At 35.2% G+C, this 288,358-nt stretch overlaps 7 protein-coding genes and 1 long non-coding RNA gene across 11 annotated transcripts; 5 read left to right on the top strand and 3 right to left on the bottom strand.

Annotated features, from left to right (window-relative positions):
• Positions 1-11,908: 11,908 nt before the first annotated feature.
• Positions 11,909-45,931, bottom strand: Spt6 (transcription elongation factor Spt6). Its single transcript, XM_074175854.1, has 14 exons — positions 45,601-45,931; positions 45,429-45,507; positions 45,010-45,105; positions 37,290-37,504; positions 35,554-35,858; positions 35,020-35,464; positions 32,538-33,443; positions 28,319-28,495; positions 24,433-25,876; positions 24,201-24,369; positions 23,197-23,945; positions 22,970-23,112; positions 18,598-19,039; positions 11,909-12,325 (listed from the first exon to the last, which is right to left on the bottom strand). The coding sequence occupies exons 1-14, from the start codon at positions 45,640-45,642 to the stop codon at positions 12,114-12,116; spliced, it is 5,424 nt and encodes a 1,807-aa protein (XP_074031955.1). The 5' UTR covers positions 45,643-45,931; the 3' UTR covers positions 11,909-12,113.
• Positions 45,932-49,965: 4,034 nt separating this feature from the next.
• LOC111515531 (lysozyme) lies at positions 49,966-84,444 on the top strand. Its single transcript, XM_074175878.1, has 4 exons — positions 49,966-50,123; positions 71,532-71,624; positions 75,694-75,860; positions 84,107-84,444. Exons 1-4 carry the CDS (start codon positions 50,069-50,071, stop codon positions 84,257-84,259), a joined length of 468 nt encoding a protein of 155 aa, XP_074031979.1. The 5' UTR covers positions 49,966-50,068; the 3' UTR covers positions 84,260-84,444.
• Positions 84,445-89,483: 5,039 nt separating this feature from the next.
• On the bottom strand, positions 89,484-99,115 carry LOC141482497 (uncharacterized). Its single transcript, XM_074175853.1, has 4 exons — positions 98,954-99,115; positions 94,885-95,328; positions 90,825-91,061; positions 89,484-89,729 (listed from the first exon to the last, which is right to left on the bottom strand). Exons 2-4 carry the CDS (start codon positions 95,288-95,290, stop codon positions 89,590-89,592), a joined length of 783 nt encoding a protein of 260 aa, XP_074031954.1. The 5' UTR covers positions 95,291-95,328; positions 98,954-99,115; the 3' UTR covers positions 89,484-89,589.
• Positions 99,116-110,456: 11,341 nt separating this feature from the next.
• LOC111515532 (uncharacterized) lies at positions 110,457-288,133 on the bottom strand. Of its 2 annotated transcripts, none has more exons than XM_074175852.1 (7): positions 287,908-288,133; positions 269,728-269,900; positions 137,209-137,271; positions 125,110-125,271; positions 121,750-121,891; positions 119,621-119,831; positions 110,457-115,260 (listed from the first exon to the last, which is right to left on the bottom strand). In XM_074175852.1, exons 2-7 carry the CDS (start codon positions 269,890-269,892, stop codon positions 114,960-114,962), a joined length of 1,044 nt encoding a protein of 347 aa, XP_074031953.1. In that variant the 5' UTR covers positions 269,893-269,900; positions 287,908-288,133; the 3' UTR covers positions 110,457-114,959. The 2 variants fall into 2 exon arrangements, with proteins under 2 accessions (XP_074031953.1, XP_074031952.1); XM_074175851.1 differs by lacking the exon at positions 287,908-288,133 and adding an exon at positions 283,002-283,247.
• On the top strand, positions 133,794-134,696 carry LOC141482572 (uncharacterized). The gene is made up of 2 exons (XR_012465591.1): positions 133,794-133,968; positions 134,077-134,696. It is a non-coding gene; the product is annotated as an uncharacterized lncRNA (long non-coding RNA).
• Positions 142,629-224,978, top strand: LOC111515641 (lipoprotein lipase). Its single transcript, XM_074175850.1, has 6 exons — positions 142,629-143,098; positions 183,518-183,766; positions 187,992-188,285; positions 215,786-215,968; positions 219,057-219,207; positions 224,522-224,978. Exons 1-6 carry the CDS (start codon positions 142,933-142,935, stop codon positions 224,583-224,585), a joined length of 1,107 nt encoding a protein of 368 aa, XP_074031951.1. The 5' UTR covers positions 142,629-142,932; the 3' UTR covers positions 224,586-224,978.
• Positions 199,184-205,576, top strand: LOC141482496 (uncharacterized). Of its 3 annotated transcripts, XM_074175844.1 has the most exons (9): positions 199,184-199,436; positions 199,493-199,572; positions 201,324-201,547; positions 201,608-201,658; positions 201,729-201,803; positions 201,856-201,920; positions 202,606-204,174; positions 204,593-204,786; positions 205,271-205,576. In XM_074175844.1, exons 1-9 carry the CDS (start codon positions 199,432-199,434, stop codon positions 205,504-205,506), a joined length of 2,499 nt encoding a protein of 832 aa, XP_074031945.1. In that variant the 5' UTR covers positions 199,184-199,431; the 3' UTR covers positions 205,507-205,576. The 3 variants fall into 3 exon arrangements, with proteins under 3 accessions (XP_074031945.1, XP_074031944.1, XP_074031946.1); XM_074175843.1 differs by having other exon boundaries at positions 199,396-199,572; XM_074175845.1 differs by lacking the exons at positions 199,184-199,436; positions 199,493-199,572 and having other exon boundaries at positions 201,411-201,547; positions 201,609-201,658.
• On the top strand, positions 247,939-258,959 carry LOC111511505 (malate dehydrogenase, mitochondrial). The gene is made up of 6 exons (XM_023167520.2): positions 247,939-248,051; positions 248,105-248,367; positions 250,987-251,235; positions 252,385-252,521; positions 252,797-253,006; positions 258,677-258,959. Exons 1-6 carry the CDS (start codon positions 248,024-248,026, stop codon positions 258,912-258,914), a joined length of 1,125 nt encoding a protein of 374 aa, XP_023023288.1. The 5' UTR covers positions 247,939-248,023; the 3' UTR covers positions 258,915-258,959.
• Positions 288,134-288,358: the final 225 nt, after the last annotated feature.

Genomic DNA, 288,358 nt, shown 5'->3' with positions numbered 1-288,358 from the left:
TCATTATTTTTGCAGGTGGTCTTCAATAACAATGGCTGTAATACCTACTAATACGAGGGAACTTGAAAATATACATGTCAATTGTCTGAAATCTTGTGTTTCACTCATATTTGTTATTTTTTTCTTGTCTTTGGAAGTAACACAGTGTGTTGGAGGCAAATGGAATAAATCATTATTTCGTACATATTGAAAAAAAATCCTGAAAGACGTCAAATTTAAATTATAAATTGCCACCCCTTCCTTCAACCCCCTTCGAATGACAGGTAAAACCCCCAATTTTTTAAATAGGAAGTATAAGTTTGTGATATAACGTTAGAAAGGTCTCTTCATTCTCTATTCAGAAATGTTATCGCTTTCAAGTTTATTGTAACAATTAATATAGAATAAATTAAAATCATATGGTTACCGAAATTCGATAAAATACACGCAAAAACTAAAATGTAATGCAAAACGTAATGAAATGTAGAATACGAAAAACGAACTATGGATGTTAACGAAGTATATGTTCAAAATGTTCACCGCGAACGTCTTGGCAACATCCTAATCTCAAATAAAACTGTCTAATCGCAAGTGTTATTCGTTCTATCAAGTCATTCAAATCTGAAGGTTTAGTGTTGTACACATTGCTCTGCACATATCTCCATGAAAAGAAATCTAATGATGAAAGATCAGGTGATCACGCTGGCCATTCAATCGATTCTCGCCTTCTTATCCACCGATTGGGAAATGTTGTATCGAGGTATTGCCGGACATTAACTTGGTAATGTGGTGGTGCTCCACCCTACTGAAACCATATCGTATTCACTGGAACTTGAGGGTTTTCCGGATCATGATATAAATTTGCTAAACTTGGAATGACATCATTTTGGAAGTAGTGCCAAATAATTATCGTCATTCAAGTTGCCCTCAATGAAAAAGGGGCCAATGATTTGGTTTCCTACAATTCCTGCTCAGCAATTCCTGCTGATATTGTTATCCAACATGTCCATCATTTGCTCACAATACTTCTATCAAAATCGTCTTTCATGAGCTCTTGAGTAGGTGTAATTTCATAGGGATGCATTTTAATTTCTTTTAATATGTTTACTATCATACTATCAATGCATGGCTAACATTGAATGTAGTGGATGCCTCGATGTATGTGGTTTCTCATACTCAAGCATCACATCTAATTTGAGTTCATCACTCATTACATTGGCAGCTGTTTTTTCTATCTGCTTCACATGACCAAGCACGCGAAACTGCTTCTCTATTTTGCTTATTGTTCCTTGAGATATGGGCGGTAAATTAGTAAATTTCTCATGAAATAGGCGAGCTACTTCCTGTTGTATTCGAGTTTTATCTACGAAACCAATCATTTGTAAAACTGTTATTTTATGCATTTCCGTTAATTTAACCATTTGCCAACTGACAACTAATGTTGTAACATACAAAAGTTGACAAGGCGTTTCAAACTAACTTTGCCGCAGAAATTATTTACAGTTTTATAAAGGACACCATCTAAAACAGAACATCGCTATGGTTTTTGCTTACTTTTTTATTATCAATACCTCAACATGAAATAAGTTTTGAGTATAATGCAATGAGTTTTGAGAGTATTTTATCGAATATCGGTAACCACATGATTTTAATTTATTTTATCTTAATTGTTGCAATAAACTTGAAAGCGATAACATTTTTTAATAGAGAATGAAGAGAGCTTTCAAACGATATATCACAAGCCTATACTTTCTATTTACAAAATTGGAGGTTGTACCTGTTATTCGACGGAAGTTGAAGGTAGGGGTAGCATTTTTCCATTGAAGTATATCAAATTATAATTTAAATTTAACGTGTACCGTAACCGCATTGAGAATTTATTCCATTTGGCTTTTACACGCTTTTACACACTGTATATGGTTACGCTGCTGGCCACGCAATGAACGTATCGTGAGGTTATTTTGTGGCCTTGTTAACGATTATCATGCTCCAGTGGAGAGAAAAGTTCTACAACCTTTCGACGGATATCATTCGGTTGTAATAAATATTGCGGTCCCCGGATTTGACTCCGCTCGATTTTTTCCTTTGGATCTATATCAAATCCAAGTTCACGTTATGCAACTTGAGACAATATGGGAACTTAAGAGACAGAATTGTCGAAACTTGTGACAGCATTACCTCAGAAACATTCCGAAATGTTGGAAATTAGTTTCAAAATAGTCTGATTTACTGTCAGGAAAACATTTTGAACATTTGCTCAAACGATTTCATTTATGAGATAAATGATACCGGGGGTGAAATGCCTTTGAAATCAACACTCATCCATTGCACGAGTTGTTACTAATTCATTTATTATTCCAATGCACATTGATTTCAAAAAATCTGACATAGCATGGTTGTATTTTGAAAAAAGTTGACAGCGACCTCTCGGCGGTCAGTGAAGTCGCACTATGGCCTTTTTTGTCAAGAAGTACTAACAAATATTATTCTTCACAAAAATTTTGTTCAACCCTTACCCCGTTCGAAAGTTAAGAGGGGGACCATAATATAATAAACTCACTGTATGCCGATAGTCATCTTGATCTCTTTCAGGCTGGAGACTTGCTCCCCTACCCTTTGGACTGGTTTTCGTCAGAGGGACAAATGGGTCATAACTGATCTGTGATGGCGGCCCTTCGCGGTGTACCCCTACCTGGCTGGGATGGGATGGATGAAGTTATTATTCATCTGTTAACGGAGGACATGGGGGCCTCATTCGACAGAGTGTCGGGGCCTTCTATATCGAGAGGGGTCGTCTACAGCGTAATCTATAGCTTCCCTGACTAACGGATTGTCGTGAGTTTCCGCGCAATCTAAGACTCGCCGATTCCTCGACTGGATGGACTGCTGAATGGAAGGCAGCTGTAAATCTCTGCGGATGGCTTCATTCCGCACGAAACACGGAGCATTCACAATCATCCGTAGTATTTTATTTTGTAAAGTCTTCAAGATAGAGATGTTGGTCGGAGCCGCTTGTCCCCAGACGCCTGAAGCGTACATGATGACAGGCTTGAACATCGTGTTATAGATCATAATTTTGTTTTTAAGGCTTAACTTAGATTTTCTAATAAAATCAAAGGGTACAGGCTTGCCACCCGACCCTGGATCTTTGCCTTCACGCTTATAAGGTGCGGGTTCCAGGTGAGCCTACGATCTATTAGAAGACCGAGGTACTTTACCCGCGCTTGCCAGTCGATCTCCCTTCCAGAGATTCTCACTTTCATAGCCGGAGAAAATGTCGTTCTTCCCATGGTAATCGCCTGAGTCTTTTCCGGGTTCACTCGGATCTTCCACTCGAGGTACCAGCGCTCAAGGTCGCCCAATGCACGTTGCATATAGACGATCCCGAGCTCCCGACCCATGGAAGATGAGAGGAGAGCCGTGACGTCGGTGTAGAGCGATACCTTCACATGTTCGGACCTCGGAAGGTCCGGAAGCGAATATAGCGTGGGAGAGAGCACGGCCCCCTGTGGCACTCCAGCAAGAATATTCTCTGTTGTCAGACAGAGAGCCCTCTACTCTAACCTGAAATGTTCTGACTTTCAGGAAAGACCCAATCCACCGGATCAGGCCCCGAGGCAGGTCGAACGCAATTAGTTTATGTAGAAGGCCTTCGTGCCAAACACGGTCGAAGGCCTTCGAAATGTCTGATAAGACTAAGTGAACTTTTCTGTTACGATTTAACTCCGAATCTGTTACAGATTAAAACTGTTTCAATCTTCCTCTTTGAAGATGATCACTTGGTGATCGAAACACATGTCGAGGTGTTGAAAATAACGATTTGGTGTTGGGAAAAAAACTCCAGTAATATTCACCTGTTAATTTGGTTTTGGTTCAGTAGGTATAAAATAGTGGAGCAATAGTTCAAATGGAGAAGTAAAATACTCTTGTATATCACCGTTTTTGTCCATGCATTAAGGTATCTTGAAAATCTGAATAAAAAGTTTACTTTAAGAAATAGTTTTTAATATATAGTTTGCATGTTCTTCAAACGTTAGTCCATAGTCAACTATAATACCCAAGTATTTGATTTTTTCACTTGTTCGATTGGGTTCCCGCATAGTTTGATTTCCAAATTCTGGCTTGGCAGTGTTTTAATCTGGTTTTCTATTGTAATGAGCATATATTTTGTTTCATTTTCATTTATTTTAAGTGAATTACTGCAATACCCTTTATGAATACAATTTATTGTAGAGTTTATCGTCTTCGTCAAAATTCCATGGTCTGTGGAAGAAAAATAGATGAGGGTGTCATCTGCAAATAAGTGGATTTCACACATTCCAGCTTCTCCTACTATATCATCTATATAAATAAGGAAGAGTAAAGGGCCGAGAATACTACCTTGTGGCACCCCAAATTCATTTTCTATTTCGTCGAATTGAATTTATTGCAGTCTCTGGAGACACCCTACATTTTGTTTTATGAGAGGAAGGACATTGGCAGATCAAGATCTTCAGATGATGTGGTGCTGCAGGTTTTTCCGTGTTTTCCTGCAGCTGAAAAAGCAAATGCGCCACTGGAATCAGTGAAGTCGCCCCGGAGCGCCAATTAATATTTGTTGTCGTTTTATAATTTCATGAGTTGTATTTTGGATAAAAAGAATATATAACAGTTTTAGAAATAGTGGCAATTTCAGTTACACAACGTAAATACAATGTAAAAAAAAGTAAAACTTTCGAATAAATGGAAAGATTAATGCATACCTATATACTGGTGAAAGAAAATGACACAATAATTGGAACACATTAAAATATATAATATAAATGAAACGATGTAGTGTGTGGTTTCCTGATTTAAATGTTAGTAATCATATACACTGATTTCAAGTATTTTTTACATATAGCTTGTTTCAATTGTTAGAATATTTGGTCAGTCGGTAGCCAAGCGGTTCGGCGTGGGTGCTTTGTTCACTCACTCGAATTGACTGCCGTGTTGGTCGGTGGTTCAAGCCCTAGTCTGAACGATCGATCTTCACTTGCTACCGTCCAACCCGTGTTAGGAATCACACGTTAAAAGGTAAGACCTCGTTAATCCTTAGCTCGCACAAGTTTCGACTTCTGAGGGTTGTCGTTCGTAGGGGTGCGACAGCTGGTTAACGGAAAAACAGATTTTTTTTTTAAACAGATTTTTTTCGAGAGAGAAAGATAAAGATAGAGAAAAAGATGATGATCGGGAATGACATATATTTCTGTTAGGAAGATTATGTTCTACCCGTGAAGGCTAAAACTGGTATCCCACCTCATTTGCAAAATTTTGATGAAATCGATACTTTTTTTGTTGAAACGTTACCTAATATCTCTCCATCAGTAGTTGATGTTATATCCTAATATAATAGTTATACGAGTATACTTTACGACTCCAACTTTGAGCTCTTTGCCTAATTAAAACCAATGTAATTGGATATGATGGTTTGAATATCAAAATGATTCTTCTATGATGTTTGGTAATCCTTTCCTATTTCACCCATATCATCAATTATTGTCTCACCAATAATGTTTTTTTTTCAAATTAACAGAAGGCTCTAATATTACCAATACCAAAAACTACTAATCCTCAAGAACTGAAGGATCTTCGTGCAATGTCAAAAGTGTTGGAAAAAATAATTGATCATCAGCCGACGGATTACCTGAATGAAGTCAGTTTTACCTCCGTAAGAATATGGATTTAGAAGAGGATATAGTTGCACTACTTACTACATATAGTCGATGATATTATCATGGCTTCAGATAAAGATTTATATACAGCTCTGACACTCCTCGATTTCACTAGGGCGTTTGACGCTATAAACTATGACCTAGTGATAACAATTTTGCATCATATAGGAATATCTAATGATGATGTTGAATTCTTTAATAATTATCTGAGGGGAAGATATCAGTGTGACAGTAGGAATCAGTCGGACTTTCTCGAACTGAAGATGGAAGTGTCACAAGGTTCAATCCTAGGTCCACTTCCTTTTTCTACTTATACCAGTTTGTTGACTTCTTATCCATTGTTCGTCTCATATATGCGCAGAAAACAACCTGTTCTATATCTCTTTCAAAACTGAAAATGCGGATAAGGCTTGTGTATAAGTTAAAGAAGACATCAATAATTTTGTTGGAACTGCAAATGATCATTGCCTAATTATAACAACCCAAGAAAGTCAAATGTTTCAATCTTTGAGCCATAAAATGTCAGGGAGCTAATTGAAGACAAAGTAAAAATAAAAATACTTGACAATGTTCATAAAATCAATATTTGATTTAAAAGTCTATCAACCCCACCAATTCACGACCCTTTACTTACGAAAGTGACTACGAGTATAACGATATACCAAAAGAAATGTGAAAATTAATGTGATTAGTTTTGAGTAGGTACTACTATATAAATATTTTGTGGAAGCAATACATCAAATTCTATATTTCAGATCCTTGAGTCCCTGTTATTGCTTTTCAAAGCTTGTGCATTCTACGCATATTCCATATGCTTGTGTGAAGTGAAGTGGTAGACATTCGATATTGATTTGAACTTAGCCTTTCATGTCAGCTGTAGGATTAAAATTAATTTTCTAAATGTATAAAATCTATAACTATCCTAGATTGACCAGAATAAAAACACATTATTATTATTTACTTAATGAAACGACTTTGTTAGGGTACCTGGACGACAGATTATTCATTAAGCCATATCTGAAATCCTGTTCAAAATGTAATTTTCTTTTAATGTAAAGCCGATTATAATCTATTCAACCCCCTCGTACAGTATTAATTCTAAATAATCTTGAAAAGGAATCGAATTTGCTTATATAATATGTTAAACTAGTTGCTTAAACTTGATTTATTGATGACCCACATCTTCTAATCCAGGCATGTAATTTTGGTATCATAATTTAACATGTTCGTTGTGAGATCTAACAGATGTACAATTATACTTTTTAATAAATCGTAAAATTTCTATTCAGTCACGTGACAGTCATGCTCATGCAATTCTCTGGAAGATCAATACTGTTTCGATTAAAAAAAGGAATTATAAAGTCAGGGTTTGTTATTTTTGTAGATGTGTAGATAAAAGTTGAAATACACAGCCCAAACACAATGCATTCATGAACCAACACCAGACAGCGCTGTTTCGACCCGCCATAGGTCTCATCAGTGGTGCTAAGCTGAACAACAAATGCAATGCTGGACTCAACTGTCCTCAAAGAACAAGCCTAAGAAAACAAAGGCGATATCTCCCCTGATGAAGACGCAATCAGTAGTATCGGCAGAAAACTCAATCTTCGAATATCAAATAAACATGAGGCTCCCTGAGGTGGTCATTTGCAAAGCCGAACTTCGATTGCGACCGTCGACAAGATTCGTCATCTGTCTTTCTCTATAGCTTTCACAGCAAGACAACTGGTTGAAATACATATCCCAAGCACATTACATCCTTGACAGAAAAAACATAAATATATCATATAAAGCTGGTAACTCCTTGGGTAGACATATAAAAAACAACAAGCCAAACATGGACAAAAATAACAAATCATGGGTCTACAAACTAAATGTAGATCCAAAAGTTTTATACAGGAAGCATTTCATGAAATTTCACAAGAAAAAACCAATAACTTCTATGCTTGCTACCTTCTAGAGAACAACCAGGATTCCAACATGGACTATGGCATATGTTTTGGTTTGGTTTGATTACGTACTGGTTGGTTTTGATGGATCAAACAGACAAATTAATCAATTTTTAAACTTTCTCAATAGTCTGCATAACAAAATTGAATTGACAGTAGAAATAGAACAAAACAAGGAGCTTAACTTCTTAAATTTCATTATTTCAAGAGTCAATAATGGTTTTCGATTAAATATCTACCGGAAAAACGCATTCACAGACTGTACAATTCCCTTTGACTCTTTCAGTCCAACCTCACATAAGTTATCCGCGTTTAGGTCAATGTTACCCAGAGCTTTCACAATCCCTTTACCTGAAAATAATTTCCAAGATGGACTAAAAATAATTAAGCAAATTGCAGTAAACAATCAAGTACCAGTTTCTCTAATAGAAAAGGTAATATCAGGTAAAACTCATTAAACACTTATACGTAAATTATACCCGAACTGCAGAGAACAAAAAATTCTCAGTTGCCTGAAAATTTTCATTTAATAATGAAATGGATTCTGAGATTTTCTTTGAAGCTTCAGAAAACCTTAAAACAATTAAACAGTAGATATTTTTTCGAATAAAATATATCGAAAAAGGTCAGAATAATCACAAAATGAGACAACTCTTATTTTTTCTAAGCCTAATTTATATTTTATCGAAAATTTTTTGTTTTTTTTTATACATTTAGCTTGTCATCAAAAGAAAAATTGATACTATTAATGTTGAAAAACGACGTAGAGATGAAATTCAAAAATAATCCTGTAAAAATGTATTTCGAATGAACTAAGCATATGTAGATTCAGAAAACACAAATTATTCCAAAAATATGATAGAACTGACAAGGACTTGATGAAAATTCATTATAATGTATACTTATTGAAAATGTATGGACGTCACAAATATTTTATGAACCTGTTAAAAGTTCCTGGCGACATCTATGATGCAAAGTCTGTACCGATGCAAAGAAAAATTAGGAATCATTTCTTTACACACCATTTTGAATATTCCATTGCAAAAATGCATCTTCATGCACGATTCCTTCAAACTTGTTTATTAATTAATAGCTTCAGTTGCGAGAACCTTACTAATCAAGGATTGCACTTATAATTGCTGGTCTATCAATTTTAATGATTTGTAAAACTGGAACCTCTGGCATTGAAAAAATCTGAAAAAATACTGTTCCCAAAAACCAGTCATCAAATTAACTTGGTTTTTGAAACGCGTGTTGCGGGAAGTGTAGAAACAGTGCTTTTTTGGATTCCTGATTTTGAGTAAGCTTTGGAATTATCAATAACACTAATATTTGGTATTCAAGGATCAAGCACTATCCTAGAAAAATTTTTTCCCATTAAATTTTTAATTTATCGAGCGGACAATCACTAAACAACAGTAAAGCTGGATTTACGGATTGAATAACACAGCGTAAAACGTATGTTAATGCAAACATTCAAGCAAATGAACAACAGTTTATTTAATAGAACAACACAAGGAAACTTTCAAGATTGTTTCTCACATGTTACCAATAAATAAATTTTTAAAATACAGAAAATAGTGATTCAAAAAGCAGCGAGTGATCAAAACTAAGTAAATAATGAACTGTACAACTGACATAGAATTCGTGAACATCATTTGTTGAAAATGGGAACTCTGTGATATGATTGGTTGCCTGTGAGGAAATCCCCCATGTTGAAACAATTATCTATAATTTTACGGATGCATTTTTGCGTTTATGGAGTGGCATTAATAAAGGAACTCACGTTAATCTGGCACATTATTTGTTTGAAGGTGATTGACAATGTTTCATGATGAATTTCACTAGTTCGGACTTCCATTGTCTACTATATAAAATGATTTGAACTCTCTGTTGTTTCAGGGATTTCAAATCATTTTATATAGTAGACAATGGAAGTCCGAAATAGGCTTTATAAAACATGAGAAATGTTACTGATTTGTTGAAACTAAAAACCAGAAATAATTTTCAATTGAAGTAGATTACTATTAAAATTCGTTATTTAGTAATTCTAACTTTCCATTTCTGTTATTACCTGTGTCAGGACATTAGTAATTTCCGATTCTATTATTTTTTAAATTCCTGTATTATTGGTGGACTGGGTTGTTCCTGACATTTTTATTGTAAGCCCTTCATAGTCTCAACACAACAGAATATAAATTTTATGATTAAAGCCGAACTGTATTTAGTTACTGTAACTATTTATATCTGTTATCTATTTGTATAATAATAATTTCTACTAAACGAATCTTCAACTCGGCCAGTCTGAACTTTGGATCATTGAAGTTCTATTAAAAGAATAGTCAAGTCAATGTTTTCAGTTTTAACTTGAATAATTATGTCCTTCTTACCGTAGAAGCGACGCGCAGGTATTTTCAATATCACGGATGGTAAGAAAATCGAATAGCTCTACAAGTCTTCTGACAGATCAAAATGCTGGTATGTAGAAGGTATCAAATAAATATTAATAACTTTTTGACAATACTAAAATTTAAAGATTTGGCAATTGTTGTTCTCAGAAAATATATGAACTGTATGATAGAACTAACCGATACTTGATGAAAATCCATTATAACGTAGTCAAAAAATACTTCATTCATTAAAAACTTCTTTTGGATCTATCTATACCAACTAATATTCTCTGAGATCTGAGAGTTTTGTAGCGGGGTTTGGGAATAAGGAAAATTCTACATTTTCGTCATTCTGCAGGCATCCAGATTTTGAAGAAGTGTTTCCCAAATGGAGAATTGTAAAACCAATTCTGCAAAATATTTCCGGAAGGATAAAAATATTGTTGATTTGAGCTTATAAATCGATATGTTTTACCTTACTTGTATTGAGCTGCTTAGCTGCTCTCTAGACTGATCACCTTTGCACTAATTGGAATTAAAAGTATTACCAACAAACAGCGCTCATATGAAAACAAAGATCATTAAAAAAAATCCATTCAATATATTTCACATATTCCTATCGAGTTTACATTGCTTTTTCAAAATGACATTTTTTGCCATTAAAAAATCACATTTTAAAATTTATACTACAATGCAATAAAAAAAGTATGATTATTAAAATTAGTTTTTACAATCGGAGGGTGGAAGCATTCCAATATAAATAACATATTCTCCACTTGAAAATTGAAACTAACAATATACAGCGTCATCCCCAAAGTATGCACCATATGTGAAACTTATTTATTAAGGGTTTTTCAACAAAAAGTTATTTTTGATAAAAGTTTGTGCACCATGCACCAACAAAATACAGTAAAACACACGTAATATACGAGGAGTCTTCAAATATTTGATTTTGTGACAAGAGTAAAGTACTCTTATTTTGAAAAATTTCGGGAAATGTTATTCAGAAAAGTTGTTTAGCATTGAAAAATACATCTAGATTTGAAGTCATGGCCATCTAAGTGAAGTTTTATTTTTTTATCCAATCTTTTAAATGGGGTCTACGAAAAAATTTTTGTTAAAACGATGAATAGACAGCATCCTGTATATGGCGGTTCATTTTAAATGCCTATAATATTACAAATTACACAACTATGGTGTTAACCATGGTCAATTGTTTTGAAAAGTAAATTAATTTTCAAAGTTTTTGGTGCAGAGTCCTTTTTATTCTTTGTTAACACCGAAAGTTACTCAAAATTATACAGTATTGTAACAAGAACTTAATATTCAATAATAATAAATCACAAAACATCAAAATAAAATAGACATTTCGGAACAAATTCATTGATTTTCTGGAGATTCAACTTAAAATACTTATTTTGGACAAGAAAATCTCCAGGAAATCCATGAGTTTGTTCAGAAATACCTATTTTATTTTGATGTTCTGTCATTTGATATTATTGAATATTGAGTTTTTGTCACAATACTGTATAATTTTGGTAAATTTTCGGTGATAACAAAATTCATATACAGAATGCTGTCTATTTATCGTTTTAGCAAAAATTTGTTTTTAGTCTCCATTTAAAAAAATGGGTAAAAAAATAAAACTTCACTTAGATGGCCATGACTTCAAATCTAGATGTATTTTTCAATGCTAAACAACTTTTTAAAATAACATTTCCCGAGATTTTTCAAAATAAGAGTACTTTACTCTTGTCACAAAATCAAATATTTGAAGGCTCCTCATATATTACGTATGTTTTACTGTATTTTGTTGGTGCATGGTGCACAAACTTTCATCAAGAATAACTTTTTGTCAAAAAACCTTTAATAAATAAGTTTCCCATATTGTGCATACTTTGGGGATGACACTGTATAATTTCATCTAATGAGAGTCTTATTTTTCAGAAGCATGTTTTTTTATAAATATCACCTAACTCGTAATTAAAAAGCAAAATATCTCAATGACCATTCATCCTTTTTCATGGAAAATACTCCAATTTGCTTCTTTCCCCACCTTCAAGTGGCTCCACTACCGTCACCCATAAACTAACACATAGTCATTAGATACTTTCATCATAAAGAGGAGTGGCGTCACCCAACGACATAGAATGAGGAGAAGTGTTTGTCCGAGGAGTGGATCTGGCCGACCTGGGGCTTTTGCCAACATTTTTCATCCTGGAGCGCTCCAGATCGTTGGCAATGTTATCATTATATCTCGGAGTCCTCTGACCCATAGATCGTGGAGTATTTCGACCCTCGCTTCTTGGTGTGGCTGGAATAAGAAGTATAAAGTTTCAATTCATATATTAATGATAACTAAAATATATAAAATGATCTGCCATCCACTTCTTGATTATGCACACATAATTTATTCAATTTGTCTTAATCCTGCATTGAATAACCTCCAAACAGCTGAAACATCTACACTAAGGAGTATCACCCGGATAAAAACTATTTGGTAAAACATCAAATTATTCTCATAATTTATTATGGATTTTTTTTTACACAAATCAAATGTACCTCAATTGTATCAAATCAAATTAAATAAAAATATAATTTATTGTCCGAAGATTTGCATCTTATTGACAAAGTCCAAGAAATACAATGTTGATATAAAAAAAGTACTAAAAAAGTATAAATGTAAATATAAAAAAGTTCCAAAAATGAATAAATGTAAATATAAAAAATGTTCTAAAAATGTATAGATAAAATACCACCATGTATAAAGTGATAGTACAATGTAGTAAAAATATTAGTAATATATTATTAAAAGGATTCGCTAAAATACTCTTCCAAACTATAATAGGGTCTATCCACAAGTAGGTTCTTCACCGCCTTTTTGAAATGAACGTTGCTTAAATTTGCAGATCTCATTTCTAATGGTAAATGATTGAACAATTTACCACCATTGTAGTATATGGAATCCTTGATTAAATTCGAAGTTGGGATAGGAAGTTTAAAGGTATAATTGCTATTGCGAGTAGCATAAGAAGTAGAAGCAAAGTTGAACTTCGATTTATGTTTATAAATAAGGCAAACTGTCTCTAAGATAAAAAGTGCGATGACTGTTAACATTTTATTGGCAGTGAACAAATTCCTGCACGATTCTCTGGGTTTAACTTTACAGAGACATCTTAGTGCCCTCTTCTGTAATACTTGCTGAAGGACTTTGGTCGATGATTTTTTTAAATAACTATATATTAATTTTTATTTATTAATTTATTATTACTTTTTACTTACATTCACATTATGTATTATATTTTTATTGAACGTTTGTATATTGGGGTAACCTAAACAAATAAATAATGCTACTATAAATGACGTTATTATTTACTCCTAATATTATGTAACGTGTTTTTAATAAAATTCTAAAAGGTTTTAAAATACGAGGGTAGGTATATTAAATATCCTCACACGTGCCAATTCATTAATTTCGTTGTCCGGTTAAAATGAACGATTTCAATTGTGGCCGGTCTGCGAATCTTATGAAATAAATATAGTTTAAAAGACTAAAAAACACGCTTTTAAAGAATATCGAACCAAAAAGTTGAAAATATTTTTTTTATTGTGAAAAAAGCGACGGGCGCTTAATATACAAAAAATATTGCACAAAGCGTCCACGCTTTTTTCACAATAATACTAGTATTTTTCATTCGTTATTGTTTTAAGCTTATTAAAAAAATTATTTATAACCTTTTAGTTCGATGTTCTTTAAAAGCAAGTTTTTTAGTTTTTTAAACTATATTTATTTTTAATTTTTTAATTTAGCATGCTATAAAATCGCTTTTTTAGTCTTTTTAAACTATATTTATTTTATCTAAACTTTGGGATCAATCAGCTGTATATTGTTTAGAAAAATGACTATTGATATTTTCCGATTCCGGAGAGGGGACCTGAAAATCAGGTACCAAGCCCAAGGCAGCAGGCCCGCAAAGAAAGGTTACAAATAAGGGAGCAGGCGCGCGTGTTAATAAAAACATACTTTTTTCAAATGAAGAAATACATGTAAAGTGAGTTCGAATTATATCAAGGAGGTTACATACAGTGCCATCTGCCCACGAATAGATCAAGCAATAATGTCGATATATCAAAGAGTTACGTACAGCGCCATCTGCCCGCGAATAGATCAAGCAATAGTGTCGATAATTCTGTCAAATACAGATCCCGAGCTTGAGAGTTACAAACAAACATAAAGGTGAAGCTAATAAAAGCGTGATACGAAAAAAAACCGTATCGTATGTTTCGGTCGATGGTGCCTATTACATATCGTTATTAACGAATTTTCCACTATTTTCATTCCAAATCGGGGAATTTCATTTTGGGTTATAGTATTTTCTGGATATCGCCGGATTTTCTTCAATAATAGAGGATAAGTCTATGGTATATTAGTATTCAACGTCCCAAGGTTGCGTCGAGTTTTTGCACATGAGGTGAGTTGTCAAAAATTATATTCCGTTTTATACCACGTTTTGTCTCGATCAGACCGTAACACTTTCAATAAAGAAAGCAATTGCTGTGTATGAACAAGCCGAGTATTTTTTTCTCAAAGTCTTATAGAATGTATACAGTGCATTTCTTTAATGTCCCCCTCTTTATTTTTTGAACGGGTCAACTCAAAAAATTGAAATTTGGGATAATGAAATTAATACATGAATACTTCATTTTGAAGTGAAATTGACAGATGAAACTTTCAAGATGGCGACTGGGCGCCATCTTGAAAGTTCCTCTTCCTTCTACTGTGTGGAGACTTTTGAAGAGAAATAGGTATCATCTATACAAAAAAATTAAAATGGTACACCAATTAAGTGAAGATGACCCTGATCGAAGAACAGAATTTTCCGAAATCATGACGGAGACCATTGCAAGGCATCCTACCTATCTCCACAATATTTGTTTTAGTGACGAATGTACATTTTTTTAAATGACAATGTTCGCAGACAAAATTATCGTTGGAGTGTAACCAACCGTCACGTTTTCCGGGAAACACATACCCAATATCCAGAAAAAATTAACGTTTGGGCAGGAATATTGGGAAACCATATTGTAGGACCTCTATTTATTGATCAAAATTTAACAGGGGAACTGTATCTGAATATGCTGGAAACTACTGTTGACCCTCTCATCACTGAATTCATTGAAGCGAATCCTAATGAATTCGATATATTGTATTCCAACAAGATGGAGCACCACCACATTACTCCAGATAATTAAGAACCTATTTGGATACTACTTTTACGGGTCGTTGGATTGGCCGTCGAGGTCCTTCAGAATAGCCAGCCCACTCGCCAGATTTGACACCTTTGAACTTTTTTTTATGGGGCTTTTTGAAGCAAAAGGTGTATGAAACTGAACCTGCTTCAATATTGGATATACGGCAGATAATAATAAATATTTGTAGAGATACTGAAGTTACTGTGTTTGAAAATATTTGGCGTGAAATATCGGATAGGCTGTTCATATGTTAAGAAGTTCAAGGCAACTATTTCGAGCATCTTCTGAACTGACCTCAAGCTTATTACCTCATATTATGTAGTTAAATGTCAATGTATTCAGGCAATTACTAAAAGTTCCGGCATTTTGTAGTAGTTGAAGATATTGACATTATATTCTAGGGTTGTGAAGCATTTGTCAGTAGGTTCAAAAAGATGTGTCACAAGACCCCTCTTTCCATTTAATTTTTATTCCCAGATGGCGTCCAGTCGCCATCTTGAGAGTTTCATCTGTCAATTTTACTTCCAAATAAAGTATTCATGTATTAATTTCATTATCCCAAATTTCAATTTTTTGAGTTGAACCGCTCAAAAAATAAAAGGGCATTCAAGAAATGCACTGTATATACTTGTTTAGCTTGATTTAGTTTTACTAATAAGTAGGTGCGTTCTAAGATAAAGACTGATTTTTATAGACTTTATTCTGGAACCGTTCTCTCAAGAGTTTTTCTTTGCCCTTACCTCTAAATTTCGTAAAACTTGTATTATAATATATTTACTGCTATTAGAGAGACCTATTCATATCATTCACCTATTTTTTTAAATTTCAAATAACATATAGTTTGGCAGGTAAGCCAATTGGATTTAGTGATTTCAGCTTTAACCTTCCAGTGGTGACATACGGTTTCTCATACCGATGCGTCACATCCCCTTCCATAACTTTTGAGTGGGGGATAATATTTACAATTCCCTCCATGTATCTCTCAGTTACGTTCCGTTAGATACTAAGACGAAGTGGTGTGTTGTCAAAATAATTTATGAACAGGTTATGTCAAGTTTCGGTGTCGTAAACCGAAGTCACTGTTGCGGTTAGGGAATTGTTATTGAAGAAAAATATATTAATTCGCAAACTTCCGTAAGTATGATAGAAAATAATGAAAATTATAGTTCATAACTCAATATATTTTAATTATTTGAAGAAAATGGGTGATTATGAGCGTGAACAAGAACGGCTGATGGCCCTTATGGAATCAACTGTTGACGATATTGTTGAAGAGTAGTACGATGACGAGAAAGAAGATATGGAAGATCGTTTGGAAGAAGAGAAGAATAACAGCGACACAGAACACAAGCTAGAGAGTGAAGAAGAGGAAGAAGAACAGCCAGAAGAGGAAGAAGAACAACCCCCTCAAAAAAGGAAGATAGTCCAAGAACCAACGTTTACTGGTAAAGATAAAGTTACTAAATGGAACAAGCCCACGCCGAACCAAAATGTGAAAACTCCCTCTAAGAATATAATAAGAATGAAACTCCCGTGTGTGAGGGGCCCTCTGAAACAAATAACAGATCCATTAGATATTTGGAGAAATTTTTTTTGACAATGATATGATAAACATTATAGTTACTAATACCAATTCTTATTTAGAGAGCGTATCACATAAATATAACCGAGCAACATATACAAGACCTACCACCAGAGAAGAGATAGAGGCACTTTTAGGACTGCTCTTATTCAGTGGAGTGAAGAAGAATAATAATTTGAACACAGAAGACTTATTCAAAACTGATGGTACCTCAGCTGAAATATATCGACTGACTATGTCACTCCAACGATTTCGTATTCTTTTGTGCTATATCAGATTTGATGATTTAGAAACAAGGGCAGAGAGACAAGCTCTTGACAAATGAGCCCCAATAAGGTGTTTCATCAACAAATTTATTGATAACTGTAAACGAAATTATAATCTGTCACAAGAAGTTACAATTGATGAAAAACTTGAGGCTTTTCGTGGACGCTGTTCTTTTCGGCAGTACATGCTAAATAAACCCAATAAATATGGGATTAAAATTTTTGCACTTTGCGATTCAAAAACATTTTATACCTCTTATTCAGAAGTATATGTTGGTACTCAACCAGATGGTCCATTTGCTCAAAATACATCGACACTTTCTTTAGCCGATAGGTTGTGTGAACCAATTCACGGGTCTGGTTGGAATATTACAACCGATAATTGGTTCACAAGTATTCCTCTAGCTGAAAAACTTATAAAACGGAACCTAACAACAATTGGAACTATACGAAAAAACAAAAAGAGATACCGCCTGAATTTGCTCAAGGAAAAAATCGTCCAATTGGTTCCAGTATGTTCGGTTTTAGAAAAGATTATACACTCGTTTCCTATGTACCAAAAAAGAAGAAAAATTTTCTTTTGATCTCCACTTGCCACAGTGACGATAAAATCGATGGGAATAGTTCAAAACCAGATATAATTATTGACTATGATCGTACTAAAGGGGGAGTTGATGTAGTGGAGAAATTATGTGCATCTTATAACACTGCAAGAGTTACTCGAAGATGGCAAATGGTAATTTTTTACAGTTTGCTAAATTTATCTGGAATCAATTCGCAAGTTATCTTTTGTGCAAATGAACCCCAGAGCAGAGTAGTTAGACGCCAATTTCTCGAAAATCTTGCGTTGTGTCTGATTGAACCACATTTGAAAATCCGTGCAATGTCTCAAAATTTACCAAGACCTCTTAGAGTTCGAATATGTCAGATTTGTAAATTAGAAGTAGCAGAGGCAAATCGCAACATGGAAAATATTTTCGGAAGATGTTTTAACTGTAGTTCAAAGAAGAACAGAAGGACCAAATACTGCTGTCAAGACTGCAATAAATTTCTATGTTTGGAACACGTGACTATCTTCTGTATGGAATGTTCCAGTCAAACTGAGTTCAACCTTCGAATGGGTGCATCGCAATTATAATACGTAGGCTTTAGAATGTTCCTTTTTGTTATTTATGATTATTCACTCTTTCATGTTTTTTTCATACTTACTTGAAGAAAAAGTGAATAAAAGTTTAACTTCATTAAAATCCTATAGTTTATAATTTATGACGTTATATAGATGATGAAACTTGATCGGTGTGGTAGACCGAAGTCACCACTCGTGGCCTACGGCAACACGTCACCACCGAAAGGTTAAGAGAGGTGTATGTTTTATTTTGTTGACCCACACCTGATTCCACTGAGATATTAGTCGGTGCATACACCTAAACTGTTCTGTCGCTTACTAAGAGAAGCCAAAAATCACGTAACAATTATATAACTTACATCTGGACCTCGCGGCCCAAGCTTCAGCCGCCTTCTGCCAGTCCATCGATTCGGTTCCTCCTGACCCGAATCTTGGGTTATCAGGATAAGGAACTCTATTATTACTGGCAAAACTCCTCGGAGACTCCGGAGGCTGGAATCGCATCCTATCCCCGTAATTTCCTCGATTATGCTGGCTGTGACTGCTGCTGAAAGAGCTTTGCGATGATCCCGGACTAGGCACTGGACTCTGCGAAATCATCGGAGATTGTACTGGTAGGTTTCTGTAGCTGGGCGTACGCTGTGAAGGCGTCACCGCGCTAGGGTGTAAGAAAGTTCCTGCTAGGTGAGGGGCTGCGCCTGATACCTGAGAAGGGGTTTGGTGGCCATACCGAGGCGTCTGCTGGGTATGGGGGGTTTGGTATGGGGTCATGTACGGAGTCTGCCCGCTCGGAGTGTAAGGCTGAAATTGATAATCAGAGTCAAAAAAACATTCATTGTCGTCACAAATGTTCAGTTTTTGTATGCTGAATAGAGAAACTTTCGTTAATAGATGAATGAATTTATTAATCCCCAAAAACATTACATGTTTAGAGTAGGGACAATGTAACATACAAAAAAGAAGGAAAAAACATACTAAGAATAACACAAATACAAATAAAAATAAACAAAAAAACAAATGAAAATATGTGAAACTACGAAATTGTCAATCTATTTCAAGATATATTCTTTTACATGAGTTTTCAATTTCGTATAATTAATTTTTTTATATTGTTGGGTGTTTTATTATAAAAATACACATAAACTTCAAACAAAATAAAATATAACAAAATAATTACATTTTTTATATGTTGGATGTTGTAAATTTTTCATCAAAAAACTATTGTAGTGAGTAGTAGCTTTTTTCAATCAACATTGTCTTTAAATTACCTTTGAATCCAACTCAGATATTTTGTTAAAGAATTTTGTTCCCACATAATGTGGATTTTCTTGTCCTATTGACAATCTTGAGAAGGATTGATTGATCCTGTCATTATTATAGTGGGAGAGTAGTTCGGGACAGTCAATCATATTATTAACTAGTTTATAAATTGAAATTATAGAGTAGTAGGTTCTTCGGTTTTGAAGGGATAATATATTAAATTTATTCAGTAGTATTCTGTTGGCGATGCCTTGTTCAGGGTAAACTCCTTCTAGCTTGTAAGTAATATATTTCATGAAGCCTCTTTGTATAGACTCGATTTTGTTTATGTGGACATTGTATATGGGTGACCATATAAGGGAGGCATATTCCAGCCGAGATTTGACGTATGCATTGAAAAGAGGTAAAAAACTGTCTCTGCTACGAAAGTTCTTACAGTTACGATAAATGAGCTCCAGCATCCGTTTGGCTGAGCATGTTATTGTGTCATAGTGGATGGAGAAACTCAGTTTAAGGTCAAATGTGACACCAAGATCTTTTTGATGAGTGCTTATTTGAAGAGGTGTGTAATTTATGCAGTAATCATGAGAAATAACATTATGTTTAAGGGTGTATTTTGAGTATTTACATTTGTTTGTATTGAGGGGAAGATTATTTTCAGTACACCAAATGCACAAAAAGTCAAGGTCTTTTTGTAAGATTAAGCAGTCCTCCTGTGATGTAATGGGCCGAAAGATTTTCAAATCATCTGCAGAAATTGAGAAATTGCTAGAGAGAGTATTTCCTATGTCCTTAATGAAGAGCGAGAATAAAAGAGGTGCTAAATTGCTTCCTTGAGGGGCACCACTGGTTGCAATAAATTGGAACGACTTGTGACCCCTATAATCTACGAATAGGATACGTTCAGTTAAGTATGAGCGGAAAAGGTTTAAGAGTTGGGAGTCGAATCCATATTGATGAAGTTTATTGATACGAATGTTATGATCCAACTTGTCAAACGCCTTCAAGAAATCTGTGTAGACAGTATCTACTTGTAGGTTATTATTAAGTGCATTACTTACTGATTGTGTGAAGCACATTAAGTTAGTTATTGTTGATCTTTTTCTAAAGAAACCGTGTTGATTGTTTGAAATTAAATTCTTAACATCAGGAAAGATTCTGTTGTACAAGCAATCATTTTTATTCATAATATGTACAATTGTAGAAAAAATATATAGACAAGGTGGTGTTATAATGAGTGATAATGTGTTTCCAGAAAACCTAAAAATAGAGAAAATAATTCCAATCTTTAAATCAGGGGACAGGGGGGATCTGAATAATTACCGTGGAATGGCTCTCCTACCTACTTTAGCAACATTATCTGAGAAGCTGATTTATAATAAGTGATTATATTGAGGAGAACCGTTTTTTCTCAGAACATCAGTATGGTTTCAGGCAAGGAAAATCCACAGCTGAAGCAGTGAGAAGATTTGTTGAGTTTGTAGCCGACGGGTTTGAAGCCGCAACTCCCTCTCCGGCAGCTTTTGTTGTCCTCCGTAAAGCACTTGACTGTGTCAATCACACTATACTGATTGATAAGTTGAGATTTTACGGATTTTCTGACTCTCCTATAAAACTGATGACCTCCTACCTTCAAAATAGATCCCAAATAGTTCACTGCAATAATCAGAGCAGTTCAAGTCTGACAATACATAAAGGAGTTCCACAAGGTAGCGTTCTAGAACCTCTATTGTTTTTGATTCATAAAAATGACCTACCCAAAAACATAAATGCATTAACAACCTGGTTTGCTGATGATGCTCCTTTCGCAACCAGAATCAAAAATTACTCTACAAGAATCGATGACATGATAGGATCGATCATCAATCAAGCTACTGAGTTGTTCCTGGCGAATGAACTAAGTTTAAACACACACAAAACTCAAGACACTTGTCTTCAATACCAAGCATACTGCCACTCAGAGCGTAAAATTTCTAGGACATATTATTAATCCCAATTCGAATTGGAAACTTCATGTAGATCAACTGATAAGCAAGTTATCAAGAGCCATAATACTTGCAATTAGAAGGATGAAATCGCTAGTGAACTCGGAGGCAGCCATCTCTGCTTATCATGGAATGTTTCACTGTATTATGACTTACGGTCTAATTAACTGGGGCCATTCTTTCTACACTCAGACAATATTTATTATCTAGAAATGAGCTGTTATAACCCAGATTGAAAGTTATAAACCATGGTTCATCAAGTTTAAAATATTGACACTTCCATCAGCTATTATTTACAATAAATTATTCTACATAAAAACGCAGTCATTTGTATACACTTAATGAAGATACACACAATTATCTGACTAGAATGAGATCCTACATCGCTATTCCAAATAATAGATTAACCTCTACGAATAAAAAACTTATTGGAATCAGATTATTCAACTCTCTACCAGACTTGCTCAAAGAAGCTCCAATAACCATGTTTAAAGCAAAACTGAAAACTCACAATGCTCTGAATTTAGATTTCTTCAATGTTAGTTAATGAACTGTGTATAATATTATTGAACCTATGGAAATAAATTTTATAAACTTTATCAATTTTAAAATTTGGAATTCAAATATCAGTGTCGAGAAAATTTTATATTTATTACTGTGAATTCCAATATTTATTTAGATTTAGAATTGATTGTAGTCAATGACTTATAAAAACTCTATGTCGTGTAATATTGACAAAGCGGTTCCTACATAACGTAGTAGTCATACAGCGAATAAGTGGTGAGGAGTTTACCAGAGTTGTGTGCTTGACCCCAAAATATAAGGTCATATGAGAGATTTGGTTGTACAAGTCCAAAATATAGTAGTTTTAGGACTTCACCTGATACTGAGTTACGGAGGTGTTTTTATAACAAAACAATAAGAACTCAGTTTGGATGATATACTGTTCGTGTGGTTATGCCACGTTAGTTTCTAATCTAAACAAATCCCTTAAAATAGCAGAAGAATTATAGATCTCAGAAGAGAACCTTGAGCTGATAATTCATTTTCGATTGTAACTGTTTGATTTAATCAAATCCAAAAGTATTCTTCTTGAAGCAATACAATCCGAGATTGAAAATAAATAATATATTCAGATGTCAAACCATTTGTGTTGGAGTGATTTCTTTATGAATTTGTGAACTGAAATGCAAAATGATCTGCACCTCATATTCTAGACCCACCTTTCAGTATCTATCAGATATTTTGAATGAGATTCAATAATCAAGTCGATCTAGTCATGTCATTACCTGGGAAATTGTCTACAGGTCCTGATAGAATTCCGCTATTCCTAATCAAAAAATTAATTTTTACCCTGGTAAAACCAATTCTGCATATAAACTGGTATATCATATAGCTTAGATTACTGTTAAATACATATGTGTGAACTTTTTAATTATTTTGTAAAAATAGTCATTGCCATAAATAAATAAACTTTGAAACTTACTGTATTGATATAATTGGCAGCACCGTAGGCTCCCCCAGGAGTGTGAGGATAATGAGGAGTTTGGTTGGCTACAGCCGACAAAGTTTGCATCATGTGGCTCGGAAGATTTTGAGCAACTCGTTGAATTGCTTCAGTATTCATATCTACAAAAGAAATCGAAATTGAATAATTTCTTTTTTTGAAAATTTCTTCGAACATAAACAAAACAAATCACCAAAGACACTTACTAAATGATGGAGTTCCGCTACCATATGGCGTGCGACCAGAAGACCGCGGAGTACCTGGAGTAAGTCCTCCGGGAGGTGGATCCCTGAAGTGCTCCTTGAACCATTTGAACAGAGAATTTAGCGAGTCAAACATTTGCTGTCTGTATCGGAATCCCTCTGGAGTTACCGTTACATATTCGTGAATGACTTTGTTTCGTGGTAGATAAGAGAGCAAAAATTTGCCAGGGAAGTTTTTAGCAGCGCTGATGACATAGTGAATTTTAGAAGAATTTTTCTTCTTCTCCTCGATCAAGAACTCCTCCGCTTTATCTTTTTGCCCACCTTCAAAGTCTTTGTGATACCTAAAGTAAAGCAAGTCCCTTGCGTATGAAGCCATTGGAGTGATGTGTCTGGCTATTATTTCATCCAAATCTTCAAATTCCTCCTTACCAATCAACAGTGATTTTCCCAATGAAAATGGATTTGCTTTACCCTCTTCCTTGACATCGATATGCTGGTAAATACCATCTGCCACTTTCCACGTTATTGTCAAATGGTCGAAGCCTTTACTTGAAGGCCTTATAATGACTTCCCCTTGATCCATATTGGCCATGCATTTTTCTGTTTCAGCATAGGAAATATTGTGGAAGGCGGGATGAACTATGATTCGCTTCACGTATGTTTTACGTTGTAAGTCTTTTTTTCTCTCCGCTTCTATGCCTTTGTCCTTATCTTCTTGTTCTTGATCGTAATAAGGATCTCGAGGGGGCCTTAAAGGGAAAGTCGCAATGTCAATATTGTAAAGTTTTTGTATTCCTTAGAATAATAATTCTTAATTGTATTTGAAATAATCTCACAATGATTCTCATGAACAATGATTTCTTCTTGTTGTACTCAATATCAAGAATTTCCTTCTAGATCTAGATTATTGAAAAAATACCAAACATTTATTACAGAGACAAAAATCCCGAGGTCCAAAAGAAGAAAACTATTTTCTAATTTTCGAAATATGAACTTCTACTCACCTCCATTCATGGTTTTTATCCAAAAGATCACTGGATTTTGAAGTACAGTCAACGCTGAACCGTTCTACATCAATCTTTTGTATTCTACAATGAATAAGTTGGCCTACTTTAACTCTTTCTTCAGGATTCGATACTGGTTTGTCACTGATATTTTTTATATAAATATAACCTGATAACAAAAAAAAAAACGTTTTACACCGAGTGTCTCAAGTTGTAAAAAAAAATTACTAACCTAATACACCGTTATCAAGCCTTAACCTTACACCAGTCGCTTGTCCTAGACAAGAGCCAGCATCAAAATGATTCCATACATCAGACAACTCAGGAAAATCATTCTTCAAACAGAAAGGACATTGCCAAAGGCCAGTTTCATCATTTCTGACAGGATTCGCTTGATCTAGTTGATCCGGTTTGGGTTTTCTTCTAGCGATACCGATAACTGAAGCCGTGACCATTTTACCTATATAGAAAGTTTCGGGAGTCTGCTTCGTGAGTATATCGAACAACTCCTCAGGATTAGCTGAACGAAACGGTTGCCTCAAATCTTTGTATCTGCAGTTCAATTCCGCCCTTATGTCATACAGGGTGATGCTCTTATTACCAAATCCTTGCCTCTCTAACTCCTCTGCAAAAGCATCAAGATCCAAATCTTTTAACCTTTCAGGCGCCTCAAGGATCTCCTCCAAGGCTCCGGCAGGGTTCGCTCCCTCATCATCATCATATTCTAAGGCGTCCACTGCCATTTTCCTGGCCCATTCGTATGTTTCTGGATGAACGCGAGACCCATCCAGTATTTCCACGTAAGCCTCTGTACTGTCTCCCAAACTACTCGTGTCTATCTTTATGAATCCTGAACAGTTTATGAAAACCTTCGGACCCATGTGGCACGATGTAACAAGCTGCGTTCTATTTTCCAGTCGCTGATTGGTTTGTTTCAAAACTCGCAATAAAGCTTGGCCTTTACGCGGTCCGAGACCGCAGATGAATTGAACCAGATTACTTTTGTGGGCTTGTTGAACGGCCAGATTGACATCTACGCCCACTTCGTTTGTTCTGTTGACAAATTCCAAACATAACGCTTCGAGCAATTCTTCTTTTGGGAGAGATTCCTGTAGGGGACTGAACCTCAAACTCAAAATTTCCTGATCCGCATTGAAAAGCTGGGAGTACTCAACGAGAGGATCTTGCATTTTCCTGGCCACTGATACAGCCTGCCTCAGAAGTTCTGGGTAGTCTCTGAAATCTGCTTGTCCCTTATTAGAGTTGGCGTACACCTGCGCCAGCTCATTGTCCACAATCTCAACCTTTATCTGGGGGAACTGGTCTGATTCCACCAACTCATTTATAACCCCTCGTAGGTCCTCGGCGATCATCAGTGCCTCCCTAGATTCTCCGCCGATGGCGATCACGTGAGGTTTTTTGGTGTAGATAAAGTTCTTAACTGCTTGCAAGTCGGACTCCTTCAGCAACTTCTCTTCATTCCTGTAACTATTTTTCCTTTTTAGCATATGGGGGAGCCTCAAATAATCGGTTATTTCTCCGTCTGGAGCAGCAATGCAAGCGAAAGCTGACACGGTATAATCCGGAACATAGGCAAGGCCCATAGTTCTGATTCCTTTGGAAGTGTCCCAGTCATCCTCGTCTTCTTCGGAAAATGTTATTGTGTATGGAGCAATCTAAAAATAGAGGATCCACTGTTTTTATTACTACTTTCACATAGATTTTTTATCCGAAGTGCATTTGAACTGATAAAAAGTAATAAAAAAAAAACAGAAAATGTTGGTATTGTAGAAGACGCTCTGGTGTGGCTGGTTGATTACCTTGACGAAAAAACCAAGGGCCTTGAATAAAAAATGGGCTATCAGCAAAAATCAGAAATGATCAAGGTGTACCACAAGGAAGTGTCCTTAGGCTTCTCTGATTGTTATCATATGTCGATAATACAGTGGTGAATGCTGAAAGATGTTTAATTCACTTGTTTGCCAAAGATTCACTTGTACATTTCTCTCATTTATGGTCAGGGTAATCAATGAGGTACTACCAGAACACACTTTGCAAATTAATGAGTATAAAAAAATATACAGAACTATGCCAAATTTCTAATGATATGCATATAAAAAATCTAAAAAAAGAATATCAAAAAGAATACAAACAAAAACTGAATATTACAAAAAGAGAGTTTAATAACAGGAAAATAAAGGATTCGAATAATATTAATAAAACGTGTTGGGATATAATAAATGAAGAGAGGGGCAAAACAAAAAAACAGACAGAAATCAAACTAAACGAAAATGAGATAAATGACTTCTTCATTAACAAAGCAGACGATATATATCACAGTATAGTACAAACCCAATCACATGTAACCTCTCCATTGCCAGGAAATTTTAGCTGTTTCCCAAACTTTAAATTTAGGGAAGTAACCTTTAATGAAACTAGAAATATAATAAATAAAATGAAAAATAAAACTAGTGCTGACCATTATGAACTAAATATCTTTTTAATGAAAATAATCAAAAATATCATAATCTCACCCTTAACAAAGTTGATAAACGAAGCAATAAAATCAGGAATTTTTCCTGATTGCCTTAAAATTACTAAAGTGATCCCAATACCGAAAGAAAAAAATGCCGAAGAATTATGTAAACTGAGACCCATCTCAATACTTCCCGTAATCGGCAAAATATTTGAAGCAGCTCTGAAATTGCAGTTAGTAGAACACCTTGAGGTACATAACATCATTCCAGATTACCAATACGGTTTCCGGAACGGAAAATCAACCACGGACGCTGTAATGCAGCTGGTAGATAAAATCGTCGTAGGATTTCAGAAATGTGTCCACACAGGAACAGTGTTCTGCGATCTTCAGGCGGCATTCGATTGTGTGTCACATGAAATTCTGCTTAAAAAATTGGAGAGGTTCAAATTTGAGGAAAACTCAATTAACCTTGTTAGATCATACCTATCGGAACACAGACAATACGTTTTTTTGAATAATAAGGCATCTGATACCAAAGAAATAAAAAACGGAGTCTACCAAGGTTCGGTTTTGGGACCAGTTCTATACTTGATTTATGTGATTGATTTCAAAACTGAAGATGACTCTGAGATTACGCAATTTGCTGACGACACGTCATTAACGCTCCAAAACACAAATTACGAGGCTATAGTTAAAGAAATGAAAGTAGCAGAATCGAATGCTAATAGATGGCTGACAAATAATAAATTAAAATTGAATACAAATAAAACGCAACATTACTTTTTTACACACAAACAACTGCCTATAGACCAAAATGAATCGATTAAATTTCTTGGATTCCAAATGGATCCAAAGCTCTCTTGGGAAAAACATGTAGATTTTATTTGCAAAAAATTGGCAACGAGCATTTATATTATAAGAAGTTTAATGGGCATCTCATCTATTGAAACCATTATCACTGCTTATCATTCACTTTTTATGTCCCATGTATCTTATGGTCTAGTACTCTGGGGGCACTCGCCTCATGCAAAAAGAGTGTTTGGACTGCAAAGAAAAGTTTTGCGAGTTATCTTCAAACTGGGATATCAAGAAGACGTTAAAACAACATTTATTAATAATAAATTATTTACATTACCTTCTCTTTACGTCTATTCATGTATAAATTATGTAAAAAAAAATCCTCACTTATACCTGAATCAAAACGATTATCATTCACATAACACCAGACAAGCACAACAGATTAAAATTGAATTTACAAGACTAAATCACTGCCGTTTTTCGAAAAATTATTATGGTCCTATTTTATTTAACAAACTACCAGAAGATATAAAAAACTTAAATACAGCCTCGTTTACAAATTATATGAAGAATATCTGCCTGGAAAACGCTTTTTATAGTATCGACGAATTTTTATCATTTGACTTCAACACCAACTAATATTTTGAATTTACAATATACGTAGACAGTGATATTTATATTGAAATTGTTCACATCTCATTTCCTTATTTGTTTATTTTTTATTTATTCATTTAGTGTTTTTATGATATTCTTATGGTATATGATATTTGACAAAACCTTATAATACTATTGTATTTTTTTATGGCGAATAAAGGATATTCTATTCTATTCTATTCTATACCTTTATCCAATTGTATAATTTTCTACAACAAGCTCTCAGTACACATTCCTTCGCTTCGGATAGCAGCACTCTCTTTAGTTCTGCTTTCAAATCTGGGAAAACACTTTTTGTTAAAGCTCTCTCTACACATTCCATTCTGAGAGCATTCCAATCTTGTACGTTCTTGCTGAATTCGTCCTGAAAAAAAATTGCAAAGTGGTTTCAGAAATTCAATCAACATTCTGGTAATCTAAATAATTTATTTATTTATTCATACACAGAATAAGGAGAAACAGTGGCATTTACAAATATGTACTTACATAATATAATTTGTGAATCTATATAAAAAAAAATTCAGATGACCGTCTAGGAACCCAAAAATTTATCATATGTAACAATTGAGAGCAGGTAATGATATTGTTTATGATTTTGATTAAAAAAAAGAAATGAATAATATTTACGCCTTACCTCGAGACTACAAAAATTGTGAGTTTCAAGCAATTCATAATAGGGTATTCCTACAGTAGGATATGTGCCTTCAAATTTGAATGACACATATTTTAAAAGGCGCCTCTGTAGAGCTTCTAGTTGATTTATATGAACCTGATAGTGGGGACTCCACACAACAGATGCATATTCCAGCCTAGATTGAACAAAAGTGAAATAAAGTAATTTGAATGTTGAAGCTGTTTCAAAGTCTTTTGTATTTCTAACTAAGAATCCACACATGTGATAAGCAGCTGTCGGAGTAGTGTCAATATGTTTATTGAAAGAGACGAATGAATCAAAAGTAACACCTAGATCGGTGAGTGTGTCAGGATGCTCCAGAACTTGATTGTTTATGACATAGATATGTAATGTCGGATTCTTTTTGAGTGAGTAAGACATTACATTGAATTTGGATATGTTGAGAGATAGATTATTCTTGTGATACCATGTAGCAACACGATTTTACAAATTATATTGTAACAGAGTTTCAAGTCATCTGTGTATAAAAGGAAATTGACATCAATCTCAGCTCCGATATCGTTGATGAACATATTGAAAAGTAGGGGACCTAAGTTTCATCCTTGTGGTACACCAGATGTTGCTACATATTCTACAGGCTTGAGGTCATTGAGTTGGACATACTGCTTACAGTTGTAAAAATACGATTTGAAGAGAGTAAATTGGATAACTCAAAAGTCGAAAGCTTGTTGAGTAGGATACCATGGTCAAGTCTGTCGAACGCTTTACAAAAATCAGTGTAGATGAGATCAGTTTGAGACTGACAATCAATACCCTCCGCAATACATTGAGTGATTGTACAAGATTGGTGATGGTTGAACGTCCTTTCATGAAACCGTGTTGATTGGGGGCTAATAATGTTGCTAACATGACAGTAAATTGTCTTCTCAAGAAGCAACACTTTACAAAAGTTGCATATGATAGAAATTGATCTGTAATTTTTTATCTCACTTTTATCTCCTTTTTTGAAAATTGGGCAGACTTTCAACATGTTCCATATTTATGGTACAGTTGATGTTTTCAGGCATATATTGATTAGAGTTGTTAGTGGTACAACCACTAATAACTAATTGCCAAAGTACGCCAAAAAATGGACACTTGACAAAGTTTCACTTAAAAAAAATGGAGTAAGAAATGAAAACACAAAAAATATCTGCATTTAACATGATCGTCTAGCTTTTTTCATCAAATTGATGAAAATACTAGACGTTCGTATTGAAAAAAAATTATTGATGAAATCTAATTTTCATCGGGTGTACCACAGGGTTCTCATTTAGGGCCATTGCTTTTCAACTTATTTGTCAATGACTTGAAAGATGTTATTCTTTACAGTGAATTTCTTTTGTTTGCTGATGACCTGAAGATGTTTAAAGTTATTCATGACTCAACTGATACAAAATTATTAAAGTACGATTTATCAAACTTTGTTTGCTGGTGTGATATAAATCTACTGCAATTAAATATAGACAAATGTCAATTTTTTTTTTTTAAACAAAAATCTCATAAACTGGCCATACAAAATCAATCAATCAGAACTGAAAACAACAAACACAATCAGAGATTTAGGAATCACTCTCGATCCAAAAATGTCATTTAAACCCCATATTGCAAATATTACTTAAGCGTTAAAAATGTTAGGTTTCATTCTTAGATCTGCAAATGAATTATCTCTCACTTCAATAAAAATCATATATTGTTCAATTGTAAATTGTTTGATAAAATTGTAATAACGATAAAAATTGAATAAAAACAACAATAAAAATCAATTGGCGCTCCGGGGCGACTTCATTGATTCTAGTAGCGCATTTGCTTTTTCAGCTACAGGAAAACCCAGAAAAACCTGCAGCACCACATCATCTGAAGATCTTGATCTAACAATGTCCCCTCTCTTATAAAACAAAATGTAGGGTGTCTCCAGAGGCTCCAATAAATTCAATGCATTGCCAGAACACTTCGTGACACGACAATAGAAAGAAAGAAATAGTTTTATTCATCACTAAAATTTTCACACATACATAATTACAAGACTCAATACGTGAGAAAACTTATTGGACTAGTCAAAAGTAAAACGCTAAAAGCAAAACAAAAATGTTTGATCTTGAACAAACTTAAAAGAGAAGACTACATGTATAAAATAAACTAAGTCATTTATCTAAGCACTAAAAGCAAGAAATTCATCCATACTGTAGAAGCAGTTATCCAACAAGAAATCATATAGTTCATTCCTCATTACAGTTCTACTTTTATTGATCCCTATAAAAGTTGTTATTTTATTGAAACATTTAATACCCAAGTATTTTGGGGAATTTTGACTCACACTCAAGCGAGAGTAGGGGTGGTATAAAGTATGTTCACCCCGAGTAGCGTAATTATGTATATCAGAGTTTTTTGGATATAGGTGTTTATTATCATAGATAAATAACACTAGCTGTAATATGTATAAGCACGGCAATGGTAGGATGTTGAATTTTTTAAACAGTGGTTTACAAGAGTCCAGTGGACGAGACTGGTCCATACAGCGAATGACTCTTTTCTGAACCTTAAAAATGCGGTCAGTATATGCAGAGTTACCCCAGAAGATCAATCCATACTGTATCTTGATTGTACCAGTCCATGATACATGAGTTTTATAACTTCTGTAGAGACAGTGTCTCGCAGATTCCGAATTGCATAGTTTGCACTGCCAACCTTTTGTTAGATCAATAATCGAATACAATTCCACAATTTGGTGCCCTTCATATCATGTGGATATTGATATGCTTGAAAGTGTTCAAAATAAGTTTTTAAGGTACTCTGCATATAAACTGGGATATCATATTGGTGAATATGACTATAAAATTATATTGGACATTCTTAACTTGAATACTCTGGCTCATAGAAGATTAGAAGCAGACCTTACACTAATTCATAAAATAATCAATGGTAGCATCAATTCCCCGGAACTTGTCGAACTTATAACTTCAAATGTGAATCCAAGGAGAACAAGAAATTCAGATATCTTCAAAGTACCCTTTTGTCGCACCAACTATGGCCGGAACGAATCTGTAGGTAGAATTTTGAGAATTGCAAATACATACAATGTAGATTTAGAATTCTTTAATTCTTCTTTGAAAACATTTAAAAAGACTGAAAAGATTGTAATTCATTATTTTTACAATTTTTTTATTTTATTTCATTTTTTATATTTTTTCCTTAAACCTAGCTTATATTACTGTCAAATACATATGTGTGAACTTGTTAATTATCTTATAAAAAATAGGCATTGCCGTAAATAAATAAATGGAACGCTGGTTCATACTGGATCATAACAAACATGAAAACACACAACAAAAAAGTTCTCTACCTCTTTATTCGAAATGGAAGCGGTTGAGCGAACCAATGAAATTGGTGAATTTTATTTTTTGTGAATAAAATGAAAATTGCCATTGATAGTCATGATCTGAAAACAGATTTATATTGTCCCCCAAAAAAGGTAACTTTCGCCCAATTCTAACCTTGTCTTGCCCACCTTCGAGATATTAGTGGTAGGAACAGTTTAAAAAAAAAGATCTTCATAAAAAATAATATTGAAACAATTGTTTTGAATTTAGTGACAAAACCAACATTCAGTATGGAAACTATCTTGGACTTTGGAATTTGATTTTCAATTACCAGTGATAATTTGTTTCTCTGATATGCATACTCCGTAACAAACTTTTATCATACACTAAAAAGTCACCCTAAATATTCTTACCTTGATATACAGTTGCTTAACTTCATCAATGTATGATCCACTGGTATTACCTTCAATCGTTTCATTTATGGAAATGGTCAGCAGATGTTCTTCTTCTGCAAGGCAAAGTTTCAGGAACTGATCGCCGGTCAAGTCTCTAACAGGTTTGTTCTTGACATATTTCATGCTGTAACAGTTGTGGGACTCGTCAATTTCCTTCTGACCTTTCTTAGTTGGTACGACATTCATTTTTGCCCTTTCGTAAAAAGTTTCTCTCACACACTTTCGAACCAAAGGCTCTCTAGCAATTTGCAGAGCAACCATATACTTGGCCGCTTGGAGGACTTCTTCAACTGTTGAGAATTTGGGAGATATGAATTCTTTCGCAATTTCGAGCGGTTCCACGTGTTCTTGATCTACTTCGTGCCTCTGATAATTGTCTCGTAGATTTTCCGCAAAATGTTCAGGTGTTAAACCAAATTTCTTCGTTAAACCGTCCAATCCCGCCTTTACACACAATGAGTAACTGCCAGATCTATTTGCATACTTCAAAGTCTCAGGTTCCGGCTCATCATCCTCAACTTCTTCTACCTCTTCGGGAATGTCTGCTCCTTCCTCGCTTTCAGCAATGAGCTTCATCCTGGCTTCCCTTTTGGCCCGTTTTTTCTCTTCTTTATCCTTGATCCTCCAAGCCGCATGCATGGCAGGCAAGTCAGCAGCGTAATAAAGAATGAAATGATTGTGCACGTCATTGAGTTCTTCAGGGGTTTGCACATTCTTCAACTGCTCTATATCCGAATCTTTCATAACTCGCACGTTATCAGGTATGGGAGCGTCGGGATCTTTCATTAGTATGTCCAATTGATATGATCTCATTTTCTCGAATAGTCTCAGCATGTTTTCTTTACGTGTTTTCAGTTGACACCACTGTAAAATAATTATTGTTATAATCCATCACATGTAACATGTAGATCTTGTTCGATGTACATTCATAAATATAAATTCGGAAAAGTAATTTCAAAAACTACAATTTGATCAGGAGAAAGCTACTGTGCTAGAGAAACATGTGAATATATTTTTTCAAATAAAGTTTGTGGAGATCAAATCGTGAGGTGTAGTTTTTAAAATTACTATGGATTTTCAACAAGTAACGGCCGAATAAATCAGAAAATTCTGAAAAGATCACCCAAATAGTGAACCAAAAGAATGAATAATGAATAAAAAACAACAAAGTGACAGCAAGACAAATTTCTAAAAATAGCAAAAAGAAATTATTAGAATTGGACTGAAAGATATTTCTTGAAATTCTAGATCTCTCTGCAGCATTAACATGCTTTCAAAAGGAATTTCTGGCAATGTTTGAATCATGATATCCTATATAAGAATTAACACATTAAGTTAAAACGAAATTGTTGAAATGGTATGCTGAAGAATTGCAAGAAATTCAAAACAGATTGGACACATCAGATATAATAAGGAAAGTAAGATATGCATCTGTTCCGTATACTGTTCTCCTAATAGAATTCTTGACTTCTTCATCGATAACCAGACACTTTCCACCAGTGGATACTTTCGGTTCAAATAATTTGTTGTTTTCCTTAAGTTCCTTGAGAATTCTAAAAATTGTCGATCTATTGACACCGGTCATACTCGCGCATTTTTGCACTACTTCCTCCTTATTTTTTATTTCGGGCGGATATTGTATTCTTAGAAAATTATATACATTCATAACAATTGTTTTTTCATTTATATTTAATGTTGATAATTTCGGACGCTTCACGATTCCAGAACAACTAGCTTCCATATTGTATAGCTGTTTATTCAACGCGCTCTCAAAGTAAACTGAAGAATATCACGAATAACCCCGCTAAAAAGTTGGTCTTATTGATGGGTGCGATGTGTCTGTTGACAGTATAATTCAAAGGAATATCTATTTATACCGCCTTCAAAAAAACAATGTTTTTTCAATCCCCTTCAACTAAATACCTATTTGTTGGAGAATGTCTTGGTTACTACTGGACATATTTCAACATTTGTCATAGTAGATTTTTTATTTCGTTTGTTATGAATGATATTTTTCAAGAATAAATATTGTATTTTCGTCTTATAAATTCATTTATTCAATTCGTTGAGAGTAAATAATTTGAATGCCTATGGCACTAAAATATATATAGATATACTGCTGCAGTCTCTCTCATTTCTGAACAGACAATAGACATAATATTGACATACATATACATAGAACTAATACCAAAAACAGTATGAACTCAGTATATGTCAAAGTTTTTGATACGTACAACAAATTGCCCATTCGATTAAATCAGCTTCAATCTTAAAAGGTTTAGGACTGAGCTACTGTAACATATTTCTAAAAAATGTAACTGAATTTATTACAAATAAGATGATAAGTCATGATTTTTTGAATACAAATTAATTATTTGTTACTTATAATTTTGTTATTGTATATTAGGAATGCATCCTATTTCCAAATAAATGTTATTACCTTTGCATCAAATCTATAAACTTTCCAAAGATCATTGATATTCAGTTCCGGTTGAACATACTCCTTCCTGTAGAAAGCGATAAAAGGAACTTCCAGCTGCTGATTTCTGATGAAATCCAACGCCTTCCTGATCTTGACGATTGTTTGCGGCCCTTTTTTCATTTTATCTCGAGCTTCAGGAGATAAGTTCGCGTCCATATTGGATACTGACGGTTTACAAAACGCTTGTTTGTAGATCCATTCGGCCTCATCGTCGAGTTCAGAAGAGTCGTCAGGAACAGACGTAACTGGGACGTCTCGTAGTTGCATTCGTTCTGGAATATCTGTGTTTCGGATTTCATTGTCAAGGTCAGTAAAGAAGCCCCTTTTGAGTTCACTAGGTTCGTAGACTTCGAAGATTGATTTTTTAGTAGGCTTCTTCTTAGCAGCTTTCTTAGATCTCCTCCTGAACAATAGATTTATGTGTGAAATTAAAATTGAGTTTTTAATTAATAGTGAAATTCAGGAATCGCAATAAACGAAAATAAAAATTACCTTCTTTCTCCTTCGTCATCTTCCTCATACTCGTCTTCCTCATCTTCTTCAGACTCATCATACTCATCTTGATCATATTTGGAAAATTCATCATAATCAAAGTCAACACCAAAAGTTTCCTGGGCTTCTTGAAGAGCCGCATCGCTGAAAATGGGCTTTTTTTTCCTTTTCTTCTCGGCTATAGGCCTACCCTCATCGTCCACAATGAAGTCGTCGGCATCAGAGTATTCTCCTTCATCTTCTTCATCTCCAAATGCTTCAGGTTCAGGGGCCCTATGGCTACGCTCCGATCTTCGTTCATCATCCTACAGAAAGATATTTTATTATTCAATTCATTTATCCCGGGTATACACAGACAGTCAAACTTAATTTACTCTAAACCTAACCCAACATATATGTAGACATGCATTATATAACACAGACCATAAAATAATGCAATAATTAATTATTAATTTTCACAGAGCTGATATTTATGTGTGGATAATCAAATATTGTTCAGTGTATTTGACTATGATGCCTGCAACTGAGAAGCAGTGGTTGACTGGAGTTCGAATTAGTTATCGAACATTTTATCTCTGTAACATATTCATCATTAAAAAAGTTACAAGTGAAGTAAATCTGATGCAGTAATTGTAAGCCATTCCAATATATTTTTCAAACTTTCTTTAGCTTTAGTATTGATGAACTGATTTCGATGAAATTCTAGATTGCTGAACAGAGTCAAGTGATGTAGTAAGAATTTTGAAATGTGTGACAGCAAGAGAGCTCAAAAAACCATTTAAAAAAATTGTTACTGAAACTAGGAGTATCCCATGATGAAATTTCAGTTTGAAACACATAAATATCAGAACATTTTTAAACGGTAACCAATAAAATCTTCATAAAAACTACCAGACGCCATTCAATGTAAGGCAGAAAAGCAAAGGCAAGGCAAAAATTTGTTAAAGAATGTAGACGGACAGGGTTTCCAAATGAGTGAAGTTCAGTAATCTTTTATGTTTTCTTTCAACCAAAAATGATGGCAGTGGATGTTTACAGTAAATAAAAACTGTAAACTGGATTAATTGAACTTAGAACACCTAGAAAATAAATATTTCGGAATAAAATCTCGAAATATTCATCTCTGCCAACTGCCTACACCATAGGTTCTGGTAAATGTCTGCCAGAAAACAACTACTTTCCAGGCTAATACCACGCCGGGTATTGAATTATATGCGACAGCAGTAGCAGAATTATGCTGAAATTATTCGAGTATATCACCTACAGACAGGTTTTTAAGTACAACCTCTCATCAGGGCAGGAAAGATCCGATTCAAACAGCAAAGTGTTTGGGACTCGATTAATTTCAACACAGCTCAACTGAATGTATGAAACCATTGTATAAAAGAAAGATTGTTAACTAGTAACAACTCCATCTCGTGAAAAAAGCCCCAAGTGGGGAAGAAACCTCCCATGTCCGAAGACTGTGTCGAGGAGAGATCTGACAAAGCAAACACAATTCCAACAGCCTCATCTTAATTACCTTTCTCGCTAGATCTTCTCTTTCCTTTAGATAAGCAAAACAGATAAGGAAAAATATACTTCAAACTCATCTAAAAATGTTATTGAAATATTGAAGAAACTAAATAGAAATTTATTTGAAATACAAATATAAAGTAAAACTCATTAACTATCGTTTTCCTCAAAATTATTGAATGTATTCACTACTTGTCTATGACAAATAAAAAAACACTCACATCTTCTGAGAATATATCCATGGCAATTTGATCTCGATCTTGATCAGCATTTTGTTCCTCTTCTCCTTCACTCTCATTATCATCAAAACGACGTAGACGTTTGAATTTACGTCTCACAACTTTGACACCCAAATTCTCTTCAAGTAAGTCATAATCTTCATCTTCCAAACGATCGTCTAAATCTTCTTCATCTGATTTCTTTCGCTTTTGACTTCCTGAAAAGTGAATTTGAAATTTAAAAAACATTCCTGCATTTGGTATCATGCTTGTTAAGCAAATTTTATGAGTATGAATGATGGTATCTGGCAATTTGAATCTTCCAGTATGTCGAACATTCCCAATGTAACAATAATAATAATAATAATACATGGTCTTTATTTTACGTGGAGGAGTTTAGCAAAGCGCTATTCTTCCACTCAACCACGTTTGAAAAAAAAAGAAACGTTACAAAAAATAAATGCCAGTTTCAGGACAATGGTAAAATGAAATATAAATGTTTATGTCTGGATCACTGTTGACTGATCAATTCAGTTTTAAGTTTACTTTTGAATAGCGGTAGTGATGAATTTTTCAAAGATTCACTGAATGAATTATACATTATTACAGCATGATACGTGAAGGATCGTTCATAGATAGTGCTGTTATGATTCGGAATGTCAAAATTATTGTTAAATCTAAGGTTTCTTGAATGTATCTGATGTCTGGGAAAGAGTTTCTTCACCAAATAAGTGGGTTGTTATTTTTTTTATCAGTTTGTGAATGAAACAGGCGAAATGCAATTCTTTTCTGTTTTGCATTTTCAAACAATTTAATTGATTGATGATCTATGTAATTCAAGCTAACTATCAGTCTAATGCAGGCGTTCTGTACTTTCTAAATTGTTGCAGAAGTTATGGAATCGATACAAGGGCCATAAACGACATCGAAATAATTGAACATAGATAGAATCAGAACGTCTGAAAGGGTAATTTTGGGAGACCTACAAAGATAGTGTCTGTTTGAATACAGATGTTTCAGAATACCGTACGACCTTTGAATGAGAGTATTGATTTGATGAACAAATCTGAGGTTGTAGTCTATAAAAAGTCCTAAACATGAGGTAAAAATTTATATTTATAACATAAAATCATCTTTCTGAGAAATATGAACTGAGGAATATATCCAGTCATAATTAAAAAATAAAATATTTGTGAAAAACATTTATTTTTAAAATCATGCTTTTTACATGCTCTAGAAACCTACAATTGTTCAACATAACAAAATATATCATACTAGTACTATGTTGATGTATCGCTGCTGTTCCAATGTTTTGACAGAATCAGAATCAACGAACTTAGGTGTGCGCAGCGTTATAGAACAGTGCTTTCAAAAAAAATTGTTCTACAGCGCCATCTAGTGGCGAGTTACAGAAAAATTTATAGCGTAAAAACCTTCTCTATGAAAAATTACTTATACACGTCAAGTTTCATCACAATCGGCTGAGCGATGTAGTTTATCACTTACCAACCAACCAACAAACATCCATTTTTATATATCTACTATATAAAAATGGATGAGTAATTTTTCATAGAGAAGGTTTTTAGGCTATCATTTTTTTTGTAACTCGCCACTAGATGGCACTGTAGAACAATTTTTTGAAATCACTGTTCTATAACGCTGCGCACGCCTAAGTTCGTTGATTCTGATTCTGTCAAAATATTGGAACAGCAGTGATACAGCAACATAGTACTTGTCATATATATAAAAAGGGATGTTTGTTGGTTGGTTGGTAAGTGATAAACTTCTACATCGCTCAGCCGACCGTGATGAAACTTGACATGCATAAGTAATTGTTCATAGAGAAGGTTTTTAGGCTATCAATTTTTCTGTAACTTCGCCACTAGATGGCGCTGTAGAACCATTTTTTGAAAGCACTGTTCTATAACGCTGCGCACGCCTAAGTTCGTTGATTATGATTCTGTCAAAACAATGGAACAGCAGCGATACAGCAACATAGTACTAGTATTATATAAAAGCTTATAGGAAGATTTATTCATGTAGATAAATAAGAAAGCAATATGTGAGTAAGTCTTATAAAAACCTCTTTTTATTTTTGTTCATTATAATATATTTATTTATAATAGTACAAGCATCAAAAAAGTGAAGAATTGGTTTGATTCCAATCTTTCAACATTGAATACCAGCAAAACAAATATATTAGCATTCAAGTGTAATATGCCTGATATCCCCCTAGATCAGGGGTCTCCAAACTACGACCCGCGGGCCAAATCCGGCCCGCCAGTGTCATCAATCCGGCCCGCGACAGCCAAAGATTTACTGTCATCAATCTGGCCCGCGACAGCCAATGATTACCTAATTGTTGTTACTATTGCCGTGATAAGTTGAAGAAGAAAACACAGAATGATAATTATTCGGTTTTATTTACTTACAAGGTAAAACTTAACGACAGAAATGATGACAAAGAAAACTTAACTTAAGTATCTAAGTTTAAGCATATTAATAACTAACAAATAATTGAAATGAATCACAGTAAAACAAAAACAATAATGAGATTTATGTAATTGTGATTTTCCACCGACAATACTTTGTAGTTGTGGATCAATTTTACTTGTACCAATTATCAAAAGAGATTTAAGATGCTCATCGGTTAATTGAGATCTGTAAACATTCTTTGTGTACTTCATCTTGGAAAACGTTTTCTCACACAAGTAAGTAGTACCAAAAACAGAAAACAACCCACGAGCAAATTTATGCAAATTGTTCCAGTGGGAGACTCTTATAAAATTCCAACAAAGATGAATTTTGATGTTTGTTCTTGAGCATATCACTGCACCGTAAATCAATAATTTCCATTTGGACTTCCGGAGCCAGGGTTTCAATGTCAGAATCAAAAGGATTTTGAAAAAGCTTAATTTCATTGGCAATGACATCAAGATCTGAAAAACGAGTATCAAAATTTATCTTCAAAGCACTCAAAGTTTCGATTGCAAAATTGATGGGAAATTCAGTCTCTGTAGTGTGGCTGAATATTTCACATGTTTCAAAATGTGGGAAACATTTTTTACGTAATTGCGATTGAAATACTATTATTTTCTGCCTGAAGGATTTGATATTAATGTATAAATCAGGGAGAAGTTGATTTTCTCCTTGCAATCTCAAATTCAGTTCATTCATATGATTTGTCAAATCGACATAGAAGGCTAACTTCCACATCCATTCACTTTTTTCTAAATCGGCAATAGGACGCTGCTTCTCATTTAGAAAAATTTCGATCTCTGCTCGAAGTTCAAAAAAGCGCTTAAGGACTTTTCCGCAATTAAACCAGCGTACGGTAGTATGATATGGTAAATCATTTTCTCCAATCTGTTGAATAAACTCGCGGAATTGTCGGTGATTCAGCCCAGTGAATCTGATGAAGTTAACAACTGATATGACTGGTTTTAGAACTTCAGACATATCCAAACATTTTCCGCACAAGGACTGTTGATGAATGATACAATGTAAGACTAATGGTTTTGAACCACCATCATTTTGTACAGCCTTTGACACAAGTGCAACCACTCCTTTATTTTTACCATACATATTTTTGCCTCCATCAGTTGTTATAGATTTCAAATTTCTCCATCGAAGGTTCTTTTTATTGATGGCATTTTCAACTCCCTTAAAAATATCTGCCCCAGTTGTCATCCGTGATTACTATCAATATCAAGAAGTTCTTCATACATTTCATAGCTTTTATCTACTCCGCGAATAAAAATCAACACCTGAGCAGTATCTGACACATCCGTTGACTCATCCAATGCTAGAGAAAACCACTCATGATGTCCATTTTTGTCAGACAGTTGAGATGATATATTTTCTGCGACGTCTTGCACCCTCCGAGCCACGGTGTTTGCTGACAAACTGACACTTTTGAATAAATTTACCTTTTCGGGGCATATTTCATCGGCTACTGCAATCAAGCATTCTTTTATCATTTCTCCATCGGTGAATGGTTTGCCACGTTTTCCGATTTCAAGAGCCACACGAAAGCTGGCGCGAGTTGCAGACTCTTGTTCAGTATTCGCTTTGGTAAACAAAGATTGCTGCGATTTGAGTCCGCGTTTCAAAGCTTCAAATTTTTCCTTCCACAAACTTCCTGTATACTTGGAGTAACTTTGAACATGTTTCGATTCATAGTGTCGTTTAATGTTATGGTCTTTGAGAACAGCTATGGTATCATTACAAATTAAACATAGCGCCTTATTACTGAACTCAATCACAAAATACTGCAAGTTTCATTTTTCTTGGAACGTTCTGCATTCACTGTCGATTTTTCGCTTCTTTTCCATACTAACAAATCACACATAAAAACAATAAGTCAAATCAAAATACTTTTATTGACGGGTGTTACTTTATTTCACAATAGACAATTTCGCTTCCTTCGCCTTTCCTACGCAGACTAACTCGCAGTTGCGCCGCTAGCCTTTTTATATGCAATTATTACTGCCATCTCGAGGTGATCGGAATACACTAGCTAGAACCAGAACTTTCTCGAATCAACGCGATAATTCCAAATATTTAATTACGCCTAATGCCACCTAGCGGGTAGCTGAAAAAGATAGTACATAGTACCACTATTCGCCACTAGATGTCGTTAAGTGTCACAATACACAATAATAATTGAAATGCAAAAAAGCGTAAGTTTGCTTAGGTCACGCACTTTGCGACTATCCTAGCCTAGAAATATAGTTAAGAGAAGAAATTGGCCCTTGGAACAAACTCAAAAAATCATTATGGCCCGAAGGCTTCAAAGTTTGGAGACCCCTGATGTAGATAAATAAGAATGCAATATGTGAGTAAGTCTTATAAAAACATCTTTTTATTTTTTATTCATTATAATATATTTATTTATAATAGTACAAGCATAAAAAAAGTGAAGAATTGGTTTGACTCCAATCTTTCATCATTGAATACCAGCAAAACAAATATATTAGCATTCAAGTGTAATATACCTGATATCCCCCTAGACAATAACACAATAAAAAATAACTCCACTTTGACATTTTTGGGAATCTATTTAGATGAGAATTTAAAATTCTCTCAGCATATTGCACACACCAACCAAAAATTGGCGTCTGGATGTTTGGCACTGAGAAACATCTCAAAGGAACTGGGGTTTGCTGCAGTGAAAGTAGTACTATGCCTTAATAGACTCTCGTCTAAGGTATGGTATATCCTTTTGGGGTGTTTGCAGTGAACAATTTATGCAGTCGGTTTTTGTCTTGCAGAGAAGGACTCTCAGGTACTTATGTAAAGCGAAATGGCGAGATTCATGTAAACCCCTTTTTTGGGAACATAGAATCCTTATGGTTATTTAGTTATTTATATTGGAAACCGTGTCAATTATACATAAAAATAGGGAGAATTATGAATCTACTGCCACATACCACACAAGGCGGTCAAATGAACTGAATCTACAAATTCTAAAAACATGTTTGCTTCAAAACTCATTGATATATAATGGAAACAGAATATACAATAAACTTCCCAATGAAATCAAAGATACTCCTTTTATCATATCCAGAAAATGTACAAAACTATTAAGTGATAAAGCCTATTATGACCTACAAGAATATTTTGACGATGCCCTGTAATTTAGAATGTGTGGAAATTGCGATTGTACTGTGTGTGAAAAACATATTTTTATTCGTTGTCCTAGTTCTTGTCATGTAACCTTTATATATGTATGTATATATTGTTTATATTTTATTTTAATCATTTACATTTTATACTTCACATCTTATCCTCATATTTATATCAATATTAATTTTTGACATTGTGTTTGTAATAAGAATTTTATTCTTAAACAATAAACATATTATCAATCAAAGAGAAGACTGAAAATTAAAAAATGAGAATCAAAGTAATCCCAAGCACGTGTAAATAAGTAAAAGCACTAAGATAAACAGAATTATACAGGGTGTTTATTGAACATTGGACTATTTTAAGGATATTTTGTCCTTTGATGATTTTTGAGAGGACGATTTGTTTTGAAGATACAGGGCGAGAAAGAATTTCAAATATCAAAGGACAAAATATCCTTAGAATAGTCCAAGGAATAGCCCCTTAAATTTTTGCCGTATGTTTAATAAACGCCCTGTAGATTATACAATTCAAAATACAGAGATAAATGGCGACAATTATATAATTAATACGTGAACACATCAAGAATTTGGTGTACTTATAATAAGACATTTGAATTTTGACAGGCCTATACCTGTGATCTCTAGATGTCTTTTTTTTATTGAACATTCTAAGTAGACAATCAATAGGAGAGTGCAGCCCATAGTTTCTATGATGAAAGGCAACAGTGAGTGAATCCTCTCGAGAAGTTCAGGGCATGTAATAAGGCCATTAATTAATTTGTATATAAATATAAGGTCAGCATTCTCTCTTCTTTTGAATAAAAAGTCTACGTTGAGACTGTTAAAAAGAATTGTTTAATCATGATTGTCAATACTGAAATACATTTTATAAGCATAAAATCTCAGGAATTTATGTTGGACTCTTTTCGATGTGACACAATGATTTGTATAAAATGGTAACCAAATAATAGTCATATTCTAAGCAAGAGACTATTAAGGCAAGATACACAGTTCTTACTGAATTAAATGTTACTAGTTTGCAGGTTTTCAATATAAATCCCAGTAGTTTGATGTATTGACAGCAATATGATTTACAAATAGCAGTTGATCGTCGAAGATAACTTCTAGACTCTTCACTTAAGTGACACATTCTCCACATGTTAGTGGATTACCAGTCAGGGAGTATGAGGTATGAAATTTTCTATTCACTTTGTAAAAGCTGATAAAACTACATTTGCTGATGTTCATGTGTAAACTCTTTTCAAAACACCACCTATCCAAGCTACTCAAAGAAAGTTGTAACGTGACAGATTAACATAATCTAATGATTCTATTGGTCTGAAAATTTCAAGATTACCTGTGAACATCAGAAAGTTTGAATTTTCAAAACATTTTATAACACCATTAACAAAGATGTTGAACAAAAGAGGTGCAAGGTGTACTTTGAGGTACTCCCGACGTTACATGAATAATGGTTGAACTAGCATTTCCTACCCTGACTTGCCGAGATCGGCCAGTCAAGAAATTGCCAAACCATGATAAAGACAGATCAATGAAACTAAATAATATGTTGTGATCCACACAATCAAACGCCTTGGAGAAATCTATATAGGCTGCATCCATCTGGCCTTCTTCCCCAGAACCTCTAAAATATTTTACTCAAAGACCAATAGATTGTTAACTGTAAACTTTCTCATAGAAAAACCACGTTGATTATTTATGAAACATTCTTTACAATAAAGTTTCAAATAATCAGTTTCATTTAGTATGCATTTTTTCTTTTCCTGCTAGAATGTTTTTATTCCACATGCACATTTTATGTCCTAGGTAATTTGCATCTAAAATCTATGTTTTTTCATCTTCACATAAATTTGAATCTGTATGATCTAGTATATGTCTCAAAATATGTTATTGCAGTTTCAGCCACTGAATTATACCAAAAAACTAGAGGCTAAATCTGATGTCTGCATGGAATTTCACCAAGATGTCAATCTTCTGTTTTTTTTTTAAATTAAATAGGTCAACGTAGCAACAGGTATTAATATCATATTAATATCAGTAATATATATAAAATCTACTTAATAGATACTTACTACTACTACCAGATGCATCAGATTCCGCATCACTCTCTTCAATGGGATTGTCATCAATAAGATCTTTTAGTTCTTCACGTAAACGGTCTTCATCATCTGGAAAAGTATTCAATAAATAATGAGCTAATACAAAGAAGAACTGTATTTTGCCAACCAGAAAACCATTAGAAGATGATTCAAATAAGCTCAATACAATTTTCTCAACAGTTCAGCAGTCAGCACTCAAAAGATGAGATATTAGTTTAGTTTACAAGTTGATCAGAAATAAAGCTTCCTAGGGAAAGGGTTTTGATGATTTTACAGCACACGAAAAATTTGAAAAACGTGTTTTTTATAAATTATTACTGCTTTTGTAACTAATAATGTTAGGTCTGTCAACTTGGGGACTGTATACTTTTAATATAAATAGACAATTTCACCTTCTTCCTCCTCGTCAGAACTGTCAACAGCTTTAGCTTTCTTTGCTTTCTTGCGGTCGCGTGGTTCTAAGTCTTCCTCCTAGAAATGAGAATAAATGAGATATTAATTAGAAAAAATCATTGAAACAAAATGGTCCCATTTTGTCAGAAATCTTGGTAGGGTAACACATACCTCACTGCTCTCTTCAGCTTCTCTATCTATAAAGTCTGCCATTACTAGTTCTTCTACGTGAAATGAAAAAACTCAAATGATTTTTTTGCATAAAATAGATAATTTCACCCAAAAATTGGACAGATTAAACGCAATACAATACAAATATACACGTGGTTAGAACTCCTCAGAACTAAAAACCAATACAACAACTATATCAGTATAACTGAAGTTGTTGAAAAGAAAGAATAATTTTATGTACAATTCCTAGGTAAAATTGCTCCATTGACTCAATTTAAGTATCCAAACCCACTACCCATTCTTTTACTGGATGACAGAATGATAATTGACGTACGTCAATTTCTTCTTCTTCTTATTTATCACAGAATGCCTATGCTTCATACCTCAGAGTAATAATAAGACATAGAGTTGCCATGCCTATACCAATACAATACATGTATTTTGAAGCGGGTATCGTACTATCCTTTTCTGTACAACTTATGGGCGAGGTGGGTGGCGGGTAATGAGGGGTTATGGAGAGTTTGTTTAAATTTGAAATAAGTTGGACCATAAGACAGTGGCAGCTGGTTTAGTTGAAAATCGGAGGGATATTATATATTTATAAAATAAATCATTTCAGGTGAAAATGTATTCTGTTTAAATAGTTCCTAAAGGAAATCTGATTCATTATTAATTATTATGGAAATGATGCCAGTTTTTCTACCACCTACTAGATTTTTATTCATGTATGGCTTTATAATAAAGCACATGGTTTACTGGCATGCTGATGTAGTAGATTAGACAAGGTTACGGAATCATACGCGTATTCACAGTATAACGATATATTAACGACTATTCTACTTCAAGTCACAAACGGTAATGAATCAATATTACATTTCCTATCCTATAACATAATGTAATCGGCACTGTCACAGTCATCTCAGTGACTAATGCTTAGATAATATATAAGTCATGCTGCTCCGTTACTATTTCAATAGGCGGGTACTGCATACCCTACTAAAACAAAATCATCCTCTTCAGACACCCTAATACCACAATTCGACCTTGACTAACCATTAACAATTTCCAGCTCAGTCTATTGGAAGACCCAAATAGGATGTTGTCATATTTGGGGGTAACTTTCACAAGACTTTCAATTATGGGAGAACGACCTACGTGAAACCCTAGACAGAGTCCGTGAAAGAGCCAACGAGTCAGTGAGATTCTACTCCAAACATATAAAATGTTTATGAGACCGATCATGGACTATAACTGTGCGATCTCTCCGAGACAAACCCACCGTATATTGACAACCGAGAGAAGAATTCTTCGAAACATTCACAACCATCTCACCGTTAAACAAACACTGCAAAAACACTGCTATCATCGATATGCTGTCTACTCCCTGGAAGGCATGCTCCACAATTAAAAGGATACCGAGGAAGAAGCTCCTGTGTCCCGCAGCTAGACTCCTAAGAGCCCTGGAGGACATCCCGGAGCAGTTCTGAGATATCCTGGATGGGTTCCCGCTGACAATGAGGTAGCGGACAGCCCGATAGCCCGGATCCCCACCTGAACTTGCGATACCACCCCAGGTCACATCAGACCAAAAACCAGCCGGTGTGTGGGGTCAACAGGGGCCCCACAAACAAGAACAATCCTCTCCAACAAAACCAATCAATGAACGTATTTGAATTGAATATGAATCAGAACCAGCTCGGACAATGGGTTCCTGCAAATATTTTATAATTGGAATATATTGAAAATTTTCTTCAGGAAATTTCACAAAAAAAGTCATTGCTGTGTGCATTTTATTGTCTTGAAATGCTCGCACCTATGCTCTTGAATTTCAATTTTGACACCTTCTCTATTTTTAATAAATGTCCATACACGATCACTCATAAGAATTTATGATGCACTGTTTGGAACCTTTGGTGTAGTAATAAATATTACTGGAGTTCTTTCCCAACACCAAATCGATATTTTTAACACCTCGACACGTGTTTCGATCACCAAGTGATCATCTTCAAGAGGAAGATTAAACTGGAAACTTTCCTAAGCTAACGCTATTTATGCTATACAGACATACTATACATGTAAACCATATAGGTATACCACCCATACAGGTATACCTCCCTAAATTAATTTTACAATTTGCCTTATCTATTATTTTACAATATGTCCTTATGTAGTGTTTAAATATTATAGTTATGTATAAAACAATTTTCAGCTATATAAAAATTAATTTCACAATATTCCTATCCAAATTCATTTTTACACTGTGTCCTTATCTAGTAATCAGTAAAGCCAATAATATTATTTTAACAAGCTATATAGTATGCTATTTGGTATTGGTCCGTCATCGTTATTCATAATATTATTATGTTTACTTATTTCTACACTCTCATAGGCATCTCCTATTGTTGTTAACTTGTCTAACTAATCTTAATGAACTGAAGTCTATGGAATGATTTTGTTGCAAAATATGATGGGCGACTGCTGATTTTTCAGGTCTTCCATATTTTAAGTGTGCTATGTGTTCCTTGTATCTTACTTTAATAAATCTTCCCAGAAGGCTCTGTAGTGTAAGACTTGTTTTAAAAACCACCTTCATATTTAGTTCCTTGAAAATCTTTCCAAAGTTCTTCGTATATTGGTGGTATGGAACTGAGATGTATTTATCTTGGTTTTAGTCCTTTCTGAAAGTCGAGATTTCGTTCATTCTTAACCTAAACTTCTTCCTTATTATGTCATCTACAATACCCCTCGAGAAACCATTAGTGGCTGCTATTTCCTGTATTTTTTGAGCCTGTCATGTGTTAGAGGGAAAGTCCAAAGACGATGCACTAAAAAATTCAACCCAGCACGTTTGTGCTGTCCACGGTGATGTGCACTGTCAGGAATATATCTGCACGTGCTTGTTTCTTTTCTAAATTAAATATATCTTATTCTAACCCTCCATATTGGCTCATCATTACCAAAACGTCAAGAAATGGTAGTTGTCCCTTATTTTCTAACTCATACGTGAATTTTATTGTTGGACATCTATTATTTAAAAAAGAAACAAAGTCCTCAATATTCGATTTTTTGGTATCGAATATGGTGAAAATATCGTCCACATACCTTAGCCAAATCCTAGGAAAATACTTTGATTTTTATTTGGTTTCCTTTTCAAATCTGCTCATGAACAGGTCTGCCAAGTAGGGGGACAAGGGGTTTCCCATGGCCGTTCCTTCTGTTGTTCATAAAAGCAACCTTCTACCTGGAACCGATTTTGTTTCATACACAAATTAGTAAGAGAAACGAATTCATCGATTTCGTTATTATTGAAATTATTTTCCTCTAGTAATTCCCTAAGGTATTGCAAGGTCTGTGGAATTGGGACGCTAGGAAATAAGGAACTAACATCAAAAGAAACCAAAATCTCACCTTCTTGCAGAACAATGTTTTTTGTATGTTGTATGAACTCTAAAGAGTTTTTTATACTAAAACCTGGTTCCGCAATAGACAAGATTTCAAATTCCTTAGTGAGCCACTTTGCTATTTGGTAGGTAGGAGCTCCAATAGCTGACACGATGGGGCGCATTGATTTTCCCGGTTTGTGGATTTTTAGGAGGCAATATAGCTTCGACACCGTTGAGTTGGAAACTTGTAACTTCCATTTCAGTTGAGGGGTAAGTATGTTGTCGCATTTCTTTAGAACGTCTCTTACTTCGGCAATCATTTTTGGTAACGGGTTCCTGGACAATTTCGCATACGGTCCGTTAGTAATGAGAGTATTGACCCTTTCATAGTAGTCCGATTTATCCAGAATTACTACTTTGTTACCTTTGTCGGCTTTCAAATAAAAAACGTCCTTGTCTTTCAATCGTTTGATAAGTTTCTTTTGGTTTTTATCGTTGTTTTTTGAATGCTTCCGTTTATCTGTTATCATGTTCTTAGAGATTTGATTCCTGACTTTTTCTCGAACTAGTCCCTTCGAGGGACTATAATATAACTATAACATGGATATAGGATATATTATAAAATAATAGATAAGGCAAATTCTAAAATTAATTTAGGGAGGTATACCTGTATGGGTTGTATACCTATATGGTTTACCTGTATAGTATACCTGTATAGCATAAATAGCGTTAGCTTAGGAAAGTTTCCAGTTTAATCTTCCTCTTGAAGATGATCACTTGGTGATCGAAACACGTGTCGAGGTGTTAAAAATAACGATTTGGTGTTGGGAAAGAACTCCAGTAATACCTACTCATAAGAATGCTCATTTTTTTTCTATTTTTTATGCATTACTTGGTAATGTCGCGACGCCAATGCGAATTCTATCTCTTTCCTTATAAAACGGGTTTTTACAGTAACTAACGTAGATGTTTCTTGATCCGCATCTCAACATAAATACTGTGAACCGACCAGTTCTCAATCAGTGCTTAAGATACTGTTGTAACGTTAGTTTAGTCCTTTAGTTTACGTAAATTATTTATCGACGATGTCTACCTATGCTCGAATCGCTGTCTTTGTTCTGCTTGCTTATTATTCCGTAGGTAAGTTATAACTTCATTGACTTTTCATGTACTGAATGCATGTGTTAAGAGATAGCCGAAAGCCGAAGAAAAGTCCAAACAACTGTCGAGAGAATTTTTTTTGCTACTTTCATTGATAAATATTTGCGATTTCATGTAACAATGTTGTCTCAGTAAGGTTTGAAATTAGAAAAAACTTTTTGCATAATATCGCCGTTACGAATGAAAAACATAGCTTTGTGTAGCTTTAGGAGCTAAGGCATCTATTATACAACCATACTTTGTTAGATGCATTTCAAATGTTCAGTGAGTAGAACTGTAATTATTCTGAGCCTGTCCTATTGAAGAAGTTCTTCAGTTCTTTTCTTTCATAGTTCCTTGAAAGTTTTTTTTGAGGTTTCCTAGATATATTTTTCTAAAATAATACCCTTTTTTCCAAAAATATCATATAACTGACCGATACTTGATGAAAAGTCATTATAACGTATTCAAAAAACATACTTTGATGTGAGATTTTCCACTTGAATACCATATTCCTAACTAAAATCGTATCAATGGTTTTATGAACTGTCATTGTGACAAGAACAGATGCGTTTCCTTTGGGCGGTTTTCACACGAAACTTCAAAGAACATGCAACTACATATAGGAAGTTTACTTTTCTCTTTCAATGTCATCACGAATATTTGGAGTACAAACTGTAGGTAAAAAGTCATTTTCGTGTAATTCGAAAATCATATAATAAAGGAATATTATGGGTCTCTCACTAAATATACTTTACTGGGTTTGTTTACTTAGTACTTCACGATCTACTGGCAATAATTTGTCTTCAACGGAAACAATTATCAAAATGGCTTGAATAAATGTAAACACTTACTGTAATGCCTACTGTCAAGCGAGACTTGCTTCGGAGTAGACAGAAAACCAGTGATGAGACCTGGGTAATAGGCACATTGAGTAATCTTTCTGGAAGAATCACGACACATAAAAGTGACTGCAGACTCAACAAACGTTCTTGTGGACTGGCTGAACATGTTATCTCCTCAGATCATGTTATGGATTATGAAAATACAAAAATTTTAGCAGTTGAAAATAATAAAGTCAAAAGGATATTTCTAGAAATGGTTCACATAAGTAAAAATAATAATAACTTGAACAAAAAATTTACAATTATATTTCAACTTTTGATCAATGAAATTAAACAAATAATTTCAATATAAAGAATTATATACCACTTACATCATTAAAATCTCACTGTATTTGCAAATATCTTAAAAATCACATTTTCTCTGGTGCTGTGACAAAATTTCAACGTCAAATTTGCATTTGACTTTTCGGCTTTTCTATGTTTGTATTTATATGCCGATTTATATTTTACTATTAATGTAAGTAAAAAAAGGATTTGAAGCTCTATGACTTCTATTATATATATATATATATATATATATATATATATATATATAAAAGGAGGGTAATGTCATAAATACCGGATTTTTGAAATAGTGGCCTACCAGTGGTCTTTGTAACCTGCAAACGCAATAGTTCGAACCGCCTTTTTTTGGAGTTTGACCACATTTTGGCGAATTTTGCGTCCTCCACCCGTACAAAATACAACTGACCCATCTGTAACTGAGGATAAAAGACCATAGACAACACGTGTGCTCACTGAATGGGCAACTGACTCTAATTTTCATCAAAAAATCATCTTCAGTGATGAGGCTCATTTCTGGATGAATGGATAGGTGAACAAAGTTGTCGAATTTGGGACGATAGTAATTCACATGAAATCTAAGAGCGTCCAGTGCATCCCGAAAAAGTGTTTGGTGCGTGGATTTTGGACTGACGGCGTCATCGGTCCATATTTTTATGAGAACGGCGTTGACCAGGCCATCACTGCCAACGGCAAACACTATAGGTGGATCACCATAGGCAGACCATCGCTTAGCAACACACCGCCTGGATCCTTTTTATGTCGCTTTGATGTAGTAAATTCGAATGCAAAACCCTCCGAATATTTTGTAGAGATAATTTTTTAGTACTTACTTATAGAAAGATCGTTTTCAACTTCTTGAATAATTGCTTCCAAGTGTGGTGTCATTATTGCTTCCAACTGTGATATTATTGCTCTCGGTCTAGCAGAACGTTCAGCGTATGCAGTTAAGAGATGCAGCTTCGCAGAGTCTTTCATGTAATGCTATAAAAGTTTTTGAAGTGATAACTTCTAATGGAAGGGTAAACCGCTTCGTTACCTAACGCGTTACAGCGCCAGTCTGCCTGGCTTCCCTTTCTCTGTCACGCATACGTCAGCGGAAGACAGGCTCCTCCTCTCTCGTCGGACAGACTCTCAGTGTTTAGTGTGCGGTAGACATATACTGTTGACAGTATCATCAAAATCTAACCATCAAGCACGCAATATTCTTTTATTATGAGAAACGTAGCTTGAAAATGATGATACTAAATTTGTGTATGTACATTATTAGTATAATTATTTAATTCTACAAAAGTAACAATTGGCTTATGGTAGCTATTATATATGTACATACACAAAATAATCAATGAAATATTTCATTATTGAATAATCTTTCCTTACATACATGAAATTTAAATTATAACTTAAATTATAACCTAAGCTTTTCTTTCTTTCTTTCAATATTAAATAGTTCAACTTAGATCAGTTCTGTAGGTCGTCCCGAGACTAATAGGTATGTTTTTTTTTCTGTTGGAATATGTCTGTTTAGATATCGACGGGCTTCTGTAGAATTGTCGTTAACAAACCCTTAAAAATGCATTCCATCTAATTCGGCGTTGCTCTTACTTATTTGATGAGGTAATGTTTAGGCCCTATAACTGTTTTACGGTAAACGCATCTTCTACTGAGGTAAATATCGAAATATAGTGATCGCTGCCACTTTTTCATTCGACTACGCGACGTGCTTTGTAAAAAAGTACAATTAGAAACTCTCACCACCAGGGTGGTAGTTGAAATTTTATGACGGTCACTTCAACAATCGAGAATATTTCTGTCAGTTCTTATTTATCCGTTTATCTGAAAATATACAGCAGTTGTGATCCTGTTTCATTTGAAACTATTGCAAAATAATGGATATTGGCAGAGATTGAAAAGATAAAAGCAATTAAAAAACAATAGTGAAATTTAATCGTCCGAGTCGTAACTTTCAAATTCTTCTTCTTGTTTTTCTTCTTGATCTTCTTGTTCTTCTTCATCTTCATACTGAGTACATGTAAACTGCGTTAATAGCGATGTATCGCATGTCGCCTCGTTGGAATCAAACGGATCCTCCACTGTTGGTAATTCAATATTAGAGCACGATCGGCCTTGACAATGTGTACATGCCAGAGAACAAAACAGTCTGGCTTTTTTGCAATCACATTTAGCACTGCACCGCTATTTGCAATTGCAAAAAATTGTGTTCAGCAGTTTTTCCGGCGCAGGTGAAAGTAAAGTTTGGACTGGTTGTAATGAATTGTTGACCAACTTTCAACCCCAGTCTGTAGCGTCTAGCTGATAACCAAACCACACTTGAACTAGGTAATATACCCGAAAAAGACGTTGATGAGCAGCAAATGAGGTTGAAGGAAGACAATGTAATTGTAATTGTTTTTTACTTTTGGTAATTTTAACGAAACATGCATATCTATACTTATCTAAGCAGGTAGTTTTTTAGGAGCTCCGTTCATAGAAAGAAGAAAGCGAATGCCGTTAGTGATAATTTCTTGTCGAGTTGAATTACTATTTTAAAAAACTTCCGCACATTGAACTAAATTTGTTTTTCAAACATTTTGAAAACTGTTATTTTACCCCTCCTGTAAAATGCAGTAATATTAGTAAGTCTACATCTTTACCAACAACAAAAGTTATATTTGTCAAATTGAATTGCTCTATTGCTGTTACAATTATCAATACATCAGCATCATTATTAGCTTGTTTTGCCAACAGCAGTAAATTTTTCTTTCAACATTGAAATGAACCGAGACTTGTTGTGAGTATTTGTAAGAAATTTTTGTTGACTAGTTGGAACTGTCATATTTTCATCAAAGGAAATATCAATTGATGTAGATGATGTAGATGTTGTGTAAGTTACAATGACCGATAGAAAAATATTTTAACATATATTACAACTACAGAGATGTATATACATGGCGTACTCATACATATCATGACGATTACAGCTTTTTCAACTTTTTAAATCGTTATATCTCAAAAACGGTGGCTCGTAGAAAAAAAAGTATTGATACGTTTTTTGTAGATAACTTTATGATCTACAATTTTTGGTTGAAATACTTTTATGATAAAACTTACCGTTTTGCTGAAAATCGCGAAAAACTTATTTTTTTGACCTTTGAACTTGAATAAAATTTTTTCCATTCAGGGGAAAGATGGGGAACTTTAAAATTTTATTTTTGATCATATTTTAAACAATCTCACTGATTTTCAGCTTGGTGGGAATTTAGGTAGCTTTACTCTTATTTTTTGCTCTAATTTGACCGGACTAATACTCGATGAAAATCCATAACTAACGTATTCAAAATACACGTCATAATGAGATTTTTAGCTAAACAGTTCTGTAAAAACGCTACACGCGTTTCGCAATTGCATGGCGAAACACGTGTTGCTTTTTTGTAAAACTGTTCAGCGAAAATCTCGCAATGAAGTGTTTTTTGAATACGTTTTTTTCATGAAATTCTCAAAACGGATATGACTCACTATATCTGGTTGTTTGTCAACCAAATTTCAGAAATGTTTCATCATCAAATAGTCACGTAATCGAATATGGGATTGTTCTTAGATCAGTACCGAGAATATGAATGATTTTATTCTGTATCCTTTTAGACGAAGCAAGAGAAGGTTATCATCGCACGTTTAGTCATTCTGTCGCATAGCTTCTAATTACATTACCTATCGTTCACCTTGTTTTGTATATCTTCCACCTATTTGGCAATTCATGAGGAATACCTAATGCGGACGGTTTACGAAATATTTTCGACATTGTTTACTCTTAATTCGAATGATTAATATCTGGAATTGTCGAGGACATACGATGATTCTCCGAAGGAATTTTCAGAAGTCAAGTCATTAACGGTCAGATACTAAAAGAGGAAATTGTTATCGAATATTATTCGCAAGGTTTGATGAAACATTTTGTTCATCATTCATTCATTTGTTTGTTTGGATACTTTCCCGAGGTCAATTTGCAATTTTTTATATAAACAATTAGTGCAGCATCTGATGAGTCCAGTGATAATAATCATCTCTCAAAAATAAAAAAAATATGACGTTGCGCCTGCCAAATGTGAAAAATCAAAATTATGTTGTACAAATGATATACATAAGAAACAGATAACGACTGGGACTAATATGGCATAATGTAAAAATAAAATATAATTTTTTTTTCCGAAAATAATAATTGTTAGTAAATCTTTATATAATTAGAGAAATTATAAAACAACAATAAAAATTAATTGGCGCTCCGGGGCGACTTCATTGTTTGTGCAATAAATATTTATGTTCATTAAATACAAAAATCAAAAATCAAAATTGTGAAAACTCAATTCAACCATCATTAGAAAATTAATTAATTAATTAATCTACTTATTGTGGGCTAATCAGGATCATTGGTAATAACTTGTAAAACTTCATCTAAAGTTGGTATTTGCTTGTTAAAAACTATTGGATTATTCAACGAATGGCATTAAAAAATCATACAGCTTCACTTTTGATAATTTAGTCTTCCCAGTCCCGGTTTGGGTGAGGTTTTAGAGCCGATTAAAAAAAAATGTTATATATAGTTGATTTTCCATATTCCATCGTTGTAGATGACATTTCAACTATACTTTCAACAATAATTTACGTATATTATCATTATCGATTTTATTGCACAACCATATTTAATAACAGAGTACATATAGTTTATTGCTATTTAAATTCAAAATTTTTGTGTGGGTACACAACTGACTCTCATGATTCATAATTATTGAAATGTGAAGATTATTTTATATTCATTATCCATGTAATTAGACCTTTGGTCTGTTTGGATACAAGTGAATAAATAAATAAATAAATAAATTATTAGAGGGATTCTGTTGCTTTAAATAATTGTAGATATTCAATATAACACTCTTTTCGTTGAGTGATGAATGTACCTTTGATTTTAGCACTGGTCAATAATCACAGGTTAATTCCATATTCGATAAAATAACTATAAACTATCGCAGAAATCACAATTAACTCAGATCTCTTCACTATAATCGACTGGACAATTGACTGGGTTGAATGAACCCAAACAAATAGTGTAATTCCTGGACGTACGCCTATGGGTGATCTACAAAGTTTCATATCTAAACATAAGTATTAAATTTCTATAATAGTAGGCATTACATTCTCAAGAAATGTTATTCCATTGAACTGAAAACATTGTTGTTAAGGTTGTGATTCTATATATTTTATCATTTTTTCCTCACCTGTTTAGTATAATTTTCGTACGCCACTGCGAGAGACGTATTAAGGCGAAAACGTCTGACATTTATGAGAATTTAGTGCCTACTATTTTGTAATTTTAGCAGTAAGAAACAATGTAAATTAAGTTTAAGTAGTGCCATACCAAAATATATTATGCACCCCAAATTTGTTTTCTGAGAATTCCCTCTACCTTATTCTTGAAATACGAGTAAACTATGTTTAGTTAATTGAAAGATAAATTTATCAATACGTATTATTGGATACTAAGGACAGAAAATTTATCTTTAAATGTATTCCTGTTTTTCAACATTTGTGCAAATTGTAGTTGCCCAAAGAAAAAATGAGACAATTATTGATGACCGGAACTTCTAAATGTTAAAAAGTACCTGTTCCGGCTATTAATTTTTTTTCGGAAAATGCCAGTGATAAAATGATGTGAAAATCACATAAATTTACTTATTTGAGTGTGTAAAGTATAATAATAATAAAAACAACATAAAAGTGATCGAGGTGCTTCGAAACTAAAAAAAGCGCACTTTCAAATATATTTTCGATATATAATGATTAATATATTTTGAAATGTAAATAGTATTCCAAATTTATATCTGAAAATGTGACCGTTACTACCAACATGATTTCATTTATTAAAGATTTCGTACGTTTGTTAAAAACGAAAGATTTCACGAGTACTATGCATTTGCTTTAAACAATTGATTAATATTTTTATATTCAGTGACTTTCCATGGCTTCGGCTGTCAACGCAATTTATATTTTTTAACAAAAATTGGTTCTAGATTTTTAGATACTTGTAGAATATCTAATCCAATTTCCTCTTCTTTGAAGATAGTTATGAACTTTCAATAGTTGTTATCGCGATATATTATAAGTATTTACTTATTCTTGCCTCGATTCCAAAAATGGGCTCAACCATCAGTCTATTGTATACAATCAATTTTTGAAGTAATTTCATATTATCATAGTACATTCATCGATCTCCAAAGATTTTGTCACTCATTACAAGAAAGAAAAAACTAACAATGAACAAAACGCAAAGCATAAAAACTTATTCGGTGAAAGTGTAATAGCAGATTTAAAATCAATTTTAGATTTTTGGGAAAGAAAGTTTTTGGCTTTCTACTACTCCATCTTGGTACAAAAAAAAGGATGAGGGAATCTTCCAAAGAAAGGAAGGAAGTAATCAATTTGAAAATAAGTAACTCTATACATGGATGTGTAGATTATGCAAAGAAGATACTTTCAGACACAAACTGAAAGAAAGTCCTCCTGAAACAGCTACTTTCAAATAAACATTGAATTACACGAAAGAAAAAATTCTTTCGAAACAAATACTTCTATATGAACACTGAATTATACAGAAGATACTTTTCTCTACTCAGTTTGTATTTCAAACATTCGTTGTGGAATAAAAATCAGATATCATTCACATGAGTTCTACTTCAAATGAATGGTAACAAATTGCACTTACATAGAACACTGTCATCCTCACTGATATACATCGATGTTTCGCCTTGAGTCACTTACCCCCCCCAATGCTCTTCAGCAAAATTGGATGACATTATAGAAAATACACACAATTCATTCATGAATTACGATTTTTAATGTCACGTTCAGATAAAGTAGGGCCTAGAGGATGACAGCACGACCAGCTGTCGCAAGCGCTTGCAAATAATTAAATAGAAGTTATAGAGCTTCAAATCCTTTTTGTAACTTACATCAATAGTAAAATACTAAAAATGAAGGATAATTAGTTGCATCATCCAGTCAAAATTGCTGGACTGTTGTTTAAAGAATACTTTTTGTTATATGGTCGAGCTTTCGAGAATGTTTATTCCCTTTATCAAGACATTAATTTTACTGAGAAACACCAACTTAGTCCTTTTCATTATGTAGAAAAGTGTCACACGTTAAATCTTTTTATGGTTTAAAGAAAAAATATATATAAAACTTTAAACCATAAAAAAAATTAATGTGTGACACTTTTCTACATAATGAAAAGGACTAAGTTGGTGTTTCTCAGTGAAATTTTCGACTTTTTACTATAAATCCAAGTTAATGTCTTGATAAAGGGAATAAACATTTTTGAAAGCTCGACCATATAACAAAGAGTATTCTTCAAACAACAGCCCAGCAATTTTGACTGCATCCCCAACATTATTCCGTATTTCTCCTCAACTAGTCAGTCAAGATTGCCCATCGCTTTATATTATATATATATATATATATATATATATATATATATATATATATATATATATATATATATATATATATATATATATAATCGAGAAAGGTTAATGCAGTCAAGCTGCTGGAAAATAATTCCATGAAAATCAAAAGATAAATAGATTAGTACTTTTTGATTATTCCCATATTGATTTCAATTTAAGAGCCACCGGTATACAGCTGTTTCAGCCTATTGGGCATCGTCAGTACCGGGCAGGCGGTCCTCGATTGAAGACAAAATGAGAAAAACCAAGAAAGTACTTGATAAAAATAGCTGCGTAAACGCAAGCGAAACATAAGTGGAACCACCTATTGGTGTGACACCCAAGTCAACTTGCCAAGTTTTTATGTCAGTGTTGGTGGTTTGACCAACAGTTGTCGGTTGATTATATATATATATATAATATATATATATATATATATATATATATATATATATATATATATATATATATATAAATAAATTAATAGATAAGTACTCTTTGTTTTTCATGGAATTATTTTCCAGCAGCTTGACTGCTGGAAAATATATATATATAATAAATTAATAGATAAGTACTCTTTGTTTTTCATGGAATTATTTTCCAGCAGCTTGACTGCATTAACCTTGGGCACCTCCATTAATATGGAGGTGCCCAATCTCCATATAGTCTTTTTCAACTAAAATTACTTTTTTAATCCTTTTCTGCCCGTTTCTTCGAAACACTCTCTGTGTTTCAGAGAGTATGTTTCGATATTCAGATTTTTTCATAAACAGAAACTTCATCAATATCGAATTTAAACACTCAAATCGCGATCAGTTCCTGAACTGAACATTGACGACACAACGGCAATACTCATCCTCACATTTTATTCGTCATCGTATGACTCTTCAGCCAATCATAAAACTCGGTTGGTAAAAATTAGCCAATTCGAACCGCCAATTCTATAATCCACGTGGACTAGTTGGCAACGGCATTATTTCTCTGTATTGGTTTTTTTGGCCTTTGAGATGCCGATAGCTTCAATTACTCACAATACAGGTTACTTCGACTATACTAAAAAGTATGGTCACTGGTCACAATTCTGATATGTGCAAACATTATTTTCGTTCAACATGAATCACGCCTCGACAAAACAACGGTATCAAGCTGGTTTTAGTCGAAACCTACGTCATTACTGCAAGATATCGAAGAATGGCGAACATTTCGGTATATCAGCCTTGTTTTTTTAATCGGATTGATCGCGTCCCACGCAATTCTGTACCTCAAGAAAGTCCTTCTTGAAAAAAAATGGGATTGGTGGTTCCGTGAAGTTCTCAGTATGGCCTCATTAATGAGTACTGTGAAGCATTCGGATTAAAAATAGATAAATAGATATAACCGCTTGAAATATGAATTGATGAACGCACGTTTTGTGGTATTCTAATTTGGCATTGTGTTGTCAGTCATTATCAGATCCGGGAAATATGCTTTTAATATCACCTTTGCGATCCTTAAATGATCAATAAGTCGTGAGCAGGAGGTAATAAGTTTTGAATGAAGTTGCATTTATAGAATGTATATTTCATTATGAAATATATTATGGTTTTCGCATTGGAATTTATATCAAAACAAACTATTATTCAACCAGTTTTGTTGATAGATATTTTTTCACAACAAAAAGGTCACTATATTTTTATTTCTCGTTCTATACATGGTCAATCTCAGAATAAGGAGTGTCAGCACCCAATTAATAATTTATTTCAAAACATATTTCAACAGAATACGCAGTTTTTGAGATTGTTAACCAAATCAACAACTGTTTTCAAAATCAACAAAAATGCATAACAGTCTTCTTGGATTTGGCCAAGGCATTTGATACTGTAGATCATAATATACTCTTTCAACGTTTAGCTAACATTGGTGTGAGAGGTGTTGCTTTGAGAATATTTGAACACTATTTGGCAAATAGAACACAGATTGTCACGGTAAACGACTCTCTGAGCGACCTACTAAAAATTACTCGGGGCGTACCCCAAGGAACTGTATTAGGACCCATCTTATTTCTAATATATATGAACATCTTCGAAATTTCTGATTTTAATGGTGAAATAACTTCATTTGCTGATGACACAGCTATCACTTTTGTTTTAAAAAATGTGGGAAGAAGTATACACCCAGTTTGAAATAGGTATCAAAACGATTTTCCACTGGTTGAGTTCTAATTTATTGAGTGTCAATGTTAAAAAAACCAAATTTATTGCATTTGCTCCATCAACTAGAGATCAACCAGCTACAAACATCATGAAAATCCACGAAACTTCTTGTGCGAATGTTTCCAATTGTAGCTGTACTTCTATACAGAAAACGGATAAAATAAAATACCTAGGGGTATTAGTGGACCAATCTCTTCGGTGGAATGCACACATTGATCATACAGTAGCTAGACTACGTAAATTGATTTATAAATTTTATCAGCTCAGGAATATACTAAACAGGGAAATGATACTGATGGTGTATGATGCTTTGGCTAACTCCATAATACGTTACTGTATAATAGTATGGGGTGGTACCTTCAAGACATCGCTAATTAACTTAAAAGTGATTCAAAATTCATTAATAAGAATCATGATGAAAAAAGATCGGAGGTATTGTACCCAGTCGTTGTATGATGAAACTGGGATATTCGGTGTTAGAAAAACTTACATTTTTCAGAGTTTATTATGGACTGCTAATTCTTCAATCAAATTTGAACAGCATGCTTTCAATACTCGTAACAGTTCAGTTAAGACCATGAATGTTCCATGATGCAGACTCACGCATAATCAAAAATTTATAACCTATCTGGGACCCAAACTTCACAACACTCTACCTGAATTATTGAAAGGCATGAGAAACAAACTCAAATTCAAAATAGAGTTGAAAAAATTTGTTGACAATAATTATGATATGCTTCTTCTGATACTTGAATAAGAAATATCTATTATTAGAGTTGTCTTCCAGAGCGCATCACAGAGAGATCTTTCTCTCTCTTTTTCGTCCTCTATCTTCTTCTTACTATCTTTTCCTTTCTATACTATCTTCACTACGTTTGATTATACAGGAAAAGATATACTATTTAGTTTGCTGGCTACAATACAAGCTTGCTTAGGTAGCCGTGACTTTCATTAAAATTGTATAATCTCTACATTTCATGTATATTCAGTCATTATTATTATTATTATTCATTTTATTTTATTTTTTTATCCTTTTGTCATAGACGACTATGTATTTTGTCTTAATACTGAATTGAATAAAATTTACTTACTTAAAAAAAAGATTTCTATCATTTCTAGATTTCTATCATTTCTGATTATATAAGAATCACAATAACTATTATGTTGTCCTGGTTGAACCGCACCTTAAGCTGAACACAGCTAGTGACGGGACTTGGGGGGGCATGGGAGATTGCGACCTCGTCCTCGAGTCATGTAAGTACAGTTCCAAGTGATTTTCTCTTGAAAATTGCTCCAAAAAGCGGGAGCCGAAACGTCTAAAAGATGAAAATTACAAACGCGGTTCAACCCGGACAATATTATATCAAATTACTGACTGCGGAAACCTATCCGAATACACACACACACACACACACACACACACATACATGTATACATATAGCACTCAAGAAAGTGGCAAACTATAGACACGTGTTTCGGGCTTTTGGCCCATCATCAGTATGGTGCAGCTAAGTGTAAGGATGGGATTGGTTACAAGAAGAAAGAAATACAAATGCACAGAGCCACCAGCAGGAACCAGCCGCACATTTGTGATTTCAGTTAATAGATACAAGAAAACTATCAAAATCACCACGGAGGCTGCTATAGCTTCCTCCGTAGAGGGGAAGTCTCAGTATGGTGTGTCCATACTTTTCAGCAATACTCTTAAGGGCATACACTTTTTCAAATGTTTTTGTCTGTAAAACTTCAAGTTGTTGGTTTCTGGTATAGTTACCTTCAGAATACAAGTTGTTATCCATTAAGAAACTTTGTATTTCATCTTTTAATCGCGATCCTTTGTTTGCAGGCATGTTAGGCGTACACATTCTCGAACCATCAGTACAACCTTTAGTAACTGTGTCGTGAGTGTCATACCAAGTTTCGTCGAAATAGAATATTTGCCGTTGTTCTTGTCTATATTTAGTTATTTGTTCTAAGTATTTGTTACGCAATTCCACTATTTTTCTGCTTTCCATAACTGCTTGACGTTTTTTTATTATTTGAAATCTAAATCCTAGTTCCTTATTCAATTCTGAAGAGTTTTGTCACATCAGCTCACGTTATGGCCGGAAGTATTCAATTTCTTCCTTATGATTTCAGTTGTACTTATTTCATTGCTTTTGTAACATTCGTATATTGTTTTTTTTAATGATTTTATTAGATGAACATCTAAAGGATTTGGTAATCCCGTATCATATCGTGTCTTGTTTTCATAGGGTTTGTTTTTGACTATTTTACGTACAGTTGAGAAAGGAATTTCGGTCAAATCTGATGTTGCTCGAAACCAAACTTGAGATGTAGATTCTTGTATACATTGAAACATACTCTCTGTGTTTCCATATTCAAATGCATCCGAATCTTATTCACTGGTATATCTTTTTCGCATTGTTCACCGTCGCTATCGGAATCACTACAAAGGAAAAAGTCTGCGTTGTTATCACATTCGTTATTACTATTAGTACTTGTCCAAGGACGCCACATTTTAAACAGATAATAAAAATTTCAAGTGATTATAACTGCACCAATATCGAATTTTAACACTCAAATCGCGATCAGTTCTTTAACTGAACGTAACTATAACCATCTTCGCATTCTATTCGCCACCATAACACGACTTCACATTCAATTTTATGATTCTTCAGCCAATAATAAAACTCGGTTAGTAAAAATAATCCAATACGAACCGCCAATTCTTCAAGCCCACGTGGAGTAGTATCCAGCGGGTTTATTTCTATGTATTGGTTTTTTTGGCCTTTGAGGGTGCCGACACCTTTAAGTATGCACCCTACCGTTTACTTCGACTGTACTACTATTAAATATTAGAGATATGTTGCTAAAGTGACTGCAAATGTGGTTTGGAGTTTCTAAAATCGTTCCACTGAAAAACCGATTTAGATATGGAAAAACTGGTGAAATAAACTTCCAAATTGTAACCGATGATTTTGTTGTGGTGAGAGTGACAAATGTCAGATGCCGAATTTGGTATTGGAATATTTGAATGTGTTGTTGAAAGGTACCTCAGTCACTTCCATGTTGTTTTGTGAAAAACACAAAAAAATTTATAACTAGTATTGTATTATATTTTACATGTCTGAGTGGAATCATATGATTTTCATAGCTTTTCATCAATACCATTTTCTAAAAGCAATATGAAAATTCAATAGACTCAGGTTACTTTTCAACTCCGAAAAGTTTCGGGTATCAACTCATTTCGGTAACGAACACAATTACCTACTTAGGTTGAAACAGGTTTATTTGGGCAAGCGTCAAAAAAGTAAAAATTCAGTAAACTTTACAAGACACATTCTTTGTTCCATATTTTTATCTATTGAAAAATTTGCAAAACACTTTTGAGGTTAGTTCACATATTGAGTAATGTTAACAAACGAAGTGCGCTCAAACACTGCGCTCTGAGTGAGTATAAAGTTGTACCAACCTATTTACAAAAATAATTTCGACAATTCCATTACGCGGGCTTTTTTAATGATCCATTCTTGACAGAATTATTTATTAATTATGAGGCGACATGAAGTGGCCGAGCACACTAGTTAATTTATATAAAGATTTTGGAAATAGGGTCATGGAATGGTGAGAAGAAAAACGTAATAAGCCCGTGAAGCTGCAATATTTTCTTAAGATACAAAAATGGAGAAATAAGATGACTCATAAGCAGCAGCAATATAAAACCTCATCCATTTTTTAAGAAGAAGTGTAATGTATTTGTATACAAATTTATTATTGGTAGAATTGGCCTATACTTGATGGAAATCTATGGAAATCTATTAAACAGTTTATAAAACTATAAGTGTTTCACTTTACAATATTCAGATGTGTTCAATAAACTAAATGTGTTATAAAGTTTCAGCATATGTTGTTTTAGGATGTTTTCAAACAAAGGCTACATAGAAAGAAAAAAATCAAAATTTGAGTTCAGTTATATTCCGAGAAATTCAAATTTATCACTAAAATATTGTCACATAAATGTTCAGTTTTTTCTAGTACATATTCTTTTTTCTAGTGACTATGTTTCCAGACAGAATTCAGATTTTCCATTTTTGAAAAGCCCCTATAGTTTGAAATGTCTTATCACCCTTGACAAACAAGTTTTTCCCTTTTCCTCGCATAATTAACTGGTAAAAAATCCAAATAAGTTTCGAAAACCACTTTGAAATCTGAAAATAATTGATTGCTTCAAACTTCATATTCTCCAATGATGCGCTTATGGATTATGTCAGATTGTGAGCCCTGATTTATTTTTAAATATATTTATGTTTATCTTGATAAAAATAGTAATTAGTTCAACACGAGCGATACTACTATATTATTGACATTTGATATGATGTTTGCAATTGAAAGTTTGAATAGATATTTTATTAGTGAAGCTATCCTTGTGGATTAATAATGTTTATATTAAGTTCTTACATCTCTACATCTACATCTCTAGTACAGAATGTTCATCAAGTCAAGCCCTGCAAAAATTTGACCGTCTTCCAAATTAAAGTCTCAATTGAAACCAGACAATTTGTAAATAAGGTGAAATTGTTATTAACTTGTTTATTTTTTGGTACATTTTTTTTTTGAGGAAGCGTTAACTTCATGGAATAAATCCTATACTGCATTCTTATGCAGTTTGTTTATGAAAAAAAATCCATCAATATTGTGAGAAAATAAATAATTCGTCTCTCCCAATGTAGTAGGTTTTGGTGAATGTCTGCCGAAAAACAACTACTTCTCTGGCTAATACCACGCTGGACATTGGATTATATCCAACAGACATTTATGCAAGATACCTCACACAAATGTTTCTCGTTAATCCACTAGCAGGACCACGCTGAAGTTAATCGAGGAAATTTGACCCAAACAGCAGTGTGATCCTGCTGCTGAATGAACGAGAAAAATCTCTGAGACTAACCTCTGTGAGGTATCTTACATACGTGTCGGATATAATTTAGTATAATAATCCAGCGAGATATTAGCCAGCGAAGTAGTTGATTTCCGGCTGACATTAACCAAAATATACTGTGTAGGTACGTTGGTAGAGATGAATGTTTTGGTATTAAATTTCGAAATATTTATTTTATTATACGTATGTATATATGCTCGATACAGTTTTCAGGGTCGTTTTGGTCCATCCATATTTCAGAGGCGTTTTATTTTTAGTGAAGAATAAAAACTCAAAGTCGTCTCCACAATTTATTATCACCCTCAGATGTTAGAACGGTGAAACCATCAATCAGTGCATATTTCGAACGTATATAAGTTCATCATCAGCCAATTATTTAAAATTATGCAATAAAACAACATAATAATAGTTGATACAATGAAGTATAAAATACATATAAAGAGAAGAAAATATTTTATAAAGGAGAAAAGAAAATTGTCACATACCAATGAACAAATGGTCACAATGACATGTAAATAATAATATTTTTTTTAATGTAGTAAACGATGGAAGTTTACTACATTTATCATATCTATAAAAGATTGAACTATAGGAGGCTTAAAGCCTTTATACCCACTCGTTAACATCAAAATTATAAAACGGTACATGAAAACGAATTATAATGAAAGATATCCGAACTGAATTGAATCAGAAAGGATCATCGGTTCTTATCAGTCAGTGGGCTATGCTTGAAGACTGGCAGTCAACAAATCTGTATTCCTTATTCAGAGGAATCGGATATGCAGTTGGTTAGTACCTCGTCCACTAAATGGAGTGACATTTTGTGATGTTCGCTCCAACTTCGGAAGAGGAATCAAATACTCTGAAAGAATTCCGAATTTCAATTCTGGAATATCATTGACTTTAGGTCGATGATGGTCACTATCTTGCACTGACGAGTGGCTAATGAGCCCGAAACCGGTCTGCAAATGTGCCCGTTCCAAAATTGAGGGTCGACTCTTTCAGTAGTATTGCCAATTGCATACGCAGGAAATTTTCTGTGAAGCTTCCTGCAGTGACGCCTGTCGGAAATGATCCAACGCCCTTCGTGGTATTAGCCAGGGGAGTAGTTGTTTTCTGATAGGCGTCAGTCCATTAAACCTACTGTGTAGGTATATGGAGACTGGCCTGAACGTTTAAAGTTCATTTGCTTCAGATTTGGATAATCGGTTATTAATTTTCGGTTTAAAAAAAGAATATACATTTTTAATAGTCGGATAATTTCAGCTGTTCGAAGAAAAATGGTTCGCAAACTAAGCGCGTATGGCTTGTGTTGTGCTTTCCATTTTCCTTTTCACGGAATACTTTCAATAATAATTGGTACTATACGACATGTGAATTATTTTATTACAGATGTGAAAACGGAAAAAAAACTAAAAATCAACTGCTAATCAAAAAGAGGAAAAAACGATAGAGAAATGAAAAGCAGAGAAAGTTGGTGAAATAAATTGTTGTGTTCTGAATATTAGGTTATTTTATTAACATGGATACGTAATGCGATCAGACAAATATAGTAGGATGATGATAGAACCAAGTTGCATAGTTACTTAGTAACTTAACAGTTATTATATATCTTATAAAATTAGTTCAGAGAATTTGTAGTGATACATTTTTTTATATTTGCTTTATAAATTTTGAAGTTTCAAATTTCACTTGTTTCTTTTGGAAGTATATTATACAATTTCGATGCAAAATAATATATTGTTCTTTGTGTGTGGTAAGTGATAAATTTTGTGCGTATCTAGTATCTTTTGATCTTGCCGGGCAATAGTTTGATTTATTAGAAAATATTCAAACGAGACAATGGTATGCATACAGACTTTTGACGTCAAGTAATTTGGTTTCGGTATACAACTGTTTTGAATCGAAACGTCTAGATTTTAAAAAAATGATTTGAATCAAAGAATGTTGAATGATTTGAATATTATGCAATACATTCTTCGAATGCTCCCCCCATACTGTGATACAGTATCAAATGACTGATTCAATCAGTGAATTATATATTATTAATAAGTTTTGTTTTGTTAATATACATCTTAGATTATACATTTTATATGTTAATTGCCTGAGTCTTTTGATCATACGAGAAACGTGTACATCCCATCTCATGTGCTGGTCCAAGACCAGTCCAAGATATTTAGTGTTCTTAACCTTTTCAATACTTGGGCAGCTACATGATGTTTTTGAGCAAGTAGGTTTATGAATGAGAATCATTTGCATATCGGGTTGTTGGTTACTTTGTAAAGAAAATGCTATGAATTTTGGTTTTGAGACATTGAGGTTAAGTAGATTGTCATTTAGCCATATTTGTAGCTTTTCTAAACTCTCTTCGGCTTAGTTGTATACTTGTCGCAATGTCTTTGCTTTATAAACAATGGCCATATCGTCTGCATATGAGATGAGATGGCCTTTGAAGTTTCTAATTTCGGCTATGCTGTTGATATACACTAGGAATAGTAGGGGTCCCAAAACTGTCCCCTGCGGTACACCAATAGAGATTTCACGAGGAGAGCTGATGCTATTGCCAACTTTGATAGTTTGTTTTCTATGTGCCAAGTAATTTTTGAAAATTTCAATTGCCGGGCCTCGAACTCTATAAGTATAGAGTTTTATATCAATTTTCCGTGAGAAACCGTATTGAAAGCCTTGGACAAGTCTAAAAAAAATAACTAGACATTTGTTGGAATTATCAACTGTCAAAAATATATAAAGAGATAAAATTGACATGGAACAATGACAAGAGATTTGCAAACACAGAGATACAATCGACATGGAACAATGACAAGAGATTTGCAAATACAGAACATAACAGGAGAAGGACCACCACATAAATATCGACTCGTGTTCTGAGCAAACAGATCCCATACCATGTATACATGCTATCTTGTTACAATAATTTGAGAATTGAGTTGAATTGTGAGTCAATGAGGTTGGAAGAACAATTGTTCCGATCAGCACCACCAGACGAGATAGGTATCTATTGCCCTATAAAGAAAAGGTATCAAACAACAACCATACTAATAAAAGGAATAAAATAAGGGTTTATGGAAGATCAAGTGAGGGGAAATTTAGTTAAAATTGAGAGAATTGAAAAACTTTTGACAATCAAACTGTACTTGTTCATTAAGATATAAAAAATTAGGGTTATCAATAGCAGAGTTGATTTCAAAAATTCCAAGTAAATTAAGTGCCTCTGTGGCAAACGTGTAAAACATTTAAATCAGAATCAATATCAAAACAATGGTTGTAATTATGTGATTAGAGAACGAACTTTCAGTGTTATAATCATCTAAGTGTAGACTTCTGAAATTGTCAATTAGTTTAACATGTTCTTACAATTTCTATTTTCATTTCGGCTACGTTAATAATTTAAAAATTACCAAAATTGTCATTGTCGATATTATTTTTCGCTCCATATCTTCGAAATAAAACGCCCTATCAAATATCATCAAAGGACAAAATATCCTTAGAGTAGTCTAAGGACTAGTCTCTTAAATTTTTGCCGCATGTTTACTAAACAGCCTGTATAGGTCTCTCAAATAGCCTTTGAAGGAAGTTACTCTGACTACATGAAATAATTTTCAATATGTACATATCTTTAAATCATTTTTTTTTGCCTTCACAACGAGATATCGCAAAAGGTTAAATTATCTTTTGCAACTCAGAAATCATAAAAAAATTCTAAAGGGTAATGAGAATGTGGATATTCGAAAAAAGTAACAAGATTGATACACATTTTAGTTTCCACCCTGTATCATTTTGACTTTAACACCGTGACCTCCGTTGAACGTAGTGGCTCATTGTACTCGTCATAACGAAATCTATGAACTTGAATCTTGCTCTTCAAGAGACTAGGTGTGGTTATTATAAATCAAAGGTGTGTTCAACAAAATACCTTTATGAATTTTAATGTTTCGCGTACTACTTTAATTTTTTTCGCTTCAATTACACGTCGTGATTGAAATAATTTTTACAATTTTTCGATGTAACATCGAACACTGTAACCAGAAGAACCTTTCTAATGTACGTTGTAATGAGGTATTTTTATATCTGAGCTGGCGAACCGGTTAAAATAATGATACTGGTTCTAAAGGAAAATTAAATGAATGCATATGTTGAATGATAAACTCAATTGGATGCCACTAATGTGAGGACTACAAACACGAAGTTGAAACACAATTCAAGTCAGTTTCATAAACTTTTGTTGTTTTTTTGACTTCCAAAATGTCACCTTCACACAAAAAACTATTGTATGAAGCATAAAATACTTGGGATTCACTGTTTGGAATCCTTGGTGTAGTAATGAATATTACTGGAGTTTTCTCCGAACGCCAAACAGTTATTTTAACACCCCGTGTTTCACCAAATGTAGATCAAACTAAACCCGTTTAGGTTGATCTTCCTCTTGAAGATGATCATTTGGTGATCGAAACACGTGTCGAGGTGTTTGAAATAACGGATTTGTGTTGGAATAAAACTTCAGTAATATTCAAGCATAAAGTAAACAATAAAATGTAGTTTTTCATATCTTCAGTCGTTTCATAGATATTCGAAAAGAAAAAGTTTAATCTTTCTCTTGAAGATGATCACTTGGTGATCGAAACACGTGTCGAGGTGTTGAAATAACGGTTTGATGTTGGGATAAAACTCCAGTAATATTCAAGCATAAAGTAAACAATAAAATGTAGTTTTTCATATCTTCCAGTCGTTTCATAGATATTCGAAAAGAAAATTTGGTCTCGTCATGCTTGAGAGTAGGTGAAGTAAAGTGAAAGGTTCTCACTTCTCTAATATATTTTCTGCATTTCAAAATTCAATAAAAATATTATTTACATTAATCAACATACTATGAAAATCATTAACACAATAAAAAGTAAAAAAAAAGTTCGATGTAATTCAAAAGATTTGACAAATCTGTCAACTTTCTTTCTATTGGGTGTTTCATGATTAAATTCTGACATCGTGTTCTATGATACTGTTTATGAGTTGTTTCAACTAAGTGTATTGGTACCACCGCGAATGAATTTTAAACTTCATTTTTTTTAATATTTCTGTTGCTGCGATCGCAATTCGAAATGAACTCTTGTATATTGTCTGAAATGATTATTTTCAAAAACAAAATTCAACGTTTTAATCATATATTAATTTTCATACATTACTGAATGTTTTTTCTACATGTATGTTATAAACTCTCCACCATTTGCAAACAACCTCATGAACTTTGTCAGAAGTTTTTCAAACTTTCAATTTGGCCCCAGTATAGACTTTTGTTCCTACGTTTACGATATTTTAACGAAATAACTGGTTAAAATGTTATGAAAATGAATATCGAAATATTTCTCCCTTTAAATAAATAAAAAGATTACGTCATTCATAATATCTTCATAATAACTATGCATTGAAAAATTCTTGTCTACATTGTCCATTTGAAGTGTCTGAAATTATTTGTCAACAACAAGAAAACAAGTTATCGAATAAAAGTTTTTCTGTCTTATGTATGCTATTGATTCTGCATTTCAACAACATCTTAATTATTGTCGTTCATTATTCAGGTATCATCTCCCAAGACTTGCCAGTAACCCAGCAATGCCTTGGATGCATTTGTGAAGCTATTTCTGCATGCAATACTTCGAGAATTTGTTCAGGTAAGACATAATATATCCATTTGAATTTTTCCGAGTATATACCAGGTGTGTTTTAACAGTGGTTTATTTTTCATAAAAACATGGATTTTCAATATTTTCATCAATTTTTTGCAAATCGTTGTTTCATGGTCATAATTGATTGTTATAATTATTGAAGTTTTTGATGGAATCTCAAGATCTTGGCGGCTTGCCGCACTAAGGCAGAAATCTTAGCCGGACAGATACAGAATGCTGTCATTCTTGGCTCACTGGGCTTGCTCAGGGCACATGATTCTCGGAACCAATGAGTCATGAATATAACTAAGGGCTGAAAAAATATATAAATGATAAATTGATCAAATCTGGAAAAAAATCCTCTATAGAAAAAACAATATTCGAAATGAAAATTTCTTAGAGATTTTATGAAACTGCAAAACTTTTTACAACACTTTATTTCTTCAGGTGATGAATTATAGTGTCACGGTTTGTTTGATGGTGATTGACAATGTTTCGTGATGAATTTCACTAGTTCGGACTTCCATTGTCTACTATATAAAATGATTTGAAATCCCTGAAAAAAGTAAAAAAAGAATAATTGAAAAAAGAATAGTTGAAAATAACAATTATATTAAGCAACAATAAACCTGAAATGAAATGATAGTGAAATAACCTACAAGTAAAAATATAATAATTGAATAAATAAAAATTAAAGGAATGAAAAAAGAAAATAATAAAAAATAAAAAAGTGTAGAGATTCCAAGTCACGTTAGTTCACGACGTTTCGATTGTTGGTATCTACAATCGTCTTCGGGTGATGACTGGACTGATTCCTCCGAGAGATGACTATTTTATAGGTCGTTGAAATACTTTCACTTTCTCTACTTTCCATTTTCCGCTTCACTGATTCCGTGAGAGATGACCGTTTTGGCGGGAGTTGGTCATTTTTCGTTTGATGATGGGTTTCCATATGTTTCGTATATCTACGCTGGCCTGGCTGAATACGTTGTTGGGCAACATGTATGCGGCTTCCTTAAATTTTCTGCCATTGGCAGTCTTTACACAAGATGAGGGACTGCCAATGGGATCGCCACTTTCACCAGTCATAGCCAACATATATATGGAGTGGTTTGAAACTCTGGCCATTGAAGAAGCCCACAAGAAACCTCGAGTCTGGTTGAGATATGTTGACGACACCTTCATAATATGGAACCATGGGAATACCGAACTAGACGCCTTTCTGAAACACATCAACAGCGTGAGACCTTCCATCATTTTCACAATGGAGAAGGAAATCCACAATGAATTGCCATTCTTAGACGTTTTGGTGAAGAGGACCGACACTAAGTGGGAAACATCTGTATACCGAAAACCCACTCATACGGGACAGTATCTGAACCACGAATCCAACCACCATCAATCGACAAAAAGAGGAATCATCAAGACTCTATTAGACCGTGCTTTTGGGCTCTGTAATACAAAGGAAGGTCTCGAGAAGGAACTAGACATCATCAAAAATGATCTTCAGCGGAATGGATACTCCAAAGCGATGGTAGAAAAGACTTTGGCTAAAAGACAGCAGGAGCCTCGCAAGGAAGAGAAGCCGTCACAACCAGTGCTTGCACTTCCCTACATCAGAGGATTATCGGAGAGGATAAGAAGAATTGGTTCCAAGTACAACATTAGAACCTGTTTCAGATCCAGTAACACTATCCGTAGCAGCCTCACGAAAACCAGGCCCCCAAACGCGGACTGCGATTCCAAGAATTGCATTTACCGGATACCCTGTGAGTGCGGAAAATCTTATATTGGTGAAACTAAGAGGCCATTGAATGTTCGCATTGCCGAGCACAAGAAGCATACACAGCGAGGAGAAACCAGCAAATCAGGGATAGCAGACCATGTTTGGACCCATCAACACAACATCGAGTGGTCCCAAGCTGAGATCTTGCACAGAGAGGAACATTGGTTCAGGAGAAAATTTAAGGAAGCCGCATACATGTTGTCCAACAACGTATTCAGCCAGGCCAGCGTAGATATACGAAACATATGGAAACCCATCATCAAACGAAAAATGACCAACTCCCGCCAAAACGGTCATCTCTCACGGACTCAGTGAAGCGGAAAATGGAAAGTAGAGAAAGTGAAAGTATTTCAACGACCTATAAAATAGTCATCTCTCGGAGGAATCAGTCCAGTCATCACCCGAAGACGATTGTAGATACCAACAATCGAAACGTCGTGAACTAACGTGACTTGGAATCTCTACACTTTTTTATTTTTTATTATTTTCTTTTTTCATTCCTTTAATTTTTATTTATTCAATTATTATATTTTTACTTGTAGGTTATTTCACTATCATTTCATTTCAGGTTTATTGTTGCTTAATATAATTGTTATTTTCAACTATTCTTTTTTTAATTATTCTTTTTTTACTTGTTTCAGGGATTTCAAATCATTTTATATAGTAGACAATGGAAGTCCGAACTAGTGAAATTCATAGTGTCACGGCTTCACAGTAACTGAAATGTACTTTCGTGATTCTTTTGCGTGTGTCAAATCTATGAAAAGAAATGATCTTTGTCAACTTACTATAGTTTTTGTAAAAATACAAAAAAATTCAAAAATCAATAAAGATGGCAGTGTTAAAATTTTGAGACTTAATTCGGAATCAACTGTTCCAACACCCATTTCTTATAATTATCAAAATTCATTTCGTTGTGATAATGACATGTATTACAATTTGATTTCCGCTTAACGCAATTTTTACCACCCGCAGACATTGCCCTTTACTAACAGTTTTTTTCAAACCTTGTTGTTGTTGCTGTATCCTATGTACTCGAGTAGGTGTCGTTCTATCAATATTTTTCTGTTATTTTTCACCTTTTTCTATCAAAATCGTAGTTCACGAATTTCTTTTCGTAATGACTGTCTGCTTCTTTGATAGTCAATTTTCCTGATAAATTTCCCAAAGCGTAGGAACTCGTTTCTCTTTTATATAGAAATTGTTAAATCAACATCGTCCATCACAATGAAATTTTTGATACTTTTTTTTATTTAAGGTTGAACATGTTTTCACCTCACCGTTTTCTAATTCTTTCATCTGATTTTTTCACAGTTCGCACGCAATTTCACTTATTACCACTATTATTTCTTATCTTCGTGAGATGAATTCTTATAGCATCTGCTGTTGCTACCGCTTGCATAAATATTGAAACGTTGTTCACATTTTCATTGTTTTGTCGACCAAAAACTTTGTTTTTCAGTTTACTCTTCGAATGCCTTTTCAAAAGCAACAAATGACTCACAGTTTACCACACAGAATAATTTATCCACTTACTCTACACAATGTGTCAACACGAGTTCCTCGATGTTAATGAGCTCAATCTCTCCTCCGCTGATTGATCTACTCCGCATCCATCTTTGGGACTCAAACCTTTTTTATCCAAGTTGAACAGGTCTCTCCACGTTGGGGCTGAAAAATAATCCTTCCTGACCTCTGCAGCTTTTGCTTCAAAGCAACTAGATGTAACCATGAATGCATTATTCGACATATAGATGTTCTCTAAGAACAAAAGCTTATTGAAAATATTCACTGGCATCATGACTTCCCTAGAAGAACTAAGGGATCCACAGAAAAGTGAATCCTCGAATATAGAAGATAAACAACGTCCTTACTGCGGTCTGTTTTATAAAGCCAAGCTTCGACATAAATAGCTGAATAATAACATTAACCTTTGGCATATTTATTTCCATAGATTGAGCTGAAATTTCCTTCAGATCTCTATAAGGATATAAATGTACATGTGGAAAATGTGTGAAAAAGTAGTTGATTCATAGGTATTTGATGGACAAGAAACTGTGGAGGCTTCAACAAAGCAGTGTTGATGGTTGAAGAGTACTATCTTTGACTACTTGTAAGGAACGATATTCCAGAAACTGGGAACTTCATGAAAAAAACGATTTGGCAAGCCACAACATCGAACTCAAAGGTCTTGGCATCTAAGCTTCGTTTATAGTTTCAGCAACAGTCAAGAAAACGATTTTCCGTGGAGGCGAAGTAAAAATTAATAACGTGATTTGTGTTTCATAGGTGATGTTTGCGGACCCTTCAGATTGACTTGGGCTTACTGGGCAGATTCTGGAAAACCGACTGTGAGTGGGGAATCCCCTGAGAGTCCTACCGCCTACGCCAATTGCGCCATCGATCTCAGATGTTCGGCTCTTTCAGTCCAAGGATATATGAACAGATTCCAGCAGGTAATGAAATATAATATGTTTTTGATGTTCATTTTATTAGAACTTGTTGTTGCAAGTTGATGTGGCAGACACTTATCCTAGTTTTCTTACAACGGAAGTCCTTTAACATGCTTCTTGTTGAACAACAGCAGAAACTTCTCATCACTGCAGGACAGACCGAACTAGGGCATCATTTATGTATGGTATTACCAATTTATGCCACCAGTTTCTATCGCTAATACGCAGTTGAAGGCTGTATTCTCTGACGAAGACCGTATATTAACAATAGAAGCTTTATCAATTCAGTTGGGAATAGCAAATGATAATTTTGCAGAAATTCGGTTTGTAGCTGATCTCTGTATTGATTCCACCAGGTTTCTGCTGCTGTACAACGGAAGACATCTGCAAGAACTAAGAACTTCCTATGTGAGGATATTTTCATAAGTCCAACCAATATCCACCATGGTATTAGCCAAGAAAGTAGTTACTTTCTGACAGAAAGCTGGGAAAGATGAACGTTCAAATTCAACTTTTTTTTGGTGTCTGATACTGAAGACCTGTTATGCCTCACAATCTGAAAATCTTTTCAGTTGTGGAAATGGTTCATCCATATAACTGCGTAAACAAAACATTTTTGAAGCTAATTCTTTTTTGGGGGGGTTGACATTTTATTATAAGTTCTCTCGTTGGTCTTATGAAAGAAAAGGTTGGATACCGATTTTATAAAGAACATTACCCTGAAAATTTTTTGCCAAAAAAATTATCCTATCAAATTTGTCTATTTCTAGTCATGTGTGTCGAAATAACCAATGAAACCATCATTACACTGAAAATTTTTTGCCAAAAAAATTATCCTATCAAATTTGTCTATTTCTAGTCATGTGTGTCGAAATAACCAATGAAACCATCATTACACTGATAACTACCCATGGATAGTTTTCACGGGTAGTTATCACTTATGTCATGACATTGCTAAGCAACCAACACAATAAAGTTGTTTGACATTTCAGTAATTCAATTTATTTCGAAAATGTCACTTCCTCGCTTTGGTGTTCAAAATGATCCGGCAATTGACAAAATCATTGAAGAAAATACACCAAAAAATACTGTCAATAGTAAAAAATACACTTGGAAAATATTCATGGAGTTATATCATTGTACGAATTGTTCTTTTAATAACTGTGTTTTCAATAAATAATTTTGTTCGAATTGCAAAAAATTTTCTCACCGAATATCCCTCGAACATTGATAAATAACTCATAATTTTATCACAACTTCCTCAAGCACGTTATTTTAGGTAACATCCCTCCGCCTTCGGCGTCGGGATGTTACCAAATAACGTGCTTTCGAAAACTGATAAAATTATTTCGTTAGTTATCAATGTCCTTGGGATATTATAGCTGATAAAAACTTTGTATGGAACACGCTAGATTATCCTAAACTTGGTATTTCAAGCAAAAAGTGGCGTACAGTTAGATAAATTGATTCTATATGTAAATGATGAAAGTTATTCGATTAGAACCAGAAAGATGGCACTGCAGTTCGGAATCAGTCACTTTTCTGTTTGAAGAACCTGAATTATACTCACACCAAATCCAAATAACACAGGTTCAGTTGCCAAGAGATTTTTCTCAAGGATTGGCATTTTAGTAGTGGTGAACACTCCTACGTCGCAGTAGTATAAACATTGGGCTAAAATTTCGTAGGTGAACATAAAAAAATATTTTGAAGTAAAACTTCTTTGAGCGCGCTTGACTTGGGGAGTAAGCTGCTTCAGCCTGTTGGACATCATCAGTACCGGGCGGGCAGTCCTCGATTGAAAACAAAATGTGAAGGTCCAAGATGAGTACTTGGCTGCATAAACTCAAGCGAGACCTAAGAAGAATTACTTATTGGTGTGCTACACAAGATAGCTTGCCAAGTTTTTATGTTAGCGTTGGTGGTTTGACCAATCTTCAAAACCAACAACTGCGTTAGCAGAAATTTGGGCATTATCGGGCAGGCGTCCTAGATTGAAGACAAAATGTGACCAAGTTCATCCTCAGTTCAATCAGGTTGGAGCCTAGCTCCCTTACCCTTGCAGCTGATTTAAGACAAAATATGAAGAACCAGGAAGGTTTCTTGATAGAAATAACTGCGTAAACGCTAGCGAAACATTAGTGGAATCACCTATTGGTGTGACACCCAAGTTAGTTTGCCAAATTTTCATGTCGGCGTTGATTGGCCAAACCACCAACGCTGACATAAACTCGTTGGTTGGTCAAACCAACTACAGCCAACTAGAATTTCCTAACGCAGTTTAATAGTTCAAAAAAACTTGACTAGTAAATTAACGTTTCATTTTAAATTGAGGGAACCGTTGATTACCGCCAAATATGGGCCTCCTCTTTCAGCCGGGATTTAACGATTTTATAACAGCAATTGAGATTATTTTGGATTGAGTCTGCTCTACCGCCTGAGGGGTAGACTTGATTCAGATCTCGAGAATACGGTGAATGCGAATGCAATTCGAATCCCAGTTCATAAAATTTTGCCATTGCTTTCATTGATTTGCTTTCTCTTCAAATGGGACCGTTTTTCCGCCACTTCCTCCTTCAAATATTCCATTAACGCTTTGTAATAGTCGTTGTTCCTTTTCCAAAATAGTCGATGAATATTATACCATGCACATCTCACCAGGTGCAGTCGACTCAGATGACGATCGTTTTAATTCTGGTGTGTAATGATGGAGCCATGTTTCATCCATGGTCACATATCGCCACATAAATTTGGGTTTTTTTATGGTGGATTAGCTTCAAGCACTGCTCAGAACCATCAAGTCATTTTCACTTTGAGGTCATCCAATAGTATTTTGAAGATTTTTTGATATTTTCGTCAGTAATATCCTCTTTAGAGGGCGTCCCCTGCGTGCATCGTCTTCGGTGTTCATTTCACCTCGTACACTCAGCAAACCACTTCTCAATGGTTGATTTTTCTGGTGCAAAGTTCGAATAATGTTTATCAATCCAAGCCTTAGCTTCAAAAATTTTTTTTTAGTCAAAAGGCCCGAAATTCATTTTTATTCATTTTCTTCACACTAACGAAATTTTCTTCACTCAAAATGTTCTATCCCACAAACTAATAGTCCGACAGCTGTGAAATTTGTGCACGTGTCTTTTGAAGGCTGTGGTTAACTGAAAATCACATGGATTTATTACTAGCAGCGTCATCTGTGTGTGAGTCTGCGATCTTTTCAGCTCATCCAATAACTCGATGGATCTTTGAAAGCTGGTGGAAGAGCTATCGAACAGATGCGGTGTCACAGAAGTTTTGAGAGAGACAAGTGGGGCTGAGCTAAGGTCACTTAGCCTAAGGCTTAAATGGGGAATGGAAAAAATACCAGAGTGGTTCAAACAGAACTGGCTGGTATGTCAATCGCCACAAAAGAAATAACCAAGAAAGGAATCTCTGGCAAAAACATAACAATCTGCACTGATAGCAGACAAGCACTATTAGTCTTGAACAGACAACGTGTTACCTCAAGGCTAGTACTAGAGTGCCACCAAGATTTAGCCAAGGCCTCGGTGAATAATAACATTATCCTGAGGTGGGTGAAAGGGCACGACAGGAGTAAAGGTAATCGCATTGCCGACTCTTTGGCCAAGAAAGCGACCGGACTAAGAATTTTAGGACCCAGTGACACCTACGGCCTGATGATTTCGACAATTACGGAACCAGCCAAACGTCACACCCATACTCAATCCCTAAGGAGATGGGATGGAATCAAAGGATGCAGTCTTGCCAGGATCACCCTGGGCGACCTTGGGAAGCTGGCGCCGAAGAAATATCTGACGATGACCAGGAAAAACCTACGCTTAACAATAGGATTTCTGACTGGCTACTGTCAATTAAGGAAACACCTCCATATTATGGGGCTAATGGATACACCTCTATGCAGGATGTATGAACAGAAAGATTAAACTGTCAGGCATGTCTTATGCGAGTGTCCGGAGTTATCGTCAATAAGAGAGAGTGTGTTCGGCGAGTCTTGGCTGACACCTTTCGATATAAAGGAGGTGCTTCCTAGTGACCTGCCCACCTTCCTGGAAAGAACAGGATGGCCGATGACCTAGGAGGCAACTCTTCAAGAGGATGGACCTAATTGCTGTGGCCTAAGTGCTGTGGGCCTATACTCACCCTCCCGACTCTACAGATACAGAAGTGGGGCTGAGCATGACCTTGACTAAATTGCAGTCGAGCGGAAAGACCAGTGCTAGCCGTTGACAGTGATGGTCTGGCCAACGTCGTTCTCGAAGAAATATGGACCGATAACGGCGTCAGTCTAAAATCCACACCAAACACTGACTTTTTCTCTTGGATCTCATAATTGGTATCGTCCCCAAATTCGAAAATTTTGTTTCTTCATGTACTCAGTCATAGAAATGGGTCTCATCGTTAAAGATAATTTTTCGATGTAAAATAGGGTCATTGGCTACTTGCTCCAGTGTCCATTCAGTGAACACACGTCGTTGTCTATGATCATTTACCTTCAGTCCTCTCGGTAGGACGATTATGGTGACCGTAAAATAGGCGAAGCGCGCGGTACGTTTCCCAAACAGATCACCTGTTTTGATACAACAATTATTTTCACGTGTTGTTGAATGCTGTACTAATTTCACAGATGTAGATTCAACAAAATGACTATTTACTTATGAAACACTGTTTGGAACCTTTGGTGTAGTAATGTATATTACTGGAGTTAAATCCCATCATCAAACTGTTATTTTAACACCTCGACACGTGTTTCAATCACCAAGTGATCATTTTCAAGAGGAAGATTAAACTAAACCATTTGTTTGGAAGTATGAGTTTCAATTTCGCCCCATAAGTTACATTCGATGATAAGGCAAATTTTCCACAGAAAGTGACCAATATAACATAAATCAATAATCTTTCCTAGAAAATCCGCATGCCTTTCTGAAGAGTAGTTTTTGATACAACTTTCGGCGAAAATATGGGCGGGATTCAGTGGTCTGATCTGGTCATTTTTTCTTTTTCTTCAACCTCACTGGTGTAACGTATCGTAACAATTTCTAGAAGAATATCAGCCAGATACCTACGTTAGAAGATTTATGTCTTTAAATTACATATTCAATGACATATCGTCATTGAAAATGTGAACCTGCTAACTCCATTCATAGGTCAAAATGCGAGTATTATGTGGTCAGAAAGAGAAAAACATACTATACTATACATTTACTTCCAAATTTTATATTACGCGGGATTTTGTGTCAATAATTCCTGCTATCTCCGCTTACCTTAATTCATCGCCGAATACCAGCCATCTTCGTCACCTCATGTTGCTTGAAGTGATTGTTTACTCTACAGTGGTTTTTTCAAATTCATCTGCAAATTCTGGTTAGAACCAGAACAAACCTAAGGTTTGTTCTGGTTCTAACATCCCAAAACGTTTGGAAACTGCGCAAGACATGGTGCGTACAAACAAAAAATCTCAAACACTCCGAAATAGTCTCGGACACTTGTTTAAACCAGAACGCTTTTGAGGAGACCACTGTGCCACCTATCGTATATATAAAGAGATGAAGACGAGAAAATACTATTAATCATGTCCATTTTGTTATGTATCGTATCCCTATAGTCAGCTCAAATGTTATCCACCCTCAATCATCAATTTTTCAAATCAAATAAATGAAAAAACATCCTAGCAAATAGCCCAAACAAATTTCCACATAAATGCGCATGACCAACGCGAAACAGTTCTCAACAGTTCAGCCTCGAGAGCAAAAACGATTCGGGACGGTTCAAAACAGTTAAGGATCATTTCGCAGTCGAAACCAGAATCAGTCTGAAATTATCCTCAATAAACCAGAAAGCTCTATATCAACTGCGCAAACCAGAACAAACCTCTAGTGTATCGCTAACAAACATATCGATAGCACTTATGATAATCATTATACAGGTGGTGCGGGATCTCTTTTATGACCACCAAGCTTTCCGGAATTTAATCCTTTGGATAATATCCTTGTTTATACGACGCCGGTGGTAGATAAGAACGATCTGAGAAACGGTATTACTGATAATTGCAGTGTTACTCGCTGCACCAGCTAATTGTACGATGCTCCTGATAAAATGTGCTCATTTTGAGCAATTACATCCACCATTTTTATGTACATTTCTTTGGAATGGAATACTAACAAAAATGTCAATGACAATAATAGTTTTTGTGTTCTCCTAACATTACTCCTACTCGTTTTCTAATTTTCATGGGATGTTTCAAATGTTTTACTGCGACAACAACGAAAAACAACTAGCTCTTTTTTACGTACAAATGAAAGGGCTTTTTGAAACATCACAAATATCAAGACAAAAAGTTGATCAGTCATGTAACATTTATAAAGGAATGAACTTTAAATGTTCAAGCCCGTCTCGGATATACCTACACATTAGGTTGAATGCACTGACACCTATCAGAAAACAACTTCTCCCCTGGCTAATACCATGAAACGCGTTGGATTATATCCGATAGGCGTCAATGCAGGAATCTTCACAGAAAATTTCCTGCATATGCAATTGGCAATACAACTGAAAGAGTCGACCATCAATTTTGGAACGGGCACACTTGCAGACCGGTTTCGGGCTCATTAACTACTCATCAGTGCAAGATAGTGGCTATCATCGACCTAAAGTCAATGATATTCCATAATTGCAAATCCGATAGTCATCTTCATTTTAATCAGGTTGGAAATCTTTTCCCGTACCCTTTCGACTGTCTCTCGTCAGGAGGACGAGTGGTTCATAACTTAGAGTGTTTTGGTGACGGCATAAAGGTCAATGACATCTATGCCGCTCTGGCCTTGTGTACCCCTTCCTTACTGGGGTATTGATGAACAAACTGTTCATTTTAACAGACGTCGTGGGGCCTTCACTCAACCGAGCGACGGGGCCTTCTGAATCGAGTGGGGTCGTCTATAGTGTAATCTACAGCTTCCCTAACTAATGGGTTATCATGAGTTTCCGCTGACTCGAAAACTCTCTGATTCCTCAACTGAATGGGCTGCTGTATGGTTAACAGCTTCAAATATGTGCGGATGGCTTCATTCCGCACGAACCATGGAGCATTCACCAGCATCCTGAGAAGTTTGTTTTGCAATCTCTCCAGAATGGAAAGGTTTGTCGGAGAGGGTTGTCCCCAAGCGCCTGAAGCATACATAATGACAGGCTTGAACATCGTGTTATATAGTAAAATCTTATTCCTAAGATTGAGTTTGGACTTTCGGTTGATCAGAGGATAGAGTTTGGCTATCCTCATTTGTACTCTGTCCTTGATGTAATCAACGTGATTTACCCAGGTGAGTCGGCGGTCTACCCAAAGACCTAGGTATTTGACTCGCGTTTGCCATTCGATCTCCCTGCCTGAAATCGTGACTCTTGTATCTGGAGAAACGTTGCGCCTCCCCAAATCTATCGCCTGGGTTCACCCGAATCTTCCATTCCAGGTACCAGCGTTCGAGGTCGTCCAATGCGCGTTGCATGTAGACGACCGCCAACCCCCGTCCCATGGAAGAAGCGAGGAGAGCCGTATCATCGGCGTATAGGGAAACCTTCATGTGATCGAACCTCGGAAGGTCGCTCACGTAAAGGCTGTACAATAGTGGAGACAGAACAGCTCCTTGAGGCACTCCAGCTTGGATTTCCTTGACGGGAGACAGGGTTCCTTCAACTCGGACCTGAAATGATCTGCCCTTCAGAAAGGACCTAATCCACCGGATCAGGCCCCGAGGCAGGTCGAAATCGAGCATTTTATGTAATAAGCCTTCGTGCCATACTCGGTCGAAGGCTTTTGAAATGTCCAGGAGGACAAGATGGACTGTCTTAATTGCAAATCGAAATTCTTTCACAGTATTTCATTCCTCGTCCTAAGTTGGAGCGAACAACAAAAATGTCACTCCATCTAGTGGACGAGGTACTAACCAACTGCATATCCGAAAATTGCCCGATTCCCCTGAATACGGAAAACATCTTTCTTATTAGTCAGTGGGCAATGCCCAGTTTTCTGCCTGTCTACAAGCATAGCCCACTGACTAATAAGAATGTAACAGTTATGTTTCCGAATTCACATTTGTACACTACTGTCGTCGATTTGAAAATAGCTATCAATATTTCTTCATAAAATACCACAAGGAATGATTTCCTTAAATTACAAATACATAGTTACAACCTGTATTCGAAAGTGATTTATTCATTATTCATTTTAAATTTTTTTCCAGGATTGTAATGGAGACAATAAAATCGATTGCGACGATTTCGCCAGTATCCACAAGATAGGAGGATATGGATGTAAAGGATCTGTAATGCCAGAACCATATGGAGAACGCTACAGACAATGCAAAAGGATTGTTGGACAATATAAGCCCGAGTGATTATGAAAATATTTTGGTTCATGATATACTTACTGATTTTTAAAACAAGTCATTTTATGCTGTGAGATTTTTCGCATGATATCTAATTTCATCGACTGTATAGGCTAAGCTACATTTCCATTGTAACTGATTTATCCAAAATGATCGAACATAACATAATATGTAATATATGTCATTTAATTTTTCTCAGAAAAATAATTACATTTGTTCCTGAAGTTATTTTCCGGTAATACCTCGAAAGTAAGCGATCTACTCTACTGATAAGCAGCATCGTCCTGCTGCTGGATGAACGAAAAACATCTGAAAGACCTACCTTTGTGAGGTTCCTTGCATAAATGTCTGTGGGATATAATTTTGAAATATTCTTTTTATTAAAGAACTTTGCTGTAACTCTCAACAACAGATCCTCGATTATAAAAAATCAATACTCCTTCAATATACTATTCCAAGAAATAGGTATACTCGACTTCGCAGGCTTCAGACTTACACGAAACATTCAAAACACATTTCGCACTATTCGCTGAATATGATCAAAAGAATATTCAAAAAATTCATTGTCCAACTTTTAAGAGATAACTTCTTAATCGAAAGTTAATAAAAACAGTTAATAACAAGCTTACCTACCATTTCCAATTCACTTACCAATTAAATCAATCAATCTAGAATGTTCCAACTAAATTAGTTTTTAATGTCTATACCCGTACAAGTGGCACACCTGTTAGCAATACAAGACACGGAAATCCTTCCCCGTACAACCAAATCAGTTTTAGTGCCGTTGTTTATTGTCGTATGTTACGTAATATCTATTGTATTATGTATTTTGAAATTGCCAATAAACATTATTATACATATGAAATTGAAAACAACGAATAGTTATCAATCTTAGCTATCTTAATGATGAAAAGTAATCAGGGTCTAGAATCCGAGGTCTGGGAAAAAATACCCAATATCCCAGTACTTCCAAATATACTTCGATTATCTCACACCATTGTCCACAACACAAATAGACGTGACTGAACTTTCTGGTCCATATGCTTGTTACGTTTCTCTTGACCAGGGGTCTCCAAACTTTGAAGCCTTCGGGCCATAACGATTTTTTCAGTTTGTTCCAAGGGCCAATTTCTGCCCTTAACTATATTTCTACACTAGGATAGTCGCAAAGTGCGTGACCTAAGCAAACTTACGCTTTTTTTGCATTTCAATTATTGTGTATTGTGACACTTAACGACATCTAGTGGCGAGTAGTGGTACTATGTACTATCTTTTTCAGCTACCCGGTAGGTGGCACTAGGCGTAATTAAATATTTGGAATTACCGCGTTGGTTCGAGAAAGTTCTGGTTCTAGCTAGTGTATTCCGATCACCTCGAGATGGCAGTAATAATTGCATATAAAAAGGCTAGCGGCGCAACTGCGAGTTAGTCTGCGTAGGAAAGGCGAAGGAAGCGAAACTGTCTATTGTGAAATAAAGTAACACCCGTCAATAAAAGTATTTTGATTTGACTCATTGTTTTTATGTGTGATTTGTTTGTATGGAAAAGAAGCGAAAAATCGACAGTGAATGCAGAACGTTCCAAGAAAAATGGAACTTTCAGTATTTTGTGATTGAGTCCAGTAATAAGGCGCTATGTTTAATTTGTAATGGAACCATAGCTGTACTCAAAGACTATAACATTTAACGACACTATGAATCGAAACATCTTCAAAGTTACTACAAGTATATAGGAAGTTTGCGGAAGGAAAAATTTGAAGCTTTGAAACGCGGACTCAAATTCGCAGCAATCTTTGTTTACCAAAGCGAATACTGAACAAGAGTCTGCATCTCGCGCCAGCTTTCGTGTGGCTCTTGAAATCGGAAAACGTAGCAAACCATTCACCGATGGAGAAATGATAAAAGAATGCTTGATTGCAGTAGCCGAAAAAATATGCCCCGAAAAGGTAAATTTATTTAAAAATGTCAGTTTGTCAGCAAACACCGTGGCTCGGAGGGTGCAAGACATCGCAGAAAATATATCATCTAAACTGTCTGACAAAAATGGACATCATGAGTGGTTTTCTCTAGCACTGGATGAGTCAACGGATGTGTCAGATACTGCTCAGGTGTTGATTTTCATTCGCGGAGTAGATAAAAGCTATGAAGTGTATATGATATTAATAGTATTCACGGCACGACAACTGGAGTAGATATTTTTAAGGGAGTTGAAAATGCCATTAATAAATAGAACCTTCGATGGAGAAATTTGAAATCTATAACAACTGATGGAGGCAAAAATATGTATGGTAAAAATAAAGGAGTGGTTGCACTTGTGTCAGAGGCTGTAGAAAATAATGGTGGTTCAAAACGATTAGTCTTACATTGTATCATTCATCAACAGTCCTTGTGCAGAAAATGTTTGGATATGTCTGAAGTTCTAAAACCAGTCATATCAGTTGTTAACTTCATCAGATCCACTGGGCTGAATCACCGACAATTCCGCGAGTTTATTCAACACATTGGAGAAAATGATTTACCATATCATACTGCCGGAAAAGTCCTTAAGCACTTTTTTGAACTTCGAGCAGAGATCGAAATTTTTTTAAATGAGAAGCAGCGCCCTTTTGCCGATTTAGAAAATAGTGAATGGATGTGGAAGTTAGCCTTCTATGTCGATTTGACAAATCATATGAACGAACTGAATTTGAGATTGCAAGGAGAAAATCAGCTTCTCCCTGATTTATACACCAATATCAAATCCTTCAGGCAGGAAATAATACTATTTCAATCGCAATTACGTAAAAAAATGTTTCACATATTTTGAAACATGTGAAATATTCAGCCACACTACAGAGACTGAATTTCCCGTCAATTTTGCAATCGAAACTTTGAGTGCTTTGAAGATAAATTTTGATACTCATTTTTCAGATTTTGATGTCATTGCGAATGAAATTAAGCTTTTTCAAAATCCTTTTGATTATGACATTGAAACCCTGGCTCCGGAAGTCCAAATGGAAATTATTGATTTACGGTGCAGTGATATGCTTAAGAACAAATATCAAAATTCATCTTTGTTGGAATTTTATAAGAGTCTTCCACTAGAACAATTTGATAATTTGCATAAATTTGCTCGTGGGTTGTTTTCTGTTTTTGGTACTACTTACTTGTGTGAGAAAACTCTTTTGATAATTGGTACAAGTAAAATTGATCCACAACTACAAAGTATTGTCGGTGAAAAATCACAATTATATAAATCTCATTAGTGTTTTTGTTTTACTGTGATTGTGATTCATTTCAAATTATTTGTTAGTTATTAATATGCTTAAACTTAGATACTTAAGTTAAGTTTTCTTTGTCATCATTTCTGTCGTTAAGTTTTACCTTGCAAGTAAGTAAAACCGAGTAATTATCATTCTGTGTTTTCTTCTTCAACTTATCACAGCAATAGTAACAACAATTAGGTGATCATTGGCTGTCGCGGGCCAGATTGATGACAGTAAATCATTGGCTGTCGCGGGCCGGATTGATGACACTGGCGGGCCGGATTTGGCCCGCGGGCCGTAGTTTGGAGACCCCCTGCCCTCGACTAAAGAAATATATGATATTGAGAAAAATGTTGCCAGGTCATTAGATGTAAGCAAACAGGTATCCTTCAAACCAGAGATTCCCAAACTGTTTATCATTGACCACTTTCAAAATTTTGTTGTTTCCGGTTTCTATCATATTAGGAAAACTGGATAAAAAGTGAGAATTGATTGGTTGATTAATTAATTGATTGTGCTGTGAGCGGATGTTGAGAAAGTGAAGTTGGCCATTCAAAAAAGTGATTCCATCCAACATTCCTCTTTTGACATCTACTCAGCACAGAAAGCAGTCAATTCTTATTCATTTTATTTTGAAAACTCCCCATTGGTGAAAGCTCCCCATTTCTACATTGGTAGAAATAAAAAGAAAAACAACAATAAAAATGAATTGGCGCTCCGGGGCGACTTCATTGATTCCAGTGGCGCATTTGCTTTTTCAGCTGCAGGAAAACCCGGAAAAACCTGTAGCACCAAATAGTATATTTTCTTGTGTTATTTATTAATAGTATATTATGCAACGACCATGTAATGATGATTATTAAGACACGAGCATTAACCGGGATACGAAACGAGCCGAAGGCGAGTTTTGTATGGTATATGCGAGTGTATTAATAACCATTACATGAAAGTTGCATACGATATTTTTTCTAAACCCGATAAATAATGAAAAACTATAAATATTATATTTGTATTGAACACATTTACAGTAATTAACTCATATTTTTAAAAAAAAACACAAACTTAATGGTATTATCATGGATATATGAAAACTATAAAGATTCTAATTATATTTATATTGAATATAACAACTGTAATTAATCTGATCTTTTAAAAATATTGGAGTCGATGGTATTCCTTCTATATCGCTGTTTTCAGACATTTTGATAATATAGGTAGGTAATATGAAAACTGATTTTGACAAATAAAGCAATTAGTTACTCAGTTTAGAATCTAGGACAAAGGAACAGGATTCTGTTGTTGGGTTTCTATTGGTTGATAATCTGTTTCGTTATGAAAAATCTGTATCATAATGGATATCATTATGAAACGGATTATGGTCATATAAGTGTATTGTTAGAGTACGGGTGTAGAAAAAATGTGTTATTATACTATTAGTGAGTTGTAATGTGATTAAAATCAAACATTAATGACGTATCTTCAATGACAATCACAATAAATATAGTTTAAAAAACTAAAAAACACGCTTTCAGAGACCATCGAACTGAAAATTTAAACATATATATTTTTTGAATAAGCTTAAAACAATTACGATTCCGGAGAGGGAGCCTGAAAATCAGCTACCAAGCCCAAGGCAGCAGGCGCGCAAAGTAGGGTTACAAATAAGGCAGCAGGCGCGCATATTAATAAAAAAACACTTTTCAAATGAAGAAATACATCTAAAGTCAGTTCGATTTATATCAAGGAGGTTATGTACAGCGCCATCTGCCCGCGAATAGATCAAGCAATAATGTCGATAATTCTGTCAAATACAGATCCCGATCTTGAGAGTTACAAACAAACATACATATATACATACAGGTGAAGCTAATGAAAGCGTATTAAAAAAGTGATTGGTTGCTGTTCCGTGCCAAGTCTCTTCTGTATAAGGTAATCTTTGCCAGTACTTCCCCTTTCTTTTTCTGAAATCTCGCAACAAATAATATAAAATACATCGATATTTTTTTATTGCGTAGATATATCCAGACAATGTATAAAATAATACAGGTACATTTCTACTGCACCACAGAACACTTAGTTACGTTAAATTTCAATTTCAGTGGTCGTAATATTCTCCATAATGTCCATGAGATTGGGGTCCGTAGGGGTGATTATTTTCTTGATGTAATCCATGAAAGCAGTGGTTGCTCCCCAAACTGTCAATATCGACATGTCCTTTGTCTGCGTCACTACGGACTGAAAAAAAAACAACGGGTTTATTGGTAGCGTATCTTAAGGATTTACGATAATAATAATAATACGTCTTTATTCACCATGAAAAGTACAATTAAAACAGACAATAAGAAGAAAAATGAAACAATTTTCAGTATAACCGTGAATAGGTGGAGTGTCAGCTAAGGTTGTTTTCAACTCAACCTGGAAATAGCAATAATTATATTATATAACAATAACGAAAAAATAGTCGAGTTGACAATGAAGACAAACAAGATCAGAAAATTAGTTGATTCAACCGCTGTAGAATTTTTTTTTGTATTGCCAAGGTCGGGAACGGACAAGAGACTAGACAGTTAAGTCTTCAGGCTTTTTTTGAAGTTTTTAACTGTACAAGATCGAAACTCACAGGGTAGTTGATTATACTTATTGGGTGCTTTATACGAGAAGCAGAGGGTGAATATGAACGATTTGTATGTGGGTGTTGGTGAATAGTGTTCTAAGTTTCTCAATTCTTAACTATTCTGCTTCTTGCATTGCTGAGGATATTACTGGATACCAAACGAGAAACGTAGACAACTATTCTGAATAGACTGTAATCGAAGCATCATCCGATTGTTTTAAATTAGGTCCATAAATACTGTTTTCTAAGGTCCAAACATTATTAAAGAGTTTTAAGAATTGAACAAGAGATTGTGAGTTGAAGAAATGCCAAAAAGGTGGTTTGAAGATCCCTATCAATATATAACTGAGATGATGTAGAATGACGAGGCCCAAAAAGAGAAATATAACTGCGTGTCGTCTGCATAGTGATGTATATTGCATTTTTTCATAAACGAATAAGAATCACAGATATACAAGATAAAAGGCAAAGGTCAAAAGTTAGATCCTTGTGGCACTCCCTTTGATACCAGAAGATCATCCTATACAACTTCATCCACAACAACTCTTTGAGCACGATTCTTCAGATAGTTTCCTATAAGTGACACTGCTTTCCGAAAAAAAACCAAAGTAGACAAGTTTGTCACACAATATCTCGTGATCAAGAGTTTTAAAGGTCTTGCTATACCAGGGATACTAAACAGGAACGTAATGTATATTTGTGAAAATAACACTTACTAGAATCATTTCTGTCATTATCATTTCTCCCTTGTTGGCTTTTGGCTGTTTTAGGTTTCTCTTCTGAAGATTTATGGATTACTTCCTTGGAGTGAGAGCTTCTGTCACTCTCGTTTTCTGCAGCGTCCATTGCGTGCTTTCTGCCTCGCCTACCTCGTCTGCTTCCCCTTCTTTTTCTGCGTCCCTTGCCTTTCCTCCGTCTACCGCGTCTGCCTCTGTCCATGGGCTCTGGACTGCCTATAAGGAAATAAAACGTCAATTGCAAATTGATGGAAACTCTATGAAACGATTTTATTTGGCTTTGTCACGGGTTCAGTTGATAGAGAAGTATTGAGGTATCCTTCAAGGTTCCTACCTTAGATTAGATTAGCCCATGGCCTGATTCACTGCGACCTTTTCAGATCTATTGTGATGCTACTTGGTTATTAGAGCTCATAGTCTAGCTTGATCTCTTTGATGAGACTCCATAGCCTTGATACTGACCCTTTTATATAGCTGGTAGCCTCTGGTTTCTCTTCCCCGCATCTGACGTGTCTCAGCCTTGCTATCGCTTCGCATTTACAGAGCACATGAAGGCTTCCGTATATACCGGCTCCTACTCCTTCTTGGGTCTTTGAGCTATCTGTATACCAAGTTTAATCCGCTTTTATCGGCAGGCCGTTTGCCAGTCCTCTCTACTTGGTATGATGATTTTGAAATCTTTTTAAAAGTTCTACTGTGGAACTGTTATCCATGGGCATTCCTAATATCGGATCTGCCTTCAGTTCATTATACAGTTTCAAGTATTCTGCACCGTGCGACTGGCTGATTGGGGTTTGCTCCTACATAAGTCGAGCTTTTATTTGTATGTAGATGTGCAATGGTGGAAGTCTGAGTAGGACCTCAAGTGCTGCAGTTGGGGTCGTTCTCATGGCTCCCGCGATACTTAGGCACTTTAACCTGTCTTATTTTTCATAGTAAAAAGGTTGAAGATAAGGGAGACCAACTAGGCAATAGCAAGTTGATCTACTGTATAAAATGTGGAAGGAATGAAAACAAACAATAAAATTGAACTGAAGAAAGATGGTTGGGTAACAGTATCAATCTTTTCTCAAAAAAACAATTATTTCCTCGCGGAATTGAATTGAATTGAAGTCTTCTTCAAGGCTCCGTAACAATGAATTTTCATGAGCATATCTCCCAAAAAACATAGGATTAATATCGTATGAGGGCTATTTTCCAGGTTTTCTGGCCGTGGTTTGCAGGTATTTATGCCAGATGTTTCGTCTACTGCCGCGGTAGACATTTTCAAAGGCGTTCCAACGTTGTATACAACAGGAATAAAAACCTGCAGACCACGGCCAGGAAACCCGGAAAATAGCCTTCAGACAGTTATATCCGCTGTGAAAGTTTACATTCTACGATAATTGTCATTTCAATTTCACAAGAAATAATAAATTCCTACTTAAATTACTCGCCAAAAAGTAGTTTCTTCATGTTAATAATATGATTATTTCAAAAACCATCAGACATATTAGATACATAATGAAAAATAAAAACATTGCAACAACCAAATTTTCGAGACAACACAAAACGACATGAAACAAACGAATGGCTTCATCTGTGATTCTGATGAGATGGTATTTATTTTTTAATCAATGACAACATTTGAAACACAGAGTCACTCTAAAACTGGAAATCGTGGTGAATTTATCATCTCCAAACACTCCACAGCTTGTTTCACTCGATGTTTTATATATAATTCAATCCTCTATAATGCACTTTCCATATAGGATTCAGGTACTACACGCTGCATAACTTCAAGAAGAAACTGACATTTCTTTTGAAATTAGTCGGATAATTCAATTGAATCCATTAATGTTCTCTTTTGTGATATTTTATTGCAGCTTTTTCTCTTTTTTCTGTCTATTTTATTTAATTTTTTTTCGTATACCTTTAAAATATTCTTTTTATAAGTTAACTTTTGGAATGTCTGTGTATATTTGTGTCCTTTCAACAGCGTAAGCTGAACTTCGCCTCTCATCGTTATTTTAGTTTTTGTATGTTATTACTTTGGTCGATGAATAAAGCCGATTATTGTTATTATTATTATTATTACTAACACGAAGAAACTACGTTTTTGTGAGTAATTCAGCTGAGAATTCATTATTTCTTGTAAAATTGAAACGATAATAATGTAAGAGGTATATTTATGAAAATTCATTGTTACAGGTCCCTGAAGAATTTAATTAAATTCGAAGCGTCGGGAAGAATTCAGTTGTTTTTTTAAGAAAAAATTGATCCTGTTACCCAACCAACCATTCTTCAGAAAAAATATTGGGTCACTAAACTAGTGAACTAATGAAATTAAAGTTTGCCAGTTTTGATTAAAATCATAGTAAGACTTTTTTCAAATACTTCACTTAGAAGATTCATGTCAGCTTGATAAAAATATTTTCCTTTTCAATTTTCATCTTGAGTATCTGTATGTTTGTTATTATTGGTTATGTTGGTTTTGAAATTGGTCTATTGTATTTCATTTGTGACAAAATGAACAAGTATTTAAGCCCAAACGAGCTATTTTTAACAAAATTACAAATTTAAAATGAGTATTCAATAAAATTTCGGGTTTAAACCTTAAATTTAACAAAAAATACAGGACTCAAGTCCAAAATTTCTTGTTTCTATGAAAATATTTTTTACGTAGAATTCAGTGGTTGAAAAAACTAATTTCTTCAAATGAAATATCAATAGTTATTGACGGAAAACAATTTTTTAAATATTTATTTAATTCAATAAAGCTTGAAATTACCTTTACAAAAATGTAGCACACTTGATGTTTTTCCAAGAGCTCTTAGATTTTTCATGTAGACTTTGAAACGCACACTTGATATTTGAAAAAAAATTGTTTTTTCGCCATTGAATTCTACGTAAAAAGTGCTTCGGAAATGTTTTCATAGAAAAAAGAAGGTTCTGACAGGAAAAAAGTTGCAGCAACTTTTCAAAAATGCACATTTTCGGAAAACATGCTTTAATTCAGAAACGATGATAGATATCGATATGCGGTTTTCTCCATTAAGTTTGTCATGAAATTTGATTCTCAGACATAGCCATCAGTTTTCATATATCTTGTTTGAAAACAGGAGTTTTCCTTTAGAAGTGTACAATTTGGTCCACTCTGTACTCCATGTTGAAAAGTACCATTCTAGTGAAAAAACAATATGTAAACAGCCACTTTCTCAAAGGTTATCGCATTTCTTAAAAGGAAAAATGTTGGTTACAGAGTAGAGAAATCAGAAGTTTTCAACAGCGAGCAGATCAACAAATTCATTAGGAAAGCAGATAATGAAACATATCTAATACTAAAGGTAGGTATAACAAAATATAACGATTGTAGAATATAAAAGTATCAACTTCATTTGCTTCATTTTCAAGTAGCGACAAAATTGTCAATAATTCCATTAAACCAGGAAAACATTTTGCTTGTGGAAATACCAGTTTTCAAAACGCATATTGAGAAAAGCTTTTATTGTAGTTGGTCAATTTTTTGTATGGACAATATTTTTCTTTACGCCCATCCCATACTCCACATTATTCGTGACTTACAAAAAAGAAAAATGTTTGATTCAACTTGTTGATATCTACAGTTTTGGAATCTCGGATTGGCAATGGTAGAATTCTTTAATTTACCAAATCCTAAAAATTATACAGGCTATGGCATTCCTCAAACTTCAGCTAAGTTATTTGCTGATAACAAATAAGAATTAAAATGTTTTGTTCTGCAAAGAAGTTTACTGAAGAAATGTGTCTGATTGATTTGTTATTCTTCGCGGTTGCCGAAAAAATAGGGTACGCAACACGTCCTAAAACAGTGTTTTGGACTTGCACACTTCCATCAGGACTCGCTTACGGCTCGCTCGTCTTAGTATTTTGGATACTCGCCCAAAACCAGTATTTTTCGAATTTGCTACGTAAATTATTATTACTACAGGTTTTCCTAGTGTTTGAATTGTAGACCTGAGCAACGTGAATAGATTTGTATAGAATTGAATAAAACAAGAAAATATATTGAGTTACTCACTTTCTTCATGGAGATTGAACAATTCATCTGCAAGTCCATGAGTACGCCTCTTCTTTTTTCCTCGGCGTTTTCGGCTCCTTCCTCTCTTTCGACGTCCTTTTCTACCTCTCCTACTCTCTCTTAATGGCAATCCGCCGCTCCTCTCCAACTGACGGAAATTTTTGAAGACCGCGTAGTCTCTTGGATCGAGCCCCAATTTGAACTTTCCAGAAACTTCTTTGAGGAGGCCGGTTTTCAGTCCGGTTCTGAGGGCCTTTTTGACTTGCAGAGAAGCGTTCTTCAAAGGAGTTCGCCTGCTAGATACGATATGATCTAGAATTTTGTCCGGGGGGGAGCCCTTGGAATCTCTCAAAGAGGCTATGGTGTCCATAACCTCGGTTAGGAAAGGTTGGTCTCTGGATCTCATGGCGGATCAGTATTTTTTTACGTTCAATTTCAATATCGCTAGAAAAAAATTGAGTGGCGAAGGTAACTCATTTTTGGGAAAGTACCAAATTGAAAATTGAACGAATTGATTAATAACAATAACGATTCATTTTCCTAAGTAATTCATGAATCAACTATAACACTGATCACCAAAAAAAGCTAAATCAGATTTGAAATAAATCAGATTGATAGGGCTGTTACAAAGAATACTCTTTGTTATCCGTCAAGCTTTCGGTAAATTAATTACCTTCGTCAGGACAAATAAAGATGAGAAAGATAAGAGAAAATCAACTGGTATTCAGAATTTTCTCACTTGACACTGTTATAATCTGACATATTTAAAAATTGTTATGTCACGTATTTTTTATTGATGAACGACTTCCGATTGAACACTGCGGGAGCCAAAATGGAGACCGGCTATGAAAGTTTGAGTTTTTGGAAGTTGTGGAAAAATCTCAGTGTACATATAAGAGGTTTCTGATATCACCACATTTTCAGGTGCTTGGCAATAAGCTGTGATACAGAAAATAGTAAGAATTTATTTGATGGTCATCAAATTATCGATACCATCGAAAAAACTTTCATTTCACGTTATCAAAAGTTACAAAAAGTTGCAAAAATACAGGACTCATTGAAGATTTCGAAATTGAGGTTGCCCAAAGTCTGAGCACACCCTGTATAAACATTATAATATCATATTCGGATAGTACAATGGAAGTTTCAATGGCAAAGTGATTCTCAATATTTATGCAAATGAAAAAGTCACAGCAAAAAAGTAAAATTCTGAAATTTTAGGTTTTTTCGTATATATCTCCGAAGCCAAAGGAGCTAGAGTCGATATTTTGATATTATTTATTATTATTCCAACCATTTAAAAAAAGATGAAGAATAACGAAGATTTATTCTCAAATTACTTTACGTGCTTTCGAATTCTTTATGCAATTGAAATGATTTAGAATACGAACAATTTTATGTAAACTGGTTGAAATGCTTTTCAAAATATATGCTTCCTTTGAATATATCAATGATCACCATGATAAAAAACATTGCAAAAAAACTATTCTCGCTTTTTTTATTTTGAAAAAATGACATTCTCATGTTGATTTCTTTCAAAATCGAAAATTCTCTAAACTGTTCCAAGAATCGTTCTTGATCCAAAAATGTTATTCAAACTCTATCCAGCCAATATTACTTCAACAGCACTAAGAATGTTACGTTTCACTAGATCCGCAAAGTATTTTATCTATTTACCTCTCCCTTCTTTAAAAATCATATATTGTTCGATTGTTAGATCAATAATCGATTACAACTCCACAATTTGGTGCCCTTCATATAATGTGGAATCACACGTTAAAAGGTAAGACCTCGTTAATCCTTACCTCGCACAAGTTTAGACTTCTAAGGGTTGTCGTTAGTAGGGGTGCGACAGCTGGTTAACGGAAAAACAGATTTTAAACAGATTTTTTTTTAAACAGATTGATTTGCTTGAAAGTGTTCAAAATAAGTTTTTAGGGTACTCTGCATATAAAATGAGATATTAATTTGGTGAATATAACAAACTATAAAATAATATTGAATATTCTTAACTAGAATAGTCTGGCTCATAGAATATTAGAATCAGATCTTACATTATTCCACAGAATAATTAATGGTAGCATTAATTCCACGGAACTGTTTGAACTTATGAATTTCAATGTGAATTCAAAGAGAACAAGAAATATATAATTTCATTAGTTCGGGCTTCCATCGTCTGATTATGATATAGGAGGAAAATAGATGAATTATTCAACATGTACAAGGAGGAATATGCACAATATAACTAGGTAGATAGATTATAAAGTGTTCATGATATTTGAACTCCTTTTTCTACCTATTTGTCTGAATAAAAAATTTAAAAAAATGTCCGATAACTGAATTGATCTTGCCCAAAAAATGAAAAAAATATTCCAATAACTAATTTTTTTGTCAATGATTTTTTGTTTGTCTGCCAAAAAAATGTCTTAATTGAAAAGTGAATGTGGTTAGTTACTTGGTGATTTGCTGGCATCCGTAGGTCTAAAAACAAAATTTTCACGTGAGTTTGAATTTGAAAGAAATCTTAACTGTTCAATAACTGGTCAGTTTACCCTAATATGATTTGAAATCTCTAAAGGAACTAATAAAAATGATAACTAAAAAGAATAGCTGAAAATAACAATTATATTAAACAAAAAAACCCTGGAATATAATTACAATAGATCAAAAATTAAGCAAAAAAATTGAACAATTAAGTTATGACTGACAGTCGTTACCCGAAGATGATTGTGGATACTAACAATCGAAACGTCGTGAAATAACTTGGCTTGGAATCTTTCGATATTTAATTTCATTTTATTTGTTCATTTTTCAATTTGTTGCCTAATTTTTATTTTATTTTAATTTTTTTCAGGGTTTTTTGATTACCGTAATTGTTATTTTCAGCTATTCTTTTCAATTTTAATTTGTACTTTCAGAGATATCAAATCATATTATATCATGTTAGACAATGTAAATCCGAACTAATGAAATAAATACACCACGAAACACCACCTTCAAACAACAAATACAGAACCCTTCAAAGTACCCTTTTATCTTAACAGCTATAGCCAGAATGAGACTATAGGTGGAATTTTGAGACTTGCAAAACACATTAAAGTATATATAGAAATTTTTAATTGTTCTTTGATGGCATTTAAAAATATTGTAAAAAATTTAAATTATTTGGCTTATTTTTGCCTTTTTCTATATTTTTTCTTTACATCTAGCTGATAGTTATAGATTATTGTTACAGTAAATTTGTGTGAATTTGTTAATTATTTTGTAAGAAATAGGAAATACCGTAAATAAATAAATAATACAATTTATTACTCAAATCTCCTAACCTCATTTCCTGTTCCATATTTTTAATAACCAGTTTTATCGTTATTATGAAGTGACTATATCGTTTGCTAAAGTGAGTCATTTTTCATAAAAGTAAGCAATTCAATTCAAATTTGATTTGTATCCGTCACAAATATTTGAACTTTATTTTGACATGAAGTACCTATCTGATAAATTATGTCATTACCTTTACTAATTTTTGTTTTAATGATTTCAGAGAAATACATAAAGTACTGTGTAGTACTTTAACAGATATTTATTGAGCTCACTACTAAATTCAACCTGAATTAAAATCAACCTTAAACTAATAACGATAGCTAATAATGAGTTGATGAATGAACCAATCAACATTCTGCATTCTCACTGCAACAGTAACTGTCCATTGTTTTTGTATATTCAAGGGTATCATGGGAACGCGAAAGTTTTTCTCTAGTTTTCCTAATGTTTCTTTCAAAACTTATCACAAACATTTCAAAAACCCTTGACGCTATTCGAATATGAACATTCTTAAAAATATTTAAATTTCAAAACCCCAAAGATTGAACGATAAAAATTTGTTTTAGTTTTGTTACGTTCAATTTGATTAAGATATACTTTAATATTTCAAAGTTATTAGAGAAAGCTGAGAAGCAAAATATTGTTGACGAATTTGTAATCTAAATGAGAAATATCATCGAACTTAAAGAAAAAAGTTGTACTTAATAAGTGACAGATACGTCAAAACTATTAATTTTAAATAACTCACCAATTTTTTGTTGTGCATTCACTTCTAAGTGATTATCCAAAACGTTCCATCACAAGAATTCTGCCATTTGTATTGAAAAATAACAGAAAATTCAATAAAATACTGTAACAAATTTTGACATCACAAAAAAATTCACGAAATCATTTTTCAACACAATATATCACCAAGCAACGAGCAATTCTTTGTTTCAGATAGCTATTCGTGAAATTGGCTCCACTTCGATTATAGACCAGTGAATTTTTTCCATTTATGAATATTTATCTTTTCACTTTCCCAAAAATTCATGGAAATTTTCAAAAATAAGTTCTCGCGTAATGAAACTAAAGGGAAATTAGACGGTTCATGTCGTATATCTTTTACCAAAAAATTTAACAGATTTCGATACCACTGTTTTTGAACTTACCAAAAATTTATCATACATCGCTTCTGAGTCTGTAGACTCAAGAAAAGAATTAGGTTAATTTTCCTCTTGAAGATGATCACTTGGTGACTGAAACACATATCGAGGTGTTGAAAATAACGATTTGGTGTTAGGATAAAACTCCAGTAATATCCATTACCAATACTGTTGGAAGTATTGGAAATTTTGTATATTTATAATCATTTAAAAATATATAGCTAATGCCTCAAAAGACGTGCACTGCCGGACAATGTTCAATAGTTTCTAATTTTTTCGGATAACTATCAAAACTCCTCCACCGTTTTTATGTTCTACCAAGGTCTCTATCAGCTCTCAAAACATGATAACTTAATTTTGTGTCCACCATTTCTCCATCTTCAACTCCTTCTTGAATCCATGTTTTTTCGACAGCCACTATAATATCGAAATCTCTGATATCTTCGATCAACTATCAGAATCAACTGTGCCACTAGATATTTACAGATTTTCTGAAGCAGAAAATGACACGAGAACAAGAAAGAATCACGCATGTCACCAACGACAATAACATTCACTTCTGTTGATGACCAAAAATATTAACAAACAATTGGGTATAAGCCTATACGGCGTGTTTAGAAAACAATTCTCCACCCTTAACACATTTGGGTATAGTCGAAGTAAACGATATTGTGCATACTTAAAGTTGGCGATACTCTCAAAGGCCAAATAAACCAATACATAGAAATGAACCGGCTACGAAGTAGTCCACGTGGACCGTAGAATTGGCGGTTTGTATTGGATAATTTTAACTAACGGACTTTATTGATAGGCTGAAGAGTTATGAAATTACATTTGAAGTCATGTTCCGGGGACGAATAGATGGTTATCGCCGTCGTGTTATCAATGTTCAGTTCAGGAACTGATTTGAGTGTTGAGTGTTGAAATTCGATATTGGTACGGTTATAATTACTTGAATTTTTTTTATCTGTTTAAAATGATGCTTCCTTGCACAATTACTGTGCAAGGAAGCACGAGTGTGATAATAACGAGTGTGATAACAACGCAGACTTTTTCCAGTGTAGTGATTCCAATAACGATGATGAACAATGCGAAAAAGAGATACCAGTGAATAAGATTGCAATTGAATATTAAAACATAGAGAGTATGTTTGAGTCTCCAGTTTGGTTTCGAGGGAAACAAACTATTACAAGCAACATCAGATTTGACCGAAATTCCTTTCTCAACTGTACGTTAAATAGTCAAAAACAAACCTTATGAACGCAAGAGGCGATCTGATACAGGATGGACTGATGGTTCGATAATGTATACGCCTAACCTAACCTCCCCTAAAGGGGAGCTGTTGGAAGGTAGGTTGCACTATATCGTTTACTTGAACTATACCTCTAGCATGCACTGTATGAGCAAAAACGGAAATCTGGGAAGGTTTGATGTTATATTTATTGATTTTCATTTTGATCAAATAAAACTGAAGTGACACTTTTAAAACGTATATTGCAATATCATAACATCGTCTGGTAAGATTATTCACAATAAAATTATCAATTTATCTGCATAATGCACCTTTTGCAGATATCCTACATGCCTATAATCGATAATGTCATTGTTATTTCTTCTAATTCTACATAACATTTCACCTACTCTAGTAGACATACTGTTACAAAATTAAATCTATTCTTACAGCATCAAAATACTCTATATATTCTATTTTTGTTTATTGCCAACCATTAAAATGTCATTTTCACTTTGTATAAAAACAAATTTCACTTGTACCGCCAATTTACGTCATTATTGTTAACAGTTTTGATTTTCGGGATATGTTTTTCTATATTCTAAGAAATATTGTTTGTACACAGAGTGACTTTTGAATCATGGATCGGGACGATATAGTCAGTAAGAAAGAATATAAGAAACTAAATTAACTTTTATCAATGCTCTTTTCTACAGGACGAGCGAAAGTACTACCGAAAAATGTCATTATTCCTAAGAAAATAAATATTCAGAAACCTTCATCTCTCCCAACGTAACTACAGAGTACTAACCTTCCAGTGAACGCCTGTTATAAAGTAACTACTTTCCTGGCTAATACCACGATGGGCATTGCATTACTTTTTTTGCGCATGGGTTTTACTTAATTCACTTTTATTATACAGTGTGTCCAAGATAAGGATCCTAAGCATGGGAATCTCAGTACCTGTTGGAGATACAGCTTAGGTTAAATTAGGAAAAAGTTGTGTTCTTTAAAGCTTATTTACATGCCGTTTAGAAACTTGAAGAATTTTCATGGCCTGCTGAGATATTTGGGAAAAACGAGAATTTGACAATATCAATTTTATTTTTTTCTGACTTCATTTGAAAAGACATCAAAAAACGAATAACACTTTTTCAGTGGCACTTTCAAGGTACTACACGATGGTATTTTTAGTTTTTATATCCGACGTTTCGTTTTCAAAAAACCATCATCAACTTTATTTTTTTAAATAGCCCAAAAAAAAAGTACACCCTGTATCTGATTCCATTTTTTATTACGAATTCAACGATGTAACACATGCCATTGTTTTCTTTTTAGTTTAAGGGAAAATTGCATTTTTTCTATTTTTGAAATGTATTTTTAAGTAGGTTAATAATGATTTTTTTAAAGTAATGAAAACAACAAAGAAATTAACGCATTTTTTATTTAATTCAAAGGAGGTGTTCAAACAGGTTTCCGTTATTTTCCAAACATAAGTATGATCTTCTAACTGTAGAACTTAAAACATCACGTAACATCTCTGGTGTTATACTGTTAAATGCGACAGTTACACATTCTCGTAACTGCTGTTCAGTTTCAAAAGAATGTTGAGCAACCCAGTTTTTAACAAAACCCCATATGAAGAAGTCCAGAGGGTTAAGTCAGGGTATCGTGCTGGCCAAGACACTTCACTAAAGGTTCCAATCCACCTTCCAGGAAATCGCTGCGAAAGATACTCTCGAACTTGTCTAGAATTATGTGCAGGAGCACCGTCTTGTTGAAACCAACAGTTATTGACCTGTGCCAGAGGTAAATTATCTAAACAGTCTTCTACATAGTTTTGCAATAAATGATGGTATCGTTCGGCGGTCAAAGAATTATAGTAAAAAAACGGACCTAGTATTTTAGTTCCTAAAATTGCACACCACATATTAAACCCAAAACGTTCTTGATGTCTTGATATTTTCTTAACACGCGGATTTTGCTGAGCCCAGTAATGCGTATTGCGGCGGTTGAAGATACCATTATTAGTGACCATACTTTCGTCGGACCATATTATTTTTGAAGGGAAATTATAATCTTCTTCACACGCGCGTGTATACTATTCGCAAAAATTTCGGCGCCGTTCGAAATCCCCTGGTTTAAGTCCTTGGCAAATCCTAAATTTATGGGGGTGATATCTATTTTTACGCAAAATAAATTGAGCTGTGGATTTGGCTACTCCTACATTATTTTCGATTTGCCTAGTTGATATTTCAGGGTTCTCAACAACTGCTTGTAAAACATTATTTTGGGCTTCTTCTGAAGATTCCTTTTTTTCGAGATAAAACAGGCTTTTTAAATGAACCATATTCTTTTAAATTTCGAGCCAGCTCTAAGAAAATGGACGTACATGGCTGCTTTCTTTCTGGATATGTATTAAGATACATTGCTGCTGTATTTACAGTATTTTTGTGGCACAAAATGTAGCACGTTCGCAAGTCAAACTTTTCTTCATGGCTATACTGCTCACCCGGCATATTCGACGATAATAACACAATATTATCTATTCAACAATAAACAATAATAACGACAACAGTAACAATAACTCTATAAACAACAACTCGACAAACAGGCTAACAACAACGATAATTACTATTTTATCGTGTAATTAAATAATATTTGACAGGCTCGGTGACAGGTATTTACGTCAAAGCATTTGTTTGCAACGCCTACTTGAAGATTTTTTAAAATAGAAAAAATGTAATTTTCCTTTAAACTAAAAAGAAAACAATGGCATGTGATACATCGTTGAATTCGTAATAAAAAGTGGAATCAGATACAGGGTGTACTTTTGTTTCGGGTCATATAAAAAAAAAGTTGATGATGGTTTCTTGAAAACGAAACGTCGTATATAAAATCTAAAAATACCATCGTGTAGTACCTTAAAAGTGCCAATGAAAAAGTGTTATTCGTTTTTTGATAGCTTTTCAAATAAAGTCAGAAAAAAATAAAATTGATATTGTCAAATTCTCGTTTTTCCCAAATATCTCAGCAGGCCATGAAAATTCTTCAAGTTTCTAAACGGCATGTAAATAAGCTTTAAAGAACACAACTTTTTCCTAATTTAACCTAAGCTGTATCTCCAACAGGTACTGAGATTCCCATGTTTAGGATCCTTATCTTGGACAAACTGTATAGGCACATATATATGAAGTGCGATATTAAGTCAAAAATATTTGTTTTTTTGAGATGTTATAGCGATTTGACCATTTTTTATTTTCACGCCCAATTGTCGATCTTTGCGCGCTATCCCTATCGAAAAAGTGGTAGTAAGAGGGCGGAGAATAATAATAATAAATAATAAATAATAAACGGCTTTATTGCTTACTTACATAGAACAAAAAAAAAATACACATATGATATGAATTTGGCCCAAAGCAAAAGGCGAAGTTCAGTTTATAATATGATATAAAATCAGCTCATAAACTGTTCTTCCACTTAACCACAGTATACTATATACAGTATTCCCACTTCGGGTGATTTTTTGGTTTGAATTTTCTACACGCAGACCCAGGAGTTGCAGTCTCAGGTCTGCGCAAACGACGAGTTCAAGACAGGCAGGAAACCCTTCCATAGTTGTCGAATTTCTTGGGTTTCACCCAACCTACTGAAAAATTTGTTTGTTGAACACTACACAATTAGGTACTTTTTAACTTCTTCAAGTCCTAAATAGCACTACATAATTCAAAAAGAATAGGCTCTACAGATTCTTAAATCTTGAGTGATGAATTCGATTAGGAATATTTTTAATAATTGGCCCTTAATATAATCGACTCGGCAAACTCGTCGGCCATCTTGAATTCTCAAACCAATGAATTAATATGCTATATTTGGCCCCAAAAATCACTAGAAAGAAATTTCGCATGGATTCGTACCATTGTTCATGAATAACAAAACTCATTCTTCATCTTGTCTTTTTTCTTGTTGAAATGAAAATATATTTTGTCACATCCGAATATGAACATCTGCCGATCCCATGAATGTTTAAAATCTACTTGAAACATAGTTCATCATTGTCGAAATGATCTGGGTTACTTGAATATTACACAAATGCAAAATTATCATTTGTACAATTTTCTTAGGTGACCAACATGGTTTTCATCGACTGTATTTTTTTGAGCAGTTTATATGAATAGTTGTTATGTTGAGCAGTGTTTAGACGCTTTGGTTGAGATTGTAGTAGGGAGTAATGTCATTAGTGTCAAATGCGTCAGCAGTGTAAAAACTGAAACTCCTGGACACCAACATCAAAGGGACCGACGCTAAGTGGGACTACTGTATATAAGTATACTGTGACTTAACCTTAAGTATATCGCTAGATGTGTTGAACTTAACAATATAACAGAATTGAAAAAGAAAAAAAAGAAAGTTAAATAATTAAAGCTATTTCTAATATAATTTCCATCGTACGATATCAGGACTACATTGAAAACAAGTGTTTCTTGTAGGCCTTCTTGAATCTTTGCAAGCTGTAAGATTTGAACATGGGACCTGATTGTATATTGAACATATTTGATAAGTATAACTACGCCTGAATATTTCTAATCTGAATATTGGCGGTGAAAGGGTTCCTTTATATCGGATATTTAGATTATGTGTATCGGATCGATAGGTGATTTTTCTATGCAAATATGAGGGTGTTTTATCGAAAATAATTTTTTGAAAAAGAACAGCAGCATGTAATCTCCTTCTATTACTCATATTTAGCCATCCAAAAGATAATTATCTTTTAATTTGGGTGAAATATGTTCTCTTCTGCGGATACCAAATAATAATCGTAAGCATGAGTTCTGTACTTTTTGTATTTTCGATTGATATTGGCTGGACAAGAATGGACCGTAGAGTACATCTGCATAAATTAAATTTGTGTGAGTCATTAATACTGTCCATTAATGACTCACACAAATTTAATTTGAAAAGGAAGGAAATATCTATTGGCATATATAGTTTTAAGAGTGAAGTATGCACGTTGAATAAGCTGATTTATGTATTTTCCAAATTTTAAATTGGAGTCCAATATTATACCTAAACTATTGGCTTCACTTACGTTTTGAAGTACTTCATTTTTTATTACAATATTTACACTATCAGAAATCTCATCTCTTTTGTTTTGTTGCCAAAAAGAATAACATTAGATTTACTGCAATTAATACTAAGACAGTGATCCTCTGCAACTTCAATGAACTTATTAAGTTCCTCATTTATAAGGTCACATGACTGTACTACCGTACTGGGGTGAAAACTATAATAAATTTGAGTATCATCCGCATATAGGTGTACATTACAAATCTGAAGAGTTTTCACTAGGCAGGAAGTATATATAGCAAAAAGCAATGGCCCCAAAATGGAACCCTGGGGTACTCCTTATTTCAAATCCATATAATTGGAAATGGGGATAGTGTTTTTGTGACGCTCGTTGTGGATGACAGAATGTGTTTGCATAATGAAGCGAAATATCACGTTTCATTTGTTTTTCGCTGTACAAATCAATCTGTACAAAATGGCTACGAGATGTTGTGAACGACTCGTTTTCTATATTCGCGGCGATTTTATTAAAGTAAGAGGGAAAAAGTATGATTCAAGTACAAATTTGAAGATTTTCGAGGCATGAATTACTAACGGTTGACTTGGAAAAAAACAATTGCGTACCTATCAGTTGCAATAATGTAAGCAGGCCTCATTTTGACAATCTTGAAATTACTTCACAAAACCGAAGTTTCTTAATATTACCTGTGAAAGAAATCAAATAACTAGGTGTAACCACATCCTGTATGTCATCAAAAAACTACAGAGCATCATGAAGAAAAGAGAAATGAAACTTTCTATGTTTTTACCACTTTTATTTTCAAGTAACGTTACTGCAGTTTCGTCCTATACGGACATTTTCAAACTTATACAATAAACTAACAATGATTCATTACACTCGCAATTATATACCATCCCTCTAGGTGCTAATAGAAATAGAGGTACTTGACTTGATTGAGTATCTGAATTTACAGTTCACAATGCGGATGTGCTAATTTAAAAACTGGCGGGTAAACTAAATCGATTTGATCATTTAACAGGTTGCACCCGCAATGTTTATGCTTGTGAATTTCCAAAGATTCTGAATAGTTGAGTTTGCAGCCCTTCCTGGCATAGTGCAGAATTTTGGTATCGTTTAGATTCGGAAACTTGTGGTTGCATGCCAGCATACCGTTTTGGAAATTTCGGCCACATTGTCCCACATAAACACTATTACACTCCGGACACTTAAGCTTATAAACTCCAGATTTTTCCAACTTGTCGACCTCATCTTTGGCATTGAAAAGGAAATGAGATAACCTGACATGTGGTCTGAATGCCACTTCCACATTGTTTTTTCTGAAGAAACCCTCAATTATCTCTGTTCTTTTTCCAAAATATGTTAGCGTTACCCATTTTTTGATTTCTGGTTCTTTGACCTGAGGGTATATTAATGTGTAAGTGAATTTCCGGCTTTGTTTCCTGTTTCCGTCATTACCGTATCCAGCCCCGCTGGATACGGTAATGACGGAATCACTTGTGGTTCTGTTATTTCCTAACTGGGTAAATTAAAGACATTCCTACACAACATGACAAAAAAAGTAAGACTGTTCATTTTTAAACATTTGGACTCTATTTTAGAACTTCTATTGCAAGAATGAATCATAAATTGATATTTTAATAAATCATCTCTTTGTCCATATTTCATGTGTTTTCATTGACTTGAATTTTTCAATTTTTTTACACATAAAAGCAATATCAACTATTTTTTGTACTTACTTTTATTTCTAGGTATGAAAGTAATAAAAATACCGTATGTATAACCCGTTCGCAAAAATGATATAGACTTGTGTTGAATCCAACATATATTCAAGATACCTCACAGATGCTTCTCATTCATCCCGCAGCAGGACAACATTGAAATCAATCGGGTAGATCGGTAGATCGGGTTTCGAGGTATTACCTCTCATCAGTGCAGGAAAGACCCGACTCAAACACCAAAGTGCCTGGGGTTCATTGACTTCAACGTGGCTCGTATGAAACATTGGTCAGTCAAGTCCTAGACAAACTGCTGTTTAGGTAGGATCTTTCCTACACAGTGGTGAGAGTTAATTCCTCGAAACCATTCTGTGGATGATCTACCCGATTGGTTTCAATGTGGTGCTGCTGCGGGATGAATGAGAATCATTTGCTAGACTATACTCTGTGATGTATTTTGCATGAATCTCTGTCGAACATGATACAATATCCAGCGTGGTGTTAGCCGGGAAAGTAGTTATTTTCTGGCAGGTATTTACCATGACTAACTGTGTAGGTAGTCGGTAGCGACGAATGCTTCGAGATTATGTTTCAAAGTATATTTTCTTGAGGTTTTCTCCTCATTTTTTTTTCAATACTAGTTCGTTCGTCAAAATGGGGCATCAAGGAAATGTAACTTTGCGAAAGGTAGCTTACAATTTTCATTAAATAAATATATTACTTACTCTTAGCATCTCTTACCGTATGGCCAAATGCTTCAGTTTCGTTCACGAGTATAAAGAATGGAAAAAATATCAAGTTGTTGGTAATAAAAAATTTAAAATAGAGAAGAATATGTTTTCCTCGTTGATTGGAGGGGAATATTTGATGTCGAATAATTATGAAGGGTGTTTTTATAAAGGTGTAGAACTTTACGTTGGCAACCCTTTTTTAACTGGCGGCTATTTTGTCAGCTGTCAAGTGTCATTTCAACATGAATAGATTGATGCCTGAACAAAGGCATCGTTGATTGGAGGGGAATATTTGATGTCGAATAATTATGAAGGGTGTTTTTATAAAGGTGTAGAACTTTACGTTGGCAACCCTTTTTTAACTGGCGGCTATTTTGTCAGCTGTCAAGTGTCATTTCAACATGAATAGATTGATGCCTGAACAAAGTTTCCAAATTGTGCAAATTTATTTTGAAAATTTTGGTTCAGTTCGAAATACGTATCGCGCACTACGTCCATTTTACGGTTAACATAATCGTCCATCAGATAGATCAATTAATTCGATTAACTATGGAATGTTTCTGCACCACGTTCACACGAAATGACAATACGCATCCACAGAGATGTTGTACAGTGCGTATGGAACACCACATTTTTCCGCTACATGTTATTCTTTTTTCATGCTCCCTGTAACAAAATGGTTTAGACTTTCACGGCTGAGGTTTTCAGTGTCATTTCTTCTCGAGTTTGAAGGCCGTGGATTTTTGGAATTTCTTCCTGACGTTTCGCTGGCGCGAGTGGCTAGCTTCTTCAGAGGTTTAACCATCATGGCTTGCTGTCCAATGACTACCTTTTCGGCTTCGTGAAGCGTATGTATGCCTTGTCAGGTAATCAGTTGTATTTGTACCTGTATTTGTACCTGCATTTGTACCTTTACTCGTTCCTGCACCTGAACTTGGAACATTAACAATATTGCTGCCTGTTGTCCTGTTCGTTATTCTCGAATTCCTTAAAATGGTGTTCCATATTTGATTGAGGTTCACCGCTTCTTTTTTTCGGTTGAGATTCTCCGTGTGTTTGTGGATCTCTATTGCCTCCCGTATCAGTCGGCTATAGTATCCCTGGTTGGGGGCAATTAGTTATGTGTTATCAAACAAAATGTTGTGGTCTTCTTCACTCAGTGCGTGTTCTGCCACAGCTGACTTGTCTGTTTGGCCTAGTCTACAGTTCCTTTTATGCTCTTTTAGTCTTGTTTCCATGGATCGTTTGGTTGTTCCAATATATACCTTTCCACAAGTGCTACCACCGACCAGGAATCCGGCGACCCCGTCCGTAAGGCAACATTGGTTTCCCGGACAGGGCCTCCAGTCCCCTGGACGTTCGGCTATCCGCCACCAGGGGACGCGCCTGATAGGTGGCCCAACCCACGGGGTCTAATTGTGTTATTATTGTAGGAATTTCAATCAAAGTATTCCAAATTTAAATAGAAGAAAGAGTCATGATTTGCAAATTTGCAGGTGGTCTGCGGGTTTCTCTATATTTTGCATTGCCTAAAATTCTAATACCTTTTTTTGTTGTCGGAAAAAGCTAGCAACTGCGAGTTTCTCCAAACGCCAATGCCATAATTGAGATAAGAATGATCTCAGGGTACTTATATTTGTGCAATGTCTGAATTGTCGCATACTGAAAAAAGAGCGCGACAGTTCCAAATTTGGTTGCCTGATGTGCTCAGTCCAGATTAGTTTATTGTCCAAAAAGTTCTAGAAGCTTCATATTTTTATCCTCTGGAATGGGGTTCTTGCTAAAGATTATCAAGTTTCGTGATTTATTGTTGTTTAATTTCAGTTTGTTAGCTATGAACCACTGTTCACAGCTTTCTCTTCAATTTCTTCCGACACTATGCATATATTCCTCACTATATGCATAGTGTCATCTGCATATAGAATACTTTCGTTTGGGAACAAGAAGGAAGGAAGATCATTAATATAGATCAAAAACAACAGTGGGCCCAGGACCAAACCCTGTGGGACACTAAATTTAACGTCTGTAAGGCTGGATAATCCGTTGTTGAAAATCACAGCTTGGAAATAACTTTAGACACAGCTTTAGACAAATCGCTGAGAGAAATATCCACATGATTACCTCTTTCAAGACCCGCAACTATTTGCTCTACCACCCTCATTGTTCCACTTGTCGTTGAGTGATTTTTACGAAAGCCAAATTGTTCATTACTAAGAAACTTGTTGTCTTCGAAATACTTGTATAGCCTTTGTTTTAAGATGATTTCAATCAATTTCGAAAAGATACAGTTGATAGAAATGGGTCTATAATCAACAGCCAATGAGGCGAGTGTGGCAGCAACTTTAAGTGCACCCTCCTCCCCCACTCCACCTCCAACAGCAAGGGCACTACTGACGGCGGGTGCCAAGAGCTCCGCCTTGAATAAAGGCAAGGAATCATCTGCCCCTGCAGGAAAGCTCCCTCACTTGTGCACCTCCACGAAGGGAACTTCATGAAAGTTGAAGAAGCCGCGCAACGACAGTTATATCGCTGCACTTTCCAAAACCTTCGCGGAGGCCACCGTGAGACACCTCAAGGTTGCCAAAGGGAGTGTATATTCGGCGAGTCTTGGCCTTCACCTGCCAATATAAAGGAAATGCCTCCTAGTGACCTGTCCACCTTCCTGGAAAGGACAGGATGAACGTTGACCTAGAAGGACAACTCCTCGGGAAGATGTAAAATGGGTCACATGTGGCCTAAGTGTGGGTCTACACTCACCCTCCCTACTCTACAGATACAGAACACAAACAGACATTCATCAGCACAACACCAGAAGTACAGATATAATAAGAGGACCAAGGCGTAGGCTCAGTAAATCCCAAAATAATTAACTGAAATTGAACGTCTATAACATTCTTCCAGTGGAAGTCAGAAAATTGGGAACTTTCGCTTTCAATGAAACGATAAAATTATTTTTGCTCAAAAACCCCTTCTACTCTCTTGAGGAATATGTGAAATGTGTGAAGAACGATGTTACTATGCTCAGGGAATTTTAAATTTTCAATAATTTTTCAATTATTCAAAAAATTTATTATATGGTTGTTGACTCATGCTCAAGTTTGTGTTTGGGATGTCCATCATGTCTGGAATAACATATTAATGTATTAATCTATTCTATTTATGTTATTGATTAATTCACACATATTTATGAAAACATTTTCACTACTTTTGAACTACCATTTCACCATTTTTCAACTGTGACTTGTTATAAATGTATTTAGTGTACATAAAATGAATAATGAAGTATCTATCTATAAGTATCTATCTATCTTGTCTTGCTTACGGAACATTGGTGTAATAAGCTCGAACCAATAAGCATTCCTGACTACACTGTAATATCTAGATACTCCAGAAACTGTTCTAATCATGGAGGAACTGTAATATTGATTAGGAATTCGGCTCTTGGTGAATTGACTTTCGTTCAAGTTGATAAGTTCCAAGACTTGTCTGAAGACAAATCGTTTGAGTTTTCCGTTTGCTACACTAAAAAAAAATAATCTGTACATTTTATGTATTTACCGTTCACCTTCTGCTGATGTAGATATATTTTTTAATAACCTAAAACACCACAATATTTTAAGTGAAGCTGAAGTTAAGTGAGCCAGTTTGGTTTTCAAAGCAATAAAAACACGCACGATGCCATCTTTTCGTTTCTTTATGATATTTACTCCAAGTTTGATTCTGGTAGTGAAGCAGCTGCGGTCTTTTGTGATCTTTCTAAGGCGTTGCGTTTATCATAAGATCTTACTAAGAAAAATTCACCAATACGGCTGCAGAGAAATGACGCTCAAATGGTTCGAATATTACCTTTCAGAAAGGAGTCAAATGGTAAGAACAACATGACTTTCATATAAAAAAAAAAAGGCAATTTTGTGTGGTGTTCCACAAGGATCAGTTTTGAGACCCATCTTATTGGTGGAATTATAGGTCCGTACTTCTTCAAAAACGATGCCGGTCAGAACGTTACAGTCTATGGTGACCGCTATAGAGCCACGATCACTGACTTTTTCGCTCATCAATTGAATAACCATTATGTGTAGGAGTTGTGGTTTCAACAAGACAGCGCAACATGTCATACAGCTTACGCCACAATTGGTTTATTGAAGTAAACGTTTGGTAACCGCATAGTTCCAGGTTTCGAACCCGTGAATTGGCCTCCAAGATGGTGCGATTTAACACCGCACCATAATACCAGAAGAGTATCTTTCGAATGAAGTAAATTTCATGTCAATTAAAAAATTCATCATTGTTTTATTTCATTTCAAAGTTCTATACCTCTATAAAAACATCCTTTACATCATTATACGGGAAATGATTTCGCATTCTACAAGGAAAAATACAAATGCATTATAATGAACATATGTTGTTTATACAATGTTATTATCTTCAAATTGAATAGTGTAGAAACCTTTTCAATGTTTAATTTTGAGAAATGAATATCCCCAATGAAATTCGAAATATGTTATTCAACCTACTAGGTAAATCAAAGGATGCAATCTTGCCAGGATCACCTTGGGCGACCCAGGGAAGCTGGCGCCGAAGAAATATCTGGCGATGACCAGGAAAAATCTGCGCTTAACAGTAGGATTTCTGACTGGCCACTGTCAACTAAGGAAACATCTCCATAATATGATGCTAGTGCTATGCAGGATGTGTGAACAGGAAGATGAGACTGTCAGGCATGTCCTGTGCGAGTGCCTGGAGTTATCGTCAATAAGAGAGTGTGTGTTCGGCGATATGAAGGAGATGTCTCCCAGTGACTTGTCCACTGTCCTGGAAAGGACAGGATGGACGATGACCTAGGAGGACAACTCCTCGGGAGGATGTACAATGGATCACATGTGTCCCAAGTGCTATGGGCTTACGTTCACCCTCTCTACTCTACAGATATAGAACCTCAGAACCTACTAGGTAGGATTTGACAATTTCCCACCGGAATATCTTTCCTTGATACCCATTGACAGATATGTCACAGAAGTGTTCAATTCACCAAACCTTAAGATAGTGTAATAAACCTAGCTTTTCTTCTTAGTTCTTTTGAAAAGAATGGAGTCAATAGTACCTACCTTGTAACCGTCGTTGACAGCAACTTGTTTGATAAAACTAATTTCTCTCATAAGAATAACTTTCTAATAGTGGAATGTTCGAAAGTCTGTGGATAATACTATTTATTGCTGCTGATTTAGGCTGATAGGGATATGTCGAGGAATTATGTATGACAATATCCGTATAAGATGGTTTGTGAAGAATTGTAAAATCATGTTTATTATCAATTATCAAACAATGAAGACAAAACTTCAGTGTCGGATAGATGAGAAGCATATAAGTTAACTTGTGGTTCTTAGCCAAAACTTTATGTTGGCGAAATGAATATAACATTTTCACAATGAATTAAAGTGCATAGGATTGGTTTGCTGAATGTGAAAACCAGTTCTACATTTGCAAAACCTCTTAAGGCAGAGAGACATGAGTTCAACCACGACTATGACGTGTTATATTTGGGAGAGAAAGGTTTGTATTCCAATCTTTTATGATGCTTGGAAATCAAAGGATTTGAGAATTCTTTTTGAATAACCAAAGAGAATTGAATACTTCCTCTTCATTAAATCTTTTTTCCAATGTGGAAATTAGTGGCTATAGTGGCTTTTTCTAGACATTCCTAGACCAAGTGGACAAAATAAATTTTCATTGAAAGCAAAAATACTCATATGTACTTGGTGACGAATTATTTATAGACTTGCTAAAGGTGGGGACTTATTACATCTGATGACAAAATGAGAGGAAAGATTGATCTAATTACAATCGGAATATATTGTACATTTGATGAGAGAAGGGATTGAGCATTTACCTGAATATACTCTAGTAGAATCTTAGGTATATTTCGAATTTCTTTTGAAATATTGATTCCCTTAGTGTCTTTAACTTCAATACAGGTTAATCTACACTGTTTGAATTAATATTAATACTGTTCTTATATCTTTCTCCTTCTCATCTAGCATTTACTTTGTGATGCAATCTTGTCACCATAGTTCAGGAGAACCAGCCCCTTTGGTTTTACTGTTCGATTAATTGATTATTCCAGTACTTTTGCTTTAAGGAGCCAAGATTTTTTCATTTACTTACTAAACGCATTAATATTTGATAGTCTTGTTTGATCTCTATTACCATTCGAGCCGAGCTGCTTGAAAATTGTGATGTCAACCATATGTCAATTTTATGACGTTAGATAGAGATCTTAATATGATTTTCGCTCGATAATCAAGTTATTTCTATTAATTTCTAATTGTGAACTATTTACGCTCAAAACATTTCAGAAATCAACTTGGTTTAAAATTTCTTCAGTATTCCTTGATGATATGAAAATAGTTTTTCACATATTTGTACCTTGACTATTTAGTAAAACAATAAAAATATTAAAACTGACCTTTTACATGTCAGACATTTCTTTTGATATTTATTTCAGAGTGATCGTCAGGATTCCACTGGAGATGAAAAAACTGAAAAAGGCAATGAACACATATTGTTAATGAATATAATAACCGACTTCATGAGATTCACGAATGTATTATTGTAGAGATGTTGGTATACATGATAGAAAGCTTCTACTTCTCGCATGCAGGTTTTTAATCGTTAAAATCGTTATTTGTATTTCGAGATCATGTGATCATTTAAAAAGTTTAAAAGGTTATCGTTTGAATAACAAGCGGACCGACGTCTCTATATTGACTTCCAACGCTAATTGACCACAATAAGATAATTTGAGAGTCGTTAAAATCTAGGTTAAAATACCTAACCTAAATGCGTTTACAGTTGATGCTCAATAATATTACGTTCGTTATTTTCATTTATTATGTCAGCTTTGGCTACGAGTTTTTCCTTCAGTTCCATCTGTTTTTCGACTATTTCGTTCTTCTTGTTGTCGATTTTCTCCTCGCTTTTTGTTCTGTCCCGTTTTTTGTCAGACCACCAGTGTTTTTCTTTATCCGGACTTTTGTCTGTCTTGACCACATTCTCATCATCGTCTTCCTGGGCTAGTTTTTCGTACTTGTGCCCTTTTTGTCTCAAGATTGGAAATTCCAATTGGGTGATTATTTTCTGGGCACACCTGAAAATAGAAACATTTCATTATGGGTGAATTATACAGGGTGGCCAAGAAAGGAGAATCGTCGTTCATCGTTATCATTACATTCTGAAAATTAAATTATTGTTACAACATGAGATAAATTGATTTTTTCGCAATTCTCCAAAAAAAATAATCTAAAAATCAATCCTCGACTGAAACTAGCCAGGATTCATTGTGGCACATACCACAATCAAACTCCAGCTTTTGAATGAAGCCAATTATTAATAATAATAATAAAACTTTATTTTCTTCGATGCACCTCTAGAAGAGTTTGCATTCCAAATTGCCCGTTCCACGGTTGTACTTGCATCGACAACAGGGGGGCCATGGATCTTGATTTTGGAGTGTCTACAAGACAAAATCGTACTGAATGTAGCCTGTAAAATCATGAGTCCGGATCCCCTTCTCTTATTGGTCCGGAACCATGAGCAGTAATTGAAACATTTCAGCTGTACGACAGCTGCCCGAGCAGCTGTTGAACTCGATTTAGTTTTTGACACTGAACAAGGTGATCACAGCTCTGTCTCCGAGTTGAAACCCTTATCAGCAAAAGGCCCACATTAAACTCACAAGATGGACCGATTCTTGAAGTCTTTTTCAAAAACATTGAACACCTCGGCTTATTAAAGCGCCTGGTCTTCGCTTTCTGCCGGTCGAGTACGCTGAGGTCGGGAACTTAGGGGTTCACCAGGGCCGACCAGGATGGTGTCTTCAACATCTCAGTCTACTGGATTCGCCTGATAGAGTTCCTGACACAATGTGTAGGGCCTGCCGCAAGCGTTTGAGACCCTAATGCACTTGCCGTCAGCATGAGCTGACGTTATTGGCGAGATGCTGGTGTTGCCCTACAGTCCGGGGGATATTGAATCGATTATATGGAAGGGAAGTGCCAAATTTATTGGAACCTTTCATTTCCTGCCCTCGGGCATATTCAAGCTGATGAGCCTGATGTACTTCTTCTCGATCATCAGAGAGACGATATCCGTTGTGGAGTTTTTAGCTACCGGTGAGACAAATATAGTCCGAAAAGAGGTGGAAAAACGGATAAAACATCGAAATTTACTCTCGAACTCCGTAGATTTTATTCAGATCACTCTGTCAAGATTGTTTTTCTGATTAGTAGAGTCTCTGTTTGAATGATGTCCACCCTACTTTCGAATCTCAAGATTATGCCACTAAAGCAGAAAACTTAGCCGGATAAATGCAGAGAAGGCTGTATAATTGTCAATCTCTCAGAGAAGTAGCTAGAGCGTCTAATGTATCAACTACTGGTGTTTTTCAGATTTCAAAAGCCTACAAATTCCATCCTTTCAAAATGAGGCTAGTTCAGGAATTGAACGAAGATGCTCCTGATCGTCGACTTCAGTTTTGTGAGGTGTTCAGCGAGACATTGGCCATTAACTCAAACCTATTATACGATACATGTTTTTCAGACGAAAGTTCTTTCATGTTGAATGGTGAAGTGGATAGACATAAATGTCGTTACTGGAGCGATGTGAATCCTCATTTGGTGATAGAAACACATTCACGAACTCCATAAAAATTGAATGTCTGGGCTGGCATTCTTGGTAATTATGCTGTTGGACCATTCTTCATTGAAGGTAATAGTATAGGAGCTAGCAACGTTTTCGAAAAAGAATTTCAGAACAGTTGGTTTTTTGATATGCTGTCTTTCTTGCTCTTTCGAATACTTAACAATCGAATTAATGTCTGGCAAATTCATTGTAGATTATTTAATGTTTAAAGAAAATAATATAAAAATTACAGACATTAAAAAATACTTTGAATTTTTTATTTTAATTGAATAAAAAATCGTGTAAGACACATAATTAACAACAATAAAAATGCCTGGCAATAAAAAACTGATGTCTGGTGGATCTATATGAAGGCAAAAAATTAAAAATTACGCTTTGAAAAATTCTTTTGAAGTTTTACCTGTGCGGGTAAGATGCGCATTAATAAACGCAACCACTACCGCCAGCCAGGTAGCCCGGACTCTAACCGAAAGAGCAAGAAAGCCAGCATATCGAAAAACCAAACGTTGCTAGCTCCCGTACTATAATCTCAATGGAGATACATACTTAAATCTATTACAATACTGTGTGTATCCTATGACTACACAAATTTTAGAAAATGATGACATTTGGTAGTCAATGGAATAACATTCCAGCAGGATGGTGCACCCCCACATTTTGATGTTCGGGTGAGACAGTTTTTAGACGAACGTTTTCCAATGCGTTGGATCGGCTGAAGGGGCCAGCTAGATCACCTAATCTCACACCGATGGACTTCTTTCTGTGGAGACACCTGACGTCGAAAGTGTACTCTACTAAGCCTACAAATCTAGAAGACCTGCGACAGAGAATTATTCGGGAATGCCGTTTGCTGACTCCGGACTTCTTGAATAATGTACGGAACGCTTTCGAGAGTACACTGTATCATTGTATGGAACTAGGTGGTCATTTTGAAAAATTTATCCATTGATTTCGTTTCCACTGATATTATTTGTTGTTGATTTCCTCATCGAAATGAAAGGCAGCGAATTTTCTGTTTTTTCTTAAATAAAACGTTCAACATTTAATTTCTCAATAACAAATGAACTACTTTCGATAAAAATTACAGAGGAAATAGAGGGACAAAAGACCTTTCAAATGATGTATCACTCGACCTCCATGCCATTGAAAAAAATAGGGGGGGTAGTTGACCGCAGAGCGGTGAAGTTTCCATATCAGAAACTAGTCCCCATAGAAATATAAATAGACGTGTTTTTTGATATTTTCGATTACATGTTTGTTTCTGACTCACAGGGGCGTCAAGTTTTCGTTGGAACGTTCCGTATGTACACACACAAAAAAGTCAATGAAATATTTTATGAATAAATAACCTTTTCTCACATTATCATATTGATATACATAAAATTTGAGTAATAACCTAAGCTTGTTTCAAGTTAAACAAGGTTTTTCTGTATCGAAGTAGACTATGACAGTTTTTCTAGTGTTTACAGACATCTGCTACTTTTGGCACACACCGTATCTGTATCTGTAGAGTAGGGAGGGTGAGTGTAAGCCCACGCACTTAGGCCACATGTGACCCATTGTACATCATCCCGAGGAATTGTCCTCCTAGGTCATCGTCCATCCTGTCCTTTCCAGGAAGGTGGACAGGTCGCTGGGAGACATCTCCTTTATATCGGCAGGTGTAGGCCAAGACTCGCCGAACATACACTCTCTTATTGACGATAACTCCGGGCACTCGCACAGGATATGCCTGACAGTCTCATCTTCCTGTTCACACATCCTGCATAGAGGTGTTTCCACTAGCCCCATATTAGGTAGGTGTTTCCTTAGCTGACAGTGGCCAGTCAGAAATTCTACTGTAAGGCGTAGATTTTTCCTGGTCATCGCCAGATATTTCTTCGGCGCCAGCTTCCCAGGGTCGCCCAAGGTGATCCTGGCAAGATTACATCCTTTGATTTCATCCCATCTCTTTAAAGATTGAGCATGGGTGTAACATTTGACTAGTTCCGCAATTGTCGAAGTCATCAGGCCGTGCGTGCCACTGGGTCCTAAAATTCTTAATCCAGCCGCTTCATTGGCTAAAGAGTCGGCAATGCGATTACCTTTACTCCTGTCGTGTCCTTTAACCCACCTCAGGAAAATGTTATTATCTACCGAGGCTTCGGCTAAATCTTGGTGGCACTCTAGTGCTAGCCCTGAAGTAACACGCTGTGTGTTCAAGGCTAATAGTGCTTGTCTGCTATCAGTGCAGATTGTTATGTTTTTGCCAGAAATTCTTTTCTTGGTTATTTCTTTTGTGGCGATTGAGATACCAGCCAGTTCTGTTTGGACCACGCTGGTATTTCTTCCCATTCCCCACTTAATCCTTAGGCTTAGTGATCTGGAGTACACTCCACATCCTGAGCCTTCTTTGGCACACACTATGAACATTATTATCCAACATTCTTTCAACATAGTACAGGCTAACTATGGTCTTCAATATGATGATTCCTAATTAAAGATGTGTGCATTAGGTCGGCAGACTTTCAACGTTTACTTCTCAAGGGAGCTGGGCTCCAACCTGAATGAATTGAAGACGCTTGGTCAAAACATGCATTTGTGAACACTTATGATAAAAAGCAATAAATTCCATTCTGTAGATACATTTCCAGTGTATGTTCTTGACAAACTACAATGTCACTAATTTTGGAATGGAAATTGAGATGAACAAACTTCAAAATTTTTATTCTGGCCACTATTTACAGAAAACATTCAGTTCGACTTATTTCTTTGACAATCATCAACAGAAAAGTTCATTTGTGTTATTTTGTTCATTTTTTACAAACCTTATGCGTGTTGAAGCTGGTGGAGCGGTATGAAGAGGACTTTGTCCAGGTAACTCTTTTATGGGAGGTAATCTGTTGACGTGACTTTTGTCCGGGCGACAGTAATCCTGAATTTTCATTTTCATGGCATGCTGTTGAGATCTTTTTATAGCCCCTGTAGCTGGTTGTCGGGGATATGCTCCTGAACAGTGGCCACCACAACAAGGTGGACCTGGAAGCATTGTTACAATTCATTTAATGAAAAATATTTTGGTTCATTTGAATATTTATTTATCTGGAATATTTTTTGACATTTTGAGTAGAAACATCAAGAGAAAGCTATATCAATTGAAACATCATTATAATTCAATTCATTAGTCCGGACTTCCATTGTCTAATATGATATAAAAAGATTTGAAAGCCCTGAAAGAATCTGTGAAAAATTAAAAAAATTAAAAGATTAACTGAAAAATAACAATTATATTAATAAAAAAAACTGAAATTACAATGAGATAAAATACAAAAAACAACCAAAAAAAAACAAAAAACTTGAACTATTAACACGAGATGAAAAGATAGAGCAAACTTACCGATACAAGTAATCATGGAATTACTAGGATGTTGTGTACGAAACTGTTACTTCCAACTGAAGGACAAATTCTTTACGCAAGATGAGGGACTGCCAATGGGATCGCCACTTTCACCGGTTATAGCCAATATATGTATGGAGTGGTTTGAAACTCTGGCCATTAAAGAAGCCCACAAGAAGCCTCGAGTCTGGTTGAGATACGTGGGACGACAACTTCAGAATATGGAACCATGGGAATGCAGAACTAGACACTTTTCTGAAGCACATCGACTACGTAAGTTCTTCCATCAATTTCACAATAGAGAAGGGAGTCCACAATGAATTACCATTCTTAGGCGAATTGGTGAAGAGAACCGACACTAAATGGGAAACATCTGTAGATCGAAAACTCACTCACACAGTCAGTATCTGAACCAGGAATCCAACCACCATCAATCGACTGAGAGAGGAATTATCAAGACTCTACTAGACCGTGCTTTCGGCTTCTGTAATAAGTACAAAAAAACTTTTCAAAAAGGAACTAGGCATCATCAAAAATTACCTTCAACTGAATGGTTACTCCAAAGTGATGGTGGGACAAGCTTTAGCCATCAGAAGACAACAAGAGCTCCACAAGGAAGTACTTATACTTCCCTACATCAGAGGATTGTCGGAAACGATAAGAAGAATTGAGTCCAATATAATATCAGAACCCGTTTCAGATCTGGGAACACTATCCGTAGCAGCCTCACGAAAAGCAGGCCACCAAACGCGGACTGCAATTCCAAGAATTGCATTTACCGGATACCCCGCGAGTGCGGAGAATCATACATTGGTGAAACTGAGAGACCATTGAAAGTTCGCATTGTCGAGCACAAGAAACACACACCGCGAGGAGAAACCAGCAAATCAGGAATAGCAGAGCAGTTTGGACTCATGAACATATCGTCAAGTGGGATCAAGCTGAAATCATCCACAAGGAGGAATACTGGTTTAGGAGAAAATTCAAAAAAGCCGCGTATATGTTGTCCAACAACGCATTCAGTCAAGCTAGCGTAGAGATACGCAACATAGAAACCTCTTCAAGCGGAACACGACCAACTCCCGCCAAACGGTCAGATTCCGCCAAAATCGATGAATCGTGGAAAGAGGGGATTGGAGAAAGCACTCGAATGACCTATAAATATTCAGATCTCGGAGGAATAAGTCCTGAAGTAACTTGGTTTGGAATCTTTTAATTTTCAATTTTCATTTCTTGTTAATAATTTTTTAATTTTCATTTCGTGTTAATAGTTCAATTTTTTTTGGTTGTTGCTTGTATTTTATCTCATTGTAATTTCAGTTTTTTTGCTTGATATAATTTTAATTTTTTAACTAATCTTTCTAATTTTTTACAGATTCTTTCAGGGATTTCAAATCATTTTATATCATATTGGACAATTAGAGTAATGAATTGCACCACGAAACATTGTCAACCACCTTCAAACGTCATTATCATGTTTTTGATGTTTCAAGGCACATAATTTCAGTCATTTTAATCACAGCAGATATTAACAATTTGTTGTTGATGATGTTGACATACCTTTAACAATATCGGAAGAACATGATGTGGAAGAAATCGAAGATTCTCCGCTACTAACACTGTAGAGACTGTCCGACTGGGGAACTGAAGATGTTGCAGAGTCCATGGAGTATCCACTTGCCGAATTCGGTATATCACCTGACTATAAAGCGGAAGGAAATTATTGTAACATTGATTGAGAGTTTACCTTTCAACATTTCATGTAAAAATATGTTACTGCATTGATTTACTTCATTTTCAATATCCTCATTTCATATATAAAATCAAGAACTCTTAAAAAATATAAAAGTCAAAAATACACCATACAGGGTGTTTCAAATTCGATCCTCACCATTGGGATCTCGGAAACTGTGAGAGATACGAAGATATTAAATTGGGGCAAAGTTGCGCATTTACCTGACTAACAATATGCCGTTGAAAGAGTTCTGAAATTACCAGTATATCCGGAGAAATCCGTAAAAAACAGAAATTTCGGAAAATGGTTTTTATCTTTTTCTGTCTTTATTTTTCGAAGGATTCGAAAATGAATTGCACTTCCACATTGCTCCTTTTTCCCTGCTACATAATGGTGTTTTCAGATTTGCTATCCGACGTTTCGTTTTCTAACCACCATCATCAATTTCATTTTTTCTTATGGGCGCTACATTGGATTCTTTCTGTTTTGAATAAAATCAGATTTTACCTTTTCAATGATGTATCATAAGTTATCATTCTTTTTCGAAAAATTAAAGATATTGAAAAAAAAAATCTTATTATAATGGGCTTTGACTTTGATGTTTCTAAATTTGACTTTCAATTTGTTACACTCAATAGCATTGTCAGTTATTGAATTTTTGGCGAAAAATGGCTTTCACGAATGAAGAAAAAAGAGGTATGATACAAATTTAATTCAAATACGATAGAAACAGTGTTACGATATCGGAAATATATTTAAACTTGTATCCCGAAAGACGACAACCACATTAAACTATGTTCAAGTTATTGGATCAAAATCTCACCAAGTTTGGTTGGTTTGAAAAGCCAATGAAAAAATACGGACGCAGAATCAACAATCAAAATTTGATAAATGACGTGTGTATGAGGTGAATTAGACATTGTCCTTTTCATTGAAAACAGAACTTTGAACAAATAACAATAATTAACTAAAATGTGAAGACAAAAGTAAATCACAGCAAATGCTCAAAATGCTGGCTGGCCTTGTTCATGATAACACAACTGTGTCCTTCTTCGAATATTATTCACTACACGATTAATTTCCCTTCTTCTCAATCTTCCGAACTCTCTAACAATGGTTTGTTGAAGGTCCTCAATATTTTGATATTCCCTCTGACCATAAACTCTATTTTTCAGTGTACCCCATAAGGATGTATCCATAACACTTAAGTCTGGAGACCTTGCTGGCCACCTCACCTCACCTCACCTTTCTATCCATTTATCACCAAACTTTTCAGTCAGGTAATTAGATACTCGTCTGGTAGTGTGAGGTGGAGCACCATCATGTTGAAACCAGATGTTGCTATAGTTAACCAAAGGTAGATTATTCAAATGGTCTTCGAAACATCAAAGGCAAAGCCTATTACGAGTAAGATAAGAAATAGTTTTTTTTCAATATCTTCAATTTTTCGAAAAAGAATAATAACTTATGATACAATCTTGTAAAATTAAAATCTGGTTCTATTCAAAACAGAAAGAATCCAATGTAGCACCCATAAGGAAAAATAAAGTTGATGATGGTGGAGGGAAGACGAAACGTCGGATAACAAATCTGAAAACACCATTATGTAGCAGGAAAAAAGTGGCAATGTGAAAGTGCAATTCATTTTCAAATCCTTTGAAAAATAAACCCAGAAAAAATAAAAATCATTTTCCAAAATTTCTGTTTTTTCCGGATATCTCCGGATATACTCGTGATTTCAGAACTTTCTCAACGGCATATTGTTAGTCAGGTAAATGCACAACTTTACCCCAATTTAACTACCTTCGTATTTCTCATAGTTTCCGAGATCCTAACAGTGAGGATCGAATTCACAACACCCTGTATAATAAACAATATTTACCATGAATTCCATAAGTATGAACTTCCAATGTCTAATATGATATAAAATGATTTTGAATCTCTGGAAAAACTAATAAAATTGAAAATTAAAGTGAGTAGCCGAAAATAAAAATTATGTTTAACAAAAAAATCCTTGAAATAAAATCACAATTGAATGAAATACAAGCAAAAAATTGAAAATTGAACGATTTAAAATGAAAATTGAAAGATTTCAAGCCAAGTGAATTAACTTGGGATTTCAAATCATTTTATATCATATTAGACAATGGATGTTTGAAAATAATCTATGAGGTTTGAAAATAATTTGAGAGTAATAAACTAAATTTTATCTGATAAATAGGTTATGGCCTTCGCGGCCGAGATTTTCAGTGTCACTATCACCATTCGGGTTTGAAGGCCATCGTAGTTTGGAACTGCATCCTAACGTAACTTAACGCATAAAATGAAAACAATGTTTTCATTTTTTTTTTCAGGAAAATACATCAAAGTCTGCGGGGTTATATCCTATACCATGCATCTGCGGAAAAGTTTATGTCGGTACCACTAAGATCCATGGGTACACGGCTGAATGAACAATGGAGAAATTGTAGATTTCATCATCCCACGCACCATATGTGATGGGTCTGTCTCCATTAGGGTCCTCAAATCCTCGTCCTGGTAGGTTGATCACTTCGTAGGCCAAAAAACAAAATTCGACAATTCTAGTTTATGGCGAATATTCCAAAAACAATTACTTATATTTTCGATCTGAACAGAGATTATTCTAGTTCCCCAAAATAGGAAATTTTTGTCCAATTAAACCGACCTTGTAGGTCTTACCGTTTTCAACATAGCAATGGAGGGATCAGATAAAAAAGCATCCTGTAGGTATAGTTTTAGAAATGTTCTAACTTTATTTACAATAGACTGTATTTATATCATTCCGATAATTGGTATTTTTCAATGATATTTTAGACCTAGATTTCGTCTCAACTATTCCCATAACTAACTAACATTGTACTAGCTTTATCAATGAGAACAGTGTTTTTTTAAAGGACAGAACACAAGCACTATAGGAAAATCTTTGAGGCGCTCTAAAAGCGATGTCCGTGAGAAAGTAGTGTTTCACATTGAATATGAATCGCTGAAATTTAAATCCATTTGGAGAAACGTTCTGCGGAAGTTTACTCGACATAAACGCAGATCTGCAAATGAAAGAGTTCTTGAATAGGGAACAGATAATGAAGCATATCTTGAGTATCCACAACTTTCTTCAAGAAGGAATCATAGAGTGCTGATTTCGTCTTTTCCTGCAAGGAACTTACCTTCAATCGAATTACTTTTGATCTGCAAATGACACATCTCAAGGGTAAGAGTCTCTGCGCGACTGCATTTTTGATGGTTTTGACGAAGCATTTTCGGCAAACTACTTGATGTCCACATGGTATCGTCAACATATTGGCTTTGGCATTGATGCAAATCACGCACTGTGGAAGAAAAAATATTGAAATGGAAACACAAGTTCATTGAATACTTCAAAAACTGAGGGAAAAAACAAGAGCTGAGTATGAAATTTCCATGTTAACCATTGATTGATTATTCAATGTGTAAGCAAAATTTATGAATACGACAAGTTATTGTCCATTGGTTCTTCAGTAAGTTATGGAGGTGAAGAGATTTCCCAATAAGTTGAATTAAACCCTTTCAATATTAATAAAAAAGCACAATCATGTAATACTTTGTGATGACTTAATATCAATTTCTCACACACAAATTGTCCAGAAACGAAAGCTTAATTTGAATATTGAATTCATACAAACTTATTAACCATATCAATGAACCAACGCTTATTTTATTCCGGTTCGAGGGCAAGACGAGTTCTACCGGACTAGAAAACATATCAAATTTAACCAATCTTAAAGCCACTAATAATATAGACCATGGATCTTCGACTCATCCGTTGCAGTTCATGAAAAATATCCAAGTATTAAACCAGTTGTTAAATAAAACATCACTAACCCTGACACTATATGGAAATTCAGCTATTTATTCAGTAAGGAACACTTTCACCACTTTCAAATAATTAATAGACGTGGTTTTTTATTGTTTCCGGAATCATTTTTATCATACGAATCAAATCAAACGAATATGAAGGTTATTGAGTGTGTTGATATAGATACAGAAGTTATCAATCAAACATAGCACTCAAGATAATGGCAAACCATAGACGCGTGTTTCGGGAAAGAAATACAAATGCACGGAGCCACCAGCAGGAGCCAGCCGCACATTTGTGGTTTCAGTTAATAGATTTTGTGTTCACAAGAAATCTATCAAAATCACAACGGAGGCAGCTATAGCTACCGATTAATAACTTCTGTATCTATATCAAGGCACTCAATAACCTTCATATTTGTATTATTTCCTGGACCTGGATGTCACGCAAGTAGCTATAGTTGCCTCCGTGGTGATTTTGATAGTTTTTTTGTCAAGATCGATCAACTGAAATCACAAATGTGCGGCTGGCTTCTGCTGGTGTATTTCTTTCTTTCGGTAACCAAGTGTTGCCCATCTTTACACTTGGCTGCACCATACTGATGATGGGCCAAAAGCCCGAATCACGTGTCTATGGTTGCCACAGACAGCTGTTTCAGCCAATTGGGCATCGTCAGTACGGGCAGGCGGTCCTCGATTGAAGATAAAATGTGACGTTAACCATCTTGATTTTATTCAGGTTGAAGCCTGGCCTCCTTCCCCTTTTAACTGAAGTTTGTCAGAGAGACAAATGGGTCACAACTGATGTTTGATGGTGGCATGAAAGTCCTTAGACATCCATACCGCCCTTCGCGTTTTACCCCTACCTGGCTGGGGTGAGATAGATGAAGATATTATTCATCTGTTAACGGAGGAAAGATAAAATGTGAATAACCAAGAAAAGTACTTAATAAAAATAACTGCAAGAACGCAAGCGAGACATAAGTGGAGCCACCGGTGGCTCTTAAATTGAAATCAATTAGGGAATTATTGAAATAGTAGGTACTTATCTATTTATCTTTTGCTTTTCATGAAATTATTTTCCAGCAGCTTGAGTGTATTAACCTTTCTCCTTTACAATCAAATAATATCACAATTGCAGAAACCTATCCGCGGTCACCAATGGTGTAATTAGGTCCGAGTTGAACCGCTTCTGAAGTTTTCATCATTTCGGCTTTCGCTTTGAAGCCATTTCCATGAATAAAATGAAACTGAAGTTACATGACTCAACGACGCGGTCGTAATCTACTTGACCCCGAAGACTTGTCACTGACTCTGTTCTTACTGTGTTGAATCCAAATAAATAACTTGCTAAATAAATTCGAACTACTCACTAAATGCCAATAAGGCTTTAGCGAAAGGTTTAGTACGAAAACTGCTACATCTGACCTTGACCTATGACCAACTAGAAGGAAATAAAGTAGTATTTGGAATATTTTTTGACTCATCCCGAGCTTTCCACACCGATAGTTTCGAAATACTAGAAACTAATGTTTGAAGGTGGTTGACAATGTTTCGTGGTGTATTTCATCAGTTCGGACTTCCATTGTCTAATATAATATAAATTGATTTGAAATCCGTGAAGATTAACCGAAAATAACAACTTTATTGAACGAACACTGAAAGTACAAGGAAATAACATACAAGCAACAAAAAAATTACGTCACGACGTTTCGATTGTTAGTATACACAATAGTCTTCGGGTGATAACTGAACTTATTCCTCCGAGATCTGACTATTCATAGGTTATTCGAGTGCTTTCACTTATCCCCTCTTCTCTCTCCCCGTTTCATTGGTTTTAGCGGGAGATGACCGTTTGGCGGGAGTTGGTCGTGTTTCGCTTGATTAGAGGTTTCCATATGTTACGTATCTCTACGCTAGCTTGACTTAATGCGTTGTTGGAGAACATATAAGCGGCTTCTTTGAATTATCCCATAAACCAGTGTTCCTCTTTGTGGATGATTTCAGCTTGAGCCCACTTGATGTTATGTTGATAAGTCCAAACATGCTCTGCTATTCCGGATTTGCTGGTTTCTCCTCGCTGTGTGTGTTTCTTGTGCTCAGCAATGCGAACGTTCAATGGCCTCTTAGTTTCACCGATGTATGATTCTCCGCACTCGCAGGGTATCCGGTAAATGCAATTCTTGGAATCGCAGTCCGCGTTTGGTGGCCTGATTTTTGTGAGACTGCTACGGATAGTGTTCCCAGATTTGAAGCAGGTCCTGATGTTATACTTGGACCCAATCCTTCGTATCCTTTCCGATAATCATCTGATGTAGGAAAGTACAAGTACTGGTTGTGGTAGCTTCTCTTCCTTGTGGAGCTCTTGATGTCTTCTAGCTAAAGCCTGTTCTACCATCACTCTGGAGTAACCATTCCGTTGAAGGTCATTTTTTTATGATGCCTAGTTCCTTTTCGAGACCTTTCTTTGTATTGCAGAGCCCGAAAGCACGGTCTAGTAGAGTCTTGATGATTCCTCCCTTAGTCGATTGATGGTGGTTGTATTTCTGGTTCAGATACTGTCCTGTGTTAGTGGGTTTTCAATATACAGATGTTTCCCATTTAGTGTCGGTCCTCTTCACCAATACGTCTAAGAAAAACAATTCATTGTGGACTTCCTTCTCCATTGTGAAAGTGATGGAAGGACTTACGTTGTTGATGTGCTTCAGGAAAGTGTCTAGTTCTGCATTCCCATGGTTCCATATTATGAAAGTGTCGTCTACGTATCTCAACCAGACTCGGGGCTTTTTGTGGGCTTCTTTAATGGCCAGAGTTTCAAACCACTCCATATATATATTAACTATAACCGGTGAAAGTGGCGATCTCATTGGCAGTCCCTCATCTTGCGTAAAGAATTCGTCCTTCAGTTGGAAGTAGCAGTTTCGTACGCAGCATCCTAGTAATTTCATTATCACTTCTCTTAATAATATTTTTATTTTTTATTTTTCAGCTTCTATTAATATATCAATTTTTATGTTTTTATTGCTTGTTCGTTATTTCCTTGTAATTTCAGTTTTTGTTTAATGAAGTTGTTATTTTCGGTTAATCATTTTTTCAGGGATTTCAAATCAATTTATATTATATTAGACAATGGAAGTCCGAATTGATGAAATATACTAGAAACTAAGTTACATTCTCTTGTGGTAAAGGGTCAGGTCAACGACTGGTTAATATCGTTGACAAAGAAGCAACAAATGATAGTGAATATCGATAAGTGATTGTCTGAAAGTAATGAAGGAGAACTTGGAACTCAGGGGATCATTCTTGGACCACTTTTGTTTCTGCTGTATGTGAATGATCTTCCCAACAACATAAAGGAGGCAAGATTATTCATGTACGAAGATAACACAACGATCGTAATCGAGCGATGCACCGCAGAGAAAACAGCATCGAAAGCTAGAAATGTCATTAAACAATCATTTTCTCGGTGGTGCTCGACTAATCAAAGATACTGTATGAAGGCTATTTTCCGGATTTTTTGGCCGTGGTCTGCAGGTTTTATGCCTGACCTTTCGTCTACTGCTGTGGTAGACATTGTCAAAGGCGATGTAGTAACGGTCGCAATACCCAAGCTGGTGTTGTGGTTCTTGTTCCTGTTGTTTCCAACGCATCATCTGAGATATACTGTAGACAAAACGTCAGGCATAAAAACCTGCAGACCACGGCCAGAAAACCCGGAAAATACTCTTCACACAGTTATCTCCGGTCGTGAAAATTTACATTCTTTAATCAAAGATAATTTATTTCACTAAAAAATACACTCAAACAATAGAGGAAATAAATTTTAATGGCCATAGTTTGAAACACGGTCAACAAACTTGTTTTTGGAAATTTGAATAAAAAATACAATGGACCGAGCAAATTGACGCAGTTTATCGTAGGCTGAATGAAGCATACTTGGTCCAGTCATTTTAGGCAAGTATCTAGGAACTTGAGATAACCAGCCATAAACTCGTATAGACTTCTATTTTGAAATCCTAAAAGTTGTTTCAAAACCTACATACGGTAGAGATACACGACTATTAAAATCTAAAGTCGACGATCACAGAAATTATTTTTCTACGGATTCTATACAAAGTGCCACTTCTCTCATCGGTTTCATACGTTCAAAACGAAAGATTTCCCACGCAGTGAGAAATATCCGCCATCACAGTGAGTAATAATTTCTCACTGTTATCACGACAACCCAGGTCAGTAATGAATTGTTACATGTCAGATTGATATGACACGTTCTCCATGTTGACAACGCTACGCCGACGATTCGCGTGCAATATACAAGTAGCCCATTGGCGGCGTTTCCATAACAACAAAGCCAAAGCACTGCATAATTATTGCCGTCAACTTACCCAACGAAAATAGTTTTATTGTTGATTGTTATAGTATAAACAGTTCAGATTTATTAAATATATGTTTGCAATAATTTGAGAAAAATATGAAGTCGCTTACAAAAACTTTATGGACTTGAAAATGGAAGCCCAAATAAATTCTTGTTCCAAAAATACTTTGTTAGTTTATTTTGAAGAGTTGTGAAGAAGAATGAAATCATCAACAGTATGGTCTCAGTACTCGATGCTGAGGAGTACCTTAATTATCAAAAACTGTGCTGATATATTGAAATACGTGAAACTACGTGCATTTTCAAAACGCAAATCTGAAAAATATGCTCCAAAATAGTCGAAAACATTAACTTCTGAAGAAATTCAACAATTTTCAAAAGTAGCACGTGATGAAAAGTGTTTGCTGATAAAGGTATGAATTGAAAATTTTTAAATTGTCATAGAAAAATTAATGTTTGGTTTTGCTTTCAGGCTGCATTAGCTATTTGCCTTACAGGAGGATGCCGTTGTGGTGAACTTCGAAAATTAAAAATTGATATCATGGAAGATCTTAATTCGGCGCTTTTAATAAAATTATCCGATACTAAAACCAAGGTTCCTAGAAATTTCACAGTCACAGGAGACTTCTACGAAATTTACAAATAATATGTGAAGATTCGCTTAGATTATAAAAATGTACGAAACAGCCTGTGGGGATAAATAAATTCAGCACCATAGCGAAAAAAATAGCGCAATTTTTGCAATTACCGAACCCTGAATTATATACTGGCCACTGTTTCCGAAGGTCATCTGCGACTATTTTAGTTAATGCAGGGGCATATCTTTTCCCCATCAACTTCAACTTCGACAGCAGCTAATATTTCAATTACCGAAAACATGTTGAAACAAAACGACCTACCAGGAATTACTTTACAAAATTGTTCAAATATAACTATCAATTACTATTTTAAATAAAATATAAAAATGAGTTAATGACATACAAGTATTATTATATATGTATTTTAATTTTCAATACAACGCAACCGTAGAAAAAGTACAGTGTACAGTGCGTGAGAAAATGACATATTTCTCACTATTTTTGCACATTTTTTTGCAAATATCTTGTTTCCTATGGGTTTTCTGCTAATTGTATTTGTTATCGATAATGTAGAAGATTAAAGTCCCTACAACTTTAGTTATACTTGGAATTGTTTTCGAGATAGAGGGCGGTTAGAGCATCATTTAAGGTCAACCGGTAGTCCCGATCAAAAACACACCATATAAAGTTTATTAATTATTGCTGAATACATAATTATTGATGATTTTCATTTCTCATTAACTATTACATTATATTTTTTCAATAATTTAAATATCTTCCTATAACCGATTTCTAAAATTGAAAAATAATTAAGGGACAAACTTCAATTCCATTTTAATTATATTCTCATGGAAGCAATTAAGCAGCTGAGAAGAACTGCTACAATTTCAAAAACATACGAAGTTTGTTTCGACGAAACAATGGTTGTACCAATTACGCAGAAAAAATTCTTAACAAATCGAAGTAACAAAGAAAAGCTCATTGATATGGTGATTCAAGAATAACAAGCTGTAAACAAATAGGTCAGAGATGACGCAGATGTTCTCATTATTGAAACAGCAATTGAGGAATCGAAACCTGAAAAAACTGCAGTTTTAATAGAAGATATTGACTTGCTTGTCATTTTGATTGGGCGTACACTATCTCATCAACAATAATTTTTTTTCGAAAAAGTCGGAAAAGGAAATGCAGAAATGAAAATATACTCTTCCAAAGAGTTTTGATAAGTATCCTCGTTCAAAAAACACATTTTGTTTCTGCACGCGTTAAGTGGCTGTGATACGACTTCGGTCTTTGTCAAGATGGGAGAAAAAATGTTTTTAAGAGTTATTGAGAAACTGACGAATTTGGAACAACCTGCAGCAGCATCTGAAGAAGAAAACTGCCCGGTTCAAAGATTATTTGAGAGTGGTATTGAAATCTCTTTGCTACAAAATGTGTAGCGCTGCGGTCGTTTTTGAAAGGATCTTTCTTCAAATTTGTCCATGTAGAAATTCGCCACTACTGGGCTAAGTGGACTGCCCATGGCGACTCCATCAACTTGTTCATAATAGCTTTTTATGATATGAGTGTTAAAAGTTAGGTTTTATTTTGTATGTGAGAAAATTTGCAAAAAGAGCGTATCAAGTTGAGCAATTTCACGAACAAAATGAAAACTACTTTTAACACAAATATCATACAAAGTTTTCTGTACAACTGTCCTGTTTTCATAATAAAATATATAAATTTAATATCTAAAAAGCACTTTTTGACATCTCTTGTCAGTTAACTATTTTCATGTTATCGCATTTGCTGATATGAAGTGGCCGTGTCAGGTGACGCTAAATCACCTGGTTACCAACAAACAGTATTGTTTACAGCTCACGCGTTTTATTTAAAGTCACAATTAAAGTTCTTGCTAGTGTTTAATGTCTTGCATAATGAAAAACAATAGTTAGGAATTGTGTGTTCCTGACAATTATAAAGAGACTGCAAAAAGAGCTTCAATTGAATTGTTACCAAAAAAATCGGCTCAGCAGTACGACATAGCATATTCTAATTTTCTCAGCTGGTGTAGACTTGAAAACGCCGAAGGAAATTTCAGCGAAACCGTCTCCTTAGCCTATCTAGAAGAGAAATAAAAAATATGGATCTCGTCAACTTTGTGGAGAAAGTTTGCTATGATAAAGTCGAATACGCTCATTAAAATGCTGTCAACACAAGCAAATATTTCAAGGTAATACCATTCTTGAACCGAAAAAATGAAAGTTATAGTCCAAAAAATGAAAAACTCTTACGTTTGAACAAGTCCAGATGTTTATAAATGAGACCCCAGATGGAAAATATTTGATGATAAAGGTTGCTATTATTTTCGGAAAATACGGAGCCTGCCGGCATGAAGAGCTGTGCCATTTATGGATAGAAGACATTAAATTAATGGATAAAACATTGATTGTTCAAATTCCAAATAAAAAAACGAAAATAGGTCATTCTTTTTATGAATTGTTGGGAAAAGCATTGACTATTTTAATGAATACGTTGCATTACGCCCTTCTGTCATCAATCATCAAGGTTTTTTTCTGAAATACTCAAATTATAAAAGCAGTGCCATCCCAGTTGGTATAAACACGTTTCGGCAAATGCCCTCTTTCTTTGCTGAGTTTCTGAACCTCCCAGAACCAAAGGAATATACAGATCACTCTTTCAGAAGGTCTTCTGCTTCTTTCCTAGCAGAATCAGGAGCAAATATAACGGATATCAAGAAGTACGGAGGATAGAAGTCTACAACTGTAACGTTTTTTTTGTTCAGAGTATAACGCGAACTATTTTATGAAATTACCTGTATACATGTCATATTCGATCACGATCAATTCATTTCGTACTGTCCTAGTGATGCTCTTTACTGATAGGTGCCACCAGCCAACAATGAATTCGAACTTAATATTTATCATTTATAATGTTGTCTATACCTAAAACATTACAAGTTCTACCTGTCTCTATTAGATGGCACACGACTTCACTCTTCCGAATCCCAAACTCCGTTTCTGTCTTCTGAAAATATTTTTGAATATTGTGGATAGTTACCAAGGTGATGTGATATGATAAGCGGCTTTGCCTCTCTTTTCCTCAGCAAATTGCGTTTTTGCATTATTTCTTATTTGGATTTGTTATGCTGTATGGCTATTGCTTTTTCATCACTTTGTAGATCATTTAATAGTAGGTTTTATACCTATTTGGAATAGAAACTTTCCTTTACTGGGGTAAGTTTTTTAGTCCATAGTTTTTTTATAATTTCATTTGCTTTAAAAAAAAAGGGGAATTGGCCTATTTCCCAATCACGTGAAAATTTATTCCTAATTCTCTCGTAGGGTTTCTTCTGGAGAATACCAACTCAGTCAGCTGAGAAAAGCTTCCGACTTCAGAATTTGTTATATAATAAGTTTGATCGACTCCAGTATCCGAATCACCTTCGTCAGCCGAATCTGAAGTATTGGTACTAATTGGCAGAATCATATTTCTACATTTCCTGAGAACTCCTCTACTCCATATTCATGTAACAGTGGAACATTTTTTTATAAGAGCACTGCTACAAGTTGTCGTCATCTCTTTAGGACATTACCAAGAACTCCAAGCACCATCATACATCGAGGGAAATTAAGGCCAGATTTTCGATATTTCCTGATTCATTATTTTTTTTGTTTGATTACCGATTATTAGATGATATTATTATTTTCTCGTCCGTAACTGATAATGAAAAATTATTGGCACTGATATATTTATCACGTGCAATTCATTTAAAATGATTACTTTGAAGAATCAATCTCAATTTTTTCACAGCCAGTCATTAGAAGACTCACACTTGTTACGCTGAACATAGTACTATGAACAGGCGAGTTATATAATATAAATGTTGATCATATCTAACTTAGATCCTCCTAAACATTTGATTATTTGAATGTTCTAATTATTAAATGATATTTTATTTTAATGTTGTTTTCGTTTTTCAACAGAGATAGTGGAATATTTTATGTAGTCACTGGATAGTTTTTTTTTACGTCATATAATATGAATTTTGTTTTCCGTGGTTGTCAAAATTCTGAAATACTACTGTTTTAAATCCGGTGGCGCCCGATTCAACATCAAATTTTTTAGTTTCCTCCTACTCACGACCCAAAGAAGCTTCCTGACTAAGAGCTCCGTGCAAGTGTACCTTTTGATAAAAAAAAGGTTACACAACAGTAGCTGAAGGTTACATCGATCAATCTATTTCTTATTAAAAGGCTATTGCTGAAAGAATAACCCCAACAGCTGGCTTCAGCGTTACAGCATCGTCCAATTAAATATTAATGCCCATGAAATTTCCAACTCAGATAGTTCAAATATATTACAAGGCTGTTCAACTTTGTAATGTATTAATATCAGCAGTTGTTCTAATTTTGATTTTGATTTTTTTTAACACTAGTGTTAAAAATATTATTTTTAACACGCTACTTTGTAAACATCATCTTTTAGTACTCTTGACAACCATTGAAAATGTCACTTTTATTGACAGTTGCACAAAAAATGTTTTATTCTATTGAAAATGGGTTGTTAGTGAAAATCGAAATAAATTGATATCTTCTGGAAAGATCTCCTCTATGTAGCTGAGGGATTCCTCGAGTGGTACAGTTGTGGATAAGGATACAGTTCAAGGCTGATAGTGCTTGTCTCACTGATAGCGGACAAGCACTATTAGCCTTGAACAGACAGCGTGTTACCTCAGGGCTAGTACTAGAGTGCCACCAAGATTTAGCCAAAGCCTCGGTAGATAATAACATTATCCTGAGGTGGATTAAAGGGCACGACAAGAGTAAAGGCAATCGCATTGTCGACTCTTTAGCCAAGGAAGCGGCCCACTGGCGGACCCAGTGGCACCCACGGCCTGATGACTTCATCCATGCTCAATCCTTGAAGAGATGGGATGAAATCAAAGGATGTAATCTTGCCAGGATCACCTTGGGCAACCCTGGGAAGCTGGCGCCGAAGAAATATTTGGCGATGACCAGGAAAAATCTACGCCTTACAGTAGGATTTCTGACTGGCCCCTGTCAACTGAGGAAACACCTCTATAATATGGGGCTAGTAGACACACCTCTCTGCAGGATGTGTGAACAGGTAGATGAGACTGTCAGGCATGTCCTGTGTGAGTGCCCGGAGTTATCGTCAATAAGAGAGTGTGTGTTCGGCGAGTCTTGGCCTACACCTGCCGATATAAAGGAGATGTCTCCCAGCGACCTGTCCACCTTCCTGGAAAGGACAGGATGGACGATGACCTAGGAGGACAACTCCTCGGGAGGATGTACAATGGGTCACATGTGGCCTAAGTGCGCGGGCTTACACTCACCCTCCCTACTCTACAGAAGGATACAATATCGAAGCTGACTGGAATGTCGTTAGGCTCCAAGGTGATCAAGGTGATCAAGGTGATGCCTTTCAAATGTTTGATGAAGTGATTGGTGTCTCAGACGTATGTCTTAGTTTTACCAACATGTTTCTGCAGCATATCCAACAAATGTTTGACACGAGGTTGTAGGTTGGTGATCTTATGGCACTTGATATCGGTCTCAGTGGTACAGTGGTACTCTTTCGATAATTCATAGAGCTTCGCCGGTAATGCTTCTGATCTACAAAATTTCTTCTGTACGTTTTTTGACTGAGAAGGTTATTGAGTTTGCATTTGTAGTCAGAAGTGTTGACCACTGTTGCATTTCCTTTGTCAGCAGGCAGAATAATTATATTTTCGTCAGCATTGAGACTTCTTATGGAGGCCTTTTCATCCCTTGAAAGGTTTTTGCGTGGTTTACGTGAACAAAGTGAACAGAGTCAGGTCAGACGAAAAGTAGCATTGGTACCCGCCTAGTTGAGCACAAGCGGAGTTGACTATTGAGACAGACCAAGAAATCAGCAGTCGCTGAAAATGCACTGTCCGATGGGAAACACAAGATCCTGTTCGAAAATATAGAGACGCTAGCAACGTCGAATCTATATCCAACAAGAATGTATTTAGAAGCTATATAAATACACAAACACCAAGAGAACTTCAACAGAAAGGAAGAGATAACGTATCTACCAAAGATCTGAAATACAGCATTGAAAGGCGCCAAAAAGAAGCCAAGTAACCCAAATCGCGCGGGAAGTACGCGTGAATCCGCCATTACAGAAAGTGCGCGAAAAATCAGCACTATTAATGACATGGCAGAAGTGAGAGCTTCAGTTTCAGTTGATACGTCAAAAAGAGTACTTCGACTACGCCACTGAAGATAACTGCCGCAGTTGCAGTCGAAAAGTTTGAAGATTATAACCAAAAAATACCACGACAAAACCCGCAAACCAATCAAAACATTGCAGTAAAGTAAAAACTTGACTCCTCTACAAAAAATGCCATTCAAAGAATATTTCAGAAATCATCTATGTTACTGGTATTAAACAAACAGTAGTAAAAAGTAATCTGTCTAACTCACCTCTTCTTCTGGACAAGTTGCTAATTCCTCATCGCTCTCTTCTATCCTCGCCAATAACTTGTCCTGCAACAATAAAACAGTTGATGGATATTTTAACGAATTCAACAGTCACAAGTGACAGCTTTAATCTTTGAAAATTTCAATACATTGCAGTGTCATTATGCTGCATAGTATTGACTCTCATTCACCCACAATTTCAATTTCATCGGGATTGAAAATTATCTCTATGTTTATCCAAGTTACAAACTATCAGTTTGCCAAATCATATTAAAATTCATTCAACCGTTCTTTCGAGACTGAGAAACAAAAATCCACACACAACTCTCGCTTTTATGATATCAGAAGGAAGTAATTTTCAAGGAGAGACAATGTTTTTGGATTCCACTACAATTTACGCATCAAGTTTTCGAAATAGGTTTATAATAAATATTGTATAAAAAAAAAACTAAAAAACACGCTTTTGAACAACATCGAACTAAAAAGTTGAAACAATTTTTTTCAAATAAGCTTAAAACAATTACCATCGAAAAATACTAGTATTATTGTGGAAAAAGCCTATCATGGAGGTTACCTATGATGGAGGTTACGTAAATCGCCATCTGCCCGCGAATAGATCAAACAATAATGTCGAGAGTTACGTACAGCGCCATCTGCCTGCGAATAGATCAAAAAATATCAAGGAGGTTGCTTACATCGCCATCTGCCCGCGAATAGATCAAGCAATAATGCCGATAATTCTGTCAATACAGATCTCGAGTTTGAAAGTTACAAACAAATAAACATACATACAAACAAACATACATACATACATGCATACAGGTGAAGCTAATATAAAGCGTGTAATATTAAGAAAGTCGTCATGTCTCACTCCAAAACCCTGTAGCTCAAAAACTAGTCATATATTTGAGTTGACTCGAAAGAAACGGTTGGTTTGACAACATTAAGGAAAATTGGAGAGAATACCATTTTATTTAATCGAATTGTTGTTCCTTCATTATTTCTATAAAAAAACAACGAGTGGGACTATTATTATTTTTATTCATGTAATGTAACATCCATTACACAAAGTTTACTCGCGGGTCATTAGGTAAGGAATCGCAGTTGTTTATGAGAAATCGGAATTTTATTGTCCAAAATTTAGGTGATTACCTACATTGTTATTCTCAGTTAACATTGAGACTGATTATATCTTGCGAAAGAATTTACCAGAGTATACCATAGTAAAAGACAATTATTTTGTTGTTAAATATCTATTAAAAATGCTAAATTGAAATTCTTGAAATATCGATTGATATACAGTGTGTTCAAAGACGTTATCGATACTTTTTATTTATTTTTTGGTATATACACAATCTGAAACATAAACAAAGCTGAATCAATAGATTTATTATAATGCGTAATATGAACCACTAAAGAGTCCAAATAACAACTTGTCGTATTCATAAATTTTCCCTACAAATCGGAAAAAAACAATTGACAGAAAATTACATTTCTATACTCAACTTTCTTTAGTGGCCGACGTTTCGGAAAACATTCTTTTCCGTTTTCATTATTCTAAAATCGTCTGGGGATGACGCTATAAAATGAAGGGAAATAAAAATTATCACCAATGAACTCATAGAAATCTATAAAACTAAAGAAATCCGCATATATTCTTTTAGCAGGTAACAAATTTATTTAAAATCGTTCTGTGGAAATGAATCGTACCTGCTTGCCATTACTAAGAAGAGTGGTTGAAAACGAAAATATGAACCTGAATTTTTGAAAGACATCTATTATACCTACAGTGTGTAAAAGCCAAATGGAATAAATTCATTATTTCGGTTACGGTACACATTTTAACAAAATCCCGAAATACATCAAATTTGAATTATAATTTAACATACTTCAACGGAAAAATGCTACCCCTACCTTCAACCCCCTCAATTTTTAAAATGGGAAGTACAGGCTTGTGATATATCGTTTGGAAGGTCTCTTCATTCTCTATTCAAAAATTATATAGCTTTCATGTTTATCGCAACAGTTAAGGTAAAATTAATCAAAATCCCGTGGTTACCGAAATTCGATAGATTACACTCAAAAATTATTGCAATATACTCAAAACTTATTTCATGTTGAGTTATTGATAATAAGAAAGTAAGCAAAAACCATAGAAATATCTTATTAAGATTCTTTTAAAAAACTGTAAATACTTTCCGTGGCAACGTTAGTTAGAAACGCCTTGTCAGTATTTTTTTTAAGTTTGAAGTTTGTTAACTTCAAGTCTGACAAATGGTTAGATTAACGGAAATGCATAAAATAACAGTTTTACAAATGATTAGTTACGGAGATAAAACCCGAACACAACAGGAAGTAGCTCGCCTATTTCATGAGAAATTTCCTAATTTACCGCCCATATCTCAAGGAACAATAAGCAAAATAGAGGAGATTGGTCGGGTGGGGCAGATAAAAGAAGCAGCTGCCAATGCAATGAGAGATAAACTCAAATTAGATGTGATGCTTGAATTTGAGGAAAACCCACATATATCGAGTAGACAGGCAACCGCTAAGTTCAATGTTAGTCATACATCGATAGTAAACATATTAAAAGAAAATAAAATGCATCCCTATGAAATTACACCTACTCAAGAGCTCATGGAAGACGATTTTGATAGAAAAACTTATTTTTGTGAGCAAATGATGGACATGTTGGATAACAATATCATCCAATTAGAAGACGTTATGTTTTATGATGAGTGCACTTTGTCTCTTAACGGTCATGCTAATCGGCAAAATTTCCACTGCTGGTCAACGGAAAATCCTCACTGGATGAGAGAAGAACACACGCAATACCCTCAAAAGGTTAATGTTTGGGTAGAGAATGTAGGAAACCATATCATTTGTCCCTTTTCCATTGAGGGAAACTTGAATGGCGATATTGATTTGGCAATACATCAAAATGATGTTATTCCAAGTTTAGCAAATTTATATCCTGATCCAGGAAACCCTCAAGATCCAGTGAATACGATATGGTTACAGCAGGATGGAGCACCACCACATTACCAAGTTAATGTCCGGCAATACCTCGATACAACATTTCCCAATCGGTGGATAGAGAGGCGAGGATCGCATGAATGGCCAGCGCGATCACCTGATCTTTCATCATTAGATTTCTTTTTATGGGGATATGTAAAGAGCAATGTACACAAAACTGAACCTTCAGATTTGAATGACTTGAAAGAACGAATAACGTATGCGACTAGGTCGGTCACGCCTGATATGTTAAATAATTTTGGAAGACAGTTTTATTTGAAATCAATATGTTGCCAAGACGTTCGCGGTGAACATTTTGAACATCTACTTCGTTAACATCCATAGTTCTTTTTTCGGGGTGGGCGCCAGCATTATCAACCACCGACCACTCCCCTATAATGCAAGCGCAGTTAGCCAAGAATGACAGCCTTTTGCATCTGTCCGGCTAAGCCGGTATGATTTTGAAATTCGAGAGTAGAGAGTGCATCATTCCACCAAGGACTCCAATAATCAGAACAATCATCTTGACAGAGTGATCTGGATAGAGTCTGCGGAGTTCGAAGAGAAAATCTCGTTATTTTATCCGTTTTTCCTCCTTTTTTCGGACGATATTCGTCTCGCCAGAAGCTGAAAACTCCACGAAAATATCGTCTTGCTCTGGTGGTCGAGAAGAACTACATCAGGCTTATTACCTAGTATGAGCCGGAGGGTGGGAAATGAATAGTTCCAATAAATTCGGCACTTCTCTTCCCCGGAGCGTAGAGCAACACCGGTGTCTCGTCAATACCGTAAGAGTGCCGTATATGGTAATATAGCACTCTCAGGGCCGCGTTTTGTCGATGGATATAGGCCGAGACTGCATATGCTGAACATGCTGATAGCAAGTGCGTTAGGGTCTCGAGCTCCTCGCGGCAGGCCCTGCACCTTGTGTCAGGAACCTCTATATCCATCACACGACTGCGGTAGACTAAGGTGTTGAAGACTCCATCCTGGGAAGCCATGATGAACCCCTCAGTTTCCGACTTCAGCCCACTCGACCGGAGGAAAGTGTAAGTCAGGCGCTTCAGTAAGCCAAGGTCGTCAATGTTATTGAAGAAGACCCAATGCATTGGCTCATCTTTGTGTTTCCGTAGAAGTGAGCTGCGCGAGCCGCTGATGAACTTAACCGAGTTCATCAGCGGCTCGGGCAGCTGCCCTAAAGAGAAATGCTCCAACTCCTGCTCTCTCATGGTTACGGACCATGCAGAGAAGGGGATCCGAACTATATCTAGTACTATATCTAGTACCATTCTGTCATGTAGAGACTCCAAACTCAAAAATCCACGGCCTCCCTGTTGTCGGGGGAAGTACAACCGTGGAACGGACGTTTTAGGATGGAAACTTCTATAGAGATGCATGATTTTTCGGGTTTTTACGTCGAGTTGATACAGCTCCTCCCGAGTCAACTTCATTACTCCAAACGAGTAGAGTGAGATTGGAACGCCAAGGATATTTATTGCAGCAACTTTGTTTTTTCCCGACAATTCCGATGACCAGATCTGTCGGAGTTTGTGCTGATACTTGCCGCGGAGAGAGTTCTTCACCGCTAATACCTCTTGTGAGTGGCGTTGTTCCACCTCGAAGTGAGTATACGTCTCTCCGTCATCCAGATGGTGTAGGATGCTTTCATCTACGAGCTGCACATCCTCTCCGTGGTCTCCGCATTGTCCTCTTTTGAGATGGACCATTGCACATGTATCTATCCCGAATTTCATACCGATAGCATGCGTGTACTCTTCCACCACCCTCAAGGACTGATGGAGATCCTTCTCTCCAGAGGCAAGATCATCCATATAAAACAAATGGGTGACCTTGTGCCTCAGGTTTCTGGGGTGCCCCAGTTACACCCTCGAGAAGGGGACTGGGGGAATCGCCCTGAAATACACCCCTTCTGAAAGTGACCCACCCTGTTTGGACTCTTGGTTGACCAGATGTTATGGTGAAGCGAGTTCGTCAGAGGGGTATCAGTTGTTCAATGCATCTCACTATTTTGTCGGGTACCGCAAGGCATCTGAGCAAATGCAAGATGAGCTCATGCGATATTGTATCAAATGCCTTACGGTAATCGATCCAGGCCATAGAGAGGTTGCGCTTATGTTGTATCGAGTCCTGGGTTATTATTATTATTATAATTATTATTGATGAACGTTATTGAGGAAGTAATCGGAATTGTCTTTTTTATTTCATGATCTTATGGACCCCAAAGTGATTCAGTTTCAGCATGACATGAAATCAATTTCTTCCGTTCACTTCTAGATTGATTACAAATTCAAACTAGTAAACCGTTATACACGTATTCTCGAAAATGATGTCGTGATCGACCGGGCTACATATAGCATTGAATGAATTGCAGGTCCATCAATTTCATTTGTTGTCTATCTCAGGCAAAGGTAAATATTTATAACGATACATGCGGGCGACCAGCAGAAAAAAATTACTCGCGCCGCACAGAGCTGCAAATGTGTAGAAAAACAGAAGTGATGCATACCTGCAAGCGGGTTTCATAAAAATACAATTTCGTTAATTAATTACCTACTACTTGTTTCTAAAATAGTGAAATCCCAAAGGTAATAATTGTAATTAACAGTAGTTAGCTGTTTCGTTGTCGGAATCGCCTAGGTTTTCGTAGTACTGATTTTTTGGTGGTTTGTGGTGGTGCGGGAACTCTTGAAGATGTCTTTGCTCTCGCGAGTTTTCAACTTGGCCATAAATCTGATTCATCTGCCGTTTACTGTTACGGATGGTGAAAACGGCATTGCAAGAAATGATGCCCTTTTTTTTCCTTTCGATACACTGAGAAACATGCAGGAGCCTTGTTCATCGATGTTATTAGCGTTGGGTAAGTAGATGATTAGCAATAAAAATAATGTTAATTCACTAAAAGACATAAATATAAATGTCAAAAACAAATGCAACGATGAATATAATTGCAATAAATTTCATGAATAGTAATTAGATAAACAGAAAATCATATCACAAGTACCAGAATCACAAACTACTTGGTTTGTGACTGGGTGAAAATTCTGGAAATAACATGTTCGATTGCTTTCCTCAAAATCGGGTGTTTTTACAAAATCGGGCTATTTCAGATTAAATATGGGTTTTATTGACACCAATCCCAATTAACAATTTTATATTTTATAATAGTTGCAAAAACATTTTGGAGAAACGAATTATAAAATTGTTCATCTACCAGAAATGTTTTCAATGTGTTTATAAAACAGCTAGAAGTAGGAAATTGGCACCGTTGTATAAAACATTATAGTCTTCATTAGTTTTTTTAAGGCTTTCTACATACACTATAAAACAGTTTTATAAACATTTCAGCAGTTGATATAAACATTTTTTATGATTCTCAAAAAGTGGCAGACAATTAAGAGTTTTTAAGTAGTTTCAAGTAAGCGTTATAAAATATAAAGCAGTCTAAAACGATAACAAAATAAAAAAGTGTTCAAAATGTTATTTTGAAGGCGCAAGAAGTAATTTTGTATTGGACACTACGAAAATATAATAGATTTGTCACCAAATAAAAACTAACGAATAGAAAGGTTGAAGTTATGCTTATAAAACTGTTAAAGACATTGTGTGTGCTTCAAATATTGATATTTTTACTGCGAATGAAATATTTAGGCTATTATTAGCGTGCCACTCATTTATTAATGTTTTTGGAAAAAATATTAATTACACAAAAATTCACTCTGTGGACATATCAGTTTTCTAGTCGCAAACTCAACTCTGTTCTAAATAATATAATTTTAAAATGTATATATACTTTTGAGTTGTAAATATGTTCGATATTTCATATTTTCCACTCGTCTAATGACAGTATTCGAAATTGCTATCATTTTAAAATGGCTTCACCTAAAAAATAATTTCGTATCAATAGCAAGTATTTCAACATATTTCAGCTACTATGTTACCCCTATAAAACTGTTGAGAAAAACTTAGTTCTAGGAGTGATGGTATTGCGGCAGAGTCCGACTTTTAGAGCTATAGATTCCTACAAAAGTGCTTATATGAAGATAAGATTTCTCACTTATATTATGGATAAATATTAGTTATTGGGATGTTTTGGTTAAAAAGCTTATTATAAAGGCTATATTTTGAAGGAGTTTTGAGCTAGTGATTTGAGGGTATATTTACATGGTGCTCCACTTCAATCGACGGATTTTAATCATTTATAACCTTCTTCTGTTTCAATCAAAAAAATAAATGAAGCACTAGATTACCTGGGTCTTCGTCTAAACAAATCACTTTTTTAAGTTTTTTTCCAATGACCAATATTACACGACATTATTAAGTATATAGTTATTGGGACGCTAGTCAAATAAAACTGACCTCTAAAATGAATGTCAGCTGGTTCTTCTTAAACGCTGCATTTTATTATTGACGACAGGAAATGTATATTTGCGGCAGCAGTTTGATTTTATAACAGTTATTTTATTGTTTTCAAATAGTAGTAAATAAACCATACTATAAAATAGTTGGCAAATTATCATCAAAGTAGCAATATGGTAATAAAAGCAAAATCATGTTTGAGAGCAGTCCAATGAAATAATTTCATTAAAGCTACAGGAAGCATTTATAAAATGAGCTTGAAATAGTTTTATAAAGAGTATACACACCTCACAGAAAATGGTATAAAACTGTTTTAAAACAATTTGCTTTCATAGGAAAATATGTTTTATAAGGTAGTTGTAAAAAAAGTTTCTGTGATAATTTCGTGACTATTTTATAACGGGTTTTTAATTTTATTTCATAAATGTTTCTATGATAAATTTATAAAACACTTTCATTACATACAACTGTATTGTGTTCGCGGCTTAGCGAATATAATCAATTAGCATTTTGGAAGTAATTATGAAATACTAACAAAATAAAACTGTTGCAGCACCATTAAATTATGAAACAATTTTGCTGTTTGGTGAGTCAAATTAAAAGAAAAATGAAATACTCATTTAATGAAATGATGAATGTAGCTGTTACTACCTGATAGGAGATCATCATGTTACTGCAGTTTCGTCCTACTGGAACATTTTCCAATGAATTCAATGAATTGCTATGTGCTTATTTTGTTATATTGTTAGATATGTTATATATTTGTAATATGTGCTATTTTGATGTTATAAATTTGCTTGGAATCACGGGATGGACGATTTATTGTATCCGTTTGAAAATGTCCTTGTAGGCCAAAACTGCAGTAACGTCAGTTACAAATACAAGTGATAAAAAAAAATAGGAAGTTTCAATTCTAATTTTCCAAAATACTTATTTGTTGATTGCAATAAAACACTGTTCGTGTACGGAAGTATCACTATGGAAGGCAATGAAATACAAACTGCATAATAATATACAATACCGACAATTATATGAAAAACATTCAATTGTTAGCATAATCTGCAGTATTTATTTCTCCCATGAAAGTCCACATTTTTTTATTTGCTTCAGTTCCTTCGGTGCTTATGAATATCATCCAAGAACTAGAATTTCTTGGGATAGAATTTGAACCTTTTTTGAAAGTGAATTTCTGTGACGTTTTTATTTGAACATCATTGTAGAGAGAGTGTGTACGGTATGTGTTTTTTGTATATACTTTTCAGTATCCATTTTCAAATATCAAACATAAACTACATTCAGAGAAAAGTTACTTATACCGTCCCAACCTGGTATTCCATATGAAAAAATAGATGCAATCGGACAAAAAGAGAGTTTTCAGATGTTTCATTCTCAAAATATCTGATAGGTTCTTCTACACATCTATGTATAGAGTTTATTTCGAGATTAGTCGATTTCTTCTTCGAAATGAAAAGTATATACAAATAAAAAATCCACATACATAACGTTGATACATCAACTACAGCTTATAAACAAAAGCAATAACTGTTAGTTTATTCGTCGTGAAACTCAGCTAGTGAGTAAAAGCACTTTTCTGAAGAAATATTTTCCAGAATTTCTCTTAATTTAACTGTGTTGACCGGTTTGTGTTTTATATCACAGTGAAGTTTATTGAATAGTTTCAGGACTAGGTGTGAAGGAGCATTGGTTGTCACTTTGTATTTCCAAAAGATAATCATTTGTTTGCCTAGTTTTTGTTGAGTATATATTTCTGATTTTCGTGAAAGTAGTCTTGTTATTGATTATACACAAACATGATTCCAAGTTGATTAGGCATGGCAGAGTAAGAACACCTAATTCTTCAAAAATTGGTATGCACGATACATTTCTTTCCAGCAATTATTCTAATCAGCATCTTCTGTGCCAAGAATACATCATTGAATATTGTTGAGTTGCCTCTTTCATATACTATATTGTGTACCAATCCTGTGAATGATATCTGATTCAATTCCACAACAAATGTTTTATAGTACGAACTGTATAAAATCAATGTTCTTATGAAAGTAATTGTTTCATGTAATTCAATGTTTTTAGGAAATTTGTTGTTTGAAAGGGCTTTTTCTTCCAGTTTGTATAGAGTTTACTTTGAAATTAATTGCATTCTTATTTTATATGGAACATTCCCACATTTTTTGTAGAAAGAAGGAGAAGTAAAAAGTTAAAAATTGATCTCTCCCGAAGATATTCCACTTTCAATTTGATTTCTAAGATCCTCAAATTTTGCTAGAAGTCCTCTAATTTCCCTGATAATTGGCTTGCATGTCCCGTCTGAGGTGTCTATCCATTATGATGCCGAAGTATATAATTTGTCCCCTTCAGGATATTTCGATCCTAATTGGGGCTAAACGGACGTATATGATAAAAAGGGAGAATACCTTATCTTGTCATAATCCAACTTATTCAATTGTTTTCTTATTAGCCAGTGGAGTAGGCTTGAAGATAGGCAGTAAACAAATTTTAAGAAATGAACTTTGAATGTTCAAGCCCGTCTCGGATATACCTACACAGTAGGTTGAATAGACTGCCTATCAGAAAACAACTACTCCCTTGGCTAATACTACCAAGGGCGTTGGATTATATCCGACAGGCGTCGGTGCAGGAATCTTCACAGAAAATTTCCTGCATATGCAATTGGTAATACAACTGAAAGAGTGGACCTTCAATTTTGGAACGGGCACACTTGCAGACCGGTTTCGGGCTTCTTAGTCACTCGTCAGTGCAATATAGTGACCATCATCGATCTGAAGTCAATGATATTCCATAATTGAAAATCAAAATTCTTTCAGAGTATAATAAGAAACTATTTCTTCCTTATTCAGAGGAATTGGGCAAATTTCGGATATGCAGTTGGTTGGTACTTTGTCCACTAGATGGAGTGACATTTCTGATGTTCGCTCCAACTCAAGACGAGGAATGAAATACTCTGAAAGGATTTCGATTATTAATTATAAAATATCATTGACTTTAGGTCGATGATGGTCAATATCTTGCACTAACGAGTGGTTAAGGAGACCGAAACCGGTCTGCAAGTGTGCCCGTTCCAAAATTGAAGGTCGACTCTTTCAGTTGTATTGCCAATTGTATATGCAGGAACTTTTTTGTGAAGATTCCTGCACTGACGCCTGTCGAATATAATCCAACGACGTTCGTGGTATTAGCCAGTGGAGTAGTTGTTTTCTGATACCTACTGTGTAGGTATATCCGAGGCTTGAAAATCTATCCTCATTCTATGCATAAATAATATCTGAAAAACATTTTTTGTGTTGGACTCAATACTCCTTATTGTTTTTTGAGTATATACCCTTTCACAATCTGAAAAATGAATGAAGCTGAATGAATAGAAAATCTGCTGTGGTTTAATAAAGGTTAAACTGAAAAGTTCACCTCAAAAAGTTACCACTGAAGAGTCCAATTCATCAGTATTCATAAATCTCCACCCTCAGCCTTCTTCAATGGTCGACGTTTCCGAAAACAATTTTTTTCCTTTATCAAAACCAAAAATTCACTTTCAAACTTTTGTCTCAGATTGTAAATGACTTCAATTATTTCAATGTACCAACATCAAAATTACGAAAATAAATTGTTTTCTGAACGTCGACCACTAAAGAATGCTAAGTATAGAAATTATTTTTTTTTAATTGTTTTTTTTTTCAAGTTGGCAAAATTTATGAATACGACAAGTTACCGACTGATTGGAATCTTCAGTGGTTTATATTACGCAGTAGCCTTTGTGAAAGGTTAAATACCCAAAAAACAGTGAGAAGTGGCGATAGCTTCTTTAAACACACTGTATATCAATCGATATTTCAAAAATTTCAATTCTCCATTTTTAATAGATATTTAACAACAAAATAATTGTCTTTTGATATCGTATACCCAGGTGAATTCTTTCGCAAGATATAATCAGTCTCAATGTCAACTGAGAATAACAATGAAGGTAATCACCTCAATTTTTGACAATAAAATTCCGATTTCTCATAAACAACTGCAATTCCTCACCTAATGACCCGTAAGTAAACTTTGTGCAATGGATGAAAATAATAATAGTCCCACTTGTTGTTTTTTTTTATAGAAGTAATGTTCAAATGTTCAAATCTTTTTAAATCTGTTTAAAATTTGTTTTTCCGTTAACCAGCTGTCGCAACCCTACGAACGACAACCCTCAGAAGTCGAAACTTGTGCGAGCTAAGGATTAACGAGGTCTTCCATTTTAACGTGTGATTCCTAACAAGTGAAGGAAAAACAATTCGATGAAATAAAATGGTATTCCTTACTATTTTGCCAAATTTTATAATGAAAAAAGTCGTAAGAAGAAAAATAATCTTTGATTTTCTTATGAAAACTGGTCTTACTAACAGGGAAGCCCACGATGCAAAATGGGGATTTACTCGAGCGTCATTGAGACATATCAGGTTGCAAAGCTTAGATGATAAGAAGAAAAAAATGTTATATAATATATACCTTTTCATCCGTGGGGCAAGCGGCTATAGATTTTTAAATATGTAAAAAAATACTGTTGCATGGACATACTCGGGCGCGTCAGATATTAATAGCATCAATGTCCTACGTATTTTTAATAATGTTGGTATGTTAATCTGATCGTTTGCATGATGTGGGTGGTTTTACGTAGGGGTTAAAAGTGAAAAGAAAAAAAATTTAATCGAGCGCGTCAGATTTTCTAAGGGAGTGTTGAGTGCAACAAAAAAAAGCTCTCATTCAATAATCTGACGATTTCGCTCTGACGCAAACTCGCGGCCATTATTATAATTGGCAAAAAAATTCGCTATTTTGAAATACTCAAGCGCGCCAGATTGAGATATATGGTTCATCTTTATGTTTTAGACGTGCTGTCTCATAATCTGACGATTATCTAGAGGGATTCGCCTAATCTGACAAAAACAATATTTTTTTAATTTTTTTTCAATTCATTGAATTTAGTTAATTGAAAAGCTCAGGAAATATCATGCAAATTAATAAGTTTATGTTTTTTATGTAAAATAATTTTTTATAAGGGAATAATTTTGAAAAAATGCTAAAAAAATTGAATTTTTTATAATCAATCGATTAATTAATGGAGAAAAGAGAAATGAAACTTTCTATGTTTTTACCACTTTTATTTGTAACGTTGTAACGAAACTGCAGTAAAGTTAGTTACAAATAAAAGCGGTGAAAAAGTTTAGTTTCTCTTTTCTTCATTATGATTTTCTACCACGTAGTAACGGCTACATCAATCAATTAATTGATTATAATTAATCATCATCTTCATCTTCATCACGAACGAGTCTCTGTGATCAGCTGTGATGGCGTCATGGCAACAGAATTGAGAGTGGCGACGGAGTGAGAGAGTAATAGATACAGAAAAAGTGAATAGAGAATAGAGGAATAGAAACTTGGAGAGGGAAATATAGGTATCAAACAGCTGCACGCATTAAACTTTATCGACGAATTTTTGTTATTTCGGCTTGCGAAAATCGTCAGATTATATATTTTTCATTATCCTTGAATTATTTCCTTCATAATAAAAAAAATTAGCTACGCTCGAGAATGTCGAAATGACGTTATTTTATTACAACTTTGCTGCCCTCCCTTTTCTTTACGTGACTCTCAAACTGTCAGATTACTGGAATATAGACTTTTCAGCATGTAATTAACTCACCCTACCTTAATCTGACGCGCTCGAGAATTATTGATGATCAAGTTTTTTAAATAATCTGATCCTTTATCCCTCACAGGCGGCCTTATATATGGGGCTCATATTTGGTGGAGGTACTTAACCGAGTACAAGGTATCCCCCTGTATATTAATCTGCCGCGCTTTAGTAAATCCCGAAACCCCCGCTTGGGTTCCCCTATTATACTGAGCAACAGAAAAAATCCAATCGGTGTAAACAGCTGTGACAAATATCAATCATCTTTCCTTACGGAAAGAACCCGTTATCAATGCCACAAGTGCGGAAATTTCCTCAAAGCCTAATTAATTTAACATCAGTACATGATTCGAATTATTTAAAATATAGGAAATGAATCAACGGACTCAGCGAATATAGTTTAATGGCGGGTCAACAACTTTTTGGAGCTGCATCATCTGAATATAAACGGCCGATTAATACGTTCAACTTATCATTTCTGAAAATGATGTTTGCTTCCATAGAATACCAATTGCATGTTTTGAAATCCCGTAATTTGTGATAATTTTCTTTGTTGAATTAGTTCTTGAAAGTACATGACTCGATAGACACTTCACTTTGCTGCGTTGAACACAATAGTATTCAATCATGAACTCAAATATTTGAGTCTGGATCTTGCTCGTTATTTCTAATGATAAACAAACTTTCTGGAGTTGCTTGAAGGATTTAGTTATGATTATAATTGTAAGACGGAATATCTCCATTCTTCGTGGAAGTTTTTTCTCTAACGATCTCTTTCTGAAGTTTGTTTTGTAAATCTATGTTTTACTCAGATATTTGAATGTTTAATTAACCAAAGTCGGAGTGCTAGATCAGAGTTTTCAGACTCGTGACTAAGGTCACTAGTCTGAAAGATAAAAAATAGTTTTCGAAGAAGAAAGAAGTAGTCTCCTAAAACTAGAGAAGTTGCTGAAGTTTCTCTGAGGAAGAAAATAGCACAAAATAATTCAGAATTCTTATTTGTTTTTTGTGATAAGATAACTGATGAAAAGAAAGAAATATCGACATGAAATGTCCACACTTTTAATATTTATAGATTTTTAATGGGAGGAAAAGATTGTTTTTCAGGTGATCTCCTGCGAAAAATTGAATTGCTAAATTTTATTGTCCCCTGAATTGATGTTTCGAATTAAAAAATATAAAATACCTACTCGTGTTATACAGGGTGTAACATAAGCACGTTAAAATATTCAAACGACGTATTCCCGAGACAATTTTAAGAAATAAAGTATAAATGAGAGTGTTTCCGGAAATGCTACCTTTCGGAGATACAGGGTGTTGAAATTAAATTTTTTTATTCGTTTTTTGAAAATAACTTTTGCAAGAAAAGTTATTGGCACGAAATTTGATACCCGGGGTTTTTTTGACTTGCGAAATCATGATTTCGCATTAATTTTCATGTAAAACTAAGTATGTGATGGATCTCGTCAGAATAAATACATTTCTTCTATAAAACGTTTATCGAAATACAAATAACCGAAATTTCAAAAAAAACTTATGGCAAAAATCAACCATGTTTTGAAAAATTTCAACAAATTTTATCAAGAAAATGAATGATTTTTCGATAAACATTTCAAAGGACAAAGTTGTTTATTTTGACGAGATTCGCCACATACTTAGTTTTTGTAATGTTCTCAGCAACTTAGCGCTAGACACCAAGAGACATCTTTGACGGAAGAATTATATTTGGAATTCTCGCCGCAGACTCTAGTTGAGTTGTCGGAAGATTTTCCTTTGAATATTCTGAGAAAATATAACTATTCTCAACATTGCATCATGTTGCCACATCGCAGAACTATTTGCAAAAGTTCTCTCAATACGACTATGCCAGAACGATGTATAGTAAACAATGGCCTCAATAAATGCCATCACTTATACCTGACCTGACCCTTCTGAACTTCATTGAAGACAAGTTATTTGAGTCAACTTTTGGTAATATTGACGAATTGAAAGAAACGATAATGAGGGCTTGCATGGCTATAACTCCACAAACGCTGGAAAATTGACATAAAAAACTACTGTAGAATGTGTTTTAGGAACGATGAATGACAATTTCAACATTTATTGGGATTTCGTGAACGACGTAAATGGTTAGGAGTAATTTGACATCAATTTCTTTCTGTATGTTAATTCGTATATTACATGTTCTTCCCCATTTGTGGAGTTTATGTAGTACTTGATTTTGTCCATTTTCATGAAAACACTCGCATCAACTCACTCAAACGACTGTTACATAACAACTGCACGTCCAAAATGGCTGAAACTTTGGTAAGTAACTGTCTACAGATGAACAACGAAATTCACTAGCTCTCATTTACGAGTGCTGCCATCTTCATGTTGAGGTCGGAAACTTTCCATACCACCCTCGTATTCAATCTCTCTCGACAACTATCATCTCTTCAAGGTACTGTTCCCTTTGTCTTGGTTCTCTTGGTGAATGATACCAGAGATTATTTCAAGAGTTTTGTATTTATCCCTTCAGCCTCTGCTCAGTGTATACTGAATGCGTCCGCCAAATATACAGTGTATAAAAGTCAAATGGAACAAATTCATTATTTTGGTTACTGTACATATTTAAAAATAAATCCCGTAACATGTCAAATGTGAATTATAATTTGTCATTCTTCAACGGAAAATGCCACCCCTACCTACCTGAAAATGCCTACCCCTACCTGACGAAAAACAGAAAAACATTGAACCATGTGTCAGATCTCTGCTATCTATGACTCCTTTTCTAAAGCGATGCCTTCTTGAGAAGTCCAAAACTTCGGTTTCAGTCTTGCTTGTAAGAAATTTATCGAGGTAAGAAATTCACGAATTTACATGAGACCAGAACGAATTCATAATCAATTTTACTAGTTCGGACTTCCATTGTCTAATATATAAAATGATTTGAAATCCCTGAGATACCTAAAAGAGAAGAATTTAAAAAATGAATAGCTGAAAATAAAAATTATATTAAGCAAAAACCTGAAATGAAATAACAGTGAAATAAAATACATGTAAAAATAGAACATTTGAACAAAAATTGAATAAAAATAAGGAAATGGAAAAAGAAAATAAAAATACAAAGTTGAGAGATTCCAAGCCACGTTAGTTCACGACGTTTCGATTGTTGGTATCTACAATCGTCTTCAGGTGATGACTGGACTGATTCCTCCGAGAGATGACTATTTATGGGTCGTTCAAGTACTTTCACTTATCCCCGCTTTCCATTTTCCGCTTCACTGGTTTAGTGGGAGATGACCCTTTGGCGGGAGTTGGCCATTTTCCGCTTGATGATGGGTTTCCATACGTTGCGTATCTCTACGCTAGCTTGGCTGAATACGTTGTTGGACAACATGTATTCAGCTTTCTTGAATTTTCTCCTAAATCAATGTTTCTCTCTGTGTATGATCTCAGCTTGGGACCACTCGATGTTGTATTGATGGGTCCTAACATGGTCTACTATTCCTGATTTGCTGATTTCCCCTCGCTGTGTGTGTTTCTTGTGCTCGGCAATGCGAACATTCAATGGCCTCTTAGTTTCACCAATATAGGATTTTCCGCACTCACAGGGTATCCGGTAAATGCAATTCTTGGAATCGCAGTCCGCTTTTGGTGGCCTGGTTTTCGTGAGACTGCTACGGATAGTGTTACCGGATCTGAAGCAGGTTCTAATGTTGTACTTGGAACCAATTCTTCTTATCCTCTCCGATAATCCTCTGATGTAGGGAAGTGCAAGCACTAGTTGTGTCGGGTTCTCTTCCTTGCGAGGTTCCTGCTGTTTTTTAGCCAAAGTTTTTTCTACCATCGCTTTGGAGTAGCCATTCCGTTGAAGATCATTTTTGATGATGTTTAGTTCCTTCTCGAGACCTTCCTTCGTATTACTGAGCCCGAAAGCACGGTCTAATAGAGTGTCTATTAGAGAGTCTATTAGAGTCATAAATAGTCATCTCTCGGAGGAATCAGTCCAGTCATCACCCGAAGACGATTGTAGATACCAACAATCGAAACGTCGTGAACTAACGTGGCTTGAAATCTCTTAACTTTTTATTTTTATTTAATTTTTGCTCAATTGTTCTATTTTTACTTGTATTTTATTCCACTGTTATTTCATTTCAGGTTTTTGCCTAATATAATTTTTATTTTCAGCTATTTATTTTTAATTCTTCGCTTTTAGGTGTCTCACGGATTTCAAATCATTCTATATATTAGACAATGGAAGTCCGAACTAGTGAAATTCAACATTAAACATTGTCAATCACCTTCAAACAAACGAATTCATAATCTATCTACTTTCTTTTTACCCCTCGTATGTTTCATTTCGAGCGGATCGAACGTTTGAGGACGAAGAAGATTACTCTCATCTTTCTGAATGGTCCATGAACTATTAGCAACGATTACAAATCACCTTGTTTGTTCCTTGAAGTAAGTGAATACATTTCCGCAATTAAAACGGAAAAGTCAAGGGTTGAAAGGTATTGTGCAATTCTTAAGGTTGAAGCAAATTAGTGTATAAATCCTCATGCACAATTTTGACATTAAATCTGTCTATACATTCATATTGAAAAAACTCATGGTCAAGTTATATATAATAAATTCGATACCGGAGATACCGGTCAATAGATTTCGAAAATTTACTTCGTTTCGTTTTTGAGGAAGTTAATCGACATGGCATGTCACCTTCGTATGAGTGAATTAGGTTTATAGTAATTTCTCTTAAAGCATGGAAGGTCATTGTGCTCACCTTGATCTTTCACCGTTAGTGACTCACAGATATGTTGTCTTCCCATTCTTGTTGTCTTCACAATGGTTTCACCTCCAAATGCCATGAACGTTTCGAAAAACAAACAACAGCGAGGAAACAAACGATGTGATAGATTGTCAAAGATACGTCGAAAAGAGATGTTTATAGTCCAATCATTAAAGGTAAAATACGGTGATACTGTATAATTTTGCTACATACCACAGATCTGTACAAACATTTTTGTTTAGAATATACTGATATGAAAATTAATTAGTAATATAGATTGAAAACATGTATAGTTCATGTAAAAATATAGTGCAACCTACCTTCCAACAGCTTCCCTTTAATAATATAGTTAGGGGGCTAACTAATTTCGTTATTCAATAATAATTTCTGATTATATATCAATCAATCAATCAATTTATTTGCTCATTATCAATATAACAGATTTAGCATCGTCAAGTTAGATGAATATAATACAAAACATACACATTAATACATACACAATACATACACATTAAAAAGGCAAAGCATTAAAACTTGCAGTTGAAAAATTCACTTACGTCATAAGGGCAGAGATCAACCAGCAGCCCTTTTATACTTTTTTTGAATTTAATCATATGTAACTTCCTCATATATGGTGGTAGATGGTTGAAGAGCCCTATCGCCATAGTAAAAAAGCTTTTATGAGTAATTTCCAGTCGGTGTTGTGGAATAAGAAGATTGTGGCCATTTCTGGTCAAATATTCATGGTTGTGATTAACTTGAGGGGTGTTATTTTGTGTGATATAGACAAGACATTGAAATATATATATATATATATATATATATATATATATATATATATATATATATATATATATATATATATATATATATATATATATATATATATATATATATATATATATATATATATTATCTTCTTAGTTGACCTCATCTCCCCGTTAAGGTATCGAATATGAAATCTGAAGTTTTCACGGATAGGAACACGTAACGAATACCGTTTTACCAGTATAGTAAGAAGTGAGTTGAGCAAGGTCAACAAAACTTCTGAACACGTATTAGCACACCTAGATAATGACAAATGAGATTTTGTCGATACGTCGGTGAAATTAGAGATAATATCACATACACGGATCAAAGACCCGGAAAACCAGTTCAGCATATTCCTATCCGTGAAAACTTCAGATATATATATATATATATATATATATATATATATTTTAATATCAGAAGGTATTTCAACGTTTGTAAGGTTCTTTATATATATATATATATATATATATATATATATATATATATATATATATATATATATATATATATATATATATATATATATATATATATATATAACAGAATAATTAGTGACTGGATTAACTATAAATTGATTTAATTCACGAATTAAATCGATTTATATATATATATATATATATATATATATATATATATATATATATATATATATATATATATTTTAATATCAGAAGGTATTTCAACGTTTGTAAGGTTCTTTATATATATATATATATATATATATATATATATATATATATATATATATATATATATATATATATATATATATATATATATATATATATATAAATATAATTATATATATTAAATTAATCATATTATTTATAATCGTTTTGGATGTAAGTAGTTGTCCTATTCAAGTAGGATTTCAGTGGGAGACCAAAATGGCAAAACTAAATTTGAAATATTTAATGCTAAAGGAAAAATCAAATTCAATTGTTGGGATAGAAAAATGTGGAAAACAAAAAAGGACATTGCAGAACATTTTCTGATTCCTGCTAACACATTATCAACTATTTTGAAAAACGAAAAAAAAGTTTAATAAAAATAAGGTGACTTAAATTTTAATTCCAAACAAAGCGACGAAAATTGTTGAAAATAATTCATGAGTAATAAATAGTAGGACCAAAGGAAAATAATTGAAAAAAGTCATGAGTGACTGAGCCTTGAGGTAATCAAATCTATACGGTAGTTCCACGAACGATTTTAATTAGTGGGAATTTTTAAAAATTTGATTATTGAGTCAAAAGTATATTAGAGGGTTTTGATCGATAGCAAAGCTATTAGATTGTTTTGAAAGTTTTTTCTGTTTTTCTCTAATCGACATTTGAATCAGTGCACTTTTCCCAACGAGACACAAGTCAGAATAAAAATTGTATGCTTGGGATTCGATACAATCGACAAAGGCCGTTTTTGTCTAGTCCTCATTGGGGAAAGTTCTATCGCTGAGAAATGTATGGAAGTGCTTGGAAATATGGAAGTCGGTTGGCGAAAGGTTTGAGGAGTATGGTGGGTGAAGCAGAACTTTGATGCTTGATTCGTTTGATTTTCGGACGGTGATTTGTGAAACGTACGGACGGGCGTTGTCGGAATCGGATATATATATATATATATATATATATATATATATATATATATATATATATATATATATTGTATATATATATATATATATATATATAATTAAATATATTAAATTAATTTTTTTCATTATTTATAATCGTTTTGCATGTAGGTAGTTGTCCTATTCAAGTTCGCCTGAACCTTAATGACCCAACCATTTGATTTGCAAATCTGTAAATGATTGGAATTTAGTAATGTATTTTGTTATTGCCAATAAAATTATTATTATTATTATTGGTTTCTTAGCATGCGTTCCAGACGGTTTATAATTTTCAATAGTTGAAGTGAGTCAAGGTGGTAAAATTTGACGAAAGATTTGTAGTGATTTCAGTGGGAGACCAAAATGGCAAAACTAAATTTGAAATATTTAATGCTAAAGGAAAAATCGAATTCAATTGCTGGGATAAAAAAATGGGGAAAACGAAAAAGGACATTGCAGAACATTTTCTCATTCCTGCTAACACATTATCAACTATTTTGAAAAACAAAAAATAAAGTTTAAGAAAAATAAGGTGACTTAAATTTTCATTCCAAACAAAGCGACGAAAATTGTTGAAAATAAGAGTAATAAATAGTAGGACCAAAGGAAAATAATTGAAAAAAGTCATGAGTGACTGAGCCTTGGGGTAATCAAATTTATACAGTAGTTCCACGAACGATTTTAATTAGTGTGAATTTAAAAAAATTTGATTATTGAGTCAAAAGTATATTAGAGGGTTTTGATCGATAGCAAAGCTATTAGATTGTTTTAAAAGTTTTTTCTGTTTTTCTGTAATCGACATCTGAATCAGTGCACTTTTCCCAACGAGACACAAGTCAGAATAAAAATTGTATGCTTGGGATTCGATACAATCGACAAAGGCCGTTTTTGTCTAGTCCTCATTGGGAAAAGTTCTATCGGTGAGAAATGTATGGAAGTGCTTGGAAATATGGAAGTCGATTGGCGAAAGGTTCGAGGAGTATGGTGGGTGAAGCAGAACTTTGATGCTTGATTCGTTTGATTTTCGGACGGTGATTTGTGAAACGTACGGACGGGCGCTGTTGGAATCGGACCTCTTCTGTTGACCAGGCTCCTGCCGACGCAATTTCCAGTACATTTCCTCACAATAGCACACTGCTGTGATGGTTTGGCTCAGTTGCAGAAGGTTATTGTGAATCACACCAGCCGGTGACCACCATACAGTAACCACGAACGTATTTGGTGGGTTTTTGCTTTTGAGAAGTGCCTGGGTAGCTCATGGGTGTCCAAACACTATCCTGAATGTCTTCTGTTGTCGTAGAGGATCCACATGTGACAATCCGATCCAAAAACAAGATCGTTTTGGTTGCGCAAAAACAGAGAAGAACAAACCTCGAAACGTGACAATTTCTGAAAATGTTTTTTGCCACTTTTATTTGTAACTAACGTTACTGCAGTTTCGTCCTATACGGACATTCTCAAACTTATACAATAAATTACAATACAATAATATACAATAATTTATTGTATAAGTTTGAGAATGTCCATATAGGACGAAACTGCAGTAACATTAGTTACAAATGAAAGTGGCAAAAAACATAGAAATTTTCATTTCTCTTTTCATTATGATCTCCTACCACGTAGTAGCGGCTACATCCATCAATTTAGTGGCAATTTCTGTCGAACTTTTAAATACTGGGGCACCCACTTTTGAGCTTTGTGACCTTTTATACGTTCTTAACCATAATGGAGCCGACACCTAGTTCTTCCGCCATCCCACACAGCGTTCGTCATGGGTTTGTCTCCACCAGGGTCATCAAATCCTTGTCCTGGATCACAATAGGTATATTACTCCGGGGCTCATCTTCGATTATTAAATCACCGGAATGATATTTCGCAAACCGACGTCGCACAATGCGTTCATTAACACTATCATTGCCAAATGTTTGCAAGTTTTATTTCCAGTGTCAAATCAACGTTCTGGTTACTGTTGTTATATTCGATCAGAAAATTCAGGTTTTCTCTGTAGTTTATCAAGTCTGCATTGAACAATGACATTGTAACGGACGAAACTTTTGAAAAACCTAATAATTTTGTTGAGATTTGAGTTTATACAGGGTGTAACTAAATAAGTGTAAAACATTTAAGAAGGTGATTCCTCATCGAAAAAAAGATCTTTCATATAAAGAAATTTCATTGGAGCATCCCTTGTTAATATACAGCCCCTTAAAGGGGTTATATGAAATTTGTATAATGATTTTTTTCGCAAGCACTAAAAAAGTTACAATTTCGAAATCAACCTGACGTACTACCAAAAAAACCCTTAGCCAGAAATTTATTTGGTTTACCCCATGGTTGTAAGGGGTGGAAAACGCAACCCCTAAAATTTATTTCCAATGAAACTTTTTGTCTTATCATTTATTTACCATTTAAAAATATATTTCCGATAGCCTGTTTCATTCTAAACAAAAACTGTCTTCTAGGTTTTTTGCCCAAAATGAACCAGTTGGCAGCAAAAAATTATTTTACGAACAACTACAGAGATACATCGTCATAAATGCGAAAATACGAAACTAATCTAACTAATAGGTCGCTATTAGCGATAGTGACAATTAAATTGGTATGACGCTGTCAGTTTCTGAATTTTCGAAATTGAATTAATACTAATTGTGTGTTGTTGTTCTGTTCTTAATTTGATACTTTAATAATTTACTTGTTATTAAAATGGCATAAACAAATGAGGAAATGGCTGATATGCATTACGTTTACGGTCTGTCGCAGGGGAATGGGTTATAAGCTTCTAGAAGATATGCTGAAATGTATCCTCAACGGCAGCATCCTTCACATAGAATATTTGCTCGACTTCATCAACAATTACGAGAATATGGTTTATTCCACAAAAGAACCCAGGATTGTGGTCGCCATCGAGAAGTACGAACACCAGAGCTTGAGGAAGCAGTACTTAATTTGATTGAAGAACAACCTACTACCAGTACTGGAAAGATTGCTTTCCAGCCAAATGTTGATCATATGACGGTATTTTTAAAGGAACAACTCTTATACTCCATCTTGATACAAAAAAAGAAGAAGGATGAGGGGGTCTTCCAAAGAAAGGAAGGAAGTAACTCTATACATGGATGTGAAGATCATGCAAAGAAGTAACTTTCAGAAAAAATTTTTCTTTCGTATAATTCAATGTTTATATGAAAGTAGCTGTTTCAGGAGGACTTTCTTTCAGTTTGTGTCTGAAAGTTACTTCTTCGCGTGATCTACACATCCATGTATAGAGTTACTTCCTTCCTTTCTTTGGAAGACTCCCTCATCCTTCTTCTTTTTTTTTGTATCAAGATGGAGTAGTAGAAAGCCAAAAACTTTCTTTCCCAAAAATTAATCACTTCTAAAAAATATAACCCCTTCAATTTAACTCTTATACCCTTACCATCTGCAACGAATACAGGCACTTCGTAAAAAAAGATTTGTTGAATGAAAGAAAATTCACTTCATTCAAAGAAATAAAAGTGTCATATATGCACGACAAAATATTCTGTTGATGCAAGAAAAAAGAATGTTCATTGTATCAAACAAATATTTGATTGAAACAATCACATCCATTAGTTATTTCAATTCAAAGAAGAATTGAATTCAAGTAATATTTTGTCTAATTGATAGCGATAATGATTTAGAGTAATTCGAATATTCTATTAAACAAACAAAATTTTAAGATGGATGAAATAGTGGATCTGATTGAAATAATCAAATGTATTTTCTATTTGAGTAAAAGTTATGTTGAAGAAACATAATATATCTGCAGGATGATGGAGAACTTTGCTTGTTTTGATAATGGGAAAATGTCCACTGAAGAAATGATTTCGTTGAACAAATAATGAATAGTAGTTGAACGAACAATGTTTATACCTCATTGTGAGTATCTTGCTGATAGAGTAAAGCATTTCGAAAGTTCAAAATAAGTATGAATAATGATGAACGAAATGAAATAAAGTTACAAATCAAAATCCTTCCCTCTTGTTTGAATTTGGTTATTGGATTCAATCAATTAAATATTATACTAATTTGAATACCAGCATCTCGTTGGTAGTAATGTAGTTTCAGATCGGTTCTACTGAAAATTACTTTTCTCTTCTCTAAAACTTCAATATGCCTTTTACCATCAAATCTCCTGCTGATGCTGATTCGATTAGTACATGAAGTTTGTAGATAAAATGCATTACGTATAGTCTTAGTATATTGAAAAAAGTACTTTTCGTATGTGGATTGTTCCAGTTCCAGTTTCAGTTTGTTTTAAATGTTTAAGTTTCTGAGCTTTATTCTTTACTGAATACAGTTTCAGTACCTCCGCCAAGGATCACTACACACATTTTCTTAGAATTGGCCAAAACAGTAAATTCATTGAAACTAAAAGAAAAATTGAAATGAACTCTCAAACCGCTCTTGATTCTTTCATATCTTTTCCATTTCATACAAAAATCCCAAACATTCTATTTTCAAAAAGCTAATTTAGGGCATGATTCAATATGAACATTTTTCATGAAATTTCAAGAGGAGTCTCCCATTGAAACACCCCGTGAATCGCCATCGAAACACCATGTACAGTTTGGGTCACAAGATCGTTTTTTTGAAACTTCTGTCCAAGGGCACCGAAAAATTATGATTCAGAGCTCATTTGATTCGGAATGACCTCTAATAACTTTTGGAATATCTTCAAGGGGCTCTCGAAAAATTTGCAATAATTATAAACAATTTAGTAAAAAAGGAGGTTTGGTTTTTTGCAAATATCTCGGAAAATATTAAGGATTTCCGAAATTTAAAAAAAGATACTTGCGTGTCCCGTACGCTCTGCCCGATACGGACCTTTGAACAATAAAAATTATTTTACCCCATTAAATATCATTATTAAGAAAAAAAAATTACATATCTTCTAGACCCTTGGATAAACGGATATCAATTTTTTCCCGTGATATACTTCAGTAAATATTTACTAGTTTTAAATATACATAAAACCCTGATAATTTTTGAATCTTCTTGGATCTTTTCTTTAAAGACTTTAAAAAAAGATTGCCGTTGAAAAAAAAATTTGATTTTACACTTTGTTATCATTATTGATAATCAAAGACGTTAAAAAGTAGAAAATTCAATTAAAGCAATGCAGTTTTTTTAATATTCAAATTTATTCATATTATTATTTAGAGTAACATAAAAATTATTTTTCATAGTGTTTAGCTCTACTTAAAATTGTTATAAACAAATATATTGTTTATAAGATATTTGAAATTTTTTGGGGGATTTTTATCAGTGATAGATATTATGATTTTTTTAAATAAGATCTTTTTTTGGAAAAAAAATTCAATTGCCTGAAAACGCACTTGTTGCGCAATTTTTTTGCAACTACTTCTCTTTGATATCCTAAAAAACACTTTTTTGTTATTTATATTTTCATTATTCATTCAATAAACAATTTGTTTTGAACAAATCGATTCATACGACATATTTTTTTCAATATTGTCAAAAAAAATCAAAAACCACTGTGTGTCACTTTTTGTGTAAAAAAAGTTTTCTCTATTTTTTACAATTTTTTGATATTTTTCTTTTTTTACATAAAAAGTCACACATGGTTGTTTTTGATTAATTTTTTTAAAACAAATTGTTTATTAAATAAATAAAGAAAATATAAATAAATAAATTTTTTCAGAATAACAAAGAGGAATAGAAATTATGATTTAAAAAAAATCTTTCCTTAATATTCATTCAATAGCAAAAAATATATTTTCAATCAACAAATGCATTTTAAAACAATACTTTTTTTTAAGTTACGATTTTTTTTTAATCAGCACCGATAAAAATTCCCTTGGAACAATACATTTGTTTATACAATTTTTTTAAACAATTTCACCTTAAAAATTATGAAAAATCATTTTTTATATAACTCTAAAATATAAAAATACGAATAAATTTCAATATTAAATAAATCTTCATTGCTTTATTTGAATTTTTCACTTTTACACATCTGATTATCAATAAGAAAGTGGAAAGTCAAAATGTTTCAATTGTTCCAGCGGGAATCTTTTTTGAAGGCTTTCAAGAAAAGCTCCAAGAAGTGAACAGAATTTGAGGTTTCTAGTATAAAAATGATCAGGGTTTTTATGTAAATTTAAAACTTGTGAAAATTAGTTGATTAACTAAAGTATATCTAATAAAATAACCACAGAAAAAAAAAATTTTTCATGTATTTTAGTTTATTCAAGTGTCTAGAAGGTAGTGTTTTTTTTTCAGAATGATATTGAATGGGTTAAAATAATTTTATTGTTCACAGGTCCGTATTGGTCAGAGCGTGCGGGACGCCCATCGCCGGCTTTTAACGCTATTTTCGCCTCTAAATTAAAATTATAAATATCGGTGATAGAGTTCCGGAAGGTGGAATTTTGTTTCAGGAAATTTTCTCCCCTTTAAGGATCTTTTTCCAAATTTCGGATATATTTAATATTTTCCGAGATATTTGCAAAAAACCAAACCTTCTTTCTTCACTGAATTGTTTATAACTTTTGCAATTTCTTCGAGCCCCTCTTGAAATTTTTCAAAAAGTTACTAGAGGTCATCCTTGGATCATAATTATCATAATTTTTGGTGCCCTTGGACAGAAGTTTCAAAAAAAAAGTATCATGTGATCAAGACTATAGTAAAACCAATAATGATTGAGAGTAAAGCGCGTTGTCATATCTAAATTTTACGTTACCAGTTAATAGCAGAATCAAAATATAGTAAGCAGTAGAGTTGTAGGTTGTGGCAAATTATAGATAATACACAATACTAGTATGATAAAAAGGTATTATTTATGACAAAAATCAGTAATAAGCTTGTAATGAGTAATACTTATACATTTCCTGATTAATGAAATTCATTATTTTCTGTATAGTGTTAGATATTTATTATAACTAGTGGCAACGCTGAACGCAACGATATTTCTGTCTTTGTCACTTTACCGTAACTTCCATCTCATCGTTGCAGTCCTCACTAATATACTTGCAGCCATGAGCGTACATTGGTTTGTGAATAATACAGCGTGAATTGTACGTTTTACAGTTAAGTTAGTCAGCAATCGACGTGTTGTGATAACAATTGGTGAAAATAATAGTGCTAATAAGTGTTTAAGCGTTACATAATTATATATTTCTACACCGTTCTCAAACTACTCAAAAAATGGGAGACATGGTCGGGCCTTCCACGTCGAAAAAGGTAAAACGGTTGGAGTCTCGGTCAGTAAGAGAAAAACAAATTGTACTGTATTTCACTGTCTTGTAAGAGATCATCAGCCACCAAAAGATGACTTTGTGCATATGTGCTGTAATTCTACGTGTGTACCTCCGAATAACCAACCGGGCATTTCTACATCCTTAAGTTCCACAATTACAATTGTTAAATTAGTTGATATGTGCCCTGATTATACCGGTGTACCAAAATCATCGATTTACAAAATACTAAGAGAAGCAGAAATTCATGGGGACGTACAAACGCTAAAAACTAGTAGCGGACGAAAAAAAATCACAGTTGATGAAGAAGCCAAAACCAGTATACGCAGAACTATTCACAGTTTCTTTTTCAGAAATGAGCTCCCCACACTACAAACAGTTCTGGAGGCACTTAGCGATCATGAATTGGTCCCAAAAATGGGTAAAGAAACTTTTAGGAAACTTGTACACGAAATGAAATTTACGTACGGAAAAGTTGACAAGAAAAGCATTCTCATTGAACGTCAAGAAATAATAGCATGGAGAAGAAACTATCTAAGAAAAATTGACAAATTTCAGAATCTCAAAAAACATTGTACTTCATGGACGAGACATGGGTTAACCAAGGACATACGGTCAAAAAAGTATGGCAGGATGGTAATATAACAAGTGCACGACAAGCCTTTATGGAAGGTTTGTCAGTTGGGTTAAAACAGCCATCTGGAAAAGGTAGTCGTCTGATAGTTACGCATATAGGAAGCGACAGTGGATTTTTACCAAATGGTGAATTAATATTTAAATCTAAGAAAACAGGCGACTATCATGAAGAGATGAATGCGGAGGTGTTTGAAAAATGGTTTGAAGGCATCATTCAACTTGTGGAACCTGGGTCTGTCATCGTCATGGACAATGCCCCATACCATAGTCGACATTTAGAACCATTACCGAAACAATCATGGAAAAAAGCAGCAATTCAAGAATGGTTAATTAATAAGAACATCCAATATAACAAAGATCGTTTAAAGGCAGACCTACTTCAGCTAACAAAATTACACACAGACAAATATAAAAAATTCGCAGTGGATGAAATGGCGTTAAGTCGTGGAATTACAGTTTTAAGGTTACCACCATACCACTGCGAATTAAACCCAAAGAATTAATCTGGGCGCAAGTAAAAGGATATGTGGCACGAGAAAACAGAACATTTAAATTAGTGGACGTGCAACATCACCAACAAGAAGCTATTCGAACTGTTTCTGCAGAAGACTGGAAGAAATGCATGCAGCATGTTTTATAAGAGGAGAAAAAAATGTGGGACGTAGACAACCGTATTGAACACAATATTGAACCAATCATAATTCACTTTGATGATAGCGGTAGCAACAGTAACGAATCTGAGGTTTAAGATTAGACGAAAATTTGTACATTTACATTTATATTATATTCTATTATCAAAAATTTGTAATTTGTATTTTCTAGTATCCCTGACGATGAGTTTAAGTTACTCGAAAGCTTGAGAATAGTTATAACCCTCTCAAAAATTAATAAGCACGCCCCCGATTTGCTGTCAACTGGGCTTACTTCTACTCTCAATCATTAATGGTTTTAGTGTAGTACTGCATTTTTCCACGTTCTGTTGGAACTACCTTTAAATGCGACACCAATATACCCGATCCCATCAATGTTTATGACCTTCCTTCACCCCAACAACGATAAAATCCAACCAACCCAACTGCTACAAAGGACCTACACGTAATTAAAGCTTTTGTTAAAAACTAGTTGACGTCAACGCGAAATAAAGCCACTGGAATGAATTCCTCTTCGAAGGCGGATATACAACAGGTGAGTCGCTTTTGCCATGGAATTTAATTAATTTCCTAATCAGATTTTGTGCATGCACACTCCGATGCGTTTGTGGGTTCAGTCTCCATTGCAAGATTGAAGGCCCATCAGCGGAATTATTGAAAATATGAGAGGCTGTTTGAAGTCATTGCTTAAATTATTAGAAACGGGGTAATAGGTGTTTGGTTGCCGTTGATATTTGTTTTCATTTCACTATCGGTTCAACAATTATTCATATGAATATTGTTACATTTATGTGAGTTATGCAATAGTAATATACAAATTCAACAACAAGAAAACTTTAATACAAATGTTTATTGAAAGAAAACACATACAAACAGATACCTCAACTACACATTGAACCATCAGGCGAGTGTCAAAATTGTCTCTATATTGAATATTTATTCATATATGAATTGAAGGGGTTATATTTTTTAGGAGTGATTAATTTTTGGGAAAAAAATTTTTGGCTTTCTAGTACTCCATCTTGATACAAAAATATTTATTGTATATCAACGACTCAGTACAAAAAAACCAATAATCCAATATATCGTTTTGCTGACGACAGCACATTTGTCTCATCGTTCCATTTGGATTCCAGGACATCGGCTGCGGATGCACATTTTCACCGGTTGCAGGAGGTTGCATATTTCAATGAGGATCTAGGGGAGATTTCGAATTGGAGTGAAATTAGCCAGGTTCAATTCAATACCACGGAAACCCAGGCATCGTTTTTCTCCAAAATAATGAATGTCTTTGAATCGAATATAATGTCATGACAGACAATTCCTCTTTCTGCTTCGATAAGTTTGTTGAGACACCGATATGTCTTGGCACAATCATGTCGCTGGAATTGTAAAGGCTGCTTCTCCAAAGCTTGGAACATTGTCTCGAACCAGAAAACTGTACAAACCCCAGCAACTATTGATGCTTTATAAAGCTCAGATCATACATTCCTTGGAGTATTGTTCACGTGTATGGAGCTCCACCCCAAAGCATACCTACCCTGAAGCTGCTGGATTCCATCTAGAAAAGAGCCATCCGCCTGATTGGATACACGAAAATCTTGATAGTCTGGAACATCGAAGAATGATTGGAGATTTGTCTTTTGTAAATACTTTCACGGGAGGTGTTCAAGTGACTTGGCACATTTGATTCCACCAAGAGCGGTACATATCAGAAATACACGACGAACTGTGGCTACACATCGTTTTGGGAATCAAAACTGTCAGAACGGTGTATTACGCCTTCGTTGAATCCCACCTACGTTAAAGCAGGGGAGCCCACGATGCAAAACGGGGATTTACTCGAGCGTCATAGAGACATATTAGGTTGCAAAGCTTAGATGATAAGAAGAAAAAAATGTTATATAATATATACTTTTTCATCTGTGGGGGAAGAGGTTATAAATTTTTAAATATGTGAAAAAATACTGTTGTATGGAAATACTCGAGCGCGTCAGATATTGATAACATCAATGTCTATCGTATTTTTAATGATGTTGGTATGTTTATCTGATCGTTTGCATGATTTGGGTGGTTGTACGTAAGGGTTGAAAGTGAAAAGAAAAAAAAAATTAATCGAGCGCGTCAGATTTTCTAAAGGGGTGTTCAGTGCAACAAAAAAAAGCTCTCATTTAATAATCTGACGATTTCGATCTGACGCAAACTTGCGGCCATTATTATAATAAGCAAAAAAATTTGCCATTTTGAAATACTCAAGCGCGTCAGATTAAGATATATATGGTTCATCTTTATGTCTTTATGTTTTAGATGTGCTGTCTCATAATCTGACGATTATCTAGAGGGATTCGCTCAATCTGACAAAAACGATATTTTTTTTTTATTTATTTTTTTAATTAATCGAACTTAATTAATCAAAAAGCTGAGGAAATATCATGCAAATAAATAAGTGTATGTTTTTTAAGTAGAATACTTGTATTTATAGAAAATTAAATTTAGAAAAATGCTCAAAAAATTTTAATTTTCTATATTCAATTGAATAATTAATGAAGAAAAGAGAAATGAAACTTTCTGTTTCTCACCACTTTTATTTGTTACTAACGTTACTGTAGTTTCGTCCTATAAGGACATTTTCAAACTTATATATTGTATAAGTTTGAAAATGTCCTTATAGGATGAAACTGCAGTAACGTTAGTTATAAATAAAAGTGGTATGATTTACTACCACGTAGTAACTACATCAATTAATTGATTAATATATCATCATCTTCATCTTCATCACGAACGAGTCTCTGTGATCAGCTGTGATGGCGTCATGGCAACAGAATTCAGAGTGATGACGGAGTGAGAGAGTAATAGATAGAGAAAAAGTGAATAGAAAATTGAGAAATAGAAACTCGGAGAGGTAAATATACCTATATACAGCTGCACGCATTGAACTTTATCGACGAATTTTTGTTATTTCAGCTTGCGGAAATCGTCCTTCGAAATGAAAAAAAAAATCAGCTACGCTCGAGAAAGTCGAAATGACGTTATTTTTTTACAACTTTGCTGCCCTCCCCTTTCTTTGTGTCACTCTCAAATTGTCAGATTACTGAAATATACACTTTTTAGCAGGTAATCAACTCACCCTACCTTAATCTGACGCGCTCGAGAATTTCTGATGATCAATTTTTATTTACTAATCTGATATGGGGCTCATATTTGGTGGAGGTTCCTAACCGGGTACAAGATATCCCCCTGTATATTAATCTGCCGCGCTTTAGTAAATCCCGAAATCTCCGCTTGGGTCCCCTATTATTATGGAATACCTTTTTGGGGAGTATGCAATTCATCAGCACTTCTGTCTCTATTAGTACTGCATTTTGATCAAAAGCTTGAGTCAATCGATTGACTCAAGCGTGATTGACCGTGTAGGAACCTGTTTGACGCTTGAAGCGTGGCTTGATGGTGATTGATAGAAAGTTAGAATGACTCAAACGGTTGAAGGAGGGGGTTGATAGTCTAGGTCAATTTTCATCAAGCATTGCGTCAGTCACTAGTTGGAAACCATGGCGTCCGCCACGGAAAGTGAGCTTCCCGAAAACTCTGAGCGGGAATTCATTAACCTGTTGAGTGAATTATATCGCTATTGTCCGAAATTATGGAAAGTGAAGAGCAAGGACTATTACAACAGAAACAAGTAAACTGCATCACTACCATGTACCACTCCTTCGACCACCGTCGTTTCTTTTTCTGTTGTTTTTCCGTGTTCGAAACCATTGCTCACCGAAATGAACCACCAGCGAAGGAACAACGAGTGTGCACTGGTCCCATTTCCGGTGAGAAAAAGGTTTTCATCAAAAGATTTGAGGGCTGATTGCAGTTGATTGAAGCGCGCGTCAATCGATTGACTCAATCGTTTGATCAAGCAGATTGATAGTTAAGGGTCACCTTAAGATTAAACCTAGTGATTCATGCAGATACAAATTCGTTGAGCAAAAGATTTTAATAGTGATTGATTTGTTCATTTTGGAATCGGTTTGCCTCATTTACAAAAATATCTCCCTATTTCAGGCTTCATGCCATTCTTATAGCACCCGTTCTACCGCGATGAAATTGACAATTCCTTCAACAAATTTGGTCAGGAATTCCATTTATTACAATGAGGTCAACATGTTTAATCACTTGCCCTCAGATATAAGACAGACAAATTTGACCATGAAAATGTTTAGAATAAGAGTAAAAACATTATTATTATAATTTGCAAGAGTTCTATAATGATAAATTTACGTGACAAAATGTGCATATTTGAATTCAGGTTATATAAGATTTTTGTTTATATTCTTGTTTGGATATAAATATTTGATTGTCTGGCGCAATGGGTGTGTTTATTTATGTAATATTATATATAAGTATATATGTTTATATGTCATTTATATAAGTATTGATAATATTTTTAAACAAGTGGGTACACAGCCATGTTGATGCAAAATTTTGGCGTTGAACTATAGTGTATGTTCTAACTTTACTTTTTGTAGGTGTTTTTATATTCATATTGTATATTTCTATATTTACATTTGTATTTATTTTTCACAAGCTTTGTCCGCAAGATTTATTGTTGACGACAATAATGTATATAATTTTCATTTGAATTTTTTTTATCATTTATCACCAAGGACTTCAAAAATCAGAACAACCATCTTGACAGAGTGATATGGATAGAGTCTGCGGAGCTCGAAGAGAAAAATCTCGATATTTAATCCGGTTTTCCTCCTCTTTTCTGATGATATTTGTCTCGCCAGGAGCTGAAAACTCCACAACAAATATCGTTTTGTTCTGGTGGTCGAGAAGGACTACATCAGGCGTATTAGCTTGTATGAGCCTGAGGGTGGGGAACGAATAGTTCCAATAAATTAAGCACTTCTCGTTCCCCACAACGGATTCAATATCCCCCGGAGCGTAGGGCGGAGCGTATTGACGGAGCGTATTGACGAGCGGTGTCTCGTCAATACTGTAAGAGTGCCGTAGATGGTAATATATCACTCATAGGGCCGCGTTATGTCGATAGATATAGGCCGAGACCGCATATGCTGGACATGCTGATAGCAAGTGCATTAGGGTCTCGGGAGCCTTGCGACAGGCCCTGCACCTTGTGCCAGAAACCTCTGTACCCATCACGCAACTGCGGTAGACTAAGGTGTTCAACACACCATCCTGGCAAGCCATGATGAACGTCTCAGTTTCCGACTTCAGCCCAGTCAACCTGAGAAAAGCGAACTTCAGGCGCTTTGATAAGCCAAGGTCTCCAATGTCATTTAAGAAGACCTCATGCATTGGCTTATCCTTGTGTTTCCGCAGAAGTAAGGTGATCTCTGAGGCTTTTATCTGAGCTTTTTGCTGAACGGGTTCCAACTCGGTGACAGAGTTGTGGTCACCTCTTTTAGTGCCGAAAATTATACAGAGTTCTTCAGCTACTCGGGTAGCTACCCTATTATTATTATTATTATCAAGTCAGTACATCTCGAACATCACCGTTTAAAAACTCATTTAAACAACTGCGTTTATGTTGAGTAAACTTCCTGAGAATGCTTTTCCTGAATCGCTACTTTCGCTCAGGCACCGCTCTTAGAGCGCCACAAGGATTTTTCTATAGTGCTTGTATTTCGACCTTCAAAAAAAGCATAGAACGGTAGCATTTCATTGTAACATTCTTATACATAAAAAATAGTTGAGCAAATGACAGTAAAACAGTGTATTTTTAAACTCATTTATGAAATTTTGGAATGTAATGCTAGCACAAGTGTCGGTAGTTCTGTCTCTGAATGTCCGTGTTAACCCAGGTTGCGTAAGATAAACTTTTAATTTGATATACCTTCAAAGAAAACAATCGAGAGGAGTCAAATCCGGTGAACGGCCAGGCCGTTCCGAAGGAATGGTTTTAATCAATCCCTCACAGGCTGATAGAATAGGGGGGCGAATCATTTTGATGGGTAACAACTGGATTTTTGAATTCCTCCTAATTATTAACCACAATTATTTGAATCCATGAATGAATGAAGTTTTGAAGAATTTTGAAATATAAATCATCAGTCAGAGTTTCCTCTAGATATATGGGACCAGACATTCATTTCCTCAGAGGGTTGAGTGTAACCTTCTGGAAAAATATGTAGGTTTATGACTGATATCGCACATTTTGGCGGTTAACATTTCTGGTCAAGAAAAAAGTTCATTCCTTACAACAACAAATACCGTCATATAGTTTCGATTTGCATTTTTTGAAATAACTTTTTGAAATGTTATAAAAATGGCTTCAGAAGTACAAGGAACTAAATCGTTCAATTTATATGTCTATAAGTTGAAGACTTTCTGTTCTTTCGAAGCCTAAAATTTGAAACTGATCTTTCGTTACTCTTTCCGTAAAAATGACTAATAACCTAAGAAAATTGTTGAAATTGTATAGCTGGAAAACAGTACGATCATTTCTTACACTATCTGCTTCTAAGAATTAAATATTTTGATTCAAAGATTGAAATGAATTAATATTTCAGGAACATTTCACGATTATAACACTTTATCAGAGGTCAAGTTCGTCAAATTATAGTCAATTATAAACTATTAGCGAATATGTTCATTCCATTACTCTCAATGTTATTTCTAACATCTCTTAACCTTCCTTGGTGAGGTAACTATTGATTACTTGCCAATTATTGATCATTCATGTTAACGAATGAATAAAACCTTGAAAATTTTATGCAGTTCATTTTTATGTGTCGTGTTCGAAATTGTTGAAATACATTTTCAACAGCAGTTTTTATCTCTGCTATTACTAAGTGGACAAAACTATTGACTTACACTTTGCCAATACCAATAGGAATCTATTTGAAAAAACATAGATGGTAAGACCAACCGAAGATTGATAAAGATGATAGGTATAAACACTTCTCGATATGCAAAAAACCATAATTTTTACAACACTTTACGATAATAATCTCCAAATAGAAGCGTATTCAACAGATAGTCAATATTTTTGGAGTACCGCAAGAACCGGTCCTCGGGCCCATATTGTTCATTTGTTGCATCAACTTTATTGATTTCACGATTTGATCTCAACAAACTTTATTTGGAAAATATATCACGACATCACAACAGTGATTTGAATATACATACTATAATACAACTATATTATTATTGCCTCTCTTTCAGTCGGATTTTAGGCCTCTACATAGCTGTATAACAGATTTGCTTAAAATAACGGATGCCATATTGACAGCAACAGATAAAGCATTCGACTCATTGAATCCAGAAATACTTATATCTATTTTCAATTATATTGGCTTCTCTAAAACAGCCGTGAAGATGATCCAAGAGTACTTCACAAATAGACATCAAATGGTGAAACTCGAAGGCGAACTATATGAATTGGTGAGATTAATGCGCGGTGTTCTGCAAGGGTCTATACTTGGGCCTTTGCTTTTTAGTTTGTATACCTCAAATATACTGACTAAGATCAATCTCTGTAAGTATCATGCTTAGGCCAATGATACCCAACTTTATGTGTCATTCAAACTAGAATTGCTGAATGAAGCTGTTCCTGACATCAATACTGAACTTCAAAAAATTTATGATTCTTCTTTGAAACACGAACTGCAACTCAATACTAATAAATTTCAGGTTCTTATGTTTGGTCCCAAGTTATCATGCCAAAGGTATTTACCTCAAGTAAATATTTCTCTGAATGGTATAACTCTAAATATAGTACCGGAGGCAGCAAATCTTGGCTTGATGTTGGATAATAATTTCAGGTTCAAAAAGCAAGTTTCATTATATATCCAGAGAGCTTACGCGAACTTAAGATTAATTTACCCTCACCGAGCATACCTAAATACTCAAACAAAAAGCAATTTATGCCATCAGACTCTCATCCTTTCACAGTTCACCTACTGTTCACCTGTACATTTTCCCTGTTTGGATAGTCTAGATTTGTGCAGTCCCAAATTCCTGTTTACGCTACATCTATAGCATCCTTAAGTTCCAGCATATTTCTCATAAGCTTTCTCCGTTGCAATGGATGTCAATGAAGAATCGTTTCTTATTGCAATATCTAACTTTATTTTACAATATAATTATCAACAAATCACCGCAGTATCTTTATGATAAAGTTCGATATCGTGGAAATGAACTTGAAGTGAGTATCCGACACAAAAATAGAATAACTTCTCCCCACCACAGCACAGCACTGTTTGAGAGATCGTCCAGTTTTTCTGTCTATACTCATTACAATAGTTTTCCCGCACATCTAAAAAATTGAAACTGTCACTAGCATAAAATGCAAAAATTCAAATCATTCTGTAAGCATTATAAATTACCCCTCTTCTATTCCTTTCATTTTCTCTCTCTCTCCTACTACATAGGCACTATACTTTTTCGTACATCATATGTTTGATGAATACTTTTAAGTTTTGTATATTGTAAAGGAGTTGAATGCAAGAGCAGGATTCGACGTGTTGCATACGCTTGCTTGTCTCCTGAATGCCGTTCTGGGATTTTACCAAACCCATTGTATTTTCTTTTGTGTACTTTCTTTCTACCTTGGTAAATAAAAGACATGATTATTATTATTATTATTATTATGCAGTTGATTAGGATTGGACTCATCGTTTATTGTATCGAGCAATAAAAGCAAAAGTCTGGAAGTCTCATATGATACAGGATTGAACTCGCTGAATGCGTGGTCCAATCAAAATTCGTTCTATTTGAATGAGAATATAACTACCTGTTTGAGATTTCATTCGACCCGAACACAGGGAACCTGTATATATATATATATATATATATATATATATATATATATATATATATATATATATATATATATATATATATATATGATGAGCTGTTTTCTCGGTTTCGCTCCGTGTTCTGTGTATTTTCTCCCCATAAGGATTATTTTCACAACGTTTCGGCAAAGTCTCATTTGCCATCTTCTGGTGATGTCTGGTTTTTTCAACTAGACTGATTACTTCGAACTCTGTGTCTCAATTTATAGGGATGGATGTTTCCCTTTACCTGCGTTGCTGCCACTACCTGTGTTTGTTCGACTACCTGTTTTGGTCTTATTACCTGAGCTGCCTCTCCTGTCTCTGTTATTGTACCTGTATTGTCATGTACCGAGTTTTGCCTCTGAAGTTGAGCGGTCTGATTGCTTGTGCGAAGTGATAAAACGGATCTCCATGTTGATGGTAATCTTTGCGCATCATCCCTCTTGTTCATATTATTAGGTCGTTTTTCAATTTCGATTGCCTCTCTGATTGTTCGTGAGTAAAAGTTTTCGTTGCTTGCTAGCATTTTTGTGTTGTCGAAATTGATGTTATGTCCTGTTTGAAGTACGTGTTGGAAGAGAGAAGACGTGGTGACTTTTCCCTTCACTGCTAGTTTGTGTTCATCTTTGCGAATGTTGATTCGTCTGTTGGTCTGGCCGATGTAAGTCCTGTCACAATCATGGCATGGTACTTCATACACTCCTTGTGATTCCAGTGGTATCTGATCCTTGGGATTACGAAGCATGGACCTTATTGTTCGCTCTGGTACGAACGAAGTTGATATGTTATGTCGGTGAAGAATTCTGCTGATTTTATCTGTTGTTCCTGCAATATATGGTAGTGTGGTTGTTATGACCGGTGTATCTCGAGTTTTTTGTTGTTTCCGTGTGGTCTTGGCAGCCGCTTTTATACTTCTTTCTGAGTAGTTATTCATTTGTAGCGTTGTTTCGATGGTGTTCAACTCTTGTTGTCTGTGATCGTTGTCTGCCAGCCTCCTCGAACGTGTAATGAGTGTTTTTGCCACCGCGTGAATTTGTTTTGGGTGGTGGTGTGAATTTGCGTTTAGGTACCTGTTCGTGTGTGTTGGCTTTCGATATACCGTGTGACCTAATGTTCCGTCTGGCTTTTTCATAATCAGTACATCGAGAAATGCGAGCTGGTTGCCTTCTTCAACTTCTTTCGTAAATTTAATGCGTGGATGGATTTCATTCAAATGATTAAAAAACCTGGACAGTTCCTGGTGACCATGAGACCAAATCACGAAGATGTCATCGACATACCTCAGCCAGAGTTTAGGTTTCAAGGGTGACGTTGCTATTGCTCCGGTTTCGATTTCTTCCATAAAGAGATTGGCAACAACGGGTGATAGTGGCGAGCCCATTGGTGCCCCTTCAATTTGTCTGTATCGTTGGTCGTTATAGATGAAGTAAGTGTTTTTGATGCAATGTTCCGCCAATGTGATGATATGCTCTTCCGGTTTGTATTTCTTTTTGATTATTTCTAGTGCCTCTCCGGTGGGTACCTGGGTAAATAACGAGGTTACGTCAAAGCTGACAAGGATGTCGTCCGGACTAACGGTTTGTGTTTTCAATATGTCTATGAGGTGGTCGGCATTGCGCACATGTCGTTATTTACCCAGGTACCCACCGGAGAGGCACTAGAAATAATCAAAAAGAAATACAAACCGGAAGAGCATATCATCACATTGGCGGAACATTGCATCAAAAACACTTACTTCATCTATAACGACCAACGATACAGACAAATTGAAGGGGCACCAATGGGCTCGCCACTATCACCCGTTGTTGCCAATCTCTTTATGGAAGAAATCGAAACCGGAGCAATAGCAACGTCACCCTTGAAACCTAAACTCTGGCTGAGGTATGTCGATGACATCTTCGTGATTTGGTCTCATGGTCACCAGGAACTGTCCAGGTTTTTTAATCATTTGAATGAAATCCATCCACGCATTAAATTTACGAAAGAAGTTGAAGAAGGCAACCAGCTCGCATTTCTCGATGTACTGATTATGAAAAAGCCAGACGGAACATTAGGTCACACGGTATATCGAAAGCCAACACACACGAACAGGTACCTAAACGCAAATTCACACCACCACCCAAAACAAATTCACGCGGTGGCAAAAACACTCATTACACGTTCGAGGAGGCTGGCAGACAACGATCACAGACAACAAGAGTTGAACACCATCGAAACAACGCTACAAATGAATAACTACTCAGAAAGAAGTATAAAAGCGGCTGCCAAGACCACACGGAAACAACAAAAAACTCGAGATACACCGGTCATAACAACCACACTACCATATATTGCAGGAACAACAGATAAAATCAGCAGAATTCTTCACCGACATAACATATCAACTTCGTTCGTACCAGAACGAACAATAAGGTCCATGCTTCGTAATCCCAAGGATCAGATACCACTGGAATCACAAGGAGTGTATGAAGTACCATGCCATGATTGTGACAGGACTTACATCGGCCAGACCAACAGACGAATCAACATTCGCAAAGATGAACACAAACTAGCAGTGAAGGGAAAAGTCACCACGTCTTCTCTCTTCCAACACGTACTTCAAACAGGACATAACATCAATTTCGACAACACAAAAATGCTAGCAAGCAACGAAAACTTTTACTCACGAACAATCAGAGAGGCAATCGAAATTGAAAAACGACCTAATAATATGAACAAGAGGGATGATGCGCAAAGATTACCATCAACATGGAGATCCGTTTTATCACTTCGCACAAGCAATCAGACCGCTCAACTTCAGAGGCAAAACTCGGTACATGACAATACAGGTACAATAACAGAGACAGGAGAGGCAGCTCAGGTAATAAGACCAAAACAGGTAGTCGAACAAACACAGGTAGTGGCAGCAACGCAGGTAAAGGGAAACATCCATCCCTATAAATTGAGACACAGAGTTCGAAGTAATCAGTCTAGTTGAAAAAACCAGACATCACCAGAAGATGGCAAATGAGACTTTGCCGAAACGTTGTGAAAATAATCCTTATGGGGAGAAAATACACAGAACACGGAGCGAAACCCGAGAAAACAGCTCATCATACTTTATCCGTGAGAATCTTCGAGTTAACATATATATATATATATATATATATATATATATATATATATATATATATATATATACATCGGAAAAGTCTAGGGATATTTTTAAAAATGGCAATATTTTTTTTTAGATCGCTTTAGGGAAAAAAAATTTGACGGGTGATTATTAAAAGAATGTAACTTACAACAAAATTTATTAAATGGTCAAAAATACTGAGTGCGCATATAAGCAAAACTAAAAAAAATATGAATCTTCTTTGGCACCCCGAAAAATAATCATAATACAAAAAAAATTGGAATCAGTACAAAGTATGGCCTCCACGCTGGTTTATTACGGCCCTACATCTATCGTGCATCGACAAAATGAGATTGTCAATGTCTTGTTGAGGTACATTTGCCCATTCAGCGATTAAAAACTCTCTCAATTGAAACGTTGAGTGAATGTTCCCCATATGCGGAGTAATTCTTCGTTGAAGCATGTCCCACACATGCTCGATGAGATTCAGGTGATTGTGCTGGCCATGGCAATACATCAACTCCTTCGTTGGTGAGCCAGTCAGTCACTAAACGCGCGACATGTGAACGAGCATTATCGTGCATTAGGTGGAAGTTTTCACCAACAGCACCAGCAAACGGACGGACGATAGGTAGAAGAATGGTGTCGAGGTACTGTCGAGCTGTGAGGGAGCGATTTGGAAAAAAGAGATCGGTTCTGCCGCCGATCATGATTCCGCCCCATAGCATTACTGTACCACCTCTGTATGTGTGGACTTCCTGGACGTGTCTCAAACGTTCATTATTTCCAGGTCGTCTCCACAGTCTTACTCGACGAGAATCTGGATGAAATCCAAATCTGGATTCGTCTGTAAAAAAAATGTGGCCCAATCATTTGCATCCCAGTTTTGATGTTCTTGACACCACTCTAATCTTCTACCGCGATTACCTCTCGACAAAGGTGGACATCTAAGTGGCCTTCTGTTGTGGAGATCTGCTTCATGCAGTCGATTTCTGACAGTATCACGACCAATGGTTACCTGGTGCGTCTGCTGCAACACGTTAACCAACTCAGGTGCTATGATTGTCGGTTGTCTTCTTGCGGTTAAGACCAAAAATCGGTCTTGAACTGCAGTTGTAGCGCGTCCTCGCTCTCGATGTTGTTCGGCTGGACTGCCAGTTTCACGGAAATGCCGCCACAATCGACTGATAACACTTTGGGAGACCCCCAAACGAAGAGCTACATCATTTTGTCGCATGCCACCTTGAAGAAGCCCTACAGCTCTATTCAGCTCAGCCAATGGTAAGTGATGGCGTTCCATGTTAAAGCACAATATTTCCAGTTTAATTGCTGAGCAAGAACTGCATAGAATGTACAAACTCGACACTTTCAGATTATTCATTTTAGCCGAAAACCTATAGTTTGTAAAAAACTTGAGATAAAAGATTAGTTGCCGTTTTTGCAGGCTTTGTTAAACCCATAGAAATCTACAGGGTGGTCGAGTATACCAATTCAATCGAAATTAAACGACCTTATGCATTTATTTTTATGATATTTAGTATGTTATAAAAATATCCCTAGACTTTTCCGATGTGTGTATATACAAAGAGAGATTTTATCGAGTGGGTATGATATAAAAATCAAAAAAGAAACAATTAATGGACACAACACTCCAAAAGTGGGGCAAACCACTATATATATATATATATATATATATATATATATATATATATATATATATATATATATATATATATATATATATATATATATATATATATATATATGGGTGGCAGAGTCATGTCACAGGAAATAAATTCAACAGGAAATAAATCGTGATATGATAATAGTCATATTGTTCAAAACATTTCATGACATTAAAAACAAAAACACGGCCGGATATGATGATATTTCCGTTAAGATTCTTTTGAATTTACCACTCAATGCTCTAGAAACTTTTGTTGCCCTTATTAATGCCTCATTCAGAACTGGCTTATTTCCTTCTTCCCTGAAAACTTCCGTTGTCATTCCACTACATAAAGGTGGTGATTTAGATAATCCCTCCAATCTGCGTCCTATTTCCTTATTACCGACTTTAGCAAAAATTATTGAGAAATTAGTCAAAGTACGTTTAGATGAATTCTTAAAACTGCACTGTATTATAAGCAAAAACCAGTTTGGGTTTCAGGCGGAAAAAGATACAAATGATGCTATCTTCTCTTTTTTATATGAAATTTACTCTGAATTGAATGCTGGTGAAGTAGCTGCCGCAATATTTTGCGATATTTCAAAGGCGTTTGATTGCGTCAATCATAAAATTTTATTAAAAAAACTTCATAAATATGGATGTAGAGGTGTAACGAACACTTGGTTCGAATCGTACCTTTCAGGTCGAAGTCAAATGGTGAGGACAACGTAACTCTCGGGAGAACAGGGCCATTGAATCTGGTATACCACAGGGTTCTCTGTTAGGCCCTATTCCGTTATATATGAATGTCATATCTATGATTAATATATCTGGTAGTTTCAGTCTATTTGCGTATGATACTACAATATTGTGGAAAAAAAAACTCAATGGAGCTAAATAAAATAATATCATCCGACTTGAAGAAGGTGAAGAGTATGTGCGATGCAAATTTACTCTCTCTCAATGCGTTCAAAACGAATATAATATCATTCAAACGTTCGCCTGATGAAATTTCAATAGACGGTGCCATATTAAAAAATAAATTAAATACATAGTTTCTCGGTGTATTCATTGATAATAGGCTGAATTTTGATGAACACCTTAAACAACTGAAGAGTAAGATCTCCTCCGGATGTTATGTAGGTAGAGTGGTTTCAAATGAGTTGGGTTTCCATGTCGCAAAGACCGTTTACCATGCACTTATTGAATATCGACTACGTTATGGAATACCTTATTGATATTACAGAAGAGGGTACTGAGATGTCTCTGTAAAGTCAAACCCAGTAAATCGTGCAGGAATTTGTTCACTGCCAATAACATGTTAACAGTCATCGCACTTTTTATCTTAGAGACGGTTTGTCTTATTTACAAACATAAATCGAAGTACAACTTTGCTTCTACTCCTTATGCTACTCGCAATAGCAATTATATCTTTACACAATAAACTTTTGGAACTTTTCATGAAAAAACCTGATTCCCACACTTTTTCCAAGTGAAAAAGGTACACCTCCTCAACAACGCTGGAAGTGATTGTTTTCGAGATATTTACAATTTTCAATATCGATGCATATTACTTTATAGCTAAATTTGATTTCCATAATTTTTGTCACTATCCGCCTGCAAATTAAGGTAATTAAATCGAGTAGGCTATGACACTTTGTTTATAAAAATAGAAGTTCGCTGTCACATTTTTAACTATTAATTGACAAATTCACAGTTCGGAGTTTATAAAGTGATTTTTTGGTATCATGCCCGACTTTACGAATGCTGAAATGGCTGATATGGTTTTTGCATACGGCTTGGCAGATGCAGCGAGGCCAGACGTATCTATCAGGAAAGGTATCCCCAATGCGTGACTACTTGTGCAGCGACATTTGCGAATCTTTTCCGGTGACTTTCCTAATCTGGAAGCTTTGAAACAAATTCTGCAGTAGGACGGCCACGGACTACAAGAACTGTAGAATTGGAGGAGGCGGTTCTTGAAGAAATTAGTGAACATCCAGTGACAACAACAAGAAAAATTAGTCAAACTTCAAATGTGAGTCACATGACACTTTACAGAATTTTAAAGGAACAGCAATTATATCTTCATCAAATTTACAGTGTCCAGGCACTTACGCTACGTGATTTCCAACCACGTATCGAATTTGCTCAATTGCTTCAAAGAAAAGTCGAACAACATCAGCAAATTTTATCGAAAATTCTCCTCACAGATAAGGCTAATTTTTCAAGAAATAGTATAATGGACTTCCATAACAACCACATCTGGGCGAAAGATAACCCACATGCGATAACGCAAACTCATTTCCAAGACAGATTCTCTTTTAATGTATGGGTAGGCATTATCGGGGATTATTTAATTGAGCCCTATTTTTTCCCCTTACGTTTGAACGGAGATGCTTAGCTACATTAACTTATGGAAGATGTTCCCATTGGTCTCCGAAATCACTCTTGGTTTATGCACGATGGAGCTCCTGCACATTTTAGTGTGATTGCAAGAAATTTTTTAGACGTAGCATATCCCCAACGATGGATAGTAAGAGAAGGCACTGAGCATTGGTCCCCGAGGTCACCGGACCTCAATCCCGTCGATTTTTTTTTGGGACACTAGTTTATGCTAGCCCCATTGAAAACGAGGAAATGTTGAGGGATCGCATCATAGCGTGCTGTGAAAAGATAAGAAACACTTAGGGCATTTTTCAACGGGTACGGAATTTTTTGATGAGGAGAGCAGAAGCTTGTATTACTATTGGTGGTCATCACTTTGAACAGTTGTTGTAGTAGTTGTTTCGTTCAATTTTTATACGTTTATTTTTCTAATAAATAACATAGTACTTCTCCGAATTGTTTTTTTTACAAACTCCGAAATGTAGCACTTTCTAATTGAATAATTAAACCTAATTGAATAATTAACCTAAATTTTGGATTGAATAAGCAACTGCTCATTAAACTAAGCATTATCGAACTCGATAATGCTTAGTTTAGAAGAAGTCTGTATGGGTATACTGCGTATACAGTTTGATGAAAATAACTAAAATTGCAAAAAACTTATGACAAAAATTTCAACAATCTGTGTAACTTCACTTAGCGCCCTAGGAGCTAGTAATATGCATCGATATAGAAAATTGTAAATATTTCGGAAATGATCACCTCCAGCGTTGTTGAGGAAGTATACCTTTTTTACTTGGAAAAGGTGTAGGAATAAGGTTTTTTCATTAAAAGAGTCAAAAGTTTACTGTCAAAAAAGTTAGGGCAATTTGAAATAAATAATAACAGTGTACGCAGCGCCCTCTAGATGTTACATGAAAATTAATACCAAATTATTCAATTTCAACACCCCGTATCTCCGAAACGAAGCATTTTCAGACACAAGTTCATATAGACTTATTTTCTTAAAATTGTCTCAGGGATATGTCGCTTGAATATTTTAAAGTACTTATGTTACACCCTGTATATTTACATTTACTCAATATTCATATATTTATGTACTTATATTTGTATCTGTTCAGCTGGGCTTAATATTGTTCTGTCCATATACTCTGCTCTTGTCTCTTAGTATTATTCTATAGTTTATATTTGTTGATTTAATGTCCTATAATAGATTTTGCCAATAAGATGTTTAGATCTTGGATTTGATTTGATTTGAACATTTCTGGTCCGTCAAAAGTACTATATTTGTCTATATTATTGTCTTAGTTAATGGTTTATAACGAGCTGCGAGTTTTTCTGTTGAGAAGAAAACATTAGTCGCTCATTCCAAAACTTGTTGAAAACACTGTACACGAAACACACCATGGCTACTTTCGCTTTGGAAAAATGCCAGAACGCTCAACATTTCCTAATCGATCCCCCTAACTAGATCCCTTGTATGGACTAATTGACGAGAAGAACTAATGGCAGATTCAATTTATTTTCAGGCGAGAACGAGCTGAAAGTCAGTGCCTTGCCAAGAGGTTTTTGCGCAAACTGCTGTCCAGTCAAAGCTTCCAGAGATATTCGGTTCGTGTTTTATAGCAAAACGCAATCAAAGCATGGGGCAGTTATCGAACCGTTCCAAAGGGGAGCTGCTCGCCGGGTGGGGGTGGATACCTTCTTGCCGACGGTTATATTCATTCACGGATTCACCGAAGCTTCTCCCGGACAAAGCGGACAGGAGATAAGAGACGGTGAGTGTTTCGCTTCTTTTTGGCATCGATATTGATTTGCTTCAGTTGCTGGGTGGTGTATGAACGTTGGAATAGGGATGGAACGTCACAAGTTTCCTAGAGGTTGGTTCACTATGATATTCGCAATCTATTAACTGCACGAGCGCAAGTGTGATTTTTGACTTCATAAATGACGAATATACCATAAAAAGGTTCAGCCATTTTTTTGCCCCTTCAAGGGTAGAATTTGTAAAAACTCAGATGTAATTATTCTTTTATATCTTATTAAGGAGCAAAAGTATCATGTTTATAATGTTAGAAATGACTAAAGTTCGTAAGAGAGTCCAGTCAGTTTATTGTAATACTTTGAAAATGTCTTTATGGGAAGAAACTGCAGTAAGGTTATTTACAAATAAAAGTGGTAAAAAACATAGAAATTATAATTTTTCATGATGATCTATTCTATTAGTACGTAGTAACGGTTACATCCATCAATTTATTAGAATCTAGTCTCCTCGTCTGGCCATCAGTGGTGCCATCAGTACCGCACCATCAGCTGCCATGTAGATCCTTCTAGATCTACCTCCTCACCAAATTTGTCTGAAGAGAGAGGCTAGATGGACTGCATATAGACTTGTGCACATTGCCAATTGCACAAATCAATTCAATTCAAAGTGCAACAGACTGTTGGTTGACACTGGAAGTCACAGCATTCTGGAAATGACCTCTGACTTTATACCTCCAACTGTCAACTAAGAACTGCCTTATAAAGTACTGTTCCTGTGTAGAAAGGACTAGATCCTCCGGGAGAAGGAAATATTAAGAGCAGATAGTTGTTGGTTCACAGATGGATCAAAAACACCTTCCGGTTCCGGTGCATGTGTTCTCAGTCGAAGACCCAGGATAGAGATATCAACCTGCCTAAGAACCTCTGCGAGTGTATTTCAAGCAGAAATTCACCCTATTGAATTGTGTGCAGAGATATTGGAAGAATCCAACCTCATACACCAGTCAATAAAAATATTCTCTCACAGTCAAGCGGCGTTGGAAGCTCTTGGCTCCTACCGAGCAAGGTCTGAATTGGTAGCAAATTGCCAAAAACGACTCTTCTCGAAAGGATGACTCAACAGATTGTCTCTTGTCTGGATTCCTGGTCATACTGGCCTAGAAAGCAATGAAGCTGTTGACTCCGTTGCAAAGGAGGGAGCTATAAGCAGCTTCATGGGATCAGAACCTGTCATTGGCATCGCTTTAGGCTTTGACAAAGAAACATTGAACACCTGGATGGCAAGAAGATTTATGTACTTCTGGCAGAATCTTCCAGGATTGGCTCACTACAAGGCGTTCATTCAACCTTCGAAGCTTGATACCATACAGTTGTTGGACTACAGTAGGGATGAACTACGATGTCTAACAGGCCTTCTCACAGGTCACTGTCATATGAATCATCATATGCAGAGACTAGGACTGTCGGACGACAGTGAGTGTTTGGAAAATGATGATGCAGCAGAGCACATACTTTGTGCCTGCCCCGCTGGGGACCGAATCAGGATTTTAGAGTTTGGCAGAGCCGTACTCTTACCATCTGACCTGAGAGATCACTCACCATACAACCTGATTGACTTCGTTAACAAGCTGGGTTCATTTGGTCGAGTAAGAATAGGTGTGAGGCACAATAAACCCTTGCTGGTTGCGGTGAAGAGTTGAATACATTCTCTCACTTTGGACCTAACCTAACCCCTAACCTTACGGGTGGAGTTTCAAAAGGCTTCCTTCATATTCCTTGCCTTGGTGTTGTAATAATTTGGGTTTTTTTGAAAAAATCCGCTTTTATGAGTCTTCTTCAAACTGTATTTATCTCAGTGAATACTCATTCAATATATTCGAAATGAGCGCCTTTTGAATAAGTGCACGTTGTCCAACGTTATACAAGTCGATTAATTCCGTCAGCATAAAAATTGTGTGCTCAGGATTCAATGGCAAAACGAAGGCCGTTTTTGCTTGGTTCTAATTGGCGAATATTCTGTTGGCCAGTGTTGGCTGCTGCTGATGCATTTTTCGGTACATTTCGTCGATTTCGTCACAATGCGGATTGACAGTCGAATATTATGGTCACTCAGAAAGAAGACGGTGAATCCAGAGAAGCCCATATTTGGGTTGTCCATTCTACACAAGAATTTTTTTTCGAAACTACTCTGCACTTTTCTTGTGAGTTACCAGCTACGAGCTGAAAGTGAGAAATCAACGATCAAACATAAAACTTGAAATCCAAGAAGACTTCAGGTCAAAGATGTTGATGTTCCCAAAGTTCCCCGGTAGAGCGCTTCTTGCTGATTATGAATTATGTGCTGAAAGCACTGGTCTCTAAGCAAATTTTATAAACTGTTCGAAAGTGATTCTATAAATATTGTCAACATAAAATCGAATCAGAAAAATAGTCTGTCTATGCTAAGGAAACTGCACAGATGTATATTGAAGGCTTCTTGTGGTATCTCATGACATTACATAAATATTCTACTCGTGCCATGGATCTGAAGTAATCGAAAAAGCATTGCCTCCAATTGGCCAATGGACAAAACAGGCCGCAAAAGCACGAAACAAATACGACTGCTCGAAAATATTCCCGATGAGCTTTCAATATGGATATTTTGAACAGATTGCTTCTTAATTCCGATCCAATCTTAATAGGAATAATACCAATTACGACAATTGCATTGTTACTTCCTGCTGACCCTCGCACTGCATTTGATAATGATGAATCATCCATAAATACATTGTCGGAATGTTTATCGAGCTGAGAGCTATGATTTCTCATTGCAAATATATGGAGTTTTATGGAAAAAAAAAGGTTTTCTCTTACCCAACTGAGTTTTAACTACATGAATGGGATTCAGCATATGGGGGACAAATCCTACTGACCGACGTCTTCAGTTCAATCGGGGTGGATCCCAGCTCCCTTACCCTTTCGGCTGATTTTTGTCAAAGAAGGACAAATGGGTTCATGACTGAGGGAACGGCGGTATGAAGTCCTCAGGCTGGGGTGGGATGGATGAAAAAGCTATTCGTCCGTTAACGGGGACATGAGGGCTTCATTCGACAGAGTGTCGGGGCCTTCTATATCGAGAGGGGTCGTCTACAGCATAGTCTATAGCTTCCCTAACTAACGGATATTCGTGAGTTTCCGCACTTTCGAAAACTCGCCGATTCCTCGACTGAATGGACTGCCGAATGGAAGGCAGCTGCAAATCTCTGCGGATGGCTTCGTTCCACACGAACCACGGAGCATTCACAATCATCCTCATTAGTTTGTTTTGGAGTACCTTCAGAATGGAGATATTATATTTCGCCGCTTGTCCCCAGACGCCTGAAGCATACATGATGACAGGCTTGAACATCGTGTTATAGATGGTAATCTTGTTTTTCAGACTCATTTTTGATTTTCTATTGATCAGAGGGTACAGACTAGCTATCCGACCCTCGATCCTTGACTCAACGTACATAATGTGCGGGTTCCAAGTGAGCCTACGGTCTATTAGAAGGCCGAGGTACTTTACCCGCGCTTGCCAGTCAATCTCCTTTCCAGAGATTCTCACTTTTCTGGCCGGAAAACGTAGACACAAATTACCATCATACAATCAAGGTAAAGTCAGTGTTTTCAATTCCTCGAAGAAAGTTTCACAGGACTCTATGTAACTTGTACTAGTGATACTTTTGATGATGTTTTTTTGAGCCAAAAAAATTTCACTTGCGTTAATTGACCAATCCCAGAAACGGACATCATAGCGCAACTTCGACTCAACTTCAGCATAGTATATAATTTTCAGTTGATCTAAACAGAGAATATAACAAAAATTTCGTAGTTTAAGTGCTGAAGAATGCAATTTTGGTATAAGTTCTGTTTTTGACAATCTCAACACCCAAAAATCTGGTCGGGGCAAATTTCACGCACTTTCCATCAGGAAAGTGCGTAAGTTCCCCTTTAACTACTAGGAAAGGAACTTTTCCTAGTAGTTAAAGGGGAACTTATGCGGTACATTGTTGATGGCCCGAAACTACCGAAATCTGCCCCCTGTGAATAAAAATTGATCTGTTTTTGTATTTCTTTGGTGTTCATTTTGAAGATAAAATGAGTGACAATTTTATCATAGGTCATGTAGATGACAGTAGTGCATATCATCGTGGCCATAAACATGTAATGACTCCTCAATTTTCCAACTTTACAACAGTTGTTTTTTTATAATTTCAGCATACTTGAGTAAAAGAGAAAATTTCAATGTTATTCTGCTAGACTGGTCCGAGTTGGCAACGTTTCCTTGGTATCAAGTAGCTGTAGTAAACGTCAAACACGTGGCTCAAAGATTGAGAGAATTCATCGAGATTTTTAACGACAGCGGAGAAATTCCTATCCAAAATTTGCATGTGATAGGCTTCAGTTTGGGATGCCACATTGCTGGAATTGCGGGTAAACTGCTTCGGAAAGATTTACGTATTCCAAGGATAACTGGATTGGATCCCGCTCTGCCAGAATTCTCCCTGAAAGGTATGTATATTTGATTTATTTTGGTTCATCGAATTTTCACTGTGAAAATACCTTCAAAAGTTATCAATGGAAACTAAACATCAATTTTTATCATTAGAGTTTTTTCTATTTATGGAAGAAGAGAAAAGAATAGCTTTTCCTGGCAGAAATGAATTGAAAATACTCTATCAGAAAAATAAAACAAGTGGAATAAAAGAGAAAATCGTTTTTTGGCTTCCGATTTCTTCATTGGAATATATAGAATAAAAAACTTCGGAAATTGAAAAATAAAATCAACAATTAGCAGCAATGTATCATCCAAAGATATTTCTCTCAGATAAAAACCGTAAAAAGAACATTTCTGAACTGCGTAGGAATATTGAATCACGTGTTGATTTTTCACTCAAGCTTGTCCTTTGGAAATAGTTGACTGCAGTAATGCATCGTGTTAGGAATCACACGAACTACTATTCAGAATTAGTTTATCTCTAATCAAAATTCATCTACCACAAATTCGTATCTTTCCTACCCACTATTGAAGCTTTACTAAAAAGGATTACATTCGCCAATTCAATTGCAATTTCACAAGATTTCATTTGATCCGAAAAATCTCATTTTCGATTCGAAGACGTTTAAGTTAGGAGTTGAAGTTTTTTTGAATCATACAATTTATCAAGCGTCGGTGCAACTGATTTCCTTGAAAAACCTATATAAAACTGCCTATCATGCATATGTGTGTATTTCGAAACTATTTTTGGACTGACGAAACTCAGAAATGAGAGAACAGGAGCGGGCCAAGGATGGAACCTTGTGAAACGTGATCTCGTCTTGATAGTAAATCATAAATATTGTTGTCCAGTGATACATACGAGAATTGCGTTCGGTTTTATAATTTTCTTTCAAACTCATTGTTATATGATCGAATCAAGAATTGCAACGAGTCTATTGACCTCTATATAACAATATGTCTAAAGCAGTTTGCGTTGAATTCCTCAGCAAGCTGGGTAAGTGTAATGACTTGAAACTAAATATAGATTCGGTTTCCTTGACAAAATTTTTAGGAATTCAACTAGACAACAAACTTGACTTCAAAAAACACATCGAATTCCTCTGCATAAAACTCAGTAAAACGTTCTATGCATTTGCGAATCTGTAAAACAACTTCAATAAAGGGTATTTACTAGACTTGTATATTCAAATCTTTGTATGAACATAACAATAGGAAAGCCCAAGCGGGGATTTCGGGATTTACTAAAGCGCAGCAGATTAATATACAGGGGGATATCTTGTAACTGGTTAAGTACCTCCACCAAATATGAGCCTCATATGTAAGGCCGCCTGTGAAGGATGAAGGATCAGATTAGTAAACAAAATTGATCATCAGAAATCCTCGAGCGCGTCAGATTAGGGTAGGGTGAGTTAATTACCTGCTAAAAAGTGTATATTCCAGTAATCTGACAATTTGACAGTGACGTAGAGAAAGGGGAGGGCAGCAAAGTTCTAAAAAAATAACGTCATTTCGATATTTTCGAGCGTAGCTAATTTTTTTTATTTTGAAGGATATAATCTGACGATTTCCTCAAGCCGAAATAACAAAAATTCGTCGATAAAGTTAAATGAGTGCAGCTGTGTGATACCTTTTTCTCTAGTTATTATTCTCTTACTCCGTCCCCACTCTAAATTCTGTTGCCATGACGCCATCACAGCTGATCACAGAGACTCGTTCGTGATGAAGATGATAAATAATTAATTGATCAATTAATTGATGGATGTAGCCGTTACTACGTGATAGGAAATCATAAAAGTGGTTACGAACAGAGAAAATTTCATTTCTCTCTTCTTCATTAATCAATTGATAATAAAAAAATTTTTTTTTCGAGCATTTTTCTTAAATTATTTTCTTATAAATACAAGTCAGATTAGGCGAATCCCTTTAGATAATCGTCAGATTATGAGACAGCACGTCTAAAACATAAAGATGAACCATATACATCTTAATCTGACGCGCTTGAGTATTTCAAAATGGCAAATTTTTTTGAACATTATAATAATTGCCGCGAGTTTGCGTCAGATCGAAATCGTCAGATTATTGAATGAGAGCTTTTTTTTGTTGCTATTAACACCTTCTTAGAAAATCTGACGCGCTCGATTAATTTTTTTCTTTTCACTTTAAACCCTTACGTACAACCACCCACATCATGCAAACGATCAGATTAACATACCAACATTATTAAAAATACGTAGGACATTGATGCTATCAATATCTGACGCGCTCGAGTATGTCCACGCAACAGATTTTTTTTTACATATTTGAACATCTATAGCCGCTTCCCCCACCGATGAAAAGGTATATATTACATAACATTTTTTTCTTCTTTTCATCTAAGCTTTGTAACGTAATATGTCTCAATGACGCTCGTAAATCCCCATTTTGCATCGTGGGCTCCCCTGCTACATATAACGATTTGGGGACAATCAGTGGAAACAGTAAGAGTTTTTGTTATCCAAAAAATATTTGTAAGATTAATCTTCGATCTAAAATACAACGAGTCATGTAGAAAAGTCTTTTTTAAAAATAAAATGTTGCCGGTATTTGGTATCTATCTTTATAAATTACTGTCTTACATCCACTCAAATTTGTTATCGTTCACTAGATCTCACGAAATACACGAATACCCCACTAGATAAAACCTGAAATTCATGTTAGAAAATGTAATCTTACGGAATACAAAAAATCGCCAAGATGTGCCGGGGCAATGGCTTTCAACCACCTTCCAGGAAAAATCAATGATATTTCCGATCACAAAAGTTTGAAAAACAATTGAGGAAATCATTATATTACTTTTGAAATTAATGTGACTGTATTTGTATATGTTTCTATAATTATCTTCGATTTTCAGCTTTTATTTTTTTTATATTGACCTGTCTTATGTGTACCATGTGTACCTAAAAAGAAGAAATATACAGTGCACTTCTTTAATGCCCCCCCCCTTTTATTTTTGAACGGGTCAACTCAAAAAATTGAAATTTGGGATGATGAAATTAATGCATGAATACTTTTTTATTTTGAAGTGAAACTGACAGATGAAACTTTTAAGACGGCGACTGGACGTCATCTAGGAAAAAAATAAATAGAAAAGGGGGTCTTGTGACACATCATTTTGAAGCTCCAGACGAATACTATACTTCACAACCCTAGAATATGAAGGCAATATCTTCACCTACTACAAAATGACGGAACATTTAATAATTTCCTGAAGACAAACACATTAATATCGATTTTTATAGAAATATTCCTTTTTATCTGCCATATGGCAATTCCAACAACCCGATAAGGTTTGTTGAGTTATTTTTTGTTCACAAAAACGTCAAAAAATAACAGTACGACAATGAACATCATTGTTCAGTTAGAATATTCTCATTTAGTGTTCGGTTTTACTAGTAGAAAGATACCACGTCAACAATCTCTAAAATGGTCCATTCTCGTCCATTGGAAAAAAAAAATGAAGTGATTTTTATTCACGGTGCGACGCGTAACTTTCACGAGACCGAAAGGATTCTCAATGAACGTTTTCCGAATCGTCCTATCTGTAGAAAATATTTGAAGGAGCTTGTATCCAAATTCACAACTACCGGTAGTGTATTTAACAAAAAGCCCCCAGGTCATCCGTCCATTCAGGAAGAACAACAAGTGCAAATAATTGGTGGGATAGTGATAAATCTTGAACTGTCTACTTATTCCGTGACACCGTTGGAGTGACAGCAATCCTCACGTTTTCCGGGAAACACATATTCAATATCCTGAAAAAATTAACGTTTGGGCAGGAATATTGAAAACCATATTGTAGGACCTCTATAACCTCTATTTATTGATCAAAATTTATCAGCTGGAAACTACTGTTGACCCTCTCATCACTGAAATCGTCGAAGCGAATCCTGTCAAGATGCTCAAGGCAACCATTACGAGCATCTTCTGAACTGACTTCAAGCTTATTACCCCATATTATGTAGTTCAATTTCAATGTATTCAAGCAATTATCAAAAGTTCCGCTATTTTGTAGTAGTTGAAGATATTGACATTATATTCTATGGTTGTGAAGCATTTTTCAGGAGCTTCAAAAAGATGTATCACAGGAGCCCCCTTTCCATTTAATTTTTTTTTGCATATGACGCCCAGTCGTCATATTGAAAGTTTCATCTGTCAATTTCACTTCAAAATAAAGTATTCATGCATTGATTTCTGTATTTCAAATTTCAATTTTTTGAGTTGACCCGTACAAAAAATAAACGGGGGGCATTGAAGGAATGAACTGTATATGTATATAATCTTATCACCTTTCTGTAGTCGAAAAAAAAACAGTTAAAATAAAGGGAATCAGGGAAGGAAGAAAATAAAATACAATTTATCTATCAGATAAAGTCTAGTCGATAAAATTTATGTTATTCAAGTCATTGATCGAATTGGAAATTGAATACCCGATATTTGTTTGAAGGTGATTGACAATGTTTCGTGATGAATTTCACTAGTTCGGACTTCCATTGTCTATTATATAAAATGATTTGAAATCCCTGAAACAAGTAAAAAAGAATAATTAAAAAGAGAATAGTTGAAAATAACAATTATATTAAGCAACAATAAACCTGAAATGAAATGATAGTGAACTAACCTGCAAGTAAAAATATAATAATTGAATAAATAAAAATTAAAGGAATGCAAAAAGAAAATAATAAAAAATAAAAAAATAAAAAAGTGTAGAGATTCCAAGTCACGTTAGTTCACGACGTTTCGATTGTTGGTATCTACAATCGTCTTCATCTACAATCGAGTCATCACCAGAAGACGATTGTAGATACCAACAATCGAAACGTCGTGAACTAACGTGACTTGGAATCTCTACACTTTTTTATTTTTTTATTTTTTATTATTTTCTTTTTGCATTCCTTTAATTTTTATTTATTCAATTATTATATTTTTACTTGCAGGTTATTTCACTATCATTTCATTTCAGGTTTATTGTTGCTTAATATAATTGTTATTTTCAACTATTCTCTTTTTAATTATTCTTTTTTACTTGTTTCAGGGATTTCAAATCATTTTATATAATAGACAATGGAAGTCCGAACTAGTGAAATACCCGATATATTCAGCCGTCTGCAAAGTTCCTCGTTATGTGAAGTGTTTTGTGTTGGATCGACTGCTTTATGATTTCGTTTACTTCACCAGTGATGATTTTTGATGACTAAGCACCTTCACGAATGAATAATTCATCGGAATCAATATCGTCTCACACGCAACTAACTTTTTCTAAAAATAGAACTGCAGTTTTTGAAACGCCATGCTCTAAATTATTAACTTCACAACTTCGACTGACATGTTATGAACTAAATAATGCCAGAATTGGTAATGTATCTTAATCATTGATACAAAAATGAATTTCACCTTCGAAAGTAGTTTTATTGATTTTCAAATTATCCTCTTTCACGAAAGGTAGAACTAGACCTTCATATTCTAGAGACGCCAACTTGGTGAAACGCTCGTCAGGAAAAGTGTTTCAGTTTTGATGTTATGGAACAGTGCTTGTTTTGGATCCTCCTTCATGATGAATGTAGAAGGCCAACTATTGCGATACATTAAAGGAAAGATATGAATTGTTATGTATTAATTTTGAATTCCAAAGTAGTTTTTAGAATTCTGAATTTTATCTGCCTAGGGTCTCAAGAATTTCAAAAGTGAACTATGACTATAGCTTGTACTACACGAGTTCCAGAAAGACCACAATAAAATTAATATTTTCAAGATGAATTTCATTAGTTCGGACTTCTATTGTCTGATATTATATAAAATGATTTGAAATCCGTGAGAAGAAGAATAAAAAATTAAAGAAGAAGAATAAAAATGAATAGCTGAAAAAACAATTATATTAAGCAATAAACCTGAAATGAAATAATAGTGAAATGAAATACAAGTAAAAATGGAACAAATTGAACAAAAAATAAATAAAATAAAATTGAAAAATTAAGAGATTCCAAGCCAAGTTAATTCACGACGTTTCGATTGTTAATATCCACAATAGTCTTCGGGTGATGACTGGACCGATTCCTCCGTGAGCTGACTATTTATAGGTCATTTGAGTACTTTCACTTATCTCTGCTTTCCTTTTACCGCTTCACTAGTTTTAGTGGGAGATGACCGTTTGGCGGGAGTTGGCCATTTTTCGCTTGATTATGGGTTTCCATATGTTGCGTATCTCTACTCTAGCTTGGCTGAATACATTGTTGGTTAACATGTATCCAAATTTGAGATATAAAAAATATTTCGGGAAAAAGTTGTAGAGATTGATAAAAGCTTTGTTTCAATAATTGTACACATGATGGCCAATAAATGTGTGGCAGACAAAACTTATGTTTTTTTAATAGAATACTCCAGATATTTTCACTCGAGTGAGTTTCTTGGGCAGAGTGCTTCTCAAAAATATAGGCTTGTTCGGTTTCATACCAGGTGGTTCAAAAGTTATAGTGAAATTTCTTTAAAAAAATGGGTCCATTCAACACTAAATATCTCTCAATCAAATGGATACTCAATCAAATTGAATGAGGAAAGTTTTCAACGTCTTCAAAAGTTTACCCAACGGCGCTTTTTCTATACAGGGGTAAACAAAACTCGAGATCACTTTTTCAGTTTTTCATATGGAACACCCTGTACATAGGGCCATCCCAGAATAGTCAACACTATGAATTTTCAGAAACTGTATGAATTGATTACTTAATTTCCATCGGAAATTTAATTATTGAGGAAAGTATGAAGAAATGATTGAGTGAAAGCAATAATCTCACTACGAACTTCAATCAGAAACCATAAAATTTCTCTGATTCTCTTTTTTTCATGTCTTCTGGTGTCGTTGGTTCCTCTTGATAAACCTCTAGGTCAACATATCCTCATAGATAGAAATCTAGGGGTGTGAGGTATTGGAATCGTGCGGGCCAGTGAATAGGTCCATTTCTTCCAATCCACTTACTTCTACGGCATCTTTTCAAAATCCTCCTCACCCTCCTCACCCTATTTAGGATGTGCGCCATCATGTTGGTAATGTAACCAAGGCTTTGCGTTAATTGGTACATTCTCCGGAAAATCTGATGAATAATTTCGAATGAAATCTCTATGAATTTCTCCATTTATGGAGTAATATGGTCCTATGACCTTATTCCCATTAATGCTCCCCAAACTTTTATCGACCATCTGTTTTGGTTATCGACTTCTCTCATCCAATGGGGGCTCTCTGTTGAGTAGTAGTGCATATTATGTCTATTTACCATGTCATTACTTTCAAATGTGGAGTCGTCAGAAAACAAAATATTTCAAAATATTCGGTTCTTCGCTAATTGAATGCAATTCATTTTCACAATACCGAATTTTGGTATCATCACTGATTCTCTGTACCGCTATATTTTCGGAGGCTGAAATTTCATACATAGGGTTGTTTCATGTTCTAGATGTGCAATAACAAACGATTTTTTAATATTTCAACTAGGGAGCCCTTCGCCCTTACTGGGGAGAAAAGGGGAGCGTTTACATATGAAAATAACTTTTCATCCCTGTTTTCGGAGACTGAAATTTTGTATATAGGTTTGTTCCATGTTCTAGATGTGTAATAAAAACGGTTTTTGAATATTCCAACTGGGGTTACCCCCATGGGGTGAAAAGGGTAAATCTGTATCTGTGGAGTAGGCAGGGTGAGTGTAAGCCCACAGTACTTAGGCCACATGTATATCCTCCCGAAGAGTTGTCCTCCTAGGTCATCGTCCATCCTGTCATTTCCAGGAAGGTGGACAGGTCGCTGGGAGACATCTCCTTTATATCGGCAGGTGTAGGCCAAGACTCGCCGAACACACACTCTCTTATTGACGATAACTCCGGGCACGTGCACAGGACATGCCTGACAGTCTCATCTTCCTGTTCACACATCCTGCATAGAGGTGTGCCCACCAGTCCCATATTATGGAGGTGTTTCCTCAGTTGACAGTGGCCAGTCAGAAATCCTACTGTTGGGCGTAGATTTTTCTTGGTCATTGCCATATATTTCTTCGCCGCCAGCTTCCCAGGGTCACCCAAGGTGACCTTTACTCCTGTCGTGCCCTTCAACCCATCTTAGGATAATGTTATTATCTACCGAGGCTTTGGCAAAATCATGGGACACTCTAGTACTAGCCCTGAGGTTATACGTTGTCTGTTCAAGGCTAATAGGGCTTGTCTGCTGTCAGTGCATATTGTTATGTTTTTGCCAGAAATTCCTTTCTTGGTTAATTCTTTTGTGACGATTGAGATACTAGCCAGTTCTGTTTGGACCACACTGGTATTTCTTCCCATTTCCCACTTAATTCTTAGGCTTAGTGATCTGGAGTACACTCCACACCCTGAGCCTTCTTTGGTTTTTGAGCCGTCTGTATACATCCGTATTGCATTTGTATCATCTGACTCTATGTTCTGCTTAATTTGTATTTTGTAGGGTTCATCAAACACAAACCTGGGTTCAATTGCATCGCTTGTTGCCTGCAGCAGAGGTTGCGCAGTAAGCGCTTCACACCACAGGCCCAGCCTCAATTGACCCATTCCTACTTCGAGGTTTACACCAGCCGTGCGCAATCGTACCATGGCCATTAACGCAACCTCCTTAACGTAGAGATCAAGAGGGGTCAGACCTGTGATCAATTCCATTGCCGCGGTTGGTGTTGTTCTCATGGCTCCTGTGATGTTTAAACAAGCCATTCGCTGTATTTGGTATAATTTTTGGATGGTCGATGCTTGTAGAACTTTCGGTCCCCATGCAATGGCTCCATACGTTAACATAGGTCTTATTATTGCAGTGTAGATTCAGGTGACCACACGGGGTGAAAGACCCCATGCGCGTCCCACTGTCCTCCGACATTGCTCAATGCCACGTATGCTCTCTTTGCTCTACTCTGTAGATGAGAGTTCCATGTTAGCTTCCTGTCGAGGATAGTACCAAGGTGTTTTACCTCTTCAGGGAAGTTTAGTTTGCTTTTGAAGATTTCGGGGGGTTTTAAGCCCGTTAAACTTCTTTTCCTGGTGGAAAGGACAATCTCAGTCTTCTTGGGATTGATCGACAGTGAGTGTTCTTTACATCATGTTTCTATTAATTTGAGCCCTTCTTGCGCTCTATCGCACAGTGTGTTTACGAATTTGTCATTCTGCAAGATAACTATGTCATCTGCGTATACAACTGTATAGAATCCATTTTTGTTAAGGTGATTAATCAGGGTATCCAGAACTATGTTCCAGAGAAGGGGTGATGAGACCCCTCCCTGTAGACATCCTCTCATGACCAGTCCTTTCACTGTGATGTTTTCGACATTAATACTTATTGCTCTACTAGAAATAATCTTGAGTATCTATTCTCCTACTACCAGGGGTACATTCCTAGAGCGTATTTGCTGGGTAATTGTTGGAAAGGTTGTTTTATCAAACGCTCCCTCGATATCTATGAATCTATGTCCAATGATCTCTCGATTCTGCCAACCACATGGTGAAGGGCAGAATCAGTAGACCTTCCCGGAGTATATGCATGTTGATTTGAATGAAGTGGGTTGTGAACTAGTACTTTATCTCTTATGTATCGCTCACATAGTCTCCCCATGGTTTTTAAGAAAAACGATGTGAGAATAATTGGTCGGAATGCTTATGGTAGGGTGTAGTCCATCCTACCTGGTTTGGGTATAAATACTACTCTCACTTCTACACCGTAGCTAACATAGGCTACCCGCTTATGTTAGAAAGTTGCAAACATTTGTTAGCCAAACCTTCCATCAGTAAAACTCCTCCCTAACAAAACAGGAGCAGAATTGGCGGCGATTCAACAGTATTATTTTCAACACTACACACCTTGTTTTTCATAAGATCGCGTGTTTATAACGTATTATTACGAATAATTCAGGACAATAATATACCCTCGAATTCATTTGCCATCATGGGCAAACAAGCGTTTCAACCAAATTGGAAAAATGTTTCATAATAATTTTTATCAGCTATGAATTGAGCAGCAAACTTCAGAAAGTATGTTTATAAGGCGATATTTTTTTCTCGGTCCTATCTGAAAATCTAATAATTTATTTAAAAAAATATTTGCGTTTGAAATTTTTTCAAGTGAAATAGAGGATTAGCTCATTCAAAAATTCGATTTCCCAATATGAATAACACCGGAAAATATTTCCGGTTTCTACTCGATTTTTCGGTATTGACAAAATAAAAATTATGAAGCTTTTGTAGGAAATTGAAGTCATCGCCGTAGGTGCCACTGGGTCCTAAAATTCTTAGTCCAGCCGCTTCCTTGGCTAAAGAGTCGGCAATGCGATTAGCTCATTTTGAAATTGTTACAAAAAATCATTTGAGCAAACACTCTTCGATCAACAGTTTTAGATATGCTGTTGGTTACCTAGTTCACAGGCAGATGGAGCGATGACAAATCCATTGTTTGTTGTCCGCTTCAGCCTAGTTCGTGTAATGAATTTCTGAAGGAATTCGATTTTCAGTTATCGGAAATCATTGACTTTGTGTTGATGAGATACACATATACTTTATTGTCCAAGACAAAGCTTGATTGACAAAGCTTGTTGAAAAATCTGGTATATATATATATATATATATATATATATATATATATATATATATATATATATATATATATATATATATATATATATATATATATATATATATATATATATATATATATATATATATTTGCACCGCTATCGTATATGCCTCCATACGTTGAACAGGCACCCAGGCCTCCTCCATGAATAATCACTTTAATGAAGTATATTCTATGCAAAAAGTAATAAATATTGACTGTTTACCCTAATCATAGGAGAGGGGTAAATAAAAAACAATTTTGCACAAATGTATGATAAGGTTAATCTTACGAATGAACATGCCTCCGGACATGAATTAGGCTAACGGGCTCATCCGTATATATCTTTAGAGAAATTATGATCAATTTGCCTCCGACATGGTTGCCAAGTTGCAATTCGTATCGTATTATATCCAGTCGTACGTATGTTATCGAGTTAGTGTACGATATTTACTACGCATTCATTTATTGTTTCCAATAGAGGTAGTAAGTTATAATACATATTATTATATGTTCAGACAATGAGGTGAGTAAATTAATTTTCAATAACTTTTTGACTGAAATGCTTTTTTATATTGGTAGACTTAGAACGAGAACCAAGTTGATGGTGCAATTAGCACAAGACGTGATATCGGCTGAAGATAATGAAAATTATTTGTTAGGTGAGTACCTATGTTTTTTTAATTCGGCACATAAAAACGAGAAATTTAACTGCGGACGGTTGACCAAAACCGTTCATGAAATCGACCAAATAAAATTGAAAACAACTTTTATAGGATGATCCCAAAAGTTCACATTTTTCAAGCCGTGGAAAAGTAATCAGAATAATCAAAAAAGTGAAAAATAATCGCTTTCTGTTAATTGTTCTGTTAATTTGGAAAAGATAAAATGGCACATTTTTATGAAACTAGGAAACTAATGATGGATATGTTTAGTTTTTAGTACTTTGAGTAACATCAAAAATTGAGTAGAGAATCAATAGAATTTTCAAAACTTTTGTAAATTCAACAGTTGACGCAGAGCTCAGATTGACATTGGGATTTTGGGTTTGGAATTTTACCGTCAATCAGTTGTCCTCATACCAGTCGAAACTTCTGGCGAGCTGAAGATTAACAAGGTTCTACTTTTCAACGTGCGATTAGTTATAGAATCGTTGCCCATCCAAGCGCTTGCTAAACGATGTTTATATATCTTCATTTTATTCTTATCTTGAAAATAGTATACTTGGAGACAACCAAACTGTCACTAATCATGGGTTAACAATTCAAAAACCTTAAATAATTCATTATTTGGAAAATGTTCAATTGGCTCTCTGCATAGAACGAAAGTTAATTCGCAAATGTGGTAGGTATACACTCTTCCTACTAAGCTTGTATTGAGTTGAGTTGATTCTGATTTTTTGTGAATAGTTTGATCTCCAGTCTGAGCCAATATAAAGACGGTAATAATAATCAGTTTAATGTAATTCAATAAGTATTGCTGTTCAGGAAGTGGATCATTAGTTAGGAAGTAAATTAGCTCAATTATTACTACCTTGACTAAATGTCTCCAATTTTTTATTATTATAATAACAATGATGGTCATAATATTCCGAAGTATACTACTATATTTGATATCATGTGATTGCAAGTGCATATTACTATCTACATCGTCGGGGTCACACTTTTTGGTCGGGCGGTAGCCAGGCGGTTCGACGTGGGTGCTTTATTCAGTAACTAGAATTGACTGCCGTGTTGGTCGGTGGTTCAAGCCCTAGTCTGAATGACCGATTTTCAGTTGCTCCTGCGTCGTCCAACCCGTGTTAGGACTCACACGTTGAAAGGTAAGACCTCGGTAATTCTTAGCTCGCACAAGTTTCGACTTTTGAGGGTTGTCGTTTGTAGTGGTGCGACAGCTGGTTAACGAAAAAACAGATTTTTTTTAAACAATACTCGTTCAGTACTGACGAGACACCGGTGGTATCTTAAGCCTTAGAGAATATAGAGTTCATTGTAAAAAATTTTAGAATGATGATGAGAATAATAATTATTATAATTCTTCAAAATTCAGATAAATCAAATGAGAAGTTTTTAGTTTGTTTTTATCGTTATTTTTTATATGCAGAATTTAATGGTTCCACTGTATTATAAAAAAACCAAAAATGGATTTGATGTTTGTTATAAACAATTCATAGATCAACTGAAAAATGTAATGTATGAAAAATAACTGAAAATATCTTTTGCAACTCAAACATATCTACTACTTCAACTTAGCTGATTTCTATTTGCACAGAAGATAACTAATATTTTGAGTGATATTCTGAACATTGTGGTACAATTTTTATACAAATCATCATACTTTTCTTATACAAGATTTGAACAAAATTATCAATATTAATTTTTTTCCAAATTATTGTTGATTTTCTCATATACAGATCAAGGATATGATAGCAGTCCTGCCCCATCTCTAGATGTATCATTTGATATTGATGATGACTTGGATGGTTCATTTAAAGATCCAACATATGTTCCATCTGTTTCATCTTTGATTACAAAAGATGGGTACAATGACATAGACTGTAGTCCAGAAACGTCACTGAAACAGGACTTTGCCAATAATGAGGAAATCAAGAACTCACCAGAACGAGAAATAAAAAAAGTAGGAATCAGTTCTTACTTCTTTCAGTTTCATAAAAAAATAATTCTTATCGTGTTTCAGATTTTTTACATGAATGATGGATTTAATTCAAATGAAAAAAAATATATATTGGTGAGTGAAAACTGATAACATTCAGAAAGGCACAGTTTTATATTGGTGATATATTCTGTTATTTTTTTAGGATCTTCCAGTGGCAAACAAATCTGCAAATAAAATAAATATAATAGATGATGTGGTTCTCAAAAAATCTTGCACGGTATGTCCGAAATCACTGCCTTAGTAATATCAGTCTAATAATATTTTTTCAGGGAACAAATCCAGTTATAGACTTTGCTGACAAACTGAATTCTTCACGACCCTCTTGTAATGTTAGGTAAATACAGAAGTATTTTACAATGTCAATGCATGCGAAGAAAAGATGTACATATCGAATCTATTCAAATCAAATTGAAAAAGCATCCGATAAATCAGCATTTCATATGCATATGACGACCATCAGTAACATAATATATTAAGTAAAAAAATAAGTTGAACGGTTTTATTGACGTTAAAGATAATAATGATGTAGATAATATACAAGAAGGTGAATCAAATGTACCTACGTATTGAATTGTATTGTCATCAGAACTGAAGGTGTGAACCAAATATTTAATCAATCTGTCAATCGGAAGAGGGTCCTATTTCAATTACTGAATTTAACTCAAACAAATAAAAAATGAATGAACAAACGGCAAGCTAAATCAAACCATTTAATAAAAACTAAAGCACAAGTATTTTGTTAGGCGATTGATGTTTATATAATATTCTTCTCAACATGTTTACTTCTTCGTCAATATATCAAAATTGAAAACTTCTAAAATAACTCTTAACTTTTTCTTTTTCTACAATCGAAGTTTTCCGTTTTTATATACTGATAAAAAATCCTAAAAGTGTATATTCTGAATATTTCAGAATTTCATGACTGACCTTCAAATTGAACTACTGAGTAGATACTTTCAAAAAAAAATAATGTACCAGTTTACAGCCTTTAATTTAATTTATTCGTTTAAATTTTTCAGCTATGTTAAAAAGAAGAAAACATTTTGTAAATATTGCTTGTCACAAGTGACAAACTTTGAACGTCACTTGGAAAGAAACCATAATGACTGCAAAGAAGTCATAGAAATGCTTTCGTTTCCCAAAAAACATGCAGAAAGGAAAAAAATAATAGGATTGATTAGAAATGCTGGCAATTTCAATGAATATTTGAAAGGCAATTTACGGCCAAAATATAGCAACCCAACTGAAAATAGAAAATATTATCCATGCAGTCGTTGTAAAGCATTATTAACAAGAAACTATCTGACTCGCCACAAGCAAAAATGTGTGCTTAAAGATATTAATAGCTCTCGAACTGGGGAGAATCAATTAGCATTATCTCAAACTCTTATCGCTTGTTCGTTAGATCAAAATAGTACCTTACACAAATTGAGGGTTAAGGAACAGGTATTTTCAAGAATGAAACCAGATGAAATATCAATGGTTGCCAAAACTGATGTTTTGATATATTCTTTTGGTGAAAATTATCTTAAAAAACATAAAAGAGATCAGATAATATCAGTTTGTTCTAATAAAATGCGTGAATTAGCAAGATTCCTAATTGAGTTTAGAAAAATGACGAATAATTTGCAGTATGCACTCAAAGATGTTTTGAAACCAAAACTATTTGATTTAGCAATAGAATGTGCTAAAAGGCTTGGGGGATATGACATGGAAAAAAAAAGTTATCGATCACCAAGTCTTTCCGCTCATATTGGGACATCTTTAAAGCAAGTATGTGATCTTCTCATACGTCTTGTTCTAAAAGAAGATCCCTCGTTTTTATGTACCAATAGAGAGGAAATTCTAACAGAAACAAAACGGTTTCAAGAACTAATAGATTCCCAGTGGACGACTGAAATAAGCAGTTTAGCTTTTAAAGATCTTAGGGAAAAACAATGGGAAAAACCAATTTTGCTGCCATTAACTCGTGACATAACAAAATTCAAGGAATATGTCACACTGATAGCAAATAGATCAATGGCTTCTCTTGAATCAGACTATACCAACAAAAAACATTTCAAGAATTTGGTTCAGGCTTCTCTTGCCCTAACCATTTTATTCAACAGAAAACGAATTGGCGACGTTCACTATACAAAGCTCACTACTTACACCGAATCTGTTAATTCAATTAACCAAGAAGAATGTGAAAAAGCATTAACCGAATCAGAAAAAATATTAACAAAATACTATAAGCGAATTGTAACAGGTGGTAAGGGTAGCAAACCAGTAGCAATTCTTTTCCCCCCATATTTACAAACGTTTATAGATTTTTTTCTCAAAATCCGATCCGAAAATCAGAACATTGTTCCTGAAAACAACCCTTATTTATTTGGATCTCCAGGAACTGTGAAATGGACAAGAGGCGATGTTGTCATTCGCAAATTTGCACATGAAGCCGGTTTAGAATATCCCGATCAGATTTCATCTAACAAATTGCGGAAACAAATTGCCACAGTTATGCAGATCCTTAATCTCAATCAGGAAGAAACAGAACAATTTGCACAATTCATGGGACACACAGAAAAGACCCACAATGATTATTACAGGTAAAAATTATTGAGTGATGGTATTTTTTGTGAGTCATTTCTATATCTTCAAATTAATCAATAATATGAGAAAATCTGACTTCAATGTAGAGTATTTTCGTTTGAAAATACAACTGGCAAAATATTTTTTGTTGTACGAGGTGTGCCAAAACTCATAGATATATTTATTTATTTATTCAGACATATCACAAAAAGTATTTTGCAATACGTTCATTATGGTTTTTCATCAAATTCTTTAACAAGAAAATTAAAGTTCATCGTTCAAAAGTAATATTCGTTTTCAAGAATAGTAATTTGTTAATTTTTCTCAAAAAAGTATCGAAGACTTGCTTTTAACATTTTTCATGATGAGTATCATAAAGAAATATAAACTATATGAGTAAAGCATTTTTATTGTTCTCTTGGAATTATTGATTAGGTTACCCCAGGATATATATCAGACAGCGAAAATATCGAAACTTCTTCTACTGATGGAGAGAGGAGTGGATATATATAAAGGTAAATCATTACATGAAATTGATATCAACCCACAAGAAGAGTTGGCTGAAGAAGAATCGGAAAATGATGATGATACTCAAAACATACATTCAGTTGCAGTACCTAATTCATTAGGTAAATATATTCTGAAAATTATTACAGCAAGCGACAAACGTGATGGTGGCGATCACACAGATATAGACTCTCCCAACTAAATTACTATTGGAATCCGATAAGCCTCTTGCCGGCCCATGTGGTTACTATAATTAGTTTTAATTAGAGTAGCAAATGGAACATGACTTCTTTTTAATTTCTTTTCATATTTCATTTAGTATTATAGGTAGTAGTACAGTTCATTAAAATGTTATATAATTATACACTTATCCTTAAATAAACATTATTCAGACACTGCCAAACGCCAACAGCATTGGAGGACACGTAATGATACGCCTCTGTACAGAGCAATTGTATGTCTTGCAAGAGCTGTACAGTAAGGGTTACTTTGAAAATGAGTTTATGCACATGGGGGCGGACTTGCGGTCACGTATGGCGCTTGCTGTACCTTTACTTGAATATATTATTGTTTGTCTATCATAAAGTTTATTTTTTATTATTTTAGTGAAACCTCAACATAAGCAACATATTGAATTGAAATCTGAGATAATTGGTAGAACAGCTTGGACAGCTGAACAGGCAGGATTAGTAAAAACTTACTTTGAAAATAACATTAGCTCAAAAAAAGCCCCTAGAAAAAAAGAATGTTTGGAATTGATAAACAAATATCCAGATGTGTTTTACAACAAAGACTGGACCAGAGTGAAAACATTCATTTACAATATATATAGGAAAAAATAATCAAGGATAACATTCTACTCAATTGCTTGATGTTTTTTGTATTTTCAATGAATATATTTTGGTTCCTTTTTCAATTTCAGTCAATCAATTCATTTTTCCTTTGATATTGTTATTTTTGTATTCCCTTTTAGATTATGCCTTTTTTAGTGAAATACAAAATATTTTATTTTTTATTCTTATTTACTTTGTATGAATACCTTCATATTATTGAAATCAATATTTAAATTCTAGAATATATTTTCATTTAATGTAGAAAGATTGGTTGTGATAAGGATTTACTGATTCGAAACTGTTATTCTTTTGCCCGTGTTTCCAAATTCAATTTCATCGTACAAATAACTAGTTTTTTCCGTGTTGAAAGGTATGACATAAAATACAAAACCTACACAATAACTTGATAGATTTACTATATTTGAAAATGTACAGAAGATAAAAAAGGACATGAAATAATTTTGTATTCTATGTTGTGCGTTGTATTGATGCCTTTGGAAATGTTTGCAAGATAATAATAGTATTCTACGATTCAATTGGCCTAAATCAATCACAGATTGTCCTTCAATATTCATGAAAACTAGGTGAAAGCCATTGGAAAGTGGGAATTATTTGAGTTTAAGATAGAACACACTTGGTAACATGTATGTGAAAAAATTGTACCCGGAAGGGGGAAATGAATTGACAGAGATTGTTAGGAAAAATATTTGACGACATTGGTAAAATGGAGCTTCTATTTTTAGAGACTCATCATAAAACAAAACAAATCTTGGATAAACAGATATGGAACCCTGTGCATATTATTTTAATGCATTTTCTCAGAGTAGATCCATTGCTGATTATCAGAAGGAATGGTCTTTGAGATAATAATATCAACATGCATCCTGGATATCTTAACAATCAATTAATGGGCAAGTCTTCCAAAAATAAAATTCCAATAGGTACTGGTTGGCACAGGTACAATGAAAAACTTAAAATATGAACATATTAAAGTCATATACCTATTGTCTCCTACTTCAATATTACATTTTCCACCGACTAGCGAAATAATTAGTATCACATGGTTTGTGTTTATATTTCCTAATGGTGTATAAATCTGATTCGTAATTATGTTCTTCATTTCTCGAAGTAATATTTCGAAAACTTTTTACTGTAAAATTGTAGTAACACAAATACCTTTAGTTTTTACTAGATGGCAATAATCATGACAAACATCAATTGAATTTTTGAAAGTGAATAAAAATTATAGAGGTTATAGCAGAAGATATTTATAATCTTCTCATCTTGATTTTCAACATTTCAGAATATGAAAAATGAATCAAATCAGCTCATCAGATAAATTCCTAAAACTTAGAAGGAACATTTTGTCCTTCATTAAACTAATAACGTGAAAAAAATGAAGATTTGTTTCTCTTTATAAATACTTTCATGAACTGATTTTGCCCACTTAATTCCACCAAAAGCGATATTTGCCAGAGGTACACGACAAATTGAAACCGCTCATCGTTTCAAGATTCAACTCGGTATAACTTCCTGAAAGCGTTTTTGGAATGAATATAATCTACAACGATTCAAATACAAAGTGAATCAACATTTTCACACAGACAAAACGCCTCGAGTATTCTTCTGCAGTAATTGTATTTTAGCATAAAAAATATGATAATTACATATAAATAACAATTATGAAATGAAATCCGATGAGCGCTAAATACAAACACTTATACTTTGGAGGTCTATTCACCTACACGAAACTTGAGAAAATCTTTCGATTTCATTAAAATATACAAGGATAAAATGACCGTACGAAGTAGCCTCTTACAGCGTTGCCATGTTTCGGAACCCATTTAGATTACCTATAGTCGGAGGCATATTCTGTTGCAATATGTTTTTTGGTATATAACTGTATTATACCAGGGCGCCACTCAGTGGAATTTTAGCGAACTATATTGTATAACTATATATGTATACCGCTCGAAATGGACTCCAAACAAAATTTTGCAAGAGAGTGTTTGATGACGTAAAAATGTGAATGAAAGAATTATACACGAGGAAACGCTTTGGCCTCCGAGTTTTCGAATTGGCCTCCGATTTCAGAGGCGTTTGCGATCAACGGGTTTGTAATTTGGAGGTGTATAAAACATTTTGCATGTATATATATATATATATATATATATATATATATATATATATATTTTATATATATAGCATTTCAAAGAATGAAAGAAAATAAACAATTCAAAAACACAAATACCCAGTTTTTTATTGACCTTTTTTGGGTAATTGTTACCTTCCACAATCTGAAAAATATAAAAATTATAATGGAGAACTTTATACAAGTGTAGAAGGGCAAACTTTTTAGTTCACCCCGATAAGGTACTGCGTAAAATCAAGTATTTTTCACAAAGAAAATTTTTCTATTCATCAGAAACTTGTCGTATTCAACAAATTTGGCTATCAAAAAAGTTGTTATTCTTTTTGGCGGTTATTCCTTTTTGATAATTTATTTCTTTACTTCTTCGACAGATGTCAAAGGAGTTTTGAAATATGAAATTATGTCATAATCCAGTCATTTAAAGCTTAAATTAGGTAAAAATCTCGGAATTCGAGATACCCAGCTGTAAGTCTGTAAATACTTGTATATTGACACCCTAAAAGTTGTCTCAAAACCTACATATGGTAGGGTGTAAGCAACTATTAAATTTCAAGGTCAAAGGTCACAAAAATCGGTTTTTTGCGCTTTTTTTGGAAATATCTCATTTCCTATGGGTTTTTTGCTATTTGTATTTATTATCAATATTGTAGAATACAAAATTCTCTACAAATTTTGTTAAAAAATTTTTTTCATACGGTGAACCGTTTTCGAGATAGAGGGCGGAGAGCACGCGGTCACAGCATCACTTCAGGTCAACCGGTGTCTCCGGTCGAAAAAGCGCCATATATAGTTGATGAATTATCGAGAAATCAATGATTATAAATATTTGTCAATTTTTATTAACTATTATATTATATTTTATCATTTTCTTCATGCATTAAATCTATATCTATTCAATAATACTGATAACCGTTTATTAAAATTAAAAAATAATTATTTACAAAGGCATTACAGTTCCAAAATAATTGTTGTATTTGATGGATATTCAGACTACAGTAAGAACGTAAAAGCTATGGAGCAGCAGAGAAGACCTGCTGCACTTTCAAAAACGTATGAAGTTTGTTTCGATGAAACAATGGTTGTACCAGTTACTCAAGAAAAATTCTTATCAAATCGAAATAACAAAGATAAGTTCATTAATATGTTAATTGAAAAATTACAAGCTGCAAATATTACTACTAAACAAGCCAGAGATGATGCGGATGTTCTTACTGTTGAAACTGCAATTGAAGAATCAAAGTCTAAAAAACCGCAGTTATAATAGGATAAGATATTGATTTACTTGTCATTTTAATTGGGCGTACACTGTCTTACGAACAAGAAATTTTCTTTAAAAAAGTTGGGAAAGGTAATGTAAAAACGAAGATATACTCGACTAAAAGTTTTGATAATTATCCTCATCCTAAAAAACATATTTTATTTCTGCACGCATTGAGTGTCTGTGACACAACTTCTGCGCTTTTTAAAAAGGGAAAAAATCATTTTTAAAAGTTTTTGAGAAACTGACAAATTTGGATGAACTAGCTGCAGCATTTGAGGAAGAAAATTGTTCACCTTATTGGCAGTCTATAATGCTCCGAAAACTGTGAAAAGTCTCGATCATCTTCGTCATATGCATCACGTCAAGTCTAAAAAACTTAATAAACCTGTGCAGCTTTCAAATATTCCACCAACAAGTGCAGCTGCTCATCAACATTTCAACCGTGTATATTATCAAGTTCAAACTTGGTTAGGACATGATTTGGAAGCCTAGGTATGGGGTTGGGCAATGCGAAACGATTTTCTGGAGCCTATCATGACAATTTTACCACCTGCTCCAAAAGATTTGCTAAATACAATTTTCTGCAACTGCAAGAGTGGTTGTGGTTCGCAATGCGGATGCAGGAAAGCGGGCTTGCAATGCTCTTTAGCTTGTGGCCAATGTAATGGGCAAGCGTGTCTCAATGCTCTACCATATCAGAGCGTCATTAACGAAGATGGAACCTTTGACCCCGAAATCATGGAAGAACTTGAGACAAATGTCGTTGAAGACGATAATGAAGACCAGTTTGAAATTTACCAGTAGCCAGAAGACGACGATGAAGATGAAGAAGATGATTAAAATTATAAATTGTAGTTTTTGTACCCTTCATTCCATTTCTTTACTTTCAATAAAAATAAATGTTTAAATTTTTTAATAAAAATATTAATTCATAATTTATTTGTTTTTTTTTTCATCATGTAAGAAGTTATAAATATTAATTAGGTTAAAATTCAAATATAATTCCTATATTTTCATTAACAATTCTGCAATTACATGGGCAGGTAAGTGTTGTTAAATAAATTAATACTGAATAAAAAGTGGATAAGTTGGGAAAGAAATGATAAAATATAATATAATAATTAATAAAAATTGACAAATATTTATAATCATTGATTTATCGATAGTTCATCAACTATATATGGCGCGTTTTCGACCGGAGGCACCGGTTGACCTGAAGTGATGCTGTGACCGCGTGCTCTCCGCCCTCTATCTCGAAAACGGTTCACCGTATAAAAAATTTTTTTCAACAAAATTTGTAGAGAATTTTGTATTCTACAATATTGATAATAAATACAAATAGCAAAAAAACCCATAGGAAATGAGATATTTCCAAAAAAAGCGCAAAAAAACCATTTTTGTGACCTTTGACCTTGAAATTTAATAGTTGCTTACACCCTACCATATGTAGGTTTTGAGACAATATACAAGTATTTACAGACTTACAGCTGGGTATCTCGAATTCCGAGGTGAACCTACTATAATGACTGGACCATCAATGTTGTTCATTGACAACTGAAACATTCGATGTAATACAACGTGCTCTCCGATATCAGTCTGTTGCCATTTCGCCACTATCCAAATTTTTCTTCAAGATGGGTAGCCAAGTAAACTAAATTCACATATCTAATAGATAAAATATAACAATAGAAAATATTGCAAAACAAACACTGAATAAAAAAGTTGTTGACTGCAAAATCCCCAGAAGGCAACACCATATCTCAGGTGGGACTCAACAGGGAATGATATACCATTTTTGTTGTGGAAGAACTCAGTTCATTTGAAACTATTGGAAGTGCATAACATCCTGATGCCAATTTTTTATTCAAAGCTGAAATATGTTGATCAAATTTTAATTTGTTATCCATGAAGATTCCCAGGAATTTGGATTAGTTTTTATTCTCAAGAATTTGTCCATTCAAGTATAAATTTTTAATATTATAGCTGAAGGTGAGTAGGTTAGTTTTTTTAATATTAAAGCACAAGTAGTTTGCGTCACACCATTTTTTCATAACTTCTAAATCACTAGAGATAGTTTCTTTCATATTAGAAGTATTTTTTCATGCCAAAGGAGCGTGGTGGCATCCGCAAAGATCGTAAAAATTCCTTGAATTGAGAGAGATACAAGGTCATTTACATAAATAAGGAAGAGAATCGGGACCAGTACTGATCCTTGTGGAACGCTCCATAAGATATCCTTAGTGTGTGATAGTTTTTCGTTTGATCTTACTAACTGTTTTCTATCACTCAAGTTAGACCTGAACCAGTAATTACACGCTCCACTAAAGCCATAATAGTTCAACTTTTGCAAAAGAAGTTCATGATTTATACAATCAATAGCTTTGGAGTAATCGCAGAATACTGCAGCTACGACCTCACCATTGTTGAGATGTGTGTAGACATGTTCAAGATAGGAAAAGATTGCATCATTTGTGCCTTTCGCCTTCTGAAAGCCAAATTGACAGTTAGATAATATATTGTATTTATAAAGAAGAGCTAATACCCTTTTTTTCACCATTTTTTCTATGATTTTTGAGAGTGTTGACAGCATGGAGATAGGTCTGAAGTTATTTTGGTTTGGACAGCTTTTGAAAAGAGAAATTAAAATAGCTGTTTTTAGACATGGAGGGAAATTTCCAAGGGAAAAGGATTTATTTATAGCCATCACTAGGGTATTCAAAGCGGAACCTTGCACTGACGAGTTGCAAACCATAGTTACTGTGAAATCATAATATCAACGAACTTAAATTCAAATTTTTGCGCATATTTTAATTTTAAAACTTTTTCTAGTTTTACTCGAGACACCGTCAGTATATTTGGGAAACCGTTTCAGGAAAAACACTACTTTTGAAGATGTACGATGGCTTTCGAAAGCCATTTATTGCTTGAAAATTTTCCTGTTTCAGGAACAATTTTTCCTCAGCAGAGTAGAAAGCCAAGAACTCAGTCATATCTGTATTGCATGCATGGCATTGTGCGCTGATGTTTATTGAAACTTAGCGACAAAATTTGGATTTTTTAAAAATTTATTGGAATATAAAACGATCAATAAGAAAATTCAGAAGCAGCTTCAAAAAATTAGCACTTATCTCTGGTATTTGTCTGAAGAACTTATCACTTCATCACTTCTTGATGATGATGTAAGCTCAGAAATTAAAATTGAAATCATAGAATCAATGAATCAAAAGCTAGCGAAACTAATATAGAAAAAGTCGAGATTTATTCCTGCATAACTGTAAATTTGTAAGATTTCACATGAAAAAATTCGATACATCTATTTGAGCGATTTCAACTTCCCACCAAATTTACATAATTACATCCAGATCAATGGAATTCTGATTATAATACATGCTCAAAAATTAAAAAAAAAATACGCGCCGTAAATGATACTGCTGAACTAGGAGTTCAATTGATGGAATCATATAATCGGAGCTTAACTTATAATGAGGAACAGAAACAATACTTATTGCAAGTTGTAGCAATGCATAGAAAACAATTCCTGAATACTAATAAACAAACATTATTTTTATAGTCGAAGTAACCGATATAGTAATCTTAAAGGTGCGGCGAAGTCAAAGGCCAAAAAAACCGATACAAAGGAATTAGGCTCGATCCACACTATGATGCCGTTCTCGGTCCGATCTCGCTCCGGTCTCGGTCCGATCAGATCTTGCTGTGTCTACACTACTAGTTCCACACTCAGTCTGTCTCGATCCATGGTCGACATAGGACGTTTCTCGAAATAATTCGGTAAATTATACTCGCCAAAAAATGGCATTTAATTTTTCAATCGAAGAATTAGCGATAATAGCTATTAGTTTGGACGAACATAATACAAATGAAAAAAATTACAAGAAGAATGTGGATACATCCAAGTTTACTAACGAGAAATGAAGAAGGCGAATATCAACGTTGTATCGTCATTTGATAGATGACAAAGAAAAGTTTATTATTTATGATCAAATGTTATAAATAACTCAAATAAAGTACTTATCTTTTTTAGAATCCCATGATTTATTACTAGTCATGACTAGAAAAAAAATGTAACGTCTCCTTGCAAGACCGAAGAAAGACTGGAGTTGAAACAAAAACGTATTCACACTGTCGGTACAAGTCATGACAGGTCCGATCTCGCTCTAGTCTCGCTCCAGTCAAATATTCTTTTCGACCAACCGGTACCGGCGCGATGCCGGATCGGAACCAGAGCGATACGATAGTGAGAATACTCTGATTATTTCTTGTTTGAGAATACTTTACCGGACCGGGAACGGACCGAGACCGGAGCGAGATCGGATCGAGAACGGCATCATAGTCTGGATCGAGCCTTATGCCGCAATGAATTAGTCCACGTGGACTGAAGAATTGGCTGATTGGCTGAGAAGTCATGAAATTTAATTTGAAGTCAAGTTACAGTGACCAACAGAATGTAGCGATGAGTACCGCGTTGTGTGTGTTATTAAAGGGGAACTGCTGGAAGGTAGGGGGCACTATATCTTTTACTTGAACTATACCATAAACGCAGAAATGAAAGAAAAAAAAATTATTTCAATAATTCTAACGATTTATACATTGAAGTATACAATATTTATTCACTGAATTGAAATTATCATCTATGAATATCAATTTTATATATATCTTCACAATGTCTATTGTGAATAATATTTACTGTAAGATTGAAAACTTCCAATTTCAAGAAAATTTGATTTCAGTTAGCATTAACATTCATCTTTTCCGCTTTACAACTCAAAAAATGTTGATTGAAAAGTGTTTTGATAGCGAAAAATAGAGTTGAAAATTTTTCTTCTGTTTTTTATATGAGAAATCGAATTTTCGAATGAGCGAAGCCTCTAATTGACGTAACATTTTTTCCAACGGGAATATATATTTTTTTCTATGCATTATCAGATTTTCAGGTAGGACCAAAAAAAATATCGCCTAAAAATGAAACACCATGATGTTTGTTTATACATGGCACAGCCCAATGACCGTCGGCTAGCCGTATTTTGAGGAATAATAGGATTTATATCCTGAACATTCAATCAATCAATATTTATTTCCATTCATCGACATGGCTTACATGAGTTGGAATTGGCAATTATTCTGGGAAATTGTTAAATATTTTGAGGCCAAAATGATCAGTAGCACATTAATTTATTTTTCTTTATGCTAAATTTACATGAAAATGTTGCATTTTTCTTGTTCCATAACAATGAATATCCGAATTGCGGTTAACAGTTTTCTTATTTTCAAAAACATGGACAAACGTTTTGAAAATGGAAGCGTCAAAACACGAAATGTTTTCAAAATAGCTCTACACGATTATCGATACATCTCAAAACTCGTTTTTGTACAATATAGTTGCATATATAGGTTTTTCAATATGCTTCATCGATAATTTAACATTTTTTTAATAGATTTTTTATTTTTACTTATTATTTTCATTATCGGATGCATCAGTAATTACTGTGGTGATTGTAAGACCGAGACAATAGGCTTACAGTATGATAAATAAGATACAAATAATGTTTTCGAATGAAAATTAAAAGATATCAAGATAAAACTGCATCGATTGTCGTTCCATGTTTGTAGCTACAGCAGGAGTACCCAATTTTATGTAGCCATTGAACCCCAATCGTGCATACATTTTTTGATGAAACCGAAGCTGGTTATTTCGTTAACTATAAAGTGTAACCCTGAACATTTTCAAGTTATGACTCAAAAAAAAAATTATAAGTGAAAAATCTATACTTATAAATACTAAACTCACTGACTTATTAACACTCGTTCATCTCTGTTTTTTCGTATTGGTGAGTCCTAGGAAGCTGAAATGTGGTATATAGGTGCTTCTTAGGTTATTATAATTATTATTATAACTAGTGGAAATTATCCAAAATTGTTTTTATGCATTTCATTGAAGTGATCATGAATTTCCACAAAATAAACGAGTCATTAATCACACATATTGCTTCTTAAGTTTTAGATGCGCACTAAGAGAAGATTTTCAAATATTCCAACTGGGTCTCCCTCCTGGTGATAAAAGGGGCCCGTTTACATATGAAAATTACCTTTTCATCAATGTTTCTCGTACGGTTATATTTTCGAAGGCTGATTTTTTTTTATGTAGGTACGTTTTATGTTGTAGATGTGCGTTCATAAAATAAAGTTACATTTTCATCACTGTTTATCCATGTCCTTAAATGTCCGGTGCGTGAATATATATTTAGTATCAGCATTGCAGCCGTGCGGAGCCGGGGCGGTTCGCTAGTAATCATTATAATGTAACAACTATTTGATGAGAAGAATGAAGTTTTCTAAAATATTCTCCTAAGATAATACTGAAATTAGGCGTAATGTCCGACAGTTGGATGCTATATTTATGATGAAAATTTGAATGGTGAAGGATACTGTAACATACTATAGAATGTTGCGAGAGTTTGAATTAAGGAAGTTGGTACCAACTTCCGGTATAACAGGAAGTGTTGGTGAAACGCCATTATTTTCATTCGATGAAGCATATTAAACAACCTGAATTTGCCAGTTTTCTGGATATTAATCTAATTATTTATTGTATCAGTTTCAAAATGTCCTTAAAGGACGAAACTGCAGTAACGTTACTTACAAAAAAAAGTCGTTACGAAACAGACAGTTTTTTCTCATTTTTATTATTATTTCCCAAAATACGGCTAACCGATGGTCATCGAGCTGTATAGTGAGTCAGTTAATCTCCACTAAACGTTTTTAATCATTTTGAGTTAATTGGATGTTGAAAATATAACACATAATTTCAGGTTTTTTTCGTCTGTTCAGTTTCTATCAAACGCCATTATTGTTTTCAGATATTTCCAAACGACTCAATTCAAATGACGCTGAATATGTTGACGTTATTCATACAGATTCGGGAATTTTCGGATTTCCTTTATCTGTAGGACATGCTGACTTTTATCCAAATGGTGGAAGAGCACTACAACCTGGATGCCAACCTAGTTATTTGGTTAGACAGAGAATTGTCGATCAAGTTCGTGAGTATCTGAATCTTTTCCTCACTATACTAACGATTTATTGATATTTTTGGAAAAAAATCATTTGTTGTAATTTCAGAAAAAATTACGTTGTTTATCGTATATGTGTGACGATAAATATGCATATCTCTGAGGGCTACTCGCATACTAATCAATAGTACAATTCCATAATAGTAAGCACTAAATTCTCAGGAATATAATTGTATTTAAACGAACACATTGTTGTCAAGATTGTAATTCCTTATATTTCATCACCATTTTTCCTCACCTGTTTGATATAATTTCCGTACGCCACTACAAGACGCAGATTAAGGCAAAAACGTCAGTCATTTTTAAGAATTTACTGCCTACTATTTTGGAATTATAGTATTGTTCACAAACTGAAAATGGTGAAAAATAGAGATAATGGTCGGCAAAATACGTGTGATAGCTCATTCGATAGGGAAGGATATCTAGAAAAATGACCGGATACTGTTCCGTAGCACATAAAAAAAATTGCAAAAGTTATAAACAAGTTAAGATGTAAAAAAAGATGTGGAAATTCACCAAAACAGACGTCGTATATGTTGCGGTTTTGTAAACTGTCCCGTCAAAATCTCACAAAAAAGTTCTTGAATAGTTATAAGTGCCAAAAATGTTCATGAGACATTTTTTGTTCCTCTCAATAAAGTGTACAAAGCAGTTGGTCAAAATTTTTTTGTAGTTTCGATAGTACTGAACATAACGATGGCATAAGAAAAGTTCATTTTCTAACTCCAAACCTATTGCACATATTGAAATTTTCTGTGGAACCAATTCTGTCTGCCCCAAAACGTTCTATAGAAATTTTCCAAATTTTGTTTCAGAACTGTAAGGGCTCTGGCCGAAACATGACAAAAAAAGTCACCTTTTTGTTAAGGATAGTCATGAAAAACAATTTTTGATTGGTAATGCATTCGGGATATACTCATCTGTGTATAGAATTCAATAAAAAAAATGTTTATTCTGATGAACAGATGAGGACGACCTCTCTTAGGATCTTTGTATATTAATGAAGATTTTAAACAAGAATATCAAATATTTTTGGGAAAGTTTTTGGCTTTCTACTACTCCATCTGATACAAAAAAAGGGATGAGAGAATCTTCCAAAGAAAGGAAAGAAGTAATCAATTTGAAAATAAGTAACTCTATACATGGATGTGTAGATCATGCAAAGAAGTAAGTTTCAGACACAAACTGAAAGAAAGTCCTCCTGAAACAAAAAAAAAATATATAACCCTTTCAATTCAAATATCAAATACTATCTAAGAAGTTCAAGAAAAGTAAACAGCATGACGGCAAGTAGATAAGGATCAACGAACGTTATTGACAATTTACCAAATCCAGGTAATATTAGATTCTTCTTCTTCAATTATCTCTATTACTGTCTTATCAAATTTTGGAAAATTATTTTTACGCCTGATGATTTGTTTCAATTTTCCCCAAATCAACTCGATGGGATTGAAAACACAAAAATAGGGGGAAAGTCTCAGTATGGTGTGTCCATACTTTTCAGGAATACTCTCAAGAGCATACATTTTTTCAAATGTTTTCGTCTGTAAAACTTCAGGTAGTTGGTCCTTTGTTTGCAGGCATGTTAGGCGTACAACCATCAGTCCACCCTTTCGTAACTGTGTCGTGAATGTCATACCAAGTTTTGTCCAAATAGAAAATTTGCCGTTGTTCTTGTCTATATTCAGTTATTTGTTAGTCAATTCCTCTATTCTTCTGCTCTCCGCATCTGATTGACGTTTGTTTTTTATTTTAAATCTAAATCTCAGTTTCTTTATCCAATTCTGGGTAGTTTTGTTACAGCAGCTCACGTTATGGCTGGAAGTAATCAATTTCTTCCTTATGATTTCAGTTGTTGGAATCTCATTGCTCTTTTAACAGTCGTATATTGTTTTTTCCAATGATTTTATTAGATGAACAACTAAAGGTTTTGATAATCCTGTGTCACATCGCGTCCTGCTTTCATAAGGTTTGTTCTTATCTATTTTACGTACAGTTGAGAAAAGAATTTTGGTCAAATCTGATGTTACTAGTTATAGTTTGTTTCCCTCGAAACCAAACTTCAGATGTAGATTCTCATATTCATTGAAACATACTCTCTGTATTACAATATTCAAATGCATCCGAATCTTTCTCGCATTGTTCACCATCGCTATTGGAATCACTACACTGGAAAGAGTCTGCGTTGTTATCAAACTTGTTATTACTATTAGTACTTATCCAAGGACGCCACATTTCAAGCAGATAACAAAAATTTCAAGTAATTATAACTGCACCAGTATCGTATTTCAACATAAAATCGCGATCAGTTGCCGAACTGAACATTGATTACACGACGATGATAACCATCCCCGCATTCTCCGATTTCTATTCGTCACCGTAACATGACTTCAAATTTATTTTATGACACTTCAGCCAATCATAAAACTTGGTTAGTAAAAATTATCCAATACGAACCGCCAATTCTACAGTCCACGTTGACTAATTCGCAGCCGGTTCATTTCTATGCATTGTTTTCTTTGGCTTTTGAGAGTACCGCCAACTTTAAGTGTACACAATATCGTTTACTTTGACTACACAGGTATTAGCACACCAAAGTACCTGAGGAGTCAACATAAATACGCGTTAAGCAGTCGTAATATTCAGTTATCGAAGATATAAACTCAGGATGTATAAACGTCTGAGGAAGCTAGCCACTCGCGCCAGCGAAACGTCAGGAAGAAACTCCAAAAATGCACGGCCTTCAAACCCGGAAAATAGTGACACTGAAAACCTCTGCCGTGAAAGTCTTAACCATTTTGTCAAATACCTACATTATGTTCAATTCTTATCAAATTATGAAATGGGAAATTGGAGGTAATTGCTGAAATGAACTCTTTTCAATAGCGACAATGCAACTCAACCATCACTTATCCAATTTTCCGTAATATCAAAGGCATAATAACTCAAATATATGGTCGGAATAAATAACGAAATGGAAGATAATGTATTCTGAAGGAAAATATCGTTACTCTAATCCTCTTAATTGGTTTTTTACGTATCAATATATTCATTTCAGTCGCATGCAGTCACGTAAGAGCCTGGAGGCTCTATGCAGAATCGGTGAGGAACGAAAGAGCTTTTCCAGCCACCAGATGCACCGTTTGGAGAGGATCCGATAAACATTGCAATTTCTCGGTAGACGCATACATGGGCTACGTAAACACTCCGTAAGTTATTGCTACGATTTGGTGAGTTACTTTGTATCGCTCCGGCTCAGAATCTGAGTTATGGACGTTCGTAGGAATTATTCATTGAATGGACGTGTATACGGCTTCCTTCAATCAATTTAAAAGCCAAACTCGTTCGAAAAGAGTCGATCCAAAATATTCCAATACCATATTACTCAATCAAGATCCCATCGCCAATATTATGTGCCCAACTGAAGCTACTGACTATAAATAGTGACTGTAACGCTTTACCTTTCACCCAGGTCATAATAAACACTCGTGGATTGTAGTGGAGGGTTGAATATACCCAGTGGCTTTGGTCCTGAACTATCTTTCACCCGAATGAAGAGTATTTGATTTGTGAATTAACTTGATGAAATTTAATAAATCCATGATAATAATCATTGAATGTTCACACTATTGTAACAGTTTAAACAATTAACAAATTTATTTCCAACAATATTTCACTATCACAAACTAATTTATTTACAACACTTAGCACTTAACGCTTATTTTATTTGTTTAACCGCTCGATTCACTTTCTGAACTCTCGTCCAGATTCTGGACGAGAAGCCGACCTTATATATCGGTAACGATTGTTCTACAATTCTGTAGTCGTTTCGGTACTCAACTATAGTTTAATCGGCGGTTACCGACTGCATTCCTTTGCGGTGATGTCATGTGTTTGCTCGCTGACCGACATATCGGTCAGGGGTGGCTTCGGATTCGTTACACTATAAATTTTATTCGAGACGTGTTTGCTTCATCAGCTGGACTGGTCTTCGTCCTTGTCTTCGTCCAATTTCTCTAATCTCTGTAATGGCTAAATTGATAGAAAAATTATTTAAAACAAAACTTCTTTGCTTTCTGGTTTCCAGTTTGGTTTCCGAAAGCAGCAAAAAAACACTTCCGATGCTATACAATGTTGATTCCAACATAAATGACAAAGAAACAGTGGATGTGGTTGTAGTTATGGCCAAAGCATTTGATTGCGTGAATCATAAAATTATTTTACGGAAACTCAGTAGATACGGTATAACTGGAGTAAGTCTCAAGTGGTTTAAATCATACTCAGCAGATCGCACCCAGGTGGTCAAAACCACTTCATACTCAAATGTAGGTATAAGTTGCGGCGTCACACAAGGTTCTGTTCTGGGTCCACTTTCACCCTTGATTTACTTTAATTACCTACAATATATTAACATCCAAGGTAAATTTACTTCATTTGCTGATGATACCACAATTTTATGGCATGCCGCTGGCAACCATACGTTGTATGAACTTATTGAGGGTGACATCACGAGAAATGAAAGACCGGTTTGACTCAAATCTCTTGAGCTTGAGTTCAAAAATAAAAGTAGTGCTATCGTTGCCAGATTCCAGCTGTACATTTAAATAATATTCAAATTGACACTGAACAACTTCTAAATTCCTTGGCATGTTCATTGACAATAATTTTGAATTCAACAAACATGTAGATAGTTTAAAATCCAACCTATCCTCTGGTTGTTATGCAATACGAGTAACTGCATTAGAGCTTGGATGTAAGGTAGCTAAAATGGTTTATCATTCTTTCTTCGAATCCCATCTTCATTATATTATTTGCTTTTAGGGTGTGTTTTCTATCGCATGCCTACGATCAATATCACTGATACAAAAACGTGCAATACGATGCATATGTCGGCATTTTCTCGTCTCTAACAGAATCCTAACTGTGGTCTCGTTATTTATATACAAAACGATTTGACTTCTCTTTGAAAACCAGGCGAAATTCAGCTTCAAATTAGCGCTGCCTTCTTCGACCCTAGTTAAATATTCCATTATTTACAATGGTCTCAAAATATTCAATCACCTTCCTCGAGCTATATAAACAATAAATGATCTTAGCGCTCTTGAGAAAGAGTTGAAAGACTTGCTTCCTGTGAGACCTTATTATAGCTTAACCATATACCCATAATTGGTCACCAGTTATGAACCTTTCCGTTCATTCACTGAACGATGCTCATGCGACGGTTCTTTTGATCAAAATTCAGCAATTATGGAACGAACTTCGCTGTCACGCACCTCATGCCCAAAATTTCCGAAAAAATTACATATCATGAGCCAACCGATACTCCATAACAATCTTCTTCACTTCCTCAACATTTTCATCGGTTGTTGATGTGCTGGGGCGTCCAGGATGAGCGTCGTCTTCACATCTTCTCGACCTTATGTGAAAAGCTTTCAACACTTGTAAGACATTTTCAGACTCAGATAACGATTTCCATATGCCACCGTCAGTGTTTTTGAACACTCAATTGCATTTTTCACACAAAATTTTATAAAAATTCTTTGATGCATTTTTTACGCAAATCACTTCTTTCATGCCTCTCACCAATGAACTAAAAATGAATTGATGGATGTAGCCGTTACTACGTAGTAGGAAATCATAATGAAGAAATGCGAATTGAAACTTTCTATGTTTTTCACCACTTTTATTTGTTACTTATAGGACGGAACTGCACTAACATTAATTACAAATGAAAGTGGTAACTTATACAATGTATATGCATACAGTGTATTTCTTTAATGTTCCCCCTTTTATTTTTTGAAGGGGTCAACTCAAAAAATTAAAATTTGGGAAAACGAAATTAATGCATAAATACTTTATTTTAAAGTGAAATTGACAGATGAAACTTTCAAGATGGCGACTGAGCGTCATCTGGGAAAAAAATGAATGAAAAGGGGGGTCTTGTGATACATCATTTTGAAACTCCTGACGAATACTTCACAACCTTGTAATATGAAGTCAATATCTTTACCTACTACAAAATGGCGGAACATTTAATAATTTCCTGAAGATAAACATATTGATATCGATATTTCTAGAAATACTCCTTTTTATCTGCCATATGACTATTCCAACAACCCGATAAGGTTTGTTAAGTTATTTTTTGTCTATATAAACGACAAAAAATGACAGTACGACAATGCACATCATTGTTCAGTTAGAATATTCTCATTTAGTTTTCGGTTTTACTAGTAACAATCTCTTGAATGATCAATTCTCGTCCATTGAAAAAAAAAATTGGAGCGGTTTTTAATTACAGTGCAACGCGTAACTTTCACGAGATCGAAAGGATTTTCAATGAACGATTTCCGAATCGTCCTATCTGTAGAAAATATTTGAGGGAACTTGTATCCAAATTCACAACATCCGTTCATTCCGAAAGAACAGCAAGTGCATATAATTGGTGAGATGGTAGTAAATCCTGAACAGTCCACTCATTCCGTCGCGAATGTTTGTGAGGTGTCTCCTTCTACTGTGTGGAGACTTTTAAAGAGAAATAGGTATCATCCATACAAAATTAAAATGGTACACCAATTAACTGAAAATGACCCTGATCGAAGAACAGAATTCTGCGAAATCATGACGGATACCATTGCAAGGCATCCTACCTATCTTCAAAATATTTGTTTTAGTAACGAATGTACATTTTTTCAAACGGCAATGTTCACAGACAAAAATGCCGTTATTGGAGTGACGCCAACCCTCACGTTTTCGGGGAAACACATACCCAATATCCAGAAAAAATTAAAGTTTGTAAGTAATTAAAAAATCAAAGTATTGGGAAACCACATTGTAGTACCTCTATTCATTGATTAAAATTTAACAGGGAAACTCTATTTGAATATGCTGGAAACTACTGTTGACCCTCTCATCACTGAAATCGTCGAAACGAATCCTAATGAATTCGATATGGATATTGTATTCCAACACGATGGAGCACCACCACATTACTCCAGACAAGTATGAAACTATTTGGATAATACTTTTCCCGGTCGTTGAAATGGCCATCGAGGTCCTACAGAATAGCCAGCCCGCTCGCCAGATTTGAGACCTTTGGATTTATTTATGGGGCTATTTGAAGCAAAAGATGTACGGAACTAAACCTGCTTCAATATTGGATATACGGCAGAGAATAATAAATATTTGTAGAGATATTGACGTTACTGTGTTCGAAAATGTTTCGCGTGAAATATCGGATAGGCTGTTCATATGTCAAGAAGTTCAAAGAAACCATTTAGAGCAAATTCTGAGCTGACCTCAAGCTTATTACCTCATATTATGTAGTTAAATGTCAATGTATTCAGACAATTATTAAAAGTTCCGCCATTTTGTAGTAGTTGAATATATTGACATTATATTCTAGAATTGTGAAGCATTTGTCAGGAGCTTCAAAAAAGATGTATCACAAGACCCCCCTTTCCGTTTAATTTTTTCCCAGATGGCGCCCAGTCGCCATCTTGAAAGTTTCATCTATCAATATCACTTCAAAATTGAGTATTCATGCATCAATGTCATTATCCCAAATTTCAATTTTTTGAGATGACCATTTCAAAAAATAAAAGGAACATTAATGAAAAGCACTGTACATGTATAAGTTTGAAAATGTAACTGCAGTAACGTTAGTTACAAATAAAAGTGGTAAAAAACATAGAAAAAACTGAAAATGCTAAACAACTGAAATTGTGAACATATGATCGCGATGAGTGGAGCAACATAAAAAAATCATCAATCGAATTTACGTATTTCGCGAAATTTGAACATTCAATTTCTGAACAGACCTCATCATTCATTGTCGAATTGAGGTTCAGCTTTCCTTTGATTATAAGAGTGTTTTCATTTATTGTTTCAATTTTCTCAGAAACGAATAATGGCACAAGACCTAGCAGACAACCTAGCAACATCTGCAGCAACATTTTGGCTAACTTTAATTCATTTTTGGATATTGTTGTTTTTGAATATTATTGTTGAAACTGTTAATGACTACAAAATGAGTCCATAGTACATATTCAATGATTAAAGTTTCAACAAAGTTGAGAGGTTTGCTGAATGGTAGTAGATGTATTGAAAGAAATCGGTTGAATGTCATTTTTGAGGAGAAAATCATCGTTTTTTATCGAAATTTTTGGTAATTTTCACCTTTCCCAATCTCAAAAAATAATTTAAATGGGAAACTGAATACAGGTGTTAAAAATAGACAGAATCATCAAATGCGACAAGTAACTGATAAATATAATATTTTTCCATTACATTTTTTTTCAGATTGTTGACAATCCTCAGAGAGGTCCATAAAAAATCGTGTTTCATTTTCATCTCAATTTCATGAAAAATCTGTGGAAGAGTGCTGAGCCAGTTCAAAACTTCAACGAATGCAGCAAATGTTTAAACTTTGTCATGTAACATGAAATAATTGTCATTTACAATAACTAAATGTTGAAATTATTATCAGTTCGATTATTACCAGAATCTAATTCAGAATTATTTCAGGAGAACTAGAGGATCCTTCTACCTGATAACACATGAGAGCAAACCTTACGGCGTGAGAAGATAATTGCAACCAAAATCTACAATCTATTGTGGACTTCAGCAATCTACAATAGACATTATAGTGAACACAAACAAAAATCTTGATGATGACGTAGAATATACCTTTCCCAACAGAAATGATCTACATGTTCAACAAATATTTACAAGTTCAAATGGGTGAAAATGCTTTACTAGTGATATTTTTTCAACCCAAAATGTAACGTATTCAAAAAACACACTTTATTGTGCAATATTATTGGGCAATATTATTGGTTAGTTCGCCCGAATATAATCACCATTGTATGGCGAAACACGTGTTGCGTTTTTGTGAAACTATTCAGTGTCAATCTCACAATAGTGTGTTTTTTGAATAGGTATATATAGGTATACTGTTCCTGAGATCCTCAGATCAGTATATATGACCTGTTTAATGAGACTGTAATTGAATATTCAATAAATTGTATATTTTCATTTTGTTTTTAATATATATCCTCACAAACCAAGGGATGATATTTTCAACTATAGTGAAACAACAACCAAAAATTTTTTTTCGATCAAGTTGAACATCAATATCAATTTGAGAAGTGGTCTGCTAAGTTTTAACGAGGTGAAAAAAAAAGAGCACGATGCACGCACTGGACACCCCAAAGGTTAGGTTAGGTTAGGTGCAAAGTGAGTGGGTCTATTCGACCCTCCACCGCAACCCGCAGGAGTTTATTGTGGCTTACACCTATTTACACTCGACCATAAAAACCAAGCTTCTTAATGAAGCCGATTAGTTTGTATGGTGAGTATTCTTTCAGGTCAGACGGTAAGAGTACGGCTCTGCTGAACTCTAAAAACCTGATTTAATGCCCAGCGGGGCAGGCACAAAGTATGTGCTCTGCTGTTTCATCGTTTTCCAAACAGAGGTGACACCACTGTCTTCTAACAGTCCGAGTCTCTGCATATGATGATTCAAATGACAGTGACCTGTAAGAAGGCATGTTAGTCATCGTAGTTCACCCCTAATGTAGTTTGGTATCAAGCATCGAAGGGTGAATAAACGCCTTGGAGTGTGGCAATCCTGGAAGATTGTGCCAGAAGTCCGTAAATCTTCTTGCCATCCAGGTGTTCACTCTTTATTTGGCAAAGCCTAAAGCGTTGCCAATAGCAGGTTCTGATCCAATGAAGCTGCTTGCAGCACCCTCCTTTGCAAGATGATCAGCAGCCTCTTTGCCTTCCAGGCCAGTATGTCCAGGGATCTAGACCAGAGACATTCTGTTAAGTCTTCCTATTGAGGAGAGTCGTTTTTGTCCATTTGCTACCAATTTAGACGTTGCTCGGTAGGAGCCAAGAGCATCCAACGCCGCGTGACGCCCCAAAGAGACGGTTTCCGACGAAAAAATTAAAAAAGTCCTCAAAATAATTTTGAATGACCAGAAAGTGAACTTTATCGAGATAGCTGAGTAACTTTGTTATAAGTCTGTTCTTTGGTTTGTCTAAGGAATTCGACACTTTGTCATGAGAATTTATGTTTAATAAGTTGATGTATTGGTCTCCCAAACAATCTATTGGGATGGCTCTATATGGAGGAGCGCTGTATGTCAGTCAAATATGGAAGCTATGTAGGCAAATTGTCAAATGATTATGCCCCTAAACTGAGCGTTCCTCAGGGCTCAGCTTTAGGACTATCATTATTTATTATATTCATTGATGATGTGTCTAAATTTGTGGTGAGATGACACCACTGTTACAGTCACTGGACACACTATGGATGACGTGGCGGCCAAAAGTAGTAGCATTATCTTCTTGGTGTGAATTGTCTTGTCTAGAACACCTCAAACACAGTAACAATGAATTTTCATAACAGAAAAAGTAATATTCAAGATTTAGTGTTCTACATTCATGAAATAATTATGTCACATGGAGTAAAATTCTTGGGAACAATTGTGGATGAATCTTTGAATTGGAACGCTCATATTGATGGTGTCCGCAAGAAATTCAATAAATTATTTTTTGCAATGAATCAAATGAAAAACTGTGTAGATTGAAGGAGTCTGATCAGAATCTACTATGCAATGGCTTTCTCACATATTTTCCTGAATAGATAGATAGATATTTATTTAAATAGTAATCCTAATATACACATTCACTTGAAACCAATTTAGGCATAAATAGAATACATACATATAGAATAATTTTTTGAACCAGACATTATACATTACGGAGATTTCCAAAGTAATTAAAAGTGAGTATATTCACAACATAAAAAGAGTTACATGCGCGCACACACATACACACGAATGGTAAGTTAAAATTGAAAATAATTGCATCAAATATGTTCACCTAAAGGTGTGTATTCACCGAAAAAGCGAGCACGAGCGAGCATTCGTGTATGTTTGCTCGTGTTCGCTCATGTTCGCCCGTGTTTGTCCGACATATTGATGTCTCGTCCACACCAGAGCGAATATCTTCAAGTTCGTATTCGTAGTTGATCCATCTACTTTGTGCGAGTATTTTTTGATGTACCGCCTTCTTCTCCATCTTTTCTGAACGCGAACAAGCATACGTTCGCTCGCTCGCTAGCCCGTACTCACCAGCCGATTATTGATGCAGAATACTCGTTCACTCTTGTTCGCGCTTGTTCGCTCGTGCTCGCTTTTTTGGTGAATACGCACCTTGAAAGTGAGTACGGGCTAGCGAGCGAACGTATGTTTGTTCGCGTTCAGAAAAGATCGAGAAGAAGATGGTACATCAAAAGGTGCCCGCACAAAGTAGATGGATCAACTACGACTACGAACTTGAAGATATTTGCTCTGGTGTGGACGAGACATCAATATGTCGGACAAACACGGGCGAACATGAGCGAACACGAGCAAACATACACGAATGCTCGCTCGTGCTCGGTCGTACTCGCTTTTTTGGTGAACACGCACCTTAAGATTACATATCTTCACAACAAACTAAGAACAATATCCCGATGAACGACATAACAATAAAAATTCACTGATTAATTATGAAACATTTGAGATTCTTTTAAGCTATGAAGGGAAGAACTATTTTTCACTGAAGCAGGCATCTGGTTAAACTCATAGAATCCTTCGAAACACAAAGATTTCATTGTACTTCTACGATCTGTTCTATGGGTGTAAAATTATCCCGGTTTCTGGTGAAAGTGGGTATCTACATATTCATGAAGAATCAAATAGTTTTGGAGAAAATTTTTTGCCAAAAAAATTATCCTATCAAATTTGTCTATTTCTAGTCATGTGTGTCGAAATAACCAATGAAACCATCATAACACTGAAAATTTTTTGCCAAAAAAATTATCCTATCAAATTTGTCTATTTCTAGTCATGTGTGTCGAAATAACCAATGAAACCATCATTACACTGATAACTACCCATGGATAGTTTTCACGGGTAGTTATCACTTATGTCATGACATTGCTAAGCAACCAACACAATAAAGTTGTTTGACATTTCAGTAATTCAATTTATTTCGAAAATGTCACTTCCTCGCTTTGGTGTTCAAAATGATGCGGCAATTGACAAAATCATTGAAGAAAATACACCAAAAAATACTGTCAATAGTAAAAAATACACTTGGAAAATATTTATGGAGTTTTGTGACGCCAGAAAATATGAATTGGATGGAAATCGTACTCTCGAAGAGCTTGCATTAATACTCAAGGATTGGGCGATTGATATGAGAAAAAAGGATAGCACAGAGTTTAAGGAGGCTACTTAAAACCGTATGGAATATAACAAGCAAATTATTACAAGAAAAGTATTACAAGGAGTATAATATCATGCTAGACCCCTTTAAAAGTGTTGCATTCAAACAAGCGCGGAATGCACGCGACGCAGCACGAAGAAATTTACAAACAGATCCCACTAAACGCAAAACAAGCTCAGTACCATTAACTTCAAATGAAATGAGTAAAATTATAAACTTTTGGGATGAAAATACCCCTATAGGACTCCTACGCAAATTTTATCACATAGCAGCGGTGGAATTGGCTTGGAGAGGTGGTGAAGGTGCTGCTTGCTTAGTTGATTATTTTCATATCGAAAAGGACAACAATGGATCTCCAACTAATAGGATAGAATATAATCCAATTTTCAGTAAAACCTGCCAAGTGGGTTCAAAGAACTGCGCCTCTAGCAAATGGTTAGTTCAAAATAGTGATAACAATGCTTGTCCTGTCAGATTATTCATTAAATTATTATCAAAACGAGGCACAAATATCAAGACAAATAGACTATTTTCAAGGTCAAATCGTCACTGGAAGACAGGAAGCGATAACTGGTATGACAATATGCCTCTGGGTAGAAATATAATCAACGGATGGACGAAATCTGCTGCTGAAGCAATTGGCTTGGATACGAAACAGAGGAAAATAACCAATCACTCTAATAGAGCAACTGCAGTCAGTCAACTAGCTAAGAGTGGAGTTCAAGAACAGCAATTGTTGAAAATTACTGGGCACAATAATGGAAATTCCATAAAACCTTATTTGAATATTGATCAGGAACATCATAACCAAATAATCAATAGTATGTGTGGAAACACCTATGCAGTAACCGAGGCAAATACAGCAAGATCAACGAAATATCATTATACGAATTGTTCTTTTAATAACTGTGTGTTCAATAAATAATTTTGTTCGAATTGCAAAAAATTTTCTCACCGAATATCCCTCGAACATTGATAAATAACTCATAATTTTATCACAACTTCCTCAAGCACGTTATTTTAGGTGACATCCCTCCGCCTTCGGCGTCGGGATGTTACCAAATAACGTGCTTTCGAAAACTGTGATAAAATTATTTCGTTAGTTATCAATGTCCTTGGGATATTATAGCTGATGAGTTGGTGCTAAATTATTCAGTATCTTGTAAACAAAATAATAGAAAGATAATAGATTTTTTGTGATACAGAAAACCATTTCAACGTATTAAATATATTAATAATAGGTGTATATCTATTTGTTTTTAAAATGATTCTCATCTCACGGTTTTGCAACTTTTGGAGTTGATTTATTTCAATAAGGTCTAGAGAAAATAATAGTGATGAGCAGTAATGAAAGTGTGGCTGAATTATTGTGTTATATACATGCCTTGGAGGTGCGGTTCGGATTTCAACAGGGTATTCATAGGACAGAAACTAATTCTGAGACTAATTTTTGACATGAAATATCGTGAAAGTTGTAAAACAGTATTGATAATTATGACACTGTTGTCTGTCCCAGCACTGTATATTTTCAAATGTGTAGTCTTTGTCATGAATTAATCGACCTTGCCTTCCTGCTGGAACCATGGACAGGAAATACAGAGCGAGTAACCGGACTGAGCAATATTCCTGGTGAGGTAATAGTGTGCCCTGAGGTGAAACCCAGAGCATGTCTGGTCATCAGGAAATGTATTTATCATTTTTTGCTTACAGGCCTCTGCACCCAAGATGTGGTATAGCCATCCAAATTTACCTATCGGGCAAGAAGGGTAAAACGAATTTTATCGCCTGCTGCGCCTACTTTCCGGGAGATTCGGATATTATACCTCCTATTGCTGTTAGACGACTTATCGATTATAGCAAAAGGAACAAACTACCAATAGTAATGGGATGTGATGCCAATTCACACCATACAGCGTGGGGCAGCACGAATATAAACCGTCAAAGTTACTCTTCGATTATATACTAGGGAAGGGGCTGTCTGTAATTAATGAGCGCTCAGATCCAACTTTTGTCACTAGCAATAGGCAAGAGGTATTAGACTTCACCATCAGCTCACATTCTCTGAGCAACAAGATACACCATTGGTATGTATCTACTGAACCTTCTTGTTCAGACCATAGATATATTCTTTTCAATATTGAAACAGGTCTAAGACCAGTAGTGGAATATCGTGACTCAAAATCCACTGATTGGAGGACGTACTTTGAGGACGGATTCAGTACTATTTACAGTTGTAATGATATGGATACAGTAGCGACGCAATTTCGCGAAGCAGTGATCTCATCCCATCATGAGAACTGTCCACTGAGGGTCAAAAGAGATAACCGCAACTCTTCTTGGTGGAACAAAATCCTTGAAAATGAAAGAAAAGGAGTTGGACGACTATTCAATCGATCTAAAGAGTCAGGTAACTGGGAGCTTTATAAAACCACTCTAGTGTCATACAACAAGGAAATTAGAAAGGCAAAACGGGAGTCTTGGAGGAAGTTCTGTGAGAGTATCTCTGATTTACCTCGCAGTGCAAGAATTCACAAGATTCTCTCTAGAGAGCCGACTGCTGAAATTGGGTCGCTTAAACGACACGATGGAACATTTACGACCTCTAGTAAAGAAACGTTAGAACGTTTGATAGAAAATCACTTTCCTGGAAATCTGACTCTTGATAACAACAGACCGCCCATCTTCGAGGCTGGGACGTCGCAAAAAAGGTTATCACAGCACCGGTAGTTGAATGGGCTATCAAGTCTTTTCAGCCTTTCAAATCTCCCGGAGAGGATGGTATATTTCCAGCTCTTCTTCAAAACCGACTAGAAATGATTTTACCTATTCTCACAAAATTGTATAAAGCTAGTTTGGATATACCACCCAGTTGGTTGGCAGCAAGTGTGGTATATATACCTAAAGTGGGCCGGAGAGACCCACACCCCAAATCGGTACGACCAATCAGCCTTACATCCTTCCTGCAGAAAGGACTTGAGAGGATACTGGACGGACATATCAGGAGGGTAGCATTATATGCATCCCCACTTGTACTCGAACTGATCCAACAAAAGCTTCTGAGGTAATAATACCATTAATCATATGATAAAATTCAATTAATTTCGTTTCATACTTTCTGTGGAGAATACTTGAAGTTAAAATAAAAAACTCTGTCATCAAATTCAATATTTTCGTTCCCCTTTCATTTATAGTCACTTTTTAAATGATTTCTTTAAAGTATTGGAAGAGTAGAAGGATTGTAGTTCTTTCTTTTCAATACTTTCACCCATTTTTTTCTCTTATCATTTTATCCTTTGAGAACCTAAACTCATTATATAAAATAACTCACTTATAAACCAATGTGCTTTCTGTTTTCTTATGCATTTATGCACAATTAAAATCAGCACAAGAATGCACCATATTAATATTCAAATATATCTTTAAAACACTTTTAAAACACACACAAACTGAACTCGATGAAAAAACGAATTGTTCCTACACGAGCTGTCAGCTAAGAAAAAGTTGAAACTCAATGTTGCAAAAACAAGCAGAATGGATCCGACATGACATACATTTTCAATGCCGAATAAACCAATAATTTTTTGTAATTATTCATTCATTTTTTTAAGAATAAAGCCAGCAAACGAATAAATATACAATAATAAGATCGCTCGAATCCACGAATTAAGCATAAAAATGGGCAATAATATTTGCCTCGATATCTGATATAGTACAAGTTATATCTAAATATAATTCTAAATAGAATTAACCAGCTGTATTTTCAAATGGTTTTCTAATGCTCATGAACCCTTATAAAATAAATCAATTATGCATTCATGCCACCCACCAAAAAATAAAAAATTCAACGTTATTGGTGTATTAGCCATATTGTCATCCAGTCAGCCAGCGCCCTCTGTAGTGTATGCGACAATGTCCTCTTTCTAATGTCAATGGTTTCCACAAACTTCGTATTTTCGTTAAAATAATTTCAAAATAAATGTTGAGCCTAGTTTTGTTAAAGCTGACTTCCGACAACTTACGGTAGGTGGTATATTCAGTAGGCCCCTTTTATTTATATGACATTCATTTCAGACTTTGTGTTTTATCGAAGGATGGAAAGTTTTGATTCAATTTTTATTTTATCTCGGCCAAGGAGCAGTATGGTGACTGAAAAGAGAAGCCAAAATATGTACAGTGAAATGTAGGATTACTCCAGAACATATCAATCCAAAAATAACCTGAGCAATTATTTTTCGGAATGTAAACTAATGACACTGAATATGCAGCAAAATAGGTACCTACCGAGACCTACCTTTTACAAAAAAAGTTCTTTAATTAATTGTAACATTTGTATTGACACCGACTTGACAACAATAACAACAAAAATGGCGTCTGTCAAATTGGATCATCAGATCTGTCATTGGATATTAAAAACCAATACACTTGGCAACTCCGCTCTAGACATGATCAATTTTATTGGTCAACAGATACGCGGCAAATTTAAATTCTTGCTTTTCGAATTATTCTTTTTTCTGCAAATATAAAGAGATTTTGGTACCGATTAGGCTTGATAAGTATAATATACCCCTAACTCGATCAGTCTATAAGCAGTCAAAGCCCATTGATTATTCTCAGCAATGTTTGAAGCTGTTCCACCATAAAAAACCCAAATTTATGTGGCGATATGTGAAAATGGCTGAAACATTGCTTCATCATTTCACACCAGAATGAAAAAAATCGTCATCTGAGTTGACTGCACGTGGTGAAACGACTCCGAAGCTTGCAAAGACGCAACAGTCAGCTGGAAAAGTTATCGTATCAGTATTTTGGGTATAAATGGTATAATATTTGTCGACTATTTTGAAAATGAAAAAACTATATGGCCTCCAGCGACTTTTTCCTCTTCTAAGACGTCAAGAGAAACTTCGCTGGGAAGAAATTCAGCTCCGAACAAGAGGTAATCGTCGAAACTGAGGCCTATATTGAGGCTAAAAACACATCTTACTATAAAAATGGTATCGAAAAATTGTTTGACTGCTTTAATAATTGCATCGCCCTCGAAGGCAACTATATTGAATAATAAAATCAAATTAAAAAAAATGTGTTGGCCGATGAACTTTTCAGACCAACTATTTTATTGTGTAGGAATCCTGTGAATGATATCTGATTGAATTCCATAACGAATGTGTGGAATATAAACTAACCAGAGAAAAGTGTTTTTTTTTGTATAATTCAGTGTTCATACAAAAGTATTTGTTTCGAAAGGGCGTTTTCTTCCAGTTTGTTTCTGACAGTTACTTCTTTGCATGATCTACACATCTTTGTGGGGAGTTTTCTTAAAAAGTATTTGCTTTCTTCCTTTCTTTGAAATATTCACATATTTTAGATATAAAAATTGAGATGTAGACAACCAAAATGTATCTTTCCCAAAAATATTGAATTTGAAAGAGCCCTTCATGCCGCCAGATGTAGTTTTTGGAGATGACCCGATAAACATCGCAATTTCTCAGTTATATAAACACTCCGTAAGGTATTGCCACGTATTGCTGACAACGAGCAAAGTTATTACATTTCGTTCCATCTCAGAATCTGAGTTATGAACGTTAGCATGAGTTATTCATGAAGTGAATCAGTAGTCGCCATTTTTCGATCAATTTAAAAGCCAACCTCGTGCGAGGAGTTTGCGATGAATATATCACACAGGTTTCAAGATTGGATTGCTGAATTGACGCAGGAGATTCTTCTTTTTATAATTTCATGAAATGCAAATTCTTATACCAGAGCCTGCCATTTTGAAAGCAAAATAAAGAATACTGGTGTTGGAAAAATTATGAACAATGATGTTCACCTTGTTCGATTGATGGCCTATTTATTCTATAGACATTCATACTGAATATAGCATGAACAAAATAACGTTTGTCTGATTTCTACTATACTTTCACGGGAGATGTTCAAGTGACTTGGCACATTTGATATCACCAAGAGCGGTACATATCAGAAATACGCGACGTACTGTGGCTGCTCATTATTTTGAGGTTCAACTCAGTACACCTCGAACTTCGATGTTTGATAACTTTTTCATCTACAGAACTGCGTTTATGTTGAATAAACTTCCTAAGAACGTTTTTCCAAATCACTAGTGATTCAATGTGAATGACTACTTTCGCACAGGCATCGCTCTGAGAGCGCCTTAAAAATTTTCCTGTAGTGCTTGTGTTTTGTCCAGAAAAAATATCCATTTGGCAATCGAAGTCAACTGATAATATCTGAGACATTGAATAATGCCATCGCCCTCCGTTGACCTGGCTCGAAAGCTTTGCAAATGGGCATCTTCCTTCTATCAGGGGAACTCATACTCCTCCGAACTCACCCTCCCTTTCGTGCAGTCGGCGCGTAACGACGGCCGTACGAAGGGACGAGTCCACTGGGGAGAAGATCCATTTTTATTCATTTTCCATTGAAATAAAATTACAATTCATTCTTTACCATGAAATTAACAAACTCCTTTTCCCTATTACACAAGGGTACTATCTCCCCTTCTGTGGTCGCTCTTGATGGATAGTTTGCTTAATGCCCTCGACAGAAGAAAAGTAGATCTGCAAGCTTATGCATATGACCTTGTCATCATGGCAAAGTCTAGGTCGGGAAGGGTAGCTTGTAGTATCATCCAAAGCCCGATGGACGTAGTTCACAGTTGGTGCCTGAGGGAACAGATCTCTGTCAATCACAGCAAAACTATGATAATCCCCTTCACCAGGAGGAAAAAATTGGGCGATCTAACGCCACTTTCCTTCAATGGTGAATTCATTCGATTTGGAACGGGGTGAAATATCTTGACATGATAAAAAACTCACCTGGAACGCTCACTTGGAAAAAGTTTTACACAGAGTCAGAGTGTCCCAATGGACATGTCGAATGATTTGTGGTAAAACTTGGGATTTAGGTCCCAAACAAATCCACTGGATTTATGTGATGATTGTCAGACCAATGATAACTTATGGTGCAATTACCTGGTGGCCGAATGCTTTACAGAAAACGGCCCAGGCGAAGCTTTCTGGCTTAAAGAGACATGAATATCTAGCCATCAGTAGTGCTATCAATACCATACCATCAGAGGCCATGGTGATCCTTGTAGATCTACCTCCTCTCCACATTTTTCTGGAGAGAGAGGCTAGAGAGGCTAGATAGACTGCATATAGACTTGTGCACATAGCCAATTGCACAAATCAATTCAATGCAGAGTGCAACAGACTATTGGTTGACAATGGAAATTACCTCTGATTCTTTTATATTTGTTACGACCGGTTTCGTTTAAACCATTCTTGAGAATGGTTTAACAAAACAAAACACCATATTAAAGTGTGATATTTTTTAGCATAAACGTATTTACAACGTTTTGATGTGCAAGTGCTATTTGTTTTGTTTACAGTGGGTTAAGAAAATCAATTTGAGCAAAAAATGGAAATTTCAAGAGGTTTTCGTTGGATTATATATCATAACTTTCGACGTGGCTCATCTCAACAAGAATGTGTCGATGAACTCAGTTCTTTGTATTGCGATAAAGCACCATAAAAGGCACAGTATATCGCTGGTATAGTGAATTCAATCGTTGTCATAGTTCGGTCGCCGACGAATTCCGTGAAGATCGTGAACAGATAATGCAAGATCGTCATGTGACATATTGTGAGATATCACATTAATTCCACTTCAATACATTCGATTTTGAATGAAGTTGTAAAAAACTGTCCTCGTTGGATACCTCATAATTTACGCCGTTTTATCACTCGCAGGGGAATCCTTGTGAGCGACAACATCGAACATTGGAGGTGATTCTTCGGTCATTTATACAAGATAATCAGAGAATTTGGGATCAAATTTTACAAAAGGCGGCCTGCGCAATTCCACGAGAGTACTGGAAAAACGCCTTATTTTACGATTTTTGGAAGGGAAATGTGCTTGCATGCCAAAGATCATATTCTTTTAGATAGACTTCCAAATTCTGATCCAAGTTGGAATGTGGAAAATATACCAGATCATTTCAACAAGATCTTCAAGGAAGTAAGAACGCGTTTGGATAAAGCTTATGAAAAGGGGCGGCATCATTATAATCTTCGCCACCGTGATGTCAAGTATCAAGTGGGTGATAAAGTTTGGAGAAAGGCTCATCATCAATCGAATGCAGCAAATTATTTCTCAGCAAAATTGGCACCGAGATTTGTAGGACCTTTCACCATTCACAAAAAAATTTCGCCCTGGGCTTATGAGCTCCTTGATGCCAAAGGTAAATCAGTAGGAATCTGGAACATCAAAGCATTCTACACTGCATGGTATAAAGCAGTTCAGCAGCCCTCCATATTGCAGGAATAAGTTATAACAAGATAAGTGCTAGGTAACGCCTGGGGTGAGTTATCATATTTTCCAATTCCTGCATGCTGCAACCTTCCTTGTTGCTTACGCGACAGTCAACAGCTGAATAACAACCAGCAATAGTCATCATCGAAGAATTTCCAGTTAGCTTGATCACATCGAACGCTTCATGCATGCTATGCATAAACTATAGTGTACATAATAATGACATCCGCTTTGCAGACAGCCATCTCACCGAATTAGTAATTGTCGGTTTCATATTGTTCATATGTTTCATATTTATAACAATATTTCATATACAACTGGGGTAGCTGCCATTGTAGATGAGGTGTGATCACACAAGCTCTTATTTGTTTTTAATTAGATTCAGAAGGTCTTTCCATACTTATTGTTGTGTATTAATTCATAAATCAATAAATCAGGTTAATTTCAAAACATCACCCTAGTGGTGGATTCATTTACCTTACCCACCCCCTACAAAACCGATAGGCTAGCCGAGTGGTCATTCTTAACCAATCACCACAGTAACATATAATTTTTTGTTAGAAGTGACCATATAAATAAATTTGTTACTCATCGAAGATAAAGGTGAAATATCATCGTTTAGACCAAGATTATAATTATAAGAATTTATAACGTAACATGGTGTAAGGAAATGATTGAAAAGTTCCACCGTGGTGCTTCAAAAGACGTGTATAAAATCAATCGTGACAGGTTAAGAATCATAGATATATTCATATGAGCTGGAAACAAAACAGCAACCAACAAAAGTTGTTCGCAGAAGAAGCACAGCGAAGCAAATGGTCGTCTGTTTCTCCAGCCGAATGGGTCATGTAGCCACTGTTCGGCTTGAGTAATATAGAACGGTCAATTCTATGTGGTGAATGATCGTTTGTTTGCCGGAAGTTTTCGGAGACATTAGTAAAACTAACCGCCGCCATCATGACAATGAGTGCTCTCACACATCTCGTCAAAAAGGTGAATTTTTGAGCAGTCAAAACATTGATGACTCATCCTCCGTACAGTCCAGATTTGACTCCCAATGACGTCTTCTTGTTCCCGAATATCAAAGATAAATTGCGTGGTCAACGATTTACGGTTGAAGCGTTGAAGCGTTCAAAAACCATGTTTCAGAGGTGTCTCAGCAGGCATGGAAAAACTGCTTTGACAAATGGTATGAACGACTACCAAAGTGTATTGATCATCAAGGGGAAGATTTGGAAAAACAGGATACAAACAAGAAATCTTTCATAATAATTTTTTTGTATAAAACGTTTCAATCCGCTTCAAAAGTTGATAACGCCAAATATCTTTTTGCCAACAAAACTGATCTGCTGGTTGAACAAATATACCGGGTACTCGAAAAGTCTTAGTACTGGTTAATAACCTCAAAGTTAGTATGGAAAAACAAAAAATTGGCAATCATATCATGATATGTATGAAGAAATTTACGTCTTCACGCATTAAGAACGCATTCACCCTCACAGGGGAGGCATCGGGGGATTGCACCTCAAAAACTTAAATAGAAACCTATTACGACATGTAGATCATTAAATGCATTGAACACAAAAACTTGTATCAAAACATCGATATTTTCCCTTGACTTATTTTACATTTATTCCGTTAATGTATATTTTTTATACATTAACATTCATTATGGAGAGGGGTCCCCATAATGAAGATGAAAAAAATATCTAAATTTTGAAGGATCAGCAACTTTCTCGTAGAAGTTCACAAAGACGATTTAGAACCTTTTCCTGGTAAAAAGGTGGTGCAATTTGTATCTTTGATATACTTATACAAAAAAGACCACAAAAAAGACCAATCTAAGAAGCTACTACCGCATTCTTGAAAATCAAAATTTCGTTGCTTCTTCTCTGACATAGATAAAATATCTAATTGGTCCAGGGATAATAAATTACATATTTATTGTTATTATCCATTAGCTTATTACCTTTGACAATGTATACCGCAGCTTGTTCAATAAATCTGAAAAATAACATTCAAAACAATTATCTCTAGCCCAGAGAATTCCATTATTTGCAATTATACTTATGGAATGTATTGTCAAACATGCGCCAAATTAACTGACTGTTATAAGGAAACAAGTATAGCTGAGGCACCAATCAATATAATAATAACACTGATGATTTTCAAACAAGACTCAACCTCTAACGGAAGTAAGAAACTCTTTGGAAGTTTCGAAATAGATGAACATTTCAACCTAGCAGACCACTATTATAATATTCATGCAGTCATTGTTCACTGTGGTTCTGGCGTTGAATTTGGTCATTATTACGCCTTTGTCAAAGACGAAACGGACTGGTTTAAGTTTGACGATAGTCGTGTGTTCTGGCGATGCATTGAATTTATTGGAGCCTCTGGAGACACCTTACATTTTGTTTTATAAGAGAGAGGACATTGTTAGATCAAGATCTTCAGATGATGTGGTGCTGCAGGTTTTTCCGGGTTTTCCTGCAGCTGAAAAAGCAAATGCGCCACTGGAATCAATGAAGTCGCACCGGAGCGCCAATTAATTTTTATTAATGTTTATTGTTTTTTATTTTTGAAGAAAAAAAAGATGTTGTCTCAAAGTATTTCATTGTCAGCGAGAAGTAATACACGAAAAACTGAAATTTTAGCTGCGTACATTGAACACACTCCTCTTTAACTCCTGCAAAAGGCACCTTGCTCTGCCATAGCACTTGATGAATCATGTGACATTGTTGATGATGAACAAATGTCAATTTTCTAAGATTTGTTGACATAGAGTGTCAGATTTTTAGGGAACAGTTGCTAGCAATATTGCCGTTGAAAGGTTACACTCGAGGAGAAGATTTATTCAAGGTCATTGATGAATTTATTACTAAATCTAACATTAGTTAAGATAAAATGATGTCGTCGCTTTCAACTGATGGGGCCCCAGCAATGATTGGCTGAGAAAAAGGTGTAGTAAAGAGAATCAGGGATAAAAATTCAGGTCTAATATCGTATCAGTGCATAATTCACCAGGTAGCCCTTTGTGAAAAAATTAGTGCTACACTCAAAGAAATGATGGACAACCTGGTCATGTTGATTATTTTATGAGATCCCATTCTGCTCTTCAGCACCGACATTTCAAAAAGTTCCTTTCTGAATGTGATTCTGTATTTTCTGACTTACCACAACAATGTCGTTGGCAAAGTAAAGATCAAGTTATTGAAAGTTTCTGACTAATAAAAAAACAAGTATCCTACTTCTTGCAAAACTTTGATACGCAGGGAGCCAGAAAGCACTTTGAGTTTATAAAAAACGAGCACAATATGCTGGTTGTGGCTTTCCTGAAAGATATATGGAAAATTAATATGTGATCTGATACAAAGCGTGTCCGCTTTTCGTCGTAAGCTGGATATCTTCGAAAAATATATCGTTAAAAAAATTTATTCATTTTCCGACAATTCTTGACTTCAAAGAGGAGATCTCTGAAGAAGACACTGCAGAGTTTGTAAAATTTCTGGCCGATCTTAAGAACGAGTTTGCAACAACATTCCAAGACATTACAGAGATGGGCAGGCTATCACCGTTTCTAAAATCTCCATTTAAATTGATGCAGCGGCAAAATGGATAGATGTGGCTGCCAAGTTGTTTAATCTGGCAAAGCCATCACTTTAAATGAAGATAATTGGTTTACAAGAAGATGTGTCATTGCAAATTTATAGAACGGTATCCTCTGAAGAATTTTGGGCCAAACATGTCCCAGAAAAATATGAAAATTGTAAAAGACTAGCTATCAATTTGGCCACTATGTTTGTCTCGACATACATATGTGAAACATCTGTCTCAAAGATGATTTTGTTTGAAAAACAAATATCGTTCGATATTAACAGAAGCTCACCTAGAAGACACACTTCTAATTTGCTGTTCCTTTCGAGAACCAAACTATAAAAAATTGGCTCAAGACCATCTGTGTAGTTTCTCACATTAATAAGAGGTCTTGTATTCCTTTTATAATTCAGAATGTGATTTGAAAACGAAATAATATGTAGCACTTTATTATTTGTTTTTTTTTTCTGAACCGTTAAAATTTTACCACAGTATCCGGACCCTACCTAAAACTACTTGCCGACCCCTGGTCTAGAACATCGAAGAAATAAATTGATGGATGTAGCCGTTACTACGTGGTAGGAGATCATAATGAAAAAAGAAATGAAAATTTCTATGTTTCTTACCAATTTTATTTGTAACTAACGTTACTGCAGTTTCGTCCTATATGGACATTCTCAAACTTATACAATAAACAAAGGTGAAAAACAGAAATTTTCATTTCTATTTTCATTACATCGAAGAAAGGTTGGGGATTTGTCTCTCTTCTATAGATACTCCAAATGGATTTAATCTCCAGCGATTCAAATTCAATGTGAAACGTTACTTTCGCACAGGCAACGTCCTTAGAGGATTTTCCTGTAGTGCTTGTGTCTTGGCCTTTAATAAAAAAAGAATATTAACTTTCTATCAGTTCACAAACTACTGAAACATTTCAAATATGCACTCCCAAAATCATTGTAACTCTCGCGAGTCATTTTTCCAAGAATGCAGAAAATACAAAGGCGTTTTATGATTCATTTGAATAAGAAATATGCACATCGCTGAAACGCCTGGTACACATATCGAACTCCAATGGCGTGTAATATTGTTTTATTGAACCATCAATCAACTACGACAGTTTGCTGTTGTGGTTATTAATAGAAGTGCTTTAATGGGCCCTTGAACAGAGAGTGCTGCTACATTGTTCGGGGAAATTTATCAGATGGTATTATAACTACAAGTAACCGCCAAACACATAAAAATGTATTCACTTCGAATTATGGGGGCTATAACGACGCGAAACAGGGTTTGTATTCATATACTACAGAATGAATTGGATTTTCATCACAGAACTTTGTGAATAATGACGGATGAAAGAGAGTGTCGATAAAATAAAATTGAAAAGGGGAATAATAACAACAAATGAAACAGAGGTAATTGCAAAGATAATTAAAACTAAAAATTTCCAGGGCATGACAATATTCGCTGCGAAGTTCTAAATCAAGTTGCCAGCAAAATCGCTACACCTCTAGCTTCTCTGATCAATTATTGTTTTCAGGTAGGAAAGTTTCCAACGGTATTGAAACATACTACTTTCAAGCCGTTATACAGTGGGTCTCACTTCTCATGGAAACACCCCCGTATCTTTCGTAATATTCGAGGTAGAATGATGAAACTCTCATGACTGATGGAAATGCTCAAAATGCACCTACCACCTGAATGGGGTTAGCCAAAGTGATATACACTGTCCACCAATCGCGATGGAACACCCCATTTTTACGGTAAAACATATTAGGGGGCAAAATAGGCTCAAAATTCCTTCAGATTCGTGATCAGGACTACCAACTTACTACGAATACACTTTTTTTCTGAAAAAATTTTAGTCCTGAAAAATCCGAATTTGTCTCACTTCTCGTGGAAACACCCCCGTATCTTCCGTAATATTCGAGGTGGAACGATGAAACTCTCAGGACTGATGTTCATGTTTTGATGTCAAAACCAAAAATAATCTACTTCAATTACGTAATTACGGCCCTGGAAAATAGCAACTTTCACGTCACCCTATGTATCGTAGAGTTTTTTTTTCATTTTTAGGTAACTATACATATTTTTTCCATTGCTCTGAGCGTTTTCTACAATGAACTTCAAATAAGAAAACCTTTTATGATTATCTGAAACATATCTACAACAAAAATATATAATACCTATGTGTGTTCATGAGCAGAAAAAAAAAGGTAGCAATAATAACATCCGAAACGAACACTATAATTATAATGAATATTGAAATGAAGTAAGTAATTTATTTGCACAAAAAAATTAATTGTGCAATAAATTTTCGTATTGGAGTCCATTTCGAGACGAATAAAGTGACAATTAGATGGTCTGCAAAATCACCAGATATGACTATTTCAGACTATTTTCTATGGGGGGCATTAAAAAACAGGATTTAAGCTGGCAGAGAGAAAGAAAATGTGGAAGACTCGAGATTGAGGATTTTTAATGATTTCGCAACAATGCAGCAAATAAGTGTATTAAGGGCAATAAATAATATGAAAAACCAAATTTGAAAATGTCTCGAAATGGAAGGACTCCAATTCAAACATTTATTGCACCAATAATTTTTTTGGGTACCTACCTATATAAATTACTTCATTTCAATTTTCAGCTATAATATCCCAAGGACATTGATAACTAACGAAATAATTTTATCACAGTTTTCGAAAGCACGTTATTTGGTAACATCCCGACGCCGAAGGCGGAGGGATGTTACCTAAAATAACGTGCTTGAGGAAGTTGTGATAAAATTATGAGTTATTTATCAATGTTCGAGGGATATTCGGTGAGAAAATTTTTTGCAATTCGAACAAAATTATTTATTGAACACACAGTTATTAAAAGAACAATTCGTATAATGATATTCCGTTGATCTTGCTGTATTTGCCTCGGTTACTGCATAGGTGTTTCCACGCATACTATTGATTATTTGGTTATGATGTTCCTGATCAATATTCAAATAAGGTTTTATGGAATTTCCATTATTGTGCCCAGTAATTTTCAACAATTGCTGTTCTTGAACTCCACTCTTAGCTAGTTGACTGACTGCAGTTGCTCTATTAGAGTGATTGGTTATTTTCCTCTGTTTCGTATCCAAGCCAATTGATTCAGCAGAAGATTTCGTCCATCCGTTGATTATATTTCTACCCAGAGGCATATTGTCATACCAGTTATCGCTTCCTGTCTTCCAGTGACGATTTGGCCTTAAAAATAGTCTATTTGTCTTGATATTTGTGCCTCGTTTTGGTAATAATTTAATGAATAATCTGACAGGACAAGCATTGTTATCACTATTTTGAACTAACCATTTGCTAGAGGCGCAGTTCTTTGAACCCCCTTGGCAGGTTTTACTGAAAATTGGATTATATTCTATCCTATTAGTTGGAGATCCATTGTTGTCCTTTTCGATATGAAAATAATCAACTAAGCAAGCAGCACCTTCACCACCTCTCCAAGCCAATTCCACCGCTGCTATGTGATAAAATTTGCGTAGGAGTCCTATAGGGGTATTTTCATCCCAAAAGTTTATAATTTTACTCATTTCATTTGAAGTTAATGATACTGAGCTTGTTTTGCGTTTAGTGGGATCTGTTTGTAAATTTCTCCGTGCTGCGTCGCGTGCATTCCGCGCTTGTTTTGAATGCAACACTTTTAAAGGGGTCTAGCATGATATTATACTCCTTGTAATACTTTTCTTGTAATAATTTGCTTGTTATATTCCATACGGTTTTAACAGTCGTAGCCTCCTTAAACTCTGTGCTATCCTTTTTTCTCATATTAATCGCCCAATCCTTGAGTATTAATGCAAGCTCTTCGAGAGTACGATTTCCATCCAATTCATATTTTCTGGAGTCACAAAACTCCATAAATATTTTCCAAGTGTATTTTTTACTATTGACAGTATTTTTTGGTGATTTTCTTCAATGATTTTGTCAATTGCCGCATCATTTTGAACACCAAAGCGAGGAAGTGACATTTTCGAAATAAATTGAATTACTGAAATGTCAAACAACTTTATTGTGTTGGTTGCTTAGCAATGTCATGACATAAGTGATAACTACCCGTGAAAACTATCCATGGGTAGTTAGTTATCAGTGCAATGATGGTTTCATTGGTTATTTCGACACACATGACTAGAAATAGACAAATTTGATAGGATAATTTTTTTGGCAAAAAATTTTCATTACAATTATAGTGTTCGTTTCGGATGTTATTATTGCTACTATTTTTTTTCTGCTCATCAAAACACATATAATATATTTTTGATGTAGATATTTTTCAAATAATCATAAAAAGTTTTCTTATTCGAAGTTCATTGCGGAAAACGCTCAGAGCAATGGAAAAAATATGAATAGGTACCTAAAAATGAAAAAAAACATTCGAAAAACTCTACGATACATTGGGAGACGTGAAATTTGCTATTATGTTTTTATTCAACTCAGTCAACCAATTTCCAGGGCCGTAATTCAAAAGGAAATAATTCACATAATTATAATCGAATATTACCGAAACATGCCGAAATATAAAATTTAATTCAATGTGAACGTCTACGATCCAAAAACTACAACAAAAAATAAAGGTCCGTATTTAAAAATTCAAAGATGGGGGTGGCCCAAGTCAGATGACACCCTGTATAAAAGATTCATGGATATATTCTGAGAGCCCACATCAAGTGCCAATAGCAAAATGTGGAGAGATTTTGCAATATGTCTGCGAATAAAGAAGATATAGGCAAAAACATAATTTGGGATTTTTTGGTTTTTTCTGTATATCTCCAAAACCAAAAGAGATATATTCGATTCCTTTACATCATTGAATAGGTCTCTAAAATACACAACTTTGCCACAATTGAACCGACACTTTATCTCTTATCGTTTACGAGATCCCCATGTACAGAAACGAAAAACGAATTTGAATAGCCCTGTATATATATATATATATATATATATATATATATATATATATATATATATATATATATATATATATATATATATATAGATAATATATACAGACTTTATGAATTACCTACTTTAAATATAAGAGGAATCCTTCTATTTTTAAAATTGGCAAAGTAGTCAATTACTTCGTCATAAAATCGGGGGTTGCCTGTCACTTCTTTTATATACTCTTTTATAATCACTATATCTATATATATATATATATATATATATATATATCTTTTATCTTATCTTTTATATATCACTTAATCTATTTTGAGTCATCGAATTTCTACTGAAGGATCTAATTCTTGGGAACTCAAATAAATGGTAATATCGATAGGTCTTTTTTAAATTCGACCGAGTTTCCCTAACCTGATTATTAAAAGAAATTATGGCCTCTTTTTGAGCTGTTTCTAAAGCTTTTGCTATATTTTGTTTGCTAAACAATTTTAATTTACAAGACGAAAATATACTCTCCTTAGATTGAAATCAGAGTATCCTATGTTAAACCACGTTTGGTATTCGGTTTGTACAGAAAATAAAACACAGGGCCAACAAAAAAGATTCTTCGTTTAATGGAGCTCATTAACCAATCGCATTTATCGTACCAACTATTATTAAATCCTCGATTTTTTCGATTATCTGACGCTTTAATTGAAATCAAATTTGAGGCCTTCCCAGAGTTTCCATAATGTAAAATTTATTATCACAAGAAAAAGACTTAAAATTATTTTTCAGCAACCAACAGACTATATCGTCAGATTTTTTTAATTTAGTCCAACTTATCCATAATAAATGGAAAAAAAAACTTACCGAAAAGTGAAAACCTGAAAACACCTTGAATTCGAAAGAAAACACTTCAAAAACACAGTAAAAACATTAACAAAAAGCACTGCTATAATACAATACTGCCTATTTTATACACTAATAATAAATATTGTCAAGAAACACTAAAATTATTTACCGAAATATTTTTCAGTTCCGGTCCGTCCAGCATCCCGTCCGAATAATTAAATCAAAAACAAACGCAATCGTACACTAACGAAGACCAACTGGAGGCTAGCCTTCTCTAACGCTATAATTTCTGCAACTAAAATTACAAATCGGGACGTATGTCGCTGGCTGGATCGGTCTCGCGTAGCTTGTGTTTTTTAAAGCGGTCGGAGGCTTGGCTCCCTTGCAACGTATCAACGTATGGCATTTATTATTTCGGTTTGATAGTTTCTTCGTTATTCGTTTGTGGGCGGTGCGATTGAGGTTTGTTGATGCAGGATACAGTGTGGTACGTACTACGTAGTGAGTGATAGTGTTTTTTCGGGCATATTCTGTATTTATATTGAAATATAATGGTGAAGTAATAACACCCAAGCATTTTTAGAAAAAAATAATCATAATTATTTGTCAAAATCTTTTAATTTATTGCGATGAAAAGCCTCAAGTTTTGTGTGGAGGCTAAGCCTCCCTTGTCTCCTCTGATGAGCCACCGTTGGAGTCCTATTGTGAGGAAATCGACGAAACGTACTGAAAATTGCGTCAGCAGCAGTCGGCACTGGTCAACGAAAGAGGTCCGATCCTGCTCATCCGCAAGTTTCACGAACTGAGCCTCACTCACCATACTTTCCAGATCTCTCGCCAATCGACTGCCATCTTTCTAAGCACTTCGATAACTTTCTCACCGGTAGAACTTTTGCTAATCAGGACCATGCAAAAACGGCCTTCATCAACTTCATTGAATCCCAAGCACCCTGTTTATATGCTGACGAATTTATCCACTTATGTTACGTTGGCAAAAGTGCACTGATTCAAATTCCTATCGAATTAAATAAGTACCTATTCACTGAGATATCGCAGTTTAAAATAGAGTCATAAGAACGAACAAAACTTTTTTTTTATTTGAGCCCCAACCGCCAGGGGTTATTGGCTTCACAGTAATTTACATACTTTTTTTTATTACATTGACTACAATAAGTGAATCAGAAGTAACTAGTAACTCATATTTTATGTAAAAAATTGATGTTTTCCAGAAATATGAATAGTTTATTGTTTGACTGACCGTTCAGTAACACTTTCAGATCTTTTGTCATTCCATTTGCTAATCTCTTATCTGTGTATAGCGGGCACTCCACCAAAAAGTGTTTCACAGTTGATGTTGTTTCACAGATGTAGCACGTGGGGACTTCTTCTCTCTTGAGGAGATTAATGTGAGTTAGGCGTGTGTGTCCAATTCGTAGTCTGCATAAGGTTTCTCTTCTGAAACAGACTTATAAAACTCAAGAACGGCTGATTTCATTTCCAAAAATAAGAAAATATTGAACAGAGAATCGAAACGCCTATTAAACGAGTTGTCACAAGACCTCCTTTCCACCTACAAAAGTGCGGTAGCCCCATCTTGGCGACAAGTCTAGCAACACTATGTACTGCCTCTCTTATCAAAAAATTATTGAACGTGTTACCTTTTTACTTGAATTTTATTCGACTACGATGTGTTGTCCGGTTGAAAATTTGAAATGGCTATTTACGACAGCACTGTATATTATTTGAAGTTTAGTGCAATTATTTTCGTATTACAATTCGAACTAGAAACAAGATTTTCCTTCTGTGGTCCCTAATGAGAATTTTAAATCTTACTGTTATAATTTCTCACTTTTTTCACAAGAAATCATGATAATTATAATGCATTCATATTCACGTTTCAGACAGAAAAATCCAGATTCATAAAATCTCTCAATATCGATGATCATACCCCGGTATATTTTTAGGAATCCTCAAAAGTTTCTAACCTATACAAATGTGACATGTGTCATTACCAATCACTCAAAAATTCTAGTAACCAAAAATGAATACTCACAACTTCATAAAAAATCGTAAGAGTCTTCAGCGTGATGAAAGTCATCAGTATTAATATAGAAAATTGCAGATATACTCAAACAATACACACAGAAAAATCTATCATCTTCCAAAGAGTCCTTCCAAAAATCAGTTCAAGTATGCATCCTGGGAGGTCACACCTTTCTTGGGAAGATGACGAGCTTGGTGATGAAGCAGAATCCCATTATTTCATGTTTACGAATACAAGGTGACAGGATAGTCTCCAACATTGCTGCAGATTTGAATCATATTGATACAAAGTGCACTGTTCAATCGTTTGAAGGTACTTCAGAACTTCCCAAAGCAATTAGGGTGAGTCAATCAGATATCTGGATCAACTGTTATTGATACTCTAGTTTTGTATTATCTAGTTTTGAAGTATGAAATTGAGGTCTGTTAAAAAAAATAAGGTGAGTTGCCATTTTTCCAAAGGGTCAATACTCTCATCACTGACGGACCATATCGAAAAACTGATGCAGTCAACGTAAATTTGGCAAGTGACTTTTTATTCCACGGGCACTTCTGCAACAATCCGTAAAATCTATAAAGGAGAATTTCAACCCTAAATCCTTCCAGATGTACAATAGGTTAAACTGTAATATTTCCACAAAAATTTGTCATGTAAATGTCCAGGGTTTGTTAAATAATTATTGGGAAAGGCAGGTTGGACTATATATATTTATACCAAGTTAAATAGAGCATATTATGCCATAAAACAGCTGAAATCCTGTTTGGATGAAACTGGCTTACTCAGCATATATTATGCCATGGCCTACCTCATATAAGTCTGAATATTATGGCTTGGGGCAAAGCAAGGGATTTTTCCAGAGTCTTCATAGCACAGAAACGCATCATAAGGCTAATCTTCAATAAGGATTTCTGGGAGAGCTGCCGGCCCGTCTTTATAGACAAAAAAATATTGACAGCCCCATCCATCTTCATTGTTAAATGTATTTAATTTGTTGAGCAAAACAATAAATTATATGATAAGACTGCTTCAGATCACAGTCATAATACAAGAAATGGTGATCTTCTAAAAAACCCACAGCATCTCATGACAAGCTATAAAAAATCCCCTCAGTATAATGCCATTACGTGCTTCAATAAGCTGCCAAATGTAGTTAAAAAATCACAAGTGACAAAGTATTCCATGATTATGTTAAAACTATGCTTTTAGAAAGATGCTATTACAGTTACCAAGATTTTTTAATTGACAATCTCACAAACAATCAAATTCACAGTGGACGTAATTTTATTTAGATTGAATTATGTGAATGATGTAAAATGTTCAGTTAATTTGTGGGCATCTATGCTTACTTGTATATGTATGTATATATGTATGGGTATATATGTGTATATGTGTATATATATAGAGTTAAATCTGTGTTCAATCTCCTCTTTTTATCTTTACTAGCCTGTTGTACAACTGACTTACCATATATACCCAAGTGTATCAAAAATGGTGAATAAATATTATTATGCAAAATTATCCAGGAATTCATTACCAAAGATGATTGCCGAGGTAAAAAACGTCATAAAGAAATGGAACAAAATACTTACCCCTCAACTGAAACGGAACTTACAAATTTCCAACACAACGGCCGTTACTTGATGAAGAACCATAGTAATTTCATAAACTACGCACCTTACCATTTGCTCTCCACAAACTCTATTTAAAGAAATATATCAAGACATGTTTCACTAACATGGTAGTAAGGGGTAGTTTATGAAACAACCCAGCGGTGTCAAAACTATATTGCTTCCCTAAAATCCACATACCGGGAAAATTTCTTGCCTATTGCAGAACCAGGTTTAGAATAGTCTGATCAACTATCTATACTAATATGGCTCTTTCACGCCTAAACGACTGAACGGATTTATATGAAACTCTACCTCTCTATAAATACAACTTGTACATCAGAATAAAATTCTTGCACCTTAAGAGCTATACAGCTATTTGAAAGTTATCACTATAAGATTAACGCAGTAAGCCATTACGCGTTGCATCTACTGTAAGAAGATGAAGGACGATGCGCGGGGGTAGAGGAGCGACTTAAGCAATGAAGCGCAATCGCCGAACGCTAGCAGACGCGTGAGGGCAGACGTCGTTGACAGTTGTGTTACTTTTGCGAATTTCTTCATAGGTAACATAATTCGATTCTCGAATCTATTCATTACTTAGTACAGTTCGCATATTTTTCCAGTTACTGCATTTTCAAAGTAAAAATATAAATTACTAGCGGTTGCCCGCTCTTATATTTACGTACAGCCGCAGCTACTGAACCTAGAATCTTGAAATTTGCAGGTAGGTTCTTTGTATATCGTGACAAACCAAATTCTACGCGGGCGAAGCCGCAGGTAACAACTAGTCATTCATATTATTGTTTATCACCACTCCATCTTAACATACATCAGATTCATTTTTTCGAAAATGTAACAACTCAATGTTTCTTTTTCTCTTTTCTTTTTTTTTGCTCGAATACCGTTATACATTTGGAATAACCGCGCAGGTACGACTTTGCGAATATCTCTGTTTATTCAGAAGTACTTTATTAATCTAAGGAAATGTATTTATTAATCTATGAGCCTTTCAATAAACGTTTTTTTTTTCACCGAAGTTTGCGCTGGTCAGGCCCTATCCCCCGAAGTTCCAATACATTCGAGAAGGCGCGCCAGAATTGTCAACCAACGACCACTCCCTACGCCGGAGGAGTAAGTGATCATTGGGTCCGAGAATTAAGTGCCTTTAGTAAGCGCAGTGAGCCAAGAATGAATATTAATATTCAAGAAACCTTCATTGTGAGATTTTCACTAAATAGTTTCACAAAAACGCAAAACGTGTTTCACTATACAATAAATTCTTCAGCCGTTCTATATATATACGACTATAAACTCCATCACATAAATTCAATATAATGTATTATCTCTTAGTCTGCAGACATAGTACTGTTGCTAGGGGTTGGAAATGTGAAAGAAGATACGTGTTTGCCAGACAGAGTAATGGCAGAAGGAAGAAGAGTCTACGATTTAGCCAAAGAATGTTCTATAACTGCTCCGAGGTCGATCATTGTTGTGGCCGTACCACCAGTTTCCGTTACAACCCCTTTGGTGGCGAGTGTTTTCAAAAAAACCCATTGGTATCACCCCGGTAGAATTCTCGGTTCGGCAGCAATAGCACAGGTATTAAATGAAATCATCTACAAAATTTCTACTGATCAATTCATAGATATTGCTAGTTTGAATTATTTATTTTATTGTATATAAGTGTGTTAATCTATAAAAGTACATTAATATCTTAATATTAGGTTGTATCAAAAGTTTTGTTTGTGCATTTCTTTTATGTCCTCTTCCTCCTTTCATTTTTGAACTGGTCAACTCGAAAAATTGAAATTTGGGATAATGAAATTAATGCGTGAATACTTTATTTTGAAGTGAAATTGACAGATGAAACTTTCAAGATGACGACTGGGCGCCATCTGGGAAAAAAACTTAATGGAGAGGGAAATCTTGTGATACATCATTTTGAAGCTCCTGACGAATACTTCACAACCATAGAATATGAAGTCGATATCCACACCTACTACAAAATGGCGGAACATTTAATAATTTCCTGAAGATAAACACATTAATATCGATATTTCTAGAAATATTCCTTTTCATTTGCCATATGGCAATCCCAACAAACCGATAAGGTTTGTTAAGTTATTTTTTGTTTATAAAAACGTCAAAAATGTCAGTACGACAATGAACATCATTGTTCAATTAGAATATTCTCATTTAGTTTTCGGTTTTACCAGTAGAAAGGTACCACTTCAACAATCTCTAAAATGGTCAATTCTCGTCCATTGAAAGAAAAACTTGAAGAGATTTTTTTTACGTACCTTTCACGAGAGTGTACATAACAAAAAGCCCCCAGGTCATCCGTCCATTCCGGAAAAACAGCAATTAACTGAAGATGACCCTGATCGAAAAACAGAATTCTGCGAAATCATGACGGAAACCATTGTAAGGCATCCTACCTATATCCACAATATTTGTTTTAGTGACGGATGTATATTTTTTTAAACAGCAATGTTCACAGACAAAAATGCCGTTATTGGAGTGATACCAACCCTCACCTCACATTCAAAGAGACAAACCTTTTGAAACAATCATAACTATAACAATTTTCCTCAACAAACAATGATTAAAAAGCAATATGAAATTTTCATCATAAAAAACTCATCCAGCCTGGTATCAATCTGTTCACGGAGTGTCTAAATACGCTCTGGAGAAAAAATGAGTGGATTTATATAAACATTTTTGTTTTAACAACTTGTTCATCCTCAGATCAAAGCCAATACGTTAGTGGGTCGCTATCAAGACTTGAATCCTTTCATTTGTAAAGTGCCAATCATTGGAGGACCAGATATTGACCTTGCGGTACCCCTGTTCAGCAGAGCTAAACCGGTAGAATTGACTGACAAGTAAGTTCTGAAGTCGTAGTCGTTTTTTAGTATAAGCAATTATAATGGGATAAGTTCAGTGTTTAGCAACGTTTTGCACCCTATTTGAGATGATATATTTTTGGAGCAATCAACTTTTTGTTATGGAGCCATTAAGGTAATACTGGAAGTTATGGTGGAATAAGTTATGAACTAGTTTTTTTATGAGTCAGTTCATTTGTATGAAATAACATTTGATTTCTTCATTACCCCATTCTGTATTCATTGTAATAATAAATATATGTACTTTTTTTCAGAGCAGCCCATATTCTGATGGCCAAATTCAGAGGGGTTGAAATTGACGAATTCCCCAAAAAGACGGGCAGACACAATTTCGTAGAGAACTGTCCACATGTCGAGGCCTATGCGTTGAATAATATGATAACAGCCATAGCCTTAGGTATTTGTGGAGATAAAGAAGCCTTTTATAATGCACTCATAAGAACGAACTCTGTAGAAACTTGCCAGTAAGTATCAGTGATTAGATAAATGTTCAGAGTAGGCTGAACTTCGCAGAAAAAACCAACACAGGCTATGTTGCACGTTATTCCGTACAGTTTGAATATTTGAAACCAGACTTATAATAATAATAATAGTAATAAATATTTTAATACCAAAAATCATTAGGTGGGGACAAAATAACATGCATATTGACAAAAAAGAACATACTGAGACTAACACAATAAATAAAAATGGCAAACCTTGGTTCAACAAAAATTGCGAGCAAACTGTGGCCTACCTACCGGCAGGGTGAACTAGGTTTGCTAATGCTCGCAACAGCTACAAATTTAGGATAAATGAAAGCTAAGAACTTCAAAATCAAAAAATTAGGGATAAACTGCCTGCCAATCCCAACGGGACTTGATCCTTCTGGTCGGTAGCTGAACCTGTTGATCAGAACTTTACAAAATCCACTATTCCACCACTAACACAAGCGGATAGCTCAATTGGAACAACAGCCATAGAAAAAGCGAATCTACTAGCTGAACAATTTGCGTCTCACTCCACAGACAATTTTCTGGCACCACCCACTTTTTGGAAAAAATAGCAATCATAATATGAATTCATTCAAAAATATATCATTTTTGTTACCATTTGAGTAATAGAGCTAGGGAAGTACGACGCCATTCCTTATGAAAAAACGCGTGCAAATTTGAGCTGGTCCATTTTGTCGATTTTACGACCTTCGACCTTCGACCATCGCCCAGATTCACGGAAGACCTGCTAAACCACAACCGTGAAGTTGTAAGGGTGGTAACGGGGCATAGCCGACTCAGGAAACATATGAGCAACACGGGTCTGACAGAAGAAACCCAATGCAGGTTCTGTCAAGAAGAGGAAGAAACCGCACTGCATGTACTCTGTGAATGCAAAGCGATAGCAAGGCTGAGACAAGCAAGATGCGGGGAAGAAAAATCAGAGGCTGCCAGCTATATGAAGGGGTCGGTGTCAAGGCTATGGAGTCTCATCGAAGAGATGAAGCTAGACAATAAGCTCTAACAACCAAAGAGCATCATAAAAATGTTGCAGTGAATCAGGCCATGAGCCATCTTTCCGACAATCTAATATAATCTATTAAGACGGATCACATAAAAAAACTTGGGCGTCATTTTCAACAGTAAAATAAGCTGTATGAGTAACACAGGCCACACAATTAATAAATGTAACAGAATTATGGGCTATAACAAAAACATGTGCAGAAATTTCACAAGCTAACAAGCAATCGAAACGGTTTAAATTGCATCTATTTATAGTAAGCTGAATTTTGCAAGCATGATCTGAAACCCCCTGCATGAGTTCATAAAATACGTCTGAAAATCACCCGAAATAAGTACATACGATTCATGCATTTTAGAGTAAAAAATACTTCCATTTATGTCATTATGTGTGGAATATAACAACTAATGTCCGCCATGGCTTATCTGGGTAGAGGAGCGTATCCGGAACGTCCAATTTTCCATGAAGCTGGCGAATAAATCACGCTAAATTCGATCGATAATAATAATAATAATATCTGCCCTGCAGAGTTTATCAGCTGCTCGGGTAGCTGATCGGTTTAGTTTTTGACACTCAACGAGGTGATCACAACTCTGTCACCGAGTTGGAACCCGTTCAGCAAAAAGCTCAGATAAGAGCCGCAGGAATCACCTCACTTTTGCGGAAACACAAGGATAAGCCAATATATGGGGTCTTCTTGAATAACATTGGAGACCTTGGCTTATAAAAGCGCCTGACTTCCGCTTTCCTCAGGTCGAGTGGGCTGAAGTCCAAAACAGAGTGGTTTATCATAGCTTACCAGGATGGTGTCTTCAACACCTTAGTCTACTGCAGTCGCGTGATAGGTACAGAGGTTCCTACAGGGCCTGCCGTGAGGCGCCCGAGACCCTAATGCACTTGCTACCAGCATGTCCAGCATATGCGGTCTCGACCTATATCCATCGATATAAAGCCACCCTGAGAGTGCTATATTACAATCAATCACGCTTCGGGAAAAAATGAATCCGTTGTGGAGAACGAGAAGTGACGAATCTATTGAGACTATTCGTTTCCCACCCTCAGGCTCATACAAGCTCCTGGCGAGACAAATATCGTCCGAAAAGAGAAGGAAAATCGGATAAAATATCAAGATTTTCTCTTCAAACTCCGTAGATTCTATCTAGACCACTGTGTCAAGATGGTTGTTCTGATTATTGGAGTCCTTGGTGGAATTATGCCCTCTTTACTCTCGAATCTTAAAATTATACCGGCTTGCCGCGCTAAGGCAGAAATCTTAGCCGGACAGATGCAGAAGGCTGTCCTTCTTGGCTCATTGCGCTCGTTGGTTGCTAATGCTGACGCGCCCTCCCGAATGTATCGGGGCTTCCGGGGATAGCAAACTAAGTTTTAAAAAAATAGACGACTACATATATACTGTGAATTTGTCCTAAAGCAAAAGGCGAAGTTCAGCTCATATGATGATGAAAATTCAGCTTATAAACTGTTCTGCCACTTCAAATTCAAATCAGTAGATGAAGAAGGCTGGTACGTGCGCATTTCAAGGTCGCGCGTCGTTGGTAAATGTTTGAAAGAGATACTTTAGTGAGTGGAAGAGAGACACGTCTAACGTAATCGATGTAGAGAAAGATGGAATGAGTATCGGAGAGATTAAAAGATAAGAGCGTAGACTTGGGCCACCTTGGGACTTCGCCTCACCGCTCAGGCCTTCTTAGGGTTTCACCCCTGAGCCCCACTGGACATCACTAAACCCAGAAGATTCTTACAAAGTATAATACTTGTAGTATAACAATGTCATATTATCATTATTATGAAGGAATGATTTTTTCACATTTCAAAATGTAAATGGAAGTGATGGTTGAGATCCTCTGCATACTAGTGGATTTCCATGTTTTCATTACTTTAGTAAGGTCAAAAGTAAATAAATCAAACCGAAGTGGGCCAAGGTCACTACCTTGAGGAACTCTGAAGGATGCTATTCCAAAGCCCGACGTTGAAATCATTATCGATCCTAACTGTTCGTAATCTTTCGTATAAAAAGTCTGCAAACCAAGATAATGTAGCTTTGCAATCAGCTGTTACCTTATCCTGATCCAGAAGAACTAGAAATGTGTGGTATGATTCATTCCGGGTCGTGACTATATCTATGTCAAAATCTGTTTTATCCAAAATGGGCCTCAAATCGTTAAAAGTAGATGGATTAGATATTTCAAGTGATGGTAATACATCTACTGATTTCCAGAAACCTGGAAACACTATTGGTCCCAAGGAACTATTGAAAATATTCCTCGCTACCTCAATAGAAAGTGGAAAAACTAATGTAATCATTTTTAGTTGATTTCATCAACACTGGACATCTGATTTAACGTTATTAATAAATTTCTGAAGAAGCCAATCAATTCTGTATCTACACTGGAGTTACCTGCCACATCAAGAGATTACTCATTGATTTTATGAGGTTCTTCAGGAACAGCTTGGATGTTTTTGGTTTTTGTACAATCGCTTCAATCTTTCAAGCTATTCCAATGCCTTCTGGAGTTGGTTCTATTAATTTCTGATGTGAATTATACTCAGACTTTTTTTCTGGCCGAACTGCTTTCTTCACAAGATTCCTTAGTGTCATAAAATATTGTTCTTCAGTGTCGCATTTATTTTTAATTAATTTTAAAATTTTTCAATTGAATCATTTTCAAGTTATAGGTTATAAATGATTTCTGGATCAAACAGTTCATATTTCTGGATCGTATTCATGAAAAACAGAAACTATTTTGAACATCATTCAATAGAAGTTTGGCCAATATATGTCTGTACATGAAACATATTTGGGAAAAAGTATTATTAGATCTTTTGTTGTGTGTTTGTCTGTACGTTTGTGCGCGGTAATCTCAAAAACGATTGGGAAGCAGTTTTCATTTATGTATTGTGGTAAGTTCTACTCAACATTTGGATTTTGACTCACTTCAATCGGTTCATAAATAGAAAAGTTAAATTAATTTAATGAGTCACGCCAAGTTGGAAAAAATACTATAAAAATACTGATAAACCCACAAATGAAGTTGCAGGCAATCGTTACTGTGACAATATTTTTAATTATTGATATATCTTTCTTCATCTCGGAATGAAGAACGACAAGTGATTCTTCTATGTAGTATTTCCATCGTATTCGAAAAAAACAATGGAATAGCGAATGCGTCTCGAAAATTCAACATCTCCTTGGTTCCACTGAGACTGAGCTAAAGGCGGTTTTCCACCAAACTGACAAAACCACAGCAAAACAAAAACTTGAGTAGTCAAAATAAGAAACATTTTGAAAATTTTGTGTCGCGAGCAACTGTTTTCGTCAACAACGAAATGACCCGTCGGCAGACAGAAAAATCAAAATGTTCAGGTGTTTTGTCAGTTTTGGTAAACAGAGTTCGCCATGTGAAAACCGTCGGCGACAAGCAACAAATTCAGTTCACTATTTTGTTTTGGTGTGTGACTTCATATAATTTTTATTCTGTTTGAAAATTTTTCGTCTCAGTACATTCCACAAGTTCTCAAATTCGTGATTTGATTCCTGATTCTTAGAAAATTTCGAAACGATGATCTCAGTTCCATTCATTCGCAACTCCGTACTCGCTTGGCTAATCAACAAGAGGATTTCATTCGCTGTTTCACCCATTCATCATTCATCCAAAATAATGAAATAACTCCTTTCAAAACTTAATTAAATATTTATTGTAACGAAATGGGAAAAATACTTCAGGAATAAACTTACACTAAAATGTTAATAAAGAATACAATAAATCTGTTCTGTTCAAAGTATGTTTTTCCGTTAACTAGCTGTCGCACCCCTACAAACGACGACCCTCAGAAGTCGAAACTTGTGCGAGCTAAGGATTAACGAGGTCTTACCTTTAAATGTATGATTCCTAACACGGCAAAAACTTACATTACACTGCCACCCAGCAGGATCGAAAAAAAGGAGATTCTGAATGCTGTCTCTGTTTGATATTGACCTCCCTCAATATTTATGAAGATGTATACGCTGATATTGCAACTTTGATCCGGTCACTGTACTAAGGTAAAAAGCTCAGTATGCAATTTGTGCAAGGTTTTCGTATTTGGAGATTGTTTTATATTTCTATATCCTGTGATCGTATCGATTTCGATGTCTATGAACTCGGAATATTAAAAGATGGAATTCTGAATACTGAGGAAATACTGAAGCTGAGGTTGGAACATCTTTCAATTCTTCTATTCGCTTAAATGAATTTGAATTATTTCATGATTGTTTTCCATATTTGACACTATGTTATCATTTATCAAATCTACCATAATTTTATCCGTTACATAATCGTGCCGTCTACTAAACAATAATTTCATCTAGTATCTTGGTTTTTATCTCTTTCGCTCGGTTTGCTCAAAAAATTTGGAGCCCGTTACAAAAAATAGTGAAATGATAGAAAATATTTCAGAACAAAACACGCGCCTCAGGCTAGTTTGTTTTCGAAACTAAAACACTTTTTCTGTTTGTGTTTTTGAAAACGATACTAGTCGCAAGCGAATCGGTTTGGTAGAAATCCGCCTTAAGCTCTTGTTCATCAAAGCACAGCACTTCATTGTAGAACATAATTATATTGTCTTCATTCTTTTTCCAGACACCTAGTGACGACGCTCCAATTTTCTCGAGGAGGAGTTGTTCATAATCATGGCGTCCCGCAACTGACAAAACTCGAATTGAGAGTGTTCGAGAAAGCTTTGTTGGAGATGAAAGAGCGGGAACAAATAGCTGCTGAAATGCTAGACTACATCGAAGGGAAATGTGACGTGCCTCCTTTCAAAATAAAGGACTTGAACATAAAGAAAACCTTGCAGCAAACTGTCATTCGTTGTTGATGAGAAAAGTGTTGATTGAAATAATAAAAGGGCGTTCGTCTTTTATTAGTGCATGTTTTTGTAACAATGGGTTTTGTACTTCGAAACACTGCAACAGAACAATTATTTCACCAATAGATATTAATAATAATAATATAAGTTTATTGATGACATTTTATGATATATACATTGAAAATAATAAATAAATTAATACTAACCTTGAGAAGTGAAACTTATGTCAAGGTAAGTCATTCACATACAAAGTGTATGAACATATGTGAAAAAAAGAAAATAACATTATGAATATACAGTACGATGCAAATGTATGGAATAAATTCGATATTTACAAAATGAGCGTCTTTCGGAAGAAATCCAAAAACAGGTCAACTTTAATTTTTGACGGCCCATCTCATGATATTCATATGAAAGACGTTTCGTCACCGGTGTTGGCGTGATGACGTAATCGACAATTTTTTTAAATGCAAAGAGGGGTCATGTGGTACCTCATTCAAAAGGTCTACTAATCATCTATTCAACGGTATAACCATGCCAATATTCATTTATACAAGATGAACCAAAACATGTTATTTATTGAAGTACAATAAAATTATAATAAATGTTCAAATTGATGACCTTCAGCTATGATGCAATGTGAAAGCCGGGCACTGAATTCATTTCTAACGTTTCCGATAACTTCGGGGGTTATTTGTGCAATCTCCGCTCTGATGCGTTCCTTCAACTCTTCTAAATCATTTGGTCGATTTTGGTAAACTTTACTCTTCAAGTATCCCCATAAAAAAGTCTAACGGGGTCAAATCCGGAGACCTTGGTGGCCATTCGATCGGCCCTCTTCTTCCTATCCACTTTCCTCGGAAAACAGTATCCAGGTAGGTTCGTACATCAACGGCGTAGTGTGGGGGCGCCCCATCCTGCTGGAACCACAAATCATTTCTATTTGGAAATAGCTGATTCAGTTGTGGCATCAGATAATATTGAAGAAAGTGTAGATACCGAGCACCAGTTACGCTTTCCTCAAAAAAGTATGGTCCTATTATCTGGTTGTTCAAAATTCCGGCCCAAACATTCACTTTTTGTGGATATCGTGTGCTATGCTCCTCCATCCAATGTGGATTTTCTCTTGCCCAGTATCGATAAGTCTGACGGTTTACGTGACCGTTGAGCATAAAAGTAGCTTCATCTGAAAATATTATATTTTGTATGAAACTCCGATCTCTGTGCGAGCGCTCCATCATGATTTCGCAAAATTCGACTCTTCTGTCAAAGTCATCTTCTAACAGTTCTTGGACCAGCTGAACTTTATATGGATGCCACTTTTCTTTTTTCAACACTCTAACAACAGTCGATTGGTGTAAATTATTATCCAGTGCGACTTGCCTCGTGCTGGTATGGGGGTTTTTTTGGAACGCAAGTACCACATCAAGTTTTTGGACTTCTGAAATTGATTTTCTACCACTTTTAGGGAGATCTTTAACATGGCCCGTTTCTCGAAACTTTTTCTCAATTTTACTTATTGTTGATTGAGAAACGGGTTCTCGGTTGGGGTATTTCGCATTGAATAAATCACGAACTTCTGCCTGAGTCCTTACTTTATCTCCACAGCCAATCATAATTAAAATTTCGATTCTTTGGGTTTCTGTTACTTTCATTGCCAGATTATAAGTGATTTAAATATTTTTTCTAGAAATAATGTCAACCGCTTCAATGATACTTCACTTCAATGACATTGACTAATCTCAAGTAGAGTGTAGGACTTTTATCACCATTTCTTTTTTCTAATCAACAAAAACAATAGAAGACAGTACGATACTTTATTCTCAGTGGCGGTTCATAGCATTATTTGGTTCAACGAATTACTATTATTTGTAATTCCAGTTTTCTGAATACATTTTCGGTTGACCCTGTATTAATACATATTGAAACCATTATACCGTTAAATAGACGACTAGTAGACCTTTTGAATGGGGTGCCACATGACCCCTGTTTGCATTTAAAAAAATTGTCGATTACGTCATCACGCCAACACTGGTGACGAAACGTCTTTCATATGAATATCATGAGATGGGCCGTCAAAAATTAAAGTTGACCTGTTTTTGGATTTCTTCCGAAAGACGCTCCTTTTGTGAATATCGAATTTATTCCATACATTTGCATCGTACTGTATAGATTTAAAATATGTGCTTAATAACAATATTTGAATTAAATAAAATTATTCACAAATGATTTATTGAAATTCGTTATATCATGGAAAAAATTCGTGAAGTCCCATTCTTCAATTTTATTTTTATTTTTAAATTCGAATAAGCCAAATATTTCTGCACGAATGAATATATAACTTTAACTGTCTACACAAAAATTTCTAGAGAGGATTGATCTGGTCAAAGTGCAGGCTGTTTTTGAAAACATTACATTCAAAAAATATCGTTGATGAGAATGCAAAACACCTTTTTGTGATTACTTAAAAACGAAATTTCCTGGACACGAATATACTTGAAAAACACATTTTTTGGAATACAATTGTCCAAATAACGATATCCAATAATTTTTTTACTGAATATTTCCATTAGGTCTCAATAAACAAAAAATAATTGTTCACGTTGAATGTAACAAAGTAAAACAAAAATAAACAGAAGAGAACGAAAACAAAAAACGATGAAATCAAAGCAATTTTCCTAATTAGTACCAGAATATACAGTGTGCGGCATCAAAAAGAAACGGGGGGGACATCTTTCCATCATAACTTCTACTAGATGTGACGGATCATTGAAAAGAAAATTTCTGAGAAAATTCATCAATATGACTGTTCACTACGTAGATTTTCTTTATGACGCCTTCATGCAGGAAAAACAACTGTTCCCTATTCAATAATGATAATAATAATAGCTTCCATTGAAAGGTTAGTCAGTACAAGAGATGCTAACCTAACCTAACAAATGGCAGAATTCAACACCTGCACATGATGAATCAAGGCAGAAATTGCTCTTCCATCTAACCAGCAACAGCTAACTCATACTATTTCAAAATATTTTGTCTCTGCCTGTCAGACTTCAATAGTCCTGTACCATAAAATAGTGGTTTGAAAAACTAAAAAAAAAAACTATTTAATGGCAACACAAACTAAAAAATGTAAAATAATTCGAAACTAATTTAACATTGTGTTTAACATCGATAATAAGCCCTATGGCTTGTTGTAACTAATGATTTTAAATAAGTCTGAAATCTGAATAAATCTCTTCACACCAAAATCAATTCTGTTGTAAAAAAGCGTGGAATGCTTTGAATTATATTTTCATTATGGCTCCAATCCGACAAACAGCTCCTAAACAAGTATTTAATAATTTCCTCACTGTGTGAGGAAATTATTTAATCCTAGTAATGCTGATCAAGATAATATGAAAAATTTACGAAATTATTGTTTAAAGTTAGTCAAAATCAAAGCCAAAGGAGTTGGTTACAAACAAACATACAAGTAAAGCTCATAAAAACGTTTTAAAAACATACCCAAAAAATGGAGTTTGTGCATAACTGGAAATTACCTTAATTCACAGTGGATCTGATATTTTGAAGACGTCAGAACCCCACGAGAGGGCACCAAAATGAAAAGTTACGTAGTGAACAATTAGATGGATGAAATCTTTACAAAATTACTTTTCCAATGATCTGTTACTTTCCGTATTCAAATTATAAGGGTGATGGTCACGGAGAGGCAGAAGAAAAGACATGACAATTTATGTTATGGTAGAAAGAGGTCCCCTTCGAATTCAAAATCGATATATTTTGCGTTTTTCCTCAACAAATATGTCATCAATCAAATTGACGTATTTAGGGGATGAGGGAAACTCATTGTACACCTAGTGTGAAATGAGTTTACACACAGTGTACAATAAGTGTAGTCTCAGTGTACTCTCAGGTTATACTAAGTGTACTTCATCTTCTGGAGATGCCAACTTGGTTGGTAAAATAAGCGTCGAGCGGTTCTGGTGTTTGGTAACAGTGCTTGTTTTGAATTTTTCCTTCCGTGTATAAAAGGAAGTTGAATATGAAAACATGAATATTTTTTGTTACTTTTGATGCTACAAATAAAAACATTTGTTTCAGACAAACTTATCGAAGCTAAAAACATTCTTTCACAACTTTACTACTCGAGTCATTGATTTTAAAATAAATCGATTAAGTTTCCTATGTTTCTTGACACAAGGACTATACATACTGAATATTCTTTGACCCGAATTTCTAAAATAATCGTAGATCTACCAACACAGCATCTTGCTTTTCCGAAAAGATAAAGTTTATTTGAAAACTTTATCGTGCGAAGTTTGTAACTGTAAATTTCCACCCTACAGAACACCGTCCCCCGAGTCAAATATTTTCCGCGCGCCACCGAGAATGGAAAGATATACGGTCTTGGCAAATCCCCGGATGCCTGTAGAGTCATTAAATACGACGTCTCCCAAAGAATATTATGGTTATTATTGTAGCTTCTGATATACAAACAACGAGAAGAGGATTACTGCGTGGACGTTTTGGGAAAACGGTTTCTGTAACAATGGGCTTTGTACCTTTGAATTATACGACAGAATAATAGATAAAATATTTAAATGTATGTTTTACAGTAATATGACCAATAGATGAATTTAAATATTCGATCCTCACCATTGGGATCTCGGAAACTATGAGAGATACGAAGATGGTTGATTTGGGGCAAAGTTGCGCACTTACCTGACTAACAAAATGCCATTGAGAAAGTTCTGAAATTCCGAGTATATCCGGAGGTATCCGGAAAAAAGAGAAATTTTGGTTTTATTTTTCGAAGGATTCGGTAATAAATTGCACTTCAACATTGCCACTTTTTCCCTGCTACATAATGGTGTTTTCAGATTTGCTATCCGACGTTTCGTCTTCCGGCCACCATCATCAACTTCATTTTTTCTTATGGACGCTACATTGGATTATCGAGTTTACGACTTCAACTGACCTCCGTGTAAATTTAATTCAGGAGCCAGTCTCCAGAAGAGATGGATGTCGAGTTTACGACTCCAATGGACCTCACTGTAAATTTAATTCAGGAGCGAGTCTCCAGAAGAGATGGATGTCGAGTTTACGACTCCAACGGACCTCACTGTAAATTTAGTTCGGGAGCGAGTCTACAGAAGAAATGGATGTCGAGTTTACGACTCCAATGGACCTCACTGTAAATTTAGTTCAGGAGCGAGTCTACAGAGGAGATGGATGTCGAGTTTACGACTCCAACGGACCTCACTGTAAATTTAGTTCAGGAGCGAGTCTACAGAGGAGATGGATGTCGAGTTTACGACTCCAACGGACCTCACTGTAAATTTAGTTCAGGAGCGAGTCTACAGAGGAGATGGATGTCAAGTTTACGACTCCAATGGACCTCACTGTAAATTTAGTTCAGGAGCGAGTCTACAGAGGAGATGGATGTCGAGTTTACGACTCCAACGGACCTCACTATAAATTTAGTTCAGGAGCGAGTCTACAGAGGAGATGGATGTCAAGTTTACGACTCCAATGGACCTCACTGTAAATTTAGTTCAGGAGCGAGTCTACAGAGGAGAGGGATGTGGAGTTTACGACTCCAACGGACTTCACTGTAAATTTAGTTCGGGAGCGAGTCTACAGAGGAAATGGATGTCGAGTTTACGACTCCAATGGACCTCACTGTAAATTTAGTTCAGGAGCGAGTCTACAGAGGAGATGGATGTCGAGTTTACGACTCCAACGGTCCTCACTGTAAATTTAGTTCAGGAGCGAGTCTACAGAGGAGATGGATGTCAAGTTTACGACTCCAATGGACCTCACTGTAAATTCAGTTCAGGAGCGAGTCTACAGAGGAGAGGGACATGGAGTTTACGACTCCAACGGACCTCACTGTAAATTTAGTTCGGGAGCGAGTCTACAGAGGAAATGGATGTCGAGTTTACGACTCCAATGGACCTCACTATACATTTAGTTCAGGAGCGAGTCTACAGAGGAGATGGATGTCGAGTTTACGACTCCAACGGACCTCACTGTGAATTTAGTTCGGGAGCGAGTCTACAGAGGAAATGGATGTCGAGTTTACGACTCCAATGGACCTCACTGTAAATTTAGTTCAGGAGCGAGTCTACAGAGGAAATGGATGTCAAGTTTACGACTCCAAGGAAACTCACTGTAAATTTAGTTCAGGAGCGAGTCTACAGAGGAGATGGATGTCGAGTTTACGACTTCAACGGACCTCACTGTAAATTTAGTTCAGGAGCGAGTCTACAGAGGAGATGGATGTCGAGTTAACGACTCCAACGGACCTCACTGTAAATTCAGTTCAGGAGCGAGTCTACAGAGGAGATGGATGTCGAGTTAACGACTCCAACGGACCTCACTGTAAATTCAGTTCAGGAGCGAGTCTACAGAGGAGATGGATGTCAAGTTTACGACTCCAATGGACCTCACTGTAAATTCAGTTCAGGAGCGAGTCTACAGAGGAGATGGATGTCGAGTTAATGACTCCAACGGACCTCACTGTAAATTTAGTTCAGGAGCGAGTCAATAGAGGAGAGGGATGTGAAGTTTACGACTCCAACGGACCTCTCTGTAAATTTAGTTCAGGAGCAAGTCTACAGAGGAGATGGATGTCAAGTTTACGACTCCAAACCTCCCTGTAAATTTAGTTCTGGAGCGAGTCTACAGAAGAGACCTAACCTACATTGGATTCTTTCTATTTTGAATAGAACTAGATTTTACCTTTCTAATGATGTATCATAAGTTATCATTCTTTTTCGAAAAATTGGAGATATTGAAAAAAATTCATTCTTATCACAATAGGCTTTGACTTTGATGTTTCTAAATTTGAATCTCAATCTGTTACACTCAATGACATTTTGTTATTGTACAAGTCATTGAATTTTTGGCGAAAAATGGCTTTCACGAATGAAGAAATTAGATATATGATACAAATTTATTACAAATACGATAGAAACAGTGTTAGGACATCGTATTTTTTCATTGGCTTTTCAAACGAACCAAAGTTGGTGAGATTTTGATCCAATAACTTGAACATAATTTGATGTGATTGTCGTATATCGGGATACAAGTTTAAATACATTTTCGATGTCCTAACACTGTTTCTATCATACTTTTAATAAATTTCTATCATATCTCTTTTTTTTTTAATTCGTGAAAGCCATTTTTCGCCAAAAATAAGAATTAATTTTTTTCAATATCTCCAATTTTTCGAAAAAGTATGATAAGTTATGATACATCATTAAAAGGTAAAATCTGGTTCTATTCAAAACAGAAAGAATCCAATATAGTGCCCTTAAGAAAAAATAAAGTTGATAACGGTGGCCACCATCATCAGCAGGGAAAAAGTGGCAATGTGGAAGTGCAATTTATTTTGGAATAGTTAAAAAAATGAAGCCAGAAAAAAATAAAAATCATTTTTCAAAATTTCTGTTTTTTCCGGACATCTCCGGATATACTCGGAATTTCAGAACTTTCTCAACGGTAAATTGATAGTCAGGTAAATGCGCAATTTTGCCCCATTTTAACCATCTTCGTATCTCTCATAATTTCCGAGATCTCAATGGTAAAGATCGAATTTGAAACACCCTGTATCTGTATGAATAAATATTCAACTTCGGTATACTATCTGTCCATAAAAATTTTTGGATATTTCTAGGGAAGATAAATCTGGTCATAGTGCAGGCTGTTCAGTAAATATATATGTAAGTCTCGTATTTACAAGAGATTTTTGGAAAACATTCCATTGAAGAAATATCGTTGCTGAAATTGTTTTTGCTAACTATAAAAAGGAAATTCCTGGACACGAATATACTTGAAAAACACATTTTTTGTAACACAATTGTTCAAATAACGATAACCAATAATTTTCCTTACTAAATCTTCTTAGTCGATAAAAAAATAAACATGTTTCGACCTACCGAAATAAAAATGTCAAGATGTACTATTTCGAAGGCAGCATTGATTTATCTGTGGCATGTCAAACTAGACAGATTTTATAACAAATAGCGTCTCAAACGTTTCATGAATCGAATGAATTGGACCAATAATAAGAATATTATATCAAATTTTACATTATATTATTTGAAAATTAAAAATGAATATATTTAAGTGAGATTTTCACTGAGCAGTTTACAAAATCGCAACACGTGTTTCGCAATAGAGTAGTGATACCGACAAAATTCTACATAACTAGTGCTTTATTTAATATAACAACTTGAATTATATGAACTTCAGATGCTTCAAATGCAACACGCATTTATATAGACGGCTCAAAAACCAAAGAAGGCTCAGGATGTGGAGTGTACTCCAGATCACTAAGCCTAAGGATTAAATGGGAAATGGGAAAAAATACCAGCGTGGTCCAAACAGAACTGGCTGGTATCTCAATCGCCACAAAAGAAATTACCAGGAAAGGAATTTCTGGCAAAAACATAACAATCGGATAGCAGACAAGCCTTATTAGCCTTGGTAAATAACAAAATTATCCTGAGGTGGATTAAAGGGCACGACAGGAGTACAGGTAATCGCATTGACGACATTTTAGCCAAGGAAGCGGCTGAACTGAAAATTTAGGACCGAGTGGCACCTAAGGCCTGATGACTTCGGCAATTGCGGAACTAGCCAAACGTCACACCAATGCTCAATCCCTAATGGGATGGGGTGAAATCAAAGGATGCAATCTTGCCAGGATCACCCTGGGCGACCTTGGGACGCTGGCGCCGGAGAAATATCTGGCGATGACCAGGAAAAATCTACGCTTAACAGTAGGATTTCTGACTGGCCACTGTCAACTAAGGAAACACCTCCATAATATGGGGCTAGTGGATACACCTCTATGCAGGATGTGTGAACAGGAAGATGAAACTACCAGGCATGTCCTATGCAAATGTCCGGAGTTATCGTCAATAAGAGAGTGTATGCTCGGCGAGTCTTGGCCTACACCTACCGATATAAAGGAGATGTCTCCCAGGGACCTGTCCACCTTCCTGGAAAGGGCAGGATGGACGATGACCTAGGAGGACAACTTCTCGGGAGGATGTACAATGAGTCACATGTGCTGTGGGCCTACACTCACCCTCCGTACTCTACATAAACAGATATATGAACATCTACCTATTCAAATATCTTCATTGAAAAATAGACCTATTAGAGGGAAAGTATTAAATCTCCTTTGGGTCATTCAGAATGTGGAATTGACCTTCAAATTCAAGAAACTACCCCTATGCTCTTTCATTCTTTGGGAAAACATTCTTTCTGTTTGACCAATATGAAGTTTTTGGCCAAATTCACCAAATCAGGTACTCCTGATCTATCTGACACCAAAGTTTTGTGTATTTTCTAATAAATAAACTATTATTCGTTCTATAGGCTATGTTCAAGTCTTTTTTTTAAACAGGAAAAGATATTGGTGGATTTCCCAAAATAAATATGTCTTAGTTTTTTTTAAATAACGGAATCGATTATATATACCTTGTAACCATTGTTTTTTTGTTTTTTGCCCATTCATTAGTCTATGAAGCATAGTATAGAACGCTGCTATGTATGACAATGTCCGTATAATATGGTTCAGTACCTCCATTTCATTTTTCTGTACCAGTAAAACAGAATAAGATATAGTCTACGTATCTGTACTAGTATTAGAAACTGTTATTCAACTGATAATTATGAATTTCATTCACATTTCAGGTAGAAAAGGACTTACTCTACTTACTCGGTATTTTTTTCAAAATTTAATCAGAATATCGAATGCTTTTGATAGAATCACTAAAAAAATTAGCAATGTTTATATTTTTTAATGATGCCAAACAATTTATCAACTTCTTATCTTCTACAAAATAGTATATTTCCTATAATGGTTATTAGTCTGGAACTGGATACATATGGCTATTCTCCAGGGATCAAAATTGGGGCCTTTTCTAATTCTGTTATGAACGATTTACGTAAAGATTTGGAAAGTGAGTGCTTATTTTTCATGTGTTCTTGTTAATCTGAAGGAACAGATACTATGTAGAACTGTCCAGATATTCAGTCACAATTAGGCTTACTAACACAAGCTGAAAAAAAGGTTTCTATTATGTAAAATGAGAATTGAAACTTTCTGTGTTTTTTACCACTTTTATTTGTAACTAACGTTACTGTAGTTTCGTCCTATGAGGACATTTTCAAACTTATACATTATTTTCATTTTCCATTATGATTTCCTACCACGTAGTAACGTCTACATCTATCAATTTATCAGTTCCTATGAACTAATTCAACTTTTATCAAGAAATAATGTGAGATTAGGCCATTGGATCTTTTTCATTGACAATAATGTAAATAGATAAAAGTATTTACATTTTGTTCATGTCATTATTATCCCCAGGATAACTGAAGTACTAAAACAAGGTGATATTTCAGCATAATTATGATCTTTCAGAGATTATTTTATGATATGGTAGAGACATTTCTGGTGTAAAATGAGATGATGCTAACATGATTAAGTTAGGTTAGAGATAGTGATTAAGTTTTTTATTCATTTTACTCCAGCGGATCCAATTCTGGACAAATTTTCACCACATTCTAGAAGTATAATACTATTCACGACACTTCTCACCAACTGTTTGTCAACAGGGATCAGGGGATTAAAACTAGCTAAAATAATCAATCTGGTGATAATGCTAATTTGGTTGGTGAAGAGCGCATTGAAAGATGTCACCCCATTGGTGTTTGGAGTATCATATACCTTAAATTTACCGTTTCTGATGGTTCAAGTCAAAGCTTACACATCTCTAATGTAATAAAAAATACTCACAATTTTACTGTTCAAGTACATCAACTCGCGCTCAGCCAGTCGCCTGGTTGCATTTTCCTTCCTCTTTCGTTTGTATTGGTTGTACTTATAAAACAAATACATTCCCGGCAAGGCCAGAACTACAAACGGTTTCATGAGGGGGCTCTGTTTGGGTCCTTGGGGCATGTTGATAACTGAAATTAGAAGAAAATACCAATTGTGAAAGTTTATAATGAAATGAGAGATTAGACCTATAAGGACACTACAATTTGTATACTCAAGTCTTGTGAGAAGTTGAATTGAATAATGTAGCATAGACATTTATTGAGAAATTGAGAGTAATACTGAGTAAGATATGAGGTTTGAAAGGTTATGATCTCAAAGGATTGGTAGAATAATTAGAAGTTTGTGAATAGATTTCACTGATAATAATAGTAATAATATATAGTAATATATGATAATAGTAATATTAAATATATAGATTGTCTTCTTTTTGCTGATGATTTGAAACTCTTCAAATCAAAGCTGTACGTATCAGTAAAAGGATATGAATAATATTTCAGATTGTAGTTTGAAGAATAACTGTAAGAGTTTTATTGTATTCATATAAAAAAAAGTAATACATATTATGAAATTATGAAACGACAATAAAAATTAATTGACGCTCCGGGCGACTTGAAGGATTCCAGTGGCGCAATTGCTTTTTTCGCTGCAGGAAAACGCGGAAAAACCTGCAGCACAACATCATCTAAAGATCTTGATCTGCCAATGTTCTCTCATTCATAGAATATAATGATCCAGAGGTTTCAATAAATTCAAGATTCTGCCAGAATATTTAGTGACACGACTATCGTCAAACTTAAACCAGTCCGTTTCGTCTTTGACCAATGCGTAATAATGACCGGATTCAACGCCAGAACCATAGTGAACAATGACTGCATGAAGATTATAATAGTGGTCTGCTAGATCGAAGTGTTCATCTATTTCGATAAGGGTTTGGTGCTTTCGTCAGAGGGTGCATTAGCTATACTTGTTGTCTCATAATAGTCAGTTTGGCGCATATTCGGCAATACGATCGACCATCACTTGTTAGAAGTTCTATTTTCAGATGATTCAACAAAAAGCTTTGCACGGACTGGTTATCAGTCATATTAAGAAACCCTGGTTAAGTTCTAAGAAGTCACATACGTTTTTGCTACCTCTTTAATATGTATTACAACGTAAACTAGTGAGGATTTTTCCAGGAAAAGACTTACAAACACAAGACGAGATAGACTGTACGGGATCATTCAATCCAGAGGGGCTCGGAGTATTGATTCTGCTATTTTCCTGCTTACGAAGAGTATTGAACAAGAACCCCAAGAATTTGGAACAATCCTCTTGTTGTCTCAATAAGTATCTAGTGGACTCCAAAGAATTTAGGAAATCGGTTGGTGGAAAAGATGATAAATTCTTACGAAACTGCAGCTGCATGAACAGGTGTTTGAGTTCTCGTTCTCGTTCATCGTTATAACCTCGTTCTTGAAATTTTTGGTCATGAACAACACTTGTAAAACGCTTTTGATGTCCAACTTTCTCCGCAAGATTTTCGGGATAACTGTCTACTGATTAGTAAGGAAGAATCTGCATCAAAACCATTTCTCAAGCTGCAGTCGATCCTTCCAAGTGATGATGGGTTTCGTAGAGGGATCGATTCGGCTCTTGCTCCATGAAGAATTTCAGCAGTTTGACCTTTTAAAATGAAAATATTGGCAGCCACTTTTTGACTGGCAGCCTGTCATAAATGTATCTCCCTATCTTAAATGTATGTAAATATTTTAGTTTGGTTAACTACGCTATGAACATAGTGATTTTGCAACGGGATGCTGTTCTAGTAGGAGTATTATTGCTTTCCGCCAATACGAAAAAAACGTCCGGTATTTTAGAAAAACAATTCATGACTTTTCCAATACGATACCGCACCTGCTCACTCGTCATTGTTGTTTATTACATAAAATGTTAAAAATATATGAAATGTTATTTTTTTAACTATGTGGTATTCACGAAAATCCAGTGAAGATTAATAATAACAGACAAAAAAAGCAAAAAAAATATCAAAGATGAGAAAAAATTTACAAATATCTTTGTTTGAAGGTGATTGACAATGTTTCGTGATGAATTTCACTAGTTCGGACTTCCATTGTCTACTATATAAAATGATTTTAAATCCCTGAAACAAGTAAAAAAGAATAATTAAAAAAGAATAGTTGAAAATAACAATTATATTGAGCAACAATAAACCTGAAATGAAATGATAGTGAAATAACCTACAAGTAAAAATATAATAATTGAATAAATGAAAATTAAAGGAATGAAAAAAGAAAATAATAAAAAATAAAAAAGTATAGAGATTCCAAGTCACGTTAGTTCACGACGTTTCGATTGTTGGTATCTACAATCGTCTTCGGGTGATAACTGGACTGATTCCTCCGAGAGATGACTATTTTATAGGCCGTTGAAATACTTTCACTTTCTCTACTTTCCATTTTCCGCTTCACTGATTCCGTGAGAGATGATCGTTTTGGCGGGAGTTGGTCATTTTTCGTTTGATGATGGGTTTCCATATGTTTCGTATATCTACGCTGGCCTGGCTGGATACGTTGTTGGACAACATGTATGCGGCTTCCTTAAATTTTCTCCTGAACCAATGTTCCTCTCTGTGCAAGATCTCAGCTTGGGACCACTCGATGTTGTGTTGATGGGTCCAAACATGGTCTGCTATTCCTGATTTGCTGGTTTCTCCTCGCTGTGTGTGCTTCTTGTGCTCGGCAATGCGAACGTTCAATGGCCTCTTAGTTTCACCAATATAGGATTTTCCGCACTCACAGGGTATCCGGTAAATGCAATTCTTGGAATCGCAGTCCGCGTTTGGAGGCCTGGTTTTCGTGAGGCTGCTACGGATAGTGTTTCCAACTGAAGGACGAATTCTTTACACAAGATGAGGGACTGCCAATGGGATCGCCACTTTCACCAGTCATAGCCAACATATATATGGAGTGGTTTGAAACTCTGGCCATTGAAGAAGCCCACAAGAAACCTCGAGTCTGGTTGAGATATGTTGACGACACCTTCATAATATGGAACCATGGGAATACTGAACTAGATGCCTTTCTGAAACACATCAACAGCGTGAGACCTTCCATCACTTTCACAATGGAGAAGGAAATCCACAATGAATTGCCATTCTTAGACGTTTTGGTGAAGAGGACCGACACTAAGTGGGAAACATCTGTATACCGAAAATCCACTCATACGGGACAGTATCTGAACCACGAATCCAACCACCATCAATCGACAAAAAGAGGAATCATCAAGACTCTATTAGACCGTGCTTTTGGGCTCTGTAATACAAAGGAAGGTCTCGAGAAGGAACTAGACATCATCAAAAATGATCTTCAGCGGAATGGATACTCCAAAACGATGGTAGAAAAGACTTTGGCTAAAAGACAGCAGGAACCTCGCAAGGAAGAGAAACCGTCACAACCAGTGCTTGCACTTCCCTACATCAGAGGATTATCGGAGAGGATGAGAAGAATTGGTTCCAAGTACAACATTAGAACCTGTTTCAGATCCGGTAACACTATCCGTAGCAGCCTCTCGAAAACCAGGCCCCCAAACGCGGACTGCGATTCCAAGAATTGCATTTACCGGATACCCTGTGAGTGCGGAAAATCCTATATTGGTGAAACTAAGAGGCCATTGAATGTTCGCATTGCCGAGCACAAGAAGCACACACAGCGAGGAGAAACCAGCAAATCAGGAATAGCAGACCATGTTTGGACCCATCAACACAACATCGAGTGGTCCCAAGCTGAGATCTTGCACAGAGAGGAACATTGGTTCAGGAGAAAATTTAAGGAAGCCGCATACATGTTGTCCAACAACGTATTCAGCCAGGCCAGCGTAGATATACGAAACATATGGAAACCCATCATCAAACGAAAAATGACCAACTCCCGCCAAAACGGTCATCTCTCACGGAATCAGTGAAGCGGAAAATGGAGAGTAGAGAAAGTGAAAGTATTTCAACGGCCTATAAAATAGTCATCTCTCGGAGGAATCAGTCCAGTCATCACCCGAAGACGATTGTAGATACCAACAATCGAAACGTCGTTGAAATGAATATTTCAAATATTGTTAATATTTCTGCACCTTCAATTTGAATATTATTCTCAAAGCTCTTTTCTGGATAATTTCATTTTTTCAAGTTCATTATATACCAGATTTTTTTAAAGCTCAGCCAGTAAGAAAGTATTTTACTTGAAAGTATAATTCACATTCACATCACAATATACATATATGTATATACTGACACAAAATGAAAAGTTATCATCTGAAAGAAAAAATCTTCAGCTGTCCTGAACTGAACTCTTCGCAGTTTATTCTGCACTTCAAATAATTTAGTAGATGGTTTTGATAAAAGTACGATATCAGTTATTTGAAGAAAAGTAGGAAGTATTTGTTATAGAACAGAATTTTATAAACTACACTTTACGATTTCCACAAACTTTATTTGAGAAATATATCACATGTTTCGCTAACACACTAGCAATAATGGTGATCTATTCAAATCCAGTTGGTCATTCATTAGAATGTTTGAATTTTTAAGTTTAATGACTTCCATTCCTTCCAAATGATTCAAACATTTTTTTCTATGCGTAAAATGTTGAACTCTTCGTTGAGAATATGATTTTCTTCTAACAGATGATTTGAATATGTTGAACTTGTTTTCTTATTTACATAGCTCATATGATGTTCCTGGATTCAATTCCTAAATCTTCTTTCAGTTTGACCAATATATACCTGAGAACACGTTCCACACTTTAATTTATATACTCCTGATTTCTCGAATTTGGATGTTTTGTCTTTATTATTTTCAACTAACTCTCCCAACGTATTACTTGTTGTATATGCAATTTCAATATCTCTTTTTCTCAAAAGGTGAAAATTGTTCCACAAGTCTTCAAAAACTTGCATAACAAAAAATTCGAAGATAGAACTTCTGGAAGAAGAATTGACTGAAGTTTTTGAGTGAATCATTGCGGAGTCTTCTAGATATAACCTTCGTATTTGCAGTCAACGCATATACCACTGATGATGTCTGCTGTAGTAACAGACGAAACAGTTGGTACTAAAAGTTTCATTCGATCTTGGCCTACCAGCCTGAATTTTGTTCACTCTGATCGTGATTCCGGCCGTGAAAGCCTACGATCTTATCAGTGTTCAACTTTTTCTTTGAATCGATAGTGAAAGTAACCTAAAATTGGGCGGCATATCTGAGAATTATTCATAACGAAGGAAGTTACCATTAGCCTACTTACCATAGGAAAAATAGGTCAATGAGAGTTTTATGTTTTTCGCCTTGCAAAACTGATTATATCAAGTGATTTTCCTTCAGGGCAGATTAATTATGTTTTGTTGAAGTGTAGCATGAAAGATTACTTCATGATCAGAAATTTTTGGTAAAACTTTATTATATCTCATCATGAAGTGGGAAATTTGTGTATTATTTGATGAATGGGAAATACCACCATGAATGGAAATGAAACATAAATGATAATGAAAACTGATAATCAACACTTTATTGTGGGATTTTCATTGAACAGTTTAGAAAACCGCCAGTTATTAAAATTATTTGCGACAATAATTATACAGTTTGTGTTTGACAAAACGTTAGTTGAACAATCAGTTGAATTGAACTGAAAAACCACAGAAACAAGCGAGGATGTGTCGTAGAATATTGATCTGAGGCTCAATCGATTGAATATTTAGGCATCGTAATTGATCGACATCTGGAATGGGACCTACAAATGAAACATGTAGTGAAGAAGTCAAAAGATATGCATTTTACAATCAAATGTATAAAAAATCACCTGGATACAGAACATCTCAAAATACTCTACAACCACTTTGTCCAAACACAGTTCAACCACAGTAGAATAATATAACCAATAGGCTCTCTTACCACGTCATCCGCCCGAGTTGCCGCTCTTAGGATGAGATTCTCATCCAACGCGTTCAGTGCTGTAGTATCGAAGGATTCAACGGCCCCACAAGCATCGGATTAGTTATAATAAACGGTCGGAAACTGATATTGTGTTTAGTTTATTCGCTGTTGTTTTAAGTTTTTGTAGTTGGTTATAAGTTTACCACAAAATCTTCTATAATATCCTTAAATTTCGTTTTTACATGAGCGCACGCCAAAGGTAAAAGAACGAAATTGACTCCGCACTTCGAGGTCACCGAGAACTTTATGAATTTATGAATGAAAGTAGTGGGAGTGGACTTACTGGTTGCTTTTTACTTTGGTTCAACTACGGCATTATACGTTGGGATGGTGTGACAGTCAACTTGTGCGCATTGATTATCTGAAGTTGAAAGCAATGGTACCCAAAACTTGAACACAATTCATCATTTCGAAATGAACAGCAACTTTTTTGCTCAGCTATGATCCTCATCAAAAAATCAACATAATACCAGAAGTGAATATAATTAGTTACGATACGATAAAACAATAGGACTGCGTCACTGTGATTATTTGGCACCAATACAGAATTTTTTACTTCGTGCCGGAATGAAAAACATAAATAAAATCTATATAAGAAAAAATAGGTAGAAAAATGTTAAACGGTTTTATTGATAATATACCAAAACCTAAGAAATAATTCAGAAGGTCTTAAGCGGCGTTCCCACGAGGCGTTAATCACGACAGTTAACCACGCTAGTCAACTTTCGTTCGTGACACTCACGAAAGTGTGAATTTATAAAACGTTCACACGGTTGGGGGGTTCGTGCCGTTCACGCCTCGCGTTTCAACTAGTCACCATCGAAACATCGATCATGAATGATCTAGTTGTTGAAAGTTGTGCTGTTCTAAGTTCGTTTTTTGCTACTATCTTAGCAAAAAAGATGGAGTGCTTACAGGACACAATTACAAGAAAACGAAAAAAAAGACGTTTTTGGGTTAGAGAATGGATACAGCGAAGAAATATGTTAGGAGCCACGTTGCTGTGACGACATCTTGGCTTCACGAACGGTATATCACGACTGAAAATCAAACAGGTTTGATCTATCCACGCTTGAGTCGTGCGCCGTTCCTCACGAAAGCAAGTTTAACGACTATGCGTTCACACAGAAGTGTATTTCACGAAAGCGTGATTCACTGTCGTGATTAACGCCTCGTGGGAACTCCGCTTTAGGTAGCAGTCATCACATCACTCTCCTCAGTAATCTACTGTATTGATCAGTTTAAAAATAATAAAATCGTAGGGCTCAGCGTAACCTAAGTAAATATGTAAATACTATGCCCAACTATTTTATTATTTTTTCATCTGAAAAATACCGTTGATTGCTGAGGACCTACCTTGGACCTTCTGAATTATTTTTTAGTTTTTAATACATTACCTACGTAATTATTACCTTTTTCCTCATAAAACCGGAACATAATTTTTTTTCCACTTATTATATTTTCAAATTTTGTATTTCTAACTTTGTTACTCAATTCTTCTCATCCTGTTCAGACCATTTAGTACCTCAGTGTTACAAGGTAATATGTAATCCGCCACGTTGTACCTGCGGCCATCTTGAATTTGCATTTTTTCAAAGTGTAATACTATTCTGCCAGTCAAGCCCTGTCATTTGATACCCATATTGAGCGAGTTGTGAAAAAATATGTAATCCACCATTTTGTAGCTGTGGCCATCTTGAATTTGCATCAATTTTCGAAGTGTACTATTGTTCTACTAGACATGCTCTGTCATTTGATACCCATACTGAGTTACTTGTAAAAAAATATGTAATCCGTCATTTTGAAGCTGCGGCCATATTGAATTTACATATTTTTCAAAGGGTACTACTATCCTACTAGTCAGCTCTGTCATTTGATACCCATATTAGTTAGTTGTGAATTAATATGTAACCCGCCATTTTGTAGTTGCGGCCATATATGATTTACAGAATTTATATAATTTATCAAATTGTATTGTCATTAAAATTGAATGTGTTTACCAAATATCACATCAATCTGTCAAAAGGAACGGAGTCAAACTTCATTTACTAAGTTTGACCTATTGAAACAAACAGGGCAAACTAATAAAAACCATTCAAAAAAACCACCAGAAGAATAAATGTTGAACTTCTTTAGAAAAATAATTCATTTTCAATGTAACCCCCACTACAACACTGTGCTCTGCACAGAGGCGTATCATTACTTGTCCTCCAATGCTGTTGACGTTTGGCATCGTTTTAATAATTTGTCTTGTATCTGAAAAAATGTCATCGCCTAACAAAAAATCAATCATCAAGAATCAGGCACGTGAAATAATTTTTGAAGTGTTCAATTATTTTCAAAATGTGAGTCGAATACTTTATCAAATGTGAAAAATAAAACATCTTTCGCTACAGCACGAATCTTCATTTTGTATTGGGTATTTCAATGAGAACCATTGAAAGAGTGGAGTAGAGAAAATGGACATTATAGTATTGAGGATCAAGTATTTACAAAAAATCAATTATTTTCGTAGCCAAGAACGACCAATTATGTTTCTTGATGAAACATACCTTCATGTGGACATATATCTTCCAAGAACTGGAAGGAGAAATCAACCAAAGGTTTATTTGAAAATATTGCGAAGGCACCAAGACTAATTATTGTCCATGCTGGAGTCCATGGGCTTTATACCTAACCGTCGGCCTATATTTAAATCAGGCACAACATCAGGGGATTATCATTCAGAAATGAATTCTGAGAATTATGGTAAATGGTTACAAGAAAAGTTAATCCCAAACTTACCTGTGAATTCGGTAGTCGTGACTGATAATGCTCCATACCATGATAAATTGATCCAACCCCCAACACAAATTCCAGGAAGGCTGAGATGGTGAAGTGGATGCACGAAAAAAGCATTATGTTCACCCTTAACATGCTCAAACCCGAATTATACGAGTTGATCAAGGTAAATAAAAAGCATCATATTAGATACAACTTTTATGAGGTTCTGCTTGAACACGGACTTAACGTTTTGCGATTTCCACCCTATCATCCGGATTTGAATTCCATTGAACTCATTTAGGCTACTGTCAAAAACAACGTGTCCCAAAAGAATGTAACTTTCAAGTTGGAATAAGTATGTGAGGAAACTGGCGAAGCACGAGTTTGATCAAATCATTTCTGAGGAATGGCAAAAGCGTTGCCGACATGTAGTAGATACAGAACGGAAATATTGTTAAAATGAAACATTTGAACAGAGGTGAATCCGGTGATTTTGAATTTGAATGATGATGGCAAGACAAGCAGCAGTGAAGATGAAGACATTTGTATTCAGATAGTGACTGATTGAAGTGTTTTTTTGGATAAGTGTATCATTATATAACATTTCATTGAACTATACTTCCACCTATAATACTGAATGAAATATGAAAAGGAATTACAAAGAAGTCATGTTTGCTACCCTAATTAAAACTAATTATAGATACGACACTGGCCGGCAAGGGGCTCATCGTAATCCAATAGTAATTTAGTTGGGAGAGTCTATACCGCGCGATCGCTCGCCTTCAGCCGTTGCGTGTACTGTAGCTGAACTTTATAGATTCAGAGTCAGTGGCATAGATATGGTGACTATACAGCAATTAAGTTCAAAAATGTGTTATGATATTCGTCGCTATTTGAACGAACTTTGAAATGAAAATCCGATTGGATAACAAACATACGTTGTTTGAAAAAAATCGGCAGAAATAATTGTCAGTTCTTCTTCTTCTTCTATTTAATTTTGGTCCCAGCTTCCAGGTGGCGCTATTATGACCAGTGCTCCTCCTATCAGAATTGATAGGAGCTTCGTCGGGGGGGCGCAGCTGTCTTGCTCGCAGCAATGCTGCCACCCCTTTTTTATCTAAATTTTTTATTATATAAAAAACACTGAATATTTTTTGGAGACTATAAGACTTTTTACACATAATTAACACATTTATTTGGTAAAATCCTGTCTCCATCTGGACATCTGGTCCACCCCGGCCTCCAACCGGCGTGAATGATGACAGGAGTTATGTACATCGACTATAACACTCCCACGTGGACATCCGATCAACCCCGGCCTCCAACCGGCGTTATCGCTACTGGGAAACGAAGCAAGTTAGGACACACGTTAATATGAACTTTTTTCATAAAGTATGACAAGTAACCATCACCTGAAATTAATGACATCATTTAAGATAAACACTGTATTTGTATATAACATACCTAAGGAAAAATAGTCCTTAAACAACTAGCTTCAGTACCGGATAAGAGAAAATTGAAAAACGGTGGAAACTGAAGCTATTTATCATTTAATGAATCAAGTTTCGGGTATCAGGTTTGGCAAACATTTATCCAATCCATTAAGTAGATGAAGGATGAAGTGTTATTTTCCAAGAGATTTGTGTACTTGATATATCCGTCGCATTTAGCCTTGCTCCTTGACATTTATTCTGGTTCAAGGACACAGGCAGCCACAGACGCTTTATGAAACTACATTTAGGATTATACATTATTCCCTGCGAAATTATATTCTCTAAACTTTCGAACGGGGTAGAACGATCAGACAAAATTCACGTGAAAAAGCATAATTTTGAATAATCCTTGATAATGTGTATTTTTAAATGTATATCCAATGTGTTATATGCAAGACATACTTGTGACTGGAACCTTCCCCTTGCACCCCACCAGTGCCACTGAGTTCCGAGAAATATTCCGTGAAATAAAAAATAAAAGAAGTACTGGTATTGACGACACTCCTTTGGGTATATTGGAAAGTATCTCTGAAGGGCCCTTGATACCCCTAGCCGAAGCTATAAATATTTCGTTTGACAGTGGCATCATACCTAAGAACAGCAGTTATCATTCCAATCCACAAAGGTAGAAACAGTGAAGATCAGTCGAACTTCCGTCCAATTTCTTTATTATCAGTTCTTTCTAAGGTCATACAAAAGCTGGTCAAAAAAGGATTCTGCAGTTTTTGCAAGGCCAAAACATCTTAAATGGGCCCCAATTTGGATTCCAGACCGGAATAAACACAAATGACGCTATTTTCCATTTTTTGGAAAAGATGAAACGGATGAAACGGATGAAAGACTGTTCCAAAAGCTTCAGTGTTATGGATTTAGAGATGTAAGCAACAATTTGTTCGAGTTATACCTCTCTGATAGGAAAAGACTTATGGAAATGGAAGAGACCAACTGCAACTCCAAAATACGTAATATAAGGTGTGGTGTTACACGGGGTTCAGTCCTTGGGCCGGTATTATTGTTATCAGATATAAATAACTTATCCATTATTAATATACATTATGTTTGCTGATGACACGACACTGATGTGGAAATAGTGTAATTTTGAGTCAATTAAAAACCAAACGAACCTACAAACAGCTTCACACATTCAAAAACATCCAACTCAACAATAACCGACTCAACTAACGTTATACCTTACATTCCAGAACTATCTGGAAAAATAAGACGAATTGGCGATAGGTATGATGTTAGAACTACTTTTGAAACAAAAAATACACTGAGATCTATACTCACACATACAAAACCCAACAACACTGAAGAAAAAACAAAAAATGCATTTATGAGATACCTTGTTCTTGTGAAAGTAGCGTTGTGACATTCTCCTAATAATATCGACATTTTCGTCACTTCAGAAGTTGCAAATACCTTCAAAACGATGGAACAAAACTATTCAAACGAAGTTCTTATGAATTTGTTTATTATTTTTGGACAGTGTGACAAAATTATCAGCAGAACATGTAGAAAGTTCAATGAAATGTATCCGAATCTACCGCCAATGAACCTCAAGAAATTTATACGAATTCAGAACAATTTCAATGCATTTGGATCAAAGTTGTCGGGCAATTGTTGGAGATTCCAAAAATAATATTATATACAGAGTGTTCCATTTGAAAAATCAAAGTTGCTACTGCTTTCTAATAGAAGCGGCAACACCGCATCGTCGAAAATATTTTAGTTGGCTAGAGAATGTCCGAATATGCCCTCCATTAAATTTTCAAAGTGATCCGTTGTCTGGTTCACCAGAAACTTCTAATGTGCCATCCACCGTGAATCAGCCTGTATATGGTTCATCTTCATTTTCTAGACATGCTGTCTCATAATCTGACGATTATCTAGAGGAATCGCCTAATCTGACTAATTTTTTTAATTTTTTTTTAATCATTGAACTTAAATAATTGAAAAGCTCAGGAAATAGTATGCAAATAAATTAGTGTATGTTTTTTAAGCAGAATACTTAAAAAAATATGTTTTTTATAATCAATTGATTAATTAATCATCATCTTCTTCTTCATCACGAACGAGTCTCAGTGATCAGCTGTGTTAGCGTCATGGCAACAGAATTCAGAGTGGGGACGGAGTGAGAGAGTAATAGATAGAGAAAAAGTGAAAGAGGAATAGAAACTCGGAGAGGGAAATATAGGTATAACACAGCTACACACATTAAACTTTATCGACGAATTTTCGTTATTTCGGCTTGCGGAAATCGTCAGATTATATATTTTTCATTATCCATGAATTATTTCCTTCAAAATGAAAAAAAAATTTGCTACGCTCGAGAATTTCGAAATGACGTTATTTTTTACAACTTTGCTACCCTCCATTTTCTTTGCGTCACTCTCAAATTGTCAGATTACTGGAATATACACTTTTCAGCATGTAATTAACTCACCCTACGTTAATCTGACGCGCTGGAGAATTTTTGATGATCATTTTTTTTTACTAATCTGATCCTTTATCCTTCACAGGCGGCCTTATATATGGGGCTCATATTTGGTGGAGGTAATCAACCGGGTACAAGGTATCCCCCTGTATAATAATCTTCCGCGCTTCAGTAAATCCCGAAATCCCCGCTTGGGCTCCCCAATTATGTTTCCTGTTTCACTTCTTTTTATCAAAATATGTTTAATTCAATGTTTTACACTCATTTTTACTGTAAGTATGATTTTGTGATGATTTCAATGATTTCGAAAAAGACATCCATAACTTAATAAATTTTAGGCTATGAAGAAGCTTCCTATTAGAAGCAAAAACTTGGCGGAGTAAAGCAGAGTTTTCAATTTGATTTTTGTCTGAGAGACCCCGTTAATCCATCTTCCTTCTCCAGTCGCTAAGGTATGTGGCGAATTATTGAAACTAATATTTCTTATATTCTCTCAACACGCAACATCCCATTGGTCCAAACTCAGAATTCGAACAAAGATAAAAATATCTTTTACCTCTATTATAACAGCAACTCTACAAAACGTTCAACCGCGGTAAAAGTCGTATAAACCGGTTACAAAATATCTAGTGGCGAACTATTTAAAGCCGAATCATCTAAAATCTAATTTTGGCACAAAGCAACCCCGCGGGGTGGCAATTCAGCGCGACGAATGCAGACGGAGGGTTGTATTGTCAAAAACATTGCATTCGGTACGCCCACCGAGAGAAAAGCGTTCCGACGTCGACCGCCACGACGCCGAACAACTGCACACTGCGGCCCGTCGTTCGATAGGCGAGGGTGATCAGCAAGGGGCATGCGCGGGCGAAATCACGTCTGTTGTCCCACCTCGATACGACACAGGAATTGGTTTTTTGTTGACTCATATCAAATATTCCCGAGCCATTTCATCACTGTTTGCATTGTGCGTAAGCGGCACACCGTTATTACTCATTAAAATGAGGGTAGGGGTTGGGGTGGCACACGGGATTACGCAGGACGTGGGTGTTCTTTTTTATCTCACCGAAATTGATTTCATCTCTTGGTTCGTACGGATACAATCAATTTCTTTACAAAGGAGTATGCACTGAACTTCATAAAGTTGTAGGGTTTTCAGTGTCATTGCTTTTCGAGTTTGAAAGCTGTGAATTTTTGGAATTTCTTCCTGACGTTTCGCTGGCGAGAGTGGCTAGCTCCTTCAGAGGTTTAACCATCATGGCTTGCTGTCCGATGACTACCTTTTAGGCTTCGTAAAGCGTATGTATGCCTTGTCAGGTAATCCGTTGTATCTGTACCTCTATTTGTACCTGTACTCGTACCTGCTCTTGTACCTGTTGTCGTACCTGCACTTGGACCTGGAACATTAACAATCTTGCTGTCTGTTGGCCTGTTCGTTATTCTCGAATTCCTCAAAATGGGGTTCCATATTTGGGCTTCTTCTTCAAACCCACGAGGAAGATACAACAAAGCCTCAGGTGGGCTAAAGACAAAAGAGACCCATTATCAGCAGCACGGGTCTATCGCATTCCGTGCACTTGTGGAAAGGTATATATCGAAACCACCAAACGATCCATGGGAACAAGACTTAAAGAGCATAAAAGGAACTGCGAACTAGGCCAAACGGACAAGTCAGATGTGGCAGAACACGCACTTACTGAAGGAGACCACAGAATTTTGTTTAAAAACACAGAACTAATTGCCCCCAACCAGAGATACCATAGCCGACTGGTACGGGAGGCAACAGAGATCCACAAACATACGGCCACTCGCGCCATCGAAACGTCAGGAAGAAATTCCAAAGATCCACAGCTTTCAAACTCGAAGAGCAATGACACTGAAAACCTCAGCCGTGAAAGTCTAAGTCATTTTGTCAAAAACCTCTACGGGAAGGAAATTTGGAGATTATACAACCAACTGAATGGAGGCAGGAAACGTAAAACACACTTACTGGAAACATTGACATTTGTCGGAACGTCAACATCACACAAAGCCTATCTACGAGAACGTATCCATCATACACGGATCCAGCTAGCGGAGACAGACAATGCCTTGTTGAAACTACACCTTGAACTTGGCAACCGGATGAAACCCGAAGACTGGGACAAACTTGATAACATATCTTATTCAAAAGTGGATAAAGAACGGGAGAGAGTGAGCACAAAACACAAAGAGAAGTTCGAAAAACTACACGAGGCTGTATGTACAGTGGCCCCTCGTTTAGACGTGTCCAGAGTGGTCATAATACAAACGGACCGGGTTCTCACTGAAGATGAAACGTCAGTGTTAGCACGAGGCGGTAACCAGTGCCATGACGGGTTCCAAACGAGGAAATTATCGCTGATGCAGAATCGACAATCAGGAATATACCGGATAAAGAAGCGGAAGAAATCAGGATTGTGACAGCAAACATCCTGAGCAAGGAACGACCTCCTAAATGCAACATCCCTAAATGAGAGATTGCAGCCTTGAAGAGCTTGAACTCTGAAGAGAGCATCACGATACTTCCAGCAGACAAAGAAATTGTCACGGTGATTCTGAAAACGAAAGAATATAACAACAAAATTGAAGAACTACTAGACCCGGCAAACTATCGCAAACTTCAACGGAACCCAACGCAATCTAAGTTAAGGAATGTGAACAAAATCATCAGATCTTTCTCACTGTCGAAAATCACACAGAAAGCCATTCTTAGAACTGAAGCTATTCCACCTAGGCTCTACAGGCTTCCGAAAATACACAAAACCAACATGCCACTGAGACCGATAGTCAGTAACCCGGGCTCTCCGACCTACCACTTGGCGAGACACATGGCCACGCTCCTACAACCCCATGTGGGAAAGTCCAACTCCTACGTCAAGGACTCGACAGATTTCGTTGGTAAAATTAGGGGATTAACGCTGGAGCCGACAGATATTCTGGTCAGCTTCGATGTGGTGTCCTTGTTTACCAATGTTAGCCCACGTGTTCCCGAATGACGTCGTCGAACTCTTTAGAGCTTGTCTCACAGGAAGTTACTTTCAATGGGAGGGAAACTTCTATGGGCAACTAGATGGCATTGCGATGGGGATTCCACTTAGCTCAGTGATAGCAAATCATTTCATGGAACAGTATGAAGGGAAGGCGATAGACACTTTTGAATTGAAGCCGACCTTGTGGCTACGTTACGTGGATGACACCTTCGTCATCTGGAAACATGGAAGAGAAGCCCTTAACCGTTTCCTAAACAACTTGAACGCCCAACACCCGAGCATAGAATTCACCATGGAGATTCAGCAGGACCAACGGATAGCTTTCCTAGATGTATTAGTAGAACGATGTGGTACCAGAACCCACAAAGTGTATCGAAAACCCACACACACAGATAGATACTATCGAACCACCATCCTAGCCAAAAGAGAGGAGTCATCTCCACTCTAACGGAACGGGCTCGGAGAATATGTGAACCAGAACATCTGGAGAGGGAACTGAAATACCTTGAAGGGACTTTGAGATCGAATGGATACAGTGCCTCCGAGACCAGAAAATCCATGAAACCGAAGGGCACCACGGTTCAGAAAGCGAAAAACGATCAGATGGTTGCACGCGCATATCTACCGTTTATTCCTAGGGTCACGGACATAATTGGAAAACTATTGGGCAAACACGACATCAAAACAGTCTTCAAACCCACGAGGAAGATACAACAAAGCCTCAGGTCAGCTAAAGACAAAAGAGACCCATTATCAGCAGCAGGGGTCTATCGTATACCGTGCACTTGTGGAAAAGTATATATCGGAACCACCAAACGATCCATGGGAACAAGCCTTGAAGAGCATAAAAGGAACTGCCAAACGGACAAGTCAGCTGTGGTAGAAACATTTTATTCTTTCATGGATTTTTATTTTGTATTATAAATTTTGGTTAGGAAATTAACTTTTCATAACTGCATTATCGGGCAGTCTATTCAGGGATCACGTCGGGGTCACCAATGTCGGGACTGGTGATAGGTGAATTAATAATCAGACGGACTCAGCGTTTACTAATCATAAAATTTATTAATGACACCAACAAAACGACAAACAGAAAATAACAGTGTAAACTCGTGGCGAGGAGAATCAGAGTTATGATCAGTTCCCGGCCGTAATCTCTGAATAGACTACACGATAATGCAACGTGGAACCGCCGAAGCTGCCTTCACTACCTGCAAGGACACCCTAGCCAGTGCAAGACTCCTTGCCCATCCGAAGCTTGGCGCCAAACTCAAGTCAAGTGTCAAGTCAAGTACACTCGTTAAAAATGGTGTTAATGCAAGCAAATATTCAAAGGTGATAGCATTCTTAAAGCGGAAAAATGAAAGTTTTAGGCCCAAAAATCAAACACTCTCACGTTTCAACAAGTCCAGAGGTTTATAAATGAGGAGCCAGGTGAAAAATATCTGATGATAAAAGTTGCTACTATTTTTGGAATATATGGAGCCTGCCGACGTGAAAAGCTGTGCCATTTATTAATAGAAGACATTGAATCAATGGATAAACTATTGATTGTTCAAATTCCAAATACAAAAAACAAAAATAGTTTGTTCTTTTTGTATTGTTGGAAAAAACATTGACTATTTTAATAAATACGCTGTTTTTTCTGTTGACAATCATCAACGTTTTTTTCTGAAATACTCAAATTATAAATGCAGTGCCAACCCAGTTGGTATAAACACGTTTGGGAAAATCCCCTCTACCATTGCTGAGTTTCTGAAAGCCCAGGAACCAAAGGGATATTCAGGTCACTGTTTCAGAAGGTCTTCTGTTTCTTGACTAGCAGAATCAGGAGCAAATATAACGGATATTAAGAAGCACGGAGGATGGAAGTCTATAACAGTAGCTGAGGGTTACATCGATCAATCTACTTCTTAGAAAAAGACTATTGATGAAAGAATAATCCCAACAGCTAGCTCCAGCGTTACAGCATCGTCCTCTTCACTTCAAGAATTAAATGTTAATATCCGTGAAATTGTCAACTCAGATAGTTCAAATATATTATACAAGGCTCTTCAACATCGCAAGGTATTAATATCAGCAGTTGTTTTAATTGTACTTTTCATATTAATGTTCATAAATAATAAAAATAATATAATCAATGTATGTATTACATTTGCAACAGAATTTAATTGTATAATTAATTGAATAATTATGTTTTATTTATCATTATTTGTTCGAAAAAAATGTGTTGAAAATATTTTAACACGCTGTTAACACTCGTGTTAAAAATATTTTTAACACGCTACTTTGTAAACATCATTTTTTAATACTCTTGACAACCAATTAAAAGGTCAGTTTCAATGGCAGTTGTTCAAAAAACATGTTGCAAGCAAGATTGAGAGTATTTACAACAATATTATACAATTGGATATTAGATAATGCTGGAAAAATAGATAATTCATTTTATTTTACCTTATTTTGCCTTAATTCATAATAAAACAGTTTTGTTGATACATTTCACATTTTTTCAATGACAGAATTCTATTAACAATTGTCATAATTTTTATTTTTTAATTAACCCAGTTGAACACTAGTCTTCAACTTAGTAGACTGTTGAATACATGTATAATACTAACGATTATTTCAACATGTACTCGTACACACATTCATTTGATATTGTAGGTACACTTGCTAAAACATTTGAATTTGAATTTGATAAAGAAATAAAATCGGATTATGTAATACCTTTTTTAAGTGACTATATTTCTGAAGTGAAAAAAGGAGTTGATAAGATAAGATAGTGTTCTTATATATGCGTATCACAAGATATAACAGTGTATAATATATATATCGGTGATCCACTAATGATGGAAAAAACACATAATCAAGTTTTTTGACAAATGGTTTCATTGGCACACCACGA

This window comes from Leptinotarsa decemlineata, unplaced genomic scaffold, assembly GCF_025532065.1.
Source record: "Leptinotarsa decemlineata unplaced genomic scaffold, Ldec_3_MD MMD2_tig00001393_RagTag_RagTag, whole genome shotgun sequence".
Classification (NCBI taxonomy): domain Eukaryota; kingdom Metazoa; phylum Arthropoda; class Insecta; order Coleoptera; family Chrysomelidae; genus Leptinotarsa; species Leptinotarsa decemlineata.
The sequence above is the reverse complement of the archived record's forward strand: the minus strand, read 5'-3'. Positions and strand labels throughout refer to the sequence as shown.

What these genes read in the sequence shown, in the direction of transcription:
- LOC111515532 (XM_074175852.1), bottom strand. Translation starts at nt 269,892, where the DNA reads ATGCCCCAAGGACCCAAACAGAGCCCCCTCATGAAACCGTTTGTAGTT. An exon ending in CAAAAGTAATTCGATTGAAG is followed by an intron (nt 121,892 to 125,109) that starts GTAAGTTCCTTG and finishes TCCGCTTTATAG; the next exon opens with TCAGGTGATATACCGAATTC. An exon ending in CCAGCTTCAACACGCATAAG is followed by an intron (nt 115,261 to 119,620) that starts GTTTGTAAAAAA and finishes TTCTATTTTCAG; the next exon opens with GTGTGCCCAGAAAATAATCA.
- LOC111515641 (XM_074175850.1), top strand. Translation starts at nt 142,933, where the DNA reads ATGTCTTTGCTCTCGCGAGTTTTCAACTTGGCCATAAATCTGATTCAT. An exon ending in GCCAGAATTCTCCCTGAAAG is followed by an intron (nt 188,286 to 215,785) that starts GTATGTATATTT and finishes TATTGTTTTCAG; the next exon opens with ATATTTCCAAACGACTCAAT. An exon ending in ATGGGCTACGTAAACACTCC is followed by an intron (nt 219,208 to 224,521) that starts GTAAGTTATTGC and finishes GAATTATTTCAG; the next exon opens with GAGAACTAGAGGATCCTTCT.
- Spt6 (XM_074175854.1), bottom strand. Translation starts at nt 45,642, where the DNA reads ATGGCAGACTTTATAGATAGAGAAGCTGAAGAGAGCAGTGAG. An exon ending in TGGATATATTCTCAGAAGAT is followed by an intron (nt 35,859 to 37,289) that starts GTGAGTGTTTTT and finishes ATCTTTCTGTAG; the next exon opens with GATGATGAACGAAGATCGGA. An exon ending in CTGCCAATTATATCAATACA is followed by an intron (nt 19,040 to 22,969) that starts GTAAGTTTCAAA and finishes TATCAATTTCAG; the next exon opens with CCTTACACTCCGAGCGGGCA.
- LOC111515531 (XM_074175878.1), top strand. Translation starts at nt 50,069, where the DNA reads ATGTCTACCTATGCTCGAATCGCTGTCTTTGTTCTGCTTGCTTATTAT. An exon ending in GCTTGCTTATTATTCCGTAG is followed by an intron (nt 50,124 to 71,531) that starts GTAAGTTATAAC and finishes TTCATTATTCAG; the next exon opens with GTATCATCTCCCAAGACTTG. An exon ending in ATATGAACAGATTCCAGCAG is followed by an intron (nt 75,861 to 84,106) that starts GTAATGAAATAT and finishes ATTTTTTTCCAG; the next exon opens with GATTGTAATGGAGACAATAA.
- LOC111511505 (XM_023167520.2), top strand. Translation starts at nt 248,024, where the DNA reads ATGAATACTCACAACTTCATAAAAAATC. An exon ending in AACTTCCCAAAGCAATTAGG is followed by an intron (nt 248,368 to 250,986) that starts GTGAGTCAATCA and finishes ATTATCTCTTAG; the next exon opens with TCTGCAGACATAGTACTGTT. An exon ending in GTTCGGCAGCAATAGCACAG is followed by an intron (nt 251,236 to 252,384) that starts GTATTAAATGAA and finishes GTTCATCCTCAG; the next exon opens with ATCAAAGCCAATACGTTAGT.
- LOC141482496 (XM_074175843.1), top strand. Translation starts at nt 199,473, where the DNA reads ATGCTTTTTTATATTGGTAGACTTAGAACGAGAACCAAGTTGATGGTG. An exon ending in CAGAACGAGAAATAAAAAAA is followed by an intron (nt 201,548 to 201,607) that starts GTAGGAATCAGT and finishes ATCGTGTTTCAG; the next exon opens with ATTTTTTACATGAATGATGG. An exon ending in TTCTCAAAAAATCTTGCACG is followed by an intron (nt 201,804 to 201,855) that starts GTATGTCCGAAA and finishes ATATTTTTTCAG; the next exon opens with GGAACAAATCCAGTTATAGA.
- LOC141482497 (XM_074175853.1), bottom strand. Translation starts at nt 95,290, where the DNA reads ATGAGATCCAGAGACCAACCTTTCCTAACCGAGGTTATGGACACCATA. An exon ending in GTTCAATCTCCATGAAGAAA is followed by an intron (nt 91,062 to 94,884) that starts GTGAGTAACTCA and finishes ATTTCCTTATAG; the next exon opens with GCAGTCCAGAGCCCATGGAC. An exon ending in TAATGACAGAAATGATTCTA is followed by an intron (nt 89,730 to 90,824) that starts GTAAGTGTTATT and finishes TTTTTTTTTCAG; the next exon opens with TCCGTAGTGACGCAGACAAA.